Source organism: Mus caroli, unplaced genomic scaffold (assembly GCF_978045245.1).
Source record: "Mus caroli unplaced genomic scaffold, Mus_caroli_1 scaffold_4, whole genome shotgun sequence".
Classification (NCBI taxonomy): Eukaryota; Metazoa; Chordata; class Mammalia; order Rodentia; family Muridae; genus Mus; species Mus caroli.
The window spans coordinates 96841660-97130017 of record NW_028227259.1 but is presented as its reverse complement, the minus strand read 5'-3'; the positions used below and the strand labels follow the sequence as shown (position 1 = coordinate 97130017).

The 288358-nt window shown below is 43.0% G+C and overlaps 4 protein-coding genes and 3 pseudogenes across 13 annotated transcripts; 2 read left to right on the top strand and 5 right to left on the bottom strand.

Annotated features, from left to right (window-relative positions):
* Positions 1 to 7292: 7292 nt before the first annotated feature.
* Positions 7293 to 10025, bottom strand: LOC110295186 (PRAME family member 8-like; annotated as a pseudogene).
* A 1829-nt stretch (positions 10026 to 11854) lies between these two features.
* LOC110295290 (histone acetyltransferase KAT2B pseudogene) lies at positions 11855 to 14321 on the bottom strand (annotated as a pseudogene).
* A 9117-nt stretch (positions 14322 to 23438) lies between these two features.
* Positions 23439 to 26086, top strand: LOC110294896 (PRAME family member 8-like). Of its 2 annotated transcripts, XM_085836208.1 has the most exons (3): positions 23439 to 23725; positions 24167 to 24757; positions 25519 to 26086. In XM_085836208.1, the coding sequence occupies exons 1-3, from the start codon at positions 23439 to 23441 to the stop codon at positions 26084 to 26086; spliced, it is 1446 nt and encodes a 481-aa protein (XP_085692334.1). The 2 variants fall into 2 exon arrangements, with proteins under 2 accessions (XP_085692334.1, XP_085692335.1); XM_085836209.1 differs by lacking the exon at positions 24167 to 24757.
* A 77489-nt stretch (positions 26087 to 103575) lies between these two features.
* On the bottom strand, positions 103576 to 112867 carry Ccng2 (cyclin G2). The gene is made up of 8 exons (XM_021162932.3): positions 112741 to 112867; positions 111788 to 111925; positions 111134 to 111271; positions 109459 to 109709; positions 109200 to 109278; positions 109021 to 109119; positions 106928 to 107133; positions 103576 to 104959 (listed from the first exon to the last, which is right to left on the bottom strand). The coding sequence occupies exons 2-8, from the start codon at positions 111923 to 111925 to the stop codon at positions 104836 to 104838; spliced, it is 1035 nt and encodes a 344-aa protein (XP_021018591.1). The 5' UTR covers positions 112741 to 112867; the 3' UTR covers positions 103576 to 104835.
* A 56011-nt stretch (positions 112868 to 168878) lies between these two features.
* Positions 168879 to 193360, top strand: Ccni (cyclin I). 3 transcript variants are annotated; one of them, XM_085836884.1, is made up of 8 exons: positions 168880 to 169430; positions 171926 to 172021; positions 172822 to 172979; positions 185659 to 185787; positions 186135 to 186209; positions 187160 to 187300; positions 187562 to 187792; positions 191848 to 193360. In XM_085836884.1, exons 2-8 carry the CDS (start codon positions 171958 to 171960, stop codon positions 192289 to 192291), a joined length of 1242 nt encoding a protein of 413 aa, XP_085693010.1. In that variant the 5' UTR covers positions 168880 to 169430; positions 171926 to 171957; the 3' UTR covers positions 192292 to 193360. The 3 variants fall into 3 exon arrangements, with proteins under 3 accessions (XP_021018782.1, XP_085693010.1, XP_021018781.1); XM_021163122.3 differs by lacking the exon at positions 171926 to 172021; XM_021163123.3 differs by lacking the exons at positions 171926 to 172021; positions 172822 to 172979 and having other exon boundaries at positions 168879 to 169430.
* On the bottom strand, positions 176805 to 182415 carry LOC110294086 (activated RNA polymerase II transcriptional coactivator p15 pseudogene; annotated as a pseudogene).
* On the bottom strand, positions 192437 to 282393 carry Septin11 (septin 11). 7 transcript variants are annotated; one of them, XM_029477669.2, is made up of 11 exons: positions 282230 to 282393; positions 236566 to 236680; positions 227649 to 227844; positions 221210 to 221396; positions 218166 to 218327; positions 213888 to 213984; positions 212844 to 213012; positions 209726 to 209858; positions 207472 to 207659; positions 201859 to 201926; positions 192437 to 199988 (listed from the first exon to the last, which is right to left on the bottom strand). In XM_029477669.2, the coding sequence occupies exons 1-10, from the start codon at positions 282254 to 282256 to the stop codon at positions 201902 to 201904; spliced, it is 1299 nt and encodes a 432-aa protein (XP_029333529.1). In that variant the 5' UTR covers positions 282257 to 282393; the 3' UTR covers positions 192437 to 199988; positions 201859 to 201901. The 7 variants fall into 7 exon arrangements, with proteins under 7 accessions (XP_029333529.1, XP_029333531.1, XP_021018777.1 ...); XM_029477671.2 differs by having other exon boundaries at positions 192437 to 199355; XM_021163118.3 differs by having other exon boundaries at positions 201859 to 201923.
* Positions 282394 to 288358: the final 5965 nt, after the last annotated feature.

Here is a 288358-nt window from a genome sequence, read left to right as displayed (position 1 = left end):
ATAGTCACAAATAATATAAAATATCTTGGCGTGACTCTAACTAAGGAAGTGAAAGATCTGTATAATAAAAACTTCAAGTCTCTGAAGAAAGAAATTATAGAAGATCTCAGAAGATGGAAAGATCTCCCATGCTCATGGATTGGCAGGATCAACATTGTAAAAATGGCTATCTTGCCAAAAGCAATCTACAGATTCAATGCAATCCCCATCAAAATTCCAACTCAATTCTTCAACGAATTAGAAAGTGCAATCTGCAAATTCATCTGGAATAACAAAAAACCTAGGATAGCAAAAACTCTTCTCAAGGATAAAAGAACCTCTGGTGGAATCACCATGCCGGACCTAAAGCTTTACTACAGAGCAATTGTGATAAAAACTGCATGGTACTGGTATAGTGACAGACAAATAGACCAATGGAATAGAATTGAAGACCCAGAAATGAACCCACACACTTACGGTCACTTGATCTTCGACAAGGGAGCTAAAACCATCCAGTGGAAGAAAGACAGCATTTTCAACAAATGGTGCTGGCACAACTGGTTGTTAACATGTAGAAGAATGTGAATCGATCCATTCCTATCTCCTTGTACTAAGGTCAAGTCTAAGTGGATCAAGGAACTTCACATAAAACCAGAGACACTGAAACTTATAGAGGAGAAAGTGGGGAAAAGCCTTGAAGATATGGGCACAGGGGAAAAATTCTTGAATAGAACAGTAATGGCTTGTGCTGTAAGATCGAGAATTGACAAGTGGGACCTCATGAAACTGCAAAGCTTCTGCAAGGCTAAAGACACCATCAATAAGACAAAAAAACCACCAACAGATTGGGAAAGGATCTTCACCTATCCTAAATCAGATAAGGGACTAATATCCAATATATATAAAGAACTCAAGAAGGGGGACTCCAGAAAGTCAAATAACCCCATTAAAAATGGGGCTCAGAACTGAACAAAGAATTCTCACCTGAGGAATACCGAATGGCAGAGAAGCACCTGAAAAAATGTTCAACATCCTTAATCATCAGGGAAATGCAAATCAAAACAACCCTGAGATTCCACCTCACACCAGTCAGAATGGCTAAGATCAAAAATTCAGGAGACAGCAGATGCTGGCGAGGATGTGGAGAAAGAGGAACACTCCTCCATTGTTGGTGGGATTGCAAGCTTGTACAACCACTCTGGAAATCAGTCTGGCGGTTCCTCAGAAAATTGGACATAGTACTACCGGAGGATCCAGCAATACCTCTCCTGGGCATATATCCAGAAGATGTCCCAACCGGTAAAAAGGACACATGCTCCACTATGTTCATAGCAGCCCTATTTATAATAGCCAGAAGCTGGAAAGAACCCAGATGTCCCTCAACAGAGGAATGGATACAGAAATTATGGTACATTTACACAATGGAGTACTACTCAGCTATTAAAAAGAATGAATTTATGAAATTCCTAGCCAAATGGATGGACCTGGAGGGCATCATCTTGAGTGAAGTAACACAATCACAAAAGAACTCACACAATATGTATTCACTGATAAGTGGATATTAGCCCAAAACTTAGGATACCCAAGATATAAGATACAATTTACTAAACGCATGAAACTCAAGAAGAATGAAGACCAAAGTGTGGACACTGTGCCCCTTCTTAGAATTGGGAACAAAACACCCAGGGAAGGAGTTACAGAGACAAAGTTCGTAGCTGTGATGAAAGGATGGACCATTTAGAGACTGCCGTATCCAGGGATCCTTCCCATAAGCAGCTTCCAAACGCTGACACCATTGCATACACTAGCAAGATTTTGCTGAAAGGACCCAAATATAGCTGTCTCTTGTGAGACGATGCCGGGGCCTAGCAAACACAGGAGTGGATGTTCACAGTCAGCTATTGGATGTATCACAGGGCTCCCAATGGAGAAGCTAGAGAAAGTACCCAAGGAGCTAAATGGATCTGCAACCCTATTGTTGGAACAACATGATGTACTAACCAGAACCCCGGAGCTCTTGTCTCTAGCTGCATATGTATCGAAAGATGGCCTAGTCGGCCATCATTGGAAAGAGAGGCCCATTGGACTTGCAAACTTTATATGCCCCAATAGAGGGGAATGCCAGGGCCAAAAGAATGGGAATGGGTGGGTAGGGAAGTGGGGGGCGCTATGGGGGACTTTTGGGATAGCATTGGAATGTAACTGAGGAAAATATGTAATAAAAATATTAAAAATTAAAAAAAAAAAAGGTGTGCAGAGGTCAACAGAATTTTCAAAAGAGGAATCTCTAATGGTCAAGAAGCACTTAAAGAAATATTTACTATTCCTAGTCAAATGCAAACTGAAAGGACCCCAAGATTCCATCCTATACACATTATCATGCCTAAGATCAAAACTCAAGTAACATCACAAACTAGTGAGGCTGTGGAGCTAGGAATACCATCCCACTGTTATGATAAGTGTTTGCAAACTTGTACAACAGATTTGGCAATTAATCTGGGTATTTCTCAGAAATAATTCTACTTTAAGACTCTATTATACCACTGCTGGGAATATATTGAAAATATGTTCCCCCAGAGTACATGGACACTTGCTAAAGTACATTCATAGCACATTTATTCATAATAACTAGAAACTGGAAGCAGCCCACCTCTCCAGCACCCATAGAATGGAAAATATTGTACATTTATGCCATGAAATATCAATCAACCATTAACAATAAGGACTATTTTATAATTTTCAGGCTAATGGAGAAAACTGGAAAATATCATTGTGAGTGAAGTAACCCAGATGCAAAAGAACTTGAATAGTGTGTACTCAGTGATAAGTTAATATTACCCATAGAGTACAGGATAACTATACTATAATCCAAACACACAAAGAAGCTAAGAAACAGTAGGGCCCAAGGTAAGATGATGATTGAATCTCACTCAAAAGGGGAAATCAAATGTATATGAATAGTGTTTGATTAGTGGGAACTGTATGGGAGAGGGTATGGGGACAGGAAAAGTTTTGGGGATCAGTGTGGTGGGAAGAGCTGTCTCCAAAAAACTGGGAGAGGAAAAAGGCATCCATGTGGGGGCATCTCAGGAAGAAGCCAGAGACCTGGGTTGGGTCAGGCTGCTGGGAGGATATGGGAATGACCTTGACTCAGAACCGAGCAAATGGGTATAAAGAGATGAAGTAGCCACCTCCTCTAGCCAGGAAGGATTTCCAATGGAGAGAGGGGACACAAACCCACCCACAAATCTCTCCATCCAATATTTTCCCTGCCTACAAGATATGCAGGGATAAAGATAAAGCAGAGATTGAAGGAATAAACAACCAATGATTAACCAAACTTGAGACCTACCCCATGGATGAGAGCCAAACTCTGACACTCGATACTTGGTTATGCTTAAGGACAGAAGCCATGCATAGTGTCTTCTGAGTGGCTTCATCCAGCACCCGATAGCAACAGATGGATACCCACAGCCAAACATTAAGCAGAATTCTCTGAGTCTTGTGGAAAGATCAGAGAAAGTATAGAGGGAGCCTGATGGTGAAGTGATTAGCCCAGGGCTTTTACCAAATTCCACCAAACAAAAGAGCCTAAGGACCCAACCTTTCCTGGAAGACAGAGGATGTCATGAAGCATGTAAGAACCACTTCTTTCGTGGATTACATTTCTCAGGAGAACCTCAGGGCAGACTCTGTTGGCCACCTACAGACAAGTGAAATCCTTGCCACCTCATTCCCTATTGCCCAAACAGTTTAAAAGTCATACTGTTCCACCAATGATATTGTGCCTAGTTATTGTGTAAAAACTGGCCAAATGGGCCATGTGGGATTGGCACCACTTCTTGAGGTGTAGGACAACCCCAGCAAACTGGTATAATAAATTTCTCTTGCTCTTGAATTGATCACTGGCTCTGAGTCTTTACTTAGCAGTCTCCAGTAGGTATGGGTCATCAATGTCTTACAATGGGGTCAAGTATACCAGAAAGAGACTTACAGAGCTAAGCCATTCGGACCCATTGAGGTTCAGAAAGACTGAACCAACCAAAGAGCATGCATGGCCTAGACCTAGGCCTTCTACACACATGGAACAAATGTGAAGCTTGGTCTTAATGTGGGTATCCCAAAAATGAGATTGGGCGTTTTCTGTTTTTGAACTTTTTCTCTTCATTTGGAACCTTTTTGATTGTGGACTGACTTGTCTAGCTTTAGAGGGAGAGGATGCATTTAATCCTGATGCGACCTGGTGTGTCAGGGTTGTGTGGCACCATTCTCCTGAGAATGGGAGAAGGAAATTAGGGGAAAAGGTCAGACGGTAGGACTTAGTGGAAAGGAAAGGTGAAAGGTGATCAGGTGGTAAAGTGAATACACAAATGAATTAATTAAAAAAAAAAAAAGGAATGATCAACAGGGAGATAGATGTGTTAGCATTTAAACTTGGCACAAACTAAATAGAAAAAAGTTTTCCTGATACGTATTAGCAACATATATTCTCACGAGGCACTTATAATTACACTAAATAATCTTGAAAATAGCAATTATTTTGATATAAAATAAAGTTCTGAACATTGGTGTGAAGCTTTGTATCTATAGTTAGTATGTACTTATAACTGATCATTAGATTATGTAAATTTTACAAAGAATGTTGTTTCAGTCAGACGTTTCCCTCAGACATAAATAGCCATGGTCATATTTATTTTAGTCCTTATCTCCCTCCATCTGTACATGGTTTGGTTCTCTTCTGTTACCAACATACCCTTAAAGTTCATAATATAGAAATCATCTAGGTGTTTTTGTTATTTTGATTTTTATTTACCTATTTTGCACAGTTTTTATTCCGTTCCTGATCAGGGATAAGATGAAGTCAAGAGACAGCACAAGGAAAGTGCTCAGGGACTCTAACTCCAAGTCAAGAAGAAGTTTCTAGAATTTTTATATTAGGTATTAGATAAGTACATAGAATGATATTGAGTTTCTGCTCTGAATTCTCAACCTATAGGGTGCTGAGATAACTGCTACATATTATCACAGCCTGTTTAATGTAGTTCACTGATCCTGTGAATGGCTAGGTAAACATTCTATGAAATGATTCACATCTAGACCATTCTTGGATATTGGTATTGCATTGGCAGATCTACATAGTGACTATCTAAAAAAAGCAAACAATCAAGCAAACCAGCAACACACACATGTACACAAAATGTTTGAATTGAAATGAATTAAAGATAATGTCAAATCATAAGCTTTTGTCCAAAAGAGACTCATGATTCCTTGTGATTCTGTATCCATGAGTGTGTTTACCATTGTCACACATGGGCCTGTAAGAATCCTCCCTCAGTAAGCAAGAGCCCTGGCTGCTCTTTCAGACAACTGGAGTTCAGTTCTAGACAACCATCTGGTAGCTGACAACCATCTATACAAGATTCTGATGCCTCTTTCTGTCATGCAAGGATACATGCAACTAGAACTGGAATATACATTAAATGCATACAGAAGTAAATGTTGTACAGTGACAAACTCCTAATTTCCTCTCACTCACCCATGGTGCCAAAGGTCGACTTCTGGAGCCCAGAGCACCCTACACTATTGCTCACCAATGGACCTCAAAGGATATGCCTGAAACTCCACATGCTCTCTTCAAAGAGCCACACAACTGATACTGATCAACATCACCATTTTAATTAATTAGGCCAGTTTTTATTCCTTTGTGAAATTAAGTCCATTTTTTAAAGACTTCTTCAGCTCTTTGAATAGCTACATGTATGTGTATTATGTGGATTTGTGCATGTGACAGGTGGGATCCACAGAAGATAGAAAGGAGGGTCCTAGCACCTGAAGCCTGAGTTCCATTTGACAGCCACCTTATAATTAGCTCTGAAACAGAACTTTGGTTCTCTGCAAAAGTAGTGTGTGCCCTTCACCTGTGAAGAATCTCTCTCCATCTACACATTGTCTGTTTTAAGAATATGAAAGCATTTTAAGTGTCAGAAAATCTCAGGTGAGTTTACTGGTCCTAAGGAACATGGTCAGGGAACTGGACATTTAGACAGGGAGACGGGTTGTGGGGGAAGACAGGAAGAATGAGCCTGAGAGAGGTATGTTCTTTATTTTTTGTCTTCCTCTGTACTTTAGGCCAGTCTAGAAGTTCATATGTTTCCCACCATAGCTGATAACTTTATCCACCTTCCCATGATTGTGACCTGGACTTCACTCCAGAGGGTGATTGTTGCATAGTCTTTAAATTTACATGCTTTATTCAATTTGGACAATGACAATGATATTTAAAGAAAGAACTCAAGTTTTAAGTGTTCAATAAATATAGAGTAACAAATTATTTTATTGAGAGGTTACTATACAGAAAGGGGTTATAATGACGAGGCCGAGGGTGATATTTTTCTCTCTTCTTTTGATTACAACTGAAGACTTAAAATACATTTTTTGTACAGTAAATGGTTTATGGAGAAGAGAGACATGCATTTCATTGGATATCTTTAAATAAATATGGGTACTTCATAGAGTTTTGGAGTACATTGGAATAAGGCTTTAGGGACATGTGGCATAACAGATGGATATAGCGGTTCCATTAGTCATCTCTTAAAAGCTTTACAAAAAGGTCCACATTACAATGCCAGACTGGAAATCCTGTTTACTTTGCACTATGTTGTCTTCTTCACTTTAGGCATGTCTGATGGGTCCAAGGTTCCTTGTGGTCTGAATGTACTAGATGTTAATTATCTGTGATCCTTTTAATTCTCCTTCATAGTAGGTGTGTCTATGTTGCTCCCATTAGTTTAAATGTTTTGTGCATGTAACTGTTCAGCCATACAGGTGTGTTTTACATGTAGCCCAGGTAAAGGACAAGGGAAAGAAGTGCAAGAAAACTTTCATTTTAATGTAACACGTTAATTTTACCAATACCTTTGCTTCACTCATGAAATACCAGTGTCTTTCCATTTCTCTACCCATTGAGCCTTCCTGACCCTGAACCTGGTAGTGAGGTTGGTAAAAGTCAAGAACCACACTGAGAGAACATCCAGGTTTATAGGTATCCAGATTTATAGGTATCCAGACTAGTTAGTCTGTCCAGGGAGAAGACATGTAACAATGACAAGCTGTATTTCTGACTCTACTAGGCCCCTATTTCCACAGTCCATCCAACTGTTCCCCACGTCAAGCTCAGTTTCCAAGATACCAGTCAATGAACATCCTTTAGTTTCTAACCATCTGAGCAGTGTCAGAAGCCACAGGCTCTGAGTTCCCCAGGTGAGAGATGTGTCCCAAGCCTATTGTTTATTTGAATCCAGAACTTTCCTAATTTACTGCCAGAAACAACAAAGTCTGGGCACTTGGTCAAAGACCCGGCGCTTCCCACATGTATGGCAGATATCTGTAGCAAAGGAGCTTTTCTTGGTCTGCCTAATTATCCTCAGTGTATCCATGAGATCCTGACAAAGTTGGGAAAATCTTTCTACAGAGACATGACTTAACTCATCATAGCATTCCAGAAGAGCAGGTATTGTCCCACATTCATCTTCCTCCAGTTGGCTGTGAGCCACAAACAGACCTTCAAGATAGGCATGAAGAAGGCACTGCTGTAGAAGATGACATTGGAGATCTGAGAGAATTGTTTGAATGCAGGTAGGAAGACACTGAGCTGGGAGTCCTTCATTCTATACTCCTGAAAATCCAGAGTCTCAAGAGTGCCTACCATTTTCATGAGGAGACCTCTCAGAGGCATAAGATCTAAATCAAGTAAGGCCACCCCTCTCAACTCCAGATGTTTTAGCTGAAAGAGGCTCTGACAGCAGGCGAAGGAATCCAAATCTCTCTGTGAAATCAGGGAGTAACTAATGGAGAGGGTCTTCAAGGTTGTCATCAGGCACCTAGAGATAAAGTAGACAGATGGTTATTTCTGGCAAATAGTCTAGTAGAGGTTTGACTGGGATATACAAAGTTGTAGAAGGAACCAAGTGCCCTAGTGTCAGTGGGACTAAATGGTCAAGGACATCATCTATGATGCTTCCTTTTGGAAACTGCTCAGTCATGTCAACCTTACAATTTATCTCATGGCCTTACTCGAAACCTGAAAACTAGTTTGTCCTCTAATCCCAGAAAGCACGCAGAAGAAATTCCATCCCAAAAAAATTCTCACAGGATCTCAATATTTGCTGTGCGCTCAATGAATCTGCATTTTATCATACTCTCTGCAGTCATACTTGCTCTCATTACATCCCAGGCTCGTCCTCCTGCCCCATGCACTCAGCACTACTTGGGCTCAAAATATTTTACCCATGGTGACTTGGAGAAGATAGAAGGCTACTCTTCTAGTTCTGAGCATATAACTCAAGTTCACACTGTGCTAATGAGTACCCTGACTCCTCACTATAGACTCCCCTTTCTCTTCCCTTTCCATTTGATTATGTGGGCTTGATTCCAGAAAGAATGACATCCTATTCTTACTAGTTCTGACCTTCTCTTTACACCAAATCACTTCTCTATATCATGAGTGCTCATTTCAGATACTGATGTAACTTGTAAAATTTCCCTTGTATATCTCAGTGAACATGGAAATAAGAGACAACGTTCAGAGTCTTATGAATCTCTAAATGCTTGTTCCTAGTGATTGACTGGCATCATGTACCACTAATCTTTTAGATAAGACAGACAGATTTGCTTTCGTAGCTGATCCAACTGTCTATTCTTGCTTACCCTAGGACCTGATTCATCTGGTCTCTGAGAAAATAGATGTAGAACATGAAGAGATGCTGGAGACAGTTGAATTTGGAGAACTGAGAAATAAACTTGTTGATACACTTGGCTTCTCCGACTCTTGTTCTATTGATAATAGGGAAGGTGGTCTTGTGAAGGGGTGCCAGGAAGACATTGTGAACATTTCTCATCTGCCCTAAATGGGGGCAAAATGTGCCAACTCTAACAGAGTCCATTCAGTATTTAGTTCTAACTCCATGATGTGCTCTGGATGAAAAACATGGAAGATCTGTCTGAGATCTTTTACTGGCAGAGGTCAGATCTTCATCTTTGTACAGCAGAAATATAGGGAGCCCTTTCTCTTCTGGGCCCACTTCAAGAACCATGCTTGTGCTTCATCAAGGCACGACCTGATGCACAGGTCAAATGTGACCTTCAGACGCTGCCTCAGTGCATATCTGGGACGGACCTTCATGGCTTGCTTTTCATCCAAGATCTCTGCTGAACAGTCACTGTCCTCTGACTCAGTTCTTATGCTCCAGAAGTTATGGTACATGTTCCGCAGGTCAAAAAACTGCAGTTTTTTCCTCCTGCAGGTGACACATATGAATGATGGCAGACCCTGAATTGGCTTTTACTACCTAAATCTAAACTCGGCTCTCTTCCCTGCTAATGTGTATGTTTTTTTCAGGACCTGATATCTAAGTTTGATTCAGGCATGCTACAGAAGCTTTCCTGTGCTTCTGTACACATGAATAGTTTTCTTTCAGTAAGGTACACTTTATTTCTCCTTACTTATTAGTTCTTGTGGGGAAGTCAGGGATAGGCTCATTCTACTGTGAGGTCACATTTACTCTAGTCCATATTCAAATCTAATCCATAGCCAACTGTCCTCAGTACAAGTAAGCAGTAGCTGTCAAGAACCCTGTATCCCTGCCTGATGATGCCATCAGAAGCATCTGATCCATTTATGACAAAGCTAATCTCCCTGACCATGTCTAATGTGTACTCCTTCTGCTCCCTTCTACAGGACTTGGAAACTGCTTACCTGCAGTGAAACCCTCTTGTTCGATGAATGTCTACTCTATCTAGCACAACCTGCAATGTTTCCATGTTTCATTAATAGCCTTCATCAATGCCCCCACAGGGAGACAGTGGAAAGGCCAGGCTATCACCAATGCCTTTATGAGCTTTATATGTCTGCCATTGAAGGCCTCCTTGAACAGTGCTGGGAAGAGTCCATGGGCCATCTCCTCCAGATCAGACATGCCTAAAGCCTCCTCTCTCACCAGAGTCTGAATTGCCAGCTTTTGGAGTGTGGGTGGGGTATGGACACTCATTTTCCTTTTTTTTTTTTTTAGCTTTCAAAATATAATTAAAACTATTTTGTACCAGTACAATATATTAACTTTACAATGTAAACTTTTTGTCGGACATTAAAGCGTTTGCAAAAACCACATTCTACTTGTGCCTTATTGCACAATATCTATAAGAAAATATTAATTTTAAATTAGAAAACATAAAAATGCTTTCAATATAGAAGAAGCCATCTAATTTTAAAGACAGTACTCTTTAAGAATGTCTACCCAGGAAATAAACTTTTACAGGGTACCAAACTGGACAGACGCTTCAGCGAAATCGGTACAAGCTGTTTAAAATCAGTCTGAGACACTTAATGCAGCCTGTATTATCACTCTTCATTAATAGTCTAGATGACACTCAAAGTGTTCCTTATATTTCCCAATGTTGAGGCATCTTCAGTGTGATCTTCAGTGAACATTATGAACACATAGCATGCCTTCCATTTCAGAAGCAGCACTCGGGAGCAATGCTAGGGAATTTTCCTTCAAGCACACCACCTCTGCAAGCTATTTTTAATGACTATTAGTGACCCAATATAATTTATGCTGATAGAAAACATACATTAAATACATTTTTAAAACCTGTCTTTACCAAAAAAAAAAATCAGTTTATAAATTTGCATCATAAAAATTAGTGTCGAGACCATTAAGGTGGCCTTCATTCAATATGGTTGTATATTAGTTGGTTTTTCCCAGAGTTGGGCTGGCAGGTGTCCCACTTTTCTATGTAGTGTAATTAGGAAATAAATCCAAGCACTAAGCTGGAGTGCCAAGGAAAAAAACGGTTAATAAGATTGTACAGCGAATGTTAGTGGGATATAACCCTGGACCAATAAAACAATGCAGATGTTAAAATACTGGCCTAAACTTTGGTGAGAATTCAGTTCACCTCAGACAAACATAAATCTGGAAGTGAAAATGAGAAATGTTCACATAGACACTGCTGATGGGGTTAAATGTATCAGAAAATACAAAGAATCCTTACATAGTGAAGCAAGGCTCCCCTGGCTGCATGTTTATGCCACATGTTTTAACATTAACTCAACCTCAAATGTTTTTAAGATAACACCTTTGTGGCCTGAGAATGGAATGTTTTAGTAGTTGGGACCTGCACAAGCAAAGTCAAATATGAGATGGACACATATCTGCCAAGATATTATTAAATAGTGGTTGTGCACTCTCAAGTCTGTAATAGGTAGACAGAATGATCATAGACCCAGGAGCTTATAAAAAGTCCCTTCCTTAGGAGTCATAGCAGCCACTGTTGTGGAACCCGCATTTTTTTTTCAGAACTGCTCAAATCACCTCATCTAGATGAGTGTTTTAAAAATATATACTTATAAAAAGTCTACAATGAGACTTTAAACATCACACAGTTCATTCACAGCACAGGTGTATCACGGACCCTTTAAAGTCCTTCAGAATAAAATAAACTTTCATGTTCCATTAGAACAAAATGGAGACATTCATGGTCAAACTTTTCTCTAGATTACCCCAAATCTTGGTACTGTGTGCAATTTCCTCACATACAGGTTTTGAGGAAGCCCCTGATCATCTACCATGCAATAGTCAGCTACTGGACATGCCAGAGAAAAATAACATGATAGTAGTAAATAGATTAAAATCTATTGCACAAAATAAAAAAAAATCTTTGATTTCCATTTAAATACATCTCTGAAAAGCTAAAAGGAGGTTTTGTTTGTATTTCAAAAGTGCTAATTCTTACATGTCTCTTCCACACATGATATACAATTAAAAACAAAAACAAAAACTAAAACAAAAGCAACCAAAAACCTAAATGACCTGCTTTAGGCACACTGCTGATGTGTGTCTAAGGAAAAGAAATCACTTGTCAATCAACCCTGCTTCCTTAATTTTACTGAAGAAGAACTTCTCCAGGATGCTGGCACATTTGTAGTGCTCGCTCTCGGGAGGGTTGTACTCCTTGCAGTTGGTGAACACCCGTTGCAAGTCTGCCATGAATAACTTCTTAGACACATAGTACCTGTTCCTGAGGCGTTCACTCATGGTTTTCAGATCCATGGGAAACCTTATAACTTCATAATATCCCGGAGCTTCTGTTTTCTTCACTGGTTCCAGAAAAGGCCAAGCACTTTGATGGCTCTTCACCTGCTGCAGGATGTTCTTGAGGGTGCTGTAAAGCTGTTCAGGGTCTTTGGGCTCTTTACTTTTCTCTTTTCCACTTGGTTTCCAGCCTGTCTCTCTGATTCCAGGAATGCTTTCTATAGGAATCTGCCGAACTCCATCTTTGAAACACGAAAGTCCAGGGTAGAATTTTCCAATCTGAGCTTGTTTTCTTTCTGTCAGCTTTTTAATGATCTCCTTTTGCTTTTTAATGATGACAGAGAACTCTGTGTATGGTATCTGAGGGTTCAGTTCACATCCCATCAAAATGGCTCCTTCATAATCCTTGATGTAGCCAACATATTTGGGTTTAGGTATTTTGATTTCTTTGGAGAAACCCTGCTTCTTGAAATAGCCGATGGCATGCTCATCTGCATATGTGAGGAAGTTCAGGATCTGATGCTTTATGTGGTATTCTTTGAGGTGGTTCATCAGGTGGGTTCCATAGCCCTTGACCTGTTCCTCTGGGGTTACTGCACAGAAAACAATCTCTGTGAATCCCTGGGATGGAAACATCCGGAAACAGATACCACCAATGACAAGGCCATCTTTAATTAAAGCAAGGGTTTTGTGTTTCGGGTCAAAGACAAGCCGTGTGATGTACTCTTTGGGCATTCTGGGCAGTTGGTGGGAAAACACATTCTGGAGGCCCAAGAGCCACATCAGGATCTTCTTGTTTGGTTTCTGGTTCAGGGAGTTGCCCACCACGTGGAATTCAATGACACCCATGCATTCTTCCAGCCGTGCAGCCTCATCTCTGGCAGAATGGGCTGACAGAAAATTGGTCTCTGGTCCAGGCATCCCTGCAGGGTCTGTGATGGTAGACATGACCTCATTGATTAATTCCACAGGAATATCCCCCAACACTCGAGATCTCTTGGTCTCCTCCGGAGCATGAGAGTTGTTCATTTTCCTCTTTTTTCCTGGGTTTGCTTCAAGTCCAGAAGAGCTTCTGCATCCAGGACTTGTTCTTCCTCCATTGATCTGCTCATGGGAAGTGGAATTTGAACTGAACAATGCTGTCCCAGTAACAGGAGGACTGACCACTGTTTGGATTCCTAGTGGGCTGGTTCTGGAAGAGGCTGAGAGAAAATCCTGATCCCAGATAGGGGAATTTTGACTATTCACTTCTTCTTCCAACATGTACAGAAACGTTGGGAAATGTGTGAGAATTAGGGTGCGTTCCTCCAGAGGCAGTTTGTCTTTTTCCTGTCTGGCTTGTTCTAAGAGTTGTCGTCTCATGATGGTGAAGACCGAGCGAAGCAATGTTCTCCCAAACACCTTTGTGGTTTCGTACCGGGGTAAGCTGTCACAGAACTGCGGTACACTGCAGTAGCACAACCACCTTGTGTAGTTTTCCTTGTATCCAGAGATGTCATCATTGGGAGCCCTTAGTCTTCGCTGAGATGGAGCCTCCAGATGCCAGTAGTTGATGCGGTTCAGAAACATCTTGGCCAACTTGATCGTTGTCTGCCTCTCTTTCGATGGCAAGTGACTAAACTTGTACTGCACAAAGTTGTTCACACCCTGTTCAATACTGGGCTTTTCAAATGGTGGCTTCTCCTCCAAGGAGCCTTCAACCACAGGTTTTCCACTTTGTAAAATTGACCTTCTCAAAAGCTTGAATAGGTAGAAATAAACTTGTTTGGTATCTGCATCTTCTTCTTTGTGGACGCAGGTTAAGAGGTACTCCACATCCACCACAATTCCCAGGAGTCTGTTCATTTCTTCCTCTGACACATTCTCCAAGTGAGAAACATGAGCAGCAAGGGCATGGCTACAGCTTCGACAGGGTTCTGTCAAACTGACGATTATCTGCTGGAGGTCCCCTCTTGGTGGAATAGGAGAGGGGTTAGGGTTCTTCCAGCCATTGCATTTACAGGACTCCTCTGCCTTGCAGGCAGAGTACACACTGAGTTTCTCCAGCTTCTTTGCCCGTGGAGCAGAGCGCAGCTGCACCTTCTTCTCAGTGATCCAGACCAAGCCGCCTCTTCCCGGTCCCTCAGACCTGCCTGCGGGCACAGTCCCGCAGGAAGCAGAGCTGCCTGCAGCGGTGGCCAGGGTACAGGGGGAACCGTGCGGGGGCGCGGGAGGCAGTGCTGGGGGCCCGGCCCCGCCAGCCTTGGCCATGTCACCCCGACTGTCACCCGCAGCGGGCAGGGTCCCCTGAACACTCATCTTCTAAAGGTCTCCAATCAGAAGGATCCTGGGGAAGGAGTCAGAAATGAATATTCGTTTAAGACAAAGTTTATAAAACTTCCTCACCATCACAGCAACCACTAAGTTTGTGAGTTACTGCTCATGCAATGCTAGAGACATCAAGTTACCTATTCATCCTATACTGGTGATGGAAAGATAGTCCCCCACACTGGCATCATGGCAGTCTCTCTATCACCCAAATGGGTATCTAATTTTTGGATCAAAAATGTTGTTTGTAGCGGGGCGTGGCGGCGCACGCCTTTAATCCCAGCACTTGGGAGGCAGAGACAGGCGGATTTCTAATTTGGCAGCCAGCCTGGTCTACAAAGTGAGTTCCAGGACAGCCAGGGCTACACAGAGAAACCCTGTCTTGAAAAAAAAAAATTGTTTGTGATCCACTCTTTAAAAAAAAAAAAAAAAAAAAGCATGAAAGAGATATTGAATTGACAAGCATCACAGGACTTAATGTGGATGACCCAAACCAAAATGTGCAGCACAAAGGATATAGAAACTTAAGAGACCAGCCCCAGTTGATAGGCATGTCCCCAGGTGAGGGAAGGGCCCGGTTATCCATCTCAACATTTTTAACCTAGAATTGTTCCCATCTAAAGAAAAACGTGGACAAAATATGAATCAGAGATTGAAGGAAAGACCATCCAGAGACTGCCTACCCTGGGATCCATCCCATCAGCAGACACCAATCCCCGACACTATAGCTGATGCCAAGATGTGCTTACAGACAGGAGCTTGGTATGGCTGTTCTCAGAGAGGCTGTGCCAGCATATAAGACAATTGCAGGCACTTATAGGCAACTATAAGACTGAGCCAGGGGAACCCAATGGAAGGCTTAGGGAAGAACGGAAGAGGTGAAAGAGATTGAAACCCCATAGGAAGAACAACAGTATCCACTAACTTGACCGCTCAGAGCTCTGATGGATGAAATCACCACCCAAAGTTTGTACATGGGTGCATCCATGGCTCTGGATAAATATGTAGCTGATGTTTGAATTATCTCCTATCCATGGGAAGGGAGATGCTTGGTCCTCTGGAGGCTTGTTGGGGACTGGGTGTGTGTGTAAGGGAGTCTTAGAGTCAAAGTGGATAGACGATGGTCAGGGAAGACTGGGTAAAAGAACAATTCAAATGTAATTAAAAAATCAACAAAAAAGGAAAAAGAAAAAAGAAAACCAAAACAACCAACAAAACAAAAATGCAACAAACAAAAATCATGGAAGCAGTAAACACACACACACACACAAAAACCCCTGTGTCTTGGATCAATATTGACCCACTAAGCATGATGATGACAATGGGTTCCTATAATTATCAGGGTTTCCTGGGTCCCTAATGAAGACCATATCAAAAAAATCAAAGCTATGTGAAAGCGATATACGGGAAAGCCTAAGGTAAGACATTGAGTATGTTCTCCAAGTTAACTCCAGCTATTGTGAGTTAAAGGTGTTCAAAGATACATGGTCTCCAGGTGAGCCAGTGACTCACAAAAACAAACACAAACATTTGAGTGAATGGAAATGTGAGGGAATGCACTAGTAATCTATGCACTGAGGAGGCTTATGAGTAAGGAGGTTCTTGCTTTTCAGCCTACCCAATGCCACATGGTCATTTCTAGGAGAGCTTAAACAAAATAGAAAGACCTTCTTTTAAAAAAATCAACCATAATAATGAAATCAACTGGTTAACATATATGTTTGTCATGAAGCTAAAACTTCATTTGGAATTAAATACCAGATGTTCAATGTGTTCCTGTAAGTAGATAAAAATTAACATTTTTTGGTCATATGTGGGAGACTAAAGGTTTCTACATCCAACTGCATGACCCACGGGAATATCCTTACCTACTACTTCTGAACACTGTAGATAGGTCTCTCAGTGCTGACCAAACAAGTCATTTATCCAGGCTGCAGATCTCTGAGTGTGTTCTCTGGCTCCACTGAAGCCTTTCTATGCCTCTCTGCTCACCCCTCCCTTTTGTATCCACACCTACCAATCCCAAACTGGAATTGAATTAGATGGTTAAACTCCACCCTTTTAATTCTATTGGTAACCTGCAGCCTTTTCAGAAATTGAATCAGAGCTCTCAACCTCATTTGAGAGCTCATGTGGGGAGGTTATGGAACAAGGGGAACATATCTCTATTGGTGGAGAGAGTGCAAACGTGCACAACCACTTGTATGATCAATCTGACAGTTTCTCAAAAATTTTGATTCAATCTACCTTCTAGAGCCAGCTTTACCACTCCCAGACAGAAAGCCAAAGAGGACCCACAACACCACAAAGACACTTGCTTGACTATGTTCATAGTAGCTGTCCTTCCACTGAAGATACCAGGCCTTCTAAAACACAGCAGACCTGATTCACATATGAATTCAGAGAGCTTGAAGCAGCGGGCACAGGGCATGCACAGATTTGTACCACATGACAGTACTGAGAGAAGCTCCCCTTCCTAACCCAGAAGCTGTCTCTAATCCATAAAGTGTTGCAAAGGAAACACTAACCTTGTTAAATGGAAACTTCTTTTCCTTTTTTCTTTTCTTGATTTTTTAAGAGACAGATTTTCTCTGTGTAGGCCTGGCTGTCTTGGAACTCACTCTGTAGACCAGACTTGCCTGGAACTCAGAAATCTGCCTGCCTCTGCCTCCAAAGTGCTGGGATTAAAGGTGTGTGCTACCTCTGCCTGGAGTTAACTGCCTGGAGTTAAATGGAAATTTCCTGTGGATGCAAATCTCTCTCTTAACGGGAGACTAATTGACCAGTTGTAGGTAGGAAAACAAAACAAACTCAAAGGCATTTTAGCAAATCTGAGTGTTAGAAAGTTGTGTCATGTACTTTTGTTTATTTATATTGTTTTGCTTTTAGATTATAAATTCTTTGCTTGCCTATTACAGCTACCATTTTCCTGTTTTTCTGGGATTTCTGTGTCTTTGAATGTATTCTGTATTTCTTTGGGATTTGTTTTTGCTGTTGTTGTTGATGGTTCTACTTTATTTTTTTTTTTGAGGGAGTGGGATTGGCTCTCTTTTTTCTGTTGGTTTATTTATTTTGTCCTGTTCCAAAGTGTGCTTTTCTTTTCTTTTCATTTTCTGTTGTTTTTTTGTTTATTTGTTCATTTCTGTGTTTGTTTTTCAAGCAGGGTCTGATTGTAAATTAAACTGTTCTGTAACTCACTTGCTAGGCCAGGCTGGAGGTGGTCCTGCCTCTTCCTCCCCTGTCCTGACAGTACACTTGTGTACTGCCACACATGTTTCTGGATTCTTTCAGTGCCTGTTTCTTTTCTCAGGAGAGATACAAAGGGTGTGGATTGAGATGGAAAATAATGTGGGAATGATCTCAGAGGAGTTGGGGGAGTTGAAGCCATAACCACAACACATTGTATGAAAAACAAAATATTTTCAGTAAGGAAAAAGCAAAGAAAAGGGGAGGGAGATATGAGTGAATAGTTAGAGCACTGGCTTCTCTAACACATACCTCAGGATCATATACAAGCTTCTATGTGTCAGCTCCTGTGTCTTTATCCCCCATGCTCCTAACTCCTGAACCATCTCTTTATCCCATATGTGGTTAACATGAAGGAGTGTAAGCTTAGCACATTGTCAACAGATTATGCCACCGAGATAGGTACTAGACAGGCTGAAAGCTCATACTACACAAAGAGGCATAGATAGTATCTTCTTTAATTGGCGTGTAGACAGGGTTATAGATGGAAACTATTTCACCTAGGCAGCCATAACGAATAGTATGGGGTTCACTACAGGATAGGATCTCAATATCCAGATTTGATAAGTGAGATAGTACAATTTTAAAATCTTGAAAGTTGGGAGCTATAGCACTCTTGGTCATGATAAAGCCCCCAACATGGAGAAGACCAGTGGCTCCTTGAATGAGGCACAGTATTGAGGAGAGTGCCTCAAGAGAAGTTGTTCCAAGTCTTGTAGCTGGCAAGCCTTTACAAGGTGCACACTGGACTGGAAGGAAGCTGATCTATGTTTTCTACTTTCATAGGAACCTGTGTCATTGATGCTGTCCCCTGGAAGAAGTGATTCTGGAATGACCTCTGAGGTTACTCTCTAGACACATCTGGTAGAGAGTTTCAAGATATGCAAAGGTTGAGGACCAAGCCTAGATGTGGCCATTGTCCTGTCACAGCCAAATTTCTGGAGAAAATAAATGGGAGAAGCCAAGCTTATTAGTTCCCTTGGATTTCTAGACTTTAATCTCTGACTTATGCCTGTTAAATTCAATTGTCAGTCAAGGAAGAAAATGATTGCTCATAGCTTTGGGCAGCAAACAGGTGTTGCTCTGAAGCTCACATTGTTCCTTCCCAGGTCCTACTGGTGTGGTTCAGAGGTGAAAACAGAAAGGAATTGTGTGCTAGGAAGATGTGAATGGCTAAATACTATAGGCACGGTTGTGGAAGGAGCTGCTACATCTGCATAGGTGGTAGTGGGCACCAAGCTACCAGAATAAAAGCTCTGGGCACCAGATGAGCAAGGGGGCTAGAAGTTTCATGGCCAGACAGAGAACAAGGCTTAGTAGCAGGATCTCAGCTTCAGCCATGTCCAGAGGAAACCCTGGAAACAAAGACAGAAGTAAAAAAATACCACCCTCCCCCAAAAAACCCACAAAGAAACAAGAAACAAATAACAACAAGAAAACCTTCAAGTCTTTCCATCATTCTACTCTGATGAGCACGGAACAGAAGGTCAACATCACCAGGACAGGGCTCCTAAAACCTTGGTGAAACAATGCCACCCAAACAGCAGATTCTACTGTGCATGAAATTCCCCAAGGACATCCTGCACAAGGTGCTCAGAGGGACACAGGTCAATTACAGAAATTCTCTAGAAGTAAACTCATAGCAATATAACAGAATCAGGGATCTATACCCTCCCATTGAGCACAAAGCCTGAAGAAAGATTTTTTCCCACCATTGGGTATGTATACAAAGGCCTCTGTTCCCTCTGATGTGTGACATTGTTCATGCATGCTAAATAGAGTATGCACATCAGGTCTCTTGAGGTTTTATTTAAGAATTTTATTTTGTGTTTTGGGCATTTTTTGTTTTGTTTTTGCCTCTCTGTTTGTTTGATTGATTTATTGATTTTTTTGACAGGGCTGGTCAGTTTACCCATCTCTGGTTCTTCCTGAACTCACTTTGCAGACCAGACTAACCTTGACCTCAGAGTTTATACTGCTTCTACCGCCCTAATCCTGGGGTTTACGTCTGAACCTGCACGGTCTGGGAAACTTACCCTTGTTTGTGTGTTTGTTTGTTTTGTTGTTTTGAGACAGGGTGTCTTTGTTTAAGAGCCCTACATGTCCCATAAGCCACTCTGAGGAGCAGTCTGGCCTCGAAATCAAAGATGCTCCTGTCTCTGACTGTAGTGCTGGGATTAATGTCCTGTGCCACCCTGCCAGCTCTGGTTCAATTTTATGAAAGATCCTCACTCCATAGGTTTCACTGGTTGGGAATTAGTTATTTAGATAAGGGTAGCTCTGAACTCCCTGAATCAGTCAAACTTTGACTCCTGAGGGGAGGGAATAAATATGTATGCCACCATTCCCACTATAGATGTATTGCTTTAGTAAGATTTGTTCTATATGTAGGGGTGTTTTGCCTACAACTATGAATGGGCAGCCCTCACATGCCTGCTGCCCTCGAGGTCAGAAGGCAGTTTCACATTTGCTGGAACTGGACTCACAGATCATTTCAAGCCACCATGTAGATGATAGGATTAGAAGGTTGACAGGTGTTCCTTCTTTCTATGCCAAGTCTCCAGCCCAAGACCCACATCAGATCTCATACCCCTGAGGAATGTTGTGGGGCTAATTCTACTTAAGTTTCCTGAGCAGCCAAGGGCACAATCTCTCTCACACCTTCCTTTTCATGTTTTCCTTTATCCATTTAGAAAGCAGGTTGTGATGGTTTGTATATTCTTGGACCAGCGAGTGACACCATCTGGAGGTGTGAAGACTCAGATTAATTGCTTTGTCAAAGGAAGTCTCAAAAAAGCCTATCAGAGACTTTGTTCTCCGGTTAAGTCTTATGAAGAGAAGATTGAACAAGCATAGTAAGCGTAGAAAGGAAAAATATAAAATACATGATTAAAGGAGTACCAGGGAGTAGAATGGAGCAAAATCTTGTGTTCTAGGAGATAACAGATTAAGGGAGTGGGACCTTGGGGCAAGATCCTACCCAGCTAAATTTAGATCCAGGCATGGTGGTACACACCTTTAATACTAGGAGACTAGCATGCTGATCTCTGCATTCAAGGCCAATCTACAGAGCAAGATCCAGGATAGCCAAGGTTAGGCAGTGAAGGATTTAGAAAACAGAAAGGCAGGGACAATGTAATAGTACAAGTGGGTCATGTTCTAATTCCTGCCAGCAGCAGAACTCGGCAGCTTCAGATATATGCTGAGGAAAGCAGCTAACAGGGAGTGGAACCAGCCCAGGAGAAAGTGGTTTGTTGCAGTCAACAAAGATGAAAAAGGAGTGGAGATCTGGAGACTGCTTTGACATCAGCCATGGAGATGCAGAGTTTGGAGTTTGCCCAGCTGGTTTCCTGCCTTGCTTTGGGGATTACAGTTAAATTAGTTGGACGAATCTCAGAAGAGACCTTGAACTTTGGACTTTTAACATTGTTAAGACTGCTAAAGACTATGAGGACTTTGAAAGTTGGACAAAATGCATTTGCATTATGCTATGTTTAAGTATGGCCCCGATAGACTCATGTTTTTGAACAAGTCTATGGGGACCAGGAAGTGGAATGTGATGGTTTGTATATTATTGGACCAGGGAGTGGCATCATCTGGAGGTGTGGCCTTGATGGAATAGGTGTGACCTGGTTGGAATAGGTGTGTCACTGTGGGTGTGGGCTTAAAACTCTCACCCCAGTTGCCTGGAAGTCAGTCTTCCACTAGCAGCCTTTAGATGAAGACGTAGAACTCTCAGCTCTGCCTGAGCCATGACAGCCTGGATGCTGCCATGCTCCCACCTTGATGATAATGGACTGAACCTCTGAACCTGTAAGCTAGCCCCAGTTAAATGTTGTTTTTTATAAGACTTGCCTTGGTCATGGTGTCTGTTCTCAGCAGTAAAACCCTGACTAATACACAGGTCTTTGTCCATTTAGATCAGACTATACTTCAGCTTAAAATTTGGCTGAAGATGACATTAAAACGAGCCTCCTACCTCCCACTTCCAATTTTGAGCTTACCAGCAAGCCCCATCTTGTCTGTTGCACAGAGAGTTTTAGAGAGGAATCCTGAATGCCGAGTAGCTCCTTACCAACTGAGTACACACACAACACCCTGGCTACTATAGTAATGGAATCAACCCTTGCTCCTGCCCTAACTTTTGAGTGTCTGCTGCTGCAGTTTACTGACAGAGCATCCACTTCAGCCCTTGAGCTCCAGTACATATTCCTAACTCTGACTCTGTATTCTGTCCCAAATCCAGCAGAAAGAATACCTTTGAATTATGCTATGTCTCTGATCAACAACAGATTAAACCCTTAGCTGATGAAAACTGGAAATGACTCTGGTCCCAAGAATAAAATCCAACCAGATGTGTTTATTCATAACAGAAATACTTGCAATAAGAAGGATCCTGAGGCAGGAGAATTTCTAGAATTAGACTTCTAAAACACCCTTGGCTTCTGAGTATGACAAGATCCCTGGAAAAAATTGCAAACTAAGTAAGCCTTAAGTAAATGAAAGAACAAATCAACAAACTTGATGTTGTATGGTTAATTAACAAGTGGAATGTTCATATTTTTCCATGAAACTTTTGCGGATGGAGAAGAGTGAGAGTATGTGACACAAGTCCTTCTGATTCAACCAATGAAATGATTAGATCTTTAATCTGGAATTTAAGGGGTGGAGATTAAACCAGGAAATCCAATTCCAGTTTTGGATTGGAGGGTGTGGCTACAATAGGGAGGGGTGAGCACAGAGGTATATAAAGGCACCAGTGGATCCAGAGAACACACTCAGAGACCTGCAGCCTGGATAACTGTCTGGTGCAGCTGGAACTTGGAGACCTATCTGCAGTGCTCAACTGGTATGTACTGGTGTTTCCTTGGGGAATGCAGTTTGATGTAGAGAAGTTTAGAGTTCTTTAGAGGAACAGGTTGAAGACCTTGAGTTTCATTCCAAATGAATTTTTAGCCTCATCACCGATATATTTCCGTGATAGCTTTCATACTTCATTAGTGTGTTTCATATAATTTTTTTGAGACAAGGATCCTGCATCTTGTTCAAACTCTCTTAGAACTGGCCATGTGACTCCTGGGAAGCTGGAAAGCAGATCATTCTGACTAACCTGTTCCCTCAGGTTAACCCTTCACTGAATTTGTGTGTGTGTGTGTGTTTGTGTGTGTGTGTTTGTGTGTGTGTGAGAGAGAGAGAGATAGAGACAGAGAGAGAAAGAGAGAGAGAGAAAGAGAGACACGCTGGCTCACATGGTAGACATGTAGACCATGTATGTTTGATTTCCTTCAATGCCCAATTGTTCCAGTGATACTTGTGAGTTATGCATATGTATTGCCTTAGGCTTTGCGTTTCATCTTTTCTACATAGCTTTGCTCTGTGTACATGATCTGCTTCCCAGATACAGGAAACCCTAAAAATTGTAGAAACATACTGAAGTCATTCTGCTTACTGGGAATTAATATTGATCCCCATCACAAGGATTTATGTTTGGTTGGTTGGTTGGTTGTTCGGTTGGTTTTGTTTGATTTCTGAATTTTTTTTAAGATTGTTTTTGAGAAAGGGTCATACAAAAAGGATTTTGATTTGAAAATTATGTGCTCATTTGTTTGAGAGAAAGACCCCGGTTTTGGGAGTCTGTCTTTCCACCACCAGTTTAGGTTGAAGAGGTAAATTGATTTCTCTGTCACTGTCAGAGTAGTAACTCTGAAGCTTAGTGGTTGATTTAATGGTGAGGAAGTTTTACACACTTTGTCTTGAAAGTATATTTTTTTCTGATTCCTTCCCAAGGAGCCTTCTGACTGGAGACTGAAGAGGATGAGTGTTCAGACTCTGTCCACACTCCAGAAGCTGGCATTGCAGGCTCTGCTGAGAGATGAGGCTTTGGCCTTGTCCTCTCTGGAGGAAGTGCCTTCTCTGCTCTTCCCAACACTGTTCAAAGACGCCTTCGCTGGCAGACTTAAGAAGCTCATTAAGGCAATGGTGGCAGCCTGGACTTTTCCCTGTCTCCCTGTGGGGGCTTTGATGAAGTCACCTAACCTGGAGACCTTGCAGGCTGTGCTGGACGGAATAGATATGCGACTGACAAGAGAATCTCACCCCAGGTGAGTAATAATCAAGTTGTCTATAAGGGAGCATTTGGGTACACAGTAGAGATTGTGGGGTCAGAGAGAATGGCTTCTAATGGGATCATCAGGCAGTGGTGCAGGAACCTTAAAGCTATTGTCTTCCTGGACTAAGGACAGTTATCAGTGGATTGCAACTTACTATAAGTAACCTCTAGAATGAGCCTATCCCTGGTTTTCCCACAACCACTATTACTGGGACTAAGGAGAAATAAAGAGTAACTTAGTGGAAGGAAAGTGGTCAGGTCTACACATGCAGCTCAAGGAAAGATTCTGTAGCATGTTTGTGTGCACATTGTACTCTGTTTAAAGAAATTATACCTTACCAAGATGGGAGAGACTTGAGTTTAGAGTCAGGTAATCAAAGCTGACTGACGGTAGTCATGCCTGCTGACATTTGACATGTTTCACTCCCGGCAGGGGAAAACTTCAGGTTCTGAACCTGAGGAATGTGCACCATGCCTTCTGGGACATATGGGTTGGTGCAGAGGATGGTAGCTGTTCTTCAGAGCCCTTGGATGAGAAGCCTACGGTAGTGAAGGTCCTTCCAAGATATGCACGGAGGAGGCAGCTGAAGGTGGTGGCTGACCTGTGCCTCAGGCCCCGCCGGGATGAGACACAAGCATACTTCTTGAAATGGGCCCAGCAGAGAAAGGACTGCCTACATTTGTGCTGTATAAACATGAAGATCTGGGCTATGCCCGTCAACTTTGTCCTAGAGATTTTGAATGTCTTTCATCCAGAGCACATCGAGGAATTGGAACTGAACACTGAGTGGAATGTGTTCAATCTGGCCCGTTTTGCTCCCTGCTTCGGGCAGATGAGAAATCTTCGCAAACTTCTCCTGGCACCCCTCTATAAGAACGTCTTCAAGATTGCCAATAGGACAGGAGACAGAGAAGACAAGTGTGTCAAGGAGTTCATTTCTATCTTCTCCAAATTCAATTGTCTCCACCATCTCTCCATGTGTGGTGTCCACTTTCTCACAGACCACATGAATCAGGTCTTCAGGTAAGCAAGGAGGTAGAGCTGGATTACCTAGCAGAGCATTTTTTCTTGTCCATTTTAACGATTATTCATGTACCATGCCTGGCAGTCACCTGGAATAAATTTTAGGGACCCTTTAGAATATGGATGTTATGTGTAGTGATTCAAAGTCTCAAATAATAACTCCTGAAGCAGAACACTGAAGGGAGGTAAGGAGTAGCTCAGATCAGGTCAGAAGGGACGGTAATTCTTCTTGGAATCACGGCCAACAGGGAGGTGAGGATGTATTTAGGAGATGGGGGAGATCATCAAAGTGAGGAGGTGAGCTCTGTGCTAAGATCTATGGGAACAGCCTACTATATTCCCCTGTTTTCCCATGAGTAAAGGGTTTTGAGCCCCAGTACTGTGCAGTACAAGGGACATGACAGATTGTATGGAACTGTAAGGGATAGCAAGAGTGACAGTTCAGATGCTGGGATTAAATGCCGCTTTGAATGAGCCCACATGTAATATCCCTAGATCCTGTCAGGACTCTCTTGCTATGGAAATTCCTCTATGTGTCTTACAGGCTAAACTGGTTTTCTGCTTGAGACTGAAGTCCGCTGATTTTGTGTGGGTTTGACTTGACTAAGCTGATTTCAAAAGGAAGCATCTCAGATAATATCTATGGTCATTTGGTCATACTGAGCTTGGTCACCTGGTCACTTCTAGGACTGTGTAAACCCCACGCCATGCTCTCCCTTACCATTTTCCTGAACTAACCATCTGGTCTCATTTATCCCTAGGTGCCTGATGACATCCTTGGAGTCCCTCTCCATCACTCACTACCAAATTTCACAGTCAGACTTGGATTCCTTCTCTTGCTGCCAGAGTCTCTTTCAGCTAAAACATCTGGAGATGAAAGGTGTGGTCTTACAGGTTTTGGATGTGATGCCTCTGAGAGGTCTCTTAGAGAAAGTAATGAACACTCTTGAGACTCTGAATTTGCAGGGATGTAGGATGAAGGACTCCCAGCTCAATGCACTCCTACCTTCCCTCATACAATGCTCTCAGCTCACCAAGATCAACTTGTACAACAATGACTTCTCCATGCCCATCCTGAAGGACCTTTTACAGCACACAGCCAGCTGGAGCAAGATGAATGTGGAACAATACCCTGCCCCTCTGGAGTGCTATAATGAGTTGGGCCATGTCTCTGTAGAAAGATTCGCCCAGCTCTGTCAGGATCTCATGGATACACTGACAGCAATAAGGCAGCCCAAGAGCCTCTCTTTTGCTACACGTAAATGCCACAAATGTGGCGAGCGCTGTGTCTATGGCCAGGGAGTCAGACTTTGTTTTTGCTGGAGGTGAACATGGGTACAGAACTTCTGCATGTGAATAAATGACAGGTTTGGGACACATCTCTGATGTGGGTTGCTCAGAGACTGTGACTTCAGGCAGTGTACAGATGCTTGGAAAGAAAAGGATGAATAATAACTGGGATCTTGGAGGCTGAGCTTGACCTGGGGAACAGACAGATGGACTGTGTGGCCGGGTGCCTTGTGCAGTGATAAAGACAACTTGGGTGGCTTGAGTGGACTCTGCCAGGACAGATTAACTAGATCCTTTATCATGGACTTGTAAACTTTTTGTTCTTCACTGTAACATTAAGTGAATACATAGAATATGGGTACTTTAGATGTTATTCTTGTTGTCTGAGTAGAATAAAGTATCTAATTTTAAGCATTCTGTAGCAACTGCCCTCTGTTGAGAGTCAAAATGAACACATGGATGCCAGACATATCATGATTCAAAATCTTGGGTAGGTGGATAAAGTTATCAACTAAGGTGGTTCACATATGGATATCTTGATTGGCCAGTGGTAAAGAAGAAGTCATAAATACAATCGCCATGTCTCTCACACTCCTTTTTTCTTTCTTTCACTCACCCCTTCTCCCTGTCTGCCTGTCAACTTCACAAGCCTTGTTGCTTGGAACCTGTGAACCTGTTGGAAGTTTGCTCACAGAAAATTCCTTTCATGCTTTTCAGGAAAACAAAGAAATCAACAAACAAAAGCTCAGGTGCCCAAAAGGGCAATGAATCATGTTTTAATAGTACATGTTGCTTTAAAAAAGGGCAAAATTTGTTTTCAGAACTATCATCAGGTGCCTCCAGCTGCAACTCAGGCTTCAGGTGTTAATCTCATTTCTTCACACATCTGTTGATACCGGCATTTACATGCACAATATGTACAACAAATCTCATATACACAAAATTGAGAACGTCTTAGACCAAAATCATACCATTTCAAAAAACTTCAGAAAAAGGAAGTGATTGAATAAATGACATTGGTCAGTAGCAGTTACCTGAGTTTTGTGTGTCTCCAATGGTATTCCCCCTCCAGCAGAGTGTGAAGAGACTGAAGTTTCAGGTGTTTTCATTGAGCTTAATTGGGGAGTAGTAGCCCAGTTTGTTCTGGGCTATGTTTTGAGGCCTGCACCTTGGATGTTTGAAAGAATACTAGGACTTCATACTAGAACAATATCTATCTTTCTGTCTATTTGCCTGTCAGTCCTTTTCAAGACAGTGATTGGGACGCTTAGTATTGTTCAACAGTTCTACATACTGGGTTTCTGTCTAAAGAATCTACAATACACACATATGTTCACACGCACACACACATACCAAACAAATGAAAACAAGAAAGTATTGAGAATGAAAATTTAAAGGTAATTCCAAATATTCTCTGTATGTGAAATAAACTCTTTATTGTATACCTCCAAATACTTTACCTATAGCAATTCTTCACATCCTTAGTTTACCCATGGTGGAAAGAGAAAGACCAGTAACTAGGCTTGAGCTATGGTGGTAATTAGTCACTGAGCTGAGCCATCAAGTTTGAAAATTTCAAATGTTTTCACACTATGTAAGATGGAGTCCCAAGACATCATACATGCCAAGCAAGCATCGAACCACTGAGGTACATCTCAGGTTGACTCTGATCAACTCATTCAGTTGTTCATTTCTGATTTACTTCCAGAGGGTCTTACTTCATAGCCTATCCTGGCTGATAATTCTATCTACTTTAGAGGATGTGCAGTCCCTTAGAGATTTTTTTTTTAATCTGGTGGCCACTTATTCTTCAGATCAGGTTTTGTCAAATTTACAAATCTCCTCTCTCATTCCTCATACCAGTAAACATCATTTTAAACCAATGTCACAAATGTCTTTATATGAGGAAAGAAAATTATTCAGTGTCACCTTAGGCCACATGCTAGTCTTAGAGACAGCAGGAAAGAAATCTGGAACCATAGATGTGAGCATCAGCAACAGAATACAAGAGATGGAAGAGAGAATCTCAGGTGCAGAAGATACCATAGAGAACATCGGCACAACAATCAAAGAAAATGCAAAATGCAAAAAGATCCTAACTCAAAACATTCAGGAAATCCAGGACACAATGAGAAGACCAAACCTACGGGAGTAGAATGTGATGGTATGTATATGCTTGACCTCGGAAGTGGCACTATTAGGAGGTATGGCCTTGTTGGAATAGGTGTGTCACTGTAGGTGTGGGCTTAAGACCTTCATCCTAGCTGCCTGGAAGTCAGTATTCTGCTAGCAGCCTTCAGATGAAGATGTAGAACTCTCTGCTCTGCCTGCATCATGCCTGCCTAGATGCTGCCCTGTTCCCACCTTGATGATAACAGACTGAACCTCTGAACCTGTAAGCCAACCCAATTAAATGTCCTTTTAAAAAAAAAATTACAAATAGTCCCAGGGCTATCTGCAACACTTCCCCCTTTCTGTCCAATTAAAAGACTCTTTTATCTCAGATATAAATTGAACTCTACTATTACCATAAAGTACAAGATAGACATCACCCAGTTCATCATCTTTTGTCAATTAAATAGAACCTCTGTCATCTATCCTATCTTAAAAGACTTATAATTCTACACCTGACGCATGTGTTGGGTCTAGATTGTATGCCAACTGAAAACCATCCTCTCAAATCTATATCATCTTTCTCAATGCTAATTAGCTTGGGTTGGCTATGAGACTACCAGTCTTCAACCCTGTCAGAAATCCAAGAACAACCTGAAAATACAAGAAGCTAAAAAAAAAAAAAAAAAAAAAAAAACTTCCAAAACTTAGCCAATTTATAGAGACTGCCAGCCACGTGGACAGCCCCTTATACTTCAAAAGGTTGGAGCATCGGTCTTTAGCCTTCTGGCAAAGGGTCATCTGACAGACTTTTGTAATGCAGAATTTTGAAGGGCTGATTACCCTGTCTTGGCAGAGATTATCAATCGACTATGCCAAATGGTGTTTTCTTTTTCTGGACAGTACTTTGTAGATGAAATGAAGCAATTATTGCCTGGTGGCTCTCTTGCCAAATCTTGATAACTCCATTGATGGTCAATTTCTTCTTTGTATCCAAGAAAGAAAATGTTGTCAGGAGCAGACTTATCTCAACAACAAGTTAATAAATAACATTAAATGTCACATTCTGTGGATTTCTGATGTTTTTGAGAACCAACTATCTATGTAAAGTAATCTGATTACTGTTCTCTGTTAACTACTCTCAGCCAGTTCTAATTAAAATAACTGAAAACACCCTAACAATAAACTCAGAACCATGAATTTCCTATTTGGCTCTTAACTCACAAGCTTAATCATCTCAAATCAGTTTATAATAACAGTAATAGAAGGACTGGGTCTAAGCCTTGTAGTCTTAATTGTGTTATATAGGCACAATGCCTATGTGAGAATAACAATATTAATCCCAATTTTATATCAATAAAAATTTGTATCAATGAAAATGTTAAATTTGAATAAAATAATTTCTGTACCAATGTAAGATATAGCTATGTAATATTTCATTTAAGAGCACATTTGCTAACCTATCCCTATTTGTCTTCCTATAAATAATTTCTATTATATTACTATATCTTCCCTTTCTTTCCCATTTCCTGGTTTACCTAAGAAGGAATGATAGAGAAGAGGAAAAGAAAAGATAGAAATCCTTGAGTTTAAGCTCTCTAGTTACCTTTACATTTATTTGTAAAGTATTCCTTAAATGACAACATATCTATAATTCATAAAATAATCAGAACCATCCATAAGGAACTAGGACAATGCTTCTTTTTTGTTTGCTTCCAGATGAATTGTAGTGAAGAACTCCCTTCTGGGGGCCCAAAGGAAAATAGGAAAGCTGGCTTTGTCAAAGAAGAGCTAGTTGGCATTATTTGCCTTCCTGTCACTGTGTGCTGAGAAAGTTCATTGCTTAGCTGACATCTTGACTATGATAGTCTGAAAGGCTGGATAGGCAAGCTAGCTGTTCAGGAAGAGTTCTGGGAGCAAATCTTTTTTTTTTTTTTAACGTATTTTCCTCAATTACATTTCCAATGCTATCCCAAAAGTCCCCCATACCCTCCCCCCACTTCCCTACCCACCCATTCCCATTTTTGGCCCTGGCGTTCCCCTGTACTGGGGCATATAAAGTTTGTGTGTCCAATGGGCCTCTCTTTCCAGTGATGGCCGACTAGGCCATCTTTTGATACATATGCAGCTATAGTCAAGAGCTCCGGGGTACTGGTCAGTTCAGAATGTTGTTCCACCTATAGGGTTGCAGATCCCTTTCAGGGCTCCCAATGGAGGAGCTAGAGAAAGTATCCAAGGAGCAAATCTTTGAAAGAAGCAGCTTCGATGTAGTTGAGGTAGAGTTAAGCGCTAAGCTGGAATGGATGACCCTAGAATCTCTGCATCCTGAAGGTGTGAATCTCTTCAGGGCTGTCTTTCTCTTCTTTCATCCTGCAGTATATAAAACCTAAAAGCAACATATATTTCTGTAAAGACACTCACATAGAGCATGCAGAGTGCACAGATTGGTCAATGAAGATCAATAAATATAAATGACTGCCTTTCTTCATGTTAGTTTGATCACATAATCAAACTGCAATATAACTTTGTATACTTGGTATGTAATAATAAGTTATGAGAAATTTTAATCCAATAAAAAAACACCACATATACATCACCTATTTTGTTGATTAGTCTCCCTTTTCTTCTCTGTCACTGGGGTCTTCAGGAGGTCTCCTTCTGTCACATCTGATTTTTATTAACTTGGAAGGAATCCACAGCTTTTCTTTTCCTGTGGAAATAGGCATAGCCTCTCCCCGAGTGTAACACATTTCCTATTTTCCATTCTGATGTCAGAATATCCTTAATATAAACAGGCTGATTTAGGTCAATAGTTCTTTCCACAACCCAATGTCTTTCAGCAGCTGTGGTGTTTTCCTCGTTGACATTTTTAAAATTAAGGTTAATAAAGCACTATATAATCTATCCTTAGGGGTTTTTGTTGATCCCTTTGCCTATTAAGCATCTCCTTTAGAGTTTGGTTAGATCTCTCCACAGTCACTTGTCCTGTAGGATTGTGTGGTATGCCTGCAACATGTTTTATAATATTCAAAAACCTGCTTCATCTTACTGGAGATATACCCCAGACCATTGTCCATTTTAATTTGTGTGGGTATCCCATAATGGTCATAACTTCTAAATTTTCAGCCTCTGCTGTTTCTTGTTTGTGGACAGCTTGGACAGTCTGTAATGGCCTTTGATAACATTCTCTAATTTAAAAGTTTTAATGGCTAGACACTGAAACTGACGGGATATTAATTTGAGTTTTCCACTGCTATAATAGAACTATTCCCCATTAGTTAATGGCTGTATCAGCCACATATGGCCTCAATTTTCCTACCTGACCTTCTGGTCCTATGCATTTAAGCCATCTGGTACTTTGCTTTATTTGGGATAAGATCCCAACTCCTTGAAATTGGATGTCAGCTTCTTGAAGTGGACAACTTATAGGCCAAGATCTTGGAGAGAAAATGGTGACATCTGCTCCAGCGTCAACCATTCCTTCTATCTCAATATTGTTTACTAGCATTCTTAGTTTTGGCCTTTAATACTCTATGGAAGTTTGCCAAAAAATATTCATTTTTGGCTCCCTTCTTCTCAGAAATCTGTTTTTAAGGCACTGATGTTCAATTGTCCTGAGGAAGAGAACTCTCCCTGCCTGACACAGGGGCCTGTGAGGTCCCCCTGGGAGATTTTGGCAAGATGTTACCCCATTTGTCTGTTGTTGCTCTACATTCCCTAGTCAAATGTTGGCCTTTGCCACACCTTTGACATATTCCAGAAGGAATAGGCCCTCTTTTGGTATTTGGGTTTTCCTGCAGTCATTTCTGAGATGACCCGGCTCACAACAATTTTAAAAATTTGAAATCTTGGGTGATTTCTAAGTGTCCAGAGGCAGCTTTTCCTATTATAGTCATATCAGGTGAGCAAGATCCAACATCAGCTGTATATCTAATTCACTCATCTATTGATGCTTATCTTGCCCTCAGTGGTCTGATTACTTCCTTGCATTCAGGATTTGCATTTTCCTTTTCTTTTTTTTAAATTTTAATAATTTATAAACTTTTTACATTTCAAATTCTATCCCCAAAGCCCCCTATTCACTCCCCCCACCCTGCTCCCCAACCCAACCAATCCTGCTTCCTGACCCTGGCATTCCCCTGTACTGGGGCATATGATCTTCACAATACCAATAGGTCTCTCTTCCCATTGATGGCCAACTAGGCCATCCTCTGCTACATATGCAGCTAGAGATATGAGTTCTACTGGTTAGTTAATATTGTTGTTCCTCCTATAGTGTTGCAGACCCCTTTAGCTCCTTGGCTACTTTCTCTAGCTCCTTCATTAGGGGCCCTGTGTTCCATCCAATAGATGACTGTGAGCATCCACTTCTGTATTTGCCAGGCACTGGCATAGCATCACAAGAGAGAGATATATCAGGGTACTGTCAGCAAAATCATGCTGGCATATGAAATAGTGTCTGGGTTTGGTGGTTGTATGTGGGATGGATCCCCAGGTGAGGCAGTCTCTGGATGGTCTTTCCTTCCATCTCAGCTCCAATGCATCTGGAGGATATCATCCTGAGTGAGGTAACCCAATCACAAAAGAACACACATGATATGCACTCACTGATAAGTGGATATTAGCCCAGAAACTTAGAATACCCAAGATACAATTTGCAAAACACATGAAACTCAAGAAGAAGGAAGACCAAAGTGTGGTTACTTCGCTCCTTCTTAGAATGGGAAACAAAATACCCATGGAATGCCGGGCAGTGGTGGCACACGCCTTTAATCCCAGCACTTGGTCTACAGAGTGAGCTCCAGGACAGCCAGGGCTATACAGAGAAACCCTGTCTCAGAAAACAAAAACAAAAACAAAAAAAAAATACCCATGGAAGGTGTCTTAGTCAGGGTTTCTATTCCTGGACAAAACATCGTGACCAAGAAGCAAGTTGGGGAGGAAAGGGTTTATTCAGCTTACACTTCCATACTGCTGTTCATCACCAAAGGAAGTCAGGACTGGAACTCAAGCAGGTCAGGAAGCAGGAGCTGATGCAGAAACCATGGATCGATGTTCCTTACTGGCTTTCTTGTCCTGGCTTGCTCAGCCTGCTCTCTTATAGAACCAAGACTACCAGCCCAGAGATGGCACCACCCACAAGGGGACCTCCCCCCTTGATAACTAATTGAGAAAATGCCTTTACAGCTGGATCTCGTGGAGACATTTCCCCAACTGAAGCTCCTTTCTCTGTGATAACTACAGCCTGTGTCAAGTTGACACAAAACTAGCCAGTACAGAAGGAGTTACAGGATTTGTATTTTCAGAGGCTAAAGACTAATCATTGCCTTTATTACTGCTGAATCTGATATACCCCTTTCCACAGCTGAGGTTACCCTTTGAAAAAAGGCAGGGAAGGTTTCTTGTGGACCTTGTGTGACTTGAATAAATGATTCAAGTCTTTTCCCTGATTCTGCAACTTTGTCCCAGGCCTTTAAGGCTGATAATCAATACAATGCCAGTGTTTCTTCATCATATGCAGTCTGCAACTCTACCTCAGAAAAGAGAACATCACCAACCAGTTGGTCTGTGGAAATCTCTCTACACTTGGCTCTATTTTGTTGTGCTATCTCCCTCACCTCATCTCTCCTCTATGAGAACCATTGTTAATTTGCAGCAGGTTCTAGCATTGTTTTTGCCCTATCCTTCCAGTCTTGGGGGATTATTCTATTTTTAATATCCCAAGAAGTCAGGATTTGTTGTACAAATGGCAATTGCATTCCAAAATCAGTGACACTTTCCGTAAGTTTTCTCAGATCTAACACATCCACAGGTTGCCATTCAAATTCCTGATAACCCTGTGGATAATAATCTTCTGGAGGTATTTGGTGTATATCAACTGAATAGACTAAAGTTTATTTCTAATAACCTTTGTTTGGCTTTCTCAAATTTTACCTTCTGTTTCTACCTGAACATTTTCCTTAATTGAAATTTTAAATTCCTCCCTTCAGGTCTGTGTCCACACTGATATCTCTCCTTCTGTTGCTGTTCCTGTTCCTTGAGCTCCCGTATTCTCTGTTCAAGGTTCTGCCTCCATATTTTCTTTAAATAGCAATTCTGATAGTCTGCTGCCCATTTTATTTTATTTTATTTTATTTTATTTTATTTTATTTTATTTTTGTTGTTGGGATTTTTTGGTTTGGTTTGGTTTGGTTTGGTTTTTTTGGGTTTTTTGTTTGTTTGTTTGTTTGTTTGTTTTTTGATATGGGGTTTCTCTGTGTAGCCCTGGCTGTCCTGGAATTCACCCTGAAGACCAGGCTGGCCTTGAACTCAGAGATCCACATGCCTCTGCCTCCCAAGTGCTGGGATTAAAGGGTGCACCACCACTGCTTGGCCTTGTTTGTTTGTTTGTTTGTTTGTTTGTTTGTTTGTTTGTTTGTTTTTCCTAGACATGGTTTCTCTGTGTAGCCCTGGCTGTCCTGGAACTCACTCTGTAGACCAGTCTGGCCTCAAACTCAGAAATCTGCCTGCCTCTGCCTCCTAAATGCTGGGATTAAAGATGCGCACCACCACTGCCCAGCTCCACTTTAATTTTTATTAGGTATTTTCTTTATATTTCAAATGTTATTCCCTTTCCTGGTTTCCCCTCCAAAAACCCCCTTAACCCCTCCCCCCTTCCACTACTCACCAATCCACCCACTCTCACTTCTTAGCCCTGGAATTCCCCTATACTGCAGCATATAACCTTCACAGGACCAAAGGTCTCTCTTCCCATTGATAACCAACAAGGCCATCCTCTGTTACATATGCAGCTGGAACCAAGAGTCCCATCATGTGTACTCTTTGGTTGGTGGTTTAGTCTCTGGGAGCTCTGAGGGTACTGGTTAGTTCATCTTGTTGTTCCTCCTATGGGGCTGCAAACCCCTTCAGCTCCTCGGGTCCTTTCTCTAGCTCCTTCACTGGGGACCCTCTGCTCCTGTACAGAAGTGAGCATCCACTTCTGTATTAGTGAGGCACTGGCAGAGCCTCTCAGGAGACAGCTATATCAGGCATCTGTCAGCAAGCACTTGTTGGCATCCACAATAGTGTCTGGGTTTGGTGATTGTATATGGGATAGATCCCCAAGTGGAGCAGTCCAGGTCATTCCTTCAGTCTCTGCTCCACACTTTGTCTCTGTAACTCCTTCCATGGGTATTTTGTTCCACCCTTCTAAGAAGGATTGAAGTATCCACACTTCGGTATTCCTTCTTTAGTTTCATGTGGTTTGTGAATTGTACCTTGGGTGTTCCGAGTTTCTGGGTTAATATCCACTTATCAGTGAGTGCATATCACAGCACAGTGTGTTCTTTTTTGATTGGGTTACCTCACTCAGGATGATATCCTCCAGATCCATCCATTTGCCTAAGAATTTCATAAATTCATTCTTTTTAATAGCTGAGTAGTAATCCATTGTGTAAATGTACCACATTTTCTGTATCCATTCCTCTGTTGGGGGACATCTGGGTTTTTTCCAGCTTCTGGCTATTATAAATAAGACTGCTATGAACATAGTGGACCATGTGTCCCTATTACATGTTGAAGTATCTTTTGAGAATATGCCCAGGAGTGGTGTTGCTGGGTCCTCAGGCAGTACTATGTCCAATTTTCTGAGGAACTGCCAAACTGATTACCAGCTTGCAATCCCACCAGCAATGGAAGAGTGTTCCTCTTTCTCCACAACCTCGCCAGCATCTACTGTCACCTGAGTTTTTGATCTTAACCATTCTGACTGGTGTGAGGTGGAATCTCAGGTTTGTTTTGATTTGCATTTCCCTGATGACTAAGGATGTTGAACATTTCTGTAGGTACTTCTCAGACATTTTAATAGGGTTATTTGGTTCTCTGGAGTCTAACTTCTTGAGGGTGTGTGTGTGTGTGTTTGTGTGTGTGTGTGTGTGTGTGTGTGTGTGTGTGTGTGTTAGATATTAGCCCTCTATCCAATGTAGGATTGGTAAAGATCTTTTCCCCATCTGTTGGTTGCCTTTTTGTCCTATTGACAGTATCGTTTGCCTTACAGAAGCTTTGCAATTCTATGAGGTTCCATTTGTCAATTCTTGATCTTAGAGCATAAGCTATTTATGTTCTGTTCAGTAAATTCCTCCCTGTGTCCATGTTTGGGAGTGGGGGAGACAGGGAGGGAGGCAAAGGAAGTGAACACAGAAAGGCTCTCTCAGGTGTATATACCCCTATTAGTTCACTGTGTCTGCCCAAAAAACTACCTTGCAGGCAGTTGTGTTCCATGGTCACCTGTTCCTCCCTACAGCTCCAGGGTGAAGTGCTGCCCCTGGCCATAGCTCTCTGCCTGCCATTCTCTGTAGGCCCCTCAGACTCAATCAGCTTCCAATCCACACTGTTGCAGCCTATATCACTGCCCAAGCCTTATTCAGGGGTTGGGGGTCAGTGAAATTTTATCTCAGGTTAGTTGAGTTCAAATCAATACATTGGGCACCATTTTGTTTCAGTAATTCTCCAACCCAAATATGCCCCAGCAATGAAAACACAACTCAATTAATATGAATACAGGCTGTGTGCCTAGATTGGGCAGATCTCCCACTACACTACCATCTTCCCCTACTATGAGACCCCTAATAAGTTGTGGTTTCTCCAGGCCACATGCTTCTGCTCTGCTTTCCTTCCACCAGCTCTTCTGTTGTCCTCTCTCTCCCAACCTTTCAGCTCCACCTTCCCTACCTCTGCCCAATCACTGGCTCTAGCCTTTATTTAACCAATTATGGTGGGAAGAAGGTTTATAGGAAATCACCTGAGTGCTGACTTATTCCTTGTTCGAAGCCCCTCCCAGGAGAATGGAATTAGCATCAAATTACAAATAGCCCCAGGGATATCCGCAACACAAGGCCTCTATCATCTTTATAGGGTTGAGTTTAAGGTCATTTTCTTGTGCTTCAGTTATGTTAGGATATCTACGTATATAGTAGGATAGTTGGGCTCTAAGAGGATCGATATTACAGTGACATGATTGTGTTCTACACTGGCATTTAGCCATCCTGTTGTCCTTGGATGTTCCTGGTGTAGCAGGTCTTTGAGAAGGCAAGACTAAGCTGGATGTTTCTGGTACAGCAGGACTCCCATGGGCTTGGGCTGAACAATGATAATCAGGGGACAGTACATGTCTCAGGCCTACTGCCCATAACTCAGGTGATCTGGCAGGCAGGGAGGCTCCTGGGGGACTAATCTAACCCTGATGTTCCTGGTGCAACCAACCTGGTGAAGGTAGGTGGAGTGGTGGTCAGACAATGGAACTCAGGACAAGAAGTAGCTAGGAGGAGCAGCTGTGTATACCCTAGAGAACTCAGAGGGCAGGATATTGGTTGGGTAAAGGGTTCTAAGTGGATGTTCCTGATGCAACTTACCTGGTGAAGGCTGGCAAAGCAGCAGCCAGACAGTCCTGGAAACTTACCTCATATCCTAGATAACTGGTAGAATCTACTCTGTATTTTTCAGAAGCAATTTTTAATCCTCATCAAGGGCAAATTTCTCTTTATTTCATCAAACAATTTTTTCTAAGGTATCGCCGTCTGAATCATCCAGTAACATATCACCCATAGAGTGCTAAGTTTTAGATTGAGGAAACTGTTTATGAATTATTTATAATGGCTGTTATTACAAAATATTGACGCTTAACTATTTAACATTCCTGTGTTAAGGCTTTCAAATGATATCTCTTTATTGAATAACCATTATTATAAGTACTAAGAAATAAAACCTTTCCCTATCATGCTCATGCAAAAGATTGTTTAAAAAAAAAACACTATTTTAAAACAATTACTATCAAAGTCCATGGTTTAGGTAATAAAGAAGGTATTGAGACTCCAGGTTATAAAGAGCCCATTGGTTGAATCATCTTATGTGTTTCTTTAATCTGCCAACATTCACCATTTTCCTGATTTCTTTTTTTATAACAAACACAGGGGGAAATCCTGGGCTGGTAGATTCTTCATAGTGTTGAGCTTTTGGCTGCCCCTGTACCAGATGTTCTAGTACCTGTAATTTTTCTGATGGCAAAGGCCATTGTTTTACCCACACATGTTTGCCAGCTAATCATTTTAAGGATAGGACATTTGGTACTATTGAAAGACCAACAACTGGCATGCCCTTCTTAAAAACAACCTGGACAGTTTGTAAGGGAGAGAAATCACCAAGTTGAATATCCTCCTCAGCCAGCATCCCAAAAGGAAGTTCTCCTTCTCCATGCTGTCTCAAAAACCCCTCAGAGTGAATATCCCTCCTTATTAATTCATGTGCATCTCTATCCTCATGCCTTTCTCTTGTTCTCTGGGTTTTTTCCCTAGGTTCACTCCCTGTCAACTGATCACTTCACAATAAATAGAAAGCTCTTTGATTGCAGGTCTGTGCAAGGAATGAGCCACCCCACAACTAGAAATAGATTTCCAGTAAACTCCACAATCTTAAGGTTTACAGTGTGATCAAATATCCTGCAACACCACCCCACAGTGATAGTGGTAGTTGTTGTGACTTGTGTGGACAAAATCCCACCCCCGCAGCATCTTGGATATTGACTTCCATCATTTGATCCAACTGACCATGAGATGTGTGGCCTCTTCGAACTCTGTAAACCCAGCACACATACTCTCCAACACCATTTGCCAGAACTAACCCCTTGGTCTCTGCCTAGGAACCTGATTACTCCCATTGAGGCCTTCTTCATCACTTCCATCTACATTTATATACTATACCTGGACAACTAAAATGTCTGAACATGATTTCTGTCTGATTCCCTTTATGTCTTAAGCTTCTGAAAATGTCTATACAGAATGTGGCAGATATTCTACAGACACTGGATTTTCTGGGGTGTGAGAGGACAGAGCAGTGTCACCTCAGATCAATGTCCTTGTACCTACCTTCAGACAGTGCTCCCAACTCACTAAGGTCAATTTCTATGATGAGAAAATCTCCATGCATGTCCTGAGTGAAGTTATGCACCACATAGAGAACCTGAGAGAGATATGATTATGGAGCTGTACTCTGTCCCCCTAGAGTGTTATGATCACAGAGAATATGTCTTAGAGAGATTTACACAAATTTGTTCTGAGCTCATGGAAACAATCAGGGTCATGAGGCAACCTAAAAGGGTCTTCTTTGCTAAACTAGCCTGTGGAATATGTAATGGATGGTTGTATGTATGACAAGGAGAACATACTTTGCTTCTGTTTGCAGAAAATTGGAAAATGTCCTTTACCTTATGACCTTTAGTCATATTCTCATTATGTGTCTGTTCAGGGACTTGTGTACAGAATTGTTCACTGGTTTAAGTGTAAAAAATTGTTAGGCTGATGCGAGCAATAGAGACACACCCTCCTATGGGGGAGGTTTTAGGAATTACAAACTATTGAAATCCAGAATGCGCAGGTCATGAGGGGTATCCATCAAACATGGCCAAAGAAAAGTAGCACAGAGCAAAAAGAATGGGCCTGAAGCTTCAGAATTCACTCTGCTTTGTGTCTTTCTTTTTTAAATTACCAAGTAACCTATTAGTCTTGTACTCTGTTATAAAATTTTCTTTCCATCATTTAATTATGTGAGTGGGCATGCATAGTAGTGTAAGTGCCAGAAGCATAGGAGGCTAGAGGCATCGGATCTTCAGGACTGGAGTTAGACAATCAAGAGCTGTCTGGCACGTGGTGAGAAACAAAACTTGTCTCCCCTGAAGGAGAAGCAAGTGTTCTTCAGTGCTGAGCCCCCACCACCTGCTGGTCTTGAAGTCTTGCTTCACTCACTAATTGTGCCTCTGCTTCCTAATTGCTGAGATTACCAACGTGACCCACCATATCCACCCTGCATGCCTCATGGCTGTGGTACCACATTCTTCTGGGCAACTAAATGCTGGGTAGCTAATGGTATATAAAGATCTCCAACACAAAGCAGAAGTCCTTCATGTATTCTAAATCAGTGGATCAAATAATTGTATTTAACACTTTGATTATAATCTATATTTATTATGACTCTTTAATGGTCAAGTAATTATACCCCGTTCTATGGACCCAATACAGTGATAACAAAATATTTTGTTTATACTTTTAGTTCTTTGCTGTTTATTAAAATATTACTGATAAATGGGGTTTTTGTCATTATTATTTGTCTAACATCTTGTGATAGGCCTGACAATGCTTTCATTTGAAAGAATGTGGATTTGGGGCCTTTGGATTTGGAATGCAGTGGAATGCTTTAAATGTGGCTTAATGGGTCATCCTAGTAGGAATATGGAAGACTTAGTTGCTGGGAGTAATTTTAACTGTGTTGACCTGACCCAAGAGATTTCAAAGGAGACGAATTTCAGAATGTAGCAGAAAGACTGTTTTTGTGGTATTTTGGTGAAGAATGTGGCTTTTTGCCCTTGACTGAAAAGTCTGCCTAAGACAAAGGTAAAGAGCCTCAGTTTAATTGCATTGACAAGGAAAGTTTCAAAAAAGCCCAGCAGAGACTTTGTTTTCCGGTTAAGTCTTATGAAGAGAAGTTTGAACAAGCATAGCAAGCTTAGAAAGGAAAAATATAAAATACATGGTTTGAGTATTAAAGGGATACCAGGAAATGAAATGGAGCAAAATCCTGTATTCTAGGAGATAACAGATTAAGGGAGTAGGACCTTGGGGCAAGATCCTACCCTGCTAAATTTAGAGTCAGGCATGGTGGTGCACACCTTTAATCCCAGGAGACAGGCATGCTGATCTCTGCATTCAAGGTCAATCTACAGAGCAAGAACCAGGATATCCAAGCTTAGGCAGTGAAGGATTTGGAAAACATAAAGCCAATGATAATGTAATAGTACAAGGGGATCATGTTCTAGTTCCTGTAAGCAGCAGAACTTGGCAGCTTCAGCCATGTAGCTCTGGCTCTAAAGTTAAGAATGGAAGGAACTACTGGGACAATTGATGCTGGTTAGCTGGAGCTAAGAAATTAGCAATGATTACGAAGAGACCAGCATCACTGAGTTGAAATCTGGGAATTGTTTTCCAGGAGCACAAAGAAGCTTTGTTCCAGAGATAACCAAGGTTGTACTTCATGCGGTGGCTGGACTTGGTAATGTGTAAGAGTCACCCAGGTGGTACTGGTTTTGAAGGCATGAGGGTGTCATGAAGAACAGCTGAGGCTTGGCACTGTGAGAAGTCATGGAAGGGCATTGGAGAAGGTGTAGCCTCAGCTGTAGTTGATGGCCCAGGACTGAAGGGGTCATGCAAAGGATTTGAGGCTTGGCACCATGAAGAGAGCCTATGAGAGGCTATTGATGAAGCCTAGTTGGAGTGGAACACCTTATGTATCAGAGATGTCAGTACCATGGGATGATCACCAAGAACAGCAGCCGTAGTGGACTGGATCAACCTGAGCTTAGAGTGCTACAGAGGGCAGAGCTGGAGAAGTGATGCCAGCCCTCAGGAGGAGCCCAAAAGATCAAGTGGAATCCCAGACACTGAAACAAGAAGCTGTAACATTGAAATTACCTTGGAGACTCAAAGATGTTAAAGATGCCAGAGCCATGGGATACATGCTAAGGAAAGCTGCTAACAGGGAGTGGAACCAGCCCAGGAGAAAGTAGTTTGTTGCAGTCAACAAAGATGAAAAAGGAGTGGAGATCTGAAGACCACTTTGACATCAGCCATGGAGATGCAGAGTTTGGAGTTTGCCCAGCTGGTTTCCTGTCTTTCTTTGGGGATTACAGTTAAGTGATTGGATGAATCTCAGAAGAGGCCTTGAACTTTGAACTTTTACTATTGTTGAGACTACTATAGACTATGAGGATTTTAAAAGTTGGACTAAATGCATTTTGCATTATGCTATGTTTAAGTATGGCCCTCATAGACTCATGTGTTTGAACAAGTCTATGGGGGCCAGGGAGTGGAATGTGATGGTTTGTATATTCTTGCACCAGGGAGTGGCACCATTTGGAGGGGTGGCCTTGTTGGAATAGGTGTGATCTGGTTGGAGTAGGTGTGTCACTGTGAGTGTGGGCTTAATACTCTCACCCTAGGTGTCTGGAAGTCAGTCTTCCACTAGCAGCCTTTGGATGAAGATGTAGAACTCTCAGCTCTGCTTGTACCATGCCTGTCTGGATGCTGCCATGCTCCCACCTTGATGATAATGGACTGAACCTCTGAACCTGTAAGCCAGCCCCAATGAAATGTTGTTTTTATAAGACTTGCCTTGGTCATGGTGTCTGTTCACAGCAGTAAAACCCTAACTAAGACACATCTCTAAAACAATTGAAAGCTCTTAGGCTGGTGAGATGGCTCAGTGGGTAAGAGCACCCGACTGCTCTTCCAAAGGTCCAGAGTTCAAATCCAGCAACCACATTGTGGCTCACAACCATCCGTAACGAGATCTGGCGCCCTCTTCTGGAGTGTCTGAAGACAGCTACAGTGTACTTACATATAATAAATAAATAAATCTTTAAAAAAAAAAAAAGAAAGAAAGAAAGAAAGCTCTTACTCTGGAGAGAATTAGAAACATAAACAGAAGTGATTTTCCAGAAAACAGAATTTGAGATTATTTGATAGTCAGCTATTTTCAATATATTTGCACAATGACAAGGCATCTTCTGCCTCCATTGCTTTACAGTTCACCTACAGTAGTCCTCACAGACCAACATTCTCTCAGGAAGGAGAACAGGTACTACATCCATTCAATAAGCATCTCCTGCTTTTCTGAGCTATTCATCTATAGAAGAGAGAGGACTCTGTAAGAAGGTTCTTCAGGCCAGGCTGCCACATTGGACTCCCAATGTAAGGGAATGGACTGACTTACAGCAGGGACAGTGTTAATTATGCACAAACAGACCACATCCTCCTGAATCTCTGGTTCATTTTCACTACATCCAGATTTGGGTGATGGCCTGAACAGAGCATGGGGACTCTGGATCACTAGCTTACAGATGATGTGGCCAGATCTCCCTTCCATACACATTTCCTTATTTTTGAGTCAGTCTGATGCAGGCTAACCTTGCCTGCAGCCAGCTATGTAGCTGAGGCTAGCCTGAATCCTTATCCCTGATGCTATCATCCCCAAAATCCTGAGACTAGAGGTATGGACCACAACATCCAGCAGTGAAACAAGTTTCTGTGGTACTACATTCTTTTGTTCTCCGTTAAGGAGAAATTGCAGAGTAAAAAAGCACCTTTTGTACTGGAAGCTACTGATTGAAATGGGAGGTATGATTTCAAAGGTCATTCAAGTCCTGGTTGAGACTGGGCTTGATACATTGCTCTGATTCCTACACGTGGAAGAGGCAGGAGGATTGGAAGTACACAGCTAATCTTAGTACATAGGCAGCACACACATACAACAGTCTGTCTCAACAGCAACAAAGCCCCAAAGGAGCCAGTATAGAGACTGACAATGTCATGAGAAGGCAGCAGCAGGAGACTGTTCCCTACTAGGCATTGCTGGAGCATAGAAGACCCCAAAAGCTCACAGTAACACACTTCCTCCAGTAAGAGCACACCTACTCCAATAGGTCACACCTCATAATAGTGCCACTCCCTGTGGGCCATCCATTCAAACATGAGTTTATAGTGGTCATTCCTATTCAAACCACCACATCCCCTATACAAGAAAATTCTACAAAACCAAACCATAAATGAAAGAGCCAAAATAAAAACAAAATGAACAAAAAAGCAAAGAGCATCCTGGCTGCCAGGATCTCGGCACTGACCATTGTGTGGTGCAAAGTGAGATTCTCCAGTTAAGGCTGAGAGTTGCTTTTCTCTTTAGATATATCAACAAAGAGGCAGACAGTTTGGTGCCATGTAAATCTAGCTTTTAAAAAAAATTGTCTTATGCTTTGCTACATTAAAATCATTACTTTTGGCAGTTGCTCCTATACCTTTTTTTGTACAAATAGGTAGTAATCCAAAATATTCAATAGGGTTATGATTATACATGTTCAATATGTTTTCCCACAAAACTTTCATGAACAATTTCCATGTCAGTAAATACAATTCAATACTTCTTAAAACAGGATGGCAAAACATCACATAATTAAAAATTATTTCCCATGTAATGAAATCTTTGCTGCTCAGTTTTAGCTCTTGTGACCATTTCAATGAAATGAGTTGTATCCTGATATAATTTTGTAAGTAGTTTTATTGATATGATATGCAGCAGAGCAAGAAAATCCTATCAAATAAAGAACCTCGGGTCCAGAGGGCAAGAAACTTATCTGAGGCCAGATTCAAACCATAACTCTTGCCAACAGTCATAAAATGTCCATGATCCCCTGTCAGCTGCTGTTCTACTAGTTCTGTTAACAAGGAAGAAGGACTCTTTATTGTTAGTATGATGGATACATTGTTTCAGAATGTTTCCACCAAAGCAGTAATTATTATATAATTTCATTCTGTCACTCTTCATAAATATGGCTCTTAAATGTCAGGGACATTTTCTTGGCAGAATGAACACTTTAAATATGTTTTCAGAATAGAATTGAGCTCCTGAGACTTTAGGATCTTTGTTTCTTCCTCCTTTTCATTTTTAATTCATCCCTCCATACTCTTCAATGACATCATTTGAGTGATCTACCAGTCTAGCTTGTGACATAGGAATGTAACAACACTGAACAACAGTGAAGTGGGGAAATTGATATCGTGTTATAGAAACAAGACTGAATGCATAAAAGGGCTACCAGAAATGAGTGTCAGGTCCATTTGGAGAGTCACATAGCATGTGTTATTAAATTAGACTTGATAGATGTATAGATGTTCAACTAGTGAGAAAGGCTATATAGTCAAAGAACTTTGTGTAGAAGGGCTCAGTGTTCTGAAAATGATTGATGTAGTCAGAAGACTTTACCCTGAGATTGACAGAAGCTGCAATGGGAAGTGAGGACCATGTCACAGAAGGCCTACCTTCTGTCACACGTGAAGTTCCTATGACTCTTAAGTCACTGTAATCTAGGTGAGTGATGAGGGCCTCCATCTTGGTATTGAGCCATGATTTATGTGAGAGATGCAAAGATTAGAATGATGCCAGTTGAACCTTATCCAGGGTCCTCGGTCTGTTGAGCATCAAACTAATTGGGGGACAACTGACGAACAAGAGATGGGGATTTGGTAGTTAGCCAATTTCTTCTCTGACTCAAGATTTTCTGCGATTAAAATTTAAGTTACCCAGGAGCTATCCAAGATTTTTAAGTGCCCCGCTAATGATTGTGGGTTTAGGTTTCCATATAGGATAGTATGAGAGCAATCAAAACTTAAAAACCATTTAGGGGTGGGGAACCTCAAGGTTGGGATCAGACATGGAAGGACTGGGAAATAAGTGTGATCAGGGTACATGCTGTGAAATTCTCAGTCAATAAAAATATGTTGAAAAAACTTACAAACCACAAATCTAAAAAGATTAAAATAAAATTCAGGGGGCTGAAAAGATGAGTCTGTGGTTAGGGGTGCTTACTGTTCTTGCAGAGGGTATAAGCTCCATTCCCAGCACCAGGGCATCTCACAATCACCTGTAATTCTATCTCTGAAGAACTGAAAAGCACCTGTTCCCAATCTTTTAGACACACAGAGAGAGAGAGAGAGACAGAGACAGAGAGAGAGAGACAGAGAGACAGAGACAGAGAGAGAGAGAGAGAGAGAGAGAGAGAGAGAGAGAATATTAGTAAAATAAAATGAAAGTTTGAATCCTGGTCATTCTTGATGAAAAAGACCAGAAAGATTTTGTTTGTAATTTGTGTTCAGTGCAAAGGCTCCCATATTAAATAATGATTTCTTTTTTTTTTTTTCTGGTTTTTCGAGACAGGGTTTCTCTGTGTAGCCCTGACTGTCCTGGAACTCACTTTGTAGACCGGGCTGGCCTCGAACTAAGAAATCCACCTGCCTCTGCCTCCCAAGTGCTGGGATTAAAGGCGTGCGCCACCACGCCCGGCTTAAATAATGATTTCTGTTGATTGCGACAATATAGGAATTGAGATATGTTTATGTTTCAAAGGCTAATGGTATAGAGGTATATCTCCTAAGGTATTTCTGTACCTTCTTTTCATGTAACTTTATCATAAAGTAGTAGACTATGGATATGTGCACATCTCTGGCTAGTCTACATAGTTCCTGTTCCCATTGCTGTGATAAAATACCCTGAGAAAACAACTTAAGGGAGAAAAGGTTTACTTGGATTCACATTTGAGGCTTCAGTCAATCATCATGGAGACATCACAGCAGGAACTTGAGGCAGCCAGTCACCTTCCATTCACAGTCAGGAAACAGACAGTAATAAATACATGGTGCTCAGTTCACGACCCTTTCTGCACAGTTCAGGATCCCAGCCTAATGGGAGAATGGGATGGGGCTAACCCAGCATGGGTGGGCCTTCTCATCTCAGTTAACCTAGGCAAAATCATCTCCCTTAGGCATTCCCAGAGGTTTATCCCAGATGATTCTAGGTCACACCAAGTTGAAAACTGAGATTAGTCATGACACAAATTTCAAAGGAATTCCAAGTGAATGATTCTAATTGGGGAAGGGGGCAGGAAATGGACCCACTGACCAAGTAAATATGTAAATGAAGATAAATGTTATGTGAGAATATTTCCCAACTCATAAAATTGTCAGCAAAATGTACTTGGAAATGTTTTAAGTAGAAGGATAGCTGGTAACTCATTAGAATTGACTAGAATTGTCAGTCCAAGGACCACATGAAGCTTTAACTGCCACTATCAAGGTCTGAAGCAAGCAATATCAAGACATAAGATGTTGGAAATTTTGATTTTCAGTCCCAGATTTAGTTTCACTCAAAGTCCTATACACAAGCATTTGATTAATGTTCTAGGCTTCTGTCTACATGGACACGGAAACGTTGAATACATTTCTAGGGGATTCTAGGTTTTATGGCAGAAGGAATTCTACACATGGGACCCCAGATGGAACACATTAAAGAGGTCTTCTTACCCAACTAATCCTACATAAAAACAACACAGACTTAGGAGCTCAAATCGATAACCATTGGAGCTGAAGAGATGGCTCAGGATTAAACCACTGGCTGCTCTTCCAGAGAACCTGGGTTTGATTTCCAGCACCTATATAGCAACTCACAACTATCTATTATTCCAGGTCCAAGGGATGTGATACCTTTTTTTTTTTTGACATCCACTGGCACCAGGCATATACTTGATACATAGACATACATGCTGGCAAAACACCAACATACAACATACAAAATAAAATAATTTTGAAAACTGTTGGTTATCCAATACCAAGTTGTCAACCCTGGAACAGGTATTAAAACATACACACAAGTAATGTCCCCAAAAGGCCATATGTTAAATGATTGGATGCTAACCCAATATGCTACTGAGCTATTATGAAATCTTTAAGGAGGAAGGGTTATCCAGAGGAGGTTAAGTCATTAAGGGTATACATTTGAAGAGAGGATTGTGACTTCAGCCCCTATGGTCTCTTTGGTTGCTGGCAACCATGAAATATGCAGCTCTTCCTGCCATATGGACTCACCATGGTATAGTGGACCATCAGAGGCCCCTAACTACCTTCCCCATTTATAATCTCAAGCATCATCTTCCCCGCAACCTTGTCTACAACATAGGTGTAGGGAATTCTGGACATGGCCTCAGAATGGCCTCATTTGCACAGCCATAAGGAGGTAGTTTGTGTTTAGATCTGTCTTCTGCTGTCCAGAGCCACAATGACCTGCACCACAAAAAGAATGCTATGGTTACTGTGAATGGGGAAACAGCAAGCAAGGGTGAGGAAAAGAGAGTGATATTTCTTGTAAAGGATTTTCTGAAGTACCATGCAACTAGGAAATGAAGAAAAGTCAAAAGAAGAAAAGGTGCTGAGATAAAAATAATGTGAGGGCCAGACAATATGCAGAGAGTGAGATACCTTGTAATACTCAGCCCTCAAAGAGATGTCTTTATCAAATCCCTCCCATCAGGGTACAGGGTCTCCTGCTGAAGAGGAGGCAAACAGAGTGTAAGTACCAGACAGGATGGTAAACACCAAGAAAAAGGAGAGCATCTAAAGAAAACAGGGCTGGTGCACTTAAGAATTCAGAGACTGGACTGGGGAGATGGCTCAGTGGTTAAAAGCACTGATTGCTCTTCTAGAGGTCCTGAGTTCAATTCCCTGCAGTCACATGGTGGCTCACAACCATCTGCAATGGGGTCTAATGCCCTCTTCTGATGTGTCTGAAGAGACCAATGATGAATACACTTAAAAAATAATAATTCAGAGACTGAGGTAGCATACACATGGCCTATGTTGGTCTATATGAGATGAAATCCTAGAGCTACGAAGAGAAGTGGACACAAGCCTCTATCCCTAACCAAGAAACTATCTCCGATTGATAATCCCTCACAGAAGAAAATTTAGTTTCCTTTAAGAAAGTCCCCCTGGAGAAACAAACAAGTCTAAAGGGTGGTCCTCATGCCCAGCAGTAGATACCAACACAAAAAGAACTCCATAGCATCTTTGGTTCTTGTCTAATAATATCCTGTCAGGGCCTTCCCCCCCCCTTTTTTTTAAACTTTATCCTTTTTTAACTTTATTTTTCTTCTCTCTCTCTCTCTCTCTCTCTCACACACACACACACACGCACACGCACACGCGCACACACACACACACACACACACACACACACACAAAACAAGTCCTTTGAGTATATATTATAGTTTTCAGGTTTGTGTTTTCATGGGATTCCTGAATATGAGAACAGGAAGTTCTCCTCTTCTGGATCTGTTTCTTGTACCTTTTCTCCAGCTCTTTTTCTTCTACTTGTCTTGTCATATTCAGATGTGTTTGTTTCTTTTTCATCTTCTCTTATTTTACTTTATTATTATCCCTCTGTTTGTTTTCTGCTGAGTGACAGAAAGGGGGTGGATCTGAATGGGAGTGGCAGGTAGAAGAAGCTGGGAGAAGTAAAGTGGGGGACCATAAAAGGGAAATTGTTGTGAAGTTCAGGCAGGCTGAACAATCTTGAAGACATGTGAGGTTATTGTAGCTCCTTTTCCAGTTTCAGGAGTACCCTCAGTACAGATCTCCCCATCTTGATCTCTAGTTGAGATGCATGCATTCCCATACATGTAATTCTATGTCTTCAAACGACTTCAAGTGGTCAAAGCTCAATTTTCGTTGATTTCATTGCTAATGAATTTCCATCTGTTGAAGGGAGAAGCTTCCCAATTTAAGCACGGTCCAACTAACCCAGGGACCATACAGCTTTGCTCTATGTGTGATTGCTGCCGCCTGCTGGCCAGTATGCTGATCTCAGTCACAGGATGCCAAGGGCTTCTTGGGCCTACAACTTGCAGTCCAGGCAGGTAAGGATGCCTACTCAGAACAACCTGTATCTTTAGAGATAGAAAAGGCATAATCAGCAGCTGTTTTCGATGGATTTGAAAAAGCATAATCAGCAGCTGTTTTCGATGGATTTGAGAAGATCTTACAGACCAAATTATCTTCCTTTAAGTTAAAAAAAAAGTAAGATCAAATGCTCTTCTTTTTGGACCTCAATGGGTCAAATAAACAAGTGACAGCTTCCACAGACATTTGTTAACCTTTGGGCACAGATTTGTCACCATAAGTTTCCAGGCTGTGACTCTTCTACCAGTTATGGATGGGTGAGGCTGCTGAGTGACAATGCTTTGAAGACTGAGCTGCTGTGTGGAATTCCTTAAACACACAGCTCTATTGACCCTGTAGGTTCCTCAAACTAATCCTTTCCCACATTCCCCATTTTGCAGAGTGGCAGTCACAATTGTACTGCAGACCTAAAGTCTTTTAGGTACATTTTAGCACTTGATCACATCTACAGCACATATGTTCTGGGGACCAATTTAAGGTTAAATGTGGCAACATAACTTTGTGACAGAGTGAACATGATAACATGTCATTCTGTTCTTTATATCACCAGAATGGCTCACTGCTGGTCACTTTATAGCCCAGGAATGTCTAGGGAATCATAGTTCAGTGAGACAAGGCACTTATGATGTTGAGTCAGAACCTGCTGGAACTCTTGCCTCATGCGGGATGCTCCCAACTCTGCACATATCAGCATCCCATGCCCAAGAGGCCATGAACATGGGTATGTTGCCTGGTCTCCAAACACATGTGTACCTGTACATTCCTGCTGTGAGCTTGTCTCAACCTTGGGGATCTTATTGAAAATTTGGGGAGATGATATTCATACCAAACTCAAGACAGGGGTGCCTTTGTTATAGCCTATAAAACTATGAATGAAATTTATTACTACAGATTTCTATCCCATCCTGAAGACGGATGAATTATCACTGTCCAGGAAGGAGTTGGGACCTGTCAACTTGATCCAGGAATTTACCTCTATGACTTCTGACAAATGCCATTTATTCCATGACTGTCATAAGAACATGAGGTCCACCAATAGGCCTAGGTGTTACCAACACCTGCAGCCTGATGAGACACTGACAATGCCTGGGCAGTGTCCATTTCTCATCAGCTGCCTGCTGGAAGGAGCTCTGAAAATTCTCAGACCAGAAGGCCTAGGAAAGGGCATAGGGATGTACTTGTAGAATTTTATGTCATGTCTATAACCCACTATAAGACAAAGTGAGTATGTGACACATCATTTAGAGCTGGTGGCTTCCAGAGCTTCAGAGCAGACTTCAGAAAACAAGACTGTTAACACAACATCCTGAATGTTTTAACACGTCCTAGTCTGGATGTTGTATGTTGTGATGGCTAGTCTTATGTCAAATTGACACAAGCTATAGTTTTCTGAAAGGAAGGAGCCTCAGTTGAGAAGATGCCTCCATAAGATCCCACTGTAAGGTATTTTCTCAATTAGTGATTAATGGGAGAGGGTCAAGTTCATTGTGGATGGTGCCATCCCTGCATCGGTCCTAGGCTCTATAAGAAAAAAGAATGAGCAAGCTATGGGGAGCAAGCCAGTAAGCAGCTCCCCTCTGTGGCTTCTGCATTAGCTCCTGCCTCTGGGTTCCTGTCCTGACTTCCTTTGAACATCAATACTAAAGTGTAGGCCAAATAAGCTCTTCCCTCCCCAAGTTTCTTTGGTCATGTTTTATCACAGCAATAGGAACTCTAATTAAGACATGTGTGCACTGATGGCACATCCATACATCAGTACATCCCTGGTAAGAGGCCACGTGGGTCCAGGAACTAAGGGGTAAGAAGAGGAGTGGTTCAATTTTCCCTCCATTCTTTGTGAGTTGAGTATTTTTAGGAAACACTGATTAGAAGAAAACAGATCTGGTTTTTCTCCAAGCTCCAGTTCTCACTGGATGGTCTCCTTCCTTCCTTTCTCTCTTTCTTTCTTCCCTCCTTTCTTTGGTTTTGTTTGCTTGATGGTTTGGTTTTTGTTTTTTTTTTTTTTTCCTTTTTTTCTGAGACAGGGTTTCTTTGTGTAGTTCTGGCTATCCAGGAAATCTCTCTGTAGATCAGGCTAGCCATGAACTCAGAGATCTACGTGCCTCTGCCTCCCAAGTGCTGGGATTAAAAAGGTGTTTGCCACCACCTCCCAGCTAGGATTTCTTGCTGCTATTGACCCAGGTTAACTCATGACTTTCCTGGACCTAGAAATCTGTTCATGACCTCCAACAACATCTCCACCATTCCTTAAGGAAAGGTTCATCATTAAGCATCCAAGACTCAGGCAATCAGAGAAGCCCAGACCAGTAAGGTTAGATTCACATTTGGGCTGGTGGTTGCCTTGTTGAATCTATAGTGATCTAGGCAGCTCTCCACAATCTTTGCTTTTATAGTACTGGGGTTGGTGTTAGTCAGGATATCATACAAACAGGATGAAAAATAAAGGACTATGTGGTTTGAACAGAAATGGTCCCCCATAAACTCACATGTTTGAATATTTGATCTACAGGGAGTGTCACTATTAGGGGGTGTAGCCTTTTTGGAAGAAGTGTGTCACTGTGGGGGAGGGCTTTGAGGTCTCATAAATGCTCAAGCTAGGCCCAGTGGGGTAGTCTCCTGCTGCCTTCAGATCAAGATGTAGAACTCTCAACACCTCTAGCAATATGTCTGCTTTCCTGCCATGAAGACAATGGATTAAACCTTTGAACTGTAAGTCAGCCCCAATTAAATGTTTTTCTTTATAAGCATGTCCATGGTCATGGCAACTCTTCACAGCAAGAGCACCCTAACTAAGTCAGACTAGTTCACATAAACCTTCTTCTAAATACTAATAGCTTTGATTTTCTTAGAAATGTTAGATCTGGACCCTAGATCAAGTAAGAAATATCAAACTAAAGCCATACTGTACCCAGAAAGCCAATCTCAGAAGAAATGATCCCCTGAGTTAACCAACTACACCTTTCACAATGACAGGGAGAAGCCCCGCTAGGTGGATGACTCTACCACACAAATCCATGTGTGCCATAAATTGCTTGCTGCTTGTGAACATCAATCTCTGTACTATCCTTGGATTTGCACATAAAGGACCAACCATAATCTTGCCAGTCTCTAAACTATAACAGAACCCCAAACCTGCTGAATGGCAACATTGGTAGGCAGAAGACCAGGTCAAGGGTAATAGGCCTGCTAAACTTTCTTTTTCCAGAAAGTAAGAAAAGGCCACTCTCAAAAGACCCTCCCCTTCCGAAAGCTATATGAAATCTCAGAAATGTTGTAATATGTAAGATGTGATTTAAAAAGGAGGAAGTAGGAGGAGGAGGTAGGAGGAATTTTCCAAGGTAGATCAGCTCATTATTTTGACCTAGCTAGGCTTGTCAGAATGTGTATTTTGTCTATCACCTCCTGTGGGCCCAGAAAGCTGTACAATTGGGGGGAGCTGGCTTGGAGCAAGTGTGAGTTCAGACACATCCAAACCCTGAAAATCTCATCCTGAGACAAGTGGGGGTAGGATTGCTTCTGCCTTGCTCTGAGCCTGCATGGCCCAGTGCATGTGACTGTTTTGACCCCCAGGTCCACCACCCTTGAGGTAGTCACATAACCTGGTGGCCAAATTACGGCTTTTAATTAATGCCCTCTCTCCCTCTAAGGACATGTCCAGAAAGCACCTGGAATTCCTCTTCATGCAAATGAAGCATTCCCAGCACCTCAGCCTCAGCCAATGATGAACACTCACCCCAAAAATCCCTACCCACTCCCCAAGGTTGATACAACCCCAATGATGAGAGCTGATACGTTGGAAACCATCTTCAGTAAAGGTTATTTCTCCTGTAGTCCTGTTGATGTCATTCCTGTCTAATCCACCCATCCAGATAAACTTCATTCCTTCCAGTCCAGCCCAGTGTGCTGTGTTCCTGGATACCCTGAGAGCAGAAACAGACTCCAGCAGCAACCTCCCTGTTGAGATGAGATGAGGGTGGTGAATAAGTGGTCTTTTATGTCATTCAAGAAGAGCTTAGGGGTGTGTGTGTGTGTGTGTGTGTGTGTGTGTGTGTGTGTGTTTTTAAGGCTAGCCCAAATTTTCCAGTTCCAAGATTAATCAAATGAGAAAGTACTCTCAGATGGGCAAGATAGGGGGATGGTTATGGCTAAGTATTGATGCCAGAAACTAGAAGCATGTCCCCAGAAGAGATGAGAAAAAGCCCAGAGAATAAAACTAAGACAGGGACAAAGCCATAGAGGAAAGCCTGGTCTCCCAGAGCTTTAAATGCATCTACCAATAGAGGGCACCTGGAAACCACAGGAAAAAAAAAAAAGAGCATGCCAGAACTGCTATTGCAAAATAATCTAAAAATTGAAATGCAGTGTGGATGTTTCCCAGGAACATGACCAAGGGACAGAGGGTCCATTTCTAGTCAAAAAGGTAAGGTAATTCTCAATTTCACAGAGACAACACAAGTGAGCTGTGCTTATGAGCTGAACTAGTGGAAATCACAGTGAATTCTCCCAGCCCTCTTTTGAAAGAAAAGTTCATCACAGCTGTGCACATCTGCATACTGACTCCTAAGATCCTCTGAAGGCTTTTCAGAGTGTCCCCAGAGTCCCATCACCAGAGAGACTCTTCTCTCAGAGTCTGTGCTAAGGGAAAGTCACGTGACTTCTAATCTCCCAATCAGAAACACCAGAGGGACAGACTGAGAAAGGAACATGAGGAAGTTGGTGACTAGAGCCCATCTTAGAGATATCTGCTGCACAGCTGTCATATTTAATGATGCAGGAATTGGTGAAACCATGTCTGACCAACAGCAATTAATCAACTCCCCTTATATAGTAAGATACTGGTTCAGGTTTTGTTTATAATTTAGAAGACAAAGGGAAACAAGTTACAAGAAGAGGCAAAGTTAGCTTCCGGAAAGTCTACATTTATTAAGAGATTACTGAATGACTGTCTGCCTCCTTCCCTCCTCCTCTCTGCTATATTTGGTGGCTAAGAGAATTGAATTTCAAGCTAGTGGTGAGTTTAGCAGCTTGAACCTTCCGAAGACTTTCAGCCTGAGAAAACCTGAGAACAGCAGATAACTCGACTCATCTGGGTTAGGGTTCATCAGAGAGACAATGCAAACTGCAAGATGGTACTGGGACAAAAGGAAAGGACATACAGGTAAGAGCTGATGATATTACAATCAAGACAAATGATCAGTAGATGGGGGCCTGAAGACAACAGTCTTAATAGAAGTGAAGGCTAAAACAATCAGAAAGGTGAGTAAGACCACTGGACCCCTTAGGAAGGCAATGCCCAAGGTATTAACCACATATCAAGAAGAAGGAGAATAGAACCTAAAGCCAATCACATGTGCCAACAGGTCCTATGTACTCTAGAGCACTTAATATGCATGTAGACTAAAAATGCAGATGACATCAAGGGGAAGAGATTCTATAATGGTTTTTCTCTCATTTTATAGCAGAAGCAGGTCTTGGGTTCAAATCCCAAGACCTCTTATATGTCATCTACAGAGGTACTTCAAGTTAGGCAGTTGAGAGGTGTGCCTTATTCCTTAAACACCATCTCAGATGTAAGTCCTGGGTGACCTACTCCACCCTATTATGTCTTTATTGGTCATTTAGACTTATGCAAACACAGGAATGATTCAGCTCATGACAATCTATGATCTTGCCACACCACACACTTGTGTTCATAGTAGAAACCCTGGTTTCCCAGTTGACATGAGAGTCATCATATATAATAGTCAGACAAGGGCGTCTGTGCCACAGGAAGTGATTGTATCCCTAATACACCTAGCTTCCTGCTGAGCAAGGTAAGAGTAATCTCAGCCTGACTGCAGTTAGGGGCGTAGCTTCTTGCTATTTGAAAATGATACTTAACATTCTACTACCACATCAGGTAGAGAGTAGTTATAAAGGCTCTTGAATTGTATACAGAGCTATTTTCAAAACGATCTAAAAAATGAACATTTTTCATATCATCAAGAATAAGAAAGTGATGTAACCTGTGGCTCTAACATTGTTCTCTGTGATAGTAACTACTTTCTGTGATTGTTCTAGTGAAAATACGGATGCAGTAAGTGAGAATTCAGATGAGGAGCACCTAGGCTTAGCACCTATGTTCTATTGTTCTTCCTTTCCACACGCATACACTTTATACCATCGGGCATGACCTTGATCTGCTTCTCTTATAATCAGCACCATAGCCCTACATTTTGGAACCAAACGAAATACACAAAAACTAAGAATGTCTGTGCCATCAGGAGAATCAGAAGCATCTAGCCTCACTTTAGTCTAAAGAAAAGTGGTAAGAACAAAATTAGTAGGGACCAGAACCCTAACCTATGATGATAAGAGCTGTTGAGAGAAAGTAGAATGAAATCAGGCAAGAATGAAAAGCCAACCTCTGGCCCATCCTCCCTCCTCCCATCCATCTGCCAATCAATCAGTGGCCCACCCTCCTTCCTCCCATACACCTGCCAATCAGTAGCCTATCCTCCCTCCTATCCTCCCTTCTCCAATCCACCTGCCAATCAATCAGTGGCCCATCCTCCTACCTCTCATCCACCTGCTAATTAGAACCTGTCTCAGGCTCCAACCCTCTCTCAAACCCAGCTCATTTTAAGGCTTTTTTTTAAATCTAAAGTTTCCTGCAAGTTCTATTCGATTAGACATGAACACACACTAAACTTGAAAACAGAACCGGGAGAATGCTAGGGAAAACAGAACCAAAAGAGGTCCCTACAGTGGAGCTAGGCTGTTAAGATCTGCTTTGAATCGACCATAAAGGCAAAGATAGTAAGCTGCAAGTGCCAGTGATAATGAACAGAAAGAAGCTTTCCACACTGGGGATGTCCCTGCTGAGGACACTGGATATAGAGAGTCCTGTCCTTCAAATCTTTTCACTTATGCAAACTCTCAGCACCCAGCCTGGAGACACGGCTCCTTAGAACTCTTGCCTAGTTACCTGTAAAGTCCTGGCATCACAAAAGTAAAAACAAGTAAAGAGACATGAGAGCCCACTAGAGTGCCCATGGCATGCTTACAGTCATTCTACTTCCTGCTCGCCTGGACACTTGTGTCTTCTATTGATCCCTCCAAGGAACCCTCCTCATCCCTAGAAGATATATAGGAACTTTAAACATTTTTTTTATTAAAAAATTGTTCAACTTTAATATTCATATCCTTTCACACCCTAAAAATCTCATTAATGAATACTTAATTCTACCCATAACTGATGACCCTATATCTAATGTTGAATACTAAATTGTTTCAAAACATACAAAATATTCTTTGGGAGTTAAACATAGTAAAAGAACATAAAATATTAAAAATGAATCATTAAGGAATATATTCAAAAGCCCTTATATGATACCACCTGATATACTGAGAGAGTATTTAAAACGCACTATGTGTCTGCGTACATTGTCTAACAATCAGTTTACTGAAAAAATTATCAGTGTTTCTAGGAGAGAAATTGTTTTATCAGTAAGTATATTTTAAAAATTTCAAAATAGCAAAAAATCTTTGAAGTTAAACATTAAGAAAATGTATAATCAAAATGGCTATCTTGCCAAAAGCAATCTACAGATTCAATGCAATCCCCATAAAATTCCAACTCAATTCTTCACAGAGTTAGAAAGGGCAATTTGCAAATTCATCTGGAATAACAAAAAACCTAGGATAGCAAAAACTATTCCCAACAATAAAAGAACCTCTTGGGGAATCACCATGCCTGACCTCAAGTTGTACTACAGAGCACTTGTGATAAAAAAAAAAAAAAAAAAAAAAAAAAACTGCATGGTACTGGTACAGCAACAGACAGGTAGACCAGTGAAATAAAATTGAAGACCCAGAAATGAACCCACACTCATATGGTCACTTGATCTTTGGCAAGGGAGCTAAAACCATCCAGTGGAAAAATGACAGCATTTTCAACAAATGGTGCTGGCACAACTGGCAGTTTTCATATAGAAGAATGCAAATTGATCCATTCTTATTTCTTTGTACAAAGCTCAAGTCTAAATGAATCAAAGAACTCCACATAAAACTAGAGACTCTAAAACTTATAGAGGAGAAAGTGGGGAAAACCTCGAAGATATGGGCACAGGGGAAAAATTCCTGAACAGAACACCAATGGCTTGTGCTGTAAGATTGAGAATGGACAAATGGGACCTCATAAAATTGCAAAGCTTCTGTAAGGCAAAAGACTCTCAAGTCAATAAGAGAAAAAAGCCAACAACAGATTGGGAAAAGATCTTTACCAATCCTAAATCTGATAGAGGACTAATATCCAATAGATACAAAGAGCTCAAGAAGCTGGACTCCAGAAATTCAAATAACCCCATTAAAAATGGGGTACAGAGCTAAACAAAGAGTTCTCAACTGAGGAATACCAAATGGCTGAGAAGCACCTGAAAAAATGTTCAACATCCTTAATCATCAGGGAAATGCAAATTAAAACAACCCTGAGGTTCTACCTAACACCAGTCTGAATGGCTAGGATCAAAAATTCAGGTGACAGCAGATTCTGGAGAAAGAGGAACACTCCTCCATTACTGGTGGGATTGCAAGCTTGTACAACCACTCTGGAAATCAGTCTAGCAGTTCCTCAGAAAATTGGACATAGTACTACCGGAAGTTCCAACAATACTTCTCCTGGGCATATACCCAGAAGATGTTCCAACTGGTAATAAGAACACATGCTCCACTATGTTCATAGCAGCCTTATTTATAATAGCCAGAAGCTGGAAAGAACCCAGATGTCCCTCAACAGAGGAATGAATACAGAAAACGTGGTACATTTACAAAATGGAGTACTACTCAGCTATTAAAAACAATGAATTTATCAAATTCTTAGGCAAATGGATATATCTGGAGGATATCATCTGGAGTGAGAAAATCCAATCACAAAAGAACTCACATGATATGCACTCACTGATAAGTGAATATTAGCCCAGAAACTTAGACTACCCAAGATACAGTTTGCAAAACACATGAAACTCAAGAAGAAGGATGACCAAAGTGTGGATACTTTGATCCTTCTTAGAATGGGGAACAAAACACCCATGGAAGGAGTTACAGAGACAAAGTTAGGAGTTGAGACAAAGGATGGACCATCCAGAGACTGCCCCACCTGGGGATCCATCCCATAATTAGCCACCAAATGCAGACACTATTGCATATTCCAGCAAGATTTTACTGATATAGCTGTCTCTTGTTGAGGCTATGACAGTGCCTGGCAAATATAGAAGTGGGTGCTCACAGTCATCTATTGGATGGAACACAGGGCCCCCAATGGAGGAGCTAGAGAAAATACCCAAGGAGCTGAAGGGGTCTGCAACCCTATAGGTGGAACAACAATATGAACTAACCAGTACCTCCCCACCCCCCCCCCACCCCACCCCCAGAACTCGTGTCTCTAGCTGCATATGTAGCAGAAGATGGCCTAGTCGGCCATCATTGGGAAGAGAGGCCGCTTGGTCTTGCATACTTTATATGCCCCAGTATAGGGGAATGCCAAGGCCAGGAAGCGAGTGGGTGGCTTGGGGAGCAGAGTGGGGGGGGGTATTGGGAACTTTCGGGATAGCATTTGAAATGTAAATGAAAAAATATCTAATAAAAAATGTTTAAAAAAAAATCTAGGTCACTTGTTCTCAACATTCCTAATGCTCAAACTTCTCCTGTGACCCTGTTCCTCATGGTGTGGTGACCCCCCAACGACCAAATTATTTTGTTTCTAATTCACAACTATAATTTTGCTAGTGTTTTCAATGGCAATGTAAATATATGTTATGCAGGATATCTTATATGTAACCCACAAAGAAGTCGTGACCCACAGGTTGAGCACTGCTGATGTAGATAGTCTTGCTATAATGGTTGTTTTCTCGATGGTAACTTTTATGGATGAGTGTGCCAATAAAGTTTTGAATCAATATACTATTGTCAAAACTTAGCTAACAGACTACAATAAAAAAATTCACCCCCCCAAAAAAATTAAGAAAATGCTAATTTTAAGAACAGTGAGAAAAATTATCAATAATATTTCCATGATGTTTGTAGGACATGATTTTAATATTTTCAACTGTTAATATTCAAACAGAATAATTACTTTATGGTATATTTTGTTATGTCTCACTTTTTATTTCTGATTTTATTAATTTGGATACTGTCTCTGTGCCCTCTGGTTAGTCTGGCTAAGGGTTTATCTATCTTCCTGATTTTCTCCAAGAACCAGCACCTGGTTTTGTTGATTTTTTTTTCTTTTTTTTCTTTTTGGTTTTTTGAGACAGGGTTTCTCTGTATAGCCCTGGCTGTCCTGGAACTCACTTTGTAGACCAGGCTGGCCTCGAACTCAGAAATCCGCCTGCCTCTGCCTCCCGAGTGCTGGGATTAAAGGTGTGTGCCACCACGCCCTTGTTGATTTTTTGTATTGTTCTTTTTGTTTCTAGTGGTTTGATTTCAGACCTGAGTTTGATTACTTCCTGCCCTCTACTCCTCTGGAGTCTATTTGCTTCTTTTTGTTCTAGAACTTTCAGGTGTGCTGTCAAGCAGTTAGTGTGTGCTCTCTTCAGTTTCTTTTTGGAGGCACTCAGAGCTATGAGTTTTCCTCTTAGCACTGCTTTCATTGTGTCCCATAAGTTTTGGTATGATGTGTCTTCATTTTCATTAAATTCTAAAAACACTTTAATTTCTTTATTTCTTCCTTAACCAAATTATCATTGAGTAGAGCGTTGTTCAGCTTCCATGTGTATGTATGCTTATTTGTTGATATTTAAGGCAAGCCTTAGTCCGTGGTATTCTGGTAGGGTGCATGGGATTATTTCAGTCTTCTTATATCTGTTGAGGCCTGTTTTGTGACCATTTATATGGTCAGTTTTGGAAAAGGTGCAATGAGAAAAGGGTAATTCTTTTGCTTTAGGATGAAATGTTCTATAAGTATCTGTTAGATACATTTGGTCCATAACTTCTGTTAGTTTAGTTTCTGTTTCCATGATCTGTTCATTGATGAGAGTGGGATGTTAAAGTCTCCCACTATTATTGTGGGGGTGTGATGTGTGCTTTGAAATTTAGTAAAGTTTCTTTTATGAATGTTGCTGCCCTTGCATTTGGAGCATAGATGTTCAGAATTGAGAGTTCTTCTTGGTAGATTTTTCCTTTGATGAGTATGAAGTGTCCTTCCTTATCTTTTTTGATAATTTTGGTTGAAAGTGGATTTTATTCAATATTAGCATGGTTACTCCAGCTTGTTTCTTGGGGCCATTTGCTTGTAAAATTTTTCTCCATCCCTTTACTCTGAGGTAGTGTCTGTCTTTTGTCACTGAGTTGGGTTTCCTGTATGCAAAATGCTGGGTCCTGTTTATGTATCCAGTCTGTTAGTCTATGTCTTTTTGGGGGAATTGAGTCCAGTGATGTTAAGAAATATTAAGGAAAAGTGATTGTTACTTCCTGTTATTTTTGTTGTTAAAGGTGGGATTGTGTTTGTGTGCCTATTTTCTTTTGGGTTTGTTGAAAGATTTCTTTCTTGCCTTTTCTAGGGTGTAGTTTCCCTCCTTGTGTTGGTATTTTCCATCTATTATCTTTTGTATGGCTGGATTTGCGGAAAGATATTGTGTAAATTTGTTTTTGTCATGGACTATCTTGGTTTCTCTGTCTATGGTAATCGAGAGTTTTACTGGGTATAGTAGCCTGGGCTGGCATTTGTGCTCTCTTAGGGTCTGTATGACATCTGCCCAGGATCTTCTAGCTCTCATAGTCTCTGGTGAGAAGTCTGGTGTAATTCTCATAGTATCTGCCTTTATATGTTTCTTTTATATGTTACCTTTTCCCCTTACTGCATTTAATATTCTGTCTTTCTTTAGTGCATTTGTTGTTTTAATTATGTGACAGGAGGAATTTCTTTTCTCCTCCAGTCTATTTGGAGTTCTATAAGCTTCATGTATGTTCATGGGCACCTCTTTCTTTAGGTTAGGGAAGTTTTCTTCTATAATTTTGTTGAAAATACTTACTGGCCCTTTATTTTGGGAATCTTCACTCTCTTCTAAACCTATTATCCTTAGATTTGGTCTTCTCATTGTGACCTAGATTTCCTGGATGTTTAGGGTTAGGAGTGTTTTGCATTTTGCATTTTCTTTGACTGTGGTGTCAATGTTTTCTATGTTATCTTCTGCCCCCAAGATTCTCTCTTCTGCCTCTTGTATTCTCTTGATGATGCTTGCATCTCTGACTCCTGATTTCTTTCCTAGACTTTCAACTCCAGGGTTGTCTCCCTTTGTGATTTCTTTATTGTTTCTATTTCCAGTTTTAGATCTTGGTTGGCTTTGTTCATTTCCTTCACCTGTTTGGTTGTGTTTTCCCATTATTCTTTAAGGGATTTTTTGTGTTTCCTCTTTAAGGGCTTCAAGCTGTTTACCTGTATACTCCTGCATTTCTTTAAGGGAATTATTTATGTCCTCTATCACCATCATGAGAAGTGATTTTAGATCCGATTCTTGGTTTTCAGATGTGATAGTGTATCCATGACTTGCTATGGTGGGAGAATTGGGTTCTGATGATGCCAAGTAAACTTGATTTGTGTTGCTTATGTTCTTATGCTTGCCTCCCACTATCTGATTATCTCTAGTGCTTCCTGACCTTGCTATATCTCACTGGAGCCTGTCCTTCCTATGATCCTGGTTGTGTCAGAACTCCTCAGAGTTCAGCTGTCTCTGTGATCCTGTGATTCTGTAATCCTGTGATCCAGAGATTCTGGGTATGTAAGAACTCCTGGGAGTCAAGCTACTTCTGGGACCTTAAGATCCTGGTATAGCCAAACTCCTGGGATCCTGGACATGTTAAAGCACCTATGAGTGGAGCTTCTTCTGGGTGTTGTGGGACTGGCTGTGAAGTTTGCACCCAAAGTCTGCTCAGGGCACTAGCCCAGCCTGGAAGCAACTCATGCCACTGTTCAGGCAGAGTTCTTGGGTGGCCAGAACCTGTTGATCCCAGTTACTTCCTGGTGTTGGAGCAGATGTTGTGTCCTCCTCACCTCTAATCCTATGATCCTAGGCATGTCGGAGTACCTGGGAGTGAAGCTTCCTCTGGGTGTTGTGGGGCTGGCCAACTGTCTAAACATTTGTAAATTCCCAGATTTTACAAATACTAGGAGTTAAAAAAACAGACTAGCACACAACTGCTAAGACTCAGTCAGCTATAACTGAGCCAATCCATCCATTTAGGAATATTCTCAAAGAGATCTGAGAACTACCAAGATAGTGAAATGCAGGCAATTTAAAAGTGTAGATGTAAAACAGTTGCTGTAATATGTCCGTGCATTGGGTTTTTTTTCTTCAACTTGTGCCCTATGACTTGTGGGTTTTAGTTATCTATAGAAGAGCCCACTCACAAGCCTTCCACATTCTTAGATAAAGCAAAATATTAGTTGGATTATTACATCTCCAGGTAACAAACTGACAACTGAGATAGCAGATTTTCTTTGTTTTTTTAAGTGTTGAATGACTCCAAGTGTTAGTCTTTTTACTGCTTCTCCAGTTAGGCATCAAAATCGGCTATTTCCACAGGCAACGGTGCTCACACAAGACTCAATGTAGAACGGGATTTGTCAGTAGGCTACAGTTGAGTATCTAATCTTGTAGGCCATCTCTTTCTCTGGAATGGTGTTTGCTTGTCTCAAGAAGATGATTGGCATTTGCAGATTCATCCTAAATAAGTTTTTTTTTTTCACTTGAGTAGGGGCTTAAACTCAAAACTTAGCTTGGGTGAAACACTGAAAATCTACCTTAAAAGTTGAAAGAATTACACATTTATGACCCATATGCTTGTAATTCAGAGATTTGAACCTGCCCGAGAGAGAGAGAGAGAGAGAGAGAGAGAGAGAGAGAGAGAGAGAGAAGGGAGGACTAACAAACTACAAGTTTTCTAAGAGTTCTACCTATTAAAAATAGTAACTGCCCTCCCAGGTCCCTCCCTCCCTCCCCACTTGTGATTGCTTTCTTCTTCCTCCCAAGTGGGACTGAGGTGTCCTCACTTGGGCACTTCAGCTTGTTGACCTTTGTGAGTTCTGTGTACTGTATCCTGCATACTCTGTATTTTTCTTTTAGCATCCACGTATTAGTGAGTACATACCATGCATGTCCTTTTGGGTCTGAGTTACCTCACTCAAGATGATATTTTCTAGTTCCATCCATTTGACTGCAAAACTTAGGATGTCCTCAATCTTAATGTTGAGTAGTATTCCATTGTGTAAATGAACCACATTTTCTGTATCCATTCTTCTGTCCTGGGGGGGAGGGAGTGAGAGGGAGAGGGTAACCTGATCTGGTATTGGGTGAGGGAAAAAGACTTAAGCCCTGAAGGCCATCAGAAAGAATAGAAACAGGCAACATCAGGAGATATGAGGTTGGGGGGAGCCTTCAGAATGCACCAGAGATCTGAGAGGTGAGATACTCTCAGGACTCAAAGGGAGGGACCTTAGATGAAATGCCTGACAGTAGGGAGAGGGAACTTATAGAGCTCACCTCCAGCAGAAAGACAGAGCATCAAATGAGGGAGAGGGGGGCCAGCCCACAGTCACAACTCTGACCCATAATTGTTCCTGTCTGAGAGAATTACAGGGATGGAAATGGAGAGGAGCCTGAGAAAAGGAAGGCCCAGCAACAGGCCCAAAGTGGGATCCAGCTCAAGGGGAGGTCCCAAGGCCTGACACTAATACTGAGGCTATGGAACGCTCACAAAAAGGGACCTAGCATGACCACACTCCAGAAGACCCAATAAACAGCTGGAAGAGTCAGATGCAGATATTTGCACCCAACCAATGGACAGAAGCAGCTGGCCCCTGTTGCTGAATTAGGGAAGGCTGAAAGAAGCTGAGGAGAAGGACGACCTTGTAGGAGGACCAGAGATCTCTCAAACACTGGACCACCAAATAGGCAACATACACCAGCTGATATGAGGCCCCCAACACATATAGTAGAGGAATGCCATTCAGTGCCATTCTCTGTGCTCATTCAGAGATGATGCACCTAACCCTCAAGAGACTGGAGGCCCCAAGGAGTTTAGAGGTGGGGTGGGGGTGGGGATGGGGGGGACATCCACGTGGAGACAGGGGGTTAAGAAGGAGGTATGGGATGTCAGTTGGAGGGGTGGAGGGGGGTAATAAAATATGGAGTGTAAATAATTAATTAATTAATTAATTTAAATTTTAAAAAAATAGTAACTTCCAAAAAGTCTAAAGTTACTAAGGATCCAGCTGCCCAGGACTAGGCATGAGATTGCCATGGATCAACATCCAAGTTGTTGTTGGCTCATATCTATGACTGCTAATGACAGCAAGCCCTCCCATTTAAAGTGTCTCTGTCTATCTTTGGGTCTCAAACCCATGTCTATCTGACCAAGCGTCCCTGAAGAAGCTACCTCAGCAGAGACATGGACCTTTCTTTAACAATTCTGACCTCTACAGGTATGACAAGGGTTCTGAGTCCTCTCCCACTTACTTGGAGAAGACCTAGTGTGGTTCCATCCCTATACTGTCAATTACTGTGACCTTGCTTGGTTCTAGAACCTGGTGTTTCTCCTGATCTTCACCCTCCCCAGAGCTGTGATGCAGTCCACAGGACAGACACTTTTGGACTCTCAAGACCAGAAGCTTCCTCTCTGGGACTATCCTGGCAGGTACAAAAACAGTCTAGAGATACACCTAGCCTTCCCTTTAGCCATCAGAGTTTTCTGACAATGGGCTGCATCAACTTGTTATTTCTCCAGGAATTTCATTCTGAGAGAGGAAAAAGGCTGAAGTGTGGTAACAAGAAGAACAGCTTGTCTTTGGCAAACAGATTTCACATATTTCTGATAACTTGTCTGGTACCTTGCATGGCAGACTGGAACACAGGCAGTGATGGATCACACACTGACCTGGATGCCTCCCTCTGTTGTACATACCTTTTGCCCTCTATTTATATTTAAAACTAAACCTCATTTTAGGATCACAAATATAGATTAGGAAGAAAAAAAGTGTGTCCTTTATCCCAATGTGGCCAAATAACTTACTTCACAGCTAGAGAAGTGTGACAGTGGACCCAAGATGATGTTCCCCACCATCCTAAAGCAGCTGGCCTGATCAAAGATATAGAAGACCCACTGAAGACATTGTTACAGCTCCAGTTAGATGGCAGAAGCCTGGAGGGCTACAGAGGGGTTTTCCAGAAGGCAGTATATGCTTAGAGTCAGCTTCCAATATATGGTACAGTTTCTCCCATAGCTAGGATCTATCACAGAAATCACAGAGTGGAAAAGTGAATAATAGTTCCACTCGCTATCATTGCCCTAGTGACCCACCAGGAAAATATTTGCTATTCTGTTTCTATAACCTCAAATTCTGATGGTCTAGAAGTTCTGGTTCCAGAGAAGGCAGTGTTCCTGCCAGGAGCCACAACAAATATTGCATTGAACTGGAAACTCGGACTTCCCCTGATAAATTTGGGCTTCTAATGCCCTTAAACCAACAGGTTCTGAAAAAACAACAGTGTGGGGAAGGGTAAATTGATCCAGATTATCATGGGAAAATGGATTGCTTCTCTACAATGGAGGTAAGAAAGATTATGTCTGGAGTGTGGGAGAGCCTTCTGGGTATCTGTTGGTGCTACCATATCCTGTTGTTAGAGTCAATAGGAAAGTATAACAACCTAATCCAGGAAGGATAACAAATGGCATGAACTGGTCAGGAATAAAGGTCAGTCCTCCAGGAAAAGAGCCAAGACCTGCTGAGGTGTTTGCCAAGAGTGGAGGAAAAGCCGGGCGTGGTGGCACACGCCTTTAATCCCAGCACTCGGGAGGCAGAGGCAGGCGGATTTCTGAGTTCGAGGCCAGCCTGGTCTACAAAGTGAGTGCCAGGACAGCCAGGGCTACACAGAGAAACCCTGTCTCGAAAAACCAAAAAAAAAAAAAAAAAAAAAAAGAGTGGAGGAAATACAGAATGAGTAGTAAATAAAGGAAATTATAAATACTAGCTAAGGCCATGTGACTAGTTGCAGAAACAAAGATTATAATTGGCATGAGTGTTTCTGTTGTATTTTGTTAAGAATGCATTTGTACAGATATTCATGTTTTCTTTCTTCAATTAATTTATTGTGAGATGCAGCAACAATTAAATGAATAGCAATACTTATCACATTTAAGCTTGAACTACTAAAGGAATGTCTCTCAGGGGACATTTGCCACTTATTCTAAATTTACAATGCCTTTGCAGTTCTACAAAGGATATCATGTTAAGTATAATTATGACCTAGTTAAATATATAATATATAATATAAATATAAAATATATAAATGTTTTTATATAGTACATGGAATTTTTATATCATGTTTAAGCATAGTTATGACTTATTTTCATTTGTAAATTAATCATGACATGAGATATGATTGTGTGTTGAGATAAGAGGTGGATTTGCAAAAGTTATTCTTGGTTGCCAACTTGAGTACATCTATAATTAAGTAAAACCTAAATATATCCATAATTAAGTAAAACGTAAAAATGTAGGAGGATACCAGTGAGAAATTTTTGCTTAGTTTGAAGTAGGGAGATCGAATTCTAGTCTGGAACTTTGAGGTGTGAAGATGACTTCTAATCTTGGCCATGCCTTTTGCTAGAAGCTCATATGAGAAGCTTTTGCTTTTTGACTGTTTACTCTGACCTCACAAGCAAGCGTCTTCCTTCCCTGGCATTAGAGCACACTTCTTCAGGATTCCAGCATATACTGAAGACCAGCTAAGACACCCAGATTCATGGACTGAACAACTACTGAATTCTTTGATCTGTTCATAGGCAGCCATTATTGGATTAGCTTGACCATAGCCTGTAAGTCATTCTAATAAATCCTCTTTCTATATGTTGAAATGTATTCATTCTAAGAGGTCTGTTACTCTAGAGAACAAGGCCCAACTTGTCTAGTGCTTACATTTTGTATAGCTTGAAATATTAATCTCTGTCCAAGGTCAGAAGTTGATTCCATTCTTTTGACCAGAAGGAAATACCTCTCAATGAGTCTCAACAGAGCCTTCAAAGTTACAGTAACATTCTCCTCTCCGAATAGGTAACACTGTCATTTAGAAGATAGACTGAGAAAACTGGGAAATATATATTTTAATGTTCATTTTTATTTTATGTGTGTGGGGATATTTTGCCAGTAGATTTATCTTTGCACTATTTTCATGCAATGCCTGCAGAGGCCAAAAAAGCAATCCCCTTAAACTAGAGTAGCAGAAGGTCAAGAGCTACCACATGGGTGCTAGAAATCAAACCCACATAGTTCTTTTACCATTGAGCCATCCTCAGAGCTGGCTTTGAGATGATGGTAGAAGAAACCACATTACAGCCAGACTACATTCTTGGCTTTCATGTTAGGAACATGAAGATGGACCTAGATGTGCATGTGGAGAAGAGGTGAAAAAGTGTTTTAAATCCGTATCCCTTCTCCCAATGTGGCCATATCGAATCCATCCTCAGCTTTTCACTATTAATTATTTGTTGGCTTATCGGAGGATGGATCATGAGCAAACCTTGTCAGGGCTACCAGCACACAGGCTCCGATATTAACTCTTACCAATCATGAGCTGCACCCTCAAACTGTGAACCAAAATAAACCCTTGCTTAAATGGTTTTTGTCACTTTTTCACCAGGAGAAAATAACACGTGGAAATGGGACATTGGCTCACAGCTAAAAGACTTCCTTTCCTGGACAGCAGCTTTATTACTTCATACATCTCAAGAATGCTCACGACTTTTCTCTCACCTAGCTAGACTTTGCACAGTTTACATGCATGAACTTATACAAATTGTGTAATGACTTTAGCCCAACGTTCAGATCTATATTGATATTAAAAGGTACCTGGGGGTGGGGGGAAGCAAGCCTTAAGAGTTCTAATTCCCAAGTCAGCATTTCATAACAGCCTACAGAGTGGCTGTAGCCACTAAGCTCCTTGAGCCGCAGCTCAGCCTTTGTGTTGCTAAAAGTAGGTTGTACACACCCAGAAGGTGAGACTGCCCTCCAGAACATATAACCTTGTCTCTGCTCGCTCTCTTGGAAAAGAAAATTCCAAGAGGGCTCCTTGCTGCCATTTGGTTGCTTCCTCTGCCTGCTTCATGGCCTAGACTGGAGTCTACCTCTGTTTGGGGTGGCAGTGAACAATAAACTGTTCAGCAGACCTGATCTCAGGCCGCACAGCCTCTGTTCATAGGATGAGGGGAGTTTTGGTTTCTTGGGGTTTTTTGTTTGGTTTTGTGGTTTTGTTTTTGTTTTATTTTTTTGCTTTTGTTTTATTTTAAAGGAACAAGCCACCAAATCCTGCTAGGTTTCTTCTTTCGTTCCCTGAAGCAAATGCCAGGAAAGTAGATAGATGCAAGCTGCATTTTCTTTATGGATCAAGGGTTGGTTAGTAAAGGTGGTCTCTAAAACAAGAAAACAGAAATGAATTACAAGGAAAGGAAACCATGCATTAAGGACAGGGCTCACAGCACAGGATTTCTGGGGTTTTCTTGGTGGTGGTGGTGAGGGGAGTCCTTTATTTTTAGGCAGTGTCACATATAGCCAGGATGGCCTCATATTACCTGTGTGGTTAACTACTGATCCTCTGGTCTCTACTTCCCAAGTGTTAGGACTACATGTGTGTAATACCATATATGATGCTAGGAACCAAAGCTGGTGTTTCCTGCATGCCAGACAAGCATTTTATCAACTGAGTCACATCTCAGTCTTGTTCTTAAAGGCCAACTTTGGGTGCTTTTCAGCATCAAGTTATGAACTCTTCTGCTAATCCTGTCACAGTTTGATATCTAAAGGCATGTGCCACTCCAAAAGCCACACAGAAAACCTTGCAGTTAAACTAATTGATGATCTGTGTTTGTGGGTTACAGTTGTTTTGTACAGTGTTAAGTTAGAATTTCTACTAAATAGGACCAAAATTTGCGAGGGGAGATTTGTTATCGGTATACCCATTTAGAGAATTTTTTAGGACCAGTCCACCTGTCAGAGGGATGCAAACACTACTCCAAACTGTTTGCAGTTTGTTTTGCTGTGGGGAAGCATTTCTCCCTGTGAGCTGCATCCTGCAGAAGAGCCTCCTGCACCTACCTTCTCCCTCACCCATTAGCTCCTGGAGGCAACTTACATTTCTGAGCATGCTTGACTCACCGAGAAGCTAAAGTTGAATTTCAAATTCAATTTCTTTTTTCTTTCTTTCTTTCTTTCTTTCTTTCTTTCTTTCTTTCTTTCTTTCTTTCTTTCTTTCTTTGGTTTTTCGAGACAGGGTTTCTCTGTGTAGCCCTGGCTGTCCTGGCACTCACTTTGCAGACCAGGCTGACCTCGAACTCAGAAATCCGCCTGCCTCTGCCTCCCGAGTGCTGGGATTAAAGGCGTGCGCCACCACGCCCGGCTTTCTTTATTTTTTAAAACATTTTATGTATTATATTTTTATGTGCACACTTTGTCGGCATGTACATCTGTACACCAGAAGAGGGCATCAGATCCCATGATTGTTGGTTGTGAGTCAATAAACTTGGCCGCTGGGAACTGAACTCAGGCCCTCTAGGAGAGGAGCCTTTACCCTTTAACTTCTGAGCCATCTCTCCAAGCCACAAAATTCGATTTCTTATACTGAACTCTTAATTTTTAAGCAATTACCGTCAGGCTCTCTCTACTTCTGTTTAATTTTGAACAAAGCTTCAGTCACCAATGCTTCAAAGGCCCAGATTCCATCTTCCAAGAAATTCTACTGCAAGAGAATCTCCAGCCAAGGCTCAGGCATCTGTTCAGCAGAGCACCTACTTGAAGCACAGAAAGTAACTCTCTACTGAGGGGCAGAGAAGACCGTACACATAACATCACCCTTGTGCTTACATAATGCTTTCAGGTTTATTGAGTAAAAAGGAACTTGGATATGAAGACATAGGGGGAGATACTTAATTTGCTACATAGTAACCAAGCCACTCTCTAGATAATGAACATGTCCGTCCCCGTCCCAAGGATGGTCTTAAGGAGCCTGTCAATTTCCTGGAACAGATTTTTTGATAACCAAGGAAGTATTATAGCACTCTCGGGAAGTCCAGGTTACTATCACTCAACTACCTCCACCCACCAACTCCTGAACAATGACAGAGACTTATATTTATTAATGGAAGCTTAGGCCTTAGCTTGCTACCTCCCAACTAGCTAGTATAATTTAATTAACCCATTTACTCTAATATACATTTGCCACATGGCTCAGTATGTCCAGCTTCATCCATATCTGGCTGGTGAATCTCCTGTTCATGATTCTTCTCCCAGAGTTCCTATCTCTTCCTAGAAGTCCCACCTTCCCTTTCCTGCCTAGCTATAGGCTGTCACCTCTTTTTTTTTTTTTTTTTTTTTTTTTTTTTTTTTTTTTTTGGTTTTTCGAGACAGGGTTTCTCTGTATAGCTCTGGCTGTCCTGGAACTCACTTTGTAGACCAGGCTGGCCTCGAACTCAGAAATCCGCCTGCCTCTGCCTCCCGAGTGCTGGGATTAAAGGCGTGCGCCACCACGCCCGGCTGTCACCTCTTTATTAAAGCCAATCAGAGAATGCAGGCAAGGAAGAACAGAGACACACCTTCACACAGTGCCCAGAATGTTACCCCAACAGGTTACTCCATGTATTGAACCAAATGAAACTTCCTTACTATCCAATGCACAAAAGCCTCTGTTTCTTCCTCTATTTTGGGCATTGCTGTTCAGATGCATTAATCAGGTTAAACGATGCAGGACTCTTGGCTGGCAATTCTCTTACTGTAAAATCACTTAGATGATGAGATCTGGGCTCTTGGAGCACTGGTGTTTGTAGAGGTGGCTGGATTCAGATGAGCCTGCCAAGGATCTCACAGCCCAAGATGAAATAAATACATCTCTGCTACCTTCAGGTGGAAGGTGTTAGCCTACAGGTTATATAATTAGTATTTCCAGCCAGACATTTGCTTTCTAAAATTAAAACTTCTATGAAGGTAGAGGGAAGCTTAAAAGCCACATGGTGCTTAGAGTTCATTCTTCAGACAGCACAAAGGACACAGCCTTCCCTCAAGATAATCTAAGCAATCTGTTTCACTCCCAGGCATCGGGCTGGTCTCTGAAGGACAGAGGAGCAGTTAGCTTCCAGACACTTTCTATCAGCTAGCCTTTGACAAAAGACTAGGATTCCAAGAAATGGGTGGAAACCTGGTTACAACCTGGTCCAGAACAAAGAATTAAGTTGTTGGACTTGCTTTCACCATAGGATCTCTAAGCCTCTTTCCTATGTAAGTTTGAAATTAGGCAGAACTAAAACAAGCTTGCAGGAAATTGCAAAATTAAGGTTTCAATGTAAATAAATAAATAAATAAATAAATAAATAAATAAATAAATAAATAATCTAACAGGAAATCTAACTGCAGCTTCTCCACAAGCCAAACCCTTCAAAGTCACACTTACTAGGGACTTTCCTCCATCTGTGTTTCCAGAAGAAGGGGAATGCCTAAAAACTTGACTTAGGGAGCTGTTGGGAGCCCCTCTGGGGCATTTTCCACAGCAACAGTGACTAATTCCCCCTTCTTTTGAGGCCTTTGAACAACTCTCTCAGGTTCCCCTGCCTCTTTCTTTCACTTCTGCAAGTAAGCTGGCTGAAGTGTCTAAGCTACCCTCAAACCCGACCAAAGCTTGGTCCTTCTCATTTGCTCCTCCTAGCAAAACCCTTCAATCCAGAAGAGCCTCTAAAAGTTGAGAAGACAATCAGAATCACGTAAACCACCAGCCCACACCCACCAGGCCAGCGTCAACAATCTGTCCCACAGGACTCTTTCAGACACCAAAGCAGCCCTTCTTATTCAGCCCAGACCAATCAGAGCACCTGTGAGCTCTACAGTTCCTCCCCTGCCTGCCAAGGTGAAAGCAGGCCTTTCTTTAGGCAGTCATGAACTCATGATTTAAAGACTTGTGAAGACTCCTGAGTTCTTAGAGATGTATTTTAAGAGAATGATTCAGTCACTTTTAAAAGGCTGCTGAATCCAATTCCCCTCTGGCAACTTATTCACACTATGGAAGATTTCTAGTCTGCCCCCAAGAATTTCAGAAGAAAGAATGAGTATCTGTTCACCAAATACTGGTGCTGAGAATTAAATGTCCTTAACCTCAGACAATGCTGAGGACATAGTCACTCACCCCTGTGTCACTCATGCATTGATGTACTCAAAGACCTATTGATTCTTACAGTTTAACAAGGAAGGAACCTTGTAAGACTTGGATCTTGTCTGCTTCCAAGACTGCATGAAGGAATTATGAGAGTCCCCAGCACACACAGGCTTCTGAATGCTGGATCCCATGGCTACATTTGGAGGTGAAAAGCACTGGTTGATAATAAGACACTATTACTCCAAATGAATGTAAAGAAATAATCTGGGCTGGTGAGATGGCTCAGTGGGTAAGAGCACCCGACTGCTCTTCCGAAGGTCCAGAGTTCAAATCCCAGCAACCACATGGTGGCTCACAACCATCCGTAATTCGATCTGGCGCCCTCTTCTGGAGTGTCTGAAGACAGCTACAGTGTACTTACATATAATAAATAAATCTTTAAAAAAAAAAAAAAAAAGAAATAATCTAGGGTGCTAGAGAGAAGACTGCGTGATCTACCAAGGTTCAATTACCAGCACCTAGGTGGTGGCTCATAACTGCCTATAACTCCACTTCAAGGGGATCTGACATCCTCTTCTGGCCTCTGTGGGCACAAGGTATGCACACGTGGTTGCCCAGACATATAGGCAGGAAAAAACACCCATACATATAAAATAAAAATCAAGTTTAAAATGTGCTTTAAAAGAAAGAATCTAGTTAACAAGAAAATAGATAACAGAGGACTTTAAAACAATATATGAATGTATTTTCCCCTCCAGGAGGGAAAATTTAATTCCTCTCCCATTCAGTATATACAGGCCTAGTGACTCACAGTAAAACATAATAAAAGGGGGGAGGGGCAGAAACAACCTTACAGTGAAGAAGCCCAGCAAACACATTAGCCAAGTGACCCAGGTCAGTTTCACTAGTGACAGATCTGTTGTTATGTTCTCCCTGATTTAGCATAGTGAGAATACCTCACCCTATGGTATGCATGCTTTTGTAACCAATCACGAGGAAATCACCAGACATAACCAAATAGGCCAACAGTGGCCAAGCTCCTAAACAGCTCTCTTCAATGAAGGCCTTTCAAACTTGGGTGCAGTGGCACGCCCTGTAATCCCAGCACTGAGGAAGCTTAGGTAGGAAGACCACAAGCTCAAAACCAGACTAAGTTACAGAGACACTCTGGATCAAAAAAGCATTGAGGTCATGAAAAATAAAGAAAGGCAGAGCAAATGAAACATGCCAAACAGACTGTGCTGCCTACTTATATCAAGTTGACTCAGGCTAGAATCATCAGAGAGGAGGGAGCCTCAGTTCAGAAAATGTCTCTGTAAGATTGGGCTGTAGGCAAGGTGTTGGGCAGTCTTAATTAGTAATGGATGGGGAAGGGTTCCCTCCATTGTGGGTGGGGCTAATGCTGGGCAGATAGTCCTGGGTTCTAAAATAAAGCTGGCTGAGCTAGCCATGGGGAGCAAGCCAGGAAACAGCACTCCTCTATGGTCTCCATGATAGCTCCTGCCTCCAGGTTTCTGCCCTGATTTCCTTCCATCATAAACAGTAAGGTGGAGGCATAAATCAAACAAACCCTTTCCTTCCCAAGTTGCTTGGGTCATGGTGTTTCATTACAGCAACAGGGGCGTGATTAAAACAGCCTAGACATGTTGACTAAATAAATGTGGTGTGGTGCCTGCTTGGAGTTCCAAAGCAGGATAGCCTATCCGTGGGAAACCTGGGAGATGGAAATAAGAGTTTAGTTCATAGTATGGAAGAAACACAGATGTCTCGGGTTTGTGAATGATCCCGGTGTGATCAGATGTGAAGGTTTAGGGATAACTGGTAAAGGAAGTATGGGCTTGTCACTGTCCCTGGAACCGTATGTGTCTAACTGCCTTAAAAAAAAAGTCACTTCCTGGTCAGGCAGTGGTGTCGTGGTGGTGGGAGCCTTCAATTCAGTCACTTAGAAGACAAATCTTTGAGTTCAAGGCCAGCCTGGTCTACAGTTGGAGTTCCAGAACAGCCAAGACTACATTGAGAAACCTTGTCTGGGGGAAGTGGGGAGGGGGACAAAAAAATAGAAAAGGAAAAACACACACACCACCAACTGCAGGTCCACTCTTAGAATTAATTAGAGCAAAAGTTCACAAAGCTGCAAGTGAAGCTGGATGAGTCTCAACCTGGAGTAAGGAGCAGAGGCAAGAGGCCAGCTGGAGTTCAGCCCAGCACCAGCACCGAAGCCTGGGTGCAGGGGGATCTGGTCTGTTCTTGTGATGCCACTGGGGCTCTCTGGAAATAACTCTGGCCTCAGCCTTACTTCCCTCCTGAGTTTTCACCTACCTGTGCCCATAGAAAGGGGGTCTTCTTTGGAAGCCAGGTGGCACCCACAGGATTGGCACACACACACACACACACACACATACACACACACACACACACAAAGCTAGAGAGGTATGTGTTCAAAATAAAGTTAATAACAAATTTTAAAACCACCCACTACAGGAGATCCTGTAAGCAGGGGTTAAGAACATGACATTCGTAAGAGGAGAAAAAAAAAATCTGGGTTTTATTCTGGTCTCTATTACCTACTGGCTATGTAGCCTGTCTAAGCTTCAGTTTCCTCATCTATAAAATGGGGGTAAAAAGAGGGCTTACTCATAGGACTGTGGTGAGGCATGTGGTTATTGAACAGCTCACAGAACAAACAGAGCTCTTATTATTATCCATGTACCGTACACATCCTGACTCAACGCAAACAATCCAGTTCATTAGTCCCCGGGCTCCACCTGAAGAGTTGGAGCCACAGATGATGAATAATGGGCTCTCAAGGTGACAGAGTCTAAACCCAAGGCAATCTGGTTCTGGAATTTTTCCTCTTGGTAGACCGAATGGCACTGCAATTTCTGTTATCAGAAAAGAAAAAGAAAATGAAAGGGAAAATAAAAAAAAAAATCCCAACAGTTAAACCAGAGGGTTGAAGGTCAGCTCTTCAGAGAGTGCTGTGTGAGCAGTGGTTTAGAAACAAGCCTGGAACTATACCAGACTCCCCAGTGACTGCCAGGAGTGATTGCACTTGCCTCTGCGGACCAAGGGCCAGTGAGAACTTTACACCTAACATCACATCACAGCTCCACAGAAATGAGAGAAGCCCACTCCCATCTCGGCTATCCCAGGATTTTCCAGTTTGTTTTCTAGATAGGAAGCTCAAAGACCAGAGAGGCCAGTTCAGAACAACCTATTAGACAAGCCTTAGAGGAGAGGAACCAGCCCACATTCCACTTTTAGTCATCACTCTTCATGGCCAAAGGTCAGGGCACTAGGAGAAGCCTGAAGCAATGTTCTCGAAGGTTCCACAGCTTCCCAGGCTAAGTAGATGGCTTACACAGGCATAAACTTGGCTTGGGCTCAAATTTGACTATTCCATCTTCAATTTGCTGCTTAAATATTCAAAGTTGCCACCCTCTGAATGCCTTCTTTCCGGTCCCTTAGCTGCCTCTTCACCTGAGTTAATGGGTTGACAGCCTTTTGTTGGAAATAAGAAAACTCTGGTTCAAAGTGATGAGGTTTCCCATTGTAATGGTTAATACAGTCAACAAGATAGCATCTAGAATCACAGAGGGAGTCAAGCTCCCAGCCATGGCTGTGAGAATTACCCTCATTAGGTTAAGAGGAGAGGTCTAAAACTGGGTGACACCATTCCAAGAGCTGGGGTCCTGGACTGAATGAAAACCAGAGGACTGAGCCCTAGCAGCCATCACAGTTTCCCAACTGTGAGTGCAATGTAGCCAGCTGCCTCAAGCTCCTGCTGCTGAGGCTTCCCATGATGCACTGGACCCTCTGACTGTGAGTCAAATAAATCCTTCTTTAAGTGGCTTTTATCAGGATCTTTTATCACAGCAACAGAGAAAATAATGCTGGCAAGAGGCAGAGATAGAACCAAACCGCCATTTGGCAGAATCCAAAGTACTGCTGGGGCCTCCAAAACATTCAGCTTCGAAGGATGTGCTCGCCCTGGAAGTTATCTTAGGGATGGAAGCACCAAGACACGAGGAAAACCCACACCAGTTTATATCCCATGGCTTCAGGCCAAGGCAAACTGCTTCGAAATACTAATCTAGCCATCTCCCCCACCTCCACCCCCCATCTTTTTTTTTAACTCCACCAAAAGCTGAGTGACTGGAAAAAGGAAGGAGGAGAAATATGCTTTCCACATAGAATAGTTCTAGCTCCAGTTTCCTTAACCATGTCTGAGCTTGACTAATTCTAGGAGTCCACAATGCACTCGGACAGCAACCAGATCCTAGGCTTGCTGGCATAGAACTCAGCAGCCAAGGAAGCAGGTGGATGGTAGTCCTACCCGACACAATAGAAAAATACTGCCTGGGCTCTGCCCATTGGAAATTAGAGTGTGTATTTGTCCAATTCTCTTTTAGATGAGGCTGGGGGTGTTACAGATGCAGATGTATAATCCTATTTATTTTATCTTACTGAACTGCAGAATGTGTATGCCTCATTAGAGTATACAGAGCTAGAACTGCCCCCCACTTTTTACTAGTGAATATTTTTATATTCATGTTTCAAATGAAAATAACTGTTGTATGTTCTACAGCAATGCTGCTACCCAACATGGACTGTCTCGTGGCCCTCCTGCCTCAACATATGCTCTGCAGGTACCTTAGCTTGTGAGCCTATTTCCCACCTGCTCATTTGAGCTACCCTCATTTGTCTTCATGACCTTCTGGGTTAGTTTTCTAGATCACCATGTATACATTAAGCACAAAACTCTTCCTTGGCTCCCATATTGTTCATGATAAAGACAAAATTCAATCAGTCAATGAGCAATCACTCAAATGCCATCAAGGCTCTAAAGCCCTTCAGTTGACCTGCCTTGTACTTTTTTCAATGCTCTTCCTTCTGTTAATACATCCTTCTCTACTTATCTTGCCCATCTACCTGTCTTATCCCTACTTGTATTTTGAGGGCCAATGCATGCTTTGTATTCTTCAGAAAAAATCATTTCTTTACATAGCCCACATCTCAATCCACTGGGCTGCTACATCAAACACACACTAAAATGGGTGACTTATAAAATGTGTAATTTTATTTAACATAATTCTAGAGACTAGGAAGCCCAAGGCCAAGGTACCATCAATTTTATTTTATTTTTTTTAACAATTTATCTTTATTTTATATGCATTGGTGTTTTGTCTGCTTGTATGTCTATGAGAAGGTGTCAGATCTTGGAATTACAGACAATTGTGAGTTGCCATGTGGGTGGTGGGAATTGAACCCACATCTTCTGGAAGAGCAGTCAATGCTCTTAACTGCTGAGCCATCTCTCCAGCCCTCAAATTCATTTTATAGTGAGAAATGCTCCTGGTTCACAGAGGGCTCCTTTTTGTTGTTGAGAGACCAGACCAACTCCATCTTGGGTTCAGACTCCATCTTGCAGAACCTACCTAAGGTTGAACTTGAATTAACCAACAAGCCTGAACCTAGCACTAGTCTCTAGGATAGTCCATAACAAGTCTGCACCTAGCACTTGTCTCCAGGTTAATACCTACCAACCACCAATCAGAAAGAAAGCAGAAGTTACAATTGTACCTAAAGGTATTTACTTATAAAAGCTAATGGTTTGGCTCTCAGCACCAGCCAATCATTTTAAAGGGCAACAAATTCCATAGTAGCCCCCCTATCAGATGTGTGCCAAGCTGGAAACCCTTTTGCCTGTTTGCTTGTCTCTATACATGCTTGCTTGAAACTGGGCTCAGGGCTTCACCCTCCTGTCCTGCTGCATAAGTGACAATTGGGTGGCTGAGGCTCGAGCTTGAATAAAGACCCTAGTGTGATTGCCTCAGAATCAGTTCCTTGATGGTCTTTGGGGGTTTTGCAAAACAGGCACAACAGTGTGTTTTCACTTGGTGACTGGAGCAAGAGAAGTGGCTTATTAAGTGGCATATCCCCTTAATAAGCCACTAATCCCATTCATGGGGGCTCTGCCCTTATAACATGTTACCTAGTGACACGACCTTGGGGTGAATATTCAACATATGAACTAGGAGGTAGGGAATCTAAATACTTTAAAACCATAGCTTGTTCCCAAAGACAATTTATCTCCCTTGTATGCTTTTAGAGCAAAAATGCTAATGTGGCCCTCACACACTGCAAGGACACTATAACTTCCATCCATGGATGAATGGACAACAGAATATTATCTTTGTATCCCATGTCCCTCTAAAATTCTTGACTAGCTTAGTAGAAGAGGACTTCCCTAGCATGAATGACTAAGGCTCTAAACTCAGTCCCTATTGTAGAAGAATTTTTAATCCAGCAGCATGGCTGCTTTGGCAAGGAACCACATCCAAAGATATGATCCAATCGGAAGACAGACAGAACACACACCTTTAATCCCTATGGTTGGAATCTCTTAGTACATACCTTTAATCCCAAACAATGACATCTAATTGAAAGGCAGACAAAGTTGCAAATCAGAGAAAGATTTGACAGAATCAGTCAAAGATAGGATATGCCCAGTGCTCGGGAGAAAAGCTATTTTAAGAGGAGCACAGGGAGAATGAGAGCTGTTCAGTCAGTTCTGTCAGCCAGCTGGGGGGCCGTGCCATGAGTGCAGTGCAGTGCAGTGCAGTGTAGTGTAGTTCATCCTGTGTTCATGCAGTGCAATGCAGGGCAGCAGAGGCAGCTGAAGCCAAAGAATAAGAAGGAGCCAGAAGATTAGAACAAATCACCAGAGTTAGTTTGAGACCAATCAGAGCAATTCAGTGAGAAACTGAGATAAGCCATATTGAATCAGTCAGCTTGGAGAGGAATTTGAACCACATCAGCTGAGTTGAAACCGTGAGCCAGAGTTCAGGAAAAAAAAAAAAAACTAGAAAGGGTGAGTTTATTCAGCAGTAACCCTCTGAGACAACAATTACATCAGATGAATAAAAGATACTTTTACATCTAGTACCTCCAAGGCCTGCCATTGCATATCTTTAATCCCAGCACTCAGGAGGTAGAGAAGGCAGAACACTGTGAGTTTCAGGCCAGTCAGAGCTACATAGTGAGGCCTTTTTCTTTTTTTTTAAGGGGGTCGGGGAAGCTGGTGGTGTCCGTTTATTAGTGGAAAAAGTACTTGCCTTGCATACATAAGGCCCGGGGTTCAACCCACTCCCACGATACCAAATAAGCAAGATACAGTAGGCAGGTGTGTAACCTATCACTAGGGAGATGGAAGCTGGGAGATCAGAAGTTCAAGGTCATCCTTGGCTACACAGAACGTTTAAGTTCATCCTGAGCTTCATATAGTCCTGTCCCTAACAACAAAACAAAAGACACTACAGGGCTAGAGAGATGGCTCAAAGGGTAAGAGCAGGGGCTGTTCTTGCTGATGACCTGAATTTTGTTCCCCGCACCCACAAGGTAGCTTACAACTGTCTGTAACTCCAGTTCCAAAAGATCTGAACCTTCTGATCTCCTCCAGTATTAGGCATGCACCCATGGCATATATATATATATATATACATATATACATTCAGACAAGCAATCATACACATAAGATAAAAATAAATATATTTTAAAGACATAAACTTTCACGTTGAGGAGATAGCTTACTGATTAAAGCACTTGCTATTCAAGTGTGAGGACCCAGAGAACCCCTGTAAATGTCAGGTGGGTGTGCCAGCCGGCCTGTAATTTTTAGCCTGGGAAGGCTAAGAAAGAGGATCCGAAGAGTAGATGAACTAGCAAGACTAGTCATATAGGTGATCTCTGGGTTTGATTAAAAGACCCTGCTTACATGAATAAGGTAGATCCACAGCACCAATAAACCGAGTAGAGCAGCAACTTCCTGCCATCACAGCACCTGGGAAGTGAAAGCCAAAAAAAAAAAAAAAATCTAAACTTCAAGGTCATCTTTAGGATGCACAAAAAGTTCTAGGGAAGTCTGGGCTCCATTAGACCCTGTCGCAAATGTTTAAAAACATTTTTTTAAATGCCAGGTGTGGTGATGTATGTACACTTTCTATCCCAACACTTAAGAGGCAGAGGCAAATGAATCTCTGTGAGTAGGAGACCAAGACCAGTCTGGTCTACACGGGGAGTTAACATACAACATACAGCCAGGACTACATGATAAGACTCTGTGTCTAAACAACTAAATATAGAATATGAACAGAGAAACATAATTATCTTCTCATTGGCTCATGAGTAGCTTGGTTCTAAGGTAAAGACTTTGATCCTTCAACGGTGATAAAGAAGAGGGCTGGCACATGGTTTTCTTGCATACAAAGCACATAGCTCAGGATAGGAAGAATGAGGAGAAAAGTATTGGATGCAGTCTTGGGGTAACCTTAAGAGTGGGAAGAGAACAGTAGCTGAGGACCAAGAGAAAGGCTTGGGAGAATTGCTCAGTAAATGGGCTTTTGCATGTAAAGAATGGGATATTCCTTAGACATCTCCCTGTGACTCTCCCAATCCCCAATGAGTGAGTGCAGTGAATTATTAAGCAAAGCTAATGAAAGGAATGAGGTTACTATAAGTGAGGGCACAGAGAAACCATTAAACCACACCACTCTATGCGTAGAAATTAACATCTATTAGGGGATCAAAATTGACAGAGCTGTCTCTTGGTGTACGTGATGGAGCAGAAGAATAGCAAAAGGCAGGGAAAGCTTTGCCAGTTTTAAAGGGGCAGTGTTGTGATGGGGTTGAGGGAGGGGCAAGTGAGCCAGAACAGCCTGGGAACTATCGTAAGAACTTTGATCTGTGATAGGCTTGAGTTAATCAGGAACTCGACTCTCAGTGCCAGAGGTAGTTGGCTGTAGGAGACAGATAAGGGAAGTAATAGCTTTTCCTGACACAGAGAAACTCGTCTTACAAGATTTCTGAGGAATGCTGAGTTTACATCTTGTTTATCTGCTATCCTTCTTTTAGCCAATGAGTCCAGCCTGAGCTGAGTCCAGACAACATGCCAGTTAGGGCATTGTCAGCAGCACTGTCATCACGGTTGCTGACTTTGGGCCTAACAGTTACATCAATGTTGTTACTGGGCAACCAAAGGCAAGGGCTAACAAAAAGGGTTCAGAGATGTGAAGTGGCTAACTGAAGTCAGATACTAAAAAGAGCAGAGTCAAACCTGATTATCTGAGTCCAATAAAGGGCAATTTCACCTGTCAGCCTGCCTCCTTCCACTACATCTTTAGCAGAGAGGGGCAGGGAGTGGGAGAATGAGGAGAGAGATTGGTGAATATGTACATCCATAATTCTTCTATAATTCTTGTCTTCTATAGATGCACACTAATACAAAGGCTGCCACTTACAGAGCACACACTGTATGCCACAGGCCTTATATGGATCGCCCCATCTAATCAAAGAAACTCCAGATAGCTCCTATTACCCTCCCACTCTATGGATGAGGAAAACTGATCAGAAAGATAGAGCAACTTTCCCACAGTTTTAACTTGTATGTAGGAAATCAGAATTCAAATTCAGTCATGCTGGATTATCTCAACGGCCATCCTGAATATATTTACTTGCTATAAGCAGTTTTTAAAAGGGTTTGCAGTTAGAAGCTGTGGAGATGGCTCGGTGGGTAAAATGCTTGCAGCATTCATATGAGGGTTAGGATTAGGGTTAGGGTACAAAGTCCCACATCTGTAACCCTTCCCTGGAGATGCAGAGACAGGTGGATCACTAGAGTTCATCCAGTCTAGCTGTAAGAAAATTAGGCGGACAGACTTGACAACAGGCTGGCACTGCTTTACTGGGCCAGCAAGGGGCCCCAGACTTTCTTCTGGATGAAGGTTGAGCACATTTAAGGGGGCTGGAGGACATGACTATATACTAGGAAGTGTGTATGTGTGTGTGTTGTGTGTGTGTGTGTGTGTGTGTGTGTGTGTGTGTGTGTGTGTGTACATGTGTAAGAGAATGTGTGCGTGCATACTCCTTGACTGGGAGCAGGGTGGGTGGTTTTTGATACCCAGGGCCTGTTGTTTCTGCAGGTAGAGAGGAAGAATCAGGCTGGGATTAAGCCATTCTTTATGGCTAGTGGGTTTTGCCCAGGACAGCTTGATTCAGTTTCTCATGACCTGAGGATCTCACCCAACACCAGCTCATTAGTGAACTCCAGGATTATTGAGAGACTCTGGTCAAAAAATAAAATAAAATGAAAAGTGATAGGAAAAAAAAAAAACAATGTCAACCTATGGCCTCCACATACACACATGTGAACACCCACAAACACATGCACATGTTAACACGTGTAGACACACCGAAACAAAACATTTTTAAGGGGGAAAAAAGAAGGATGTATACCTTTTAAAAATAGCCAGCATTGGAGGGCTTGTTTGAAGCAGACTGCATCCAGCTCCAAAAGCCAGGCACCTGTCATTGTTAATGTGCTGAGCCCTCAATCCCACTCCCCAGGCCTAACACACAATTGATGCTAGAGCTGTTTTTAATTTGACAAGGGATATCCAGCGGCAGCTTTGAAGTCTTAGAGAGTATCCTGTGGACAGCACATGTCAGTAGCAGTTCACTGCTATGAGCTCTGTGGTCTCTCAGCAGCCTGCCATCCCATATCTGATCCTCTCAGTAGGATAGCTGCAGGCCCAGGAACTCCACAATAGAGGGGAAGCCCTGCTAAGGGGGCTGGGCAAAGAAGGCATTATGGTTCTTGTGGTTTGTGTTCTTAAAGGGAATTTCTCTGCCCTTAGGTTTTACTATACTGAACCCCATTGTTGCACCATCCTACAGGAAAGATGTCCTGCCTTCATCCAGAATGCTCTTCGTGAGCTCCATGTTCTAAAATGCTGGCTTGACCATCTTCAACTTCCCCATAGATACCAAAGCACTTATGAACATTGTTAATACACTATGGGTTTTGATAAGGTTTTGTTATTTCATTTTACGGACAGTAACAAGATATTACCCAGCAACATGCATGACTTTTGACAAGATGATCCAATCCCCAGTGCTCCTGGAGTCCATGGGAAATCAATTCATCTCCAAAAGATATCTTGCTTTCTGGTCCAGATGGCCAAAGCTATCCTTATGTCCAAAATAATCCACCAGTCTTAATGCCACCTACTGAGTAAGAAACCAGCAATCCCATCCCTATAACTTCAGGGGCAAAAAGAGGCCAAGTTGAAATCACAATTCTATATCTCTTACCAACTGTGGACCCTCAGTTAAATTGCTTTACATATCTGAGTCTTGGTTCTCTGCAAGATGATAGATGTGCTAGCTGCTTGCCTGTGTAGCTTCCTTTTTCTGTCTCCTATAAGAAAACTACTTTTTTCTGGACACCACATGCCCAGATAGCAATACCTACCTGCCTGGCTGTGGCCTCTACCCAACAGGTTGATAAATCAGAGCCTGAGGTTTCTGGAGAGCTTTTCTTCCCTTGGAGAATGCCTGCCACCTTCTTTCTCCTTTCAGCTCATACCCACTTGCTCCCCTCCTCTCCCTCCAGACTTGAATTCTTCTTATATCCCCACTACCACATTATTTCCTAGAAGTAATTAGCTAGTTGAGATGGGAGCCCTTCCATCCTTCCTTCTAATGTATTCAAAGATTCATTTCCAAATTATCTCAGAATCTCTAAAGAAGCCTGCCCTATCTACTGAAGTTTGGTCTATTTATGGTTTCAGAGTCTCTCCATGTTTTCTGAGTGACTTACCATTCTGAATAAGGTTCAGACCCAAGTTCCTTATATCTCTCTTCTTAGTCCTACAGATGCTCAGTGTCATCTCTACAAGAGGGAATACGATCCGGCCGGATCAGCGCCGGGGTAGCTAGAGCTCAGGGTTGCCTGACACCCGCCAGCTACCCACGACCCCCGCCACAGGATTTTGAGACTGCTGGTGAGTGGAACACAGCTTCTGCTCCAGTCCAATCACGCGGGACCTGAGACTGCTTTGGTTGGGGAGACAGAAATCCGGCCTACTTAGAGCCACAAGCCTCTTCCGGTCAGAAAAGCACCGGGGCAGCTGGGGCGCAGGGTCGGCTGACACTCGCCAGCTACCCACAACACCCGCCACAGGATCTTAAGACTTCAGGTGAGTGGAACACAGCTTCTGCTCCAATCCAATTGCGCGCAGGACCAGAGACTGCATTAGTTAGGGAAGCAGAAAACCGGCCTGAGTAGGACCACAGGCCTCTTCCGGCTGGACCAGCACCGGGGTACCGCCAGCTACCCACGACCCCCGCCACAGGATTTTGAGACTGCTGGTGAGTGGAACACAGCTTCTGCTCCAATCTTTAAACAGTGACAACGATAACAACTAACCCCAGAGATTACCAGATGGCGAAAGGTAAACGTAATAATCTTACTAACAGAAACCAAGACCACTCACCATCATCAGAACCCAGCACCCCCACTTCGCCCAGTCCAGGGCACCCCAACACACTGGAAAAGCTAGACACGGATCTAAAAGCATATCTCATGATGATAGTAGAGGACATCAAGAAGGACTTTAATAACTCACTTAAAGAATTACAGGAGAACATGGCTAAAGAGTTACAAGTCCTTAAAGAAAAACAGGATAACACAATCAAACAGGTAGAAGTCCTTAAAGAAAAACAGGATAACACAATCAAACAGGTAGAAGTCCTTAAAGAAAAACAGGAAAACACATCCAAACAGATGATGGAAATGAACAAAACCATACTAGACCTAAAAAGGGAAGTAGACACAATAAAGAAAACCCAAAATGAGGCAACACTGGAGATAGAAACCCTAGGAAAGAAATCTGGAACCATAGATACGAGCATCAGCAACAGAATACAAGAGATGGAAGAGAGAATCTCAGGTGCAGAAGATTCCATAGAGAACATCGGCACAACAATCAAGGAAAATGTAAAATGCAAAAAGATCCTAACTCAAAACATCCAAGAAATACAGGACACAATGAGAAGACCAAATCTACGGATAATAGGAGTGGATGAGAATGAAGATTTTCAACTCAAAGGACCAGCAAACATCTTCAACAAAATTATAGAAGAAAACTTCCCAAATCTAAAGAAAGAGATGCCCATGAACATACAAGAAGCCTACAGAACTCCAAATAGACTGGACCAGAAAAGAAATACCTCCCGACACATAATAATCAAAACAACAAATGCTCTAAATAAAGATAGAATACTAAGCAGTAAGAGAAAAAGGCCAAGTAACATATAAAGGCAAGCCTATCAGAATTACACCAGATTTTTCACCAGAGACTATGAAAGCCAGAAGATCCTGGACGGATGTTATACAGACACTAAAAGAACACAAATTCCAGCCCAGGCTACTATACCCGGCCAAACTCTCAATTAACATAGATGGAGAAACCAAAGTATTCCACGACAAAACCAAATTCACACATTATCTCTCCACGAATCCAGCCCTTCAAAGGATAATAACAGAAAAAAACCAATACAAGGACAGGAACCACGCCCTAGAAACAACAAGAAGGTAATCCCTCAACAAACCTAAAAGAAGACAGCCACAAGAACAGAATGCCAACTTTAACAACAAAAATAACAGGAAACAACAATTACTTTTCCTTAATATCTCTTAATATCAATGGACTCAACTCCCCGATAAAAAGACATAGACTAACAAACTGGCTACATAAACAAGACCCAACATTTTGCTGCTTACAGGAAACTCATCTCAGAGAAAAAGATAGACACTACCTCAGAATGAAAGGCTGGAAAACAATTTTCCAAGCAAGTGGTATGAAGAAACAAGCTGGAGTAGCCATTCTAATATCTGATAAGATTGACTTCCAACCCAAAGTCATTAAAAAAGACAGGGAGGGATACTTCATACTCATCAAAGGTAAAATCCTCCAAGAGGAAATATCAATCCTGAATATCTATGCTCCAAATACAAAGGCAGCCACATTCATTAAAGAAACTTTAGTAAATCTCAAAGCACACATTGCACCTCATACAATAATAGTGGGAGACTTCAACACACCACTTTCACCAATGGACAGATCATGGAAACAGAAACTAAACAGGGACACAGAGAAACTAAGAGAAATTATGAATCAAATGGATCTGGCAGATATCTACAGAACATTCTATCCTAAAACAAAAGGATATACCTTCTTCTCAGCACCTCATGGCACCTTCTCCAAAATTGACCACATAATTGGTCACAAAACAGGCCTCAACAGATACAAAAATATTGAAATTGTCCCATGCATCCTATCAGATCACCATGGACTAAAGCTGATCTTCAATAACAAAATAAATAATAGAAAGCCAACCTTCACGTGGAAACTGAACAACACTCTTCTCAATGATACCTTGGTCAAGGAAGGAATAAAGAAAGAAATTAAGGACATTTTAGAGTTCAATGAAAATGAAGCCACAACATACCCAAACTTATGGGACGCAATGAAAGCATTTCTAAGAGGAAAACTCATAGCTCTGAGTGCCTCCAAAAGGAAACTAGAGAGAGCACACATTAGCAGCTTGACAACACACCTAAAAGCACTAGAACAAAAGGAAGCAAATTCACCCAAGAGGAGTAGACGGCAGGAAATAATCAAACTCAGGGGTGAAATCAACCAAGTGGAAACAAGAAAAACTATTCAAAGAATCAACCAATCAAGGAGCTGGTTCTTTGAGAAAATCAACAAGATAGATAAACCCTTAGCCAGACTCACTAGAGGGCACAGGGAAAGCATCCTAATTAACAAAATCTGAAATGAAAAAGGAGACATAACAACAGATCCTGAAGACATCCAAAACACCATCAGATCCTTCTACCAAAGGCTATACTCAACAAAACTGGAGAACCTGGATGAAATGGAGAAGTTCCTAGACAGATACCAGGTACCAAAGTTGAATCAAGATCAGGTTAATGATCTAAACAGCCCTATATCCCTCAAAGAAATAGAAGCAGTCATTAATAGTCTCCCAACCAAAAAAAGCCCAGGACCAGATGGGTTTAGTGCAGAGTTCTATCAGACCTTCAAAGAAGATCTAATCCCAGTTCTTCACAAACTATTCCACAAAATAGAAAGAGAAGGTACTCTACCCAACTCATTCTATGAAGCCACAATTACTCTGATACCTAAACCACAAAAAGACCCAACAAAGATAGAAAACTTCAGACCAATATCCCTTATGAATATTGATGCAAAAATCCTCAATAAAGTTCTTGCTAACCGAATCCAAGAACACATCAAAACAATCATCCATCCTGACCAAGTAGGTTTCATCCCAGGAATGCAGGGATGGTTCAATATACGGAAATCCATCAACATAATCCAGTATATAAACAAACTCAAAGACAAAAACCACATGGTCATCTCCTTAGATGCGGAAAAAGCATTTGACAAGATCCAACACCCATTCATGATAAAAGTCTTGGAAAGATCAGGAATTCAAGGCCCAAACCTAAACATGATAAAAGCAATCTACAGCAAACCAGTAGCCAACATCAAAGTAAATGGTGAGAAGCTTGAAGCAATCCCTCTAAAATCAGGGACTAGACAAGGCTGTCCACTTTCTCCATACCTATTCAACATTGTACTTGAAGTCCTAGCCAGAGCAATTCGACAACAAAAGGAGATCAAAGGGATACAAATTGGAAAAGATGAAGTCAAAATATCACTTTTTGCAGATGATATGATAGTATATATAAGTGACCCTAAAAATTCCACCAGAGAACTCCTAAGCCTGATAAACAGCTTCGGTGAAGTAGCTGGATATAAAATTAACTCAAACAAATCAATGGCCTTTCTCTACACAAAGAATAAACAGGCTGAGAAAGAAATTAGGGAAACAACATCCTTCTCAATAGTCACAAATAATATAAAATATCTTGGTGTGACTCTAACTAAGGAAGTGAAAGATCTGTATAATAAAAACTTCAAGTCTCTGAAGAAAGAAATTATAGAAGATCTCAGAAGATGGAAAGATCTCCCATGCTCATGGATTGGCAGGATCAACATTGTAAAAATGGCTATCTTGCCAAAAGCAATCTACAGATTCAATGCAATCCCCATCAAAATTCCAACTCAATTCTTCAACGAATTAGAAAGTGCAATCTGCAAATTCATCTGGAATAACAAAAAACCTAGGATAGCAAAAACTCTTCTCAAGGATAAAAGAACCTCTGGTGGAATCACCATGCCGGACCTAAAGCTCTACTACAGAGCAATTGTGATAAAAACTGCATGGTACTGGTATAGTGACAGACAAATAGACCAATGGAATAGAATTGAAGACCCAGAAATGAACCCACACACCTATGGTCACTTGATCTTTGACAAGGGAGCTAAAAACATCCAGTGGAAGAAAGACAGCATTTTCAACAAATGGTGCTGGCACAACTGGTTGTTAACATGTAGAAGAATGCGAATCGATCCATTCCTATCTCCTTGTACTTAGGTCAAGTCTAAGTGGATCAAGGAACTTCACATAAAACCAGAGACACTGAAACTTATAGAGGAGAAAGTGGGGAAAAGCCTTGAAGATATGGGCACAGGGGAAAAATTCCTGAATAGAACAGTAATGGCTTGTGCTGTAAGATCGAGAATTGACAAGTGGGACCTCATGAAACTACAAAGCTTCTGCAAGGCTAAAGACACCATCAATAAGACAAAAAAACCACCAACAGATTGGGAAAGGATCTTCACCTATCCTAAATCAGATAAGGGACTAATATCCAATATATATAAAGAACTCAAGAAGGTGGACTCCAGAAAGTCAAATAACCCCATTAAAAAATGGGGCTCAGAACTGAACAAAGAATTCTCACCTGAGGAATACCGAATGGCAGAGAAACACCTGAAAAAATGTTCAACATCCTTAATCATCAGGGAAATGCAAATCAAAACAACCCTGAGATTCCACCTCACACCAGTCAGAATGGCTAAGATCAAAAATTCAGGTGACAGCAGATGCTGGCGAGGATGTGGAGAAAGAGGAACACTCCTCCATTGTTGGTGGGATTGCAAGCTTGTACAAGCACTCTGGAAATCAGTCTGGCAGTTCCTCAGAAAATTGGACATAGTACTACCGGAGGATCCAACAATACCTCTCCTGGGCATATATCCAGAAGATGTTCCAACCGGTAAGAAGGACACATGCTCCACTATGTTCATAGCAGCCCTATTTATAATAGCCAGAAGCTGGAAAGAACCCAGATGTCCCTCAACAGAGGAATGGATACAGAAATTATGGTACATTTACACAATGGAGTACTACTCAGCTATTAAAAAGAATGAATTTATGAAATTCCTAGCCAAATGGATGGACCTGGAGGGCATCATCTTGAGTGAAGTAACACAATCACAAAAGAACTCACACAATATGTATTCACTGATAAGTGGATATTAGCCCAAAACTTAGGATACCCAAGATATAAGATACAATTTGCTAAACGCATGAAACTCAAGAAGAATGAAGACCAAAGTGTGGACACTGTGCCCCTTCTTAGAATTGGGAACAAAACACCCAGGGAAGAAGTTACAGAGACAAAGTTCGTAGCTGTGATGAAAGGATGGACCATTTAGAGACTGCCGTATCCAGGGATCCATCCCATAAGCAGCTTCTAAACGCTGACACCATTGCATACACTAGCAAGATTTTGCTGAAAGGACCCAAATATAGCTGTCTCTTGTGAGACGATGCCGGGGCCTAGCAAACACAGGAGTGGATGTTCACAGTCAGCTATTGGATGTATCACAGGGCTCCCAATGGAGAAGCTAGAGAAAGTACCCAAGGAGCTAAAGGGATCTGCAACCCTATTGTTGGAACAACATGATGTACTAACCAGAACCCCGGAGCTCTTGTCTCTAGCTGCATATGTATCGAAAGATGGCCTAGTCGGCCATCAATGGAAAGAGAGGCCCATTGGACTTGCAAACTTTATATGCCCCAATATAGGGGAATGCCAGGGCCAAAAGAATGGGAATGGGTGGGTAGGGAAGTGGGGGGCGCTATGGGGGACTTTTGGGATAGCATTGGAAATGTAATTGAGGAAAATATGTAATAAAAATATTAAAAATCAAAAAAAAAAAGAGGGAATACAAGAGGGGTCGGTCAGAATGCCTAGCCTCTACATTTGATCCACTCTGCTCACTGGTGAGCCTTCCACTCAGCAAGCTCATGATAACCCCATCTGTAGGCTCTAACTTCTAGCCGGAGAGAGGCAAGTGAGGGTAGTGAATTTGTTCCCTGCCTCCCCCTCATGCAAGCTGTGCCCTCTCAAGTGAGCCTCAGAGCTTCCCAAGTTGTCTTTTCTACACAGCTTGTCTGTTTGGCTCCTAGCAACCTATCCTTCTTTCACGTCTTTGAGCCTACTCTGATTATAGGATGGCAGCTTCTAGCCCTAGCTTACTGTGCTGTCCCTTAAGAGTCCCTATATTCCCTCTGACCTTTGGAAACAGGACCATTCAGAGGCTTTAATGGCTATTTGAGTATGCCATATTTCTGAAACCACTGATAAGGATGAGATGATCCGAATAGGCCATGTGTGTTTCTAAATAACCTATGGTCTCAGGGTCCAGAGCTTATCCCCACACCATCCTTTGCACAACCATGTTTAAACTTACCTATTCAGAATCATTTCCCATAACTCTGTCTTGTTCTCACAACGACTGAGTGATATTGTGGATACTGATGCCTTAATGGAAGGATGGCACACTGACAATTTTCATAAATAAATGGCATCATCTTCCTGCATGATTCTATTGGCCCTAATAGTCTAATAGTCCATCACTGTCCCCACAGACCATAGTAATCAAACAGAGCAGATTTACCTGAGAAATACACTCTCAACTTCATTATTTCACTGAAAACAAACAAACAAACAGATATTGATATTTTAAAAACACTACTGATTAGGACACATAATCTTAACTTTGCCTAAGGCTTAAGTAAATACAAAAACTTCTGCCTCAGACTGGCAAGCACGAGTTTATGGAAGTCCCTAAGAGAACATAATCACTTCCTTTTCATAAGGTTTTGCTTTTCATCCAGAGAGTTTCTCATAAGCCCTATTATCCAAGAGTGGGCCAGGTGATTGTTCCAATTGTTAGGGAAGCTGGGAGCAGCTATCTCTCTGGTCACTATCCTATGGGACAAAAAGCTTGGCAGTAACTTTGAATAGCACGGCACGTATGAGGTAGACTGCACAGATCTCCTGTTGAGGATGAGGAGGGTTAGCTGAAAAGCCTCCACTCGAGGTACCTTCTGGTTATGCTGCGTGCCTCCCGGGTGTTCTAGAAAATCCTGTGCAACTAACAGCACCAGAGCCGACCATGTCAGCCTGCGTGAGGCCTTCCACAAGGCAAGCTCCTGTCCAGATCTGGAAGGTGCATGCACAGGCACAGACCGTGCTCTCGCTGCCCAGCCCTGCACACAGTTTCTCCTTCTCCAGGAGTCTGAGCTGCAGCTAATATGAGGACTTCACAGAGCATTTCCACTTCCTCTCTTTGTGTGTCATTCATGGCCATTGCACACCCGCAGATCTCTTATCCTTCTAACACCGTGTCATGTTCCACCTTTCAGAAGAGCTGGATCGACAGCAGACACCCATGTAAGGCAGTATCCATGGAGATAAGTAACATTTGTGCTAATAGAGTGTAGGGAGAGAAGAAGCTAAGAGAAAAGGCTCAGACCTCTCTGACTCATCCCTTTGCACAATGAGAATGTTCCCAACCTGTCTGCACCGCTTACTTCAGAGCCTGCATCCATCTCTGGTGAACACTGGCAAAGCTGGTCTTAAATTTTTTGACTTATTTTGGACTTGGAAAGGAATTGACTCACTCCTTTCACTTGGCTGGCCCGTGCTACCTTCACCATCCCATTTCGTACATTATGCCACAGGCAGTCCCAGTTTTTTCTGCTGTAGGGCCTAAGAAGACATTGTTTCCTTTTGCTTCGTTGTTTGCTCATCTTATGCTTCTTGAAGGAGATGTCTTATACCGGATCCATCTGTCTTGTGTCAGCTTTACAATTGCAGTTCTCAGGGTTAAGGCCTTGCACCCAGCATCCGTTCTGGAGCATGGTGCCCTCAGCAGAGTGTGGAGTTGCTCTGTTTGCATAATTGTTTACGTCACCTTCATTTTCTACCATTTCCTCTGTGATTGGCAGGCTAATACGTGTAGATTGGGTATCACACAATGAAAATGACATTCACAGATGTTGTTTCATGTGAAACAAAAAGAGAAGTCAGAAGCACCAAGTTTTAAGCTAAAGAGGGGAATGACAGGGCCAAGAAGTGGGAGTGGGTGGGTGGGGGAGCGTGTGGGGTACTTTTGGGATAGCATTGGAAATGTAAATGAAATAAATACCCAATAAAAAAAAAGTTAAGCTAAAGAGGTTCATTTCATCAGACTCTTCTGCAGCCTATAGATGCTACACTGAAACACAGTCAGAGACGTTCAGACCAGAACAGTCATTCTTACATGCACTAGATACTAAATATGAGCATGACTACTGTCTGCTAATTTGTGTTGTTTGTCACAGTGTGGTGCCACCCTCTGCTGATAGCTGCCTCCTGAGATGGTGACTCTAACCAGAGCCTGAAAACCGTGGAGCTGCCCAAAGAGCGGTTATGTGCACCAGGCACACTTGGGGCATACTCATGCCAATGTTAAGTCTTTGCTGTCTTCGTGTTGGCTTCTGAATGTATTTGCGCTGAATGTGTTCCTACATACCGGTGCCTGCCAGTCCATTTTCTCACCACAGTAATGAATCACTTATCTGCCCTCCTCTTCGAAAGTAAAAATTAGCAAAGCTCCAAACAGACTTAACTACATCACAGACTGGATATAATCTTTAAACAGATTATAACTGGAAATAATGACAGTCTTCTAGCCTGGCTTTTAAGAAGCCATTTCCCAGAGACGTCCTAGGTGCTGTAGAAGGTTTCATTCCCTGAGATTTAGAATGGGAATGGCTAAGCCATAATGCACCTCAGACAGTCACTATCCCAAGCCTTTATTTTATAAAGAATAAAATTAATTCCAGAATAGTGAGGTCATTTTTTAGGTCGGAGAGACCTGGAACTACAGGCAAGACTCCTCCTGTACCCTGCCAGGGCTGGTTCCAACCTCGGCTCCTCCCTGGATCCTGCCTGCTCTTATTGGCTTCCAGAGCTAATTCTGCCCTTCCATGTTCTAATTGGCATCGAGTCCTTAGCTTTCATTCCGTATCTTCACATGCAGCTTCCTTCTCCCCCTCTTCTCCCCCAGAGATTTTTTTTTATATTCTTGTCAGTCCATATTTTCTCTCTGTTTATGTAAGTTCTTTTTTTTTTGTTTTTCCTTTTTCTTTACAAGACGGGGTTTCTCTGTGTAGCCCTGGCTCTCCTGGAACTCACTCTGTAGACCAGGGTGGCCTCAAACTCACAGAGATCTACTTGCCTCTGCCTCCCAGGTGCTGGGATTGATTAAAGGCATGCATCACCACTTCCCAGCCCAGTTTTTTGTAATTTTCAATTAGCAAAAGAGGAAAACCGATACTTGTGTCTTTGGTTGTCTGTACTCAGTACTTTTGAAAAAACAAGATCTTTAAAATCTCAATCCTATAAATATACCATAGAAGGAGTCATTGTCCAGAATGCTGGGGAATCACAAGTGTTTTGGCCTTGAGTTGTTTTAGGGTTTGTTTTGTTTTGGGTGAGGAGGGACTTTTTAATATTAGCCTATACATAATCAAATACAAGAGATAGGTATATACATATACATACACATCATATACATACACCGTATATACATAGCCTGATGGTGACTTTATACAATACTGCTAATCATTTTCTATATAAAACAAATATTCATAGTATGAAGTGTTCTGCTCTTATGTTCATGCTGGCACTTCAAGTTTTTAGACTGTCGCATGTTTTGGGTTTCAAACCTTCTGATGTGCAGAAGTGTCGCTGGAAAACAGAAGACAGGACTGCTGAATTCCCCAGAATGAGTATTAAAGAAAAAAAGGTCTGGGAATGATGACATAGAGGCCCTCGGTACTTTAAGAAAACATCTAAAGTTTCAGGCCCTTCTTGAGTTTCTTTGAATTGATAAAATAGAAAGAGCTTGTTGGGCACACACACTTTGGAAGCAACAGCCTATCTGCTCTTGAAGCACAGTCTGATTCATTGGTTTCAGCAAACCTGGAGCCGTGTGTATTAGAACAGAGGAAATGAATGACTAGGTTGACCTTCCCTTACTTCTCGAATGTTCTAAGAGCCTCAAGACAAGCCAGTGGCAAGTTAGCCGTGGGCGGGGCAAACACCCGCTTCTCTCTGCTGCTCTTGTCTGTCCTGCAGCCTTGTTTGTCTCTAAGACACACAGTGCTGGAAACTAAGTGAAGTCGCCAAGTCACTGACGCCCAAACAAGGATTCTGCCCTAAATCCAGGCAACAGCTGGTAAACAGCTGCACCAGTGTGCTGTGTAAGCTCTTCAGGAAAGAAAGAAGCCTCCTGAATCCCTGTGGAAAGCCCAATCCCTGGAGAAGACAGCTGGCAGGTACCACGAAGGCATTTGTGCATCCAAATAGATGCATGGTAAGATTTAGGACCGTATTTTAAGACTCTTCCCTATCAACATTCTACACTCAAACCTTTCCAACTTAAAAAATAAAAAGTGAAAAAAATAAAAAGAGAACAGGAAGAACTGTAGCAGTTGGTATAATACGAATATAAAGGGCATATAGAACGCTTTGTCACTCTCTTCTCTTTCGTTGATGCCCCACCCCTAAATGCCACGGACTGTCTCCCTCGAGCAACCAAGATGCATATCTGCTGCTGGAGCCAGGCCCCAAGTTCAGGCACAGCACTGCTTCTGAGAGCTGGCAGCTTGGCTAGCCTTTGATCTCCAGCCTGCAGTCTCCAGTCTGCAGTGCTCCTCTGATGTACAAGACAGGACAAGTGCTCAGGCTGGGCAGGCATCGCTGCAGGCAAGCCTTTCTCCAAGGCTGAACTGAGAGGCTTTGGCCTGCCCAGGCCCAAGGGCAGCAGCTGTCTCCAGCTGCTTGCCTGCTACAACCCACAAAGGTCTCTGGGTGTTCTGATGGTGTACGATGGGTGTTGCACAACACGGGGCGAGCTGGAACCTGGGACTCAATTGAAAGCAGCCATGCTCAGATTGCTTTTTGAGCCTAGCCTCTGGGGACCGGTATTTCTTTTCTTCCATCCCTTTCAGTGACATCTTCCTCCAGGCCCTTTAGGAAACTAATGAGCTCATTTGCTTCGCTGAGTCCTCCTCCCCACCCCTGTCGAAAATCTCTGGCATGAATGTGAGGAAACTCACTGACTTTAGCTATCAATAGGGACGCAGAACAGTATTGCTTCCTGGAGAGCCGGCCAAAAAACCGTATTTTTTTTTTTTAGTTTTTCAAGACAGGGATTCTCTGTATAGCCCTGGCTGTCCTGGAACTCACTCTGTAGACCAGGCTGGCCTTGAACTCAGAAATCCGCCTGCCTCTGCCAAGTGCTGGGATTAAAGGCATGTGCCACCACACCCGGCTCCGTATACTTCTTAAACGTGTGTTCCTGCAGGCCCAAGTTTTCACTTCTAGAACTGTATTCTACAGAAGTGATGACACAAGTAGGCAGAAATGCATTTACAAGAATGTTTCCTGCTGCTGTATTAAAAACAGAGCAAAGAGAGATGATGCAGGCCTCCATTAGGAAGGGGTCAGTTACATAGTGATCTCACCAGTAAACGAGGAAATGTGCTAGAAAAGCCACTAAAAGCCAAGCTGCATGGCTAAGTACTGGCCTGAAAGATACAAACAGGAGAATTAGAATATAGAAGAATGTACAGAGTAGGAGCCTGCTTACATAAAGACAGAGGGTTCCAGTGTTTATATGTTCATACAGACTAATATGAGAACCCAGCAAGATGGCCCAGTGGATAAATTTGATTGCTGTGCAAGCCAGACAACCTGAGTACAATGTCCAGAACCCATATGGTAGAAGAAAAGACCCCTGAGTGTTGTCACCTAATCTCCACACGCATGATGTGACATGTACACGGGGGGGGGGGGGGAGGGGAAGAGAGGGATAGAGAGAGATTGCTGAGACAGCGTCAGAACTATGTATGATATTAGGTAGGGTCGAATCCCCCCCCCCCCACACACACACACATATACTACCCCTTACCTTTTCTGGGAAATTCAAAACCCAGGACTACTAGCTTTGTTTAAAGACATCATCCTACATGCCTGTGATCCTACCCATGGTAAGCGCTGTAAGATGCCTCTTGCTTCCATCTCATCTCTTGAAGGTTCTCCAAGATGAAAGACAATAGCTTCAGAAGCCCCCTGAATCCTACATATGACTATTGTAAAGAAAGCAAACAGCAACTTCCTCTTGGGAAACCTGCCACCCATGGGTGTCTTACACTTTCTCTAGCAAATTGTTCTTTTTTTCTCCCATGTGCTTCCTAAGACTTTGTGTGTGTGTGTGTGTGCGTGTGTGTGTGTGCGTGTGTGTGTGTGTGCGTGTGTGTGTGTGTGTGTGTGTGTGTGTGTGTATTTGCCTATAGGTATGTATACCACACGTGTGCAAGGCCCACAGTAGTCAGAGAGCATTGGATCCCTGGAACTAGAGTTATGGATAACTGTGAGCCACTGGATGCTGGGAACTGAGCCTAGGTCCTCTGCAAGAGCAACAAGTGTTCTTAACCACTAAGCTGTCTCTCAAGTCCCATCTCTTGTTCTTAACAGCACGTGCCACTCCCAACATCCATGCTTAATATTTATGTTTAAAAAATGTCATTCACCACACTGCAAGCTCTTCTCTGAGCAGCCCACACCATGCCCTCAGGTATATCTGACTTTTGTTCTGACTACTGCTCCTTTTCTTAACCTCATGCTAAAGTCTATATTAAAGTATCTTCATTAAACTTCAGCTTCATACTGCCAACTTGTGAAACTTTTGGTGCCTGTGCCACAAATCTGTTTGACTTGAGGCAAAGTCCCTAACAGGTTAGGGGAACTCCTCAGATGTTGCAGGCTGGGCCTTTCTCCCTGCTCTCCTTGACAGTGGCCACTATTACTGTAGCTTTGTTATACACAGAAGAAACTGAGACACCAACACTTCACCTAACACAGTACTTGACGCTCTAGCTGCTGGAACCTAATGCCAGTTGGTCTTTGTCTCTACACCTCACCTTTGATACAGTGCAGGGCAGTATCTAGAGCAATGGGCTGGGACCTCCCGTGTGCTCTGTTGAAACGCTGGCTTTAGAGAAGCTGAATTTGTCCTTACTTGCATAAAAGTCTACCTCTGCAAATTATGGATAGCTGTAACCAAGAATGTCAAAGGCATGACCAGGCATAATTCTCAACACAGGAATATGTATGTACCCAGTATTATGTTAGGCAGGTTGAAGGAGAAAAAGGACACAGAATATATCATCTCTTCTCATAAAAAGTTCCCAATTAAGGGAAAAGAATAATCTACAGCCCTGTGAAATAATTACTGGACATACTCCAGAGGTAATTGCTATGTTGGGTAATAAGAATATGGGAAAAAAGTAAGCAAGCCTTTAACAAGACAGAGTTCCACTCTAGCTAAGCATGAACTGCTCTAGGTCTTGGTCCCAGAATATAATAATGAAGCATCAACTATAAAATCGGTGTAAGAACTGGATGGGTACATGTTTGGAAAGGGTCTTAAGCCTAAGTGCCACAGGTCTGGGGTCAAATTAAAATCCCTTGCTTTAGGGCTAGGGTTGAGCTCAGTAATGGCATGAGTATGCAGTGAATACGCCAAGGGCTTGGCCCTGGACTCAATCCCAGCACCAACACAGAAATCCCTGCTTTTAAGTCCTAACTGCTTTGGTACTAGACTGCCCCGACCATTCCATTTCTGGTCTAATCCAGTTCCAGAGTAAGTAAAGATGCCTTAGCTCCGAATCCTAACTGTTTTTCCTTTCTATGGGTGTAAGCCCTTAGAGACAGAGCAGGGAGAGTGCAATTTTGATTTCCCTGGTATTCTCAATACTGTTCTTCATATGAATTCTGCCGCCGATTCAGTTTGAATGGTATCAGCTTCGGGGCAGTTGTTGAGCGCTGAAATGAAGAGCTCAGTGTCTGGCAGGCAGATGGGTTTGGGTCGCAGTCCTGCCTACCAGAGAAATGTCAATAAACCTAAGTTCTCTAACACGCCTAGCACTGGACCAGGACTGGTCGGATAGCTTTGGAACAAGGCATAAATAATCCATGTCAGGCATTTGGCATGGTGTAAAGAGTCAGTAAAGTTGCCTGTTACCTATAATAAAACCATGCAGCAGCTGGAGAAAATGGAGATGATGTACCTAGTGTTGGGCATTCCGCAAAGAAAAGAGACACCAAGAGCCTCTCCACCAACAGCCTCTCCCTCCAGGGGAAAGACAGGTGAAGAGAGCAGGTGAAGGCAACAGAAAACTGTTGGGAGAAGGCAAATTTAAGTTTTATAAAAACAACACATGGCACTGGCAAGGATGCTCTGGGAGAACTTCTTGAAAGGAAACATTATCACAGGCTTTTCAAATGACAGGATTTGTTCCATTTCACCCTTAAATTTCCTAAGGATGGGGATGAGTTTGGTGTTACATAGCAAGCACTTACTTTGGTTTGGGCACACAGGGGATGTTCAGACATCCATCCAGTGAGTGAATACACAAAGAAAGGAGGGAATCTTCAAGCAATTAAATAGATGTCAGCAACTAAAGTTTTCAAAGTGTGTGTGTGTGTGTGTGTGTGTGTAGTCCCTGAAGGAAGTGAAATTGAAGAGGGGAAGGAGCCAATGTGCTGTTGGCTGGAAACCTCACCTCTCTGCTGCCAGGAGGAGGCTGAGAAGAGAGCAGCCATACCAGTGGGGGTGGTGCTGAGTCATGGTAAAAAAAGCTTGAACTGGATGCTAAGGAACGAAGCTCTGTTAAAGGTTTCATCAAAGGAAGGAGATAATCGGTGAAGTATGTGTTCACACTTCACTCCGTATTATGTAAAACACCAACGACATAAATCCATTTCAGGAATAAAAACGTTACATTCATATAATCACCTTCTGGCCATGAATATTTTGTTTCAGCTATTTATTTCTCTGTAGCACACCATCCCAAAGCCTAGTGGCTTCAAGAAACTTCTTTCTTATGGGTCTGTGGTGGATCAGGACCAATTGTAGGGGTTGGGTTTGCAGGTGAGGATCCAGGGTGTTCAGCTGAAAACCCAGAACATCAAGATGATTTTCATTCTTAACACCCCTTCTATGTGGTCTCACATCTTTCAGGTCTAGTGCAAACTCCTTTGTGATAAAACAGAGGGCCAAGAAGGCAAAAAGAGTAGCTACCTGTTTGTTAAAGCCTAGACTTACACACACACACACACACAACTTCTCCTGTTGCACTTTAAAGTAGGCAGACAAGCCAACACAAGAGCAGCCAAAATAAAAGGGAAAGAGGGTTCATTCATTGACTGAAAGAACATCACAATGCTGCGGGTGATGGTGGGGGTTAGAGTGCCTGACTGCCACTTTGGGAGACTATCTACCAGTCTGATATCTACTATCTGTGTGACTAGCACAGACAGTTGTTGGACATTTGTAGTGTTTACAGGAAAATTGTATTCCAAAGAGTTTTGGAACAGAGTCTCCAGGAGAAAGGGCATGCCTAGCATGTTCAACATCTTGGATTCAACCCCACCATTTCACAAAAAAAAAAAAAAAAAAAAAAAACAACCCAACAACGGGAAGGACAAAATGAGTGTCTTAATCTCCCTTTATATAAATGGTGTGCCTGTATCATAACTTGCCTGTGTGGTAGGAGATAGGATAGGTAGGGGACACATCATGCTACAGTCTAGTGTTTAAATGACAGGAGTTGAAGGAAAAAAAAAAATCCTAGACCAAGAAAATGGTTTAAGTTGCCATGAGACTTCTGCAGCCAACATCTGTATAATTAACTTCAATGTAAACTCTATTAAGTCCAAAGGGGTTTATTAAAACACAATACTTACATAATCTCAATCCTAGGGCAAGAGGTGGAAGTAGGGTCAGATGGGTGGAGACCCAGGACCCAACAGGACACCAGTACAATAGCAAAACACATCCAGCTTCCACTGTAAACCACAACATCCAAACCAAAAGAGCCAAATTTTTTGTCAACTCAAAGGAGTAGATCAAGAATGAGGTCAAATGGAAGCCTCTCCTCACCTGTGGTCATGTGTGCAGACGCCTGGGTCTCAATCTGACTCCTCAATTCCTTGAGAAAGGTGCATTACTAAATAATAACAAGCTGTGAGTCTCTTTGTAATAACACGTATGCATGCACACACATATGCTCACAGGTATGCCTACTCACACTCACACACACATGCACATACACACAAACGTGCACACACATGTGCACTCACACATATGCTTACTCACTCTCGAGCACACACATATGTGCATACACGCATACACACATGCACACTCACACACTCCAGCCCATCTTCCTCCACATAGCAGCCAGCTTGCCAGCTTCCGTAACATTTTTTAGCCTCAGGAAATGGCAAGGGAAAACAAGCCAACAATAGGTCGGCAATAGGTTCAGAGTAGGAGACTTGGTTTCTCTTACTGAGTGGATCCTTTTGAACAAATTTTCAGGACAGTCTTACTGGCATACTTAAAAGGGTTAAATGGGCAGCAAGTAGGGACCAGCTCCAAGTAAACCTGGAATAAAAGATATCAAGAATAGCATAGTCCAGGATACAATTTGCTAAACCCATGAAACTCAAGAAGAACGAAAACCGAAGTGTGGACACTTTGCCCCTTCTTAGATTTGGGAACAAAACACCCATGGAAGGAGTTACAGAGACACAGTTTGGGGCTGAGACGAAAGGACGGACCATCTAGAGACTGCCATATCCAGGGATCCATCCCATCATCAGCCTCCAAGCGCTGACACCATTGCATACATTAGCAAGATTTTACTGAAAAGACCCAGATATAGCTGTCTCTTGTGAGACTATGCTGGGGCCTAGCAAACACAGAAGTGGATGCTCACAGTCAGCTATAGGATGGATCACAGGGCCCCCAATGGAGGAGCTAGAGAAAGTACCCAAGGAGCTAAAGGGGTCTGCAACCCTATAAGTGGAACAGCATTATGAACTATCCAGTACCCCAGAGCTCTTGACTCTAGCTGCATATGTATCACAAGATGGCCTAGTGGGCCATCAGTGGAAAGAGAGGCCCATTGGTGGTGCAAACTTTATATGCCCCAGTACAGGGGAATGCCAGTGCCAAGAAGTGGGAGTGGGTGGGTGGGGGAGTGGGTGGGGGAGTGGGTGGGGGACTTTTGGGATAGCATTGGAAATGTAAATGAAATAAATACCTAATGAAAAAAAAAAAGAATAGCATAGTAAACACTATTATAGGAGGGTCGGTGTGTGTGTGTGTGTGTGTGTGTGTGTGTGTGCACATGCATGCACACTTTTAAACCAAACAAGAGGTAGAAAAGGAGAATCAGTAAGGAGATTAAACAGTATAAATGACATCCTTCAAATGAGGGTAGTTATTCTCCAGTAAACAAGCAGGAGGCGAAAATTCTAGCCAGGTTTTTACCTTGAACAGGCAGAATTCTGACTTGGTGAGATAGAGGTAAGAACAGGTTAGGAGTAACCAGAAACTTCCCAGTAGAATGTCCGGGGTGACTAATAAGCTCAATGGAGAGGTCTAAGCTAAATACATCAAAAACTAGGAGTAGAAGAAGAGGCATGGGTAGAATCACCCAGGGAGATCTAATAAGAAAAGCAACACAATGCAAGGAACTGAAGAGACCACAAATACTTCACAGTAAATTAAAATCTGAAGCGGAGTATATTGTAGCTTGCCCAAGCTACTTAAGGGTCATCCTAGAACAGATGCCTCACAGGGAAAGTAGGAAGCTCTGGTGATTTGGGTAAGAATGGTCCCTATAGGCTCATGACTCAAATGTTTGGTCACCAGGGAGTGGCCATTCAGGGGTGTGGCCTTGGAGTTAGTGTGTCACTGGGGGTAGGATTTGAGGTTTCAGATGCTCAAGCCAGGCCCAGTGTCACTCTCTTCCTGCCGATCCAGATGTTGAACTCTCAGCTCTTTCACCAGCAGCATGTGTGCTTGTGTGCTGCCATGCTTCCCACCATGACAATAAAGGCCTAAACCTCTGAAACAAGCCACCCCCAGTTAAATGTTGTCCTTTGTAAGAGTTGCTGTAGTCACAGAACACTAATACACAGGTCATGCCTGTATCTCCAGGACGAAAATAGCAAATACATTATACTCAGTGTGCTTGATTTGCTACAGGTTTACAAAATCCAATAGAAGGGGGAACCTATGCATTATTTTTTTAATTTGAAAGAGAGGTCAAGTGTAGTGGTACACACCTTTCATTCCAGCAATGGGGAGGGAGAGGAAGGCAGATCTCTGTGAGTTCAAGGCTACCCTGATCCACACAGTGAGTTTCAGGACAGCCAAGATTGTATAGAGACCTTATGTAAAAACAAAAACCAACCAAACAAAAAAACCCAAAACCAAAACCAAAAAGTAAACCTAAAAACCTCAAGTTACCAAAAGCAATGTGCTAGGAACTAGTGGGCCTCCATTACCAAGCATGACATACTTATTTACCCAGCAGCACTCCAGAGATCACATGGTTCACCAGACTGGCCTACCTGGTACTGTGTCATTGGCTTTCACTGTGAAGAAACAGGCATTCGGATTAATGTGCCATTCCTGAAAGCTTAATATGAATCCACCTGGAGACAGGTCAATTCTCAAGTGCCAGAGTGCTTTTTGGTATTTCTAAAACTAAGGGACAAACTGATGACGAACTCCAATCCAGGGGGCTCATCAGCAGTTACAAAGCTATGTCAGACCCTCCAGCCTCACTTCAAGCCTTCACATTAAAATGCACCAAGTACTTTTACCAAAAATCAATTAAAAACTGAAATAGGAATACGTGTAAGGAGAATTCATTAATATTTTTATTTTTGAATTATGACCTATTCGGAATTCAAAAAAATCTACTTTGGAAAACACCTCACTGGGTGTTGACTTACTAATAAAAAGTAAGTCATCAATGTCTGAGCATAATATAGAACACACAATAAATTATATTTACATGCACTGACCAATTATCACACACAAAGGTAAAAAAATACAGTATTTTATGTACATTTTTAAAGATTTACATTTTCACATAGGTTTATAAAGTTAAAAATTCTCTGTACAAAAGCTTTAGTGTACAGAGTGTACACATCTTCATCCTTATGGCTCTATCACCACACAGAATTGCTTTAAACTAACACTACAAACACTGGAGGTCTTTCACTTCATATTCACATCTTGGCACCCATATACAATACATTATGAAATGTGAATTATAAAACAATTAGAAAGTAATCATGCAGATATTTTAATACAAGAAAGTGAGATGAGCTAAATCAGCACTTATCAATTCCATTTCCTGTTCTGTTCCTATCTGTTCCATTTCCTGTTCTGCTTTCACACAGGTGCATGCAAAGCTAGCAGATTATGAACGTTTTAGGTAACACTAAAATAACACTACAGTCTGACAATACTTAGGCATTAAGAATGCAACTAACAGTCCTAGCTTGATGGCGACTTCTGCTTCAGCAGAAAGCTCAAGACGTTTATGAACTAAAATTCACAGACGTGTCAATTCTTAACGTATAGGATCTGTATCGGACAATACACACCATTAGAAAAACAGAATTGGTGTTTGACACTCAAGAGTACTGCAGTCTCTGTTATGAGAACAAGGGAGAAGGAAATCCAAGATAAACCATGAAAGGATTGCCTTCTGTCCCTGCTGAGGAAGCCCTTGCACACTCCCAACCTATTAAATAAAGACACCTGAAGGCTCTACAGTTTCAGACAGGCTACACTATTCATCTTTCCAAGTCCTGAGAAGGAATGAAGGAATCTGCACCTTCCCTCCTCCCCAAGATAAATGTCAACAAAAAATAAAGTGCCAACGTTTAAAGTACTGATAAGAGGCACTAACCCATTTGATGGCTTAGGATTAAATATGAAAATAGGCCAGATCTGATCTGAATAATAAATAGAAGGTAGGTATTCCAGTCTGTGAAATTCCTGTCTAGACGGGGGCTGGACTAGAAAACTACCCACACCCCATGTATTGCTTTGAAACAGGTACACACACTTTAAACCCTGACACAGACATGTGACCTCTATGGTGGAAAGCACAGCGTCTGAGCCACTTGGAAGTCAAAGAAGAAGGTGCACTCCTGATCGCCGGGAGGGGAGCTGCTCAGACTCTCCTCTCCACAACTCATGTCTTCACCAGAGTCCTCACTGAAAGGAAAAAGGCAGGAGGGTGTCACTGCTGAAAACACACATGACTATCGGCAAAATACAACTCCGCCTGCTGCAGTTTACACAGATATTATATTCAAAAGCTAATCATCATGTACACAGTTGAACTGAGTTTCAAGTCAAGTCTATTCTAGTTATAAGATGTTGATTCATTCATTCACTAACAGGGTTTCTCTATGTAGCCCTGGCTGTCCTGGAACTCACTATGTAGATCAGGCTGGCCTTGAACTGACAGAAATCTGCTTGCTTCTGCCTCCCAAGTGCTGGGATTAATGGCATGTACTGCCATGTCCTGCTAACAATAGTTTTCTTTTTTTTTAATTTTTTTTAAATTTTTAATATTTTTTATTACGTATTTTCCTCAATTACATTTCCAATGCTATCCCAAAAGTCCCCCATACCCCCCCCCCACTTCCCTACCCACCCATTCCCATTCTTTTGGCCCTGGCATTCCCCTGTATTGGGGCATATAAAGTTTGCAAGTCCAATGGGCCTCTCTTTCCAGTGATGGCCGACTAGGCCATCTTTCGATACATATGCAACTAGAGACAAGAGCTCCGGGGTACTGGTTAGTTCATCATGTTGTTCCCCCTATAGGGTTGCAGATCCCTTTAACTCCTTGGGTACTTTCTCTAGCTTCTCCATTGGGAGCTCTGTGATCCATCCAATAGCTGACTGTGAGCATCCACTTCTGTGTTTGCTAGGCCCCGGCATAGTCTCACAAGAGACAGCTATATCTGGGTCCTTTCAGCAAAATCTTGCTAGTGTATGCAATGGTGTCAGCGTTTGGAAGCTGATTATGGGATGGATCCCTTCTTAAGAGAGCTGCACAAAGTGCCATCTCTTCTGTCTGTACCATTAACTGCAGCAGAAGTAACCACAGAATTCTGCGAATCTGCATCTGTTTAAAGGTATTCTTTGTATCAGTCACTCCTTGACTGGTTCCCTCAAACACCAAAGCAAGAACACACTATGAAACTGGAGTTTCTGGTCCTTAGCTGATAGCACACACAATCAAATTTAGTAAAATTCACTTTACAGAAGTGTAGCACTGGAAAAGAGATGTCTGTGTGGCGTCTGCGATGCCAACGATGGCTCTTGTGTTCCACTCCCCACCCCAACCCCCCACCCCCGCATCCATCCCTGCCAACCAGGAAAAGCCCGGATACTGTTTGCGTTGCTTTTGTTTTAATAACCAAACTGTGTCTCCAAAGTAAGTAAAATGAGAAGATAAAAGTACCCTTTGAGGTGAGGTTTACAAATTGTCTATTTTTAAAAAACTAGTTCATTTTCTGGCATGAAAAACCACTGCCATGCAAGGAGGGATTTTTCTCTTTTAACTCTCCACAGGGGATTTTTTTCTTTTTGAGACAGCATCTCATATGTAACATGGACTTGAAATCAGGAACAGCTAACTATGACCTCGAATTTCTGGCCGTCCTGCCTCCAACTCCACACCTGGTTTAATGGTGTTGGGGATCAAAACACTCCATGCATGCCATGAAACACTACCAACTGAGTTCCGTCTCCACCCCGGTTCTTCTTTCAATTTTTTTTTTTTTTTTTTTGGTTTTTTGAGACAGGGTTTCTCTGTGTAGCCCTGGCTGTCCTGGAACTCACTCTGTAGACCAGGCTGCCTCGAACTCAGAAATCTGCCTGCCTCTGCCTCCCAAGTTACATGTATTTACTTATCTCAGGTGACAGGGAGGGGACAGAGAGGAAGAGGGAGGGAGAGGGTGTATTGTATGTTACAGCATGTGTAGAGTTGAAAAAAAAAATCACTTACGATGGTTGGTACTCCTCCCAGTGTGGATTCTGGACTCAAACTCCAGCTTGTCAGCAAGTGGCCTTACCTGCTCAGACACCTTGCTGGCCCTTATAGATTCTTTTGCTTTGTTTTTAACAAAACCCACCATTACATTTAGTCTGTGGAAGATGCTTGCTTACCTTTCACTTCCGTCAAAGCAACCCCCCTCTGGGATAGTGGGCAGCTCAGGAACACTGTAGTAGCTGTTGTGGAGGTTTTGCGCAGTGCGTCGAGAAACAATCCAAACCAGCTTCTTCAGATCAGGCTTGCAGCACTGAGGCGAAGAATACTCTGCTAGGCATTTAGAAACCAGTTCCCTCCAGTAAAAGAATTCAGTGTCGCTGATCTGGGTAGGAAGATGAAGATGTTGTAACAATGGTTCTCACACTTTGCTGCCCCTTAAAGTCACATGGTAATTGGTGCCAGGTACCCTGATTCAACAGATGAGAATATGACCTGGCTGCTAAGTGTCTCTAAAGTCCTACAGTCAATTGTAATGTGCAGTCAAAACATGGGAACTGCTGGTTGAAATAACACTTCAAGAATTACTTACACAGGAATCAACCCACAAAAAATATCTGCCTATTCTAAGAAAACACCAACCAAGTACACTTTTTAGTAGTGCTGAACAAAAGAAATTTAACATCTGCTATAAACATTATTTTCTTTCTGTAATAAAGGTTTCTTAAACAAATCACAGTTTCAATTGCTTATGGTACACATTTTTATATGACAGAAGATACAAACTAAAGTTAGCATTATCAAAGAAGTTCCCAAAGGCAGGCCCTCCCCACCTAAAGAATGCTGTCTGAACTGATCCCACCAGACATGAAGATGATCTCATGTATCACTGCCATGCTCACGTTCAGAGAGAGAGAAAGCTGTGACAGAGAAAAGCTAACACGAGGCTTCTGTCCATGTTTTACAGGCTCACTGAGCCCGGAAGTCCTTGCACTCACCCACTGTGTGGACTCCACTGACTTCCTGCTCACAATCCTCCCACCTCAGTCTTCTGGGTGATGCCATCACCTGACTTAAAAATGGATTCTTTCAGACCATTCTGGCCTCTATATTCCACTGAAGCTGGCCATATCTTTAGCTCTTTGTAACACAGCAACTACCAGTCCCTACATATGTCCTCAATGATCTCCTTTGATTGTCATTATATTAGCCCTTTCTTCAAAACTCAGGACAAACTCTATTGTTTTTAGGGTGTGTGTGTGTATGGGGGTAGGGAGACAACTTTATGAAGTCAGTTCTCTCACTGTGGATTCTGGGTATTGAACTGAAATGGCTATCCATGTTTCCCTATTCACCTACATACTTGGCTTCTAGAGAGCTACCTTTTGAATTGGATACACTTACCCTGTTTGTGACTGCAGCCTGAATATTCAACCTGCATGTCCAACCTAAAAATGACTTTCCCAACTTACTTAGCCTACCCATGTCTTAGCATAAGCCCTTGCAGTCCAAACCTTCATTCTCACAGATGATGGTCCAGGCTCCCAGGCAGCACACACATCCTGGATTGCCTACTTCTTTGCTAATAACCCCCAAAGTACTTCTCATATTCACCATTATCTAACACTAAGTCACAATATAACAAGCATACCGTTTCATGTTAAATTTTGCACTTCCTTAACCAGACTATTAGTTTAAGCAAGGAAAAGCACTGGGCTTTTGGTTTTGGTTTTCACAACTGCAAAAACTTACAGAAGTAGCCCACCTAAGGAGCTTTTAAAAAAACTGCTAATGACCTTTGGTAGTGCTACTGCGCTGACTCAGCTCTACAGACACTGACATGAGGGGATTCCTCGATCACCTTGGTATATCTAGTATACTTTCTGGTCCACAGCTGAGAACAGTCATTGGGAGTATGCACAGCTCTCCTGCCTCTGGGCACGCCTAGTCCATGAGTGTACTTAGAGTACGTTGTAGTGCAGAGTTGAGGACTAGGACAGCTATCCTGGATAGGGCACATAGGGCACAAGTCCCCAGAACGAGCACCTGCATTCAGAAGGAAGCTGACCAAGTCAGAGTTCCATCTAGACTAATACTGTCTGGGTCAAAAAATTCTAACACCTGACATACAAGAGAAAAATAAACAAAGACATTGAGAATTTCATGAAGGATTGTATCGAGTAATTAAGACACAAGGGGGAAAAAAAGGTAACACAAGAAAAGACGATTGCTTTAAAACAAACAAACAAACAAAAAAAACAAAGATATTTACCTTCAAATGTTTTTTAACAAGCAGGAGAATTTCCAGCAATTCCACGGATTTTATCGTTTCTATTTCCAAATTGAGAAGGCACAGAGCTAATACAGATGGCTACAAAAAAATAAACAAACATTAGGGAAAAAAAATCAAAATAGGCTCTTGTAAGACGTGTAAACAAGAAAGAGACTCACTTTTGCTTTTGAGAAGACAAGTCGGCAGTTGCAAGCTTTCAGCTGAGCTTCGAGTTTATCGAGGCTGAGAATTTCCTTCCTGTACAAAGCAAGGGGGAAGGATGTATTAAACCTTTAGAACAGTTCCTTGATTTCTAAGCACTCACATCCAAGTTGAAAGCCTGGACAGAGTAAAACAACAATCTGTTGGCGATCTAATTTCCTCCTGTTGGTGGCAGTCACCTGAAGGCCTGGGGTGACTCCGCTGAGCCCCACTCACCTTTCTGAAGTATGACAAAATACAATCGCGTGGTACAAGTGCAAAAAGTTTAAGGCAGTGGTAGCTTCCAGCTCATAGTGCAGTTTCTCTGAGATGATTTTCTCCATGCGTTTAATGTCAGACGCTGTGCATTTACACTGACTGATCCGGATCACGTCGTGCGTGGGGGGAACGTCACCTTCTTCTTCCGCCAGCCTGGCGGCCAGCAAAAAGCAGCAGACGCCAATGCAGGACAGGTGTTTCGGTTTCACCTAGAAAACAACACGAGGAACCAATCATACTTTGATTTGGCAACAAACGACACTTGAAATAATGCCATGTTGCTTCTCTTAGATGCACTCACCTTTACCCACAATCATTTTACATTTCAGACCACCATAAACTCTTTAACAAGAAAAAAATGGCTATATAAGCATTTATTAAATTTACATGCAAATTTAAAAAAAAAAAACCCAAAACTAGTTTAAAAGCTTGCTTTCTGGCACTGAAATATAATTTGTATTTCTGACTTAGTAAAACTGAGAATAGTACATCTTCCCTCAAAACAAACAAACAAACAAACAAAAAACCCTCTGAACGCACACTCATGACCACATACCACACACACTCCCCTGCCTGGATGAAGGGAGACTACTCCGCGCCTTCTCTTTTTGTGTGAAACTCTGCCATTACGTGATGTAATCTTGCCCAGGAGAAGCACCCCCACGAACCCTGCAGGGTGGAGGACATATGTACATCTGCTGCTGCGGACAGATGGCTGCCCTTTTCTTCTCAGGGCCCTAAAACATGACCCAGCAGCTGACAGCGATCCTATTGGCCAGAGAATTTCCATGTTTTTAACGGTTGCTGCTGACTATTAATAAGACAGTGGCTGCCTGCTTTGAAGGACCTTACAGAGAAAGGAGCAGATCAACTTTAGCATAATTTTATACTTCTTTGTCCTGCTTCAGTGTTAAAACCATGCAGGCTCCAAGGGAAACAAGATAACAAATGAAAATCTCTCTCTCTCTCTCTCTCTCTCTCTCACTCACTCACACACACACACACACACACACACCCCACACACAGCATTTTATTTTTATAAAAAGTCTAGCTTCTTTCCTCTCACTCAGTTTGGGCACTTCTATAAATGAGCCTGTAACAGATATTACAGTATTTTTCACAAAGTGAATTTTAGTTAATTCTTCTTAACTCCCTGAATCCCTGGAAGCACACACAGAGTACTTAAAGCATAGTGGTCTTCCTCTGTAATGTCTTACTAGAGGACATATTTAAGAGGCACAGCAAAACCTTATTGAAGACGCAGAAATACAGTTTTCCAGTCTCTCTAGTATGAATGATCACAATTTGATTAATTTAAGTTTATAATCAGGAGGCTTTATTACATTTCATTTGACAAATACTGAGTCCTGTATGTGTTAGAGACTGTGTTAGGCACTGGCCATTGGAAACATGTTGATTTGTCAGAAGTGGAAGCACACACTTTTGACCCTAGCACTTGGGAGTGGGAGGCAGAGGCAAGCAGAACTCTGAGGTTGGAGGCCAGCCAGTCTACAGAACTAGTTCCACAACAGACAGAGCTACACAGAGAAACCATGTATCAAAAAGTAAAATAAAAATTAACAAAATAAAGATATAAAATATAATATGGATTTTATAAAAAGCAATTAAATACCTTCATAAGGGCCAAGAATCTATCCAAAATATTGACAGCCAGAACGAAAGTTTCAGTGCCAGATCCAAAGAAGTTAGTTAAACTTCTTAAATCTTCCACTTTGGCATTTCTCAGTCTTGAACACAAAGTATTATCATTCTGAAATTAAAAACCAAGAATCAAAGTTTATTTTCTTAGAATGGAATAGAGGTGGTTCAAAACCTACTCTCCCTGTAGTTTTCCCCATTGTACACGTGACCTCCTAAAGCTATCGCACTACGTTCAGATATAATAGATAAATCACTGCTTTTAAAATTTATCCAATACAGAACTTTAGCCAACTCAATATAAGGTGAAGTGTTGCCCCACCCAAGGCAGTTACAGCAGAATGTGGGTTCCTTGATGAGGTTTTTCTGACACAATCTAAGATCCTATTAGAAATATTCTCTAGGAATTTCCCACCACCAGAAGAAACGCCTCTACAGTAGTACACTTGGTATAACTTCCACATTGACTAAAAACAAAAGCAGAACCCTCTGCAGTTTCACGTTTTTCTTAGTACCGGGAGGCCAATTTTGGATTTAACTTTGTAGCCTTTGGTACTGATTTGGTATGAGGAAAAACAAAAAGTTACCTTCCCACCTTCCCCCAAGTCCTATCAATTCTCAAATTTACCTCCGGGGTAGCCTCCATCAAGGTCAGCCCTTTTTCCCGAGGTTGGTATCTCTGTTCTTGTTCCAGGTAGAAGTTCAACAATCCGAAAAGCTGAACCCCTTCGCCACCTGCCAAGTGCTCGGCCCCCAAATCCTTCATCTGCAGCAAACACATCACGGCCGGTTAAGAATACAATCCGGATACGAAGGGTGTGAGAGCAGAAGGAGCTGGCCTCCAGCTAGGGGCGCCTCGATCACGCAAGCCAGAACCGGGTGAGGGGGAATCGGTCACGTCGGCCAGCCTCAGGGGAATCCTCCCCTAAAGACAAGGAGGCGTGGCATGGGGAGGGGGGTATCTCGGTCACCTCCGCTGGCCAGGGCTAGTTCCGACCAGCTCTGTGGCCGACAGCGTTTGACGTACAGGAAAAGTGTCCAAGAAGCGTAAAGTCCCCTACTGTCCGCATCACCTGGACAGCACAGCAGGGACTTCTAACTAGACTCTGGGCCCTAGAGGAAAGCGGGGGACCGGAAGACTGAAGCCACCGAAGCGGGTTCTGGGGCGGGGCGTTGCACAATAGGAGAGAAGGGAGGGGGAGTCTCGAGACTGAACAAAGAACTGGAAGGAGGCGGCTTCGGAGCCCCGCCCCGGGAGCCTGTCGCGGAGCCCACCTCCAAGCTGCCCCCGCAGCTTCTGCAGCTTTGACGAGCCCCGCAACTCGAGACAGGGTGGCCCAGTAGCTCGGGGGGTGCTGGGGGGACAGTGGGGAGTCCAGTACGCCCGCGGCGAGCAGGAGCCTAATACTTGGGCTTAGTAACGGTGCGAAGCCCGGGGGCTGTCAGTCCACCATATAGCCTCAGAACACCCCGGAGCCCCTGTCAGTACCTCATTTGCAGCTGGGGGACTCCACCATCATAGCAAACCGCGATCCAGACCCGGAGCCACCAAACCCAGAGCCACCCGGGAGGCCCACTCACCGTGTCGGCCCCAGCGTCACGGACCGGCGCGGCGCGGCGGGGGCGTCCGGACCCGTCTCCGAGCTCGGGGACCAGCCTCCTCAGCGGCACCCCGAGATCCGCATCCGACCTCCCCGCCGCCGCCCGGCCTCACAGCCCCGGCTGCATCCTGCTCCTCAGCGGGGCGCAGCGCCCGCCCTGCACCGCCACCTCCTCCCGGCTCCGCCGCAGCCTCCCGAGCTGAGCAAACCCCTTGTTTTTGTTTTGAGTCTGCGACGCCCCCAAGGGGCGGGGCGCGTGACTGCGCGCGGAGGGATCCTCGCTCGCTCGCCCAGTGGATCTGAGAAAAAGAGTCCCTGCTCCGAGCCAGCCTCTCTTGGCCCCTTCTGTTCCTCTTGGCCTTGCGGAGCCAGGATCTATGGTAGGGAGTGGAATCTGAATTCCAGCCTCATTTCAGAATGGAACCGGAAGGGACCAAAGATGAGCGAGCCGATCGGAGAGCGGAAGGAGACCGCTTCTGGACGCCTCACACCTTTTAAAGGTCCCCGATTTGTTTTGTTTTCGCTGTTTTGAAAAGTCCGCCCAAAGTAGCGGGCTCCCTGATTGGACAAGGGTGGGGCAAACCGACTGCTGAGGACTTGATTTAATCTCGAATCTGGATTGGCTGGCCGATTGGCTGTTGCGTCCTCTGATTGGCTCTCATTATATCCCGACTCTCTTATCTTCTTCGGGGGCCTTAGCAACTCTGGGGTCTGGATTGCGCATGCTTGGGTGGGTGGCATTTGTGGCGCTCCGATACGTGCCGGGGTCCACAGCTGCCTAGGAGCTCTAACTCAGTCTAGGCGAGGCCCGAGGCTGTCGCCTCTGGTCACACCCCGAAAATCCGAGGTCGCATAACTCTGTAACAGCGTTTCCACGAGTGCAGAAGGGCGTCCTGAGCTCCTTAGTTGTACCACCGGTGTATTTTGCAATAAGCAGTCAAGCTCTTAACATTCCAAGATGCTTACCGAGATAATTTTTTTAAGTCGATCCGACTCAGGAAAGAAAAAAAGCTAAATTCAACTAGTTGGCTACACAGCTGACTTGTTGAAGTTGGGCGGTGGGTAGTAGAGACTGCATTACAGAATTGTTAGTGCATTTGTGTGCCTTGAATTTTTTTTTCCATAATAAAAAGTTCAAAGGAGAGACCTTTCAATAAAAACTGCAGATTGATGAGGGTATATAGATATCTAATAGGTATAATAGTGTGCTTCTAGAGGTCATGGTTGTGCTGTTTGCTTTTGGTTTTAATGAAGGCTCCCACAGCCGCTTGGTTCTTGATCGCCCATAAATTATCATTTATTGTCTATTATAATTAACGTTGTTATTAATCTGACACCTCTCCTAAGGCAGAGCAAAAACTAAACCAACTAGATGCCTTAGGCAGGGCTAACTTTCACACGGAGTGGAGTATCTGTCGGGAGGCAGGAAAAGTCCCTAGGTTGTTTTGGTTTTGTTTGTTTGTTTTACTTTCTATTCCCTAGATCTCTGCCTCCTAACAAACATGCAAATCGGTAACTTAGAGCCTTCATGAATTCTAAACAGCTAGCCTCTCCGAAATGAGTTTTCTACTCTTGGGTGTGTTTTCTGTGAGTCACTTTGGAGCTTATAAACTACTAGAGGCCACCTAGTACGGCTTTAACAGCTGAAGAGTTACTCAAATAGATGGCTTTGTGTATTAGCTGGAAAGAGACTCAGACATCTGTTTGGAGCACAGACCAGCAGAGGAAGAGAACACCAAAGGGCTAGCTAGCACTCCAGTTTCAGAGGGGTGTGGCCTTCTTAGTTTTAGATCATAAAATATTAGCATACCACTTATAAATGATTTACAGGTTATATAATTTTATTCGAGGTGTGGTTGATCTTTTAAGCATTATTTAAATTATTACGTTAGTGACGTACATCTGGATGAAAGTCTATGCTTGTAAACTCACACAGCAATTGGCGACTCGTTGAGAGAATGGAGCTATGATTAAAGTTCAGACATATATCTTGCAACAAGGGAAAAGCCCAGCTAACAGGGTCAGCGGAGAGAAAGAAACAACGGATGAGAGAAGTTTAGGAACCGAACAAGAAGACTGGGGAGAGCTTTGTGTTCCAATGGGCAAAGGTAGAAAAGGAGCCAGGGCTATAAAATAAGTGATGTGAAAGAGGAAGTGTAAAAGAATGTGGCAGGAGATTTTATAAATAACATACTGTATGAGACAGAAAGGAAGAGAGCCAGCCAAGTGTGACGGCTGCAAACCCTGCACTTGGAAGGCTAAGGCAGGGGCATTGTGGTGAGTACAAGGATAGCCTAGGCTACAGAGTGAGACCTTGTCAGAAGGGGGAGAAGAGAAACAAAAGAGAAAGCTCGAAGAAACCATCCTTTTCTTAGCCCTCTAGAGGGTATGAAGTTATACAAAACATATGCTAATTTTTACAGGATGTGAATAGTCCTGCAAAGTGAGATGCTTTATACTGGTGAATTCACCGACTTTCCACTTCCATCCATTTAGCTCTTTAATATGAAAAGACAGCAGCCCTTTAAAATACTAGCCCCAAATTACATCCTCTCCCCACTGCAAACTTTTAATGATTTTCCAGGAAGTGAGATTGCTCTGATTTTCTCTTTGCTCTCCCTCTCTTCTCTCTTCTTCTCTCTTCTCTTCTTCTCTCTTCTCTCTTCTCTCTTCTCTCTTCTCTCTTTTCTCTCCCTCCCCTCCCCCTCCCCCTCCCTCTCCCTGAAGTCTTTCTGCAGACTGGCCTTGTCCTTATCTCCTCGGCTAGCTGCACCAGACCTGTAGGTGCTGTTTATTAAAACAAGACATTCTTCCTGTGCTGAAACCATTAAGCTCATCTTGGGCTTTTCTGAGCAATTCCTGAAGACCACATTCCTAGACAATCACCCATATAAAATAAGGGAAGCAAAACTCTTTCAGCACCCAAAAAAAGATAGAGGGAATTCCCTTTATTATGCGATACTGGGTGGGTCTTCTTCAGCACAGTGATAGGGGCGTGGCAGTGAGCAAGAGGAACTTGGTCAGGAAAGCTGACCCAGTGAAGGATGTACTAATAAACTTGCTCAGGACATACTAAGTTAGAGCAAGTAGAATTTATCTAAAGGAGTGCTGCCTCCAATATGATGGGGAAATAGTAGTGTAGTAACCAGGCTTGTTAGAAATGGAGAGAAAGAAAGAAAGAAAGAAAGAAAGAAAGAAAGAAAGAAAGAAAGAAAGAAAGAAAGAAAGAAAGAAAGCTTTGTTCCATAACTGAAGCTAAGGGTTGCTGTGAAAGTCTCTGCTAACATTCCTTCACCAAGATTGCCCTCCAGTGAGGCTCCATTTTCACAACTAGAGAAGACAACCCTGACTTTCAATTGGCCATTGAGACATCCCCACATCAAAGACCATGCCTCTAAAGGGCAACTCAAGGGGGCAGAACAGAGTCACAACCACCATAAGTCTCCTGTGCTCTTATCAGAAAAAGCATAGTTCTGACAGATGGGCAAGATGAACCTGGACAACAGCTGTTTGAAAAAAACAACACTGGTGCACTTAAATAATTCTGGCAATATCTTTGCAGTGCAAATCTCCTGTCTGACCAAGTGGCCAGACTTGCAGTCTCCTGTCTGTGTTCTAAGTATGACCTGGGACCTGGAAGAAGTTTAAAGGTTAACAGCATATGTGGAATGCATATGTCTAAGGTGTATACAAGCTAGTTAAAATCTTTTATTTTTGGCTGACTCCTCTTTGAGCAATAGCCAGCGCCAGGACCTCACTATACTAGAGGTTTTGTTTTGTTTTGTTTTGTTTTGTTTTGTTTTGTTTTGTTTTCCTTTATTAATTTTCAAGTGTGTAGGGTGATTTCTCACTGGGAAGGTTTGTTAGTTCTATAACACTAGGATTAGGTGGTGCATTATCAGCAATGGCCCATCTGAAGGCATGACAACTGAACGGAGAGACTGAAACCAGAAGGGAGCCAGACAGGAAACAGCAGCAGCAACAACAGCCACTCAACAACAAAGCCAGCATGTAGCCCATTCTTGATTCTGAAAGGGTGTCCTTCAACCTGCTCACAGACAGCTTCTAACCAAAAAGAAAATTGGGTGTCTCAAAAAGCTGCTTCAAGGCTCATCTAAGTGAGTCATAGCCGAGCATCTCTAGACTGAATGAGGGCATCTGAATTCTTATAGCTTTTCCAAACAGCATCTTTCTCCTCAGAAACAATGGCTCGGGCCCGTAGTGGTAGCACATTCCTGTAATCCAGGGGTGGGGAGGGAGGAAGATCAGGGGTCCGTGATCATCTTTACCTATCTAATGACTCTGACGCCTGTCTACAGTCCATGAGACCTGCCAGCAAATCTCAACCACTTCGGCAGACACATTGAAGGATTTCAGCAACGCTGCTGATAGAATCTAGGGACTTGCATGTTTTGGACTAGGGTCCCAACATCAAGGCCCATCTCCAAACTCTATACTACAGGCATTTAATGAATATACACTAAGACTTCAGAAATACAAAAATAAGTAAAAGAAGGTCCTAGGTTCTGCCCTAATGCAGCTACACTCGGGCAGAAGTGCTTTCCAGGATGGCTTTGAGTTCTAGCTTTCCAGCTCACTAGAGATACTACCTTCAATGGTTCACTTTGTCCTGAACGTAGGGGGTGGGGTGGGCGGTGATAGTTATGACTACTTTGTTCATAGAAGCAATTTGCCTACACAATGAGCTATTAAGACTTTTCATGATGTTTACCAAAGGAATCATGGTTAACCTCAAAGAAATCTGATGGGAAGCAGCCCTGCAAGTTAAGAGAACCTTAGGTCCTGGGTTATGTGCTGAAGGTTCTGTGCGTCCCCTCCCCATGTCCCTGCTCTTCTGGCTCCAGGCCCAGCTCCTTTCTGCATTGAAAATGGTTGCAGCCCAAACTTCCTGTTTAGATTAACTCTGGCTAGCAGAAGCCACAAAGGAGACAGGAATGTCTGTCCCAGAAACAGTGAAACAGGGAACTTATAACCCAAGCCAGGATGCCATCTTGAAGTGATTCTACTTCTTTCAACTAAGAGCTCATGTGTGGTCTTAACCTAGAAAAACTGAGATAATCTGCATAATAGATCATTATCCATGCCTTTTCTTAAACGATCAGCAGAATAAATCAAGGAGGCATCCTCTTTCTGACTTTGTTACAGGCAAGAGACAAAGATACGCCATCAACTTACCATGTTGATATTTAGTTGTTTCTGATAATAATCATGGATACTATATCTGTTTTCTAGCAAAGTGCTCATAAGCCTATGGAAGGGCTGGTGATAACCACAGCACAGCCAGTTCCCAGATGTTGATATACCCAACCCCTAAATAATGGTCCATACCTTGGGGACCAACAGCAGCAGGGCCAGAGATTGTAGACAGCCAGTTCTGCATTCCCAGTTCTTTTAGCTCACAGGTAAGTTAGCCTTGACTAAAACTCATTTGACAAGGGTCAACAGGTTCACTATCCAGGAACCTTTCTGTTAGGCTACAAGTCAATTGACATAAGCGAAGTCGTTTTGACATGACATGGGAAGCTGGCAAAGAAGAGTACAACAAAAAACAGATAATCCTGCTGATTGTCTCAGAATAGTGAATCTACCCCAAAGCAGATAATCTTTCTAAGAGACTGTGCCTCAGTATGATGCCCAGCCTGTCGATGACCTCCGTCTTAGCCTATCATCAAGCTGGAACTAGAATCAAGACACATATCAGCTTCCAAAGCTACACTTAAAGAGACCCAGACTCTATTAAGGGATGCTGTACATTATAGGATGTACCTTTTTCCTTTGATCTTTTTTTTCCTGTTAATTTGTTCCAAGAACCATAAAATAAGTCAAATATTTCCTGTCTTATCTTGACATCACAATGCGATCTATGTAAAGCTACCACTTTCAGCAGAGAACTATTTAGGAGCCATCTGTTGAATATATCATCTTATTCTAAAAAGAAGTTTCACTGTAAAAACAAGATCTTCTCATTTAGATCGCAAATGGAAAGACAGTTGACATTTAAAGTGATATGAATAAAGAATGCAAACTTAAAATTTGCTTTTGTTAACATTTGAATGTGTTTTCCAAACGAAGGTTTTTTTTTTTTCAAATTCCAGCAAGAAAGATTGCCTTAAAGATTCACATGTCTGTTATATTGCATATAGTGCGTTTTCAAACTTAATTATGAATAAGAAATTATGGCTACAGGTGGGAGCAAAATCAGAGCATGGGGAATTTGATAATTTGGAGAGGCTCTCCTTACGGAGAAAAAATAATAATTTACAAATATAAAAGTATATATGAAACTCAGCATTTATTTGGCATGAGATGAGTCTAGGAAAATTTATAGATTTTACAAATTTATAAAAGTTGTCATGTATTTACTGTTCCCACTACCTATTGCTAAAGTGCATGGAATTCCAAACACTGTTGTGAGTTAAAACACTCATAACTTTACCATAACTCTGGGGATTGGTGAGCTCAGCTGGGTGGCCCTAATTCAGGGTTTCTTCAGAACTTGCAATCAGATGGTGGCTGCGACTGTGTAATCATGTCAAAACTCAGAGGCTGGTATGGGCAGAGTCCCAACTAAGTGAGACCGGCAGCCAGGATACTTCCACATGTGGACTCGGCATGTGGTCTTTACAGCTTCGTGTGGTTTGGTGGTGGCTCTAGCAGAATGCCAGATGAGTACTGAATGTGGCACCTCATTCTCTGACTGATTAGCTTCACCCTGTCATAACTAGTTACCATACACCATCATTACAGAAACCACACAGCCAAGAAATCCCTTTACTTTTTTCCCAGATGGCTTCTCATTCTTCTTCATTAATTCCCATAGAATCCAGGAACCTACCAATAATTCCACTAATACCACTAATATTCTCTCTCTCTCTCTCTCTCTCTCTCTCTCTCTCTCTCTCTCTCTCTCTCTCTCTCTCTCTCTCTCTCTCTCTGTATTTCAGTGCCCTATCTACATCTAGCTTAGTTCTTTTCCTCTTAAAGGCAATACTACTACTTAAAAATTACCCTCCATACCCAGGCATGGTGGCATATGCCTTTAATCCCAGCACTTAGGAGACAAAGGCAGACAGATCTCTGAATTTGAGGCCAGCCTGGACTATAAAGCGAACTGCAGGATAGCTAGGGCTACACAAAGAAGCCCTGTCTTGAAAACTCCCTTCCCTCAAAAACTTTCCTCTATTCTTCCCAAATTAAAAAATAATAATGAAAGGCTACCTCTTGATCTCTGAACACATACATTTTCATTACTTTTCTTCATATTCCATTTTGTGTGTCTTATCTTTTAGTTCTTTAATTAAAGCACTTATAGATGATGAACCAGGAAGGCTTAGGCTTGGAATCTTGCCAGTCATCAGGTGCTTGTCTAACATGTGTCCAATGAAACCAGGAGCCCAGAATGTCTTGAGTGTGTTGCAGGGCAGTGAAGTGGGTGCACACATGCTCACCCATGCATGCAGTATAGGGGTACACACATGCTCACCCATGCATGCAGTATGGGGGTGCACACATGTTCACCCATGCATGCAGCATGGGGTTGTATACATGGTATACAAGTGTATATATATATGGAGGCCTGAGGTTGGGGCTGTGTGTCTTCCTGTATCATTCTACCTTATTAACCCTGAGACAGTCTTGCTGACCCCGACACTTACTGTTTCAGCTAGGCTGAGCTGTAAGTGCTATGTCCTCACCTCGATGTCTTTCTAGAAGTGGTGAGGAATGCTCAAAGACCTTCAAACACACAAATTAAATAAAAATTGACATGAGGTGAGACAACAGCCTCAACCACAGCAATTAAAACCTCTTCCCTTTATACAACTCAGAGAAACAGAACCAGTGTGCCATGTCTAAAGATAGACATTTAGAAGATTGATTAGGGAGACAGTGATGAAGTGTGATTCCAAATCCAGACGGTCTAAGCACCCACGCTTTTTATTTATTTTACTAAGTTATTCTGATATTCAAGGAGAGGGGGGGGAAAAGAGGTGGAATATAACTTGAATATAATCCTAACTCACTTGTCTATATTTTATATTAAATTCACTCAAAATGGTTACAACAGTTTAGATTACTCAGTGCCAAGATGTCAAGCGTATCTAAATCAACTGTGCCTGACCTAGAATGGCAGAGCAAAAAGAAGAGGCCCACTGATCTCTGTCTGATCTCTAAGAACTTGAGACATCTTGAGACTTGTAAGAGCATTATATCAGTAGTGTGCAAATGTTTGGAAACTGCTACTATCTTCCAATTTGTCCTTTAAGGACTATTTTTCAGACATTTTGAATGCTTGCCATCTTATGATAAGGACACATATTCCAGTTTATCATCACAGAGGGTTGGTTGTACTCAGCAAATCTCTGACTGCCCTACCATGAATTGTAATCTTAGATTTTTCTTTCTCTTTTTCTTTTTTATATTGGATATTTTCTTTACATTTCAAATGTTACTCCCTTTCCCGGTTTCCCTCCCTCCCAGAAATACCTTAGCACATCCTCCTGGCCCCTGCTTCTATGAGGGTGCTCCACCACCTAGCTGTCCATTCCCACCTCCCTGCCCTGGATTCCCCTAGACTGGGGCATCTGTCCAGCCTTCATAGGACCAATGACCTCTCCTCCCATTGATGCCTGACAAGGTCATCCTCTGCAACGTTTGCAGCTGGAGCCATGTGTACTCCTTTGTTTATGGCTTAGTCCCTAGGAGTTCTGAGGGGGTCTGGTTGGTTGATATTGTTGTTCTTCCTATGGGGTTGCAAACCCCTTCAACTCCTTTAGTCATTTCTCTAACTCCCCCATTGGGGACCTTGTGCTCAGTCCAATGGTTGGCTGCTAACATCCACCTATGTATTTGTAAAGCTCTGGCACAGCCTCTCAGGAGACAGCCATATCAGGTTCCTTTCAGCATGTACTTCTTGGCATCCACAATAGTGTCTGGGTTTCGTAACTGTATATGGGATGAATCCCCAGGCGGGACAGTCTCTGGGTGGCATTTCCTTAAGTCTCTGCTCAACACCTTATCTCCATATTTGTTCTCCTTCTAAGTAGTACCGAAGCACCCATACTTTGGTCTTCCTTCTTATTGAGCTTCATGTGGTCTGTGAAGTGTATCCTGGTTATTGGAGCTTTAGGATTAATATCCACCTATCAGTGAGTGTATATCATGTGTGTTCTTTTGTGATTGGGTTACCTCATTCGGGATGATATTTTCTAGTTCTATCCATTTGCCTAAGAATTTCATGAATTCATCATTTTTAATAGCTGAGTAGTACTCCAGTGTATAAATGTACCACAGTTTCTGTATCCATTCCTCTACTGAAGGACATCTAGGTTCTTTTCCAGCTCCTGGCTATTATAAATAAGGCTGCTATGAACATAGTGGAGCATGTGTCCTTATTACATGTCAGAGCATCTTCTGGGTATATGCCCAGGAGTGTATTGCTGGATCTTCCAGTAGAACTATGTCCAATTTTCCGAGGAACTGCCAAACTGATTTCCAGAGTGTTTGTACCAGCTTGCCGTCCCACCAGCAGTGGAGGAGTGTTCCTCTTTCTCCACATCCTCGCCAGCATCTTCTGGCACCTAAATTTTTGATCTTAGCCATTCTGACTGGTATGAGGTGGAATCTCAGGTTTGTTTTGATTTGCATTTCCCTGATGACTAAGGATGTTGACCATTTCTTTAGGTGCTTCTCAGCCATTCGGTATTCCTCAGTTGAGAATTCTTTGTTTAACTCTGTACCCCATTTTTAATAGGGTTATTTGGTTTTCTGGACTCTAACTTCTTGAGTTCTTTGTATATATTGGATATTAGCTCTCTATCAGATGTAGGATTGGTAAAGATCTTTTCCCAATCTGTTGGTTGCCTGTTTGTCTTATTGACAGTGTCCTTTGCCTTGCAGAAGCTTTGCGATGTTATGAGGTCCCATTTGTCTGGATCTTACAGCACAAGCCATCGCTGTTCTGTTCAGGAATTTTTTCCCCTGTGCCCATATCTTCAAGGCTCTTCCCCAGTTTCTCCTCTATAAGTTTCAGTGTCTCTGTTTCTATGTGGAGGTCTTTGATCCACTTAGACATGAGCTTTGTACAAGGAGATAAGAATGGATCAATTCGAATTCTACATGCTAACCACCAGTTGAGCCAGCACCATTTGTTAAAAATGTTATCTTTTTTCCACTGGATGGTTTTAGCTCCTTTGTCAAAGATCAAGTGACCATATGCGTGTGGGTTCATTTTTGGGTCTTCAATAAAATTGCAAAGTTTCTGTAAGGCAAAGGACACTCTCAATAGGATAAAAAGGCAACCAACAGATTGGGGAAAGATCTTTACCAATCCTACATCCAACAGAGGGCTTAGATTTTTTCAAAACCTACTTTAATAAGGGTTCTTAATCACTTTAACCTCCCTTCTAGACCACCAATCACAAGAAGTAATAGAAAGAAAAGGTTAGTAGGGCAAAGGGGGATGTGTACCTGTTTAGAAATAGTTTCTTGGGGTGATTCCAGTCTTTGTTGTCAGGGTATCCGCAGTACAGCTCACACAAATCAACAGTGGTAACTTGATCTACTTGCTAACACCATTCACAAGCCAGCAATGGCAGTTCAATCCAGAAGAAACTGCAAGGCTCTGCCAATTGGCTTGAGTCCACAGAGGCTGCTGGAATATCACAAGAAGCTCTTTGGTGTGTTTTTCTCTAGTCATAACAAATGATTATCAGCAAAGAAAGCAAACACAGCACCATTCATGAAGACCTGTGTCAGCAAAGCCCAACAAAGACCACCAAAGAATGTCAAGGCAAACCAATGTTACACTGTCATCCACTGTCCGTTGGGTTCTACTTATACCCTTTCCAAACACCATGTGTTCTCTCAAACATCTGCTCTAGCAAAACATATCACATGCCTTTTTTCCTGGCAGCTTTTAGAAAAACATCACATGACACAACTGAGTCTCCAAAGAAACCAGAAATTTCCCCTTCAATGGCTGGCTCTGCCACCATCATCTCAGAACCTGCATAGCACAGCTCCACTGAGTCCCAGACTCTTTGATAACTCATTGCTAAAAATAGCAAGCTTGAGTTCTCTGCCATGCATACCACTGGGAAAGCAGAGAGGATGAAAGTGGTGTTCACAGAGTAGGTGGAAGCCAGAAGTCACCAGGTCACAGCACTTGATGTGTTGCTTAATGTTTGTAAGTTGTTTTCATTTTTTAAAATTGTGTGTGTGTGTGTGTGTGTGTACATGTGTGTATAATCAGAACTCATGTGGAGGTCAGAGAAGATTTAGTTCTCTCCTTCCACCATGTAGGCCCTGGGGATCAAACTCCATGAACCCTTACCTACTGAGCCATCTCACTGGCCACTGTTTTTAAGTTTTATGTTGACATAGGAATATAATCTCTTAATGTTTTACATTACATATGATAGAAACTCATGGATTCACCATCCATGAAAATCATGCTTTTAAGGTATTCAGTTGACCCTAGCTATGTGCTTTACTGCATTTTAAAATCTTTTTCTGTGTCTTTTGTGACACTTAATATAAAAATATGTGGGTCTATTCTAGGCACAGTGTGACTCTGGTAGAAACAAAGATGCAAAATGACTTTCTCAGGGAGCTTAGAGGCTGGTGGCAAAGAGATGAGCCAATGAGCAACATTGCTCTGAGATTTGTACAAAAGCACACATGTACAAAAAGGTTTGCTAGTAAGACAGAAAGGAAAGAGAGGAAGATAAACATATAGAAAACTTTTCTTGGCCTACTTCTAAAAAAACTGCTTCTGTTGTGTGACTTTGTCTTCTCTCTTCAACTGAAAATGTACATTGATTTTGAAAGTGAGCCACTTCCTCCCCAAGAACAAAATGGCATGATTCAAGCTACCCAAGAGTCCGTATTGCTAGAACTTCCACCTTCAGAATGTTCTTTCCTAGAGCTTATACTTCCCACAGATTTATGTAATTCATGATTCTGGATATAGGTAGCCTAAGTCAAAATATTGTTATTTCCTATAAATGAATTGTGTGTTAAAATTATGAAAGTACTAAAATTACATTATAAAAATATATGAAAAAATCACCTAGAAACAATCTACACAGTTAATGTTATTATGCTAAAGTTTTCTTGTGGGTGTATGATACTTCTTATTATATTTTTGAGAATTTCATACATGTTTTGATACACAATATTTTGATCAGATCTCCTTTCACTTCTCCCCTCATCTAACTTTCTCCAGACACTCCCAACAAGTCTCACTCCTAATTTCATGTCTGTTCTTTAAAAAAAAAAAAAAGATTTATTTTTTTAAGTGTGTGTGTGTGTGTGTGTGTGTGTGTGTGTGTGTGCCTGCTGAGGTCATAAAAGGATCTAAGAACACCTAGAGTTGGAATTATACATAGTTGGGAGTTTTACAGGTAGTTGGGAGTTATAGATATTGGGTGTTGGGAACTGAACTTGGGTCATCTGGAAAAGCAGTACTCACTTTTAACTGCTGGATCATCTCTCTAGCCACCCTCCCCCTCACATTGGGGGATGAGTAACCTACCTACCTGAAATCCAAAGACCCTCAAAGAAAAATGAATCTTCCCCACCAGCCATCAACAGCCAACAGCACCTCAGCTAGGGGTAGGGCCTCCTGAGTCCCTCTTCCAACCCTGTTGGATGGTGCTGGACTTGAATCTTGTACAGGCAACCCCAGCTGCAGCGAGCTCATGAGTACAGCAGTAAGTCGCATCCATGAGGCGGCATGTCACAGCGCTCCTTCCTGTCCTCTAGCTCCTTCAGTCTTTCCAGGGCCTCTTCTGTCACTGCTCCCTGAGCTTGCTGAGAAGGGTGATGATATTGATACCGACATAGGGCTGAGAACTCATAGTCTCTAACTCGCAGCACTTGGTTCAGTCCGTTAGGATCCTCTGCATTGACTGCTGCCCAGCACAGAAAGCTTCTCTGATGGACCAAGACCGGGAGCCGCATTGATCTATGGGTATAAACATACATAGTTAGAAAGCAGTTTGATGGCCTGTCCGGCTTCTAAAACAACAAGAGCAGGTTCCCCTCCAGGGCCTATGGCCTCTCCAGCCAGGAGGCTTTGACTAGGTTTTCAGGACCAGGCGTGAGTTCCCGCCTGTGGAGTAGGCCTCAAATCCAGTCAGGAAGCAATGGTTACTCCTGTAATAGCCATGCCACTATTGTACCAACAGGTACATCTTGTTGCAAGGTCCAGCTTATTCTCATTTCTCCTCCAGCAGTCTTCATAGACCCATCCAGCACTATGAAAGCTATCCAGCAGGGATGACATTAATAATACTTGAAAACAATGATTAGAATGACAGATTCTCTGTGTCCTGCTCTTTATACACCTGCAGCTGGATGCAGAACAGGCATTCAAGAAACATTTTCCAGATGATTGCTGGATTTAAAGGAAAATATTGCATAAACTCAAAAACAACTATTTCTCCTTTTTCTTTTTTTAAAAGACAATTTTTTTATACAGCCCTAAACCTCACTACATAGTCAAGTTGGCCTTGAACTTCTGAACCTCTTCCCTCCACCTCTGAAGTGCTAAGATTTCAAGGCATGTGCTACCACACTCAGCTAATACAACTGTCCTTAAACATACAATGGTTATTTCTTTAACAGGCCCAAAGTTTGCTTCACTTTTAAGTTAAGTTTTAATTAAAAAGAAGATTTTATACATAACCATTTATATGGAAACATCATGAGGCATATTATTTATTAGCAAAAAGTGGGGGCAAATAATTAGCACTTGTGGGTGCATGCACGTGAGTGTGCTTCTGCATGCACAATGTGTGTAAAATGCATGTGAGTGTGCAGATGCATCCATCCCTCTGTGTACACAAAAGTGCTAGAACTCAGGTGTTCTCATCTATTGCACTCTCCCTTACTGCCTCTCACTGAACCGAAGCGCTTAGGTTCCTCCTGCCTACCCTAGTTCTGGAGTTACAGGAATGTGCAGCTGTGCACAGCTTCAATAGCACTTCTTCAGCCCAAAAGACATTCTGAAACTTTATTACCTCATACATATGTCCATTGTGTGTGTGCACAGATGCATGCACATGTGTCATGAATATGGATGGCACGTCCTCACATTTATCATGTGAATAGATAAACCCTTATCATGTGAACATAGGAATCCATTTTCCACGCTTATCATTTGGAAACACTGACTAAAGGTTCTGAACTCTAAATTTCTATACAAGTCAAGTTCAACCTACTTAATTTAAGGTAAGCTTTAATATGTACCCAGCCAAGGCAAAATCATGCTGCAGTGAATCATTGAAAATCTAAATATATGTATTTTTCTCTATCTACAACAGATTGTCATCCTCCTACTATCCTGGCCGATTTCAAACCAGCTTTGTTTTAAAATACGAAATGTCTATTTATCTGCCAAGGCAACTTGAAGACAAACCTAGAGGCTTTAAAAAATATATTTGTGCAATTTCAACAATCAGCAAAAGATAAATTTAACTTACAGCTTAAAAAAAAACCAAGAATACTTTCTTTCTAATCAAACATGTAATTGTTTTCTTAAAGTTAAAATTGTTACTGTTACAATATGGTAAACAGAATATGACAAGTACATTTCTTATCTCGTAATTCTGAGGTGGAAAAAAAATATGTTTCATTTAATTCAGTTGCAGGTTTTTGCTTCATCTGTTAGAAAATATGATGGAGAGTGGGCAACATGGCTCAGTGGGATTGCCACCAAGTGTGACTTGAGTTCAATCCCAAAAACCCAAATAATGGACGGAGAGAGCCAGTTTCTCCAAGTTGTACACTACATGTGTGCTGTGACAAACACACACACATGTGCACATGCATCCATACATACATATCCATCCATACAAACATACAGAGAGAGAGAGAGAGAAAATAGTGATCTAAATGATAGATGCCCCCCCCCCCCCCGCCTCAGGCGTTCAAAGCTGTACACCACTCCCAGTGTTCAGTCCCTCCTTCACACTTGCTTTAAGATCTGACCTCTCACACCTGTGGCTTCCACACCTTGATGGACTCATCCCTCTGGAACCACAGGTCTAATAAAGCCTTCCTTCTGTAAGTGGCCTGCATCTTGGTGTTTTATCTCAGCAGTTTACACGTAACTAATGCACACACGTACCAAATAAGTGGTTTAAAAACATTAAAGAAAACAACGGAATTAGTGGCAGAGAAAGCCCTTTCTCTCCTGGATGAGCTTCCTGGAATCAGCCTTGAGGTTTTCCACATACATCTAATACTTAAGATGTTACATTTGCCCTTTTGATAATATTTCATCTGTGTTCTTATTTCATTGAGCAAACATGAAGTGGCTAAGCTCTGTGGGGCCTGAATTGGGAGAGCACTTATGGAGCCACCGTTTTATGTGTGCTCTACAGGCTTACAAGAAATACACATACTCCTGATGCTGGCTGCCTAGTTCCTGAAACATACAGAAATGTGGTCTTTAGGATGGGCCCTGAAACCTGCTGGCCTAACGACCCCCATCTTCCCACTTTTGTAAACCCAGTATAACTCAGGTCTTGAAGGCAATCTAGGAGATGAAGGACAAGTGTGTATGTAAATCTGATCAGTTGACCATATAGTGCTAAATATATTTGTATTCAAATATATTTGTATTCAGCTTTATTCAGAGTATCTATGTGACTTACAATGGCAAATTACTTAACTCTTGTTCTTTAGACAGGGTCTCAAGTGTTCCGCTCTGGTTATGAAATCCCTATGAATCTATGTAAATAAAGATGACTTTGAACTTCTGGTTCTCTTGCCTCCACTTGTTAAGTGCTGGGATTATAGTCCAGCACTACCACGACATCCAGTCTATGCAGTACTGGGATGAAATCCAGGGTTAAAGGTTACGTGCAAGCTAGGCTAGCACTCTCCCAAGCAAGCTACATGAGTATCTCCTTAACTCTCCTGACTAAGTCTCACTATGTAGGTCAGGCTAAATTCAAACTCATGATCCTCCTGCCTCAGCCTCCTAAGGCTAGATTGAGGGTATGTACCATCACACTTAGCACATTTCCTTACCTAAAAGTATCAAATTCATGAGTATCCAATAAGGCAACTCACAGAGATTGCTAAAGCACAGTGAGTGTGGTTAGATGGGCTTGGTAACTGTAACTCTAGAATTATTCACACGATCAGGGACCTGTGCTTGGGAGAGACTCACACAGGACACCGTATAAGCTACAGCTTGGGATGGGTCTTTTTCTCTGTGTATGGCTCAGCAGCCAACATGGAAACTGAACCTTGCCCTTATTAGATAACTGGATGAACCAACCTAGATGCAAACTATGCAAACCGATTTCACATGCTAATATTATGGTTGCAAAGCTCAAGGATCAGAATCCGTACAGTCACAGGAATAACACACTCACTAAGCATCGGTTTGGATAAGAATTGGCGTTGCTTATTTCTCATAAGGCCGCTTCAGGATGACCTATTTCTTTCTTTTTGCTTTGCATATCTAATCTCCTTATCCCTCCAGATCTGTGCCCTGTGCTTCGTCATCAGCCATTTCTACAACCAAGTAGCCTTGGCTAGCATCACCCTTCTGGCTTTTTTCCATGTTCTACTGAGAAGTAATCAAAGTGGGTCACAAGGGAGAAGGCCAAGTGTTACCTCACACACACACCAGATTTGTTTGGCCTTACAACCCTTGAGGTCAGACAGCTCTGAGCTGTTTATGACCCAAATTCAGATCTGCCATGTGCCTGGGAAACCAGACAGCTCTATAGAACAAGTCTGCATCTGAATGAAATTACTCTTTTGTGTGAGCTCATTTTGGGGGAAAAATAGAGGTGACAATCAATTAAAACATACAGAATTTTTTGATGTATTGTAATATGTTGCACACAGAACCATAAGAATGTACACCAAGTAGCTATTGCTTTATTTCTCTGTGAGTTCTCAGAAGCCACTGAATCGTGATAAATTCTGATCTTATCCCAACCAGTTGCACAAGTACCTGTTTGCTCTGAGGGAGCACAATCATTAAGTTTTAATGGCTACAAAATACATACCTGTGATATTTCAGGGCAAACAATCTGTTTCCTTCCATGCAGAAGTTTGATGTTATGATCAATTTCATATTTGAGAATATATGCAATTCATATATTTTCTCTCAAGGTTGATAAATTATTTTTTAAATATTCTATGAATATTATTGGTCAACTTTTAAGCTTTGGGGGTTGTATATAATGTCAATAAGTGACAGCATTCCATCGGGGATGCAAGACAAACAATTAAATGCATTTATATTACATAGTATCTTAATATAAAAATATAATATCATATGCTCTATAAATTAATTATAGACTCTAACCACTGCAATTTTCCCTCGGGAGAGTGTTTTTCCCACTGCCAAAGACAGCTTTACTGAAATTTATGAGGTGCAAGGCCAAAGTCCAAACTGTAGTTAATACTCTCTTAGTCATGTAGCAGATGCCACTGAGCCTTTTGGGGGGAGATTTTTCTGCATGAGGACATTGGCAAGCAGAAAAAGATTCGTTGCAATTTAATGAACTCTTAATAAATAACTGTATTCAAGTGACTGCAAGGTGTACACACACACACACACACACACACACACACACACACACACAGAGAGTCCTTTATGATCCTCTCAAAAATCAAGGTCATAAACAGGACACTGAAACAAAATGTTGCAAGTGCTATGACAGAGCTATGACAGAGCCAAGGAGTTACAAGGGTCTCTCCTGGGTTTTAGTCACTGCTCCAATGCCATTTTGAATAGCATTAACTTTTCAACATATTCAAAACAAAATTTAAACACTGTCTCTTCCAAGTAGCAGTAGTCAATTGTGTTCATGGTCCCCCAGCCTCTGGAGTCTGTTCTGTGTCTGACTGAGTGGATATGTAACCCAGCCCTATCCTCACTCACTGGGGCTGGGGGTGGGGCACATAGCTCACAGGTGGGATAATTGGCTTGTTCTCTGGCTGTTGTCATGAGTCTCCACCCACTAAGGATGGTGAGAGGAAAAGGAGTGAAGCAGAAGCCCCTGGAAACTGCTACCATTACCAGGACTTTAAGCCGAGCCATGTCCTGGATAGATCCTCAGAGATTACCTCTACTGATAAAGGTTTGACAGAAGGGGTATTGACAATTGTTACTCTCAGGTTGCCTCTTTGACCTCTACAGAAGTCAGACGAACCTTGGAGGATAACTATTGCTGTGAAACTCAACAGCTGACTCCAGTTGCAGTCATTGGCTAGGTATGGTCTTACTTCCTGGACACACCAAAGGCTGCTGATAACTCTCTACACTGCTCTTGGTGTATAGAAGTTTCCTTTCCCATGCCAGTTTGCAAGGACCACCAGGAACAGGTCATTATGACCTGATGGCATTCAAGACTGTGACAATGCTCCTGCTTTCTCCCGGAATGTGTCCTAGAGCTTATGAGATCTTGGCAGTCCTCATCACACCACACTGGTCCACCATGGCACTTGCTAGCACTGTATTTCTCTGCTCTGATCCTAGATAGGAAGCCACACGTAATTTCTGGCAAGTTAACAAGACATGTGAGAATCTCAGAAGAAGATAAACCCAGAGAAAGCCCACGGAGCCCTGGTACCAGGATGAAATTTCTGAGAGTCACATGATATGGGACATCTCAAGATATCTCTTCCCAAGTACGGGATAAGTTGTGTGCCTTGCATACAAGGTCTACCACTTAAAGAAACTAAAGAAGAGGTACCAGGTAAGCCTTTGGGGTTTGGGGATGGGGAGGGGGAATATTGAAGATGGAACCCAGGGCCTCTCGCATGCTGGTCAGTTACTCTACCACTGAGCTACCCCTAATCCCCTTTTGGGGTTCTAGAGGTATGTATGTTACATTTGTTTATGTTACTTAGACCCAATTTACAAGTAATTTGTAAAGTTGCCAGTTCTAGAGGAACTAGAGAATGGTAGCCGAAGTCTAAACTGTTCTTCTTTGGCACCCAGCAGACCCAATGACACTTGAAACATCTCTAGCACATAAAATGTTTAACAAAGTTTCTGGTGATCACCAAGTAACAACAAGAATTGCAGCACTAGTTCAGGGTTTTGGAGCAAATGCTTCCCCTTTCTGCAGCCATTGTCCTTTCCCAAAGCAGCTCCACCTTGATTTTAATACCAAACATCCTACATATAACCTCAGATTTCCATTAATATTTCGAATACAATATGTGCCTCACAGACTCATGTACAGAAGTCTAGGTCCCCAGTTTGTGGTGCTATCTGGGAAAGTACTAGACACTTTCAAGTGCGTTACCTTACTGGAGGAAGTAGATTACAGGGGACTCACTTTGTGAGTGTCTGTCCCCGCTCCTTCCTATCTCATTCTTTGCTTCTTGTCCATGCTAAGATAGTGCTCTTTTTGTGCGCACACCCCTAGATACTGTTCTGTGTCGCTCCGTTCTGTGCCAGGATCAATGGAGAATGTATCAGAATCTCCAAAACAATAAGCCAAAATAAACTCTCCTTCAAGTTATCTGTCAGGTATTTTGAATAAAGCAGCCTACGGTCAAGCAGAGATGGGGCTGGTGGATGGAGTACAAAGGACGGCTCATTGGTAGAGTGCTTGTTGTAAAACATGAAGATCTGAGTTCGGACTCCCAACACCCACTTTTACAAATCCAGCTGCAGTGGCATGCCCCTGGAATCTCAGAACTGGAGAGACACAGAAGGCTTCCTGGGTGGCCAGCCTAGCCCATTCAATGAGCTTTAGGGTCTAGGAGAGACTCGGTTTCAAAAATAAGGTAGGGGTAATTGAGGAAGATACTGAGTATCAAGCTCTGGCCTCCATGCAAGTGCACCTTCACACACGTACAAATCCACAAAGGTGCAAACACCTGCATACTAAGAGTAGTGTATGAGAATCTGATGTCCAGGAGATCCAGAAGACACAACTAAATTCCCTAAGCGCTTGACTTATGTTTCTTTAATGCCAGTCTGGCTCTTCTATACAGACCTGTAACCTCTAAGTGAAGGTTTGTTCTTCTTCTTCTTAAACTTTGTTTTAAATTGAAGACATTCTTGCAGTGCATCTGCGGATGCCCTTGAATTTTTATTTTACTTGTTACCATTGTGTGTGGGAACGAGCATGCCATCGTGCACACACGGAGGACAGAACACAACTCTGGGGAGTGAGTTTTCCCATTCCACCTTTATGTAAATCCCAGGGATTGATTCAGGCAGCCAGGCTTATGTCACAGGGTAGCAAGACCTTTACCCACTGAGCCATCTCACTGGCCCTATCTTGACCTTATCCTTACACTTCCATCTGCTGAGTTCAGGGATTGCAGCTGTGTCTTGATGCCTGGGTTCTGTGAGGATGGGGATCAAACCTAGGGCTTCATGCATAGCATATGAGTATTCTTTCGCCTGAGCTACATCATGCTCAGGAGTTTCTTTTGTATTGCCAGTTGGTGAAGATGTGGAAGAAGGTCCTGATTTATAGGTAGGATGGTGGGTTCGATGAGAAACAGCTTTGGTATTTGAATATCGAGTCCCCAGTTGATGATGCTGTTTGGGGAGTATTAAGAGGTGTAGCTTTGCTGGTGGAAGTATGTGCTTGAATAAGAATGGTCCCACAGGCTCAATATTTGAATGCTTGGCCATCAGGAATCAGAAGGGGAAGTATTGTTGGAGTAGATGTGGCCTTATTGGAAGAAATAAGTCACAGGGTGGGGTGCTTTAGAGTTTTAAATGCTTAAGCTAGGCTGTGTCCTTCTCTTCCTACTGCTTGCTGATCCAGATGTAGAACCAGCTACCTCTTCAGCACAGTGTCTGCCTGTATACGGCCATATTACCCACCATGATGATAATGGACTAAACCTCTGAAACTGTAAGCCAGCCCCAATTAAATGTTTTCCTTTATAAGAGTTTTCATGGTCATGGTGTCTATTCATAGCAATAGAACATTGACTAAGAAAGAAGTTGGTATCAGGGACTGGGGTATTGCTGTAATAGTCCTGACCATGATTTTGTTTGGAGGAATATGAAACACTTTGGGGCTTTTGGAGTAGAAAAGCAATTCGATCTTCTTAGAAAGGGGAACAAAATACTCACAGGAGAAAGTATGGAGACAGTGCAGAGCAGAGACTGAAGTAAAGGCCACCCAGAGAATGTCCCACCTGGGGATTCATCTCATATACAGTTACCAAACCCAGACACTATTGTGGATGCCAAAAAGTGCATGCTGAAAGAAGCCTGATATAGCTGTCTCCTGAGAGTCCCTGCCAGAGCCTTACAAATACAGAGGTGGATGCTCACAGCCAACCACTGGACTGAGCGCAGGGTCCCCAATGGAGGAGTTAGAGAAAAGACTAAGGAGCTGAAGGGTTTGTAAGCCCACAGGAAGAACAACAATATCAGCCAACCAGACCCCCCAGAACTCCCAAGGACTAAGCCATCAACAAAGGAGTACACGTGGCTCCAGCTGCATATGTAGCAGAGGATGGCCTTGTCAGGCATCAATGGGAGGAGAGGCCTTGGTCCTATGAAGGCTCGATAGATGCCCCAGTGTAGGGGAATCAAGAGTGGGGAGGCAGGAATGGGTGGGTGGGTGGAGGAACACCCTCATAGAAGCAGGGGGAGGGGAGATGGAATAGGGGGTTAAGAGAAGGGGGGGGGGGAAACCTGGTAAGGGGATAACACTTGAAATGTAAATAAAGAAAATATCCAATAAAAATATATACATTAAAAAAACAAAAACAAGAAAAGCAATTGGACATTTTAAGTGAGGCGATCCTAGTAGAAGCATTAAAGACAGTGGCACTGAGGATGATTTGAACTGTGAGGGCCCAGCTCAAGAAGTTTCAGAGGGGAAGAATATTAGGATGTGGCCTAGAGACCATTCTTGTGATATTTTGGTGAAGAATATGGCTCCTTTTGGCCCTTGTCCAAAAAGTCTGCAGGACTCAACTGAAGAGTTTTGGATCAAAGGCATTGGCAAAGGAAATTTAAATGTTTTCCTTTTTAAGAGTTGCTCTGGTCATGGTGTGTCCTCTCAGCAAAAGAACATTGACTAAGACAGCCCATGGGGATGGGTTTTGAGATCTTAAAACCTCACCCAACTTCCCTTTTGTTCTTTCTGCTTTCTGCTCCTTCACCGTGCCTGCCGCTTGCTGCCTTGTTGGCATGATGGATGTATCTTCCTGGCATTAAAATAAACCCTTTCTTCCATAAGTCATTTCTGGTCATGGTATTTTATCACAGCAACAGAAAAGTAATGAAGACAGATGGTAATCCACCCAGTGTACAGTTTAATCGAGTGAACAATTGCAAATAATTCCACATGCATGACTTTGAACAGTAATAAAGTACCCACCAAAGGAGGCATTTAAACAGTGCATTGGGTTGCTCATTTTGCCTTTGCTAGATGATGTCTAAGGGTTTTATTGCTGTAAACAAATAAGGCAACTCTTATAAAGGAAAGCATTTAACTGGGGCTGACTTACAGTTTCAGAGGCTCAGTCTCTTATTGCCATGGTGGAAAACATGGCAGCGTCCAGGCAGTCTATGGTTCTGGAGGAATCAAGAATTTTACATTTTGATCCAAAGGGAGCCAGAAGGAGACTTTCATCCATACTTGAGATGTGAGTTTGAGCATTGGACCTCAAAGCCCACCCTCATAGTGATGAACTTCCTCCAACAAGGCCACATCTACTCCAACAAGGCCACACCTCCTAATAGCAGCGTCTCACAGTGAGAGGGGTGCAGTAGCGGGCTCATTTCTATGGAATTTGTCTTGGCACATTTTCCTTGGAGCAGTTGGTTTATGCACTAGTGGAATTGCCCTCTGAATTCACTTACAATAACAGGTGAGGGATGGAATGTTAACTCAACATGGACTAATCTTTGAATCAGCAACCAGTAGTTAGTCCTTTCTTCTGTAACCAAAACACATGGGAGGAGGAATCAAGATAGAGGTGGGAATGGGTCCCTTAATATACCTATGGCCAGTCACAGCAGATTGGCTCTCCTGCTTGGGAGCAAGGGCAGAATGCTTAGCCAGGAGACATGACAATGGCTCAATAGAATTGGAAGGTGAGATGATATAATCTTTATTTTGGCTCTTCATATTATGGGCTGGGACAATTGTTCCAAATGACTGAGAACAAATTGGATTGCAGTAACACAGTAGCATCAGAGAACATCATGTCTGAAGCCAGGGGATTCTTAAAGGGTCTTTTTAGTAGTTTGGTCTACAATAATACAATTTAGTGCAAAACTATAGCAATGAAAAACAAAATCAATCCAAATAGGCATGCATATATTTCGGTACAAAAGCTTGGATCACACTTTGCAGACAGACTGCTCTGTCTTTACTTTACTAGCACTTTGTGTCTCCTCGTTTTGGAAGATGGTTTAAAAAAAAAAGTCTTCATTCATACCAAGCATAACGGAATTTTTAAAAATAGAATCTCAGTGTGTGGTCCTCTCTGGCCTACAACTGGTCATGACTTCTGCAGGACTGCGATGGAAGATGTGTACCACCGTATCAGGCTTGGATAAGAGTTTTGCTGGAGGTAATAGAGTTCTTCTAGTTGGTGAGGCTGGATGAGTGTAGACTGCCAGTTACTGAGCTATTATATCTCAGCTTCAAACATGTCATGAGGATTCCACAGGCTACCTGGTGATGCCATTCAGGAACTTTCCAAACCAGGAGCCTGCCTTGCCAGCACTGTCCATGGGGTATGCTGTTAGCATGCTGCCAGAGGGAAGGAGAATGGAAGGACTTGTATCATGTTTTATTTCTGCGTACCCTTTGTGCTTTTGAGCGTGACTCTAGCATTGTTTGGTTTTAAAAATATTTTATTGACACATTTCATTATGCACAAGCATTTCCATGAGGACATTTTCATACATGTTCACAATTCACGTTGATCATATGCACCCGCTACCTCCTCGTGCCCCACTCCACCCCTCCTGATCCCTTTCCTCTTCCCAACCCACGTCCGTTTACTTTCATGTCTTTTTCTCCCAGTGAGCTTCATTAGGGTTGTTCTCAGGAGCATGGATAGGAGTCTGTTGACAGGAACACGTGCACCCTGCATTTCTCCACACGTCAGCACTGCTTTTCTCCTCCCGTACGGCAGCTTGATTCAGTTTGCAGTTTTCCCTTTATTCTCAGAACTATCTTCATTTTGCTCCACTTCAGAGACCAGGCTGAGCAGGTGTCTTATCTGCTCCTGTCTGAATTTCAGCTCCACAGGACTCTACTAAAGCTTCTAAACTTTGTGGCTTATTTGTTTGGTTTTTGAGACCAAGTTTCTCTGTGTAGCCCTGGCTGTCCCTGGAACTTACTCTGTAGACCAGGTTGCCCTAGAGATTCACCTGCTTCTGCCCTAACTAAGACAGGAAGAAGGGGTTTATTTCACTTGCATTTCCATATCATAGTTCATCTTTGAAGGCAGTCAGGGCAGGAACTCAAACAAGGCAGGAACCTAGAAGCAGGAACTCACACTCCTGAGCTGAGGCCATGGGGATGTGCTTCCTGTTGCTAACTCTCCATGGTGTGCTTAGTCTGTTTTCTTATAAACCACCTACGTTCTTATCTGGGACCATCCCCAATATTCTGGGCCCTCCCCTGGCCATCACTAAGAAGTGCTCCACAGGCTTGCCTCAAGCCGGATCTCATGGAGGCCTTTCCTCAGCTGAGATTCCCTTCTCTCAGATGAGTTGACTTGTCTCAGGTTGACATAAAACTAGCCAGCATAGCTATTGAAAATGTGTGTTATCAGTCTTATAATAAAGTAATTATAACCCCATAACAGAAACTGGAGGGTTAGCCATTGTGGCAGAATCCTAAAAAGCACCAGGTGTGGTGCCACCTGCCTGTAATCCCAGCACTTGGGAGATAGAAGCAAGACGATCAGTAGTTCAAGGCCAGCATGGGCTACATGGCAAGTGTGAGGCCATCTTGAACTACACTAAACTCTGTCTTTTAAAAAACAAGCAAGCAAGCAAAAACAGGAGACAAAAAGATGCTACAGGTAGCCATAGAATAATAATGGAAGCTCAACTCACTTCTGCTGCTGTAGCTAAAAGGGAAAATCCAAATCTTGGAATTTCTATGGCAGGCCTTAGAGAGTATGGGGTTGGGCAGTGGTTGGTCTTATCAGCCTGGGTCATTAGGGGCAGTTAACGTGTGTGTGTGTGTGTGTGTGTGTGTGTGTGTGTGTGTGTAAGGGATTATTGTTAGGGATGAAACTTTATCTCTATTGCACTGGGCAAGACAACTCTTAACTAAATGAGGCTGTACCTTACCAGCTTGAAAAAGAGCAGCCTTGAGCTATCTCATTGTAACCAAACAAGCAGTCAAGAAACAAAGCACCCTCTCTGACCCTGGATAATTAGGCTGAAATGTTTGGGGGGGAAATCTATTTTTCAGCCCTCCTTCAGTGTGCTTCTCAGAGCCTGTCTTTTGTTACCCCGGCTGAATTTGCGTCCTCCCATAAAAATTCCCTTGTAGTCTTATCCCTTCCTTCCCTCTTTTACCTTCCTCTCACTCTCCTCTCCCTTCCCTGTCTTCCCTTCCCTTCCCCTCCCCAGAAGGCCTTTCCTTCCCCTGTGTTAGGGCTTTTATAGTCTATTACAATGGAACATTCCAAATAAAATAAATGCTTGCTAGACCTAATGTCTTGTTCTGGTTACTTATTTATATTTTCTTGTGCGTCATTCTTGAATGTCGATTTGTTTAAAAACCTGGGCTCAGGCACACTTCCTGTTCCAGTCTCCCAAGCATCAGGACCACTTGTGTGTGTGCACGCACACATTCTTATAATTTCTTGTTGGGATTCTAACAGTAACCTTGGGCCAGCTGATGAAGTAAAGAAAGGACACATGAAGGTACGCTCCATCGCTGCAAGTACTCTTGGCAATGGGCTCCTGACATGCAATACTCTGGCTTCTGCTTTCATTCCAAAGGGACAGTCTTGTTTTCTAAACACACTGTAATGCCGTCTCAGAGTTTTCCTGTTGTAGCTAATATACTGTGTTCTTTGCAAAATAAACAATACTATAAGCCAAAGGCAAGGTATGCAGAAACCTGGGAAGCCTGCATTTCTGTACTATCTTATAAGTGATAAGCAATTTCAATTTTTTAATTAAGTTGTAAGGGATTTTAAAATGAGTTTTCAACATTTTGCAGTCTCTATCCTCTTAAAATGCAAATAGGCAAACATCTTATAAAACCCAGCTGGGCTTTTTAATAAGAACATTGGTGTTTACATGCATTTTAATAAGTATCACCAACATCTCAACTGCCTTGTCTTTTAAGGGACCACAGATCACCACAGAAACTGACTCCACTTAATCTAGAAGTTAGTTAGTATGATGTGAGAATCAAGATGATGTCATAAATTGTTCTCTCAGATACTCCAGTTCATTCTGCCTGCCTTAAAAATCTGTGCCTGGGGAATCCCAAGCTTTGACTCTCCTTAACGATCACTACCCTCATCAAAAGGCAATGTGTCTTAATGGTCAGATTATGAACTCTAGCCAGATTTCCTGACTCTAAGTCCTTTAGTGAGGAGTGGGGAAAGTTGGGAGAAGTTACTTACTGCTGTGTGCTTCCGGTTCCTCCTCTTCAAAGCAGATGACACCACCCACTGGGTTATTGTCAACACACAATGGTATTGCAAAGCCCTTAGAAGAGCGCAGTGCAAACAACTGAACGTTGCTGTAAAGTTTGGGTTTTTTTTTGTTTTGTTTTTGTTTTTTGCCTTGTTTGATTGGTCGCTTTGAGACAAGTTCTCATTATGATTCCCAGACCAGTCTCATCAGACAGGGCCACAAGAAAGACGCTACTGACTGTGAAGTGTTGTCTATGGCACAGCCAATGGATGACCACTAGGCCTACAGAAGGGACCAGGGCTGGGCAGCTACATCTACCTCACTGCTTTTGATGATGATTTTTTTTTTTTTTTAGACATAGAAACATTAAGTATATTCTGTGTATCCCTGGAGCTTCTCAAAGTGCCAATGGCATATTTTAAATCTTGATTCATTCATTGTCATTTGTATGGTGGGGAGGTGACTCCATGGCACACATGAGGTGCTCAGAGAACAAGTTCATGTGGTAGTCTCTCCTTTCACATTCTCATAAATTCCAGGGATCCAGGTGGGGCAGTTAGGAGCTGTGTACCACACACCTTTGCCAGCCAAGAAGGCTCTATGATTGGTTTTTAATAAATTACTTCATTCATCCTGATTATAAATTAAGAGATACTCCTTAAATCTGTAGAGCAATTTCTTCCAAGAGCAATCTAAATTAAGACTTTATTTTGCACCTTTGAAAAGTAAGTCTGTTTTCCTGTCTAGTCTTCCTTATAAGCTCAGTGGTGCGTATATTTTGTATTCTCTCTGTATCTCAGTTGTGAGAGGAAGGAAGTATGGTCCTGTGGTCATGTGCTCGAACAGTCATTTGAGAATCCTGAGATGTGAGCCTTCTCTTGTTTCTGGGTGACTGGGAAGCCACCAGACCCCAGAGCCTGCAATGTTGGAAGAATAATCAGTGCATAATACATCTTATTTCAGATTTACATACTTTTGATAATTTTCTTTTTAGTAGGAGGCACAGAGGCCCTTGGATTCCCAGATAAACACTAGCACTAAGGGAACCAGGAATGTTAAACACACAGGGTTGTCTCTTCAACCTGCTTTTCCACCCAGAAAGCGGATGTGGTTACTAGCCTGCTGGCCTTTGCACTATCTCTGTGGCCCAGACCACACTGGCTCCTCCCCAAGACCCTTATCTTGAGCTTGTTTGTCTCTGTTACTCTATAGAACCTTTGTGGAAGATGTCACTTGTACATTGCGAAGAGTTCTGATGTAGTCATGTCCTGAACTTTGTTGTGCACACAGGATTGAATTAATAATCACCAAGAAATGTTTTTCACCAAATTGTGCTGAGCTTAAATATGTGTAAACTACTCAGGGTCACACTCTTGAAGTTCCAACCAACACCAGCTACTGAACCGTGTTGAACCAGCTGCCTTCGTGCCTCCTGCAGACCAACACTCTACTAGTTGTGGTGGTTGCTGAGACCTCCTCCATTACTTTATTTATAATAAATAATTGTAATAATAGTAATGTATTTATATATTTAATGTATTAATATAATAATGTAGCTTAGTTTATTAAATAATTTTAAATAATATATTTAATAATTAATAATGATATAAAATATTAAAATAATACTATGTAATAACATGTGCTAGGCAACTATGTTACATCCTCCAACTCTCTTTCTCTTTTAAAAAGATACTCATTTATTTGTGTATATGTGTGAACACATGTATGCTATGATACATGTTTGGTAATCAGAGGACCATTTGCTGAAATCCTTTATTTTCTTTTTTTTTATTAGATATTTTCTTTATTTACATTTCAAATGTTACCCCTTTTCCTGGTTTCCCTTCTAAAAACCCCCTATCCCATCTCCCCTCCCCTTGCTCACCAACCCACCCACTTCCACTTCCCTGTCCTGGCATTTCCCTACACTAGGGCATCGAGTCTTCACAGGACCAAGTGTTCTCCTCCCATTGACAAGGCCATCTTCTGCTACATATATGGCTGGAGCCATATGTACTCTTTGGTTAGTGATTTAGTCCCAGGGGGCTCTGGGGGTACTGACTGGTTCATATTGTTGCTCTTCCTATGGGGCTGCAGACCCCTTTAGCTCCTTCAGTCCTTCTCTAACTCCTCTATTGGGGACCCTGTGCTCAGTTCAATGGTTGGCTGTGAGCATCTACCTCTGTATTTGTCAGGGTCTGGCAGAGCCTCTCAGGAGACAGCTATATCAGGCTCCTGTCAGCAAGCACTTGTTGGCATCTACAATAGTGTCTGGGTTTTGTGACTGAATATGGATGGGATGGATCCCCAGGTAGGTTAGTCTCTGGATGGCCTTTCCTTCAGTCTCTGCTCCACACTTTGTCTCTGTATCTCCTCCAATGGGTATTTTGTTCCCCCTTCTAAGAAGGATCAAAGTATCCACACTTTGGTATTCCATCTTCTTGAGCTTCACATGGTCTGTGAATTGCATCCTGGTTATTTGGAGCTTCTGGGCTAACACACACTTATCAGTGAGTGCATATCATGTGTCTTCTTTTGTGATTGGGTTACCTCACTCAGGATGATATACTCCAGATCCATCCATTTGCCTAACAATTTCATGAAGTCATTTTTTTAAATAGCTGAGTAGTACTCCATTGTGTAAATGTACTACATATTCTGTATCCATTCCTCTGTTGAGGGACATCTGGGTTCTTTCCAGCTTCTGGCTATTATAAATAAAGCTGCTCTTTTCATCCTATGTGTCCCGGGAATCAAACTCAGCAAGCATCTTTACCATATGATCTGTCTTGTTGGCTCTATTTTTTCCCATAACTTTCTTTTTATATTCAACACTGTGTGTGAAAGTTATGTAAAGCACCTGGTGGAGATAAGAGCCTAGAGAACGTTTCTAGGATCTTATCATCTAGAGTTCTTTTTATGTTTCAACAAGCCTGGCTCCACAGAAACTGATGGGTAGCTATGGTCTCCCTGTTTGCAGTCATCAATCGTGTTCACAGAACATGAGGCTGGAGGGGGGCACATGATGCACAAGGAAATATTGTATTGGAGGGGCAGAGACTGGTTGCTTAAACTATTGTGGCATTAAACTGTATCTGAAGGGTTTAAGTCATAACAAAACACACACACAAAAATACTTCTGCAAAGAAAATATAAGCACCAAACCTCCTTAGGAATTAATCGCCTAATTAAAACATTGCTCATAAATTACAGCTAGATTAAATGGTTAACTAATAAATGCTTTTATAACCACAAGTTATGGCAGGCATGTAGCCCATGAATACTCTCCAGGCTCCACCAGAAGGTTTCACTTGAGGAAAAAGAGGTAAAGCTTTGAAACTTCATTTAAAGAGAGAATTTCTGAAATCAACTCTGTGTGTGTGTGTGTGTGTGTGTGTGTGCGGTCAATAAGTGAATGAAGTAGGAGGGCCTCTGGGAGGGATGTGGAGCTGAGGTGGACAGTGAGCAGCAACTACAGCAGCTACAGCAGGAACAAATACGTTGGAAACAGGTAGAAGAAATGTCTGAGGATAATTTTTGTGGCTTCAAAACATTTCCTGGGGGCTGGAGAAGTGACTCAGTAGTTAAAACAATGGCCTGCTTTTCCAGAGGACCCGGGTTCAATTCCCAACACCCACATGGCAGCTCACAACTGTCTGTAACTCCGAGATCTGATGAGACATAACATGCGGGCAAAATACAGTGCACATAAAATAAAAATAATTTCTTTTTTAAAAAAACTTCCTATATTGGTCCCTATTTTCTTGATGACTACATAGAACTCAGATTTCCCTCATTAGAAACTGAAGCTCAGGGGTAGAGCTGTAGCTGAGTGCCAGAGTATCTAATACGCATGGGCCTAGCTTCAACCCTCAGAAGAAAAGGGGGGGGGGAAGCATTTAAGATTCAAAGGGTAGCATGGTTGAGAAGTATGTCCATAAAAAGCACACCGCTGTGGAAAAATAGATGCAGCATTATGGGAAATGTATGGAGATGTCTGAGAAAATAATAAAATTAGAAATAATGTGTGGTCTATCAATACTACTTCTGTGTTTATTCAAAGATAATAAAATCACTATCTTTCTTTTAACAATTTCACTTACTTTTTGTGTATGTATATGGGAAACACTCATACAGTGATGTGCATGTGTAGTCAGTGGACAATCTCTGTAGATCCCCAGAGACTGAAGTCAGGTTGCCAGTCTTGGTGACAGATGTCTTTACTCACTGAGCCATCTCATCAGCCCCGGTACCTTGAAGCATATCTATACTCACCTATTCATTTCAGCATTGTTCACAATAGTTAAGACTTGGCACAGCCTAAATAGCCATTGACAGATAAATAGATATAATAAATGTCACATACACATAGGAAAATATTATTCATCCTTTAAAATGGAGAAAGTCTGGCGTGGTGCCTTAGTCCTGCAATTGCAGATTTGGGGAGGTTGAAGGATGAATATGTGCTTAAGGCTAGCCTGGGCTACATATCAAGGTCCAGGATGGCTCAAAATAAATAACGAGGAAAATCTGCCCTTTGAAACAACTTGGACAGCCCTGGAGGACATTCTGTTCCATGAAATAAGTGAGTCACAAAGCACAAATAGCATGTGATGTCACACGTGAAATCTAAAAAATCAGCTTTACAGACATACCTCATTGAAAAACCTTTGTAGGTGGCTACAAACTTTGGACGTGGGGAAACAGTCAGATGAAGGAATAGTTTTATTCATGTGGGTGAGTGAATTATGGATTCTAATGCGCAGTATGGTGACTATAATTGATAGTAACATATACATGAATTTGCTAAGAGAACAGATCGTCAAGTGTTTTCAATGCACACATACCCAATAGACAGACATGCGAATTAGCTTGTGGTAAGCATTGTAACGTACACACATTACACCATCACATGATAGCCCTTCGATGCTCATAGTTTGTTAACCATTACTTCCAAAAAGGTGAGAGAAATTGATACTCATTGAGGAAGACAGCACTATTGCCCTCATTAGGCAGAGGCAGGGCCAGATGGAGACCTCTCCTGTGCCATCTGTCACATCCTGGCAGAGGCAGATGGCAAGTGGGTTTTGGGAAAGGACAGTAGATTTTTGCTGGCTTCTCTCTTGGCAGGAATTTTACCTAATTTCATTCCATTACTTTCACTACCCAGTTCTCTTCTTTCTTGGTCTCTAACCTACCTCAGACAGCTCATTGCTGGAATAGCCTTAAGCACTGAGCATAGATACCCACAATCAATAAGCTAGAAGCACGGGGCCGTGAAAGTCTGGTGCCTGGGTGCTGGGGAGGAAGGGACATTGAAATATGGAGGTTGTTCCTAGTGTTTGTCATAGTGGCTTTTTGCTCTTCTAGGACATAAGTGAAGAGTCCCAAAGCTTCCTTTTAAATTAAGCTAGAGTCAGCCATTTGCTGAGCTCTAGCCAGGGTAGTGGAGGCAGAAGTGGTATGTATCTTTCCTAATCTCTGGTAGGTGGGGGGATGTGTAAGCTTCTGACTCTTCTATGTCCCTACAAGCCTTAAATTTCACTAAAAGTAGCTCTTAAGATGAAGAAAGTAGAGAGGTGTGGTGGAGAAAGAGGGATAGAGGGGAAGAGAGAAGGAAGGGAAGGAAGGAAGGAGGGAGAGAAGGAAGATAAGAATAGCCTACCAGCCAGGTTGTAAAGCCGTACACCTTTAATCCTGGCACTCAGGAGGCAGAGGCAGGTGGATCTCTTTGAGTTAGAGGTCAGTCTGTCCTACATAGTGAATTTTAGGACAACCAGGAATACACAGAGAGACTTTGTCTCTAAAACTAAAACAAACTAAAAAGTCTCCCCCAAATTCCTCACATTGACCAAACATGGAAGGTAAAGAGGTCCTGGTAGACAGAAGAGCCAAGATTTCGCCCTCCTGTTTTCTCAGTCTCTTGCCTCTAGGTGCCTTCTTCCCAAACTGCTGACAGTTTCTCATCAGTATTTGATTGTATCGCTGAGAAATACCCACACTTGGGTACAGTGAGGGCCTCGCACTGAATTCCACCACCAGGAATTTCCTCAGAAAAGCTTTGAACTCTAATTGTGGCATCGTGGGTAGTCTGACCCATTAAATAGATGTTCTGGTAGATGGAAGACCTAGGAAACAAGGACTGTTAGCAGCTTAGCCCAAACTGTGAGGCAGAAGAACCGATCTTCACAGAAAAAAAAAAAAAAAAAAAAAAAAACATGTTAGCAGGGGTGGGGGTTGGGGTGTGAAGTCTAAAAACACAGCACTCCTTGTCTCTCTCCTCTTCAAGCAGCACCATGGCCCCCACACATGAATCTGCAAGGGGTTGGTGACTTGGGAAAGCCCCAGGAGCCCTCAGCAGCAGCCAAAGGTTTCCCAAGGCCTGGGCATGGTCTTGCCACCACAGAAAACTCTTCTCCAGCCTCCCAATCCCTTCACCCGCACCCCTTTCTCAGTCAGAAGTGAACATCAAACTTCCCTCCCTAGTTCCAGATTTTAATATTTCCCCTGCCCCTGCTCTGACGACCTGCAGTTTTAACCAAGGCAAGAACCAGATACTAGCAAACTGGTAATTGTCCATGGGATCGGCCCTCCCTTCACGCACGCGTCTTATTTTCCTTACGAGTCGTGTTGTATCGAGTCACCCAATAAAGTCATTTTACCTTCATTACTGCTTTCCAAACCTTGTCTCTAATTACAGTCATGTTCTGGGACACTGGGAATCGGAGCTTCAGCGTATGAATTCAGGAGTGGAGGAGGGGCAGGGCACAATTCTGTTCACATCAGAATCTATTTCCAACAAGATGGTGATTACAGATCCTGCCCAAGCCACCTGCTGAAAGCCACCACAATTCTGCTTAGGATATGCAAAACATCTTTTTTAAATGCATCACAGAACTGAGAAAAAATATATGCATGAGCCCCAAACCACAATGAAATGAAGACCTAGTTAAATAACAGGTGCAATGAAATGGACAACATTTTGCAGGCTCCTACAAATTAAGAGTTGGTTTGGTTTAGTTTGGGTTTAACCAGACATGGTGGCCTATGCCCTTAATCCCTGCAAAAGCAGGCAGATCTCTTTGGGTGTGAAGTCAGCCTGGTCTAAATAGTGAGTTCCAGGCCATCTAGGGCTACACAGTGAGACTATGTTTAAACATAAATAAATAAATAAATAAAATAATGTTTTTATTTTGCTGTTTTTAATTTTCATGAAACAGAGAATTTGTTGTTATAAATAAGTCTCAAACAGGCTTATATTATATCCCCCCCCCAAACCTTCAGGCATAGAATTTAGTTTAAAGTAATAATATAAGACTGGTCTTGTTTCTAGGGAGCCAAAAGGTTTCTCTGATTGCCAATTGCTCAGGGAGGAACCCTGCACCCCATCCCCCACCCTAGTTTAGTCTGGCAGAAAGACAGCTATGTATTACATTTGTAAGTCTGTGGTGGGTCAAATATTTGAGAATTATGTAGCAGATGCAGTCTGTCTGCACACCGGGGAACAGCTTCAGAGAACTGGTTCGGTTTACTGGGGGGAGGGTACTTATGCCCCTGGGGAGATAGCCAGGGTCTCTGTGTATGGCCCTGTACAATTGTCTGTAACGGTGGTATTGGAAGATACTTCATCTGCATACTCAGGGGGTAAGGGGTCTGAGGAGTGAAAACCTTATACGCTCAAACAAGGAGTGAGGCCTAATAACTGTCAAGGTAGTAAATTCTTACTAGGCTTGATCACGGTGGGGCAGCTGACTTTGTGGTCCAGGTTGGGAGAGGGGAGGGAGCCAATGCCTGCCGGCCGTCCTCATTTGAGGTGCCAGGGTTGAAGCTCCTCTTAGTCCTTCCCTGGGGAGTCATTATGACAGCACAGTAGGCTAATATGTTAACATTACGTGATTGGGTTCTAGAGGGATCCAACTCTAGACCACAGACTGCAGACTGATTGTGTCCATAAATGGTGGAAAGGCACTGAGAGAGCTTTAGGGTCTACAAGAGCCTCACCTTCTTGAGCTAATCACCAATGAAAGGCTCCTCTTTTTTATTTATTTTGTTGTTTTTGTTTGTTTGTTTGTTTGTTTTTAAGACAGGTTCTCTCTATGTAGTCCTGGCTGCCCTGAAACTCACTACGTAGACCAGGCTAGCCTCAACTCCAGGATCCTCCCAAGAGCTCTGTTAAGGGCATGCACCACCACACCCAGCAAGGCTCCACCTCTCCCTCCCTACCTCCCTCCTCTCTCCCTTCTTTCTTTGGTCCCACTCCCCCAAACACAGTTTCCCTGTGTAACCCTGGCTGTCCTAGAACTCACTCTGTAGACCAGGCTGGCCTTGACACAGAGATTCACCTACCTCTGCCTAACAAGGGCTGAGATTAAAGGAATGTGCCACCACCATCCAACAAGGCTTCACCTCTTAACTTGATAATATCAGGTGTTAGGGCTTCAAGACATGAATTTAGGAAGGGCACATATATTTATTCCACAGCAACATAAAGCAATAAAAAAGAGCTTAAAATACAGATATAGGGCCTAGAGCGATGGCTCCACAGTTAAAACATGTTTTCTTTTAGTAATATCCATAATTTGCACTTATCTGTGGTAATGTTATCAGCAGAGAAGGCTGGAGAGAAATGTAGACAGTTTCCAGGGGAAACTAAATGTATTTTTAAAATCTAATCTTTCTTATTTATGGTAAATATGTTCTAAGTGTTTATATAAACAGTAAGCCACCAATTTATATAGATAATAAATAGATAATTTATGACCAATAAGCTAAAAATAACCTTAAATAGAAAAATACCCAACTTCATAAGCAATCAAAATAGGAAATTTATAAGTGAGGAGCTAAAATGACTTGAAAAACAAATAGAAAACTATCCAGTCTCATCAGCTATTAGGGAAACAGAAAGCAATATTCCATTTCCATCTGGAAATTTGTAAACTCTCTTAGAATTAGATATCATGCTCAAAGCAGCTCACCAGAAAACAACACAAAACAAAAGATGCTGTGTTATGCTTCCGAGAAGTTGTTTTACAAAATGAGATCCAGTAATTCCATTCCATACAGACCATTCGGCTACAAAAGAAGGGATTGTAGATAAGGAAGATTTTTTAAATTAGAGATGTTTTTCTATCTCTGCTTCCTTCTATCCAATCATTCACTGCCTCGGCAATTCACCTATTAGACTGAGTCAGCACGGTAGACGTCCTGTGGGATGTGGTGGTGGAGAAAGGAGAACGGGAACCCATCCAGGATGGCAGTCCTGGAGGTGGGAGGAGGGAATCTCTGGAGATGGCACTGATATCTGAGCCCTAAAGGGAGGAGGGGATTTATATGCATATCATAAGAGGAGCTCCGTGCTCTGGAGGAAGAATTTGCAAGGTGCAGTAGGGGCAGCAGGTAGGAGAACTGGTTATGTGTAGCAGGGCTGATCAAATGAGTGTGGTAGCATGTAGTCCAGTGGCTTTAGGACTCATTTATTAGTGGAGTGTCACGCGCCACAAGGTCACAACTTCAGAAGCACCTCAAATGACTGTCTTACTCATCAGAATAGCATCTATGACAATCATAACATGTGGCTAAATCAACATGCTTTTATAATTTGATGGTATTATTTGCTAAGCTGTGACTTTGAAAAATCCCTAGCTTGATACCAAAACCTTTGAGAAATTGTGTCCATTGTACAGACACTGGACACAGTGCTGTCTACTGCAAGCCTGTGTGGCTTTTCTAGACTTCCAGAATTTCACTAAAAATTCTCCATTTTCTTTCTAAAAATGGTTTTCTTTAATTTTATGTGTATGAATGTTTTGCCTACAAGTATATGTGTGCACTGTATGTATACCTGATACCAGTGTAGACAGAGAGAGGGCATCAGGTTCCCTAGAATTGGGGTTACAAGCAGTTGTGAGTTGCCATATGGGTGCTGCACCTAGTCCTCTGCAACCACAGCAAGAGCTCTTAACTATTGAGCCATCTTTTCAGATCTCTATATTCTTTTTAAAAAAATTTTTTTAAGCTGGGCATGGTGTCACATACCTTTGATCCTAGCACTTGGGATGCAGAGGCAGGAAGATTTCTATAAGTTCAAGATCAGCTTGCTTTACGCAGAGAATCTCAGGCCAGCCAAGGCTATCTAGTGAAACTCTATCTCAAAAACAAAACAAACAAAACCACAAACAACAACAACAACAACAACAAAAAATCAAACAAAACTAAAACCAAGATCTGCTTTTACTTTGAACTATGCCTGTGCGTCTGTGTCCATGTGTGGTGAGCACACTTGAGGGCAGGCACTCAAGGGAGCCCTGGGATTCTCTGGAGCTGAGCTACAAGCCATTGTGAGCCTCCCAACCTGAGTTCTGGAAACTGAACTGACGTGAACTCTGCAAGAGCACTACAGGCTCTTAGCCACCTCTCCAGCCCCTCTTCCACTGTCCTAACCACACCACAACAATCTAACAAATTTCCTCTCACCTGTTAAATTTGTTCAAATCCAACCTTCCCCTCAGAATTCAAAGCTGAAGTCTCCTGATTTCATTAAATACCCCCAAACGCTTCATTCATTCTGTTTCTATACGCCACTAAGAATGCATAGCACACACTGAAGAATTCATAGAAAAGAGGTACATATACAAAGTCTTTTTAAATGGAGAGGCATATACCTAAATTTGATCTTAACTCAAAGCTGAGAGGTGGTGGGACACTTATTTATGACATAAAAGGCACACTATAATGCAACAGTTCTCTACTTGACAGTTGTAGGGGGTTGGATGGCCTTTTCATGGGGCCACCTAAGATCATCTGAAAACACAGATATTTACATTATTATTCATAACAGTAGCAAGATTACAGGTATGAATAACAACAAAATAATTTTACGGTGGGGGTCACCACAACATGAAGAACTGCATTAAAGGGTCTCAGCGTTAGGAAGGTTGAGAACCACTGTTCTAGTGACTCCATAGTTGTCTGATTTTGTTAAGAACCTGAATCAGAAGACAGGGTTAGTGTCTACACTGCAAATGAAGGAACAGAATCTCAGGCAGGCCACATCATCCTCAGTTATTGAGGAAAGAGCAGAAAATAGATACCAGTGACTGCAAAACTTGGGTCACATCACGATGCAATACAACTTTTCAGTGTTGGCAATAATCACAGTATATTGTAATAGCTGATATTGTTACTCTCCTGAGGTAATAGTTCTCAGTATAAAGAGGGAATCTTAGCTTCTTTTGTATTCTTGGCACCTACACAGTATCTGGTGATAAAGGAGCCCTGTATTTTCTTCTGGGATGAATACATGACAATTGTTCAATAAAACAGTTCAATAAAAAAATTCAAAGTACTTTGTGATAGAACATGCAAATGTGTGGTACAGACAGGAAGTTTTCTAGGGACTTGAGGATTAGAGATCAGTGCTCACTGTAACATTTTCTGAAGGTTTTATTGTGGTCTGGAGGTACATCTTAACCCAAGATGAGAATTTGATCTGATGCACGGAGAAAATACAAGAATAAAGAAATGGAAGGAACAGGGTGTGTTTATGGTCCATGAGAGGGCTCAGCCTCAATATAAATGCAGAGAGAAATAAATGTTGGTTTTGATATGGAGGATAGAAGCAGTTTGTGGAGCATTTTGGGAGTCACACTGAGGAGTTTGTAAGGCAGAGGGAAAAGGCTAAAACCATGACTTGCGGTTTCAAGGGAAGTTTTCATCCTGGCATGACCAGTATTGAATGAACCTGAGTGTTCATGCCTTAAGTTCTTTCAGCTGTAGTTGTTTCTTATCGGCATTCATCTGTCTGAAGTGATTAATGCACATGAAAGGAACTTAGCATGACATCTGCATATAGTGATATGCAGTGAATTTTAGTTATTGATATTGTAATTGTTATTAATTGGAGCTGTCTGCTAAAACTGCATTGTATTAGAAATGTTCTAGGAAGACGACTCATTCTATCACACTTGAGAGGCCTGAAATCTGACCTATAGTTTTGAAAAGTCTTGAATAGGATCCTGTGAGTGGGAAGAAAGCACTATGGGAAATGAATTAAAGGCAACAATTCTAGAATTCAGGAAGGTACTTAGACCAGTGAAACATAGGGAATGGAGACACTGGCTTAGGGTCGATGATGAATCCTTGGCTCTGAGCAGTTCAGATGGCTCTAACCTCACTTTCTACCACTTGAAAACACTAAAAACAATGTCCAGGGATCCATTTTTCCTACATCTATTGGCTATCATGTCGGGAACAGTATTGATCCCTGGGTTGCACTTAGCCGCATTAACCACAAAGCACACATCTCCAAGAAGGGAAGCCCATGGGTGAAAGGTCTTTAAAGCAACTCAACTGCCATGTCCAAAGTAAGTTTGTTGACCTGTTTGCAGATAAGCTCCAGCTTGAACCTGATGACCATCTCTAGGCTGGCTCAGGGGGTGGAGGGGGTGGGGGGTGGGGGTAGGGGGGCAGGGAGGCGGGGCTGGGTTTCCGGAAAGGTCAAACATGGCACCTCCCCCTGCCCTGACCATTGAGTAGAGTGTCACTTTCAGAGTTGACCCTTGCTTTGTTCCTACTGCCTTTCCTCGTTGATGTGGAAAACACTTGAAGCAACTGAACTTTGTGCTGAACTTTACAAAGTGATTTTAAGTCATATTCTGACATTTTTAATGATTAATTATGAAATCCTGAATCTCAAAAACAAACAAACAAACAAAAACCCTTTTTTCGCCCGAGTGGGCTGATATCAGACACGCAATATGTGTTTGTATTTAGATCAGGTTTTGAGAATGACAGGACCTTTCTTCGCCTGGATGTGTTTGACTCAGAAGTTTAGGATACTGGAAAATCAGGGGCCACCAAAGGTCAACCTGAGACAATGGCTCTTCAGTTGGGTGTCTAAGGCTGATGAAGACCAAAAACTGAACATGCGTGAGAGTGAGCGAAGGGATGTAAAGCTTGATTAAGAGCAATTAAAGTGAGAGAAACTCTCTAGAGTGCAGTGATACCGGAGAGAAAAACGCACCACTGTGGTTGCTTTCTGGAGTTTTACAAGACTCATTACAGAAGCTGGGCAAAGACTATGGTTTCTGTTGGGTTCGTTAGCTCGCTGTGGCATCATGAACTGAGCCATGGGGACCCACAAGCTCTATGGATGCCTCCCTGGCCCAACCACATGCTGCTTGCCCATCATCTACCCAGTCAGAGGTGCTTGAAACCCTTTTTGACCATCTCTGACTTATGTTTTGTTAACAGCTGACCTCCCCTGGATACTAGCTAGCCCCAGCCATCATTGCTACCACTGACCTTGCAGGTATCTGACTGGCTGTTCACTAAACTGGTGTTGTCTTTGTTCTCATGTGGTCCTTCATGTGGTCAGTCTTCTAACTCTGCCTTGGACCTAATGCTGTCACAGCTACCAAAGTGCAGCTGTATTTGTTCTCGGTTATCTATCGTTTAATGCCTTGGGTGGTCTCCTACCTGGGATAGGGGGAAGCTTTCTTGTTAGAAGGTGTCACCATTCACAATTTAGTCTGTTATAACTAGCTACATTAGAAGTGGGAGAGGGTGGGTGGGTGGGGGAGCACCCTCATAGATGCAGAGGGAGGGGAGATGGGATGGGGATTTCCAGAGGAAAAATTGATAAAGGGGATAATATTTGAAATGTAAATAAAGAAAATATCCAATAAAAAAAAAACAGAAGTAAGATTACATAATGGGGCAACTTTGCCTTGCATCTATTACCCTAGCCTTTAGAGCTAGCCAGCCTCTGGCACTTCGCAGAGCCCAGCCCTTCTTATCTAGCAGCTTAGTTATCTTGCCCCCAAGGCAAGCTCTTTGCTCATCCAGAGTGTTCCTGAGTTCAGTGGTTTAACACTAATGTTCCATTTAACCAAGCACCTGTCTTCATTGTAGCATTTGTGGTCAACGTGTAGTTTTCACAATGGGCCTTTCCCCTTCCACCAACAATGGAGTAGCTCCTGCCTCCTATTAATGTGGAAAATGGAAGTATTAAAAATAAGTCTAAGGAACTAAAAGGATAGCTCAGTGGATAAGTGTAAATGTAACTTTTAATAAAAGTTTAATCTGAAAAATAATACGCTGGCTGTTTTTCTTTGCCTTAGTTTGCTCCCCAAATAATGACACAGAATAACCAAGATTTATTCTAAAACTTCACCTCAATATCTGGGCAGTCAAATGTTCTATCTTAACACTAAACTAATCTGACTGTCTCTCAGCCATAATCCTAAATAATACTTGCAATTAGGACCTTCATTATCCAGCTGTACTCTTTAAGAACTCTCTTCCTCCTCATGATCAAACTAAATCTCTCCCCCCCCCCCTCTCTCTCTCTCTCTGTGTCTCTCTCTGTCTCTCTGTCTCTCTCTCCCCCCCCCTCCTTCCCCTGGCTGGTGGAAGTCCCACCCTGTTTTCTCTTCTGCCCAGCCATTGGGTGATCAGCATTTATTGACAAGAAAGAGAATAAATGGTAAGAATTGTTTACACAAACTTGAGACTGGAGACTTTCTTTCTTTCTTTCTTTCTTTCTTTCTTTCTTTCTTTCTTTCTTTCTTTTTTCTTTTAGACAGGAGACTCTTGACCTAAGCTAATGTCTTGTCTATATTGAAACAACATACAAGGGCAGAGAAACCAGCATTTGAATAACATAAGGATAACCTTTACACAGTGTGCAAAAACATTGTGCCTACAGGCAAGAACAGTGTTCTGCAAGCATTGGGACCAGTATTTTAACCCCTCACACCCATATAAAACCCTAGAGTTGCCATGTATACCTGTAACCCCAGCATTCTGGGTAAAGACCGGTGGACCTAAGAGCTTGTTTGTCAGGCAGCCCAGCAGAAAAATAGCTAGAGTTAGATCCTGTCTCAAGGCGACAAGGCTGAGGGTGATTGAGGAAAGCATAGATGTCCTGCTCAGGGAGACTTACTAGCACACTCACAGCATGTACCACAGCACACCACAGCCACAGCACACCATAGCCACAGCCACACCACAGCCACAGCCCCAATCACAGCCACACCACACCACAACCACACCACAGCACACCACAACCACAGCCACCAGCACACCACACCACACCACAACCACACCACACCACACCACACCACAGCCACAGCCACAGCCACAGCCACAGCCACATCACACCACACCCTCACACCAAGCAACAAGAAGCCTAAAAAATACCTTCAAAGCCAGATGTAGTGGATTAAGCCTGCAAACCCAGGCAGGCAGAGGCCTGAGGATCTGGACTTTATGAGAATTGTTGGCTACAGGAGAATCTGCCTTAAAAAAAGGCAAAACAACTATGTGAGTTTAAGAGACTGTAGGACTCAGTGAGCAAAAGCACAGATAATTGCAGAAAAATCCAGGTGTAGAAAAAATGAGCTGACATCATGAGATTAAGGGAACAGTTGGAAATCTATGGAAAGCATTGAATATGGGGGGGGGGGAGGCTGGCGTTTAACACATTAGGGCAAACACATTTGAAATTATCTGAATAAAAATAATAAAGTAGCAACAATTGCAATGTCTTCTTTTAAATGTTTTTACCACAGGATTTAAAACAAAGCTTGAGAACTTCAGAGCTGCAGAGTGGGAGAAGTCAAGTTGCTGATGAAGGAGAGACATCTCTAGAAGAAGAGAAAGGCAGGGATGGATGCCCATGCTACTGCTGTGGGCAAGCTATGTCATCTTCTCTTGAGAGATGGAGATGTGAGCCACTCTACGAACCACTGTCAGCACCATGGTGATGCACAGCCAATGGACAGCCTCGGCAGAACTAGAGAAAGAGGAGAGAACATTTTCGGAGAGTGGATAGGAGATGGAGTTCAGTGTTGGCTTTGTTGGGCTCCTGACAGAGCAGACATGCAACGCTGAGTTTGAGCAGCATTTGGATGGGTTTATGAATAAGGGTGCTATGCCAGCCCGGGGTTAGCAATCTCGAGTAGCTATTATCATCCCTAGCCTTGATGGAGTACAGAAGGACTTAATTACTGAGACGCAGAGAAAACTGTGAGGAAGGCAAGAGCTGTGGCCATGAGGTAAAGAGAGAAGGAATCTGCAGGAAACTGGTACAGTACGGAAGGGATCATCCACTTCACTCTCCTCTGGATTTTTAGCTGCGGCTCTTGGCTGACTCCATGTAGAAGTCTCCATGCCAGAGAGTTGTAATTAGTACAGTTCAAACTGCTTGCTCAGAGCAAAACAGAGTGAGACACAACATCAAGCACAAGCTCTTGTTTCTCCTTTGTTTTGTTTTGTTGGTTATTTTATTTCTTTACATTTCAAATGTTGTCCCCCCTTCCCAGTTTCCCCTCTGCAAACCTCCTATCCCATCCCCTCCCCCTACTTCCATGAGGGTGCTCCCCCATCCATCTCTCTACTCCCACCTCACCACTCTAGCATTCCCCTACACTGGGGCATTGAGCCTCCACAGGACCAAGGGCCTCCCCTCCTATTGATGCCAGATAAGGCCATCCTCTGCTACATATGCAGCTAGAGCCATGGGTCCCTCTTTGGTTGGTGGTTTAGTCCCTAGGAGCATGGTCTGGTTAGTTGATATTGTTGGTCTTCCTAAGGGGATGCAAACCCCTTCAGCAACTATAGTCCTTGCCCTTACTTCTCCATTAGGGTCCCCAAGTTCAGTCAGATGTTTAGCTTTGAACATCTGCATCTTTATTTGTCAGGCTCTGGCAGAGCCTCTCAGGAGACAGTTATATCAGGCTCCTATCAGCAAGCACTTCTTGGGATCAACAATACTGTCTGGGTTTGGTGGCTGCAGATGGAATGGATCCCCAGGTGAGGCAGTTTCTGGATGGCCTTTCCTTCAATCTCTGCTCCACTCTTTGTCCCTGCATTTCTTTTAGACAGGAGCAATTCTGAGTTAATATTTTTTGAGATGGGTGGGTTTTGTTTTCAAGACAGGGTTTCTCTGTGTTTGCCCTGGCTGTTCTGGATCTCGCTCTGTAGACCAGGCTGTCCTCAAATCCACAGAGATCCATCTGCCTCTGACTTCTGAGTGATGGGATTATTACCACTGTCAGGCCCAGCACAAGTTCTTAACAAGAATGAAGGAGGGTTGGAAAAACTATTGTGAGAAAAGGGGTAGGGAACCAAGAGATGTCAGGGTACTGTCACGGTAAATTAGACCAACTGGTTGACACCAGTTAGTACTTTAAAATGAGACATTTATTTTTATGCTACTATGAGAACAATAGATAACTGTCAAATTTTAATTACCAATAACCTCAGTCTTCAGTGACAATCCCTTTCAATTAAATTCAAAAATACATTCAGAATTTTTATATGTACAAATACATTTTTATAAACAAATCATCACACATACTACACAAATCTGAGTCATGTAATGGTCTTTGAATCCAACCAAATCACATTAAAAATTAATCTGATATGTACTGAATACCTACAAGGTTCAAGGATTTTTTTACACATTGAAAAAAGAAAGTTTGTCATTTCAAAAAATTTACATTCCAGTGGAGAGTGATGGAAATGGAGGGATATATTCTATAACAATAATACAGGGGCTGGAGAAATATCTCAATGGCTAAGAGCACTGACTGCTCTTCCAGAGATCCTGAGTTCAATTCCCAGCAACCACATGGTGGCTCACAGCCATCTGTCATATGATCTAATGTCCTCTTCTGGTGTGTCTGAAGACAGCAAGAGTGTACTCATATCAATAAAATATATAAATCTTTTTTTAAAACCAATAATATAAACAAGTAATACATTTTAGAAGATCACAGACATTTTTAAACATCTGGATAGACGTGGACTACAGGGGAGGAAGTAACAAATTTTTCCATGTGAGAAATCATAGCTTCGCCCCAGGCAGGTATCGAGGATACCCTGGATGCAGTTCAAAGCAGAGCCGACAGCTGCGCATGAAGGTATTCTCGGGGAATTCTGAAGGGAACTCACCACAGGTTGTTTCCTCAAACTCTCTGCCCTGGTCCTCTACTGCCTGAAAGTCCCATCTCCACCAACTACAACACTTGAATCCCCCGCCCTCTTTGGGTTGGGTTCAAGCAAGAGGTTTAGCCAGAAAGAGATGGGAGGGCAGGGCAAGAATGGAAGACTTTTCCTTCCATCTCTTGTTCAGCCAGGATATTGCTTGACAATGGCTGCTTTCCTTTGCTGAGCGCTACGGTGGCTCAGTGGCTCATCAGGCAGCTGTGGGCTGTGGCCACCGTTCTTGCTTTGACAGCTCTCCCTACCTTCACTCTTTCTGGCCCCAGGGAGAGCTGGTTTTTACTGGGTCTGCCTCTTGCTTGTGTCACCCTTTTTTATTAGCTTCCCGCAACTTGGCCATACACATTGGTAACAAACGCAATGAACTTTCCTTAGGTACCGTTTAGTATACCATTGTTGTTTACATTACTAGGACTCCAACTGACATAGGATGCCAGAAAAAAAAATGGGGCCAAAGACGACTCCAAGGTTACTGGTCCGGGCATCTGGAAGAATGATGGGGTTGCCGTTTATGGAATAGGGGGAAGACTTCAGAGAGAGAATAAGTAGTTCAAACTAAATTCAAGGGGAGCCAGGGTAATCTACGAAGCACAATGAAGAACAGAAACATTTAGAAGATGAGTTTGCTCTTGGCCCGCTGCAAGCTTCTGTTTTAGAAGGTGGAAATGATCCTGCTCAATGCTCCCAAAGGGAGAATAGGATCAAAGCCTTCCTCTAGCCCAGGGGTGGCCACAGATCAGCTCACCGTTGAAAAGAAGAAACGAAACAAAGCCATTGCTGATACCTGGGTTACAATTTAGTAACTGGAAAGCTTCCTGATTAGAGCGAAGGAGCAAAGCTAAAATCCCTTCTCTGCACAGGCAGCCCTGCTCTGTTAAGACACCTGTTGGGTGCTTCAGTTGCTGTGTCTCATGGGAAAAATCAGATTACTCTAGATTCAAGACTTCCAACCAAGTCTTAAAGCAACAGCAACAAATGTATGGAAACTGCCCAAAAGATCCACTTCAGGGATTTATACATTTGGAAAACTTTGGTCAAGTACCTAGAATTTTTTCTTACAATACTGTGATAAATACAAATACATACGTGAATGCAACTCCACTCAGCACAGTATAGGTCTATGAGTGGTTTAAACAGCATCTCCACATGTGCTTAAGCCTGCAACTAAACTTAATAAGGGGTAAATCACACACTGCAGCTTTAAAACCCTTGCAGGAGCCTTTCCAGGAAGCAGAGTACTGTGATTTTGTCTGATGGCAGGTACTGAAGTAAGCCTATGTCAGGGCTGCATTCATTCGGCACAATGGGCTTTCTGTGTCCCAAGGAATCTCTTGGGACACAGCCACTTACCTAGAGCAGGTGGACAGACCCACTGGAGAATGCAGCCTGTAATGGAGCCTCATGTTTGCCTTTAAGCTCAGATCAGAACTGAGAAATGGCTTGTTGGTCTAGGGCCAGGAAGGCACTGACAACATTCTAGAGAAAGTTGGCAGGTGAACAGCAGCCTCGGGGCTTGGACTCAGTTGTTTCCCAACATTCTGGCAGAAAATGACCTTTCTTTATAAAGTAAAAAAGACTTTTCTTTTTCTGCTTAGAGCTAGAAAGTTTTATGTCTAAAATAAATATAATTTATGTCCCAAGAATTCTCAGGTCTACCAAACTATTCTTGGCTAGCTTACACCATTTCAACCCCTTGGAACATGATGTTCCATTCACAACCCTGTTCTTGATTTTCAAGGTCAAGGAGACCACGACCTCCGAGGAAGCTCTGGAAAGGCCAATGTCTATAATAGAAATAATGGTGCTAATGTTCCAAGAGTGTGAGGCTCCAATGACCAGTTAAAGGCAGTAATTCTATGACTCTCCTATAGGATTTGGCTACTCTTGAGGTCCCCTAGATTTTTATAATGGCATTTTCCTGAAGCTATAAAGTTAGATTCCCCTCTCTAACTCAGAAATATCTTCATCTACATATAAATCTGTGAAGATCTTGATTGACTATACTCTACTTCCTGCTGTTGAATTAGCTGAGTAGTTTAATTTAATGTATCAATGGTTTTATTCCAAAACAGTTTCTGTATATAAACACTTTGTATTTTTAAAGCTTTGTGCATTTAGTAATTAGTATAGTAAAACCATTAATCTGCTAAAAACAAAACAAAACACCATTACCTGAGGGTAACCAGAGTTTATTTATACTTTTTGAAAATCATGTTTGTGTAGGTATATGCTGTGTGTGTGTGTGTGTGTGTGTGTGTGTGAGTGTGTGTAAAATCCTTAATAGATATATATGTGCAGTGAAAATTCTGAAATTTTGGTTAAGAACGTGTGTTGTTTTAATCCCAGGTGAAGGGATATGGAGCTGCTTCAGATTGTCCACAACAGGTGACTATGATTTGTCTTGTGCTATGGTTGGGGCTTGATTTTGCCAGGTGAAGATAGTTTCTGCTATTGTGTTTGGAATTCTGAAGACTTTTCAGAGGGTCTATAAATGCTAGAGCCCCAAGAAGCAGGGTAAGGTGTTGGCTGGTTGCTGTTGTTTGTTGGTGGTCATAGTTTCTTAAGTAGCCATGCACAAAGAAGAAAAATTAGATATCCTGACATTGAAGAGCAAACTTGCCCCAAGGGACTCAATACCCCTAATCGTAGGACATAGTCTAATGATAACCTTGCCCTGTTTCCTTTCTATCCTGTTTTCTCTCCTTTCTAGTGTTAGGGGGTTGAAAGGGTGGGGAAAGGGTGGGAAAGGGTGGAGAAGGGTAGAAGAAAGAACTCACAAAGTAGCAAAAGACAGCTACATATATGTAATTCTGGGAGGCCACTGTTTTATACTGGATTTGTTTATTGGACTCTGATAGACAAGACATGAACAGAAGGAAGCCTCTCACTTTAGGAACTCTAAACAAACATCAAGTGTCTTCGTTTGATGCAGTGTGAGGAAGCCCCTCTGTTCTATTAGGAAAGCAATTCTATAGTGGCTAATCTGCTCTTGTTCCTTTTTTTCTTTAAAACTTTTTCTGCCTCAAAAGCCATCTTCCTCTGCTCATCTCACTGGATAACCTTTCTGTCTTTGATGAGATGAGAACTACTAATTAAAAGCCAATTATACAGCCAAAATTGATTTAAAAATTTTTCATTATATATGTATCGTACAATTATCAGAAGCAATATAAAAAAGAAATAGAATTGTTATAAAATGTATTTTTTCAAAATTAATCTCATTATCCTTTGAACTTGCATTTAGTATGCATGTTTCTTCCTTATTGGACGCCGAGGAAAAATGGTACCCAGGGGAAGTTTTATCTGCCAAACAACGCAAGCATCCTGTGCCACACTGTGATTCTCATCACCATCCTTTGAGGTTCCTGCTCTCCTTCTCTTTACTGGCTTTTCTTTCAGTTTCTAAAACAGCCAAATACAAATACCGCTTGATAGGGCTGGAGAGATGGCTTAGGGGTTTGGAGCGCTAACTGCTCTTGCAGAGGTCTCTAGCTCGGTTCCCAGCACCACATCTGGTGGCTCACAATTTCCGGTCCCCCCAGTTCCAGGAGCAATCTGATGCCTCTGACTTTGGATGGAACCCGCACTCAGATGTGCACACCCACATCACACATAGAAAAATACACACAGTTTAAAATAAAACCAAATCTTTTTAAATGGAGAAAAATACAGCTTGATGTCATATTCCATGTGAGCTTTGCATACACAAGCTGGATTTTGTTGTTGTTGGTGTTGGTGTGTATGTGTGTGTGTTTTAAGACAGTTTCATATGAATTTTTTAAAAATATCAATATTTGTATAGTTGTTTTGCCTGAATGTATATATGTGTACCACATACATCCCTACTGCCTAAGGAGATCTGAAGAAGGCATTAGATTCCCTAGACCTGGGATTTCAGACAATTGTGAGCCATCATGTAGGTACTGAGACCCAAACCCTAGCCCTCCACAAGCACCACAAATGCCCTTGACCACTGAGCCATGACTCCAGCTCCTCAATAACATAGATTTTAAAAATGCTTTAATTTTTTTTCAATTTCATACATGTGTATCTTGATAATTTCCAACCCAAATTCCCTCTCCCACCCATGGACATCCCTAATACTTCCCTGATCCACTTTCTGTTTTTCTTTGTTCATGAAGTGATCATTGAAATTCCTAGAAAATATATTCCTCAAACATCAAAATATCACCACAATTTTATTAGTTCATTGTTAAGGTCATATTAAATTGTGGTATTCAAATTGCTGAGGTCTGTGGTCCAGAATGGAGGCTCCAAAAGTTTATCTCAAGGTCTTTTCCAGTAGGCCTGGAATAGAGCCAGAATGTGTATTTTAGTAATATTGTCATGGTATTTCTATTTCCTGTAAAATGGAAGAATCATATCTTTAAGAGGTATCCATTTTGTGTCTTTTCTCATGAGTCAAACTCATGATTTTGTTAATGTTCTTGGTAATGTTATTAAGTCTCTTAAATTTTTTAAGCTTTAAGACCTGACAAACCCACTCCTGGTGTCAGTAAGTTTATACTCTATGTTTTTGTATTGCTAAATACACCCATAGACCTAATAAAACAAACAAACAAACAAACAAAATCATAGTGGGAAACAAAATTGCAAAAGGAGAAATGGATAAGTCTTGTCTAGTAAGGAGAAAGTCTGGGGTCTAGATGCCTGCCATTTCCAGGAGCAGGAACATCTGCAGTTAGCAGTCTCAAACATGAATAGATGAAGTGAGATGTTGTTGGTCATCTGGCCACGTGAGCCGCCAACTCGTGGTCATCTGGCCACATGAGCCGCCAACTCATAATGCCTTGAAGATCACCTGTGCCAGTGGAGGCTTTTGGTCTGGTAGTAGCTGACGTCTAACTCACATTTCAGGTCTGACTCCTCTCCAAATTTGGCCTTGGGTTAAAAATACAAAGAAGAGCTAGGCATGGTGGCTAGTACCTGTAAAATACTAGCATGTCGAGGCTGGGGAAGGAAGATCACAAGTACAAAGCCATCCTGGGCTATATAGAAAGTACTGAGCCAGCCTAGGCCACGTAGTGGAAACTTTTCTCAAAACCAACAAAGAATAAGAAGAAAGGAAATGAGGGAGAGGAAGAAGGTAGAGGAGAGGAGAGGAAAAGACTCTGGTCGCACATATTAACACCTTCCTATCTACAACCACAGTGTTTGTGTTTATTGAAGGAAAACATCTGACTCGGGATGTCTTAGTTAGGATTTCATTGCTGTGAACAGACACCGTGACCACAGCAACTCTTATAAAGGACAACATTTAATAGGGGATGGCTTACAGGTTCTGAGGTTCAGTCCATTATCATCAAGGCTGGAGCATGGCAGCATCCAGGCAGACATGGTGCAGGAGAAGTTGAGAGTTCTACATCTTCATCTGAAGGCCACTAGGAGACTGGCTTCCAGACAGCTAGGAGGAAGCTCTTAAAGCCCATACCCACAGTGACACACTTCCTTCACCAAGGCCACATCTACTCCAACAAGTTCACACCTCCAAATAATGCCCCATATTCAATACAGAGTGAGTCCATCACATTTGGTAGAATTTGAACCAAAAGGCAGAGAGTTCAAGGCTGTTTCTGCTGTGCAGTGCTCTAACATATGTGTGCACGGAGACAAACATTGCTATGGTGAATCAAAGTCACATGGGTGAGTGAATCCCCCAAACCTAGAGAGGTCTAAAAGGACCAAGTAAAGGAGAAAAGAGCAAGTGGACAAACCCACAAAAGCAGATATGAGGACCCTCTGACCCTCTGAAAGGGGAGCTGCCATGCGAGTACATCCTATGAGATAGCATTCTGTATTTTTACATCAGCATCTCTGATGGAGCTGAGTTGAAATTTTGGTTCCTATCAACAGCCTATTTCAGACAATGGTATATTTTACAGCCGTAGTTTGAGAAGGTAAGAAAGGAAACACACTTCCCATATGTGGCTATGCTCAGTCTCCTGTGAATTCTGGTCCTGTTGAAGCTCAAGCCCATAGTGCCCATAGGAGGTGTTTCAGTCTAAGTCTTAATCCAGGGTGTAGACATTCTAAAAGAGAGTTCTGAGAGGTAGATCATTGTTAGAATGCTTACCTAGTATGCACAAGACCCTGGGTTTGATCCCTCTGAGGAGAGGTGGAGGAGGTACCCCCAAACAGGATAACATCCGGCTGACAGAATAAAGTATAAAATGAAAGACATTCAAAACTCCTGGATAATTTGCTTCACAGGAAGGGATTTTTTTTTTGGCCTTACTAGCAGTAATTATAGCTTTAATATACTATACTGTTGATGTATATTCACTTTTTGGTAATCAGATAATCAATATGACTAAGGTCCTACTTTCTTCAGGGTCAGCAAAGTGATAGCACTGTACAGTGGATGGAAATCAGATCAAAAATGTCTTACTGTATCCATCTAGCTCCACTTTACGATCTCTATCTCCCTATTCTCAGCAAAGAAGGAATTCCAAAGGAACTGGGATGGAAGTGCTGTGCCAGGCAGAGCAGCAACTCCTGGCTGTGGCTTTAAAAGCTCACTTCTAAAAGATATGCATTTTATCAGTAGGTGGTGAAATTTGCTTAAAGTCCTCTCATATCTCTGCACAACTAATAAAGATGAACTCAAGTCTAGCTAGACTGCATAGTCAATAGAATGTGCACACAAGTGCACAGTATGACACTTCTGAATCAAGTGCTACTTCATTCACTCCTTAATGGGCTGGAGTGAGGGTGAGCTGAAAGAGCTGTGTTGGGGCATAACCATGAAGCTAACTCCCTCAGGATGGCAAAGCAGCAAGGTGGAGGAGGAGCTCCATTCTCTGTTATTGAGCCACATATGAAGAACCCTCTGGAGGTCTTCATATTTGTGAGTCTCTTTTTGTCCATAAGTTATTAAGTCTAACACCTAATTAACCAGGCAGGCACCATAGAGAAGGTTCTCTCTACATATATTTTGAACCTAACACAAATTTATGAGAAGAGCACAGAACAGAGACATGATTAGATAGATAGATAGATAGATAGATAGATAGATACGTAGGTAGATTGACCGACCACTGTACAGTGGACCTAGATCAGGGGTAATAAAAAAAGAGTCTCAGGGAGTGAGAACCCACTAGCTTATAGTGTGATCTTCAAAAAGGGAATGTGCTTAAGAATACTTGAGAATTCTTAAGAATACTTAAGAATACTTGATGTGGAGAGAGGAATGTTTGTAAGTTCAGTGAAAGAGGAGATATACAAAATAGTTGACAAGAAGCAGTTTCTTAGTGGTGATTGTATTTTGGTGTGTGTGTGTGTGTGTGTGTGTGTAAGAAAGGGTTTCAGAAACAAACTCTATTAAAACTTAAAAGCTGAAAATCTAGTTTGTGGGGATTGGGAAATTTGAGAGTGAGATACCAGTGCTGCAGGCTCACGGCCAGTGCCTTTTGGCAGGCTTCTCCAGAGGCTCAGAGGTATCAGCTTTTCCACCGTCTCCTTAAAAGGTACTAATTTCATTCATGATGCATCCACTCTCTTGACAAAATTACCCCTCAAAGGCCACACTTCCAAATATCGTCACTTTGGGGATCTGGCTTTAGAGTATGAATCTGGGAGAGGCAGATCCAGCCAAGGCAATGCTACTAGAAAACCAGTAGGCTGGGCAGTAGTGGCGCATGCCTTTAATCCCAGCACTTGGGAGACAGAGGCAGGCAGATTTCTAAAAAAAAAAAAGAAAAAGAAAGAAAGAAAGAAAAGAAAATTTAGTGTGAACACAGCATTTCTATATTTCTTGAAAAAATTAAGTATAGCAAACCAGTGTATATTAATTTGATTAATTTGTGCTATTTCACAAGTGTTTGACCTGCGTGTATGTGTGTGTGAGTGTGTGTGTGTGTGTGTGTGTGTGAGTGAGTGAGATGCTCCCAGAAGCCAGAAGAGAGCACTGAATCCCCTGGAACTGGAGTTACTGGTGGTCACTAGCCACAGTGTAGATTGTGCGAACTGAACGTAAGTCCTCTGGAAAAGCACCCAGCACTCTCAACCACTAAGCCTGGAACTCACTATGTAGACCAGGCTAGCCTCAAACACTCAGAGATTCACTTGCCTTTGCCCCTCAAGTGCTGGGACCAAAGGCATGTGCCAACATGCCTAGCATGTCTAACAAGAATTTTAATTATCCCTTCTCCAAAACAAGGCAAAACACTTTAGAAACCAAGTAAAAACTACTCACTAGAATGGAAAAAAAAAAAAAGATTAAAGGCAAGCCAAAAATATAGTGTTTTTATTCTAAAATTTAACAAAGCCAGAAATATCCACAGGGACAAGTCCAAAATGGTCCCTGAACGTACAAGCAAGTGTGTAGTAGGGCAAGCTGGGGTTGAGTCCTAGCTGTGTCTTTCTGTGGTCAACCTTAGACATCTACTGTCTTCCACTGCACAGGGGCAGCAAAAATACCTACTGTATATAGTGATTTCAGGATTAAAAAAAAAAATGATGCGCTTAGTGCCACGCCTACTACATCATGAGCCATAGTCTCAAAGTCCATGTAGAAGGGTACTCCAAAAACTTATAATTTGGGGCCATTCCTAACCAATACACTTGTCTTTATAAGACTTCTTTTCTCAGGGGACTTTATAACTTTCTACTGTGCAACAGTGCTTCAAGTAAAATACAGTTATCAAGCAAGAAAAGATCCTGAACCAATGTTTAACGAATGAGTGGTGGGGGCTGGAGAGACGGTTCGGGGGTTGAGAGCTCTGGATGCTCTTCCAGATGACCTGGGTTCAATTCCCAGCACCCACATGGCAGCTCCCAACAGTACATAAATACCAGGGGATCCAAACACATGTTGTAGAACAGAACACCCATTCACATAAAATAAAAGGTTAATTTTTTTTTAAATAGTGAAGAATATATTTTTCTTCAGACAACTGACACTGGTTTCTAGAAGACACACCATCACAGAAGGCCTATTTCAGGGAATGTCCCAAATACACAGGTCTACGGAGGAAGAAACTCACATGGCTTTGGGCTGGGGTGGGCACAGCACTGGCAGGTGATTCAGGAAGGATGCTGGGTTTATTTTCAAGGTGCTGAAAATGTTCTGAAATGGATTGTGATGATGAGTGCTCAGCGAGGTGAACCATATGCTTTAAATGGATAATTTATGTGTCAATAAAGCTGCTACTTGGTAAAACGGGAAAAGAGTCATCTAGTATCTCCATGCGTAACCTCCTTTGAGGTTATTTCTGCATCCAACAGGACTTACATTCTTATGGCTTTTGATGACTATTTTGCCAAGTTGTTTGATATAAGAGTTAAGCCAATGAAAGCGTAACCAGGAGTATTTAAGAGCTCTCACTTAATTATAAACTTTTTTTTTTTGAAGTTCATGAATGCTAGTGGCCATTTACTCCACGGTAAGATACGGAGATATACAAGTAACACCAGGCGGCTGAGAAACCATTTTCTGTTGCTTTATCTTTCACCTCTTATGAACAATGCTTCTGTGACCATCCACATAGAACTTCTTTTTAAGAATACATATTTTATTTTTAATTATGTGTATATATGTACATGGGAGCTATGCACCTGCATACTGCTGGTCCTGATGGAGTTCAGAAGAGGGGATCAGATTACTAGGAGTGGATCACTGTGAGCCACTGTAACCTGGGTCTTGTACTTGCTCTTAACTACTGAATCATCTATCCAGCTTCCATATATATAAATTCACACACATACACACACACACACACACACACACACACACACGCACTACTGCTGTGCTACACTCTTACCCAGGCTTCCTTGAAGAAATGAGAGGCAGAATAGTTGTGCCACGATAAGTTATGCAGAAAGGCCATACTCTTGAGACTATTATCCAGGAAAAAAAAAAGTTGGTCATATTAAAAAAAAACAAAAAACAAAAAAGAAAGTGTAACAGTACAGAAAAAGACTAGATGGGGGTGGGAAATGCAGGCACACATAGAACCTACTTAAAACCCTCCAGTGCTTCCTACGCCCTGCTGTGCCCTATGGAATCCTCTCTGCCCCTCGAGTCTCAGAGGCATGTAAGCTTCAGAGCTTTCCATATGTTGCTTCCTGTGCCTATATTTTTCTTTGTCCAGTGGTTTCAAGCCTCATCTTAAATGTCACTTCCTCAGAGAAACCTTTACTGAGAGCCCAGAGCAGGTTAAAGGCGTTTCCACACTGGTCTGAAATTTTCCATCTTAATCCTTCTGCTACTGACACTTGTTTATGAGGCCAGAAATCAAATACTGAGAGCCTTTCACATACAGAAATGCAGTATAAAACAAACTATACAAGATCCAGGACATCCATGAGTTCATATGGGGAGGGGATGGCTATACAGTAAAATAGTCTTTTGGGTAATTTCATACAGTGATTAGTAGATCAGTGGGTATATCAGTGGGTATCTCTGTGCTTGAGTTGCAAACTCCTTGAAGACAGGAGCCTTTTGTTTTCAAGCTAATTCCAGTTTTGTAAGAACCTGATCAGTTTTTTTTTTTTTTCCCAATGATGTAAAATGAATGCTTGACTAGGTAAATGGTTAAGGTCCTGGTCTCCCCTTCTTCCCAAAGCTATCTGCATTCTTTTCATAAGTAGAACCATTGTAAGATTAGCAAAATTTACCAACTAGAGTAAAAAGTACCCCAAGTAAACAAAACACATTTAGTTCACATTCGTTAAGGACCTAGTGATAAACAGGACCCTGAAATACTAGACATACTGGCTCATGACTAGAATTCCATTGGCGCACAGCCAAGCCGTCAGTAGTCTAAGCCACAGCTTTTACAAGTAGCCTTAAGCACGCAGGATATGATCCCCTTTATTTTCTGATGTGCTTCAGTCTCCCATCACCCACAGGATGGTTAAAAAGACACATGTCCATACTCACTAATAGGAACGGGACAATATAATTTTGCGTAAGGTCAACAAAGAATGTGATCTTTACACAAAAGATCTCCATCCACGTCTAATAAATTCGTTCAGGAGGGCTAAGGACAAGTTGGGCTGGGAAACACTGAGAGACTCTAGGTTGGGCGCAGGCGCTCACCCAGAAACCCTTCCCTGAGGCTAGCGCTCAGCGGCTCCTTTCTTTCCAGAGGCGCATGCGCAGCACACTCTCCGGCCACTGCACGCCTCCTGGGCTAACAAGCCTCTAACGTCACCTAGCAGGCGGAGAGGGGTTCTTCCGCGCGCCCGGGGGAAAAAGAGTCCGCGCACTTTTCCTTCTCTTTGTGCACACAAAACGCACTTTCCCCTTTCATCCCAGTCTCAGGGCCTTCCCCAGATCGTCTCCGGAAGCTCTTCTTTGTTCAAACTCTCCTGTGCGTCCGTGGGACACGGAAGCTCGTCTTTGTTCAAACTCTCCTATGCGTCCGTGGGACACTGGAGGTGGCCGGGAAGAGAACACTGGCGTTGTTTACAGACCCGCGCGGCCGAGATCAGTCCGCGAGGGCGGGGCTAGGCGGCCGGCGCTTTTTTGTACGCTCCTCCCTCCCCAGCCTTCCCCCGCGAGCGGACGCGCCAGCGCCTCTGTCTCGCTTTTTCTTATTTTCTCCCCCTTTCCCCTTCCTTTTCTTTTCTTTTTTTCCCCTTCCCCCCTTCCACCATTTCCCCTCGGAGGCGTTTCCCTCGGGCAGGGGCAGAGCCGGCCTCACCCCGCGCCTCTCCCCGGCCCCCGCCGCCCTATGGCGAGAGGGCGCCCCCTCCTCACCCGGGCACCAGCGGCGGCGGTTGGAGGAGCGGGACCGGCGGCGGCGGCCTCGGGCCCAGGGTCATCATGGAATTAGTTCGCTGAGTGACCCCTCGGCCGCAGCCGTGCGTCCCGCCCGAGTACCCGCGCCCGCCGGCCCGGTTTGCCCTCTTCTCCCTCCTCAGACGGCCCGGCCCTGGTCCCGCGCGCCCCGCCGCCGCGCGCCGAGGATCATGAGGTGGTAACGGGCCCCCGGATGACCCCGCGTCACCACTGTGAGGCCTACAGCTCTGCCGGGGAGGAGGAGGAGGAGGAAGAGGAGGAGAAGAAGAAGAAGGTGAGGGCGGGGGCGCGGCGCGGTCGCCGTGCGCGCCGCTGGAGTGGGAGCTCGCGGGGGCGCGCGCCGCTCCCCTCGGCGGACCTTTCCTGGGCACCTCGGGGACCCCCTCGCCGTCTCTGGCAGTGCTGCGCGGGTTTCCTTTGAGCCCGACTTTTTTTTTTTGTCCCCAAGTAACTTGTAGCCACAGCTCGTCACCGACTGGGGTGCCAGTTCCTGGCTCCCCGAGCCAGTGCTAATAAAGAAGGTGACACACCCCCAGCCACAGAAGCCACCGATCCCTCGTGACCACCGAACATAATTTACCCGGCAGAGTATTGTGAATGTCGAGCCAATAGTTAAACCCCCTCCCTTCCTTCCCCCCCCTCCCCCCCCCGTCACCACACACAGCGCGCGCGGCAATTGCGGGAGGGTAACGTTGCCTAGGGCTTGGGCCGGTGGGGAAACTAGAGAGGTGAGGGAACTGAGTTGCTTCGTAAAGGACAGAAAAATGACGAATTTTGCAAGAAGAGCTAAATGCTCTCTGCAGAGTTAACCTGCTCCACCGCAGGTCATTTAGGCAGAAGTTGAACATTGTGTAGTAAATTCGTGGAAAGTGTGAGGTAAATAGATCAACGAGGTAAATGGATCAACTGAAGGTCTTAGAGTAGCAAAGTAAAATATTTACGTTTCACTTTGTCAGTGAAGAGCCATTGAGTGTTTGAACAGCAGCCTGGTAAACCTAGAAACTTTCTGGACATTATACACACACATACATATATGTATGTATGTACCCAGTCTTAAAAGGGGGGAGGGTTAGGTTAAAAGCCAAGAGTATTTGTTTATTCTGGTCAAGTAATTCTTAAAAATTAAGAGTATTCAACCTACCTGTGTGTTTGTTCATCTTTTAAATGGATTTAGTAATTCCACCGTCATAGGGTTAAACAAGGATTACCTAGAGTAAATATGAACAATAGCTAGCCAAGTAGCAAAGCATTGAGGGCTATTGATAAGCACCTGACAAGTGTAAGCTGTGATTTGGGGGTCAGGGAGGTATAGTACTAAATTTTGGAAACTGTTAGTGGTAAAGATACTCATGATTAGTTGAGAAAGCAGGTCTAGCAATGGTCATGACAGTAATTACATACAAAGGCAGGATAATGTCTAAGTATAGATACAGAAAGGCAGGGTAGTGTGTTTCTGCACAATTCCAAACGGTGATGTGGGATCGCCTATGACCCGGTATTGCTGGTTCATAAAGTCAAGGAGGGAATAGTTAGCTACGAAAACCTTAAAGGCTCACATTGATATTCTCTGTTCAGAAAAGGAAGTAAGAACCAGAAGTCAACAGTCAGTACAGGATTATTAATAGAGTTGGCATTGTGATCACCATAATAGGATAATTATGTATTGATGAAGCTTGCTATTAATGTGGTTGTTTACCAGCATTGTGTTCCACTCTTAACTCAAGATCAGGGGGTCCTGGATGTATGTTGGTAGTACAGTTTGATGTAAGGTAAGCATTGTATTAGCTTGTTAATGCAAAATCTAAGCCTTTTAATAAGCATGAACAGTATAGGAGAAATATTTGAGACAATGAGAGGAATATGTAAAGCTATCTTAAATGTTAAGGAAAATTTAAAGTTTAATAGTTCATTTAGACATGTGGAATATGCCAAGCAAAAATCAAATTGAGCACCCTAAATTTGTGGAAAGTAATTTCATAAGTGGAAAATTATTTTTAAATTATATAAAATTATCTGGCTATATGTAAGGTATATATAGATTTCATATTTATATTGGGTTCCCTTCTAATTATGTATATGTAAATATTCTAAAATCACACATACAATATATGAAAAAATTGGACCCATTATATAAGGGATACCCAACCTCTATAGCCCTTTTGTTTTTAGAGACTAAAAAGATAATTCACATTTGTGCATGTGACTAAAAGTGGGTAAAGATGAACAAGAAACAATAAAATTCTATCATTAAAATAAGAGTTGTCCTGAGAGGCTGAGGTGGGGCATTCAGGGCTGGCCTGGACTATATAACAGGAAAGTTCTCATGACACTTTTAAGGGTTTATGTTAGCAAAATTCATTATTCATTTAGCTTACAAAAACTGAATTCCCTGATACCTGTCAGCAACTGTTTTAAAGGAGTGTAAAAATGTTTCTCCTACAATATTGACAAATAATTTACAATTTAATTCTATGCATATTTAAGTTTTTGCCCATTTTTATTGTCTTATGAATGTGGCATATACTCCTGGAATTCTGTAGCCCCTATGAATAGGAATGTTTTCATTCAGAATCACAGTACATTTTTAAAATTTTAGTAAATGTAGTTTTGAGGCCTGCAGTCAATATCTCTTTGATTAGGCAATGCTCCTGAAAAATGCCTTGCTTTTAGTACAGGATCCAATTCAGTGAAAACTGCATTTAAGCCTCAACTTCTTAATACTAATTCTCAATTGATTCAGTGTTTTTCCTCATCTCCTTGTTTCAACAGTTAATTATTTGAAAAGCCCAGGCTGATGATAAATGTCATATGTAGCCAAGGGTGACTTTGAACTTCTCATCCTCTTGTCTCTACACAAATTTTCAGGTGTGTGCACAAGGCCTGGTTTACAGTTCTGTTTGTTGTTGTTGGTTTTGTTTTGCTTTGTTTTTTAAGTTTAAGGACATTTTTTTAATTTATTTTAAAGACCAAGTCTGGCTGTGTAGCACAGGTCCTTAGAAGTTCTGAGATTACAAACATGCACCACTTCCTGTGCTTACATTGTCTTTAGGTGGAGGTTAGGTAAATGATTTGGGATGTTTTAATACAAGCATTTTCAGGAATTAATTTTCCCCTTAACCCCACTTTCTTTGCATCTTATACGTTTTTAATTTCTTCATTTTTACTCATCTCAGAATATATTCTAGATTTTTTTTTTTAAATAACATCTGAACATTTGAAAAATCTTACTAAGGACCTTAATTATAGAGCAGAGGCTCCCTTAAACCAGTCTTAGCCCTCACATGACTTCAAATGGTTTAATGTAATTCTTAATGTATTTAAGTGGTAAATAAAAGTAATGACCCTTAGTGATTAATGTATTTCACTTCTAGGGAGAATATTTGGGACAACTATTTCTAAGAATTTCTAATAAAAAAAGTTAGTGGTCTTAGTTTTACACAATACTGAATTATAACTGAATTTCAAATTTAAAGTGAGGTTACTTTAGATGACATTGTTGCCAACTTTAATATATGGTATTTTAAAGAGCTATAAAATCGTATACTGCCTCATAACATTCTTACTTTGTTTTATAAATTGCTTAATAAGCATTGACATTTATAAATGTATATAACATACTTATTCTGTAACTATGTGATGTACATTATTTGTATTTGATTTAATAGGTAGCTACATCAAGCCGGGTGGCAGGCAGATCCAAAGGGATACCATGAAGTTTCCAGGACCTTTGCAAAACCAGAGATTGTCTTCTCTTTTGGAAAGGGCAATCTCCAGGGAAGCCCAGATGTGGAAGGTGAATGTGCCGAAAATACCTACAAATCAGGTAATTTCTCACTCGAGACAGGTGCTCGTTATTAAATGTTCACTGTTGCATAATGTGATGCTACACTGGGAATATTTGTACTGTTAAACATGTTCTCAACTGTGTGTGCTGATGCATATTTGTAGCCCTAGAGCTTAAGAGGAGTTCAAGGCCAGTATTAGTTGGAGGCTAGCCTGACCTACACAAGACTGTGTCTCAAGGAAGCAAAAGGCTCTTTTAGAAACATCATCTTTTTGAAACAAAGCAGATAAAACTTTTTTATCTGATTTAATGACATCCATTCATTTTCCGTATAGACTAATACAGCCATAGGTTTCTTTTTTCCTAATTGTGTAGTTAGTCATGAAGAGGGAAACATCTTCATAGTATTAAGTTTAGGGAACAACAACAGCAAAATCTCTTGTCAATATTTCTAAGGAGTTCAAGTGGAGTACTAGGTAATGGCAGTGCTGAAAGTCTTGAGATATTAGCTGAACTCTTTGCTGTTGCTGTACACTTTTTAAGAACTATTTTATGTTTGTTAGTATTTTGCCTGCATGTATGTCTGTGTGCCTAGTGCCTTTGGTGGTCAGAAAAGGCCCCTGGAACGGGAGTTTCAGATAGTTGTTAGCTATCATGTGGGTACTGGAACTTGAACTCATGTCCTCTGCAAGATCAACAAGTGATCTTAACCACTGAGCCATCACTCCAGTCACCTATACACTTTTACTTTTAGACATTTTATACTTTGATCATATTCTGGAAGATAAATTTTAATAACTAAAAGTTTTATCTTAACAGTTTACTATGTAAAATTTATACATCTTTTTATCCCTCTTGTCTCATAAGGTGCTTGGAGTACAGAAGAGTAGCCAAGAAAATTTTAATGTTGCCAGTGATCAAATGGCAAATAGCTGTTTTACATTAGTTTTAGATTTATAGGCTGTTGAAGTCTGCGTTTTCTGATTCTACTCTTAACTCTTCCTACAAGCTGAAGAAATCTGTTTCACATTTACTGTCTGTCATTGTGCACATTGAAGACTAGTTGACTTTGAATAAGTACTGTCTGTGGTTGAAACACTTAGACATTATCATTTAGTGGATAGTTTGGTTTTCTTAAATTAGGCACAGTTCTGTGTTGTTTAAGACTTCAATAACAAATAATAGTTATAATTTGAATCTTTACTCGAGGCAGTCTCTTCTAGTTCTACTTTTCCATTTATTTTTGTATGAATATGTGGTTTAGATTTCTTTAAATGTATATTGAATATTTGCTATACTTCCAGGTACAATTCTACACACTGAAGATATGAATGGAGAAAACTCCAAATTTCTTGACTGTGTAAGAATTTAAAACCCTCCGACAGAGTTCTAAGAAGAGCTCTGTCTTTCTCCTTTCTCCTGCCATCTCCTTAAATCAGTATGTAGCTAACCCTAACAACCATTTGCAGCACAGCGTGAAGGTGACATTTTCCTGTGACTGCAGTAAATGGCTGAGTTACCATGTTGCTTGGTCTGTTAACATGTAGCCAAGTTAATAGGTATCAGTGAGGTAATACCAGAGCACAAGACAGGATCACAACTTATAAGGCAAACCTACCTTTCTCCCCCTCCTGTCTGAAACAACTTCTAAAACTGCAGGACAACTACAACACAATTTAGAATATTTGTAATTTGGTCACAAAGAAAGATACAAAGTATTTATGGCATTGCTTACAGATTCTCTTTCCTTACATTTATATATTATCTCTGATATTGATTCACTTATCAAATAGAATATACAAACTACATTTTTAAATTTTGTTAAAGAATGAATAAAATTAGCCAAATAGTTTAGTTTACAGAAAATTCTGGGACATGTGAGATAAAGTACTAAGATTAACACTTACATATAATATACACAAAACCCCTATTTATGATTCTGATACTAATACACTCCTTTTTTTATTTTAAAGATTTATTTCATGTATGTGATTACACTGTCACTGTATTCAGACACACCAAAAGAAGGCATCAGATCGCCATTACAGTTGGTTGTGAGCCACCATGTGGTTGGTGGGAATTGAACTCAGGAAGTTTGGAAGAGCAATCAGTGCTCTTAACTGCTGAGCCATCTCTCCAGCCCACTACTACACTCCTAATTTATGTATGTATATGTGTGGGTGCTGCAGCATTTATGTGGAGGTCAAAGGACAACGTGTGGTAGTTGGTGCTCTTCCTCTCCTCAGGGGTCAAACAGCTTGCTAGGTCTGAGCTGCAGGGGCCTCCACCTCCTAAGCCGTCCTGCTGACCCTAAGAGCAATACACTCATAAACTTTGCAAAAGTTGATCTGAGTACTACAAGTAATCCTTGGGACCAAACTCTGAACTAGGTGCTTTTAACATGAAGCTTGCTGCTGTGTGACAGACTTTTCCTGAGGAGGCACAATACATGTCTACTTGTCCCCACAAGTTGAGAGATAGAGAGCCCACAACAGATCAAAGTACGGATACCCCTAAAGTCCTTGGTAAATCAGTGAGGTTTTTTTTTTTTTTTTTTTTTTTGATTTTTCGAGACAGGGTTTCTCTGTGTAGCCCTGGCTGTCCTGGAACTCAGAAATCTGCCTGCCTCTGCCTCCCAAGTGCTGGGATTAAAGGCGTGCCCCACCACTGCCCGGCTAATCAGTGAGCTTTATTGGAGTTACTTACAGGATCAAAAACGACTCAAAGATAGATAATCAAAGTCCACCCCAGCTTGGGTAGCAACTCAAAAAGGCTGAAAATAGGGACCACACTGCACAGCCCTGAGCAGCATGCCATGGTGAGGGAAGAGTGACCCTTTCCCGTGGCTGAGCTAGTCCTCAGCCTTTCCCAGGCAGCTTTTCTAATACCCAGGACTAAAATGCCCGTAGTTTTAGATACCAAACAGGTTATTTTGTACTAAAGGAGTTAGTGATAAACTTTCTTCATATGACAATTCAGTTCTCTAGAAAAATCTCAAAATATATATGGTTTTTTGTTTTGAAAGCAGCAGCTCCAGAAAAAGGAAATGGGCTTGCTTCAGCTAGAAAAGCACTAGAGGTGGCATGAGGTTTTGCATATATTGTCATAAGAATTTGATTTTCTAATTTTAGCTTTCCATCTTTTTTCTTAATTGCATGTTCTTAAGAAAGATTTCCAAGTGTGTATTGGAATTCCAACATTGTCACGTTCTTTTTCCTTCTGTTCCACCTGATTTTCAGCATCAAGTTGACATCAGTGTTAATTATTTTGGAGTAATAAACTTGGAAGCCTTGGATACTAAATCTTTGAATGGACTTTTGGTTAAGGCACCCAGAGTGAGTCATCAGGTCGGGACACTGAGAACGAGCAGATGCAGGCATTTCCACCCTTCCTGTGCACTGAGAGCAGAGGACCTGTGATTGAGCCACAGGAGAGATTTCTTGACAATCATGCTGATTAAAGCAATTAAAAGTCTAGTCCTTTTTATTGATGGGCAGACCAAGAGCAGGCTTTTGCCTCTGAAAAGTCTCTTGGTGCCAAGCTCAGGGATACAGAGGTTATAAAGGCAAACCTACAAAGACCATAATTTATATCAAAGTTAGATGGGGGTCGGAGTAACCTTGAAACGTTCATTCCTGTCAGAGCGTTGTAATTATTTTACATGTACCATGCCAGTCATTTTTGGCTTACATCTTTTCTAGTTATTTTAGCTTAGTTACTTTGGTTAATACATCTGGACCATAGTCAAGGCGATGGGATGGCAAGGCAGATGTGACTGTTAAGGGAAGAGGGGATGAATCCAGGACGGATGGTGATAAGGCGTTTTACCTATTTAAGTACTTGCTTTAGTAATGCCAAATAGTTCTACTTAATACTAGAACTTTGAGTGGGCTTGGTCTGAGGGGAATAGGAGAGGATATGGATTTAGGCTTAAAAGAGCAGTTCTAATTCCTGGTTATAGACTAGCCTTTCTCCTGTTACATAGTTTTAAGAGCTGGTAAAAATAGGAAAGTGCTTTTTTTTTTTTTTAAGAGCTTCCTTTTATGCCACTTGCTTCTGCTTCCTTTTACTTCCCTTCCCTTGTCCTTGCAAGGTCATTCTCACAGCTCGTTTTTAATTTTAACTCCAACATCCAGTGTTGAGCAAAATGTGGCCAGGCAAGAAAATATTCCTGTTACGCCTGAGACTCCCCTGACGTCTCCCATAGAACTCTGTACTTCCCTTGTGATAACACAGTATAATTTGACTGAGTTTCCTTGGTGGTGATGTTGTGTCCTTGTTTTCTGAAACATTTGTTACTCTTTAATGATGTTCTGAGTCAGGGTCTCAAGTAGCCCAGGCTGGCTCAGACTAGCTTTGTATGATCCTTCTAGCTTTTCATGATCCTTATAGGTCTGCCGGTGAGTCTGGGTTTTAGGTGTATGTTAGCACACCAATTGAACTTTTAATGGACAGCTTCTTTGTACTTTATTCAATGTTGGTCTGTTGTGTGTTCTTGGTACTTACAGAAAAGTTCGTCTGTAGAGTAGTTGAAGTTTGAAGTTGAAGTTTCTTTAAATGAATTTAGGGAAAACTTAAAAAACACTTTCAGATAATCTACATTTATTTTGCTGAAGTCTTTTTGATTACAAAGAAAACCCTGTCACAAACTTCAAAGTGATTTTTTGTTGGTATTTTGGGACACCAAGGAGTCAAAGGCTATCTGGTTATATGGTTTTGAAAAAACAGATGTATGCTAAGGACAACTGAGACATACAGAAGTGTGCATGAATCACTTGGCAACTAGATAGATGAGGATTGTCTGAAAGTTGTAAAAATTGAAGTTTCAGCTGGGTGTAGTGGAGCATGCTTGTGATGCCAGCATTTGGGAGGCTGGGGCAGTAGGATTTCAGAAACGTACAGGCCAGCAGGCTAAGAATAACACCCTATCTCAAAAGAGACGAGGGATCATTTTAGTCCTCACATCCAGACCCTTGAATAATAGTGGCAACTATTGAATTTTGTAACTTTTCTGCTCTTGTGGGGGTGGCTACACTCTTCATGTGGGGATGAGGACTGACTGACTCGGTTTTTATTAGAGCTCCAGGGGTTAAACTTAGATCAGTCAAGCTTGAATTGCAAGGTCCCTTACTTAGCCACTTTCCTGACCCTAGAATTTGTATTTTAAAGCTGCTTCTTTCTTGTATTTGTTGTATGAAGTTTGGGAACAGATCTAACTGTACAGTAAAAAGGAACATTTTGTTTAACATCTATCTAACTACTGATAGTGCAGTAATGTTCCTCTGCTTTTTGGTCCATTATAAGAAAAGTTCTAATTTCTAATTATTACAAGGCTTTTCCTAAATTGGACCTCAGAAATGCTTCTACTGGGCAGCTCACAAGCATGTGAAACTTAAGTTTAATTCCCAGAACCCATGTAAACATTCTGGGTGTGGTAGTTCACACTTGTAGCCCAGCATTGGTGTGGCAGAGGCAGGAGAACCTCTGGAGTTCAAAGGCCAGCCAGCATAGCCTAGTTAGGCACTTCAGGCCAATGAGGACCCTGCTTCAAAGGAAGTAGGTAGCATTCTTGATACCCGTGGTTGTCCTCTGGCTTAGATATGCACACCAGTGTATTCAAACACACACACAATCATACACCCATGCACATACAAATATTGCTTCTGGTCACTTAGTGAGTTCTGGTTCCATCCATGTAAATAGTGCAGAGTAAATCTGTGTTTTAAATGATGGCTCTCTATACATTTAAAGCTAGATTTTACTTCCACAAAGTCATCACTACACACATCTTATTCGTTAGCCATTTTTCATTTGATCAGACTTACCCTTCCCCATTCCAGTATTTTCTTTCTCAGAGTAGACTCTCGTATTTCTTTTCTTGGTTTTTTTTTTTCTTTTTTTTTTAAGATTGTAATGATCTGACTTTATTTTACACTAGGTAAGGAGCACAAAGCAATCTTCTTTAATAAAGTTGACAATTAGCTTCACTTAGAACATTTTGATAATGCACATCAAAAAAAAAAGTATTTGTCCGGGCGTGGTGATACACGCCTTGAATCCCAGCACTCGGGAGGCAGAGGCAGGAGGATTTCTGAGTTCGAGGCCAGCCTGGTCTACAAAGTGAGTTCCAGGACAGCCAGGGCTACAGAGAAATCCTGTCTGGAAAAACAAACAAAAAAAAGTATTTGTCTTACAATTGTTCTGCAATCCAAATATACAACAGCTTGGAAAACAACATTTAGAAAACAAAGGCCAATGTAAAAAGACAACTACAACAGTATAGTATAGGTTTTGATATGGCTCAGATTTTACAGCTTTCTTACTATCATCTGTGTCAGAGATCTGTTCCTTCAGCTGGCTCCATTGTTCCATGTTTAAAGAAATACCTTTTCTCCCTGGTTTCATTTCACCTTCTGAGTCCATCCAATATTCTCTAATATCAATTGAATTTTTCCTTTAAAGTCTCGAACACTGACGTATCTCATCTTTCTAATCTGGAACATGTTGTCATCTCTGCTGCTGCTGCTCTGCTTGGAGGATGCCAGAGCTCTAGAAGGCTCACCAGGCTTTTGCTTCTTCACAGGTTTCTCTGGAATAACTTGCTTTTTCCTCTTTAACTTTTTTTGAACTTCGCTGTCCGAATCACTGCCTGAAGAGCTTGAAGAAACAAGTTCCTTTAATTTAGGCATTGCTCTGCTCCAGCCGACCAATAGCCTCCAGCTCGCTCGCTTGCTCCAGACTGTGACTCTTAAACTGGTGTTTCAGATGTCATTAATGCGTAGTAAAATTAGACTATACCTTTGACTTACTTTGGCTTCTTTTACTAGTTTAGCCCTAATCTTTGTTTTATTTAGGCAACAGTACAATGTTGGCTTGTATTTCTTCTTTAGCCGAATGGATTTTATCTATATTATGCATGTGTTTGCATTTTGGTGTGCTAGGCAGTGAACCCAGGGTCCGGCAAATACTAGCAGAGAACTACACCCTAACTCTAAAGCTTTATCACCACTACCTTTCCTTGGTCATGAATATAGAAGGAAGGGTTAGCTTGCAACTTAGAGTACATTTGTCTCCAAATACTGCTTTTTTAAAATCAGAACTTTATCATTTTATTACTTGCTGTTTTATTTTTCAAAAATACAACATAATATTTAACGTAGATACTTAAATTATTTTTTAGTACTGTAATGTGTTTAGATTCATAAATTCTCTATGTTTTATGGGTTTTTTTTTTAACATTTATCTACTTAGTGTGAGTGGATGTGCATACCTGTGTGTGTGGCATGGCATTTGTGTGGGGATCAGAAGACAGATTTGTCGAGATTGGTTCCTTCTACCCTGTGGGTCTTGGGGGTCAGACTCAGGTTCTAGGGTTACCAGCATATGCCTTTACTTTGTGGGCTATCTCTCTGGCTCCTAGACTTCAAATTTTCTTCAAGACAATAAACATAGCTGCCCAATCACATGTAATTTTTGTCAGATGGACACTTGAGATTTTAATTTTCAGTTACTGAATTTCTAATTTTTAGCTCTTGGGTCATATTCATTTACCTAGTAAAATTCACCATTGTCTTTTTAAATAAAGATTTATGGTGGATGTGGGTGTACACACAGAAGGGGGCTTTGTCTGACTCCTTGAAGTTAAAGGTGTTTGAGTCACCTGATGTGGGGGCTGAAATCTGAATTCAAGTTCTCTAATAGTTAATCACTAAGATATCTTGCCCCTCCGCCCAGTGATTTCTTGTATAATAAATCCTTTATTCTGATAAAGATCTACCTTCCTGTTGCCTGGTTTCTTCTCTTGTCTTTAGTTTGTTTACTTTGTTCTTTTTATGTTTCTGATAAATTTTTTATTTGACACTGAACATTCTATCATTTTAATAATGATACAGACTTAAGTTATTTTTTTTCTTTGTGTTGTTGAGAGATCAAACCCAGGATGTTCGGTTTATCAAGCAAGCATTCTACCATTGAGCTACATTCTGAACTTATTATAGGGACTTAGAGGTATTTCCCTCTGTAGAGAGTTCAGTCTTCTCTCTGGTGGGCAAACTAAATGGGGATTAAACACTTCTGTCCGAGGAAGAGCTGTGCTAATTGAGGGCTAGACCACAGTTGGATGTGACTTCTTCACCTATTACTAGGAATGAAGCTATATGTGTGTGTGCACTTAGGTTCTTAGATCTCTAACTATAGATCTTTAGGGTTTCATTCAGGAAATGTTTTAAGAGGAAAATCATTGTTAAAGTTTGAATATAAATTATCTCCTGCAGACTTACATAGAAGCCTAGTCCTCAGCAGATAGCACTGTGCTCAGAGGTGCTGGTAACTTTAGGAAATGGGGCCTCACTAGGGCTCTACATGGTATTTTGTCCCTGGCCTTTTTTGTTTGCCTGCCTCTTCTTTCATACCATTTCCCCTTTCTGGTCATTTAGGATCCCATCCTGTATAATCCTTTTTATTTACTCGTCTGCCTCCTTCCTTTACTCTCCTTACTCCTCCAGTGATCACACTGAAATCTCAGAAACGGGGCCAGAATACATCTTCCCTGCTTGAAAATTGTTCTGCCAGGTACTGGGTTACAGCTCTGAGGAAAACTAACTGATGCCGTAAGTCAGGTGACTTTTTTTCCTTCAGATTTCTGACCTCCTATTCCTACTATTTCTTGGTTTTTCAAGTCCCAGATTTTGTCTCTTGCTCTGTAACTCTTCTAAGGGCTCGACTGGATTACTCCTAGCTGCTTGCCCTGATCTCACAGTGCTGACTTATCACTTCATTACTTCCTCTCCTGAATCGTCGTTCAGGACCTGGTTGTCAAAGCAGTATTGTAACTTTTAAAAAGCACACTCAGTGTTTTGAAATTTAGTGTGTGTGTGTTATGTTAAATCAAATAAAATAGAAAAAGAATTTCAGCTAGAGGGAATGATTAAGCAAGGAAGCAGGGATGTAAAATTGCATGGTGAGGAAGAATCATAGTCTAAGTACTGTTATAGTATGAAGGTTAATGTAGACAGTAATAAAAGGTATGCAGGGGTGGGAAGGTAGAGGGGTTTTGTCTGTCAAGCATGGGAACTATACTACTGTTATTAATCGGTGAATCTTTTAGAGATTAAAGCTAAGCCAGGTGCATGGTTGAGTAAAGGAGACAAGGACATGTTACTGTGTCTCACCATGTGAATAAATTCTCTTAAGAAGTACTAGTTGAACTTTACCCTCTTAACCTCTTTAGGCATTGCCTATGAGAAGTGGTATCTGGAACTTGTACTGTTCCCTTCTTCCATTCATTGATCCTTTCTTTTATATGATTAGAGAATCTTAGATTTGGAACTATTTTTCATAAAGCTGTCCAGATAGTTTTACTGTTGAGTGCTCTTGAGCTGATATTAGCAGTGGTCTAGAATCAGCATTACTGAAGTACAAATGCATCTCAGCTGTCACCTTCTGAGAGTTTTGTTACTAAGAGTGGGCTTTTTTTTTTTTTTTTTTGGTCCGATTCATCTTTCCATGACTAATTGCCATATTTAAAAATAACTGATGTATAACATTTTATGAATATTTGTTCTTATTTTTTAAAGATTTATTTAATTAATGGGAGTACATTGTAGCTGTCTTCAGACACTCCAAAAGAGGGCATCCGGTCTTATTACAGATGGTTGTGAGCCACCATGTGGTTGCTGGGAATTGAACTCAGGTCCTTTGGAAGAGATGTCAGTGCTCTTAACCGCTGAGCCATCATTCCAGCCCCCAAATTTTTTTCTTAATCAGGTAGTATAGTGGGAGGGCAGAAGAGAAGTAATATTTAATCCTTTTCTACATGCTTATACAGTTTATATCACTTATATTATATCACTTAGCTACCATAACTATGGTAACCATATATATAGGTGATTATATTCCTTCTATTCATCTTTTATAATTCTCCTTAAATTTTTGTTTGTATTTGTTTAAAGTGAAGTGTACCAGATAAGGATAAAGTCTGCTCTTTGGGAATGTTTTTCTGCCTCTTGACTGTATGTCTGAAGTGCCAGTGTAGTTAGTGTTGTTCTTGTTTCTTGTGACCCCTGATCATTGTTCCTTTCCTCCCCCGAGAGCCCTGGAATGTATCAGGTGGTATCACTGCCTTCCTCTCTTTCATGAATTTGTTTCTTCATTGTTGGTTTATTAGGCTGACTGAATTTTCTTTCCTTAAGTGCTTAACTTCTTACTTAGAAGAGACTACCTTTACTTTCAGAGATCGTTAGGGCACAGAAGTAGATTTTATTAGTAACACCTTGGGGCTCTAAAAATACAGGAAATTATGTAATTAAGGACCTTGCCAACTGATAGTTACGAAGATTCTAGCTAAGGCTGTAGTGATATCCTCTTACCTAAAGAAGTGATAGCTCTAGACAGTAGCGTTTTGTCAAAGGGTTGATTCTCCCTATCTTATTGATGGCCTGACTCCTGGCTATAGGTGTATACCGCTGTTGTTGGAGTGCTTGTCAGGCATATATGAAACCCTGGGTTTTGTACCTAGCACTGCATAAACCAGGTGTGGTGTGTATACCTGTTATCCTAGTAATGGTGGAAGCAGGAGAAGCAGAATTTTAAAGTCATCCTTGCCTATATAGCAGGTTTGAGGTGAGCCTGGGCTACATGAGATCCAGTCTTTTAAAGAAAAAAAATATGACCACTGTTTCTCTGTCAAACAGGATATAAGTTCCCTGGTACTCATGCAGTAAGAACCTTCAGGCTGGCAGTTTTATTCTCAAACCTTCCTTAAGTCTTTTTTTTTTTTTTTTTTTTTTTAATGTTTGATCATAAAATTCTAGGATTGATTCTTTGGACAACAGTTCCTGGGAGTCTCTACCCACCTTAATCTTGTCTGTTCTTCTGAAGAGCTTAACTATGTTACTGTCGTGGGTTTGAAATCATCTCTGTCCTCCATAGGAAAGTCTGTGTGCTTAAACACTAAGACTTTTTATCTTGTAGCACAGATGATGCCCAACCTCTTTTTTTTTTTAAGATACTACTTAGTTACTGTTTCTTCTAAGATTTCATTACTCCCACACCAGCTATTAAACCAGGTAACTCTGGTTTGGTTTAACACCTTTTTATGGTCTGTCTGACTATAAGACTTAAGTTTGGAAGGGTAAATAACTTTTACTCATTTATCAACTTTGTAGTGAGTTGTTAATAAAATAGATTGTAAATCACCTGTATCTTACTAGTATTTCTATTCAGCACTGTGACGTTGTTCCCAAAGGGTTGAACAGAAGGTAGGTGTATGTTAATTCCCCACTAAAAATACCTGTTATAACCAAGTTTAGAACTAGGCATAAGAATTATGTAAGCATCTTGGTGTGGCTAATGAGGAAGAACACTTTGTCATGTGTTTGCTGACAAGCAGATGACAGCAAGGAAGACTCACAACAGAAGTCACAGTGGCAGGGGCAGGGACATGATGAGCAATAGTCAATCCTGGAACTCTAGAGCAAACCAAGAACAGTAACGAAGTTCTAGCTAGAATTCCTGTTTGAGGAGCTGTACCATAGATACAGTCATTGAACTTTTAATTTAATAGCTGTTAGGTTTTTTGTAGGATATTAGCGTAGGTTGGCATTAATCAGGAAAAGTGTCCCATGATCACTGCACTATACTTCATAAAGATAAGTTAGTCTCATTCAAGTAATTTTGTACTCCATTGTGTTACATGACACGGTGTGGCGTAAGGGGCTAGGACATGGGGCTCAGCAGGTAGTTTGAGTTTGTGACCATGTAGAAGCTCTAACATCCCAAGCACTGTGTAACCTGGGCATGCGAGTGCACCGCTGCACCCCAGCACCTGAGAGGTGGAGGGAGGCAGGAGGGTCCTCATTTTAAGGTCACCCTCAACTACATAGTGAGTTTGAGGCAAGCCTGGGCTACGTATGGCCGTATAAGTAGTCCTCAAAAGGATCTTTCATTTAGCATCAGTAGTATACGAGCAGTTCAGCCACGACTGAAAATCAAATAAAAGTAAAATGCCTGCTACTTAAAAATACACACAGACACATATCTTAAAACTTAAGCCTTTACTCAAAAGTTCAAAATACTATTTAGGTAAATTAAAATGCTTTTTATTGTTGTTTTTAAAGAAATAATCCTTCTGTTTCATTTCACAGACGATCCTCAACCTCTTTTTTTTTTTTTTAAGGATACTACTAAATACTGATATTTTCAGGCTCAGAAGTTACTTCATTCTTAAAAGTTAGGAAAACTTAAATTATCGATTAGTAGTAATTAAATTTTAAAATGTTTTGTTTCCTAAATATCTGAATTTAATTCAAATTGTAGATGTTTGGTGAATAGTGAAGATTTTAGTAAAGGATCAGATGATATTAAATGTGTTATGGTATATAAAATTTTCATCTATCTCAAGTGTGATTTTTGAATGGTCTTCAAACATTTTAACTATTAATGCATTTTTGTTTTATTTCCTAACATTTAAAAATATGTACGTGTATTTATTTTGTGTATGTGTGCATGCATGTGCCATAGCACATGTTGGAGGTCAGAGGAAACTTGTAGGAGTTGTTTATCTCCTTTGACCTTGTGAGTCTCAGTGAGTGAACTCAGGTCATCAAGCTTGGCAGCAAGTGCTGTTCCCTGCTGAGCTGTCTGTCAGCCCTGTATTTAGAGAGCTCTAAACGATAACTGAAACTTTGTGATCTCTTATTTTTTAATTATTCCCTTCTAGAATGTTTCTCCATCCCAGAGAGATGAAGTAATTCAATGGTTGGCCAAACTCAAATACCAGTTCAATCTCTATCCAGAAACATTTGCTCTGGCAAGCAGTCTTTTGGATAGGTTTTTAGCTACAGTAAAAGTAAGTATTGTCAGACACATTCAAACACAGCATCTTTTTCAGTGACTTTTGTGTTAAACTACGGGCTACTAGTAAATGTATTGTCATGGCAGTAGATGTAGAGATTTTGTGAGGACATTATTTCTTTTGTTTTAAAATTTTGGAAGTGACTCAGTAAGTTCAGAGTTTTACATAGCACTTATTCAATGACTGGTATAAATGAACAGAAAAGAAACTTATTTTTGTGCCTAAGAAGATGTAAACTAGGAGAATTGTAAACTTAGATGTATGTTTAGATTTTAAAAACAAAGAGCTTAATTCAAAATACTCATTAATGGTTTTTTTTGTTGTTGTTTTTAACATTTTAGGCCCATCCAAAATATTTGAATTGTATTGCAATCAGCTGTTTTTTTCTGGCTGCTAAGACTGTTGAGGAAGATGAGGTAAGGAATCCTTTCAAGGTTTATTCTTTAGGTTTGGTTGGTTCACTTGGAGGCTTTTTTGTTTGTTTTTAATGAAACCTTTATTACTAAATATGTAAATGTTCAGCTCTGAGAGTAAAGGTCTCCTGGTAGTCAGGAGCCAAGAAATAGCACAGAGTCACACCACACAACAAGCCTCACATGAGAGATTGGGAAAGACATAGGAGGCCAGCCACCTGTGCTCAGGAGAGAAACAGCAAAGACCTGAGCAGGAGACAGACTGTATATAGGGTTCCTTAGGACTGGGGGATGGTTTCTGGGATAGTCTGGAATGGTAGAATTCTTTGGCCTGATCTTGGGCTTTTTTTTTTTCTCTGTAGGGTGTAATTTGGGTACCTGCATCTTGAGGGCCTGGAAACAACCATTAAAGAGTATATAGGAGCAGGGCCAGGCTACTTGAGCCTTGAGAGGCTTAAAAATGAATGCTGTCTTAACTCCAATTTTAGTTAAGTGTTTTTGATGCATTGTTCCTCTAATATGCTTCTTTGGAAGATCAGCTGTCTCTTTAAAATAATTATTTATTTGTTGTTGTTTTTTTTTTTTTTTTTTTTAAGACAGGACTTCTTCAGGTAGCCCTGGTTGTCCTAGAACTTGCTTGGTAGACCAGGCTCTCCTACAACTGCCTGCCTGCGCCTGCCTCTGCCTCCTGATTTTTAGTGTTTTGCCCCAGTGTATGTAAGTACACTGCATGCATGCCTGGTGCACACAAGTCAGAACGGCATTGGTTTCCCTGGGACTGGTATAAAGACAGTTGTGAGTTGCCATGTAGTAGAGAATTGAACTTAGGCCTGGGAAGAGCAGCCCTGCTCTTAGCGACTGAGCCACCTCTCCAGTTCATTTTGGTTTTTTAATATTATTTTTCTCTATTTACATTTCTGACCTTTGTTTCTTACTCCTTTTGCCTTGGATAGAAAATTCCAGTGCTAAAGGTATTGGCAAGAGACAGTTTCTGTGGATGTTCCTCATCTGAGATTTTGAGAATGGAGAGAATTATTTTGGATAAATTGAATTGGGATCTTCACACGGCCACACCATTGGATTTTCTTCACATTGTAAGTATATCTAAAATGTTTTAGTTCTTTCTTGGAATACAAAGTCCTGGTCCAGTAACTTAGACAGAGGTTGCCTCTTCCTACGGATTTGGGGGAAACTATTAAAGTCAGTCAAGGAAAAACTTAGACTCTGAAAATGTATCAAATCACTACAGATAAAAGTTCCAAACTTGCATTGTACCTGAGATGATATTTCTGTGTACACTTTCTTAGATATTTTCCTTTAGTAACAATTTTGTGTTTTCTCCTCCAAACCTCCAGTTCCATGCCATTGCGGTGTCAACTAGGCCTCAGTTACTTTTCAGTTTGCCCAAATTGAGCCCATCTCAACATTTGGCAGTCCTGACCAAGCAGCTGCTTCACTGTATGGCCTGCAACCAACTTCTGCAGTTCAAAGGGTCCATGCTTGCTCTGGCCATGGTTAGTCTGGAAATGGAGAAACTCATTCCTGATTGGCTTCCTCTTACGATTGAACTGCTTCAGAAAGCACAGGTATCAAGCTTGACTTGTATTTATTACACTATTTTTTCCCTTGGTTGACTTGAGAGGGCTACTCTATGGTTTTAAATAAAACTGAGAGGAGGGGTGGGAGAGTTAGTTCATGGTATAGAAGGCCCTGACTTTAGTCTTTAGCAAAAAAAAAAAAAGAAAATGAGTTTGCAATTGGCATCTTCAAATGCCACCTCACTATAATGAAAACATTAGATAGCAGGTGTGATAAAGCAGTCGTGCTGCTTGTTAGTAACTGCCTCAGAGAAATCAAGTTTAGATTAGCAACCTGACATCCATAGAGACTGATGAGTTTTCTTCCCCTTCCCTGCTGCACAGCTCTAGGAGTTGATTTTCTTGGTAGACATTCTGATGCTCAGAGAAATTCATTTAATTTTATTTTTTCCTTAGCTGTACAGGATCTTAGAAATCATTTTACTCGTGAATTATAGTTTCAGTCTAGGGAATTTGAGAGTTCATTAGAGTGACATAGAACTCCTTGGTTGTGAAGACTAGAAGGAGTCAGTGGTGGTTTGATTACTCTGTACATGTTGTGAGCTACCTGATGTGGGTGCTGGGATTTGAACTTGTGCCTCTGCAAGAGCAGTTTGTGCTCTTACCCACAGAGCCATCTCCAACTCTTCTCTTTTTGATAACACACAAACCTTAAAGAGTCTAGAACAGGCTGGAGAATTGGATTGTTGGGTGAAGTTGTATGCAAGCATGGGGAGCAACCTTTGGGACCCAAGGATGGCTGCTAGTTCTTCTGGGCATAGTTCCTGTCCTTGCTAGGCTCACCTGTGTTGATTTAGATCAGAATATAAGGTCTTGTTTCTTTGTAAGTAGACCCATGGCAAGACTTAGACTTGGGGTAGGTTCTAGTATCAGAAGCTTTGTATCAGATCATTCCAGTACTGCCCCCTCCTGCTGCCCCTGGTGCTGGGGATCAAATTGAGTTACACCCCCATTCTTGATGCATTTTGTTCTGTCTTAGCTCTGCCTGTGCATCTTTTGTACTTGGTACATATTCTCTGGTTTGAGAGCTTTCCTACCCAGCCTATGCCAATTCTTCTGTGCCACTGTTGATCTCCACAGTAGGACAGCTGCACCTTTCTCATTACCCCTCCCTTCCTGGAGTTTATTTATATAGCTATGTTCATGTCCTTTGCTTTCTTAACTGTAGTGTCCCACCCTGATTGTCAGGGTATAGATTCTATTGTGGTCTTCCTAGCTGCCTGCTAGTCAGTGGTCAAAGTAGATGTTCTTAAATAAAACTAAAATAGAGAATTAAAACGCATACCCTCCTACCATGGACTCGTGGTTACCCTTGAAAGGTGCCTAATATTCCAACAGGTATTTTCAGGATTTTACACTGCTCACCATATGTGGGCCCTCTGGGGTCTGTCACATATATCATGTTATTCTCTTCACTCTCTTCATTGGAAATCTATGTATGGCCTTATTTTATTGCTGCTTGACACATTCTCCTGGTCAGCTAAATGGTTAGCAACTTTTTGTTGCTGTTTTTGATAAGATCACTTAGCAATGGTTACTATATTGAAATTTGGGCAAGATAGTTATAAGAATGGCCAGTAAAGGTTCTCTTGATTCTCATAATAAGTGAGATAAGTAAATAAACAAATGGTTCATTTAAAATGCTTAAATGTTAAGCACAAGATCAAGGACTTATGTGCATCTAGAGCTGGTAATTGTAGTGCATCCACCTAAACAAGTGCACTTTACTACAGAAGCGGTGGGTTGGGGGTGGTTTGTTACTTTCCAAGGTCAAGTTCATATTGTACTAGATTAGGATTTATTTTGGACAGACTTTGTTTTGAAACTCCAATGGAAAGTATTTTTTAATGCCTTACTATTTTTTGATAAAACGCATGTTCAGGATCATGACCAGTGAATTTGTGGCACTTTTCCTCTTCTTGGATGCCAAATGTCTTCAAAGCCTTTTCTCTGTTTATTGGTTCTCTTTTGTATTCTGCTTGAAATATTGGAAACTCCACTTCTTACATGTTATAGTTTTTAGCAGGGGTCTTCATCACTGGGCTAATAATTAGATCTAGTCCACATCATACCTAGCCACCTGAGTTCAATTCCTAGAACCCCTGTAAGGTGGAAGGGGTACCTCCATGTGTGTGCTATGGCACACGTGTCTACTCACACATCATAAGCATGCATGAATGCATGCACAAACAAAGTTATGGACTATTGAAATGGCTTTTCAAGGAAAATAAATTCTGATACTTGATGTCTTACTACTGTGGTGTCTTCTAAAGTATTTTAAAAAGGGGGAAATGGCGGATGCCAAAGTCTTGACTTAAATATTCTGATAGTTTCATGTAACTGTACATTTATGTTTTTCCCATTGATTCTTTCCTGATAAACATAGTGAATATATTTAGAGATGAGCTAATTTTGTGGCAAAATGTGTTCTTATAGAGTGGTACTTATTTCCACGTAGTATTACAAATAGTTCTGCTGTGTACTTCAGTCTGTGGGATGGGTAAAATGTGGGTAAGAAATGTCCAAAATGAGCTTGGTGTGATGGTACACACCCCTAGTGCCAGCACCTGGGAGGCTGAGGGGCAAGGGCCAAGAATGAAAACCAGCCTGAGCTCCCAGCTAGAAACAGAAAGGAAAGATGCAGAAAGGGAACGTCAAGGGAGTGCACTTCCAATAGGGAAGTGCTCCTGTGCTTAACGTGAGCATCCTGGAGGGAAAGGGCAACAGTTTTGAGTATGCAGAGGCAGGTAAGCAAGGCAAAGTGGCAGAGGGGCCAGTTCGCATTACATAGACTAGGCCTATGCCAGGAGTGTAAACTGTCAGTATGGGATACACAGTATGGGAAGTGCAGTTATGAGAGTTATAGAGAGCCTTGTACATGTTACACCAGAGAGTATTTGGCTTACTTTGAAGACACTGCCATGCTGCTGAAGAAATGTTGACTAGAAGAGAAGTGGATAGTGACAGAGAAGGTCACTCAGTGCTACAAGTTAAAAGTAAGGCAGATACCTGCTAGGAAAACTTTGAAGGCCTTTCACTGTATATAAAGCAGTGGTTCTAAAATGCTTTTTAATGCTACAACCCTTTAATAAAATTTCTCATGTTGTGGTGACCCAACCATACAATTATTTTCATTGCTACTTCATAGCTGTAATTTTGCTACTGTTATGAACTCTGATGTAAACATATGTGTTTTCTAATGATTTCAGGCAACCCTTATGAAAGGACCCAACCCCCAGAGGGTTGTGACCCACAGAGAATGAAAGCAATGGCTAAGACATAGTGCCTAAAACTTGAGTCTTGAAGTCAGCAGATGCAAGGGTAGATTTGTTACCTGGATGGTTGTGATTGATTGTTTGCTTAACTGAGGGCATATTGAAACAGAAACGTATGACCATGGAAATTGCTCAAGAGGTTGAGGGGATCAAATGTGTGTTACTCCAGAATGGATTAATACCTGAACTATTCCAAAGGATAAGGAAAAAAATATCAATTCCCAAACTATGTCGTTTTGTTAACTATTTTCTACAAAAATATGCTTGCTTTACATTTGTAATTGTTTTATAACATGATACTTAAAATTAAAAAAAAAAATTAGCTAAACAAGCTTCCCCATTATTCCTAGTTTAATGTTTTCCATTGCTTTTGACTCTTCCTTAAATTGTTGATGGCTGCTCTGTGCCTTTCTTGATTTTGGCCTTCACCGGAGAAGTTAGAAGAGGCCAAGAGAGTAGGGACTGGCCTTATAGACAGGAGGCATAGACAGAAGAAAGCAGACATTGCTAATATAGCAATGGACAAAGATAGGGTCTACCTTCATGTGAGTGCTCACACACAAATACAGATTTATGTTGGAAGTGCAAGCATGTGCACGCATTTCAGAAGAAGGCTCTGTAGGTAGAGTAATCAGTGAGTGGGATAGAGGGTGTGGCGGAGGAAAGCAAGCTGAAGGGAGAGAAGGTCCAGGTTGAGGCCAGTGGCAGTAAAGGGAACAGTGGGCCATGTTACTGACCAGTGTGGTTTTGTTTCTTTCCTTGATCCAGATGGACAGCTCCCAGTTGATCCACTGTCGGGAGCTGGTGGCATATCACCTTTCTGCTCTGCAGTCTGCCCTGCCTCTAAATTCCGTTTATGTCTACCGTCCCCTCAAGCACACCCTGGTAACCTGTGACAAAGGAGCATTCAAATTACATCCCTCCTCTGTCTCAGGCCCAGATTTCTCCAAGGACAACAGCAAGCCAGAAGTGCCAGTCCGAGGTCCAGCAGCCTTCCACCTGCATCTCCCCGCTGCCAGTGGGTGCAAGCAAACCTCTGCTAAACGGAAAGTGGAGGAGATGGAGGTGGATGACTTCTACGATGGGATCAAGCGGCTCTATAATGAGGATAATGGTCCTGAGAATGTGGGTTCTGTATGTGGCACTGATTTATCAAGGCAGGAGGGCCAGGCTTCCCCCTGTCCACCTTTGCAGCCTGTTTCTGTCATGTAGTTTCAGGTGTCACCTTCCAGTGCACACTAAGGCTGACTACTCGGGGTGAGACTAGAATACCAGGAAAGGCTGCAGAGAAGGGCATGTGCTTTATCAGACTGACTGAAGTGAGCCAGGGAAAAAGAAAAACACTCTTATTCTTCCATGCGGTTACTTACAATTCAACGTAATTTAATATAAAGGCATATATTTGTAGACTCAAGATCCAAAATATATTTAAAAGTAAAGCAAAAGTTCTTTGTACTATGTCAGTTCCACCATTGTTAAGTTTGCCCCATGTCAAAAAAAAAAAAAAAAAAAAAAAAAAAAAAAAAAAAAAACAATGTTTAGCGGAAAGTTGCAAACTCACAGCTAGGAACCTTGTTCCAGTGTCCTTATTTTCCTCTTGCCTTTTCTTGCCTCGGTTGAATACTTAACTAAGTTGTGTGCTTGTTGATCTATGTATTCTGACTTCACTCGAGGACCACCCACCTTTTCTTTTAAAGTAATTCAGTAAGTAAATTATTTTTGTGTGGCAGCCATGTTTAATCCACAGTTCAAGCATGTTAGTTTGAAAAGGGCACTTTGAAGCTATCCCCATGAATCAGTGGCAGTAGGAAAAGTTCTCTTTTTTTGTGTCTCATTTCAGTTTTTAGTTTAAAATTATTATTGTCCTTTTTTTTGTTTATCTTGAAGCTTAATAAAATGGCACGTAATTAGGACATTTTAAGCATTTTTGACATTTATATAAAAGAATTTCTGATAAGGTTAATATATCCAGGTGCTCACCAAAGAAACATGTATGTAATATACATAGATTTTTGTAACTGATCTGTTCTTGCTCATTTATAATCAGTAGAAGCAACTGTCTAGATACTGGGGCAGCCCTGATTTGAGTCTGTAACTTATAATTTAATTCAGTACCCTAGTTTCATATTATGCCATTAGGATTTTCTTGATAAGGAGTTATTCCCTTGTTTCTCTCTGAGCAACGTCTGGACCCTGAGCTCCCTTTGCAGTCTGAAGGCACTGCAGTCAGAACCATGTACTGCTGATAAAGCCTCTGGTAGCAATAAAATGTTGTCCTTAACCTTGGTTTCTGTAGGAATTTTTGTTGGTTTGTTTTGCTGATGAAAAGGTTTGGTTTCTGACTTCTTGGACACTTTGTTTTCAACTAAGGAAACCAGCAAGAAGCCTAAGCACGAGCTTAGACAGAGGGGGTTGGGCGTCCTCTCCCATTCCTGATTTTAATGGGGCTTATTAATGGTTTTATTCATTTAGGAGATTGGCCATGAGCTTGTCATACATAACCTTTATTATGTTGGAATATGTTTCCTACAGTCCTACTTGTTCTAGGGCTTTTATTCAGAATGCATGTTGAAGCTGGGTAGTGGTGGCTCACGCCTTTAATCCCAGCACTCAGGAGGCAGAGGTAGGCAGATTTCTGAGTACAGAGTGAGTTTCAGGACAGCCAGGACTACACAGAGAAACCCTGTTTCGAAAAACAAACAGAAAAGAATGCATGTTGAATCTTAAGGAAAAAAAAAAATTAAAAAAAGATGGAGGGTGTTGACTGCAAGTTTCACATTTGTAGTATTTTCTTCCTGTGGGCTAGAGACCTTACAACCAACTGGGATTGCTTATGAGGGAGGGCAGGCTCCAGCTTACAGATAAGGAGTTTTATTCTTAACTCGTTGATTTTTAAGTTTAACAGCAAGAGTATTTTCAGATCAATATCTAACATTTAGAAAGTTGTAGAAGACTTTAACTGCTTAATTTCTATGACCTTGAAAATCCAATTGGAGTAAGCATTAAGTGTGCAAGGATGGGGGTTGGGAGAGCCATGAACAAAGGGTTGTATGCAAAGGATTGGCCTCACACAGGTATGTATTTTTATAAAATCACACGTCCTCATTTTCTTTCTTGACATTAATTATGGGAGCTTTGGGTTCACAGTTCAATGTGTTCATAATGTGTGTGATATGAATGGGACACCACACACACACAAACCTACACATGCACTTAGATGCACACCTAATCTATAAGACAGACACTGCAGACTGCAGAGGACTTTAGCTGCTCCATCTTGAGGTTCCTTAATGCTCATGGTGAACTGGTGCTGGCATGCATCTGTGGTCCTAGCTACTAGACAAGAAGACTGCTTTAGCCCAGGAAGTCTGGGCAGTAGTGAGATCTCTAGAGTGAGGCTGGATGACCCAGGTTCAATTCCCAGCACCCACATGGTATCACAACCAACTGTGATTCCAATTCCAGTAACCACAGTACCATCGCTTCACTGGGCCTATACATACATGCAAGCAAGGCACCTACATGAATAAAAATAACAAAAACTTTAAAGCAGAGTATGTTTGGGGTATTCTTTTCATGGGACCCTAAAGGGGATTCTTGATTTGGGTCAGTGGTAATTAATACTTAAGAGCTGCTGTACTCTCAGCTAAACCTAGTAAATATCCAGAGCCCTCGGCATTCTTCAAAACCAGCCTGAGACTGAAATAGCAAACACTGAACACTGTAGAGCCTCGATGAAGAGTATTCCTGCATTAAGAATATTCCTGCTGCTCACTTAGTTCCTTGGGGTAGTTGTTGCCTCCTGGTGGTTAAAAGGTGCATCATTCTTGGGTTCTCCAGAAAGTTCAAAGGATGGGCTTAGTAACTAATCCACCAAAACCAAAACAGGACTATGATGTATTCACAAGTGAGATGAGAAGCTCTTCATCCTCTGAAAGCTGGGCAAGTTGGTTACTGGCGAACAAGATGCTTTCTCTACCAGAGGAAGGGGAACTGGGGCTGAGTCGTCCATATCATCCCTACTGAAAGGTAAGAGTCAGGTTTGGTTAGAGTGCTCCTGACACCACGGTTGGCTCTGAGGGAAGCTGATGAGAACCCATAGGCTAAACACTTTACTGCTTGCCTGCCAAAAAAACATCCCAACCTCTAGAAGAAAATGGTGGTTAAGATGTTGACGTTCCTTCAGCATGCATTTCAGGGGAAAGCAAAGGTACTGTGCCAAATGTTCTCACCAGCATCCTGAGGGGTAAATACCCTCAGATCATAACATATGAAGGCTGAAGGATGTATTCTAAATGGCGTTAATCTTCAAAGTCATGTCGCAACTTCTGAAAGCTCCTAAATTCTTGAACCTTTAAACTATGTTAATGAGGTCTTTGTACCCATTACTAAATAGTGCTTTGGTTTTCTGGTGGTGTTCCCAGGGGGGTTAAAAAAAATCTCTTCAGCCTCGTGGTGAAACTCAGCTGTCTGGGTTGACTGGTACTAAGCAGATAAATCTGTGTGCTTTGTGGTTACAATTTTACTCCATTTTGTGGTGTGTGTGTGTGTATGTGTGTATACTGAGGTGCTTGTGTGGATGGAGGTCAAAGGACAACTTAGGGCGATCAGTTTGTCAGCTTTCTCCTTCCATCACTGGGGTCTCAAGCTAGCAGTCAGGTCTCCCAGAATACTCACTGAGCCATCTCACTGGCCTTTGTGCTTACAGCTGTATGCAACTTAAGGTATAGGTGGGGCAAGCTTGTGAGCTTTAAGAAGTTAGCAAGGAGCACCTCAGGCAAATAACCCAGAACCATGTGTGTATCTATATCCATGCGGAGTGAGTTGTACATAGTCCCACCAAGGAGGCGGGTGTGGAGGTGGCCCTAGCCCAGAATGTTGCTGCTGTTGGTCTGAGTTGGACTTAACCAGCCATTAGGACATGAGAGATGAAGTGCGCACATGTAACACAAATGTCATTAAGGAATTAGACTGGAAATTTTCTATTCCAGTTAGATTTGGTTTTGTGGCCTTTTGGATATACCGATGGAGGAGTAGGGCAAGGATAACTGCTTGGGCCAGCTCTGTTACTCTTTTGTTGTTGTTTTGTTTTTTCGAGACGGGGTTTCTTTGTGTAGCCCTGGCTGTCCTGGAACTCACTTTTTAGACCAGGCTGGCCTTGAACTCAGAAATCCGCCTGCCTCTGCCTCCCAAGTGCTGGGATTAAAGGAGTGGCCACCACTGACCGGCAAGCTCTGTTACTCTTTCACCAAGGTAACCAAGAATGTTTTATTGCTGTAGAAGCTTTGGGGTTAAGGGTAAAAGGAACAACTCTTATCTTGACTCAGTATAACCTTCATAGCCTATCAAATGCCAGACTGTTCCAGCCTACTGATACATGTAGCCTACAGAAGAAAAGAGCTAACTCCTCTCTGCACAGCAAACCTGCTGCTCATTTTATGGGAACAGCTCGCTTTGAGAGGACACTCCAGAATGAAAACTCCAATAGCAAACAGCCATTGAGACAAGCTTGTGGGAGGATGGGGCCCTGTTGGTGTTCAGAATAGGATTCATCTTCGATAGTTGAGTAAGAGACACAGCACCATTTCCCTTTGTTCCACACTTGGTGTGCTCAGGAGGGACAGAGGGCAAGTACAGGTAAGAGTGTGCCCCTGTGTGACTAATGCTCATGGCCACGTGGCACAGAATAAAGTACCAGAAAGGGGAAGTACTGCAGACAGCTGGGAATGCTGTCCCTCCAACTCTGCAGAGAAACTGCGAGAAGCCCAGCTTTTAATGGAATGTTACTCAATTCCTCTCATACATTAAGTTGTGCTTTGTGGGAAAGGGACAAGCTCATGGTAATAGCCTCTGTTCCACTCATTTGGGAGCCACAATCTTAAGTTCCCAAGGCAGACTGAAAGGCTCCAGCGACCGTGAAACAGACATGGGATTTCTGCATCTCCTGTGATGTGCAGCAGACATCCAGCAGATTGCATACAGAGAGTTACCAGTGAGACTGGAGAGGGAGAATGGGCACTTAGGCTCCAATGACCATACATCTATCCCTTTCACTGGCGTGGGTATTGACAGTTGCTTGCTAGCTACTGACAGGAAGAGACATAAGGACTAGGTATCACTATAAGATTTCAAGCACAAGGATCTTTGAAGAGACAGTGCCCTGTTGGTCTCCATGGCAGAAGGATGGCTATCTGCAAAGCTTTGTGTAGGTAGATCATTAAACACGGTCACAATTGTGTATTTCTTAGATGTCCAGAAACATCCTGCAGTCATTTCCAATGGTGAACAAAAAAACAACTAAGAAAGTTAATGATAAGGTACCATTGATGGTGAAATGTTTGGATGTTTGGTCAGACAATGACATATGGGCTTTGGTTTGGGCTGGGGGTGGGGGGTTGTTTTTTAACTTTCTTTTTAAATTACCCATCTTAGCATACACTAATCCAGGATGTATTTCTCTTTCATAATGGATTATGCTGGTCTCAAGTAGACAGCTAGACTATACTTGGATAGGCAAGTATTTGAAACTCAGTAATTTTTTTAAAGTTTGGGGTGAAAAATAAAAAGGCTATTGCCTACAGCAACAGGTTCTTTCTGTGGCTCAAGTCTTTCCCACAGTGTAGATGAGGGTAAGCCAGTGCACTTCTTATTGCTGGTGATGGTCCTCGGCATAATTCCACAGGAGGCCCTGAGGACCCACGACTTTGTCAACATCTGAGAAAAGGAGTCATGTGAAGCAAAATGCCAAATCAATGGCAGTCAGTCTTAAGAGACAGAACACAAGATACTTGGCCAGTGATGTCCACAGCAAGGTTCTCTATGGTCACTGAATGGAAGCTAGCTTGCTTGGAACCCCCTCACTTCTCACCTCAATCTTAGTATGAAGAGAAGAACAATGAAACTACACACTCTCCTTAGGCAAAATCCTGCCACCTGACCTGATTTTTAAGCATTACTCAACTATCACCTGAAACAAAATGCATTTTGAAACAAGTGAAATGATAGTATAAAATTGATATTAAATGATTTTAACTTAAAAATGAAGTAAATTATACTTAGTGGTTTCAACATGACCTCATGTTTAACATAGCACCGATATATGCTAGCATCAGAGTTGGTACCCACGCCCCGTCCATTAGTCACAGCACTGAGTTTCAGCCATTGCGTACGGTGAAGGGGCATTTGGGCAGCTTAGTAGCTCCAGTGAAACTGCCTTTACTTACACTTAGAAATACTTTCTAGTGACAAGCTGCTTGCTAACAAACTCATCCAGTTGCTCTAAGGGGCCTCTTCCTGAGAATAAGAACTATTGTATCTTCACTGGCCGACAGAAGCACTGCACCTTTCTCACAGAGGGCACCGCCCCAAAGGCTTCTGACCAAATGCAACTCGCACCTCCCATGGAGATGAAAGATGCAAACAACGCTATAGACAAGTAGTGAATTTAGAAGGGAACTTCAACCATTCTTTGCTGATGGGAATTTGGATAGTTGGGTTAGATTGATAGGGATCTAGAAGGTGTCTTTTGCCTGAGAGGTGAATATTATTTTAAGTGTCCTGACTCGGCATAGACCCGGGTCAGCATTAGAAAGCACAAGCTAACTCAGCTGGCACAAGTGTTTCTGGATGTGGGTGGGTTCTAAGTTTTCTGATGCAAATGCTTTGACTCCTAGCAGGCCTTTTGCAGAAACTGTGGAGAAAGCCCTGTTTGAGTCCCTCTGAGAAGGTATGAACTGAACCTTTGTTAACACAGCAGTGACCTGGGAAGGGTGTGTACAGTTTGGTGTTTGTTTTGTGGTTTAAAAAAGAAAAGAAAAAATGGATAGGAGGTAAAGCAGAGCTTCACAACAAATTCAAAGGCAGGGATGGGCCAGACAGGATTTTAAGATATCTTTAAATATAAATTGAGCCCCAAAGGCAGAAAAGTCATTTACCCAACACTGGCACAATTCAAACATAATTAAGACTTGTAGATCAAAACTCTAGTAACAAAAAGGGGCACTTTAAAATTGCATCTAAGAGAAGAACATATTAAACAGAATTCTCCCCTGAAGTGAACTTAGGATTGCCATGATTTTTGACACCAAAAGTTTGAATAACAAATACAAAATGCAGGAGTGGCTAGTTGGAATTCCCCGCCCCCCAAACGAGCAGAACCCCCTCCCCAAACAACTTCTGTAAGGGATGCAGGTAACAGAGTCAAATAAAAAAAAAAATTGGTTCCTGAATTTAAAGGTAGGATGCCCACTTCTTTCTCTCAAGAGGCAGATGGTCAGCTGAAAAATAAAAACACCGTATCAATAGGACGTTCCGGAGGGAAAACTGCAGCCACCTCTGTGCATGCAATAGCATTTTTTTTTTAATCCCACGCCAGAACAACCCACAAAACCAACAGAAGGCAGCAAGGGCTGGCCCACTCTGATGACCTGCTGATAGCTGAGGATCCTGATGGGTTGGTGAGAGTTGCCCATAGGATCGAGACCAGGAATACCATGGGCTACGTTTGCCCCACAGATGATGACAACCTCAAGTGAGGCACAGGCTCTCCTCGGTCCTTAAGGTCTTAGATCAGGAGGTTCAAGAAATTGGCAGCTAAGCCACAGGATTCCAACCCCAAATCCCGGGGTTTGGGCCTAAGTTTTCTATTCCACTCTTTTCATTAATATATCGTTACTATTTTTGGTAGTTGAAGTCACTTCGGTAGCCACTGAGGGTGGTGGTTTGTAAACAGACATTGACATTTACAAACAGCAGTGCAATATTTGACCCAGACTTTAAAGAATGGGAGGCGATGGTGGAGATGAGGTAACTCTTCCCCAACTCGAGTGGACAGACAGCTCCCGCTCTTCTAATGCTGTCCATTAAGAGAGAGTAGGGCTTGTCAACGGGATGGCTACATAAAGAAGAAGCTACAGAAGAGAAAAAAGAAAGGTTCAGGTTCAAATTGATTCTTAAAGCGGAAAAAAAAAAAAAAGCACTTCTCTACAACCAGCGGTGAAAGTAGCAGTCTGTCAGTTAAAGGGCCAGTGTCATCAAGCATGGTTTGGTGAGGAGTAGGTGGACTAGCAGTGTGGGCACTCAGGGCCAGGGAGGGAGGATGCCTCTGCTGGACACTGAGGGTCATCCATGTACTGGGACAGGAGAACAAGTGTAGTGGCGGGAAATGTGTGAGCCACAGGACGCCACAGGGCAAGTGTCTCAGAGAAGCAGGGCCAACCAGCAACACAAGTCCAGCACACAAAGTAAGAGAGCAGGAGACAGCCGCCATCCCCATTTCTTTATGTGACGTAACAAGCACGTGTGTGTACATAGGCATATCAGGCAGGGACTGAAAAGAACTCACAAACGGGCACACAGAACAACGGTTGGGTAAAAATATATTTCCCCACTTTAAGTCTTGGCACTAGTGATATATGCATAGGTCACCTGGCACCACACTACGTTAACAGACACCAAGTTACTCGGCAGGTTGCTGAGTCAGCACTTTCATACTTGTAGGAACAATAGGCTTCACGTCAATACAGTTATTTTAGTTTATAAAAAAAAGGCAAGTGTCTAACATGCAGCTTACATACATGACAATCTGCATTAACACTGAAAGGTTACACAACAGTTTAGAAAACATTGGTTATCTTCAAACAGCAAAAAATGACAATTCTACAGCTACAGTTTTAAGGCATTATCAGCATATTTTAAAGTCAAGAAATAGACAAAGTTCTAATGCTGTTCACAGCTTAATTTTCTATTTATTTTTTAAAATTCCCTTCATACCTACATACAAACTAGACTCTGTAGGTCATGATTCAGCTAACGACTCCATAATAAATGTCCTGTCAATAGAACTAGGACTTTTGGAACCTGACACCTGACAACTCCAGACACTTACGAATGGCAAAGCTGAGGGATTCAGATGGACAGTTCTGGGAGGACCACACAGACAGTACGATGTGGGTAGGGAATGCCTGAACAACCAACTCTGCGGAACACTTAGGGGTGTGTGAGGAAAGTGAGACAGCCAAGTCCACCCATTAGAGGAGCACAGGATGGAGAGGAAGCAAGAGCTGTTGCTGGTGAGTTGCAAAGTAAAGGAGGACAAAAGCAAGAAACCCACACCCAACCTCAGGTGGAAGAGCTCCCCTGGCTGAGAGAGACCCTTCTGGACTGATTCATACAGAGCCCAAGCTGAGAAAACAGTTCTGAACTGCTACTGAGTACTTGCTGACCATTCGGTCATACTCCCACAGCACAGATGACAATTACAGGGGACCACAGTCCTGAAGGAGCAGGAGATGCTCACCGTGCTTGGGCCAAAGATGCAGAGAGGCCAAAGCTGTCTAACCAAAGACTAAAAAGAAGTGGCCATTGTGCACTGAGCATAAAGGAGAAGCCACTAGCCTGAGACCTAGAATGTCAGGGAGCAGAAAGGCAGCGTGGTAGAGACATCATTTTCAGGATTTTTATCCCGTGGACAGTGGGAATCTTTCCCCAGCTTTTTGCCACTGTCACAATCAAAGGCCCTCTACATGACCTCCAGGAGGCCATACATAACAATGGCTGCTAATTCAGTACCCAATCCCCTACTTCCCCTGAGATCAAGAGGAAGCATAAATTGTGGGGTGAAATAGAAGCGTGGCCAGTATTTAGCTTTAAAAAGAAAAAAAAAGAAGAAAAAAGACTACTCAGACTATCCAGGACACCTTCTAAAAGAAGACCTCATCTGCCCCATTTGTTTTCCCTAATCTGAAACAGAAAGATCTGAGTTCTTACTCCTGTACTTACATGCAAAGGCGAAAGCACGTCCAGTTAGATTTGAGAGTATCGTTTATTCCGTGCAGAGCCAGGGACTACTGTGAAGAAAGGTATAGATACGGAAAGAAAGAGCAGCAATAACCAGCTACCAGAGGCTCAGGAGCAGTGGGAGGAAAAAGCTGCAGAAGCAATGCTTTTCTTTTTTAAGCTTCTTTAGGATTCTCTTGACTTTTTATTCCCTGACTCTCCAGAGGATTTATTTTACTGAGAACAAAAACTTAATGCAAAAGATAATTCAATAATTTTGGCATCAAAAAAGTCAATTGTTTGTTTTTTTTTGTTTGTTTTTGGCTTGTTTGTTTGTTTGTTTTTTCTGAGCATATCTTTAAAAGAGAGAAATCGAATGCAAAGGGGAGTTTTATATTCCAAGGCACATACACACACACACACCAAAAAAGAAAAAGCTCACACAAGCAGTGGCCAGAACAAGCAGAGGACACCAGTGCTCAAGCTCTTACGTGGTGCCCGGTGAAGAAGCAAACGCAGCATCGGTTAGTCAGCATGCCATTAATCCCTGCTGCTCCACAGCTAGCTAGAAAAAGCAAAGCCGGGGTCTGTGTTGGAGCTATCCCCTTCACTACCAGTGAAGATGGCTGCGGCTGCTCTCCAGCCTGCTCTACGCCACAGTGAAGCCAATGTCCTTATTTGTCTAATGAAGCCTAATTTAGTTTATGAAAGGCCACTGCTTTCTTCTTACGATGGGGAGGTAAAAGATAACACAAAACTTGGCTGGGGTCAGATGGGGGCTAGCTGGACAATGTTTTTTTAAGTGTGTGTGACAGAGGGGAATGCAGCCTGCATTATCCCATTCACGTGTAACTGGTGACATGAGAGGAAAATGCAGAGGGGAAGGCCTGGGTTCATGAGAAATGAGAGGGAAGAGCCAAGATCTGGTTAGAAGGGGGTGGCCAAGCAGGTGACAGGAGCGTCAGGGAAAAGATGACAGGACAAATGATGCGCCCTTCTCAGTTCTTACACAGCAGGCAAGCAGAACATGTCCTGGCTTCTGAGTCAATCCTTATCGAGGTGAGGTGAGGTAACTGAAGGACCCAAGAGTCATAGCAGGTGTAACTGGTCACAGTGAGGGGACAGGGAGGACAACTCCTTAGAGGCAACTGAGTTTCACTGTCAGCAAGGAAGTGGACCAGAGGCTGGCTATCAGGCCTCTGTCTCTGCTTTGAGTAGCGGCTGCACTGTCCATTCACTCCCCTGCCACCTTCAACTGAGGACATCCTTTCAGACTTGTGCTACCGGTAGTACAATGTTATAGAGCAAGTTTTCTCACGGTGAGTCATGAAAACGTACTAGAAGTAGCCACATCCTAGAGTCAGCCTCCAAGTCCCCCCTCAGCCTGCTTAAAGCAAATGCAGGTGTGTGTGCAGAGAGGCTGGAGGGAAGTGAGACTCCAACCTCCTTACAGAAGGTTCTTTAGCTAAGCAGTACCAAATGAGGTGTTCTTTGAGATCTGGACCCGTGAGAGCGTCCGGGACGCCCTGGTGGGGGTGAACGTAATCATGTTTCTCGTGCCAGTCTGTAGCTGTGGCCTGGCTCTGAAGGTAGGCATTCAGATGCAGACTCCATCCCTAAGACAATCTAACCAGATCATAGGCTCAGGCCAAATAAACAAACGATTAAATGAAAAAGCCATAAGAGGGGAAAAGCTATCTCGGATGCTCACTCGAGTTTCTGCCTACTTTCCAGCCCACCGCTGGCTTGTGGCAAGTGTGAAGAAGAGACAGGGAATTCTGGAGGTGTGCAAGCACGGGATGCACAAGTAAGAAAATGCAAGTTGTTGTCATGGCTACTCAGGGTTTTAGCTCAGCTGCTGAGGCGGTGAGTTTCCCCACCTTTCCTTGGTCCAAAGCGACATACAAGGGACAGACATGCTTCCTGCTGCTACTTGGAACAGGCATACAAGGCAAATCGACTTTCGAGAAACAAAGTCCAGCCACGCGCGCGCTTGCTGATGCCATCCACTTGTGCTATGGTTTTCCACCACCTGACAACATTCAGTAAAATGAGCTAAGTTACTGATATTTGGGGGAAAGGCTGAAACAACGAATCAAACAGGACACAGATGACAGAGGTACGCTACTACTGCCAAAGCAGGTGAATGCGGGGGGGCGTCCTTGGCTTGCCAGGCCTTATGCGAAGCTTGCACTGCAAGTTAAAAAAACAAAACAAAAAAAGTTAGAAATGATAACAAATTAAATGAAAAAGAAAACCAGGAGTACCAGCGCCAGCATTCGGTGGTGGCGAATGTTCATGCAATGATTATGGGACCGAGAGAAATTAAAAGAAAAACCCAAGTAATCTTCAGAAAAAGCAAAGCGACCCTTGAGCCCTGAATAGAGAGCACATGGCTCAGTTTCCTTCTGCGTGGAATTTATATTCATGAGTGACCTTGAAACCAAGGCACAGTCCAGTGGAAGGATCCACTGTCTGGTTTGTTCTCTCAAACAATACGAAACTATCGTCTGTAAAGAGTGGAGAGCCCACTGGGGCCGAACAGACACATCATCTTCCACTTCTGGGCTGTGGGAGGAGGAGTCAGAGAATAAACATATAGTGGGTATCTTGGTGCAGATGACTTGGAGAAGAAAGACTTGTAAAGTAGCTTGCAAACTGGAATCTAGTGGGTGGACGACATGCTACTGGTCTAGCTGGGAAGGCTGAAAAAGAACACTGTTAGAGCTACCACAACGCCAGGGGCTTTCCCCTCTTAGCACCAAAGCAATGCCAAACCTGGGATCTGCACAGCTGGTTTTGGGCAACTTCAAAACATGCAACTTTATTACTTAGCAAAACCAAATCAACAACAAAAAAAAATATTTGTTTAAAAAAAATCATAAAAACAAAACAGGTGAACAGCTGGCTGCCTACAGCACAGGTGTCACGTGCCAGTTTAGGATGATGACACTGAAAGTCTTCACTGGGGCCACATGTGCCCCAGCAAACTGTTTTCAGGAGAGGGAGGGACACTGTCTGCTAGAAAACTTGTCCTCAGGCAATCCTACCACAGCAGTGCAGCCCCGGACGAGGGAAGTGGCTTGGTGGCCAAAGATGGCAGAAGGTGGAGTACAGCTAATGGCAGTGCCAAGGTTAGTCCTACTTTGTAAACTTAGGAAATGTTATACAATTTCATGCCACTTACAGGTCAAGGGGTGGTATAAAGCCTTACCTATGTTAAAAAAGATAAATTAAAAAAGGAGTGCGTTGTTAGGGAAAAAAAAAGTTTAAAACTATAAGAAAGTGGAGTAAGACTGGCGGAGAGGTGCACAGCTGATGGAAGACACCCTCGGAAGCTTTCTGCTCACCACAGCCACCTCCTAAGGGGCATGGGGTAACATCTGCACCTGCTGCAGCTATGACCAGGAGGAAGAACCGTCCTCTCTCTTGGTTGCCCTGGTTACTGTCTTTCTGTGGTCCTCGCCAGCCAAAACCTTCCACTGATAATAAGAGGGGTAACTATTTTTTTTCTTTGTTGACTTTTTTTTTTTTTTAAACAATTCAGGCCTCCAACTAGCCTTCGCTTTCACTATACAAGCAGAAGTATGGAAAAGGTAAGAACCAACTGACACAAAAAATACTGTCAGTCACTGAGCCTGGTGATTATTGTGAACCAAGTCTAACACCATCAACAATAAGTGGGAATATATAAATAAAGCTAAAATAGACTTTAACACAGACATGATGTAAACTTTAAAAGCATTATACATTGGTAAAGCCTAGGATAAGAAGAGAATAGGGTAGCTTGTTCCAGAGCAAAAGATGTCCGTTACTAAACGGAGGCTTCTGACGGAGGGACAATAATGATCAGTTCTTGGAATTTTTATTGCTAAAAGGCACATCCAGTATACATGAAATGTTTTTTTGTAACATTGCTGGTCTTTTATAAACATTTTTAGTTTAAAACTTGTACCTCTACCCACTTTAGTGCTTCAGGGTGAGAAAGCCTATCCTTTCGGCTTCCTAAGCAGCCTTTTCTCTTATATACACACACTCACTCTCTCTCTCTCTCTCTCTCTCTTCCTCTCTCTCTCTCTTTCACACACACACACACACACACAACTACTTCTGTGTTTTTTCTCAGATAAGAGCTTTTAATCAGGGTTCAAGGCCAAATGGCTTTCACTCTGGCTTGCCAGGTAGAGACGTCATTCTCAGTATTAGCTTTTCCAATGCAAACAGAGCAACAAAGAACTGTATTGAACTAGATCATTGAGGCAGTTGTTTCTCTCAGAACTAACTCACTGAGTTTGTACTGCTGTACTCCTTTGGTGACCTGGATCTACACCAACCCTAAGTAAAGCCATACGTTATCTATGTGGACTGCTTCTGTGATTGCTTAGACCAGTCTCCTGCTCCCTTGTTCTCTGGACACATTTCCCACTGCCTCAGAGCTTGCAAAAGCAATGTGTGTAGAGCATGCTTTACTAGTCTTTCAATGTCCCCACAGTGGTGCACAGGCTACGGGCACACTGCACTGCCTTAGGAGCAAGCCCAGTGCACGTAAGCCAGGATTAAGTGACCACAGCGCTGGGCTGGCTTGCCAGCTCTTAGTCTCAACCAGGATTGGGTAGAGACTCCATCCTAAGGGCTACATTTTTCAAAGGCGATTCCTTGCTTGCCTCGGTCCTTCCATTATTGTTGTTCCTCAGCTGCCAGCTTTTCTCCCGGCACCTTAACCTCCAAGGATGAAGAACAAGAACCCTCAAGAGGGTTCCAGGGTTGCCCATAAAGCTACATGAGTAGGTAGAGAGGCTCTAGAGAGGAGGGTGGCATCCTGGGACATCCCATAGTCATGGGGCCATGGAAAAGTTTCCCAAGGGCTTCCTTAGCACCATACCCATCAAACCCACAGCTACTGTCACAGCCCTGCCTCTGTAAGGTGACTCAATGGATAGCTCTAAACCACAGAAGTTCAAGGAAGGGCATTTTCCCACTAGTTCGGACAGCTGCTGCTGGGGTGCCACAGGAAGGGACAACCTGAGAGCATCTAGCCCTTTGGCACTCGAAACCAAGGCTGTATGGAAACCGTTCTATGTGGGTCACAGGGGCGGCATGAGGGTTGCTAGGGTTGGTCTAAATGGGTGGGCATTGTGGTTGAACTTCACAATACAATAATCCTCCAGAAAAACCAGCGCCCACTAGCTGCTGTTTGGAGTATAAAATTCAGTAGCTGGCTTGCCATACTGTCTCTAACAGAACAGAGAACCCACGTGAACAACTGCGATTTTAAAATGCTTTTACCAAGAGTCTCGAGAAAGCCTGCAGAGGCATTATGAGAAATTTGCCTGTCTTCTCGGCGTCTCCTGGTATTGCTACAGACACTGTTATGGAAGCTCACAGGCCACTGCTATCCTGATTGCTTGGTCACCATAGTGACGCTTATAAGTTAATCCTTTGTACCCTTTAAAAAAATACCTCTAAACCTCTGTCATCTTCCCTGCACTGTAGAGAAAAATACTTGCTTCTATTTTTCTGGCGACGACCAGTTTCCAGTCTGTAAGTAGGAAAAGGTAGACATGCAAGAGGAAGAGATTGTTAGCGGTCCCCAGGAGGCGGGCGACACCTGCTTACTTTTTCTTATCCTTGTCCTTCTTGGTTTGCTGGGCCCCAGACTGCTGGGCCTGGGATTGCAAGAGCTGAGCCGCCGCCTTCTTTTTCTGGAAGTTGCTCACCTCCTCCTCAAGCTCCTTCTTCTTATCTTCCACCTTCTTCTTCTCCTCTTGGTGAGTCCGCTTCAGGAGGTCGAACTTCTCATGAAGCTGGGAGGGAGAAAGGAATGAAAATCCCTGTGAGCCCGTGCAGAATCAGAACATGCAGCCCATATCTGCGCTTGCTTTGTGGTGGTTAGAAAAGCAATGGCCCCACAGGCGCATAGATTTGAATTCTTAGTCATTAGGGAGCCATCATGGCACTACATGACAAGGACTAGGAGGTGTGGCCTTGTTGAAGGAAGTGTCCCTGGGGATGGCTTCCACGCTCCTCTCTCTTCCTGCTGCCCGCACATGCAGAAGTCTCAGCTACTTCACCAGCACCCTGTCTGCTGCCTGCCTGCCTGCTGCCATGCTCCCCTCCCTGAGGACAATGGGCTAAGCCTCTGAATGGTAAGTCAGCCACCCCCAATTAAATGTTGTCTGATATAAGAGTTGCCATGGTCATGGCATCTCTCCACAGCGACAGGACAGTAACTAAGTCAAGTCTGATGTATTTGGGTGGCTTATGGAGGAGGAAGGTGCAGATGCTGAGCCCTAAGCATTTTCTGTCACTTGAGTTCATCAGGGCTGAACCCCATTGGGCATACTTAGTGACAATAAGGTATTTATTTATTTATTTATTTATTTATGGTTTTCTGATTCTGCAGCCCTGGCTATCACTGAACTCATTAGAACAGGTTGGCTTCAGAGATCTGTCTGCCTCTGCCTCCTGAGTGCCAGGACTAACAGCATACACTACTATACTCTGAAATAAGGTACGTTATTTTTGAAAGCATAAAGATAGATGGCCAGCAAGGTGGCTTAGTAGGTAAAGGTGCTTGTTGCCAACCCTGACCCAAGCTGGATCTCCAAAACCTACATGGTAGGAGAGAAAACTGATTTTTGCAAGTTGTCTTCTGACCTACACACACACACACACACACACACACACACAGAGTTTTAAGTGACATATTTTTCCTAAAGCATAAAGAAGGCAAAAATTAACCATAAGCCTAATAACAAAGTCACCCTAGAAACAAAAGTGGATTCTTGTTTCTGGGCCTTAGATAATTCAGTGTTCATACGCAGATATTATTCCCTCTCTTTCTATACATATGCATATATATAAGCTTAGTTAAACACACTGTTTAAATAATAAAATGAATAATTATTAGCTTTTGGCAAACAAAATCCCTAATCATGGGCACAGCTCAGCGGTAGAAGGTCTACCATGCAGGTGTGCGGCTCTGGCTTCCGAAACAAACAACAAAATAGTCAGAAAACGGAACAGAAAGGGGTTAGGGGTGGACAATGGATTGCCAAATTCCAAATTTTATCTCATCACAACTTGGTTAAGGTCAGCCAATAATACTTAATTTTCTTTTCTCCACAGCACAACCGTTTTAAGCACTTTGAGCAAATGACCTCTACGTTCTACTAGCTTCTTTAAAAATATTTATTTTCAATGTGTATATGTTTTGCCTCCATGTATGTCCGGGCGCCACTGTGTCTGGTACCCACGGAGGGCAGCAGAGGCATTGGATCCCCTGGAGTTACAGATGGTTATAAGCCTTCATGTGAGTACAGGGGATTGAAGACAGGTCCTGGGGAAGAGCAGTCAGTGCTCTTAACGACTGAGCCATCTCTGCAGTCCCAAGTTTCCTCAGTCTTTAGAAACTAAAGTAAGTTACAAACATTATTCTGCAGAATAATGCACAGGGAAGTGCGGCTGGCCTAGGTGGGGACCTGGGTGGAGTGAGAGGAGATGATAGCAGGAAACACGCTGGAATGAGGGCAGTGTGGGTGACACCATAATGCAAAGCCTCCACTGGTTAGCTTGTTTAGTTGGCTGAACCCCAAATCTCACAGTTGAAGACTTATAAACTGAGGAAGCTCGGAGCTGGAAAGATCACGTGATCAATTTGGTTTTAGCCTTATCTACTGCAAAAATCACTCAGCGTTATGGCCCTCAGTTTAACATCTGCTAAATGGGGACAAGAATATCTGCCAGCATTCCTTGCCTGGTGGGGAAGCTGCTCTTGTGGTAACGGGGGAGGGGAAGCCCTCTGTACCACTGTGAAGTCTCACTAACCGCAATCATGCCAGCTTCAGCTCCTGGAGGACAGACAGCTCACCTCTTTTTCTGCCTCCTTGAGCTCCGCCTCTTTCTCCTTCACCCTCATGACGAACATCTGTCTCATCTCCTCCTCTTTCTTCTGTAGCTCTCCCAGGAACTCGTTCCTCTTTGCTTCGTAGGTCTCCTGAAGACTATTAAGAGTCCGCAAAGCAAGACAGGGCATAAGACAGCATCGTAGATTCCACTTCACGCCACTTCTCCCTCTCTGGTTCCAAAAGACAAAGCTCGACTGCTGCTTACACTGAAGCTCCAACCAAGAGTTTTATTCTTATTTATGCCAACATGACAGAGACAAACGTGTCCAAAAGCATAGGGCAGCGCCGAAGGACTACGGCTCATCAGCCAGGTTTCGTGCAAGAGCAAGCCAGCCTCTAGCATTACAGGTGAAATGACAGGAGCTGGACTCAGACAGAGCTGTAATTCTGGCCTCAGCAACTGGCTGACCTTGGTAGGCACAGCTCTCCAGTCCCCTGCACAGGGTTTTCAGGCACAGTGACACTCACCTCCACAGGGTAAGACTGTGCAATTGAGTCAGGCGTCACTTGAGAAAGGCATCTACTCCCTCGTCTCCCGCTACCCTCCAAAGAGCAAACAGGCTTCGTGAGAAGGCCACCTTCTAAAGCCGGGGCTTTGGGGTAGAAACCTGCCATAGCTCAGGCCACGGTACAGTTTCTAGTGGTGTGGGGAGGAGTCTAATTTTCATTTTGAATCCTGTACTTTGCCCTTCTGCAGAACTCAGAACCTGAGTTTCGTACTGAATGTCATACTCAACTGTTTCAGAACAAAGGCATTTATAGAGAAAGCTGTGACGAGACTATACAGTCAATAGATCTGAACCGCTAAAGAAAGTCCTCTGGCTAAGTCTAATTTGTTCCCTGATCTCATCCAGAGGGGTTAAGGACACAAGTAGTGGCAGGGTCAGGACTTGAACTTGGGTTCCTTAGTCAGCATTCCTCAACACTGGTCCTGGCCAATGCATTCAACTTCACAAAAGCTTTGTTGTTCCACTTTTGTGCATGGAAACAAATACTCTATTAAAAAACAAAACAAAACAGTTTTTTTTTTTAAATCATACTTAATAAGCCTAGAGTGGGGCTTACTTTATGGGGTTATCATCTGGGAAATTCATTGCAAGCACAGACGGACTTGCTACACCGTCACAGAGTCATCCTATCTGGTTGGAGATAGTTTCACAAGCCTGCAGGACTTAATGAAATGATACTAGGTTCGTTAGAACTTAACCTCTAGGATAGCAGTCCTTTGTGTGAGATTTGCATTTGTTCTCGCCAAACACAGACATGATTCCGGGAGTGCACAGTTGTACCGTGCAGTGGACCAGCCCAGAAAGTACTGAACTTTCTCAAAGTGATTCCAAGAGAGAACTCCTCCACCAAAGGGCCATTCAGACCCGGCAGGAGACGGCCTCACTGAGCACTGACAGACAGCCTTAGGTTCTTTGGCCAGCCATAAGTTCTATGGCTTGTAGATTTCAGAGTATGTCCTAGGGATACCCAAAAAAGATAGAAAACTGGTTGTTCAAAGGCACTGTGGCTTTAATCAGAAGAGGCTCAGAGTCCAGACAAACCTCACATTGGCACAACTGAGATTCCTATTTAAGAAATGGCTTGGGCTCAAACTGGACAATCCCTTCTTCTACCAGGAGGTGGCAACCTTCCATAGTGACTCAGAGTTACCCTTCCATTCATCCCAAACTTTCTCCAACAATGGGGGGGCAGGGGTGAGGGTGTGAAAGGAGGGCAATTGCTAGGGTGCTGAGTCTACCTTCCCCACCCCTGCATTAATTAATTTATTCATTTTACATTTTACATCCTGATCGCTGCCCCAACCTCCCTATCCCCTGCCCTGAGCCTACTTTTAAAGTGTTTTTTTTTAAGGTTTATTTATTTATTTTATGTATATGAGTACACTGTAGCTGTCTTCAGACACACCAGAAGAGAGAGAGCATCAGATCCCATTACAGATGGTTGTGAGCCACCATGTGGTTGCTGAGACTTGAACTCAGGACCTCGGAAAAGCAGTCAGTGCTCTTAATCCACGAGCCATCTCTCCAGCCCCCTCTCCCCTTTTAAAGTTTTTTAAAATTTATTTTTATATGTATGGGTGTTTTGCCTGAATGTATGTCTATGCACCACAAATGTGCCTGGTGACCAAAGAGGCCAGAAGAGAATGTCGTATCCAGTGGGACTGAAGCTGGCCTTGAGGCACCATGTGGACGCTGGGAACCAAACCCAGGTTCTCTGTAAGAGCAGCCAGTGCTCTTAACCACTTAGTCGTCTCTCTAGCCACAATGACCTTTCTCCTCTGCACATTTTGCGTGTCCATCCATCTGCGATGTGGGAAATCATATACATTTCCTAGGCCTTTTCCTTTCCTACCCTCTGTCAGAGCTGTACACCAGTGAGCTAACAAGAACACCTGAGGGCTGGAGAGACAGCTCGTGGTTACGCTGCTGGTTGCTCTTCCACAGGACCCAAGTCTGGTCTCCAGCACAATCGGCATATGGCTCACCTATAATCCCACCACCAGGGGATCTGAGTCCCTCTTCTGGCCTCTGTGGCAGACACTTGCACACACAGACACACAATCACAGGCACACAGACATCCTTGCATGCTTTATAATGAAAAAGTGCTTGAAAAGCTAAGAGCCTTAGGGAGTTCAGCCTGTTTAAGACAAATGAATGGGGGCAAATGTCACCCAGCAGCTGCATCCTGTGAGGGTGTGGGTCAGGCACTAAATCCCACAAAGTCAGGAGCTAGGGCTCAGGAACCAAAAAGGCAAGGACTCAGAATAGCCTCCTTTCCTTAACTACTAGGACTTTAGGCAGGTTGCTTACACTTTCGGGCGCTTTGAATGCTAATACTTGTAAACACAGGCAGCAATGCCAACATCCACAGCATCACCTAGCTAAGATGATAATACAAAGTGGTTATTGCCCGGAAACAAAGTGGTTTTCCTAACACCGATGATTAACCCCACCTCACGCCAAGCTACTGAGGTAACAAAGCCTCATAGATACATAGTTGCTCTCCAGCAACCCTTTCCACGGTGCAGACACACCACTGCCCAAGACACCTGTCTGCTGTGTAGCTCATACCTGAAGGGCTTGCTGTCAGGGTCGGTGTCCTTGAAGCCCATCTCCTCAAGCTTGCAGCGCCGATACAACTCGTAGTGGCGAGTGTGCGTCTGCTCTCGCAGGTCCTCCATGTTCACTCGGATCAGCATCTCCCGCAGCTTCACAAAATCACAGTGGTTTTCGTTCTCAACTACAAGAAAAATGAGCAAAGGAGAGGAAGGCCATCAGTAGTGACTTCACTGAGAAGCAGGGTGATGCTCCAGAGGGAGTGTCACCACCCCTCTTAAGATCTAAGGTCCAGAAAGCATAGAGGATGTCTTGCTAGCTTCTCCCTCCATGCTCAAGGAAGCCCAGGCGATGGTGGCGGAAAGATGGTGTGCATGGAGGGGCGTCACAATCTTTCCTTTAGCTTTCAATCATTCTGCTTGCCAAATGGTGACTCTTCTGCAGAGGCAGAGTCTGGGTTTCGGATGTAGCTGATGGCCCAACATCTGGGTAATAACATCTGGCTCCAAGGTCAGCCCCAGAGCTACCTCTCCAGGCTGTGCCAGCCCAGCAGAGCAGTGCTTAAATACCACCATTCTTCCTAATGAGCAGATTTCTGCTGCAATAGCATTTCCTTGAAAAACAACTTTCCCAGATATGAGAGAGAAACCAGTTCTTCCCAGCTATCTGATGCTTTGCTGATGAGACGGGTGCTGAGGGCTACTCTTTGTGAAGAACCATTTCCTAATTTTACTAATTTCCTAAAGAGCCCAACATCTTGAGGGCCCACCTCCAGCTCGGGGCTTGTAGCTGCCTCTCAGTTTGTCTACCTGCCCTACTGATGACCATTTCTTTCTTCCTCACATCCACAGTGCCTTAGCATGGGGGGGGGGGGGGGGCGAGGGTTGCAGGAAGCAATGAGGGGAATGGGAGTGAGGGAAGTGGGGCAAATAGCCTCACACATTCCTACATGCCCCGTGTTGACACCTTCTTCCACATCGTGGGGCAGGGAAGAAATGTGGCTGTCATTTCTTCATCACGGGCACTGGCATGGCGTCCCTCTCCCGTGACAGGACGTACCCTGCACCACACCCCAAGGGTACTGCCTGGCCTTCGCCATCTTGTTGCCAATCTTGACCTCTTCAGTACTGCCGACCACTGCGAATGGGAGATGGACCTGCCGGGTGACAGAGAGGTAAACGGTTATCACACGACACCAATCAGAGCTCCTGTCCCCATCAGAGAGGGGTCTCCTTCCTCAGAGGCAAGAGAAGAGGGGGTAACATGAAGGAGAGCCAGGAGGGACTATGGTCTGGAGGATGTCCTTCATGAATCATAGTCTCCAGGATCTTGTATTCTAGCCAAATACAAGCTAGATTTGAGGAGCAACCTGAGCTTGACCTGCATGTCATCTGTCACAGCTGACACTGCCACACTCTGCATCCATAGGGTGCTTAAAACATGGTTTGTGGAGGAGGACAGGAGACATGGGTCAGTGCTTAAGAACATTGGCTGCTCTTCCAAGGAGAGCACATAGTGGTGTTTCACAACCGTTATAACTCCAGTTCACAAGATATGATTCCCCCTTCTGGCCTCTGTGGGCACTGTACGCACATGGTACATAGATACACATGCAGACAAAATGACCACATGTGTAAAATAAAAATAAGTAAATCTCTGGTTGGTGGCTCAGAGCATACACAGGCTGGTCCAAGGACCCTGGCACATATGTAGCAGAGGGCTGCCATGTCTGGCCTCAGTGGGAACAAATGCACCTAATCTTGCAGAGATTTGATGTACCAGGGTTAGGGGTAATGGGGGTGGGGGCTGCCCTCTCAGAGGAAAAGCGGGGATGGAAGGAGGAACTCTGTGAAGACGGACTGAGGGTATAAATAAGTTAATTTAAAAATAAGAAAATCTTCCTACACACACACACACACACACACGGTTAGGGTTAGGGTTAAGGGTTAGAGGTTAGGATTAAGGGTTAGGGGTCAGGGTTAGGGTTAAGGGTTAGGGGTTAGGGTTAAGGGTTAGGGGTCAGGGTTAGGGTTAGGGGTCAGGGTTAGGGTTAAGGGTTAGGGGTTAGGGTTAGGGGTTAGGGGTTAGGGTTAAGTTTAGGCTTGTGGGATCAAGATGCTCACTTTTAAATTTCATTTCCTTTTAATTGATTCACATTCAAACTTAAAATGAAAGCAATGGAAAGTATCTTCCCATTAAATATTAAATTTATTGATTAGTAGGCCTTTGCATTTCATTTAGCTTTGAGCTCAAATCAAATCTTAAGAAAAGAGAACAGCTTTGTGATGGTAATGCAAGTTTTAAGAAAAATTATGGTAGGTAACTGTCTACATATTGAAAAACCTCTAAAGCAAGTTAGGAATAACGGATACTTGGATCTGCCCCTTGACTATAATTTCATGACATGATAATGAACATCATTTGTTACTGATGAATGTGAAATCTGGCTTGAGGTTGGAGGGTCATTAAACAAATACACTGGATTCCAAAGACCCGCTACGGAAGCATCGCATTGGTGAGATCATTTTATTTCTACTGAACACGGCTGCTTACTTCCTGGCTTTGCAGTGATGGGGCGGGACCTGAGGCCTTGCACATGCCAGGTGAGAAGGCTGCTTACTTCCTGGCTTTGCAGTGATGGGGCGGGACCTGAGGCCTTGCACATGCCAGGTGAGAAGGCTGCTTACTTCCTGGCTTTGCAGTGATGGGGCGGGACCTGAGGCCTTGCACATGCCAAGTGAGAAGAGAGCTGAGTGGAGACCCCGCTGCAGAACTATTTCAGAGAGGCTCATCAGTGCCTAAACCTCAAGTCAGAAATACACTGTAGTCCAAAAGCCTGGCTCGAGCCTCATGCCCCAGCTTAGCTGGAGCAGAGATGATACGGTGTCCAAGACAACGGCCCCTTCCACACTGGATCATCTGGTAGTTATGACTACATCCTGGGTGTGGAGGAGGACACTAACTGCTTTCTATCAGCACACACGAGGAGATCTTTAGAGCTGCTTTGAGAATTATTGTTTATGGTTTCCTGTCCACTGTGGAGAAGGGAGTCAATGTTTTCAAGATAATTAGGCAGAGTCCACAGCTCAGGTTGCAGGCAAGCGTGGCATTTGTGTGTGATGCACAGATATCTGAATTTCCTAGTCCAGGGGACCCTGGTGCAGCAGTTATGATAAGCTCACTGCTCCTAGAGAAGATCGAAGTGCTGCCCCCAGCACTCCTGCTTTGGGGCAACCACTCCAGATCCAAAGCCTCTGCTCTCAGGGACATATATTGGCATTCAGATACACACCCGTACACACATAACAAAAACAGACAGGGCAGGACTACGTAGCCTGGAATTTGCTATATAGACCAGACTTGCCACAAATTCGTAGACATATGCCTGCCTCTGCCTCCCGAGTGCTGGGATTAAAGGCGTGTGCCATTCCCTGAAAGTAAGGAAAAAGGGATCTTTCTAGACAACTTGACCTATCAACCTAGAAAACAGTCCCCACTCAACGTGACAGGAGCAGCTGGCAAGTCTAGCTTTAATAATCAGTAAGTACATGTGACATGGAATTGGTAGGGGTCCTCTCAATTGGAAGAAATAGGTCAAAAGGGAGAGGGGTATGCAACAAGATGATGGGTAAAGGAGGGGAGGCAACCATGCTTCTTCATGTTTGTGACCCTAGATATAAATGTGTGTGTGCATATGTGCATGTGTGCACGCATGTGTATGACAAGAAAGCAGAAAGGGAGGAAGAAAACGACAAAGTTGGCACCATGTTCAACATGACCTGGCATCTTGTTCTAACTGGGGCAAGGAGAGAATCAAGGAAAGACACAGTCAGACACACTGTGGTGGTTTGAATATGCTTGGCCCAGGGAGTGGCACTATTAGGAGGTATGGCCTTGTTGGAGTAGGTGTGGCCTTATTGGTGGAAGCATGTCACTTTGGGGGTGGCCTTTGAGACCCTTCTCCTAGTTACCTGAAGACAGTCCTCTCCTGGCTGCAGGTGGATCAAGAGGTAGAACTCTCAGGTCTTCCAGTGCCATGCCTTCCTGGACCCTGCTATGCTTTCTGCCATGATAATGGACAGACCTTCTGAAACTGTAAGCCAGCCCCAATTAAATGCTGTCCTTTATAAGAGTTGCCTTGGTCATGGTATCTGTTCACAGCAATGGAAACCTGAAGACAGAAGTTTACATGGAAACCCTAGCAGAGAGGTAGGGTCAGATAGACTGTGCACACCGTCAGAGCCACACCTACTACCACACAAGGCCTGGAACCTCAGTGAGATCATTATGTGCAGCACAGGGGAGGGGCTAGCTAGTAGGAGGTCTCTGTAGGTGAAAAGTAACCCTCATGGGAGAAGCTGCAGTTGCTATTGGTACACTCACACTTGTACCCACTGTCAGATTCACACTACGACTAGAGAAAGGCATCCCGTCGTGGTGTAGTGTGTGTGTGTGTGTGTGTGTGTGTGTGTGTGCGTGTGTGTCAATGGCAATGCTGTTCCTGTGGGTCTGAGGCATTGGCCTTTGATAGTGCCATCCCCACTTCAAACAATACACCTTCCCTCAGGATTTCGATAGCTCCTTACACACTCACTCAGGACTTCCTCAGCCCCACACAGGTAGGGGTTAATATGAACAAAGTACTATGATATACACTTTTGAAAAACATTTATTATGTCCACTAAAAATTTTTAAAAATACTTAAAACTCCCAAAATTAGGTAGATAAATTATGGTTGAGAAAAGAAGCAACTGATCCAGGCATGGTGATTTATGCCTAGTATCCAAGCACCCAGGAGGCTGAGGCAGGAGGATCAAGAATTGAAAGCCAGCACTGCCTATAAGTTTGAGGCCAGTTTGGGCTAGATGAGCCCTGGTCATGAAGCCATTGAAGGCCCAGAGAGCAGTTCATTTATCTCCAGATGGCTACCTCTCTGCTGCGGACAGCATCCCACATTTTTTTGTTTACCTTCAGATTCAGGAAAAGGCAGTGGAAAGGCACAGAGGGGAATACAGCTCTAAGGCACATGGGAGGCAGGCAGCCATAGTTCTGCTAATGCCGACCAAGCTCCCTTCTTTGAGCTGCTTTGAATAAGGTCCTGTATTTGTGTCACATTCCTAGAAGATTCCCCATAAAAATCAGAATGGGTAGAAAGCTGAAATAATCCTGCCTTCTTTTCCTACTTGACAGTGAGAGAAACTGAGGCACAGGCTAGTTAGGTGACTGGAAGTCCCACTGAGGATCTCTGTGCAGGCTTCTCCAGCCCCTCCCCAATGCTAGCAGGACACAAGCTTGCTGGAAGGCCTCCCTCTGATCCGCATTCAGCTGAGGACTTACACTCATCGTCGCGTTAATCTCTGCCACCGTTTCTTCATCTGTGGGGAACTGATATATCTGGACTCCGTTGCTAACTAGTTCACTCATGATCTTACTCTTGAATTTGTGCAATTCATTTTTGGCGATGGTGTCAGCTTTCGCGATGATCGGGATAATGTTCACCTGCAAAGCAAACAGGCCCACGTTCACACAATCCCACAGCGAGAAGGAGAGCTAGACCATGAAATGTGCCAGAATGAAAGGAGAGCCACAAGGCAACATTGTAAGGTGCAGGCAATGCTGACAATCAGACTTCCTCCTGGATGAGAAATTCAGACAGAATTCTCTCAGCTCCCCTCTGACTTCCTCACATCCCACACTGATGCTCATTTGTAATTTCCTCTCCTGCACCACCTCCCACTTTACGGAGTAAAAGGAAGTGTTTTCACTCCATGACAAACAGTGACAGCAAGGAAGTCAGTCCACTCTTTGAATAAACAGCCACTCCTTTTAGGGGCCTGATTTCTGTGTGCCTATGCAGCCCTGGTCAAAGTGGGGCATTATCAGGGCTACACTGCATCACCTTTTCTTTAATTGTGATGACCTGGAAATTCCGGGGAGAGATTCAAGTATTAAGCCAAAAATAAACAAAATAAAAAATAATTTTAAATTACCCATTTTTAACATTTTCACACTCAAGCGTTAATTCTTTTGAAAATCAGTTTTTATCAAATGACACTTTTATCTCATAAAAAGGTCCCATACTGAAAGCAAGGCTCATCTTGAGCATGGTGGCACACACTGGAATCCCAGCACTAAGGAGAGTCAGGAGGATGAAGAGTTCAAGGCCACGCTCAGGTACACAGTAAGTAAGTCTGAGGCTGATATGGGCTCCATGAGACCCTGGCTCAAAAACTGATGACCCATTTCCAGAGCGTCAGTTATAAAAATAGGGGTGCGTTCAGAGTTTGACATTAATGCTAGGCATCCCAGAAAAAGAGCTCAGGACATCTAGGTAACAAAGCAGTAACCAAGCCCCAAGGTGGGAAGGACACCACTGGCTCGACTTTTCAAGAGGTCCCACCCAGCTGGCCTCAAACACTCTGTGCTGAGGTTGGTTGGAGCGCCTGATTCCCCTGTCTTCTCCCGAGTGCTGGGACTACAGATACAACTTTTTTTTTTAATTCACAGTTTAAGATGAAGTGTCTCCTCCCTCATAGGCATGGAGGTTTTAGTGAGATGCTCTGGCTATCTGGGATCTAGACGACCAGAGACTACTCTTCCCAGCTCAGGAGCTCCTGGCATTTCAGAGTTTTCAGTCACATTTGAAGTTTTTGCTTTGCTTTTCCATGGGCCAAATCAGAACTCGACGACAAACAAGAACAAGAGACACTGCTGACAAACGTGTTTGTGTTCAACACATCTCTCGGACCCTCCCAAACCTCCTGGGCTCGGGGCTTCCTCTGCTTAAGGAGAGCATCCCTGACAACAGGCAAGGGGTTGATCAGAACCTCACAGGCAGAGCCCCTCCTGTCCTTCATGACAGCCTTGTGTGCATACTCCGGACTGAGACGGTATCAAAGACAACAGCCAGTCATGGTTTCTTGGCCAAACTGATCAGGTATAGACAGAGACATCAAACCCTCACAGAGGCAGAGACTTACACTCTTCTAAGACCATAATTGCTTAACACTTCCCTTTAGCTTTATAAATGAAACTGGATAAATAGCATTGGAAGATGCTACCTAGCTCTCCGGCATCCGGCAATATCATAATCAAGTCATCTGAAAGGTTAACCTGCTTTGCAGTTGGACCTTTTGTTTTGTCTGTGTTGGATGCATTTGTTCAGCTTCTAGTTTTCTCCGTTTCCTTTCAATTCTCCAACAGAAAGCTACAACCCACACCTTTCTTTAGAATGCCTCTAACAAATGGATGCTTAGCCTTAGAAGTGGAGCAGCCAAGGCAGAAGTGGAGCAGCCCTCCCCACATGGGACCTGCCACCACCAAAACAACACCCCCCCCCCCAAGAATCAAAGTTCAGATAATTGAAAAGGGTAAGGATGAATGTCTATTATCCTTGCAGAGTCCACTGGTAGTTGTAGTAGTAGTGGTAGTAGTCATGGTAACGGTGGTGGAAGTAGTAGTAATTGATGATGATGATGATGATGATGATGATAAATGCTTTAAAACCAGTAGAGTATCTTTCTGTAAAGCACTTTGTCCGTGGATGCTAGAAACCCAAAGACCCTGGCTAGTCTAGAAAGCAGCCTGAGGGACAGGCTGATTGCTGAACATTGTCTTTATGTTTTACTTCTCTAAAGAGAAAGGAAATTTTAAACAGTATTGGGGGGAGGGGCGTGTATGCACCCAATAATGCACCCTAGGGGCTCTGATCATCCAATAAGATTCTGTGCTGTCAAAGGGAGTTAGTCCAGGAGAAAGGATGACGGCTTAGCTTGTGGTCATTCTTGATGCCCCTTTGCATCAGGTATTTCAGAACAAGATTGTTTTCTGTTCATTTCAAAACAAAAAACTGAATTAATTATAAGATTGAACGTCAGATTTTATCACAATGACAGTGCCTTCCTTCGAGAGCTGTAAAGACAGAGATTACAAACATGGCAGGCCCAAAATGAAATACTGATTTCACTTTCTGTGGAGACACATGTATTTTTAAAATCTAAAAAGGCTTCGTGTCCTCAATCAAGGCAGGCAAAAAAACGTTTAGAACTTGATCCAACTCTAAACTTCAAACTAAAGCCAGCTCTTATATGTGTATATATATGTGTGTGTGTATATATAGTCTCCAGGAGGGCAAATAACCATCACGTTTATATCTTAGTCTCCATTTAAGAACTAGGTGTAGTTTTGTGTGTTGGCTTAGTCTCCTCGTGCCTAACACCCAGAAAAGGTTTTTAGGCACTTATGTGGTCAAACTTCATGGCTCTGTAATCTAGGACAAAAGAAAGCAGTAACGGTAACCCAGCTACATGTATCACAGCAAATAAGCTATGCCTTAGAGAAATGGAGGCGTGAAGGAGAGTGGGTGGGACCACATCCCGTACCTTGCTGTCCAGCTTCTTCATGGTGACCAGGTCCAGGGACTTCAGTGAATGTCCCGTGGGGGCGATAAAGTAAAGGCAGGCGTGAATCCTTGTGTCATGATAGTTGAAGAGAGAACGTTTAATTTTCAATTCCTCTTGCAAGTAGGCCTCAAACTGGGCGTCAATGTATTCCACTATAGGCTTATAGCTGGAATGCAGAAGGACATTTTAAAAACACATCTTCACCTCTGTTCCAGTCTCAAAGCTCTTGCAAAGCTGGTTCAGTCTTTCACTGAACATTACACGTGATACTCTCTCTGCCCTAGGAGCTAGGACCCAAGTTCTTTCCCGTTCCTGCCCTTACTCCCCTTCTCTGTACAAGGAGTACAGAATCACTTATCCTGACCCCGAGACTTCAGTCCTTGCTGGCTTCCAGCCTCTGCTGACAACGTCCTTTAGCTGGAACCTCTAAGGGATCGGGGATCTCAGTAAAGTGACCCTGACAGCTTCTAATGCCTGCTTGGCATTGGTGCACGGAATGTGATTTCGGAATGGGGCATCGCTGACCCCAGGAGCTTTCCCTAGTCCTTGGTGTTCGTGAACACACACACACACACACACACACCACCCCCACAGAGGCAAGCAGGCTGAGCTCTCTGCACTTCCGTTAAGTTCATCAAGACAACTGTGATTTAATATTCTTCCCAATATATGTTATTTTTTTCCGTTAACCATAAACTGTGTGCCCTCCTCCCCTCTTCCTCTTTCTCACCAGGTCATAGCTAACTAACTCTGTTTTGGATAACTATGTATGACTCTATTAACTGGCTATGAAAGTCAGTAACAGCTATCAGAAACACATCCCCAGGAAGTAAACAGTGGTGCTCAGAGTGGGAAAAGGCATTTACCCTTTCAGTCTCCAGGGGACCCGATCAGAGGGACTTCATTTTAGCAGCAAAGAGAAAGACAGATCCATTAGAAACACAAGGTCTCCTGAGAAATACTCTCTGGTGAACCATTCAGTTGTATGAAAATAAAAGTCTTTGAATACCCAGATCCCAGAGCCACAAATCAACTAAAAGCCCCAACAGGGCATTACAAATCCTTACAATAAGGCTGCCAGTGGACATCCTGGAGAGCGTGGCAGAGAGCAGAGTTGTGACCAAGACTGAAACAATCAGCAAACTGGTTTTGTATTGTTTAGGATAGGAGGGGAAGAAGAGGCTGGGGGGGGGGGCACAATGAAACAGGACAAGCGTGACTGTGTGCTGGTGTGTCTCTGCTTATCTGTGTGTCTGTCTGTACATGGAGGCTAGAGGTCAGCCTCAGACATTGTCCCTCAAGAGCCATTTCCTTTTTGGGGGGTAGGGGGGTGGGGGGGGTGGTGACAGAATCTCCTACTGGTTTGGGACTTGGCACGTAGGCCAGGTTAGCTGGCCACTGAGACCCAGGATCCTCCAGCCTCTGCCTCCCCAGAGCTGGAATTGCAGGCTTGTCTCACCACCCTTGGCTCTTTGATGTATGTTTTAAAATGAGTGTGCTATCACCCCAGCCCCTTGCTTAGGTGTTTTAAGACAGAGTCCTGATGTGTAGCTAGCCTTGCACTTGCTCTCTTGCTCAAACTTGTAGTGTTTCCTGCCTCAGCTTCCAAGTACTGGGACCATAAGCATGCATTCCTACATGGAGCTACTAAATAACTGCTCACTGGTTTGTCCTTCAATGATGTGATCTTTATCCACTAGTGGAATGTAAACAGTCGCTCTACATGTATTAAAACAAAAAAGGTGGAATATGTCTCCAAGTTAAAATGAGAATTGAAAATTTCTCATGCAATAGATAGTGACTGATAAGATTGTTTGTTTCTCAATTTCGAAATATAGGCACAGATTACATAACAATACTTGTGCTTGTTATTTTGAGATAGTTGTGTAGGAGAATCATGGATTTAGGCCAAAGTGCCTGAGACCCAAAGTAAGCATTCTAGTCACCAAGTAACTAGCTCCATGGCCTTGGACAGGTCACCAAAATCGTTCTGTGTTTTCCCCATAAATAAGTCAGATGCAAAAACAATACCTTGAATAGACCCTGGTACACACTTCTAGTCCCAGTACTTAGAGGCAGGGAGAAAGAAAGGCAAGCATACAAGGCCAGTCTCAGCTACACAAGTTCCAGACAAGCCTGGGCTACAAGAGTCTAAAGTTAATCGGAGAGCTACAGTGACAGGCGAATGAACTAGTTGATGCAAAGTATATACTGCAAAGCCACTTCATGATGTCATAAACACAGAACACAGTAAACCGAGGACGGTGGCTTTTTTATAAAGAGGAGGGAGACCCAAGAACTGCACACCCTTTTCAGTTCCTACTTGTCTTATGCTGAGCCCCACCCTGTGGGGAAGTGGGTGGCCCACAGAGGTCTACTGATCATGTCTGGGGGTAAGCCTTGGGGTTTCCTGACACTGGGGCAGGTTGGAGGGTTAGGCTCTCCCCAGCAACTTCTTATCTCTTTGGGAGGAAAAGCCACCCCCAGTGTGCCCTTGTCTCCTTGTTTCTGAGTCAGGGCTATCTCTGTCTCCTCTGAGGAACAGGTCCAAGTTGGTTTCTGCTCTCCTCTGATTCCCTCTCTTGCCTCTTATGCTTGATGAGTGTCCATGCTGGGGGAGGTGGGGCATGGCCGGGATCCTTTCAGAATTGGATTTTGAGTCCTTTGTTTTCTTTGTACCCCAGGCCTCCTTTGCTGCTTCTTCCAAGGTTCTGCCTAACCTTCACCGTCCCCCCACTGTGGTCTCCCAGAAAAAAACCACATTTACTCTGAATTTCCTTTAGCATTTCTTCGATGACATACTACTTTCAACCTCCAGTCCCACCCGGTCTCTCCCCACGCACTCAACAGTTTGTCAAATATTTCCAATTGCTCTTCTACAGAGCCCCGCCTAGTCATCCCCTGGCTGTGGGTGCCAGCAGCCCGAGCTCAAACTGAGTATCCCTTTACCTTCACAGCCAAGCCTGAAATTTCCTGCATCGAGCATATGTGACATCACTAGCAAAATAAATACCCATCAATAAAAGGAAAGTGGCATGCATTTTGGGGTTTGTTTGTTTTAAGTAAAGTCCAGGAAGAGAAAGGACCTGAGGGAGGACTAGGGAGAAAGGAGGAAGGAGAAATTACATCATTATAAACAAGCAAAAGACATGTTCTCTTGGAGACCTATTTCCTTAGGCCAAAGTTTCTTTACGGGAAAGAAACAAAGAAACAGTTTGGGGGGGGGGGGAGGAGACCAGAGGCCAGACAGCTCTTCAGCCCTTATATCCTTGAAACAAGTTCCAAGGTCCCTCAACCCCTTCCACTTCTGCAGTCAGCCAGAAAGATAAAGCTTACACCTAACTTAACTACTGTCTGTTACTTTCAGGGCTAAGCACAGAACCCTGTTACTTTGTGTGTGGCCAGTTCTCCAGGCTGCAGGAGCTGGGGAGAACCAAGCAGCTTTAACATAATTCCCTTTGAGGGGGCATTCCTCGTGCTCCTCACTTTATTCCTGTACTGCTAGGCATCAAAAATTACAGTGAAACCAGTTGTCACAGGGAAAAACTATTCTAAGCCATTTTCTTCTCTGATCATTCTTGCACAGTGGAATGTATTACCCATGACTTTCAGGTTGGTTACCTTAAAGTTCATGGCACCTCCCAAAGGTGGAGTAAACTATTCTGGTTCTATCAAGGCAGCAAGGCTCCACTGGTCCTTGCCCCTTGCCCTCACCCATGGGGGCAGAAAGAGCAAGGAAGCCCTTAAACAAGATTTAAACATAACAGGAAACTCTCCCAGACCCCTCTTCCTGTCTCCTTCTAGCTGGCCAGGTCAGAGGCAGATAACGTCTCAAGAATGCCAATATGTCCCAAATCTATAAACACACTGAGACATTCTTGATGTGCCAAAACTATGGCAGAGCAGCCTGCCTCATAGCAGCAAAAGATAATCCTGGCCTTGAGAGCAAGCATACCCCTTCCTATATGGTTACACACTGATGCAAAAATGCATATTGCACTTCCAATATCTTGATGAAAACAGAGATTGTCCAGCAGCTAATTTTAGGTCAGTCATTTCAATGTACGCTCAACTGCCAACATTGCCTTTTGAGGTATAGATTTAGTGCTCTGAAGGCCATTCAAAGAGGTTACACAAGAGTTGTCAAGAAATTAAAGAGGAAAAAAATATTTGGTATCTAGGTTAGGTTAATATCACACTTCCTCTCTTCTGAGTCTCCTTGGAAACTATTATTTGACCCAAATGAGTCAGATAATTTCTTAAAGAGGACTCGAGGTGCAGATACGAGGATCTGCACTGTGCTTGCTCAGCTGGCTTGCAGCTTGTTGCTAGCTGGTAAAAACCCACCAGCCTGAGAACTCTGTCAGGAGTGAATGAGGCAAACGAGAAGCCAGAGGCAGGCTGAGACAATGACTGGAAGCTGGAAAGGCAATGGGGCTCCAGCAGCAAGAGGTTAGATGGCCCCTGGTTCTCAGTCCCATGGGGAGCCAAGAATCCAGGCAGGGAATGCATAAACATGACATTCCCTAACTCCCAGAAGAAATCTAGCCAGCAAAGAGCTGAGAGACAAGCTTTGCTCTGTGCACAGTCCCTGAAAGCACAGGGTACAGAAAGAAGCTCCTGTCAGTCTCCAGCTCCCACAATGCACCTGTGCCCTTCTCCTGATCCCTGGGGATTTCTCATTTGTTCCATTTGGCATTAAAAGGGCCTTTGGGTGCAACATACCTTGGCACTGAAAGTCACAGGACAGTCAGAGCTTGGTTGTCCCCTCCCCAGCTCCGTACAGACGGCCCCACTTTGTATGCAAATAAAGTCCTTTCCACTAAAGGTAACTATTGCCTGTTTATCACAGGACAACCACAGGCTACTTGAGTGTTTAAAGTACTCCACAGATAAAACAGACCTTAGCACTCAGCTAACGAATGAATGACGTATTTCCACCGTGAACTATGGGACTTCTGTCTAACAGGCACTGTTAAAATGTATCTAGATGACACACATTCTTACATAAAAAGGTTTCAAACTCCTTTTGCAGAATATAACTACAGAAACACACACATCATTTTAAGGAAAGGATTTTTAAAAATTCTGGCACCGACACTGTCAATAAGCAAAACATCCCACAACTTATTTCTACTCTAAGTAAAGAGGCAGTCCCATAATGTTGTCATTATCCAAAAAGGTTTCTAGAATCATTTTTGGGCCTGAGATGGCTTTAACCTTCTTAAATCTCTTTGTAAGAGAATAACTCCTGGAATTCTAGCAGGCCTCCAGACTAAGGATGCAGGTGGCCTGCTACTAATGAAGACAAGGGAGGTATCCAGGGGCTGAGTCCCCTTGTCTGCCTCCCACCCCAGGAAGGACAATGACCTCTACATGATCCAGCCTTGGCCTTGTGGTTTTCTCTAAGTTATAAGGCTACCATAGGCACTGTGGTAGAGATTAGGTTTCTGCCCGTGGTTTGGCCAAACTGTAAAGAAACCCATTTCCTTTAGACTACAGGGAAACTAAATCAGGGGCTTATAGACCAGAGGTTCAGATAACAGATTGAGAACAAATGGCCTATTTTCAACAGTCAAGACATCCAAAGTTAAGATTGAAGGACAGGTTCACTGACCTTGAGAGGAGAGAGGGGATGACCCTAAGAGCTGAGGTAAGATACACATTACACTCTGGCAAGCTTTAAGAATTAACAGCTTCCTTCAAGGAGACGCAAACAGCCACTCACCATGAAGAGCCACATTTATGTGCTGTGGGCCATGTGTTTTACAAAATAAAAACTAACTATAGTATTCTACAATATAGCTTCCAGCTTATGTGATGAATTAGAGCCAGATTTTATGATTACATAAAAATCCACTGGTATCGGGCAACCTCGATCTGTATTCAAAAACCACTGTGCCAAAATGCTTTTAAGATATTTTACTTTTTTAATTAAGAGTTATCTTCTGGGGCTGAAGAGATGGCTCAGAGGTTAAGAGCACTGATTGCTCTTCCAGAGGTCCTGAGTTCAATTCCCAGCAACCACATGGTGGCTCACAACCATCTGTAAAGGGATCCGATGGCCTCTTCTGTTGTGTCTGAAGGCAGCTACACTGCACTCATATACATAAAATAAATAAATCTTGAAAAAAAAAAAAGAAAGAAAAGAGTTGTTTTCCCATACACACACAGGATTTTATAGCATAAATTACATAATTAGGTAATCCTGCCTCTGTAGAGAACATTTTAATGCATCCAGTTGGGCTAAATTCCTCATTAGGCTCAACTAATCTTCCTAATTGCTATTCACACACAATTTGGTAATTCTGTGCCCAAAGTCTTAAGGCCTCGGAATTTACCTGGGCTGGAGCCTTCTTGAGATAGAGCTTCCTACCTCCTAACCCATTTCTATAGCTACAAAACTGTTAGGACGTACCTGTCATCTTTATTAATCTGGTCTCCAAATCCCACTGTGTCAACGATTGTTAGCTTCAGCCGTACGTTGCTTTCCTGGAGTTCATAACTTCTGGCTTTTAACCGGACGCCTGGCTCGTTGTGAGTAGCTGGGTCACTTTCAAATTTGGTGTTGAATAAAGTGTCCATCAATGTGGATTTGCCAATACCTGTCTCACCTATATAACCACAAAAGAAAAGTCAAAGCCAGGTTAAAAAGCGGGGAGGGCAATATGACCGACCGGATATCTGGTCAACATGAACGGAAAGACACATGACGGGAAATTTCACTGTAAATGCCATAATTCTTTCTCTAGATGATCTAGGGAACACTGCCTTAGAATGGTCTCTAAATTCAGTATGAGGAATTCGGTAGAAGTGGGGCTTGAACTTACAGATAGGGCTATTTTCTCACAGCCAGGCCTAGCGGTGCTAGCCTGCTCTCCCCACAACTCAGGAGTCTGTGGCAGGAGGGTTACACATTGAACAACTTAGTGAGACTCTGCCTCAAAATAAAAAGTAAAAAGAAATAGCTGAAGATGCAGCTCATTGGCAGAACATATGCCTGGCACACAAGCCCTGAGCTTGATCACTAGAATGGGGTGTGGGGGGAGGAGATATTTTTAACCCTTCGGTAGCCAGTACCTGTGAGTCTCCCCATGGCTACTTTGTATACCGCAAGGATAAAAACTCTCTCTCTCTCTCTCTCTCTCTCTCTCTCTCTCTCTCTCTCTCTCTACTAAATCAATCTGTAAAGTTATTACTTAGAGAAAAATACATTAGTGGATTTAATGTTTAAAAAGATTTATATATTTCAAAACATCACTGTGATAACAATAACCACTAAACTTGCTAAGTGCTTACTTTGTGCCAGGCCCAAGATAGGAGGCTCTACTTACTTAGTCTCTCATTAACACTCCCTGCACCCTCCCCCCACCCAGGCATTATAGTTTCACTGCCCTTGGCAGACACAGCATTTAGGCTCCTAAATATCTTATTTAAGGTCACAATGTAAAATGGCAGAGCCAGGGTTTTAACCTAGTTTACATGGGCCTAGTGTTTAGATTCATTCCAACTCTCTGTTACAGCTATGGCTAGGTGTCTTTGCCAAACCTCTGTCTGTCTCTGTCTCTCACTCTCTCCTCCTCCCCTTCCCCCATTCTCCCCTTCCCCTCTCCTCTGCAGAGCAGAGATGACAAACATAACAAAGTCAAGATAACAAAGACTTAATAGTTTTTGAATTTCACAGCTCACATTTTCGATCTTTGAAACGGGACTCGAAGCAATGACTTTACTGATTCACAGTGATATTTCAAGTCAAGATACAGGCTCCTCAGATGCACAAAGCAGAGGGAAGGACAGCAAAACAACAGTATCAGTCCAACCAGGCAGCTCGAACGTGAAGCCAGGATGTGTTGAAGATTCTGAGCCTTCAGCTTGGGACCACGCATAAGTCTCCCATAACCCTGGTTCATCTGCTGGGTCTCGGAACTCCGGAACAGAGAACCGAGCCCTGTCTCTGGTGGTGTGGTTGAGTACAGACATGATTATCAAGAGGAGGAGGGAAAACTCAAGGTGCACTGGCCATAAAGTGCTCCTTTTTAATGTAATCAGCAAAATGTCCTCTTAGATCAATTAAATGTGTCAACACATATCAGCCCCCTTCAGCAAATCCTGGCCCCGACCTGACACTGTTCTTGGAAGAGCTGAAGGCAAGAGGCATTCACTTTTCAGCCCCAGAGGAAAGGAGGGATTCTGCAACCTGCAGCCTTAAGGCAATTTTCTCACTAGGTGGACAAAAAGGAGTGATTAGAACTTTATATTAGTGTAATCCTTGCTTCCCAACGCAATGTCAAAGTGGGTAGAGGGCTTTCTGATGAACAGTCTGATGTGGTTTGCCATTTAGGCTTTGATTCATTTCTTCAATAAACATTGTTCAAGCACATTTCTGTTACCCTTTAACCTTTCCCATTGTGTCCCTGATATATCTAAAATCATAGTTTCCTCCTCTATCAGCCCTCAACCAGCCAGTATTTTTCCAGTGCCTACTATGAACACTGCCCTGTGCCAACTTCAGAAAACACAACAATGAACTAGGTTGATACGGTGTCCTCTCGTATCGTTGAATCTGGTCTAGAACAGAACCGAATACCAATCAGACTCTGGTTGAAGGGGGCACTTGAGGTGCCTGCCATTCTTTCTGGTGCCTGGCCATTCTTCTTAAGAGCAAGACCACACCTTTTCCCCTGTGACCTCCCTGTGGGAGTCTCCACAGAAAACTGGCCTACAACTTCACCTCTTACCCAAAGGCAAGTGCAGAGGCCTGGCTGCACTGATGCTACACAGGAAAGCCATCCATGTGGAACTTCTCTGACTGAGAGACCATCAGTAGCACACTGTCATGGCATAAGGAACAGTGTACAGAGAGAAGTAAACGGGCTGAGATGATGACAGAGGGAAGGTTGTGAGCACAAGGAAGCTGTGGGGACCAAGCACTACCTGGGAATATGGGAGAGGAGAAGAGATCAGTACAGAGGGGCTAGGCACTGGAAACTGAGTTATAAAGGCAGCATTTGAGTGTGGGGATTTCAGGGTAAATGCACACAGCGGGTGGCAGCTCAAACCTCAGATATGACCTGAGTGTCATTCCAGATGGCTCTGCGTCTGGCTGGAGAGAAACTGAGACTGAGTTTGAGCTTTCTTACTTTCCTGAATATACATGCACGCGTATGTCACACACACGCTCGCGCACGCGCACAGACACACACACACACATGCACACACACATGCACATACACGCACACACACGCACACACACACACATGCACATACATACACACACATGCACGCACACACACACATACACACACACCAATATAAAAATAATATAAGCCAGTCGGCTTCCTAAAGAGCAGCCCTTCCCAAGCACACAGCCAAGACTCATCTTCACACAGATTAGCTATGAGCAAAACAAAATTACTGTCTGATGGACAGAGATAAAAAAGAGGAGGCTTCCCTTGGGAGCCTAGGACTCTGGTAGGCAGACAGCCTGCTGATGGCGGTGACTGTGAGCACACGCTGCACGGGGACCACTTGGTTCTCGGAAAACTGTCCTTACAGGACATTGGCCAAGAGGCAAGCAGTGTCCCCCAACCCCCAGAAGTTTCCACTGTGCCAAAGGTTGTCAGGAGAGTGACCTACTTCTCTCTCATCTTTCCCCAGGGACAGCAATAAGACTTGCATTTACAAGGCAAGGATTCTAGGCTGAGACTGAAATCACCATCTCCTTTTACTGGATGGGAATCACTTAAGTGCGTGTGGATTGGGAACACCAGCAGTCATCTTTTAAAAAAGACACAGTTGTGCCTAATGATGGTTTGTATTAAGGTAGAAACTGTGAACAATTAGGATTCTGGACCCTACTTATAGTACAGAGTTAATCAGCTGGTTGAAAAAAACCCCACTTTCTTCCAAATTTCCATGTGTTTTGCTTCCCAGGTCTGTGCTTTTGAGAGCTGTAATTAGACACGGCTACACAGCTGGAGGCTGGTGTGATTCTCCAAACGGCCGGCAGTGGGAAACTGGGAAGCTGGAGGTAGAAGGGGCCACAGAAAACCCAGGGGGGTTGTCTTCTTCTTCGCAAGTCTGGAGTCCTATTTAAGCTACGCAAGTGTTTAATCACTCGGCTGCATGCCAACTCCTTCATTTGCTGTTCTTTAGCCATCTTCCGTTTATCTTTATTTCTGAGACAGAGTCTCACTGTGCAGCCCTGGCTATCCTTGAACTCACCGGGTACTGGGACCCAAGCCTTGTGCACCACACCTGGCTATTCCTTTTGTTTGATTGCTTGCTTGCTTTGTAGCCTAGGCTGGTCTTGAACTCATAAATGTAGCCCAGGTAAGCCTCAAACTTAAGATCTTATACCTCTGCCTCCCATGTGTAAGGCTGAGAGGCCCACGCCACCATGCCTGACAAAGGGGAGATTTTCAGGGCATGAGCTTTTGAATCGTCTGTGTAAACCAGTGGTTCTCAACCTTCCTAATACTGAAACCCTTTAATGTAGTTCCTCATGTGGCAGTGACCCCCCAACCATAAAATTATTCTTGTGGCTCCTTGATAACTGTAATTTTACAATTATGAATTATAACGTAAAATATGATATACAAAGGGGTTGTGACCCACAAGTTGAGAACCACTGGTAAACTTTGACTGCAGGGCCCTGTCTATACCTTAAAGATCCTCCCAAGCAAAAACATGTCTTTTCCCCACTCTTTTGGTGTTGGTTTTAAAAAAAAAAAAAAAAAAAAAAAAAGATTTATTTTTATTTGGTGTGTCTGAGTATTGTGCTTGCATGCTGATTAACTAATGGCATCTTCAGAAAATTGGTGTCTGACACCAACGCTGCACCATTTCAAACTCACAGCAAAGCACCAGGCACTTGTTAATGCCAACAGAAAGTCAAAACGGCAGTGTAGCTGGTCATATGACAGAGACTTGCCACTTCGGTGGCCTGTTCCTTGTGTTGACGTTCTGTCATCAGTTCATCACCCTGAGCTCATAGCTTCGGCAGTCACTGAAGACATTGGTGGAGTGCTCTCTGCAGCTCCTGTTTCTGTGGTTCCTGCTAATGAAGGAGAGGGAAGTATTCCTACCCTTCTCTTTACTCTCAGACTCACTCCAGCTCTCGGGTGGATGTTAAACACAGCCAGAGCTGCAGATGGATCAGACCGAAGCCTGAGTTGAACCATTCACTCTAAGTCCCCAACCTAGCTACTTAGGTGCGAAGCTGCACACAGGGGTCTGCTGGCCTCCCTTAAAGAGCAGAGTTTATTCTTGGACAGTGCTGGTAACCAGACAGCTGAAAGCTACATTATTACTCCTCACACACTGGCCTTTGATGAAACATGCCTTGGCATCATAGTGCCAGCCTGCCAGGGGATTTAAAAGACCACGTGACACGTTGTGCTGTTGCCTCTGATTGTATTCAGGAACACTCCCAAACTCTAACCACAACGTCCACCCGTGCCTCTTTTCTGAAAAATACATACGAAATTTTCTTGGGTGAGTTTTGTCTGAGGTAATTATTTCTGTTTTTTCACTTAATAAATCTGTCCCACACTAAACTTTTCATTTGTGTCTGGCACATAATATGACAACTGTTGCAGACAAGTCTGACAACAGGCCTTGAGTTCTGATTCTAACTTGGGCTTCCCCTTTGGTTCTGGGGTCAACTTGATTTTCACTCATTTTAACTGATGAGCTGTTTCCAGCCTTTCCGGGGAAAGGGTGGGATGGAGATGCGTAAGATCTGATAACATGAATGAGGAACACATAAGAAAGCTCATGGTCAGACAAGAAGCCAGAGGCTGGGGGATGGCCAGAATAAACCTCCACCACTGCCCTCTCAGATCAGAATCAGAGACCCAGAAGAACCACTTTAATCCCTTCTGTAGACAAAACCTAAGCTCCTCTCACAGACACACCATTCTTAAAGGTCCCACAATGTCTCAGGACTTGCACCAAGGCTAGGTCCCCAGCATATGAACTCTTAGGAGGACAGACTCAAACCACAGCCAAATTATAGAGACTCCAAAGGAAATTGGGAGAATTGCATACCCTATCTTGGAAGGATATCCAGGATTTACTATAGAGCAAAAAAATATTAAAGGCCAGAAACAGCATGGTCCTTTGTGTAAATCACACCCCCAGACACCTATGCACCTGCGAGCGGTTCTTATCTGTCCTTATCTGTCCCCAAGCTCCCTTCTGAGAAAGTCTTCTTTCCTGTAGGGAGCCACTTGTGTTTTGGAGTACACTGACCTCCACTCCCAGACAGGATGGGAACCACACTCAGAAAAATCTGTGGTATTCAGTGATCTGTGTCAGGGAATGCCTTGTTCTTTCCCTGCTGGTAATTTCTGGAGGCCAGATTGCTGGAAAGGAAATGTCCAAACACAAATAAGCCAGCAGTAGCAAGCAACACCACGAAGTGGGCAGTGTTCTGAGCTCATGCTTGCATCTCGGGAACCCGCTGTGTGTGTGTGTGTGTGTGTGTGTGTGTGTGTGTGTGTGTGTGTGTGCACAAGGATGTGTGTGCACAAGGATGTGTGTGTAAGTAAGAGACTCTGAGTGTGAAAGCCGTGGCCTTTCATTGGAGACAGGGTCTCTTGTTTTCTGACTGTGTCTGCCAGACCAGCTGTCCCCCGAGGCCCTGCCTCCAGCTCCATCTCAAAGAGGTGCAGGATGCACCCAGCTTATACAGAGGCCCTAGAGATCTGAACTCAGGTCCTCACACTTACTTAGCAAGTGTGCTTGCTCACCAAGCCATGTCCCCTGCCCTGGAGCCAGTGAACTGGTATTTTTCCTGTATGTGTGTCTATGCAAATGTTAGTTACAGATGGTTGTGAGCTGCCATGTGGGTGCTGGGAATCGAACCTGTGTTCTCTAGAGGACAGCCACCGCTCTTAACGGTTGAGCCATCTCTCTCCAGCCCCAGCCGGTTGTTCTTAATTGCATTATTTAATATGCTATTTTCTGACCCTACCCTGGGGAAGGCAATCCTAGCTACACTTAAGTTGGATTTCTCCAAGTCTCTGAAAAAGAACTTCCTACTGTAAGAACGATAATCAAATAAAGGCTTTGGTTGCACTGAAGATGAGGGAAAGGGTCCAGGAGCTAAGGGTGTGGGCATCCTCTGCAATTATAAAGAGTAATGGATTTATGCTCCCTAAGGAGAAGGCCACCTACAGACCCATGCCGACTTCTGCCTACACAACTGGAAGGGGATACACCCTGGTTGTGTTACAAGCCACCAGACTGAATTTCTTAACAGACAAAGAGGTGGAAAGCATCCTTGAAGCATCCTGGGGTTATCTGTGAGTAAGATCCAGGTCCAGGGTTTGTAACTTTCAATAATAAGCATGTGTTGTGTTAATTACTTTGAAACGCTGAACTTACGAATGGATGCAACTGCCCAGGTATGAACCACGGTACTACTACTTCTCCAGGAGAGGGGGCAAGGCAGATACTTCTTCTAAATCTAACAGACCATTAATATAAGAGAATCCAACCTACATCAAAACAGTGCTATTTTACATGAGGGCTCAGTCACCGAGCCATGCATGCCATGTACCCAGTTAGATCCTACCCTGTCCCACGGGCTAGCTCTCACTACGGTGCAGGAGACAAAGCGCAGATCTCAGATCAACTCATGAAGCCGATTTTGGAAAGAGAGCCTGGGAGGCTTGGGAGAGAAGTCAGAACAGTAATTGGCCCGAAGTTAAAATTTAGTACACTTTCCAATACAAAATCAGCAAACTGCTACTCTGAGGAAGAACTGCCCTGCTTTACAGTGAGCACATACCAAAAGTACAACTGTGCAGTACCAACGGTAACTCGGGGGGGCCTGTAACTTGTTCCGTATCAAAAGGCTTGCACACAGGGAGACGGGGAGGCGGCTGCTTTGGCCAGGTCTCTCCCGCCATTCTCCTTTCCAAGGCTTAAAACACGGTGCCAGAGAACAAGCTGGCCCAGGCCACTGGCAGATTGTCACATTCTACACTATTGACTTTCATGTGTCTTGCACGCCAGCTACATGTTGACAGGCTCCTGAAGAAGAAAGACATCTGCTCCCTACCTGCTCCTCATGCTGAGGGCAAACCTTCCAATTTGTCAGTCTAATACACTCTGTCGGGTTTAGACTGGGGGTGAGGGGTTGGGGGTAGGGAAAAGTAGGGTAGGGGGAATAGGGAGGTGTCACACAGTGAAATGTTTCCCTGTATCTCACCGTGACGTCCTAAAGAATACGCCAAGGAGCCTGTGACAACAAAACACCAGCGCAGACCAGCTCACTGCTCTGCAAAGTGATGGGGTTTCAGGAATACTTTTAATCAAGATAACAGATTTATTACTTTGATTTTCATGTTTGTCAGCCTTTTTCTACCTTTCCCTTCTTAATTTAAGACGAATGCATCTGGAGAGAGGAAGGAAGCCGCCCCCACCCCCACCCCCAGGCCAGAGGTGACCAGGGTTATAGCAGGACACTCACTGGGAAGAGGACCACGTGAATAAGACCTATGGAGGGAGCAAGTCAGATCTCTTTAAGGAATAAAACAAAGTTAAATTTTGAACCCAGTTGAAGAACGCCAGGTCAGATAGAGATAGAACCCTGGATTTTGCTTCTGTCCTGAGAGCGAAGGCTTACTGAAGTGTCAAAAGTCATTTTAACTCTTCTTGCTTTGATGAGTCTTTAGAAGGCTCCCAGGGGAAGTTACATTTACAGTAGAGATTAGAGACTTGAGGAACACACTGCTTAAAGCAGTGGTTCTCAGCCTTCCTCATGCTGCGACCATTTAGCACAGCTCCTCATGCGACGGTGACACCCCCAACCATAAAACTACTTTTGTTGCTGCTTCATAGCTGTAATTTTACTACTGTTAGGAATCATAATAAATATCTGATGTTTCCAATGGGCTTAGGTGACTACTATAAAAGGATCAGATGACCCCCTCCCCCAAGAGGTGAGGACTCACAGGTTGAGAAGCACTGGCTTGAAGGCTTTTGGATGCTTTTACAGTACATACCTGAGTTCCTTCCATTTCCTATAGTCTAATTAGGGTCCAGCTCCCCTTCTCCATGAAAAATTAAGACAAATGTTTTCATGACAGTATAAGACTGGCCAGTTGCATGCGTGACCACAGAACAGAAATGAAGACAATTTGAATAGTACCACAAAACTACAAAGCGCTTATCAAATATAGCTCGACTCTTCACAGTGGTGCCTCACAGGGACAGCCATGATTATTAGCTTGCTCCACTGGAGGCAAAGGTAATAAACAATCACCCTCCTTTCCCACAACCATCATGTCCCCTTCTGTGCAACAGGTGCGACCGTCACTTACCCACGCACAGGATGTTGAAACAGAATCCTTGAGAAGTGGATTTGTTGACCAGCTGGTCGGGCAGACTGTCAAATCCAACATGGCCAGAAAGTGATAAGTTTCGCAGCTCTTCATTCTGGAATTTAAGAGAAGAAATGCTTGAAGAACCAGGAACTACACCATTATTTCCAAGATCCTTGTGACATACACGGATGTCCTGGTGTCCAAGCCTTCCCTGGCTTCTTCACTACCAACCCCGGAACCTCCTCCTCTTACAGCCTCCCTCCAAAAGCAGACTACTGTGAGACCCCGAAAGGTAGAGCCCCTAAAACATTTCCCCAAGCTTGTTTTCCCTGATCTTTAAAAATACAGTTAGAAAGCAGCTCTTTGTTCTCTATAGCCAGCAAAAAGCCTTTTTGTTTCTGTGCCTTACAGCCAGAGACGCGATAATTGTAGGAAGACCTACAAGGACATAGAGATTGAGGCCGGAGAGGAAGCTGCAGCTCACCACCACCCCCAAAGGAGCTGTAGCCAACTCCTCCCAACTCCTCCGCTAGCTGTTAAAAGCCCCCTAGCTAGCAGATCATAAAACCTCTTGCAGTTTTCACCAGGTGTGGTTTTCTCATTGGGGTGTTGGGTGTTGGGGTGTTGGCCAACTCATCCCCAGACTTGAGCGGAGGCCCAGCTTAGGGGGGGTCTTACACTACCTCCCTAGGGACCTCATTCCCTGCATTAAGTATACAGTTCCAGGAAATAGGAGCTTAGAAGTGACTAGTTCAAATATGCACTAGGTGACATTAAAAAAAAAAAAATTAACAGCTTCCATCATTCAAGAAAAACATTCCATTCATTTCCTACACATGCAAACAAACATTGTTCCAGAAACACAACCGGGGCTCTGAGATGCTCACAGTGGAAGATACAGAAGGCTACAATTAAGAAACATTGTTATAACCACCATAAGGCAATGCATTTAAAACTTCTCAACACGGGGGCTGGTGAGATGGCTCAGTGGGTAAGAGCACCCGACTGCTCTTCCGAAGGTCCAGAGTTCAAATCCCAGCAACCACCAAAAATTAAAAAAAAAAAAAAAAAACTTCTCAACACACAAAGCACGTCCGTCTCTTCATTTCCTGTCCAGGCTTAGTAGCACTTCTTCACGAAGGTGCTCTGCACACACAGGACCTCCTCAGTGTGGACTGGTGGAAACTGGGGGTGGGAGGGGGGTGGGGGGGTGGGGGGGGGTGGGGGGAGCACAGTCAGGCATTGGAGTTGAGAGGCTCATCTGTCTTAGATGACAGTGCTGACCATTAACACAACTTTGAGCACATCTCCTGAGCATTAGAGATCAACTGCGAAGCTTTTCCTCCCTGAGAGACAGAAGTCATCTGTGGTCAGTCAATTACAGTATCCTAGCTATGATTCTCCAAGTCAGGAAGTCAAACATGGAAAGCCTTCTGGGAGACAAGATTGCTGGGACTCCAGCTATGGCTGTCACCAGCGGACTTGGTATTCTAATACTGAATGTGGATGAAGAAACAAACTTCTCTCTCTCTCTCTCTCTCTCTGTGTGTGTGTGTGTATGTGTGTGTGCGCATTCATACACATGCGTATGTGGGTGTGTGTAATGTTTGGGGATATATAATTACATGTATGTTAATGTGTATGGAGGCCTGGGGTCTGTTTTGATTGGCTTCCTTAATCAGTCCCCACATTATTTTTTGAGACAGGGTTTCTCACTAAACCTGGAGTTTAAATAGGCTGGGCTGTGGACAAATGAACTTCAGGGATCCAGCTGTCTCTGGGCCCAGCACTACTGTTAAGCAGCCCACATCACCACAGCTGGCTTTTTTATGTCCTGCTGAGATTCTGAACTCAGGACCTCATGCTATTCCCCAGCCTCGCAGTTCTGTTTTTCTAACTAAAAGAAAGGAAAGGCTGTGTATGATAACTTAGTCAATGATTTTAAAAGACTTTTTAAGTCTTATTTTTTTTCTATTGTGGGGTCATGAGTATGACTTAACAACCAAAGCTGGTCCATTCTCAAATTCCTATGGTTACTATATGGGCAAGACATGTGACTCTGCCAACACTAGGGCTGGCAGATTTTAATTGGTCTGTGAATACTAGACTACATGGCAGCTCTGATTTTCTGAAATAAAGCAAAAAAATTCAACCCCTTGCCTGTGTGGTGGCAGCTGCAGGTTTGAAGTCAATGGGACAGGGAACAGATGTCCATTCTATGAATAGTTTCCTTGAAACCTGCCAACAGTAAATACAAGACTAGAGAGCAAGCACTTAGCCTTGAGTGGAACAACATGGGCCACAGCTTCCCTCACACACAGGCCTCATACACAGGCCTCACACACAGGCCCAGTGGGCAACTGTCCTGGAGGATGAGGGAGCCTTCCAATAGTGCCGGACTTCCAGCCCCAGACCTGTGTCTGCCCCTTCCTCTCAGATACCTCAAAAGTTCAGACCATAGGTATTTTTAGGGTGTTTACCACATCCGCTGAGTCGTGGGGGAGGAGCATGTGAAGCCAGCCCTGGATTATATTTAGAAATGTTTCCATAGCAGCTGCGTGGTGGCTATTGGGCACTAGGCTTGGAGAAGCCGTCATACCAGCCTTCACTTCTGTTCTGCCATGCATGTGAATGGTCATGCAGCAGAGAAAAGGCTGGAAAAGACCCAAGCCTAGGCTCCTCCCACTGCCAATCACAATTCTAACTTTTGGAGAAAGGCAGGGATTGATGCTCTGGATCCTGACTTGCTGGATTTCCAAATAACCAACATCCACCCAAAAACCAATCCCAGGAAGGCATCGTTTCGTAATTATAGCTCTCATCTCAGAGCTCAAAGCTCGGCATCTCACCGTTATCCAAAACATGAGAAGCCACCCACACACCCACTGGGTATATTTATACCCATTGAAAACCACACGCAAAATGTCAGGCCATAAAACATTTTTGGTCTTACAATTTTTGAAATTTAACCTTGTGTGCTTTTTCCTTAGATTGTCTTATGAAATAGCTAAGATTTTTAAATATACCTTTGAATTTTATAATTTAAGCCAAATTCTTCCCAGTTTTTTTTTTTTGTTTTTGTTCTTTAAGAAGGGCAGCAGCTCTCTTTGTGTGGTGGACAAAAAGGAAACAGGAAGTTCTTCACCCAGCTTAAGAACTGGAGGGCTGGAGAGATGGCTCAGTGGTTAAGAGCACTGACTGCTCTTCCAGAGGTCCTGAGTTCAATTCCCAGCAACCACAACCATCTGTAATGAGATCTGATGCCCTCTTCTGGTGTGTCTGAAGACAGCTACACTGTACTTATATACATTAAATAAATAAATCTTTAAAAAAAAAAAAAAAAAAAAAGAACTGAAACAGCAGAGGGACTGAAGGACCAACTGAGAAGCTTTCCTGGTGACTCCTACAACTGAAATGAAGTCCCTCTTCCCCACCCTGCGTGACACGCACCTTAGAATTCACTATCTGAGAAATGCAGTCTAGAGGGCCAAGTTTCAAAGACCCCCAGATTTCATCTGCACGACTCAGTTGTTAGCCTGACTACTTCTCTTACATTTCCCTATCTGTACTGCAAACTGGTATGACTCCGCAGTCCTGCCATCTCATCCCTAACTCATGCTTCCCCAGTTTCCTGTTTCTGTTAGAGGGATTTCCCTGCCATGAAGACCTCTGCTCCCACCTCAATTCTGAGGTCTTACCAACGCTACCCACTTCCTCTCTTGCAGCCCCACCCCAACCCCATCCCACCTTCTGGGCCTTGATTCTACCCGCTTCTTCTCAACCCTGATGCTGGACAGGTCTCAGTACCCAGGGGTTCTCTCCAAACTCCCTGCCATCACAAAGCTGTTCACATTTCCATGCTTCCTGGATCTTCAACTTCTGACCCAGAAGCAAGTGACACCTCGATGAGTCGCCTTCCGAGCCTGAGACAAGTTTAAGTGTCATCCTGCTAGACAAGGGTGATTCCCATTGCCTGTAAGGGCCTTGTATCCAATGACTATACCTTACAGCCTCCACCAAAACATTACTACCTAATTTATCTTTATTACAAAATCTTAGGGGATCCTGAATAAACATCTCCCTTTCCAATAAAAAGAAACCTCTGACAGTCTCTGATCATCACGACTAACAGTTCATGGTGGCTAATGTTCTGGAAGAGCCCTACACAAAAGCAAAGTGAAGCTATTTTCTTAACTGAGTGAAGTAGCTGTGATCACCCAAGTTAAACTTATAAATGAGGAAACGGAGGCACAGAAGTCTGTTATTTACCTAAGGCTGCGGAGTTACTGAAGCTGAGGGGCAGAAATTTGAAGACAAGGAGTCAGCATGTAAATCAATAAAAGCATGTACTTAGTTAGCCTGCGCTAGTGTGGGGTGGTCTACGATGCTGCCAGGTAGCCCTGGACACTGTAACGGTTCAGCTACTAAAGACATCCAATATGTTGAGACCAAAAATAAATAAATAAATAAATAAATAAATAAATAAACAAACAAACAAACCTCTAATAAAACACTAGTTCTTTGGCAACCATAAAGGGCAGACATTGAGACTCAGAATGGGCAATGTTCTCCCGGTATATTTTCACTGTCCTGGCAATGCCAATGCATTTTGATTTCTGCAGTCATGGCACATGAAGCCTGTAATAGAAGGCTTAGTTTTAACCATTTGGGAAATAAAAGTAGCAACATGAAGCCACTAAGTAAGTGACCAGAAGACCTTAATTGGTGTAATGCCCCCCCTTGCTAATCTGTCTGCTGAAGGTTTCTTACTGAACCAATCCCACAGCCCACTGCATCATGAATGGAGTTGGGACTGAACTTGATTGTACAGAACAGCCAGGTTTAATCTGACTGTTTCATTTTTCTCTTTTCAGAATGTGTCTTCTTGGGGATAATAACCTATTCCCCTAAAAAAGCCTACTAAAAAAAAAAATCACTAAAGTAGAAGGGGGTTGTTTCTGTTATTCATTGTTAAACCTTGTTTCCAACCCTAAGAAGGTTTTCAATGTAGCAGTAAAGACAGGTCATACCAAATAGGATACTGCTGAGGATAAAAGTGACACATACCATCTTAACAGAGGGACATGGGAAAGGGGGAAGTAGCTTTTGGCTGTTGAAATTTGGGGCACCACTGGAGCTCCCCTGGATACATTAATGAAACAAAGGTGCAGTTTGCAGGGCTACTCCTTGGTGAAAGCTACCTGTGTCCAAGAGGTCTCTTGGCAATAAATGTACATCCTTAAGTTCATAATCTGAAAGTTTTAGGAGATGCTCAGTTGACTTCATTATGGAGATAATTATAAGACAGCTTATATAAGAATGTGTGTCAACTCCCAGTTCTAAATGCCTCTTTAATCTGTGTTCCACAGGTCACTGTTGTACTTAAGCAGAGTAGGCTGACAGACAGCTCAGAGCAGACAGACAGGGGTTTGAATCCCTGCTTTGTTTCCTACTTGCTTTCTGTCTTTGTTCCTGCTTGGCAGGGCTGCAGTTAATGGTCCTCAGGAAACATGAGTTTCCTTTCCCCGAGTGAGGCGGGAGGAAGGGACAGCTCCAATTGTAAAACCTGAAATGAATTAGTTCCGTGACTGCTGCGAGACACTGCAGGGGAAACTGATCCGCAACGCTCTTGGACAAAACAATAAATTAAAACCCGCTCTGAGAAAGGCAGAGTGAACAGACAGAAGGCGGCAGGAGAGAGCCTGAGGGTTCCAGCATGGAGGACAATCCACCTTCAGAGGGTAAGCTCAGTTAGAGTTGGAGGAACACAGTGAATGCAAAATCAACCGTTCACAGCATCAGCAGCCTCCAAGGCTGAAAACCATTGCACACTCCCCACCCTCACTCTGGCTGCTATTTTAATCCATGCCAGACTCTCGAAATTAACAAGCTAGATGCACCCAGATGGACTCTATTCTCCACAGTCCAAGTGATACCCACTTATTTCACTTTAAAACCCAAACTGTTCAGCATCAGATGTGGTTAGTAATGTAGCCTATACCCTCTGATCCTTATCAAGGGGTGGAAGCAAGAGAGTAGGTTGCCATGGTAAATGTTTTGTTATCATTAAAACAAATTATAAAAGCAAGATAATTTTTACCTTTCAGGTCAAGAAGGTTTCTATTTGACATATAATTTACATGTGCAGATGAGTGTTGGAGATTTTGTGTACACGATGCAGTTACTACATTCTTGCCGTAGCTTCAGTTTGTGCACAGTAAATCATAGTGATCCAAGATGTTTAATCCTGCAGCTTAATTTTTTTCTTCTGTAAAGTGACATGATTTAGCCAAAGACTCCCTCAAGCCCTAAGTCAAGCCTCTGGTCCTTTCGCCAATTCTAAGGTTTCTTTTGTCTGGAAATCAGAGATGCCTCAGTCCACAGCTATCACTTGCTTAAGAAATGGCAACACAGGAGATACTTCAGGTAGACGGTTCTGATTGCCAGGTCAAGACAGCTTCTTTATAAAGAGACGGCAGTTGGAGAGTCTATCCGGCATCCTGAGAAACTACAACTGATAGAGATTGTGTGTGTGTGTGTGTGTGTGTGTGTGTGTGTGTGTGCGCGCGCGCGCGTGTGCTGAACATTTCATTTCTGCTTTTCCTGCAATGATTATCACTTAGCCACAAGTTGTATAGTTAGATTCCAGGCATGGTGGAGGGAGAGAGAAGAAGGTTAAGGAGGGGAGAGGGGAAAGAAGAGGAGGGGGATAGAAAGAGGAGGAAGGGAAGGAGGAAGAGGGAGGAAAGTGGGAAGAATGGGGAGAAGGGGTAGAGAATGTTCCCTCCTCATTCTTCACAATTGTCCTGCCGCAACTGTCCGTTGTTCTTTTTCCTGCATCTGCAGTCTTTCACAAGTTTTGAAAAGGGCCCCAGTAGCTCGCGTGTGAGTCGCTTTTCTGTCGTCAGGGATCAAAGTGAATCTTTACTGAGGTTTGTATTCACCTTGCGCCATTTACAGTGAGGGGTAATGTGTGCTAGACACTGTGCTAAACGCTAAGCGAAAAGTACAAAGCTCCCACCCTGTGGAATGTGTCAGGCAAGCGGAAGCCGGCTGAACAGCCACAAAGGTACAACACACTGAGTCCTACAGTGTGCACAGCCATTGCTAAGAGCCACGGATCTGCTGGTGAGAAAACAGCACCTGGAACTGTGGAGTAGCGCTGGAGCAGGGGGAACCCCAGGTCAGTCACAAAGTTGGAAATAACAGATGCTTTGCAACTTTGTAACTCATGTAATTACTCAGATTTCAAGTAAACTCACCAGCCTACCTACCATATGCAGAACCCCGTACAAGTAGCCAAGCATTTCTGAATACTAATCAAGCCGATAGCCCTAAAGGAGTCAAATGCAGGCTGTATACTTCAGGCTAGCCAGTAAAAACAGGGCGTCTCAATGAACGAGGCCCAGGGGAACCCATAGGCCAGCACAGATGGAAAGAGTAGGTTTGTTGGGCACAAGCAACGTAGCTGGTCTCTCCTCCCTGGGAAGCCATTCCTGTTGGGAAGAGGAGAGGCGCTTTTCATTTTAGGGCGTTTCTGTTGAACTTCCTGTTTCAGCCGTACAAATGAGAACAGGCTGAAGAGAAAATGCAGATTTCCATGCAAAAATCTGACTAAGCCATCTCCCAGTACCTGAAGAAATCCTGACCTCACAAACTACTTCCCAAGTATTCTAATTGATCATTTCTGTAAACACATACCCTTCCCAACTAGAATCTAGAGAGAACTGAATTGGTCTCGGACTCTCTTAAAAAACTAAGATGGGTGTGAAGCTGGGAACTGCCTGCCCTCAGTTCCCAAATGAAAGGGAAAGCAGAAGAATTTGAATTATGGACCCAAACCACAACTATGAAGCCCACACGGAATCCTTTCAGGATGAGGCACTGCTGGGGTGACTTTCAAACTCTGAAACCTCTCAAGCATTTCATTTCCAGTGAGGGTCACATTCTTTAAGGATGATTTGAACAACATTTGCAAGTCTGCTTGTCATCTATACCATGAAATCCAAAAGATGGAGCCAAGAAAATCCCCAGGGAAACTGTTCCTCACACACAGCGGAACAGAGCCAGAGAGAAGAGGGGGAGTTGGGAAGATAATGATGTTGGTTTCTCTTCCTAGCCAGCTAGAGCTGGGACTGAGAAAGGGGGTGTCCAGGGCCAGCTCCCAGGTCACAGAGCAGGCGGATCACGAGTAAATAGCCCCAGGGGCACCCTAGAAATCTCTGACCTACGGCTCCAATTCCAAGTGCTGCTTCTAAGTAACTTTTTCCTTTAAAAAATTTCCAGGAAAGGAATTAAATATGTTTTTCTAGATCTTGGGGGTAGGAGGGGATGCATCTAATAAAATCTGTCCCTATGCTATTGGTCTTGCAGAGAAAAACAAAGAGTCCGCATGCAGACCCTTTCAAAACACCCCCTATTCTCTGACTTGGTCATTGGGGGTTTCTTGAGTGTTCCCTACCAAGTTAGCGTTTCCCCTCTGTGACCAGATGTCATACCTCCAGCATTACTGCCCCACCATGCCTTGCTTTTTGCCAACTCTTCCTATCTTGCTTTCTCACTGGCATCAGGTACTGCCAATCTGCCAGCTAGTTCCTATTTCTACACCTGGAAAGCCAAGCACTTGCAGGCATCACCTTTCCCTAACCCTCTCCAGCTACACAGCACCAAAGCCTGCCTCTAGTGCAGCAGCTCTCAGATAAGAGCTTGGGTACCTCCGGCCTCCTTCTACAGCACAGAGCCAGGGGAGCAGGAGGCAGAGCTTTTCGAGACCCAACACCATGAGCCGTGGCTCACCTTTCACCACCAGACTGGTCGATGGTAAAGCCATCTATCAGGGCCTTTCCACACAGGTCTCCAGCTCATTCTATCTTCTGTACAGCCTACCTTCCAATAAAAGGATGAATTCTCACCTTTCCTAAGACCCAGCTGCTTTGGCTGGGGCTAGCTAGCATTTTATCTTCATTGCATCCAAAATTACATTTTTTTCAGATGTCAATTAGAAAAAACACTGCTGAAGTGTACTGAGCCCCAGCTGTGGCTCCCTACCCACCCGGCCCCCACCCCCAGATTCGAGACAGGGAAGCATTAATAAAATACCCCGTGGGCAAATGACCGCCAAGTGTGATGACCCAAAAAACATACAAGTGGGAGCAAAATTTTCCTTACAGACATCATGTTTTTCAAAAAGTCTGTTTAAACTCAAGAGGCCCAAGCTAACTGGAAGCCAAGACTTAACAACAACAACAAAAGGCCATTTCTTACATTTCCAGAGACCACAGCCTTTCTGCTGGAGTCTGAGTGACTTAACGCCCGCCCGCAGGAGCCTCACAAATCCTCAAAGTGCTGACCAGAGCAAAGTCCCGTGTTTGGGAATGACAGGGTCCATGTGTGCATTCCAGGAATGCTTACACATTTTATAGTGCTCAGAGGAAGAAGGGCGGGAGGGAAGCGGTGAGACAAAGAGGCACGAAGTCTCACAAGGGGCTTAGCAGCAGATGCTACAGCTGTCCCAACCCCTATCAGTCACCTCGAAGCTAATGCACAACACACAGACACATAACATCATGTCAGACCTCTCAGGCTCCAACCTACCCAGCTCTAAGACTCACCAGGTCTCCACCATACAACTGCCACATAACCTCTCACAGGGATCACACTGGTCCTTCCTGCCCTGCCTTATGACAGACTTAGATACGTTTTCGAAAACCACGGGTGAGTTCACCATCAAGAGAGCTACAAAGCTGGAGTCAGCCCAGAGTCTTCCCCTCAGATTTTTACACACCACTCTATTCTCCATGTTCATGAATCCATTCCCCGGCAGTTCCTGTCTTCAAAAACACTGTGGCTTAGGGCATATATTTTATTCACTGAATTACTTAATCAGCAAATAAAAAAGCATGGATGGGCTACTTCCTTCCCTGGGCCACCATTTCTATCACCGGACATAAATTAGGACTTCCTTTTTCTAAGATTCCATTTATTTCTGTCCCTTTCTGAAAAGGCGGGGGGGGGCGGCTTTTATGATGAACATAGACTGGCAGTCTCTCAGAGACAGGAGGAAGCACATGAAGCCAACTCTAAAACAGTTGGGGGGCAAGGGGAGTACCAGGGTTGTCTTCAGTCACAACCTGGCCATTTTCTCCTCCCAAGGTAATTCAGTTCCTTAAGCAAAGCTGACCTAGTGTCATCTCTGACATACCCATAGCACCTGAAAACCATATCCCAAAATACCTCAGAGTATAATAACTATGCTCTTAAGAAACAAACAAACAAATGAACATATGACCTTATTCTACAAGTAGCATGCAATAACCCGTCCAAATTCACAAGCTCTTGTAAGAGTTTTCATGGGGTCTGAGGAGCCTCAGCTCTGAATGGAACACTACCAGGATAGAACAGAGGTTGTCCACAGAAATTTGGGATGTGTATGCATTCTTATAACCACATAACACATTATCAGAAAACTAGAAGCATGGGATACCCTCATTTAGTTTCCTAAGTCATGGCTCGGGGGTCATAGGGCTGGAGTCTCTGCTCAGGAGAACACAAGGCTGGCAGCACAGGCTGGCTGAGCTGAGGTATGCCCAGAGATTCTAGGGCAAAGTCTACCAACAAGCATTCTGGTGGTTGAAAGATTCGGTTCCTTGAAATTATGAGCCTCTCCTTGGTGGCTGCCAGGGGATAAGCTTAGCTCCAAAGGTCATGACAGTGCCCAGCCATGAACTTACCCACCCACTTCAGAGCCAGCAATGGAGAGTCTCCCTGAGTGCCTCTCTCATTTGGGGTACCCTTCATCAGGAAGAGCCCAGTCCCTTATAAAAAACAGCCTGGCCACATCAAGTCCATTCAGGGTAGTCCTCACTTTTAACTGAACGGCTTTATAACTTAACCTGCTCCCAGGAATAGAAAAACCCACCGTGGTGACCAGTCCCGGCAGACAAACCAGGTGTGTATATACCAGGCAGCTGGGGTTGTGGGTCATCACAGGATTCTGTCATCCTGAGAATGAATCCAGATTGGATATAATCAAGAATATTATTCCCTCAACTCAAAAAAGAATACAACTACATTTCTGGGGAGAGAACAGAAATTAGTAATGGCATAGCAAACTAGATTGCCCCAGGTCAGCATGGTGTCCCCCTCTTGTTTATACTGAATTGTGACAGTCCCACGAGGCCAGTGACTGCCTATCTGGAGTCTTTCTACTTGTGGAAGAATCTAGAACAAGAGAACTTTGCAAATATATAGGCGCTGGTTATTCGACAGGAACTCTAGGGACGAAATGAGAACTCAGAAGACAAGTCAGCAAGATAAAAGGATGACTTCCAAGTGTCTCATGGCGAAATCTAGTGGCAAGGTTAGGTGACAAGCTCACACAGCCAAGGCCTCCCTTAAAGGAGGTCAGCGGTGATCAGAGTCTCACAGAGAAAAGAGTGCTTGCAGAAAATGCCTGGAGATTAGAGGAGAGGAAGGCACTGAATTGAACTGGGAAGGCGTCGAGAAAAGAAGGAACTCCAAAGGCACAGGAAGAAAGGGCAGAAAAAGGAGAACCACCATAAGCCAAACCCTGGGGCTAGAGAGCAGCTTCACAGCTAAGCCTGCTAAATGCTTCCTGGAATAGAGAAAGCATCATGAAGACACACCCAAGCAGTGGACCTTGACACACACCCCCGCCTGGCACTGCAGCCGCCAGCGTCTGGTGGAGGGATCCAGTGAGCAGGCATACTTGGGAAGATTCCTCTGTTTTCTCCCACCCAGTGAGCTATGAACTTATCTTCCTCCCATCTCTCCAGCAGAACAAGGACTCTCATGAGTATAGAATTGTCCTCTGTCCAAGGTTCTAGCCCACATTACCAGGCTGGGCAACCATCCAAATAGTTCGCTGTTTGATGCAAACTTTCTCCCTGGTTGGGGGGATGGGGGGGAAGGCTGGTGGGGAAGCAGAGCTTGCAGTGAGCCTGACAGTTGCCGCTATAACCCCTATCCTTCTAGACCTGCTGAAGGGTTCCATTTCTTCCTTAATCTGCTTAAAAATAAAAAAATAAAAAATAATAAAAATAAAAAGGAACACTGTAGATTCAATACTCCCAGTAGCAGAAAGGGCAGCTTTCTACCTTGCCAGGCTAACTGCACATCTCACTAGCATCCACTTAGTTGGAAAAGCAAGCTGGTTGTGGGGTTTTCTCACATATGTTTGTGCTCTCAGGGAGGCAGATCCAAGCCACTGTATTGCATTTTCAAAGTGTCCTTTCGCTGGGTGATTTTAAATGCTGGCTTTCTTGTGCTGATTAGCTAAGGGAAAGCAAGCCTTCTTTTCCCAGGCTGCCTGCCTGCACTGCAAGAATGTTCCCACAGTCCCCTCCACCCCCTATTGTTGCCTAAACTTAAAGAGGCATTTTATTTATTTATTTTTAATTATTATCAGGTTCATGTGCCTGAACAACACACAGAGGATCCAAGCAGAACACTGGGAAAATCCTACAGACAAAAACTCTGTAAAAACTCCCATCAGCTCTTGACTCAAGGGTTCCAGCTTCGAGCACAAAGCAATAAGGTTTGGGCCAGCAACCCAGGTACTCACGGGATGAGAGGCATCCAGTTCCCCTGTAACTCTCAGATTAATTGATTAAAAGTTAGGGGGATCTATGACGGGAGCTATTTCTGACAGCCTCTGATAACATGATTACAGGGAAGGATGGCACTGAAATCAAAACCCAAAAGATTATATAGCTCAGCAGGGGGGCCTTGCTGTACTTCAGACATTCTGAGAAGACAGAAACTGAGAAAGTTAGCTGAGACCCAAGGTGAACAAAAGATCAAAATTAGCATACGGCTTAGGCACTGGTCCAAGTAGCTGCCATTAAACACCCCCAAAGCCAAGTGGTTTATCAGAATAACAATTATCCAAGTGGTGAAGGAGAGAGGCAGGCAGGGGAGCGATCAGCAATTAACACCTGCAAAAGTAACTCCCATGGCCATCTGACTTTGAGAAAAGTCCAAGCCTCAAATCCTGTCTACACAGACAGGATCAAACTGCCTATCTTCCTGTAGTCAGGGCCCCACAGTTAAAAACCCCTTTTGCTACAATTTTTCCTAACGCACACACTTGCGACCAGGAGCAGGGTTAGCACAAGGCAGCAGCTGCAACCAACAAGGTAAGGAGATGAGGCTTGGTGGCTCCTCCCAGCTTTCTCCTCTCTCCAGCTTCCTACTCACTTAAACCATATAAGTCATTGCAACATGACATATTCACGAACCACAGTAAAATCCCATGCATTCGGCCAGAGAGACTGGTGACTCCTCAGTCACCATGGAGGGTAGAACGGTGATAAGTTGCCTTGTGTTCCATCCACCACTCCCGGCACCAGCGCGGGGAAGCACAGGGAATCACAGGGAATCAGTTCAGAGCTGAAGGAAGCTGCTCGGTCAACGCCACAACACTTAGAAAAGAACACGAGTTCCTCCACTTCTTAAAAAGAATTCTTCTCTTTACTATTACGAGTATGAGTGTTTGCCTGCGTATATGCATTGGCATCCTGTGTGTTTCTGGTTCTCAAAGAGGCCAGAGAGGTTGTTGGCTCCCCTGGAACTGGAGTTACACGTGATTATGAGTTGTCATGTGGGTGGTGGGCACCGAACCAGAGTTCGGTGCTCTAACAGTTAGTTGAGCCATCTTTCTGGCCCCATGTTTTTTTAACCAACCAAAGAAGCAAAAAGAGAAGGACCAATATTTCCCTTGAACGAGGCACAGAAAGCCACAGACCATTTTCTACTACGCCAGAACTTAAACGCACTAGCAAAAGCCAACAGGATCTCCGAGGCTGCCACACCATCCACCCTTCAGGGTGTCAGTGGGATGGTCCTTCCTCAGCCAAGGAACAGTGATGGCTACAGGCAGATCCAGCCCTTAAGGAAATTCTGCTTCATTCCCTGTGAAGCGGATGGTTTGGACCCCTATTTCACAGATGGGGAAACCAAACTCACTTAAATGGCAAAGCCAGAGTCTAAACCAGTTTTACCGGATTCCCATCACTCACACCTTACACTGCACAATTAAAATCAGATCTTCTCACAGGATACCCACTTCTGCAGCACCCCACATGTGCATCCTGTAAGCAGAACATCACGTTCTTCAGTGGGCGTCTCTCACTTCCTTGTATTTTTTGCCCACCATAGCTGTAAACTAACAGTACACTACATTTTCACACTTGACAAGGTCCCAGAAGAGTATTTCTTGGTTTTTGTTTGTTTCAAAACAGAGTTTCTCTGTGTAGCCCTGCCTGTCCTGGAATGAGGACTGGCCTTGAATTCACAGAGATCCGCCTGCATCTGCCTCCAGAGTGCTGGAATTAAAGGAGTGTGCCACTACCGACTGGCCATGTGAGTGTTTCCCAAATTCAGGAATCCAGTGTTTCTTATTCATCTTACTTTGAACTTTACCTACTATAATACCTATAAAAAGGCTTTATGTTTACAGACAGTGAATGGCAGAGAGTACAACAGAATACAAGGTAGGATACAGGGAGAGGACCCACAGTGATTGGTATGGGCTGAGCTGCCTCAAGCATACGATAGGGGTCAGGTGTAAATGGGGCTTTGAAAAGTGGGAGAAAACCAGTATGTGGCCGCTCTAGACATACGCTTTCGTAAGGACTCTTCCAATGCTCAGCCCCCAGCTCTTGTGTAAGGCGTAAGTAACAAACAAGCTGCAGCAAAATTCTTGTCACCATGGAATCAGCGGTCCTAGGGAGTCTCTAAAACCAGTTCTCAGTAGCCTTTTCTAAACAAGAGTAGCACAGATACATGCTGACCGTAGTAGAGCACTGGGAGTATCGCACTCTCTTCTGAGATGAAGAACTTCGAAGGCTCCTAGTCACATTCCACAGACCCCAGGCAGCTTAGATGGAGAGAAGAGTGCATGCTAAGGGCAGGGTCCCAGCAGGCAGGAAGAGAGCAGGGAAGCTGAGGAGGGCCCACAGCTGTTGCTGGGATGGGTTCCTTACTGTGCCCACACAGAAAGCTGGGGGCTGGGATGATAGTGCACACAAATAATCGCAGGCCTCCAGAGGCTGAGGCAAGAAAGAGGAATGTGAGTTCAAGGCCAAGCTGAGCTACACGTGGCCCTGATCCCCCCCAAAGTGAACAAAAGCTAAAAAGGAGTAAAAATTATAACTTATAAGTGATGGAGCAGCTTGCGGCCATCATGCTCACTCTCACTCACGTAAGCTCACCAAGGCTCCTCTCTTCTCTTGAGTGAAGCAAGAGCAAACAGTGGCAGAGAGGGTCAATAAGCAGCCCCGACTGATGCAAACCACATGGCTAAGCACGGAAATTCCTATCACATCCTCTGCTTCCACCAGACCCCGCGGATGAACAAGCAGGGAGGTGTGGCCAAGCCCCTCTGGGCAGTAAGGAGAACAACTCTCTAGACGCCTACCTCCCACATGGAAGAAACCGCCACCTCACCAAGTTAAGAGTCATTCCCACGTTCTGTTGGAGGAGGAGAGAAGGCAGGCATGCACACGGACAGACAGGCAGACACACACACACACAGGTTTGCTGATGGAACATTATTATACAATTCTGAGCTTGCATTAAAAAACAAAACAAGCCTATAGGGTTGGCAAGATGGTTCAGTGGATAAAGTCACTTGCCACAGAAGCCTAGTGACCTGGGTTCAAGTCCCAGGACCCATGTAAAGACAGAAGGAAAGAACCAACTCCATGACTTACAGTCATGTTCTCCCATCAAGTACACACATATGCACAATAATAATAAATTTAAAAGAAAAAAAGAAAAATTTTGTTGCTAGTAATATTTTACTCCCATGAACACTTATGTTCCTGCAGCCTGGGCTAGCCTGGGCTAGCCTGGGCTAGCCTGGGCTTAGTGGCATTTCTTTTAAGTTGTTTCAGTGGATAATTTATTTACTCAGGCTCCCATTTCTGCAGCCATTTTAATTCACTCACATTCTTTTACATGCACTTTCCTGCAGCTCACAATTGGGAAAAAAGTTCAAGGGGACAGCCACTAGGGAACCAACACAGAACTCGCAGTGCGTTTATCTGCCTGCGATCCCCAGAGCCCTTACAAGAACTTGCCCAGACTTTGGAAATCGCATCCAGGTGTCATCTAACTTAAGCATTAATATTTTCCCATAAGAGCAGTGCAAAAAATGGAAGCATATTTTAAAACCAACTTTAAATAAATTTCAAATCACACATTTATATAACATCGTATAAGCTTGCCAGTGAAAATCAGCTGTCATTCTCTCGAGCCTTTTCCCACACTTTCCATTCCTCTCCCACCAAACACTTCCTTTAGAATACTGGACTCTTCCACCTCAGTCTACACGAGACTGTGTAACTGGGCCTAACCTCACTCAAAACAAATAGGCACAAGAAGGAAGCTAGGTCCACCACTGTGCTCCACAGCCAAAAATCTCCCAAGGCTTTCCAGTGCTGTCCCTGCAGTCAGCTTCACCACCATCATCACCATCACCACAATCACCATTGTCATCACAACCACCACCATCACCATCATGCTGGAAATACTACAGATTGAACCCAGGGCCTCATGGTAGCAGTGAAGTATCCACCTGAGGTGTGGACTACTCAAAACATGTACTATCATCCCTCTGGCCTTCAGTCTCATCATCCATAAGTGGGACCAAGAGGAAAGAAAGAAAACTGTCCTCTGTTCTTAAGCTACTTTCCATGGTCTATAGGGGATGCTGTCTCCAAAAGCCTATATGTGAAGTCAATACATAAAACCAGCTTTTGTTTTTCTTTACAGTGTTACGTTACTTCCCATGGGCTACAAAGAGACCGTGCCCCAGAGAGTCAAAAATGGAGCAGGAGGCATGGCTGAGAGTCTGAGCACTTGCTGCTCTTACAGAGGACCAGGTTTGGTTCCCAGCATCCAAATGGCTTCTCGGAGTCTAGTTCCAGGACATCCGACAACCTCTTCTGGCCTCTGTGGGCTCTTCTACTTATGTGGGACACATAAACTCACTCAGGCAACACACACATACACATGAATAAATAAAAGATGCATCATGCCAGCTGTGGTGATGTATGTCTTTAATCCCAGAATGTGGGAGGCAGGAGCAGGTGGAACTTTGTGAGTTCAATATAATAAGTTTCAGGACAGCCTGAGTTACTTAGTTAAACCATGTCTCAATTCATCAGTCAATCAATCAATCAAGCTTTTAAGAGGCTGGGGGAGGAAGGCCCATACTTTGTTTTTCTTTATAACGTTATTTTACAGGCCACTCTCAGCATACAGCCATCAGAAGTCCTAACTTTGAAACCACAGAATGCATACTCCTCTGTCAGGTCATCTTTTGGGCACCGTAGGGTCTTTCCCACATAGAGTAGGCTAAACAGGACCGCAGAAGCTAGGTGTTGTTACTTCTTAAGTGTTCCTCCAAATGTAGGTGTTACTTCGTAAGTGTTCCTCCAAATGTAGTCGGGAGCATTTCAGAGGTGTATAAGTTTATTTGTTTCCAACCCCACAGCCTTGCAGGTGTGGCAGAGCTCTTGCCTACCATGTGTGAGGCCCTGGGTTCAATCCCCTACACCGCTGGAACAAAAGCCAGCTGGGATCATCAGGCCTCACACATCCATTGGGAGTTACAACTTCACGTACTTCAGCCAAAAACAATATGTTGCATTAGAGCCAATGGCAAGTTGACCCAAAGACCAGCTGTCTTCCATTACATAGGCCATTGAAAAGATTTACAAAAATGTGACATTATGAATCAACTCTACATTCTTAAGTTTGAAAAAAGGTTCTGATTTTTTTTCTTCATAAAACATTTATGTCAGTGTATAATACGTTTATTATTGTTACTTCAAGTGAATTTACAAATGCCTTTAAGCTTAGTAACAGTAGACGAAGCTGCAATAAGAAAACCCTGGGACCGTCTAAAAGAGAAGCTTTGAGTTAGCATAAAGAATCCTCCCAATTAACCAGAAATGTTCCAAGCTGACACTCCCGCTGCACACGCTCCGGATGGCTGAGTGCTCCCAAACATGCCTGGTTTTGTCTGTAAGGCATTCGGTGCCCTTTACTGCCTATGCTGAGGGGCCACACAAGCAACCCCATTCACCCAGGCTGCGTTACACAGCCCTCACGAGGGCTTGCATTGCTTACCAACAGTGGCTCCCCATGAACACTCAACTGCACTGAGAACCTGAGTTAAACCTGATCTATCCCATCTGCAGCCAGCTCTATAATGCTGACAATGACCAGGCCCCTTAGAGGGATCCGTGCTAGTGAGAACCTGCCTCTGGACGATCTGGAACGCCTTACTTCTACGGTCCCTGAATTTTTAGTAAGCAAGTCAGGGGATTTGGCTCAGTTCTGGGTCTGTGGGCCTGAAGCAGGTCATTTATTCTCCTGGGTCTCGGCTTCCTTCTCTGTACAAGAAAAGAACTGGAGGACTGGATTCTTTAAAAGTCCTCCCTGCACTCGAATGCTATAAAACCCTGAACAACAGAAACAGAAACCCAAGGGCATTCACTCGCCTCCACAGCAGTGCACACTGCATTAGCAGAATGTCCGTGCACGGTGTCTAACCCACCAGCACCACCAGGGCTGACTGAAGGAAGGCGACAGAAAGAGGCAGGAGGGAGCCAGTGCAGGGCATCCTGGGTATTCTCATTCCATCTCTGGCCCCTGGATAGAAAACTTGCAAATACCGCCATACCAGAGGGAAGAGGTCCTGACGGGTCACACTTGAGAGGAAAACATCTGAGTGAGCGAGAATGGTGAAAAGGAGAAGCTGTCCAGACTCAGAAAGACCCACGTATCTCACGTAGAATCTGGGTTTAAACTTACACGCACATGCACACGAGAACACACACACACACACATGCAAGTACTCAGAGCAAACTATAAGAGAAGAAGGAAGCTGTTTAAAGGGAAGGGAAAGTGGAACAAGACAGAGTCACAGAACAGATGTGATATAAAGGCAGAAGGGCGAGGCAAATAATAACAAAATAATAAGCATACTCACTTATTGGATAAGGACATAATTATGCAAGAAAATGCCATTACTTTGTATCCTAACCAAAACAGTTAAAGGAAAGAATGAATCATGGCCGTCCATACCTGTGATCCCAGCACTGAGGAAAAGAAGACAAGACAGTCAGCAGTTCAAAGCTACCCTCAGCTACCCAGTGAGCTCAAGTCCAGTGTAGCTACATGAGACTCTATCTCCAAAATAAACAAAACATAAATGTCGAAAGTCACAATAGAAATTAGGAGGTTTAACGTCTTGAAATTACTAATAAAACTGAGAAGTATCCAGCAAGCTTAGCAAAAAAAAAAAAAAAAAAAAAAAGAGTAAGGATAGAAAACAACCAATTAAAACCAGACAAACAAAAATCAAAAAACTGGTGAAAATGGCAGGCATGAAGCCAGGGCCATCATCACCTGGGGCTCAAAGAAACAATACTTCTGTTGAAATCTCGAAGATGCCTTGATCCACAAGGAGAAGACTTAAAGTATCAGTTCACCAGAAGACCACCAGTTTAAGGCTAGCCTAAGACCCTATCTCAAACAACCAAGCACGGAGGCTATGCAGAAGCCGTAGGCAAATACCATGCCATTTTGCAAAGGGACTTGAGCAATTACAGGTTTGGGCATCTTCCCCTCTGAGAAGACTCTCTATAATTTTTATTTTAAAGACAGTCAACAATCAGTCAGATACGGCGTCCTGCGCCTTTGATCCCAGCACGCAGAGCTGCTGAGCTTGTGAGTTCAAAACTATTCTCATCTCTCTGTAGGAAGTTGCAGGCCAGCCTGGGCTACATAGTGAATCGGTGTCTCAAAACAGCAGTAACAAACAAACATGTAGTAACAACCAAATCTACTTCTGAGGATGTATTTCTTTGTTTTTGTTTTGTTTTTAAAGTTCAAAGCCTGGAAACACGTGTTTGGGAAAGAGGCAAGTTATTGACCCTTTGTGAGCATTTCTTCTGAGGGCTCTGCACAGGGGCCTCTGGAGCAAGTGAGACAGATGGTAGTTTCTGGTTCTCAACCTTCCTAATGCTGTGACCTTTTAATATGCTCCTCATGTTTGGGTGAGCCACAACCATAAAATTATTTTCATTGTTATTTGGTTTTTAGGACTTATTTATTTACTTATTTATATAATGTATGTGAAGACACAGTAGGTGTCTTCAGACACACCAGAAGAGGGCATCAGATCCCATTACAGATGGTTGTGAGTCACCATGTGGTTGCTGGGATTTGAACTCAGGACCTCTGGAAGAGCCGTCACTGCTCTTAACCTCTGAGCCATCTCTCCAGCCCTCATTGTTATTTCACAACTATAATTTTGCTACTGCTCTGAACTGTAATGTAAATATCTGTGTTTTCCGATGGTCTTAGGTGAGCCCTTGAAAGGGTCAGTAGATACCCAAAGGGGTTGGTTTCTACCCACAGGTTAAGAACTGCTGGTATAGATGCTGTGCTCGCCAGCGTTAGTGCTAAGCGTTAGTTACTGCTGTTACTGCTGCTGCTGCTGCTGCTGCTGCTGACCGTCTTCCTCTCTAAACCACTGAAAGGTATTAAAATGGGCTAGCTTCAAGGGCTCGAAAGACCCTCTCACTACCTGCTCTGCTTTCTTCCACTCACCTCAGCCTCTACCCAACAGCTAATTATGAGTTATATACTAATTATCTAGTAAAAGTTTCTCAAATGACAGAGCTTAAATGCCTGCCCCCCTGTAGGAGGCTGGATTCTCAAGCCTTTTCCTTTCATGTCCTGAGATCCAGGCTCTTCACTTTCTGGACTCTTTGACTCGTTTCTAATTTATTAGGCCAGGGCATCTCCCACTTGAATGAACACTGGGTTCTTAACAGTCGCTACAACAGTTAAATGCAATTAAATAAACCAGTTAAAAGCCAACTAGATTTCAAAAGACACCGAAAGTACAAGCCAAGGAGGGAAAGACTGTATGCTTTAGGTCCCTACGTAAGAAACAAAAGTTAAAAAACATGGATAAATAGGACATAGTTTTGTAAACTCCTTTTGTAAACTCCATGTATTGTAGATGGTACATGTACATGTTAGTCTTAACAAAGAATGGATGTCAACAGACAGAGAGAATGCCTAGTAGTGGGGCTTTGGGAAGGTATGGATAGAAACCAGGTCGTTCACAAATAATATATATATAATTGCACAGTCTAGCCACTATGGCATAGGAATCGGGATCCCAGTCCCTAGGGTAACAGGCATGGGCCACATCTTGTTTAACCTAAACACTATAAGGAATGGTAGGACCAAAGCACTCATGCTGAACACACATAGCTTGACCTTCCATACAACACAGTTCACTCAGGAAGTTCCTATCTCCTTTTGTAAACTCCATGTATTGTAGATGGTACATGTACAGGTTCACATCAGTGCACACATATGTGCACACAGGTTACACATGCACATGAGTCTACCTACCTGCATAGAGGCCCAGGCCAACCCTGGTGTTTCTTCCATCCATCTCTACCATACATCCTGAGATAAAATCTTTCACTACAACTGCAGCTCATCTAGTCAGCTAAGTCAGATGGTCTAGGAGCTCAGGGGTATCCTCCCGACTTGGCCTCCTGAGCAGTGGGGTTGGCCCTGTCCCCGCATGGTGCTGCGGATCTACCCTCAGCCTCTCATGCTTTGTTAGGCAGTCAGGTAGGCAGATCACACAGGCACTGTCAGCTCAGGGTAACGCTGACTTGGAGGGGAGTTGCCTCAAAGGAGAAGTATCCCCAGTACTTCACAACAGGACCATCTTTCTTGCCTGGTCTTCTTTCAATACACAGTGAATCGCCAATTGTCTCCAAAAATGTTCATTTTAAAGTGGTCCCTCTTCCCCACTTCCTCAAGTGAATACCACATTATTATGAAGCTCATAAAAAGCCCTGGACTATTCCTGATGATGGTGCTACACCTACACAAATTCAAAGATCATAACTAGGAAGCACTTCACTAAACCAACTCAACGTTCTGTTCCAGAAAAACATATAAAATGATGTACATTTTTAAAATAATCAATGTTTCCTTTAACCAATAGACCCACCTAGCCTGGCCTGCATGAAACATGCATTATTCTGAAACCTAGTATCTAAACTTAAAATACTCAATGACACACAGGCTTAAAAACTCTATATATCTCATTTTTTAAAAAGGCAGTGTAGACAGTGTCGTAGCATTGGCTAGGAGTCAATCGGAGATTAAAAAAAAACTGCATCTCTGCTACTCTTTAGTTGAATGGCTTTGTGGTACTGTGTGTAAGTCTCTTTATCTTTAATTGTTAAATGGGGATAATAACTGCATGCTGTACGTTTGTTAACTGAGATAATCCACGGCACAAGTACCTACAGTAAGCAATTCTAGAGTAAACAATGTTGTCTACCAAATCAGCATCACTTCTGACAGGCACTGATGTTCATGTAAGATAACACTGCTACCCAAGCTTGTAAGACAGGAATAGTATTCTTTCCATGGAGCCTGTAGTCCCCGGTTCTGGAGATCAGACATCTGTTAATAACCACCTCTGACTCTATTATTTCTACAACTTTTACTATCTGCGTTGGCAGTTCTGTGGAAGGTAATTAAACAACAAAAAATGAAAATGCCAAAAGCAACCTGCTAATTTCCATACAAAACAGCGTCGGGGGTTTGTTGCTATACATATAATTTCAATTACTAGGAAAAATCAGCCCAGGGGAAGGCCCGGAACACAGCATCAAAGAGAACTAACTAGTCATTCCATTTGCAGAGGATGTCTCACCCAGGCAAGTAGTGTTTTCTGAATCCCAGGAGTAAACTACATCAAAATGTCAACCAGCCGGTATGGTCTGGGCAACACAGCCCTGACAAAAGTTAGCCTCAGACCACAAAGAGTGGAATTGAAAAGGAAACTCTTAAGCACTGCTGCTCAATGCTCTCTGCTGAGACATCCTCAGCCCTTAGCTGATGCTGAGAGGATTCCTGGGGGAGACAGCCGATTGTCCAAGTCTTAGTTCTAGAACCTTCTCCAAGCATGTTGTGTCCCAGAAATTCCCAAACCTAACTCTTCTTCACAGGAAGGGGTGTGAACGGGCTGGAGAGATGACTCAGCGGTTATGAACACTGACTGCTCTTCCAGAGGTCCTGAGTTCAATTCCCAGCAACCACATGGTGGCTCACAACCATCTGTAATGAGATCTGATGCCCTCTTCTGGTATGTCTTAAGATACTATATATATACATATACATATATACACATATATATAAAATAAAATAAAATAAAATAAAATAAAATAAAGGAAGGGACATGAGCTTGGGACGGCAGCTAACTTTGAAGTTTTTACCAAGTGATTCCTCTGTGACAGGCATTCAGTACTGAATTTAAAATGCAGACAGGAGTAAGAAATGCAAACAATTATGGTCTACCGAGATGTCTGCTAATTACAGAATTCAGAAAGTGAACCTGCCTCTGCCTGGGTGAAGGAAAGCTCAGAAGCCTGCAGGTCCAGAAGGACGAGGACCCACAGAAGGAAAGAGGCAGATAGTGATGTGCGGAGACAGCAAAGCCGGAGGAAGCAGAGCAAGGGCGGGGCCTGCAGGGCACAGAAGGGCAGGCCACCCTGGGGAGACGAGCCCTGTGTATCCTGAAGGGAACAAAATATGAAAGGGCAATTTGGCAGAAATAATTTAAGATGGTTAAAAATAGACACTGTCTCTCTGATAGCTCAAATTCCCTTGGGAAGCGTTTCATCCTAACAAAAAGGCCCTTTAGTTCTACGGTTTATGTGACAGCATTACAGACTGGATGGTGTTTTAAGAGCCAGAGTGAAAGCCGGGTATGGTGGGCTGCTCCTGGAATCTGCTGGGGAGGCTGGAGCAGGAGGACTCCAAGGTCAAGAGAAATCTGGGCTACAATAGTATAATCAGTTTCCTGGCCTGTCTCAAATTCACCACCATAGTCACCACACACACAACACGCACACACACACATACACACACTACACACACACCAACAGCAACAACAACCACTACCACCGCCACCTAACTAAGTACAGTGACTCACATCTGTAATATCCACACCACTCTTGTGAGGCTAAGGCAGAATCTCAAGGCTGTAAGGACAGCCTGGGCTACAATGTGTTTTGGCAGTTCTATGGAGGGTAATTAAACAAGGAAAATGGAAATGCCAAAAAGCAACCTGCTAATTTCCATACAAAATAATGCGAGTTCCTCTTTAAAACAAACAAACAAACAAACAAAAACAAAACTCATAACGTTTGAAATCTAGACCAATCATCACTGGGCCTGGGAATGTTGGGGGTGGTTTTCTAAATAACCCCTTGGCTGAGTACAATAAAATAAAACTCCATGACCAAGTTGCTGACCATGGAGCCCGTGCTTGTGTTTATCCAGCTGTGCAGTATGCAGGCTTATGAGGCACGGACTGGATAGAACTTGGCTCGCATCTGTCATCTGAGTTTGGATGGGTTTCTCTAATTTCTTGAGAAAAAAATGAATATCCCTGTATTTATTAATTCCCCGGATGCCTGAAGTCAGAGATTTGTTTTGTTTGGTCAGGGGCCTGAAATGTGATTCGAGGGTCACAACACTTCATAAGTTTTCCATAAGTTTCAACATTAAGCCCTCAAAATGTCTCCTAAGCGCAAATATTCAACAGAGTCCATTTAGACAACCAGCAGACAAAGAAGGTGTGAAGGCCTCGGAGCTGCCCTCTCTGGCCGATCCACTCCCAAATCCAAAGCAAAAGGGTCCAGTTACACTAACAAGCAACACTTCCAGGAGTTGCAGGCCTCAGTATGAGTTGCAGAGCTGGTAACTCCACACTACCCAACCAACGCAGAGCGCTGCCCCTTCCAGCTCCTTTCTGCTGGCCTGAAAAATGAGACAGAAATCCAGCACCTGACTCTAACTGCAGCCTTGGGAGCTGCTCCAAGCCAAGCCTAACACGTGAACAGCAGACGGCTCAGCGCCATGTTTTGTGGTACAGTTGTTCCATGGAAATGTTTTTAGAGGCAGCATCGAGGGTCAGGGGGACCCAAAGCCACATGGAACACCCCCAAATGTCTTTACAAGCATGCTCCGATACTGTGTATGCCTTTCCACTCAAGCTGACATCTGGAGCCTCAGAAAACTACCATTTTTGCGGTTATGGAATGGCTGGATATCAACTATTTCATGAAACTCAAATCGTCTACTAGGATATTCTGCCAGCTCTTTTTAAAGTCCTTATTATGCAAAGCCCACATTGGCCTCAATCTTGTGATTCCCTGCTTCAGACTCTTGAACAACAGGTAGGCAGCCCCATGATTAGTTATTGTCCATATTATTAGCACGGATGATCTAACTGCCTTTGTTTGTTTGTTTTGCGTTATAGAAATGTTGGGAAGTAGGCTTTAGGAAGAGAGTACCAAATCCCACATAAAGACCATAGCAATGTGTTAAGCCAAGTCAACCTAGGAATGCATTTTCAAATGAACTTACTAAACAAACTCCCTCTCTCATTCATCCCAGACTCTGTTATTGTAATGGACAATACATTTTTCTACAGACAAGATGAAGCAAGAAAAACGGAAAATGCTGGCCTCCTATGAGAAAGGAAAGGAGGATGCGCAATTTACAAGCCAGCTCATCTCCCAGCCTTCAGCATCATTGTCAAAGGGACAGTCCTTAATGAGGTGGCCTCTCGCCTCTCTTCTGGCTCCAGCACTAACAAGTTATTGGAATTTGGCAACAGACTTTCTTCTACCTATATCCTCTTGAATCTTATATCATCATCTTGCCGGCTTCATAAATAATTTATAGTCTGTAGGAACAGCCATTAACTGTCATTGGACCTAGGTGGAAAAGAAAAGGCCCGACTGCTCACTATATATAGCACACACTTTGCAGAATGCGCATTTGCTAGCCTCCCACACACCTTGGAATCTCTCTCTGCCTCTCTTGACTGCCACGACACCCAGCCATACCTGAACTCCATTCCTCTTCTCCATTGGATGTCAAGATTACAGCAAGCACACATCAAACACATATGTAAACCACAAAGTATGCTTTAGTTCTTCAAATTCTATTGTATTCTTTTTGTTCTTGTTTGGTTCTGGTTGTTGTTGTTGTCATTGTTTGTTTGGTTTGGTTTGGTTTGGAGATAGGGTTTCTTCATGTTGTCCTGGTTGTCCTGGAACTCACTCTGTAGACCAGGCTGGCCTCAAACTTACAGAGATCCACTTGCCTCTGCCTCCCGAGTTCTGGGTTTAATGATGTATGTCAACAATGCCCGCCCGTATTTTAAGGCATCTCAGAGCTGAGATGTAACTCAGTTGGTCTGATGCCTGCCTAGCATGGAAGGAGCCCTGGGCTGCGTCTCCAGCATAAGAGCAGGTATGGTGGCACAGGAAGCCCCAGCACATGTGGGAGCATGGGAGGCGTCAGCAGTTCCCCATCCTTCACTACAGTGAGCTCAAAATGAGCCTGGGCTACCCGAGACCTTGTCTATATAAACAGATGCATAGGTGTGCCAATTATGATGGTCTCTTTACTGAAATACAAGAAAAACAAATTAATTTCTTCCAATGGAATCAGATTTCAAACTACCGGAGTCAGATTACAAATGTGTTTACGTGTCCCACACAATTCTTTCCAAAAACATGGGTTTAATGTTGCCAAAATTTTCAGAAGGGAAAAATTTCACTTCAAATCTAGATGTTTGTTTTCTTTTCCAACACTGAATCTAAGCTTCGGTAGCCCTCGCTTCTCTCTTCGGAGCCAGTGTGGTGTGTGCTTGTGTGGTGACTGCCCTTTCTGCTACTCTTTCTGCCTCTGATGTCAGCGCATGCCTCGGTTTAGTATGGGTGCTGGGTCAGAACCATCACAGACTCCTTTACCATCCTGAGTGTGGTGGTTAGGGGAAGGGGTGATGCCTGGATGTCTGTCTGTGTACCACGTGTGCAAAGCCTTCGAAAGCCAGAGAGGGTGTTAGTTGGATCCCCCTAGGACTGGAGTTAGAGATGGTTGTAAGACACAGTGTGGGTGCTGGGAATCAAACCTGGGTTCTCTGCAAGATCAGCCAGTGCTCTCAACCATGAGCCTAGCCCCTCCTTTACAACCTTAGCACATATGCCATCAGTGATGCAATTCAAAAATTACATAAATCAACCAAAACCACATGATAAATCATTGAGACGAGCTATTTTTTCCAAAAAGTATTTCTTATTGTTATGGCAATATTTAGTTGAACATTTTTACTAACTGTAATAATGTATAAGCACGAGATTTGGAATACACAAATATTCTTTACAAGACACGCTGCTGCTAGTTTAAATCTGGACAATTGTAAGTGTTCAGAATCTAGAAAATTGACATTAAAACAGTACTAATCTTGTGCCCTGTTTGCCAAAATAGTTACTGTATTTGCTCACCAGCTCACAGCCATTTTAAAAGCCTCGATGGCTTCCTTCATGGAAAGGACATCATAGCTAATTAGATGAAGCGCTATCCTAAATCTTGGGGCTTAGCTCTACCATGGATTCAAAGGCCTCTTGTCAAATAAAGATAAGATTTGCTTCATGGAGTATTACATAACATAGCAGAGATCTTGATTCAGGAGGTGGCATTAAAATATAGAATAGCCAGGTGTGATGGTACATGCTTTTAACCCCAGCTCTTGAGAGGCAGAGGCAAGTGGATCTCTAAGAGTTCAAGGCCAGCCTGATCTACAAAGCAAGTTCCAGGACAGTTGGGGTTGTTACAAAGGGAAACCCTGTCTCAAAAAAACAAGAGGTGGGCTAACCTGTGAGCTTTGAATGTCCCCCCCCCCCAAATGATCAGTGTTAAAGGTTTAGACATCATCCTGATGCTATCATGACATGGTAGAAACTGTAAGAGATGGAACCTACAGGGAGGTCATATGTCACGGGGGGGGGGGGGGGGGGGCTGGGGGCGTGCACTTTAAGGAAACAATGGGATTCAAGCCTCACCTCTTCCTCTGCATCCTGGACCGATCACAGCATGGTCCCACTGTGCACTCCCTCACTGCAGATGTGCTCCCACTGTGCACCCCCTCACTGTGGGCACCATCAATCCATCATGGACGGGGACCTCCAGAACTGAAAACTAAAACTGCTCTTTTCTGCAGGCTGACTGTCTCAGATACATGTTACAGCAGTAAAGAGTGATGACTTTAGGGTACCATCCAAGCATCCACTACGCTCATGAAACATGGAGTCAGAAATGATGAGCTCAGACACAGACCCATCCCTATCTCCCAGAAACAGTTTACTGAGGCAAGACAACCCAATGGGTAGGCTCTGCAGGAGATAAGGACGGGGAAGAGAAGCACATGAGCTGAAGGCATGCCTTCATCCTGAAAGAGCTGACTGTATCTACACAGCCCTTCCTCCAGCATGGTGTCTTCTATCAATAGAACCACTTAGCCAAGCAAGGCCTGGGTGTGTTTCTGATGACACAAGTCTTCCCAGCCATCTCGAATCCATCTCCCCTAAATCCTGAGATCCAGGTACAGGCTTCTGAATTTAGAATATCCATATTCTGCATTCTATCACAAAAAAAGAAAATCATTACCAACTCCCAAGCTCAACATCAACAGCTCAGCTACTAGCCTTGCTTTCTACTGTAGGGGAAATGCATTTCCAGTATCCTCGAAGCAGGCGCTGTTTCTCTCCCTTGTCCTCAAGACTCTAAGGTCCTTGTTACAAGGGTTTCTTTTGTAAATAGCATTTCCCACAGTTGGTCTATCAGTCCTGGGCATCAATGCTCAGCCTCACAGAAACAATTTCACCAATGGTTCTGGTATAGTATGTCAATGGGAGAAACATTTCTCACCCCAAAAAGTGCCTGCAAAGCTACAAGAAGATCAGGGTGTTGTGTCTCTGCCCTCCAGAGATCACCACCCTATGGAAAAGTGACTGAGCACGGTGAGCTATAGCCCAGAGTCACCAAGCACGGGACACTTACTCCGTGCGACGCCAGGTCAGGCTGTTTCTCTCTGGAGCTAAGGTTTCTGAGGAGCCTTGTCTAAAAGTTACCCTGAGCCTTTTCACTCTTTTTAAAGTCTCCAATTCTTCAGCACTGCTGCCATTCAATAAATATTGCATCTGAATAGTTTCAGTGCTTTAAATTATGCATAAGCCCAATGTTCAATAGAAGGACAGGTCAGAAGTCTGGCACAAGTGACTGTCCCACTGGGGTTGAATTTGCTTTTGATATGGTGGTGGTGACAGTGGTGGTGGTGACAGTGGTGGTGGTGACAGTGGTGGTGGTAGTGGTCATGATGCTGATGGTGGTTGTAGTGAAACAGTTCATGTGCAAAGATCTCAAATACCTTTGGACTCATTACCTACGAACACATCATAACCTTCACCATCCATATACTTACTCTGAAATGTTAAATCACAAATCCTCTGAAGATTACTGAGTATTTATTTCTCTTTTGATGCCACGTGTTCCCCTCTCTCTTCCAGACCACTAGAGTTTGGCTCTTTAAAAGAGATTGCTCTGTGCCTCCAACTGACTCAAACCCTTCTGAGGAAGGAGGGAGTTGACCAGACACGCTGAGAAACAGATGACACCAGACTGGTCAGGAACTGGTAACCACTCTAAGTAACAGGATAGAAGGCTTTATCACACCATCCTCAACTTCAATAAAAAAGTCTTTGCTGTCATGGTAACTCATGCTTATATTTCTAACACTTGGGTGGCAGACACAGGAAGTGGGCTCTGCCAGTGGCCAGCCTCGATACAGCAAGCTCAAGCCAACATTGACTAAATAGTGGAACTCTTGCTTCAGAGTTTTCCTATTACAAAGAAAGACCAGATGATAATTATCTCCAGACTATATTTATAAAGTTATGTTATGCAATATAGGAGCAACCAGCCTCATGTGGCTGTTGCAATGTAAGTTAATGAAAATTAAACTAAATTATGGAAGAGAGGTAACTCAGCAGCAAGAGCCCCTGTTGCCCTTACAGAGAACCTGAACCATTCCCAGAACCTATATGGTGGCTCACAACCATCTGTAACTCCAGCATCAGGGGATCGGACGCTCTCTTCTGCCCTCCACTGGTACCAAACATGCACATGGTACATATGTGTACATGCAGGCAAAACATTCAGGTGTGCATTTTCTTATAAGCATCTATTAAAAATAAACAATTTTAACATTAAGTTAAATTAAACTTTCAGTTCTGCAGCTATACTAGACCTATTTTAAGAGTACAATAGCCATCTACACATGGCTAGTGACTGTCATATTTGACAATACAGTAGAAGAATACTTACATCATCTCTAAAAATCTTATCTGCGGGAGACATGCTATAGTTAAGGCTGATATCCCCATTATGGTAAGAAGTTGGCCTTGAGATCACTGCTGGTTACAGTGGCCATGTCTCAATTCTGATGCATCACATAGCAGCTGTAGGCACTGGGTTGAGACCAACAGATAAGAAACCCACTCATGAAGCTGTTGTGAAGGTAAACGTTTACCTATGAACTCTAGCCAGAGGAAAAATATACGAAGTTACACAACATCCATTAGGAAATCGTTGTGATGGTTACAATGAGCCTAGCAGCACAGCCCACACACAAGGGAACATAAACATTCTCAAACACATGCGAAGGCAAAAGAAAATCTGAAAATGGCTCCAGTTCCAATCTGAGAAACGAATGAAGGCAGCGTCCAGCTCAACTTCCAATTTTCCCCATCTACCCTCTTGGTTTTAGAATGTGAAAATAACTTCCTACTTCCTTTTCTTGCTGTTGTTGCTTGTTGTTGTTATTGTTGACATTGTTGTTAAGATAAGGTTGTAGCTCAGGCTGGCCTCGAACTTGTAACATAGCTGAGAGTAACCTTGAACTCCTGATGTTCCTGCCCTCCATTTCCCTAGTGCCTGGAGACTGTCACAACAGCAGGCTCCTACTTGCTCGCAGTGGTATTAGTGTGATTTCATTGTGTACTGTATGCGCGCTGTACATGGAACTGTGTTATAGAAGGACATTTCCATTCAAGTATATACTGTATACTAAGCTAACTGCTTTTTTTATTTTTTTTTTAAAGATTTATTTATTTATTATATATAAGTACACTGTAGCTGTCTTCAGACACTCCAGAAGAGGGAGTCAGATCTTGTTACGGATGGTTGTGAGCCACCATGTGGTTGCTGGGATTCGAACTCTGGACCTTCGGAAGAGCAGTCGGGTGCTCTTACCCGCTGAGCCATCTCACCAGCCCTAACTGCTTTTTTTAAAGCCTAATTTTCTCAGGGTTAAAATTAAGAATTAAGGGACTGGAGGAACTGCTCAGCAGTTATAGCTGAGCAAAACTACTCATAAAGAGAAACAGAATTCCCAGCATCTACATAGGATGGCTCACAACCAACCCTCATTCCAGCTCCCGGGGATCTGAGGTCTTTTGCTGGCCTCTTGGAGAACCTACACATACACACACGCACGCACACACACACACCCCTACACATCTCTTCTCTTCTCTTCTCTACTCTTCTCTTCTCTCTCTCTCTCTCTCTTCCTCTCTTCAGCTTCCCCTTCTCTTCTCTTCTCTTCTCTCTCCTCTCTCTCTCTCTCTCTCTCTCTCTCTCTCTCTCTCTCTCTCTCTTCCTCTCTTCAGCTTCCCCTTCCCATCTAAAGCAGACTACAGAGAATCTCAAAGAAAGAACTGACAAGACTTAGCCAAGTATGGTGCTGGGAGCCTGTAGTTCTAGCACTTGCAGCCAGTGGAGCACATTAAGACAAAAGACTCAGGAGTTCAAGACCAACCTGGGCTACATGATGCACTATCTGAAAAACAAAACAAAACAGTAGAAATAAAAATACAACCTTCTAATGTTGTCTTTTCAGGATGGGGTTTGGTTTTTTTTTTTGGGGGGGGGTGTTTGTTTGTCTGTTTGTTTTGGTATCTAGAATTCCAGGTCCCTCTATTCTGAGCTAACCTAAAAGAAGTCAATGGAATAGGGTCTGGGTTTGTTTTTTTTTTGTTTGTTTGTTTGTTTTTTTGGGGGGGGGTGAGACAGGGTTTTTCTGTGTAGCCCTGGCTGTCCTAGAACTCACTCTGTTGCCCAGGCTGGCCTCGAACTCAGAAATTTGCCTACCTCTGCCTCCCAAGTGCTGGGATTAAAGGTGTGCTCCACCACGCCCGGCCAAATAGGGTCTTTTTATCTTTAAATCTTGAATCAAAAAATACAATAACAATAAAGCAAAAAGCCTGATAATCATTTGCATTAGGACGTAATAATCTAAAAGCAGCCAAACCCAGGACAAACCACACAATTCAAAAGCTAGTATTTCCTCCATTCAGTCATGTAGAGAGAAGCCGTATACAATGCAGGCCTAGCATAGGGATAGGAGCAGAAGCTGAAAGGGACAGTTGTGCTAAGTACAAGTTTCTTTATCCAAAGCTATGAGGAACCGAGTTTGGGCAATTTGGCTTAGAAGGTGTTTAAAGATTAAGATATTACAAAAATAGTCATAGCCTAAATATTTGATTTCACCTCAAATCATCTAAATAGGCATTCATGTGTGAGGTTTTATTTGTTTTGTTTTGTTTTGATAAAGGTCCAAGGCTTTTTTTTTTTAAACAGAGAAATTTGAACAAGTCTGCCCAGGTTACACTTTCAATACAAACATCTTTTGTAATTTTGTTTATTTTGCTTTTTTTTAATGTATTTTATTTAGTGGTACATGCCTTTTTTTTAATGCCAGCATTAGGGAGGCAGATGCAGGTACCTTGAACTCTGTGAGTTCAAGACCAACCTGGTCTACATCTTGAGTTCCAGGACAGCCAGGGCTATGAAGAGGTCCAGACTTCAAATATATATATTTTATACATAAAGAAATATGTATAAAAAGAGACAATGAAAGAGAAACAAGCACCATTAACCACTGAGCATCTCCCTAGCTCCCAGACTCTGCATAAACCCAATCTTTTCCTCCATATTTTATAAATATCTTGCCTATATTCAACTCTCAAGTTTTATTTTAGAAAATTCTTAACCTTACCCAATCTTTCCAACACATCTAATTTAGAAGCAAGTCAACTTTCACACTTATATTTCATAGATTTACTGAACATGAAATTAAGCCATGCACATATGATGACTTCTACAACTGGTATAAGCAGGTTTAAAACAGACAATTGGTCTACCCATAATACAGCTATGAGTACAAGCCGCACCTGTTGCCCTGAGCTAAACAACTGTTACCAATATGCTGGTCAAAACCTAGTTTGTTGTGGGCTGCCAGAGTGCTCTGTGGAAAGGATGGGCAGGATAAAACAACCAGCAGAGTCCAAAAGCACTCCCTCCAGACTCTAACACATTCCTCAACCCTGTGCAGGCTACTTCTATCCCTGCCTTAAAGCCACAGAATCGTCACACAGAAGGACAGCCCAAAACGAAATAAAGCTAGTGGGTTAGCTTTCAAGTTCTGCTCAAATCCCATAGTAAAAAAAAGGAAAATAAAGTAAGTGGCCCCCCCTTCTGATTATAGGAGCCAAATTCCCACATTTACCCAGAAGAAAGGCAAGAACTGATCCAGTGACTACAACATAAGACCCTCCTAGTCATGGAAGCTGGGCATCGTTTTTTTGGTTCTCAGCCTTTTCTTGTCAGATAGATTTTAAGTTTGCCACAACAGTACAGAACACAGGGTTAGACTCAACAGAAGGGTCTTGGGCTGGTTGAAGAGGCCTGTCAGAATGAGTTAAAACGTGAGTCTGGATAATTCAGCCAGACCTGAAGCCAAAGACAGGCCCTGGAACTGGTATGTTTGTGGTAGGAGAGTGAAAAGAAATATGATCTGGGCTTCTCTCTCTCCTTTTGCCTGGTGTCAGCTGGGGTACAATGCTTGCTGACTCAAAGGAAAGGAAACAGGAAAAGCCAGTGAAGAGTAAGAACAGCTCTTCAAGGAGAAGGATTTCTAGCATGGATAAGAAAGTGACTCATCTTGAAAAACCAAAAAAAAAAAAAAAAAAAAGTGACTCATGAGACCCACCACTGGCTGAGCAGTCAATGGCTGCTGAAGGACAGCCATTTTTCTTCAGGAGTGGAGACACTCTGTTAGCTGTGCATGCTTCAGTAAACAGCCTCATACCCATGATCATATGTGCAAACTTAATTAAACTCAGTGGGTTGTTGGGGTTTTGTTTTTGTTTTTGTTTTTTTAAAGACATGCAAATAGGAGGGGGACTTAGTGAAGAGAAGTAGGAAAATCCCCAGGGAGTAGGAGGGGATAAGACAGTAATGAGAAGGGGGTGAATAAATGTGATCAAAACATATTATATCAATATATGAAATTATCAATATTTTAAAGGGAGAAATCTGACAATATTTAGCAACAGTGCTAACTTCCCCAATGAGCTGCACTGCAGAACGCCAAAAGGACACCATCACCTATCTCTTTGGTTAGGATATAAAACCCAGCTTACAGTTACTGCTCAGCCATAGTGAGTCAACTCTATCAACCGCTGCAAGGCTCAGGGGACATGGTGGAAAGGAGAGTGTTAAGACTCTAAGAACCAGAGGAAGGGAAGAAGTCATGGACTGCAGTCTTCCAAGCATGGACGTAGACAGGTAATGTGCCCAGGCTGCTGTAAATAACTCTTCATTTGAATCTTTATAAGCGACGCTAATGAAACCCATTAGGCCGTGTTTATATCCTTGTGCAGACATAAATACATATGTGTAACAATGATAATCAGGGAAGAGGGGATGATCAGTTTGGGGGGTGGCATTTGGAAGAAGACAGAGGAAGAAGAAAGTGATTTCCATTAACAATGATATAAAAATAGAATTTTTTAAAAACTAAAAAAGTACTTTTGAAAAAGTTAAGAAACACACACATGACAGAAGAGAAGAGAATGGGTGGGAAGAGAAATGGACTTGGGAAGGGCTAGAGGAGGGCACGAAGGGTGGATCCAATCAAAATACACTTATAGACATGCGTGAAAATGCCATAATTCAACACATCACTATGTATAATTAACATGTGCTAAATAAACTTTTTTTTCAAAACCCAGTTCAGTTGTAGCTCCTCAATCATGCGGCTTAAAAACCTAGCTTTAAGCTGCAGCTCCAGACAGCAAACCAATTAGTCATTTCAATGGCTGAAGCCTTAACTGTCTGCCTTAAAACCATAAAATACCTGAGATTTTAAGTTTCACAATGAGGCAAATCTGACTACCAACAATCAGAAAACTTCCTTAGAGCGTTCAAAGATGAACGTGTGCTTCAGCTACAAACTATGCAGCCCAACATTCCCTCAGGGAGAGGTGACTAAGAGGTTCTTCTGCGGTGGGAAGGGACTGAAAAGAAAGAAGTATGTAACTAGCAGATAGGCTAGGCCAAGGTACTAGCCTCAGACTGCTAGAGTGCATACAAGTCAAAGCACACATCCCAAAGACAGGGAGGGAAGATGGTAATTAACGTCGGGGAGAATGACTTGCGAAGATGAGTCGGCCTGCTCTATGACCTTTCTAAGAATCTCTCCAGGATTTCAGAAACAGCCTCTGGGCGAGTAAAGGGATCGTTGGAGCAATTATCCTAAAAATTCTTGGGCAAAGAAACTAATCCAGAGACTCAATATTGCTCAATACTGAGACCTGCCCCACAACAAGGAATTCATGGCTGCTACTGTACACCGACTGCTCTTCCAGAGGTCCTGAGTTCAATTCCTAGCAACCACATGGTGGCTCACAACCATCTGTAACGAGATCAGATGCCCTCTTCTGGAAGACAGCGGCAATGTGCCCTACTCATATACAATAGATAGATAGATAGATAGATAGATAGATAGATAGATAGATAGATAGAGGATTTCCCTGTAAATAGTTAAATTCAGTTTTAAATGAACATTATCCATTCAAGAGCAAGCACATGAGAGTTCCATTCCAAAGATCTACACAGAAAAATTACAGAGAAGTTCTAGTATGTACTCACTTCTTTTCAGAACCTCATTTTTACAAAAGTTTGATGTCTGCCCTTCATGAAATAATGGTAAAAATCCAGTAAATGGTCAGTTTGCCTAAGCATCATTGTAACAACCCAAGTAGCGTGATGGTATAAAACATTCACATTCCTTTATTGTATGGGCTCGACAAGCACCCAAAACAAGAAATAATGTGATTTCATCCAGGTTTCCTTAAAAGGCAAGGACTTGAGGCAAAGTCTTACATGATGCCGCGCTTTGTGTAATGTGGTGGGACAGCAGTATTAGACTGAAAGGAGAAATTGGGGAAGTGATTGGGAAGCCAGTCACACCTACAGCCTGAGGTCATTATGGGACCCTCGGGAGACAGATGTCCTCAGAATTATCCAACTTACTGACCAAGGTAAAGTCTCAAACCAACTGCCTTCCATAGACTCAGTTTGGGATGGCAATTCCTTGCACGTTAGACATGCACACAGGTCAGAAAAGCTAACCTGGGGTCTTCAGTACAGCCCTGAGTCTACACCTACCTGAGGTTCACATAGCAACAAAGGGAAGCTGCACAGAAGCAGGGTCCACAGGGTTCACTGCAAGTCTTAGCCCACACACTTGGAACAGGTGATTTCACTTCTTCAGCCAACGTTTATAGGAAAGGCAGGTACACATCAGAGGCCCTTACTTAAAGCTGGTTCCCAGACTAAGAATGCATGACCATGCCCAAGAGTCACACTGCCAATGTGATATGGGTTTGCTTTTTACGGGTCACATCAATATTTGATAAACCCATGTTACTTATTTACAGATTTACTTACTCCGTGATTATGTGATTTTGCGAGGGGGGGGGGTCTCATACTGTAGCTCAGGTGGGCCTCTAACAATTATTCCCCCACCTCATTCTATAGGTATGCACTATAGGTACACCATCATGCCCAACCATTCATCAGTATCCTCAAAGCGATAAAGGAATCTAAGAGTATGTACACACATTATGACATATATAAGTGGGAACAATATAAATGTTGCATTTCTACATATAGATATATATTTTTTTTGCATATATAGTGGGAATTCAAAGAAAGAAATTGCCCAAATCTCCTAAATATCCTGAGGTTTATGATGAAGATTCATGATAAACAGAATGACAGCGGGAGTCGAAGGTATGTTAAGTAGGAACTAGAGGGCCTAAACACTTCCAGGGCTCAGTTCCCACTAGAGTAATGGGGTCAGTTTAAGTTTGAACTCAGCCTTCAGTACAAATTTGTTACTAGTTTAGCATTCACTTGCCCCTCTCCCCCATCCCCAACCACATTTCAGTGTAGACCTCCTGGTATCACTGTAAGCATGGCTGGGTGAGCTAAATCATTTAATTGGTAACTCTTTGAGGGAAGGACTGTTAACTATTCTACAAAGGAAACAAGTAACCCCCCCCCCCCAAGGTCAAGAGTTCAGCAAATTCAGCTGGCGCATCCTGGTTTTACCAAACTACTCAGAGGGGCTGCCTCTCAGCAGGGAGCAGAGGGAAGGAAGGGAAGGAAGTGGGACATCTGCATTTAGGACAGACTGGCTGGGAAAGGTCTGCTTTTGGAAACCTCCCAAGGGAAATAATTCTGTCAAGCAGCTGGAAATCCTAATGGCCTCACTGACATTTCCCATAAAGTCCCAAGCTGGGTCCGCCAGCAAGGAGTACAGAAGGTCTTGCCGAAGGCCACCACATCACTTGGCTACAGTGCTCATCCTGAGAGAACAATAGGCATGATCACACTCCCGCCTTCAGTTCACTCTGGCTGCTCCTCTTCCTTTAGCTCGCCTTCCTACTTTGCCATCACCCCACCATGACCAGCTGCAATCAGAACAGGCCAAGGAAAGGGGGGGAAATCACTACAGACCAATCGTTTTAAAACAAACAAAAAAACAAAAAAACACAAAGCCCTGGCTCCATTGAATGAGAAATGAACTCTCCCCTCTTCCCCTCCCCACCCTCTCTCTGCCACTCACACACACCCCTAATAATAACAGTAAGGACCCCTGGCTTCATGGAGAATTGAGAAGATTCAGTGTGTGGGACTGTATGGTCAATTTGTCATTCAACACAGTAGCTGCCTCTCCCAGAAGGATGGCTCTCAAGCTTGGCCAAGTGACTCACCGGGCCACTCTTTTCCCTGAAGATTATCTATTCTTATTCTGATGAGGTTTCGCAAGATTCTTTACACTAGCCAATGAAATTCCTGGGAAAGTGATAATCAAAATCAGCTCCGGATCCGGCATGTCTTTCTCCTCTGCCACAAACAGAGGTTTGGGTGCTGGAATCAATGTAAAACAGACCAGTCCTCAAAGACAGAACACATAAAACCTTGACGGAGAAATAAACTGTGCAAGCCATCAAACCTGGGTTGGTAGGCCTGTGTTCATGTTGATCTGAAAAGCTTTGGTTCCTCTTAGGACTTAAATGTTAAAATATCCCCGCTAGGTTCACATATTTGAACTGCACCTGGTCTCTGGCTTAGAAAACTGGCTGCACCTGGTCTCAAATTGGTATCACTGTTTTGGGAGGTTGAGTTCGCTTTGGGAGATGGGGTGTAGCTGGAGGAAGTGGCCTTGAAGGCTATAGCCTAGCTCCACATCCAGGCTCAGAATCTGACTCCCAGTCCTCCATGACTCGAAGATGTCATGGAGCTAGCCACCACCATTCCCTCTGCAACAGAATGGTCTATAACCCCTCAAACCTTGAGCAAACAGACATCCTTCCTGTCTTAAGTTACTGCTTGTCCACAGCAACAGGAACAGCAAATATCACCATTCCAAAGCTTTCCCCACCAGTGGGCTGACTCAGGCTAGGTAAGTAAGTGTTAGCTCGGCCTCACTTTCCTATGCTCATTACCTCTCCCTTGGATGTCATACACACACCCTGTGTATTACATGCAGAGGCATAATTGTCGAAACAGAAATTCAAATAGAAAACTTAAAAATCAAGATGCTCCCAAGCATGGTGCCGCATACCTGCCATGCCACTACATGTAGGCAGAAGCATAAGGATCATGAATTTTGAGAACACACTTAGCAGGTACATTGCTAGTTCAAGGCCACTGTGACATATATAGTAAGAGCCCTTTTGAAAAATTAAAATAAAGGTCCTGAACAAGTTCCTCGTCACAAAGTTGGTTTTTTGTTGTTGTTGTTTTGTTTTGTTTGGTTGGTTTTTTTTTTTTGGTTTTTTTTTTTGTTTTTTTTTTTTTTTGATGGCTCCTTTATTTCTAAGTTTCAAAATCAGGTCAGAATAAAATCAGTGGACACCCTTAATGAGATTCACATGTGTACATGGCAAAAAAAGAAAAGGTACACACAAATGAGACAAATGTAACATGTCCTAAAACTTAAGGAAGGTCTGGTCTTTGATGCATATTCCTATTCTCAAAGGACGCTATGGACTCTGTGTTCCTTCCTCTGATAATCCTAATTGCTAGCAAAAGCTCCCAGTCCTCATCTGTCTCCTCTACGCGTTCATTCTCCTCTCCTGGTCCTTTCTCCTCTCTCTCTCCACAGAAATTAACCCTGGGGAATTAGTAGTCTGCAGATTTTCAGCATCTTCCCTCAACCAAGACTCAGAAATAGGTTGGGAGCAAGGCATGAATGGGAGATACAGTATTTAAAGAGTAACAGCAGTGAAGACATGTCTATATAGAATGTCTGCACTAGGGAGTGGGAGGAAGCCACTAACAGGGCAGGTGGATTGTGAGCATGTGGCCAGGAGAAACACAGCTGGCTAGATACAATGTTGTTCTACTACAGGAGCCTGACAGAAAAATACAAACCACCTCTCTAGACCTTCCTGGGACAGTGGACTTGACAGACACAGAATGGAAGAATCCAAATAGAGGGCTCCTGATGAAATTATTTGCCAACTGAAGAAAGCAGCGAGTCTTCAGCCTCAGCAGAAAGAGAGCTTCGTTTCAGTCCTACGCTAGAGGCTATTGGTCAGCCATGTTTCTTCTAACCTTGGTATCATAATTTATTATACTGATGACTTAACAATGTTTACTTTTCCTCATTACAAAGAAATGTCGTCTTAGGATGGTCACAGATAGCATAGCGATAATTATAATTGATACAACAGTGCAAAATAATTTTTAAAAAAAAGTCTGCACGATTTGTACCTCCTGCCTCACGTCAGTCCACTCTCTCCACCAACCCTGAAGGCTAACAGCTGTGTGACACCGAATTGCCTCGAGAGGACCTCTCACTCTGAGAGCTTTCAGCACACCCGTTCCTCCGGCTTAGAAGACCTGCCCACGGCCACATTGAGCTTGCTTTCCTCACGCAGTCTGACTGTCAGGAAAACAATGTCCCTAGAGTTCCAGGGCAGAAGCCAGTCTCCAGTGGCCGCCTGGACCAATGCCTCAATTAAAGAGAAGAATCATGGTGAAGAGCAGAGAATGAATACACGCAAGGGCTCACGGTCACAACCTCTACACCTGCCCACGGAGAGCATGTGGGCAGCACGTGGTAAAATAACTTTACAGAAAACAATAACTGTTTCCAATTTCCAAGAAAATTACAAATTCGTCCCCAAGTGATGCTCCTTATCAAAAGAAACAAGGCAAAATTCAAAGCAGTTAATTTCCGTTTCAAAACAGGGGTGGGGAAAAGGCTTGTTTTGGTTGTTTGGTTGTTGTTTGTTATAAACAGAAGTCCTACTGGTAGGGTCCAAAGTTACCCCTTTTCCTGCTTCTCTAGCCTGTTCCCTCTCTGGATACATCACAGCCCATCCCACAGGAGTCCCAGTTCCGCAGGTGGACAGCGTCTGCAGCGATAACTTCCTGTGTCAGTGGACTTGAGCATCCTGCCCTCTGTCACTGGCAATGACACTAAAAACAAGCCTGGGCTTGACTTTAGCCATATCGGGGAACACACTCCTGACTTCTAACTCAGGCAATGCAAATTTTATTTCTGATCACCCAGCAAATTCTTTTTGGAATCCTGCCTGTATCACCTTCACTGTTTTTCTGCTCAACAGAAGCTGCACTGATGGGTTGCCAGCAGGGTCAGCCGAGGTATTGTTTAGTTGGAAGAGAGTCTTCTGTCCATCTAGACTTAAAAGAGGTGGGGGAGGGTATCAGTTATATTATAAAGGAGCTCTCCTTGGGAAAAAGCATAGAAGCTTCAGATTCGCTGAGTCTTAAATAATGGCTCAGCTTTGCTGACCCCAACGTCGACAAGGGGTAGCCAAGGCCACAAAAGACAAGTCGCAGTAAAAGGTTAAAACCGCCAACCAGCCTCCTCCCCCTCATCCAAATTAAGATCCCATAAAGAGAAAAAAACTGAAGCTTCCTCCAGAGTGCCATCTTTCATGGGTGGAACCCCTCAGTGCTTTGGCAAACAATCAAAGCCAACCCTCCAAACTGTGGCAAAGGAGAGTCCAACCATCCCAACAGAGACAACACGCGGTGGCCCGTGCCCAACTCTAGGGGTCCAGAGTTAAAGTGTCCCCTTGGCCAGGTAGGGCCAGCCAGGCACAGTTTGGTTTCTAATTAGCAGTTTAAGCAAGAAGGGTTATGCTTGCTGAAGTAAGGCTCTAGAGGCTAACGGAAATAGTGACCACCGGCACCTGTCAGCTGACAGTGGAACGTATGGTGTGTTCTGCTCCCTAAGGAATTCCTTGAGTCTGACTTCCACAACAGTACAGACACATTGGTACAGGTCATGTAAGATCTTTTTAAAGGAAATTATTTGGTTCTTAGACAGTTTTAAAGGTAGTGTTACTACTGCACTTTAAACTGGTCTACTGGTTCTTAATCTTTTCGGCACAGAGCTCACAGCACTCGCTAAGGAGATATTTGGGTTTTGTTAGACTACATCCCAGCCACAGAGCCCAGCCACTGTTTTGATGGCTCAGCCCTGAATTTTTTCAGCTGTGTTAACCTTTCACCAGGCACACCAATCCAGATCCCTCCGTCTGCAGTCACATTTTCAAATCCCAAAAATGATTCAACTTAGAACAAAAGAAAACAGTATCTGATGTCACTAATTCCTCGCACACAACCCCCATCTCTCCAAGAGTGTATCTTTAGTAAAAACTGTCTGAAGTGACTCAGAAAAAAAGGCTACCTGAGCCCCAACCGTTGTCACCAACAGGCTTTCTGTCTCCCTAGTTTAAAAATTCCATAGAAGTCTGTCACCATAATACAGGAGTATTTTGAATCTTTTTTTTTTTAAAGAATACATATGTAAATAAACCACTGCTGCAGATCAGGAGGGAGTTTACTGTCCACAGCTGACCCCTAACCCTAGGACTGAAACGGACACAAAGCAGGACCTCAGTACTACTAAGTGGGCAAACAACCAATGGTGGTACCAAGTGGACAGACAAGTAACCTGGTTTTCCATCTCTTTTAGTACAGTGGATGAAAGGACAATGAAACCAATTCCTTGAAGGACATCACAGGCCATATACACCACTAGGAAAGTTGAAACAGGCCCTTTGTCAGGAAAAAAAAAGTAAGAGATGCTTCTGCATGGAGCGAGTAACAAAACTGTAACATTCCTAAAGTTCTCTTCGGTTCCTAGACTCTGTACCATAAATACCATGCTCTAAGAGAGACTGTACATCTACCTAAAGCCTGATTCCCAAGTAGAGTAATTACCACACATTGTTCGAAATCAACAGCTGTGTTGGGATATGGATGCAGAAATACTAACCCATCCAAAATGGAGACATATCAGTCAGAGAGAAGCACTCTTGCTAAACTAGGTACACTCTGGAAACAGCACCTATGCTCTGGGGCCTTCTCGGGGACAAGGCCCAAGGCCAGTGAGGACATGGGACAAGCTAGGGATGTAGATTAAATACGGAACAAACAGTACCACATTAAACTTACACCTTTTGCCTGGTCACTAAGAATGTATCTCTCTACCGAAGAGAGGTATGAATCTAGTCATGAAAAGTAAGCCTTTGTAACTGAATATATACATTTCATGATACAGAAAACACAGCATCTGATGAACTGGGTGTAGCTCAGTGGTAGGATGAGCAAGAAACACAAGCCCTGGATTCAATTCTCAACACCACAAAAACCCAGACATTTATATACAAGTACCTCTATTTGTTAAATCTGACTTTTTACTCACAGTAAATGTCACCCTACAATGTCTAAAACTGAGACCACCTTCCTCAGATTACATTCTTTTTCTCCGGACAGGAGCAGTTGTTTGTACAGACAGAAGAAAGATTTATGTCTTCCTCAACAACTCTGTTTTTTATTTTTTTTTTTTGGTTTTTTCTTTTTTCTTTTTCTTTCTTTCTTTTTTTTTATATGACTTCTAGAGAACTAAAGGGAGCTCCATTCATGAATAAGTCCACTTCATAGTACCTCTTTCTTTTTCCCCCATCCCCTTTCGGTCTTTTGTCTAAACCACAGAGCAGATAGAGGGATTAGAGAGGTAGAAAAATGTCAACATTACAGACACAGCACAGCCATCTAGGAGCTGGGCTTGGGGACTCTTCTGCACTCACAGAAGTTGTTCTGGGCACACCAATTCCATATTCCAGAGAACAAACTGAAACAGTCTGACCACTCTCTGCAGTCTCCCCAAAGACTTATCCGACTTCAGAGTCCATTCCTGACCACTCCTACAACTGGGGAACCAGTATCTTATTTTCAGGTTTTAAGTAATTCCATCTTAATTGCAGTGACGACAGAGAATGTGCATAAAGAAGGGATCTTCTCTGTATACACATGCTTTCAGAACCTCCCCTCCCCTACTATCTGAAATGAAAGGTCCTACACAAGGAAGGACTCTGTGGTTGTAAGCTCACATATGGTGGGCAGACACAGAGTTGGATATAATTACAGCCGCGCAGCTAAATCTCAAACTCACATATTGTTCCTATTTAACTGACATAGATGAACTTACTAATTTATTGGAAATGTGCAGCAAATTATTCCGACCACCTCCCCCAGCCCTCAAGAATGCACTGGCGATAGGTGTTGGGGGGGGGGGGGACTACCCCCTACACAGGATACGTTCCCAGACGCTTGCTGAGGCTTCTAAAACATACATTGTTATTTTAGTTCTTTGAATCTGTGCCCTGAAAAATAAGGCCAAGAGTTAACCTTGATTTCCTTACCATAGTAATAAAGAGATTAGCCCAGAGACTATGCAAATTCCCTCAGTAAGGACAACCTCGCACCAATTAACAAGAGCATAATTTGTGTTTTGAAGAGGAAGACAAAATTCTTAAGAATGTGTCATTTAACAGAGTTTGAAAGGCCTAACAAGACCCACACAAACACTTAATGATGACCAGGGAGCATTTTCTGATTGGGAGTGGGGGGTGGGGGTGGGAAGTCTTTCAGAGAACCTCAAACTGCAGCAGAACCATCAAATCGAGGTAGATGTTGCAAAGAGTGACCCCATGAACTTCTTGCTGGGCTAAGACTCCTCAGGGGGTGCAGAAGGGGTGTGTGTGTGTGTAGAGATGTAAGCAGGGGGAGCCAAAAGACTCAGCATCTGGGGTTTGGCAGTTTTCAACATCTAAGACTTGTCTCTGTATCTGCAAAATGTCAGGCCACCACCTGAAGCTAGCTGCAAAGTTCGAAAGGGAAAATAAAAAAAAAGATGGGGTACTAGCCAGGGAAGGACTCCCCCGGAGTCGCCCCTAGGGCAGACCAGGCAAAAGTGGGCAATGAACGTTGACAAAGAAAACCCTAGAGAAGGACTCCGCCTTTCCCACTGGGCTTGGCTTCTTTCAATAAAAAGGAAAGGCGGCCGCCGCCGCCACCGCCCCTTCCCTCCTTTTCACCCTAGGCTAGAGAGCAGACCCTAAACTACAGCCTCAAAGTCCTACTCGCTCTGGCTGGCTCCCGGAGTTGGAAACCCAGAGTCTATACTCCCAGAGGCACAGCCCGTGGCACGTACCCCAGCCCAGAGCATCCCCTCCCTGACTTCGGGTGCTGGGACACTTCTTCAGGCACCCACCCCTCCCTTCCTCTTCCCGGAGCCCCGCATTCACTACTGCCGCCCCCGGCCTGCCAGCCGAGAGTATTTCAGGACTTCCACCCACCCCGAAAGGGAGCCCTTTGAAAACTTTGTGTGTGTGTGTGCCTAGGGCTTTGTCCACATCCTGGGCAGGGCCCGGGTCACCCGGGTGGGCGCCTGGGGGTGTCCGGAATTTCACAATGCACCGGGGCGGGGGAGAGTAAAACACCACGGAAATCCCACCCCTTTGACCCGCTTCTACAGCCGTGTGACACAGCGCTTCAGCACCCAATTCTCATGCCCGGATCGCCCCCAGGGCGCGGGAGAACCGCGAGGAAACCCTCCTCAGTCAGCGCCTTCCTCCTCTGTCACCAGCTAAGCGTGAGAGAGAGGTAGCTGGGGAGAGCAGCAACCTCTTCTAAGGGCGCCTCACGGAAGGGTCCTTTTCCTCCCACATCCCTGAAACAGGGGCGCGCCAAAGCGATCTAATGTTGCATCAGGTAGGCTCTGAGCCTGCGGGCTCCCCAAGCTCCCCTCCGCCCCAGACGCGCGCCCAAATTCATGCACACACCCACAGCCCCCATCAGCCACCACCCAGAGCCCCCCTCCTGGTCCCCGCAAGTCTCCACCCGCACGCGCCCCGAAGCGGAGACCACCCGGCGCTCCGGGATCAGCACGCTAGAGAAGTGAGGCCCCAGTACTCACACTCGGTCTCCCCACCGCCACGGCCATCGCGACTATGGCTCTGGCTGGCTGCTCTTTACAGACACTGGCTGCTGCTGGTGCTCCGGCTCCCGCTGGCCTCCCCCGCGCCTCCCTCGCGGCTGCGCCCTGCTCGCGCCCGGCTCCCGCGCGCCTCCAGCCGCATCTGCTCGCCCGCGCCGCCCCGCCCGCTTTATTCCAGCAACATGGCCTCCCGCCTGGACTCGACCATTAGCTGCCCCGGGACGGGGGTGCAGAGAGATCCCCAGCCCCAGCCGAGCAGACGAACGCAGCGGGTGAACCATGATCCTGGTCAGCTGATAGGATGATACTCTATGAAGTCAGCCACCTTCCCTCCTGTGGCTTTCTTCCGTCCCATTAAAGCGTCCTGTGCCGGGACACTGCCCGACACTCCCCCTGTTGCAACACGTGCTGGGGTCCGCGTAAAAGCCTAGGCGCGGAGGTCCCAACCCTGAGCTGCCACGCGCTGCGCGGAGCGGGCACCTGGGGCTGCTATGGGGTGGGGCAGGGAGGCTAGGGGACCACAGGGTGCAGAGGTTGTACCTCTGGAAAATTGACCTGGTGACACGCCCCACCCGGAGAAGCCCTCTTAGAAGGTGCAGTGGGTAACCTACTAGGGCAGAGCGCGCCCCACGAGGAAAGAATTGCCGGTCTGCTGGGCCTTCCATCAGAAAGGAGACTAAACCAGCTGCTGGAAGCCGTCGCTGTGGTGTGCGGCCGGACTGGGGACCGCTTTTCCAGAAAAAGAGGACCTAGTCGTAAACGACCCAACCACCGCTGCTGGGGACAGGGAAAATAATTAATTAATTAATTAATTAATTTTTTAAAAAAACTTGAGTGTTCGCTGGAAAAATTAAGCCGTTTGTGAGCTTGCTCCAGAGCTTTTCCCACCGTGTCACACTGGAGAGGTTACTGGTGCGGAGAGGTCAGTGGACGTGTCATTGGATCCCCGGAGACAGACCGGATGAGACAGACCGGATGACCCAGGGCCCGGAGGCGTGCAAGCTCAACCCTGGCTGCGGGGTGTGGTGCACAGCGAAGGCGAGAAGCGGGTGACAAGTGGGTGCGACTCACAGCACAGGGAACTGGGAGGGCTCCTCCACCACTAAGAAGGACTTTTTTTTTTTTTTTTCCCAGCAGATGTTGGAATAATTACAGTGTCTGAGTGGCAGGCGAAATGGCAGGGTCCTTGTACATGCATCTGACATAGGCTTAACAGGGAGAAGTATAATGCGCCGTGGGTGTCCACGCATGGTAGACCCACGATCACGTGAAGATAGCTACTTGATTGAGTTGAGGAGAGTAGGTGACTTGAAGTGCAGGGAAAGAGGCAAGGGAAGGGCTATATTTAGCCCACAAGAACGCGCCCTCGGGGCAGGGGCGTGGGGGGAGAACTAGGGCGGGCATCTGAGAGTCATACCTGAGACTTCAAACATCCAAGTTTCTGGGAACCCACTTTTGGCTACGGGATTCAGATGCTCTCTGTCCAGCCTTTGGCTGAGGGTAAGTGACTGTAGCACTGGTTCACTGATGCTGGGCTGCTCTGGTAGAAGCTGCCTAGAGTGAATTCCACCGTTGGCTGTGGAACCTAGGGAAGAGTGTGTTGAAAGAGGAAGGCTCTGATGTAAAGCCAGGTTCTGGCTCACTCAGACCTAACAGCGCTAACTTGTTCTGATTACTCCCTGTTCTATAGATAAGATGTCTTTTGAAAATAGGGACCTCATTTACACTGTTACACAGTGAGCAAAACCCTGTCGAGTTTGTAAGATGTCACTCGAGTGAGTGCTACGCAAGAGCTCTCAAAAACAAGAATTACCTTTCCTCTGTGACTCTAATCCAATGCTTTCTTGTTCTTCCAATGGGGGGGGGGGGGGACGGGGGCGGGGGCAGGTAATCAGGGCAGGTGCATATGAGAGTTGTGAATAATTTCTTATTCAAAGTTAAACCTTTTAAGATTAAAAGGAGAGGCCGGTGTTATATATAACCTCAGATGACAACAGGCAGGAACTGTGACTTACTTTCACCCCAGCCATTGTTGCAGATGACCCAGGCCGTAAAGTAATATTGTCATAGTAATATTCATCTCTCAATAGACTATGAACTCAAGAGTTCTTGCCTTTTGGCTTCTAGCACACACCCGTACATGTTGAACAGGACTGTCCTCCAAGCCAAACAACTGTCATCTTGATGCAAATGAACATCCCAGCTGTGGCTGCTGACTGTTTAGCTCACTCAGAGAGGGGAGTGAGGCTCAGGAGCCCCACACTGTATCCAGCCACTTACACCACACTTTCTATGTGCATCTGCCTTCCCTGCACTGGCCTCCAGGAAGGGCTAGAGTGTATATAGGCTGAGAAGCTCGGAGAGTGGGAATCCATCTGTGTGACTAGTGGAAAGCCTTCATCCCTGCTGGGTCATGTTAGTTTTCAGTGCGGCCTCTAAGAAAAGAGCACTTACCCTGCACTAAGTAACCCCTCACCTGTGATCCAAGGAAGTCCAATGAACTCACTGCTTCCCAGCGTGAACTTGGATTGCCTGGTGCCTCGGTTTGTCTGTGGGCCTTAGAGGAAGGGTAGATGCGAGGGAGGAACTTGAGCAACATTTGCAATACTCAATAAAGTTGAATGATCAATACATGTTTACATATTCTATAAATGTTGAGTGGAGATGGAACTAGGGACTAAGGCTATGGACAATCAATTATTTCCATAGACAGAATTTAGTACTTGATCCTAAGGGCAGTGACAAGCCCAAGGGGTTAGTAAGCATAGAAGTGATTTCAAATTTTCATTTCAGAAAAGATATATAATGAATGTTTATCATTGTTCCTCGTGTAAGATCAGTGCCCTTTCTTAGTGGGACCCTTGATTATTTGGAGAGATTTTTCAAGTGAATATTGCACCTTGGTAGAAAGTAACTGTCTCTTATTAAAGGTTCCTGAAAATACAACATCCATCAGGCCCTTAATTTCGTTCCCTTAGTGCCCTCAAGAGATCACATGACCTCCACTCAGAGAAGTGACACTGTTAAATTTAATTCTGGAGTTAAGTAAAGACAAAACCTTTGCATTCTAGGTTTACACATTCTTAGTTTTTTTAGGTAAGTTATCTAGGTGGTTTCTGTATCTTTCCCCTTTCCTTTAAAAAATCTAATGTAAGAGTGCTTTGATGCATTAAGAAAGTACAAAATATACAAAGGGAACAATAACAGATACAATGAGAAATACATTAAGAAACAAAACAGATACAATGAGAAAAACACAAAACAGATACAATAAGAAAGACAAAATAGATACAATGAGAAAGACACAAAACAGATACAATGAGAAAGACACAATACAGATACAAGAGGATAAGGTAAGAAACTGGAATGATGGGCATGGTAACAGACCTTACATCCCAGCCTTGTCTATATAGCCAGTTCCTCAAAACAACCAGGGCTACGTAGTGAGGTCCTGTCAAAAGAAAAGAAAAAAGAAGAGAAGAGAAAAGAAAAAAGAAGAAGAAAGAGAGAGAAAACAGGAAGTTAGAAACCTTAACTATATACCATTTAGAGAACAAAGCTCTTTCTGCAACATTATGTGAAGATGTTTTTAAAAAAAAAACATTTTAAATGCATGCAAATAATAAAAGAAAACTTAAAACTATTTCTCTTCAAAACTGGCCTGAACTTTATAAAGAAAATCTTAAGGCTACTAAAACACCTTTAAAACTAATGCACTCAGCAAGGTTGTATAGGATACAAGATCAATACTCAAAGAACAATTGTGTCTGTATACATTTGCAAAGGACAATACAAAAATCAAATTTAGAAAATAATTTCACTCCTATTCAAAGCAAAATGAATAAAGAACTTAAGGGAATGGTTTTAAAAACATGCAAAAATATTTCTGAAAACAAATTTTAATGAAATACTGGGAATTGGGCCCAAGGTCTTGCGTAAGATTTGTCAGGCAAACATTATATAATGAGCTAAATCTCCACCCCCCCCACCTCAATTTATGAATCCAAATGAAAAACGATTCATGTGCATGAACTGAAAAACATAGCAGAGGTAAGATGACAGAGTCTTCAAACTGATGTACAGATTACACACAGTCCTTTTCAGCAACTCAAGCAACTTGTTGCTAAAAACTGATGATTGGGGTCCACGGTTCCTGTGGACATCCAGAGACCCAAAACAGCAACAAGTTCCAAGGCTCACAGTACTGGCTTCTTTGACCACAAAGCAGGAGCCAGAGTACCACAGATACAAGAGAAACCTGTTAATAATGGGATAGAATTAAGATCCAAAACCAGATCCTTGTCTGCTGCACCATTGAATGGGGTGAGTAAACTTCCAAGGAAATAGAAATGCAAGGAAAAACAGCAACTAGCTGACAGTTCACACCCATTAGGATAGCTATAACTCAAAGACCACTGGGCATGGTGGCAAACCCAGCACCGAGGAGCCAAAAGCAAGCAGATCTCTGAGTTCAAGGCTAGCCTTGTCTACATAAATGAACTCCAAGACAGCCAGGTCTATGTAGAGAGTCCCTGTCTCAAAAACAAACAACAAAAACCACAGGGGTTCAAATAATAGTGTGTTGGTGAAGATTGAAGAACCTGAAAGCTTCGTATACTGTTGATAGGAATGACATTGTTGTCCTGACATTACAGACATTGACGGTCCTCGGATAATTAAGCCCAGTTACGCTATGAACTAGAAAATGTCACTCCTCAGTAGATACCCAAGAGAAAGGAAAACACAAGCCACACAGCAGTGTGTACAATGGCATTCACAGGGTTCAACACTATAGCCAAACAGTGGAAATAACCCTGCCAACTGATGAACGGATAATATACGATATATCCATACAGTAGAGTATTTATTTTGCCATAAATGGGGAAAGTACTGATCACATAGTACATGAATGGATCTTTCAAACATTATGCTATGTGAAAGGGGAAAGTCTCAAAAGAGCACTCATCCTATGACTCCACTTATACATCTGAGTCTAGACACAGGCAGCTCATTGTTAGTGGGGAGGAGGCGAAGGGAGACAGCTAAGAAGCACAGGCTTTGCTTCTGAGATGGTAACACAGCAAGGCTCCCTGCAATGCAGGAAGCAAGCACTCCCTGCTCGCTCTCCAGCCTCAGTCCATGTACTTGGTCTTTTAGGTTTTAGCCATCCCAGTAGGTATGCTGTTCCCTTGGGTGGCTTTAGTATACATTTCCTTCATCCCTGGTGATGTTCAGCATCCATTTGGCAGACACACAATTTCTTACATAATGTGTCTCTTGTCTCTCATGAGTTTTGGGGGTTTAGTTGGCTGGTTTTGTTTGGTTTTTGAGACAAGGTTTCACTATATAGCCATGAGTAGCCTAATCAGACAGACTGACCTTGGAATTGTGAAAATCTTCCTTTCTCTGGCTGAAGTGCTGAAATTGCAATCATGTGCTATCACGATTGGCTTTCCCTTGGGCTTTTAAATTGGGTTTTCCGGTTAGCGCTGGAATCATCACAGATGTCTGATACAAGCCCTCGAACAGGTGTGTTCTTTACAAATACACTGTCCAAGGCTTGGCATTTCCTTTTCTTAACAGTCACAAGCAGAGATTTTTCTGTTTGTTTTTTTTTTTTTCTCTATGAATGATGCCTTGGTTTTAGTTTTGTCTTTAAAGAGCCTTTGCCACATTCATTGCTATTTTCTAGATCTCTCATAGTTTTCAGGACTTTTATGTTGTATGGTTATTGCTGTTTGGTTGAGATTAGCCTAGAACTCAAAAACCTCCTGCCTCCACCTCCCATCTGGCACGGTTATAGGTGTGTACCACCATGCCTGGCTGTGGAGTTTTAAGTCTATGGAGGGATGGCTCTTCAGATAAAGGCTCTTGCTGTGTGTGAAGCCTGTCAACTGGAGTGTGCCCCTTAGGACTCATGTAGAAGGGGACAACCAACTCCTGCAGGTTGCCTCCCGACTTCTGTGTGTGTGCTGTGGTACACACACAAAATAAATAAATTAATTAAATGTAAAAATTAAGTCTGGTTTTTTTTGTTGTTATTTTGTATATAATACAAGGTAAGAATGGGTTTGGCATTTGCATTTCTTTCTTCATCATATGTAGGAA

Excerpts from the sequence above, each read along its gene's own strand:
- LOC110294896 (XM_085836208.1), top strand. The coding sequence starts at position 23,439 with ATGAGTGTTCAGACTCTGTCCACACTCCAGAAGCTGGCATTGCAGGCT. Across the intron at positions 23,726-24,166 it reads ACAAGAGAATCTCACCCCAG|GGGAAAACTTCAGGTTCTGA; the intron begins GTGAGTAATAAT and ends CACTCCCGGCAG. Across the intron at positions 24,758-25,518 it reads CACATGAATCAGGTCTTCAG|GTGCCTGATGACATCCTTGG; the intron begins GTAAGCAAGGAG and ends ATTTATCCCTAG.
- Ccng2 (XM_021162932.3), bottom strand. The coding sequence starts at position 111,925 with ATGAAGGATTTGGGGGCCGAGCACTTGGCAGGTGGCGAAGGGGTTCAG. Across the intron at positions 109,120-109,199 it reads TTGTCTTCTCAAAAGCAAAA|CCATCTGTATTAGCTCTGTG; the intron begins GTGAGTCTCTTT and ends ATTTTTTTGTAG. Across the intron at positions 107,134-109,020 it reads TTGTTAAAAAACATTTGAAG|ATCAGCGACACTGAATTCTT; the intron begins GTAAATATCTTT and ends CTTCCTACCCAG.
- Ccni (XM_085836884.1), top strand. The coding sequence starts at position 171,958 with ATGTCATATGTAGCCAAGGGTGACTTTGAACTTCTCATCCTCTTGTCT. Across the intron at positions 187,301-187,561 it reads CATTGGATTTTCTTCACATT|TTCCATGCCATTGCGGTGTC; the intron begins GTAAGTATATCT and ends CCAAACCTCCAG. Across the intron at positions 187,793-191,847 it reads AACTGCTTCAGAAAGCACAG|ATGGACAGCTCCCAGTTGAT; the intron begins GTATCAAGCTTG and ends TCCTTGATCCAG.
- Septin11 (XM_029477669.2), bottom strand. The coding sequence starts at position 282,256 with ATGGCCGTGGCGGTGGGGAGACCGAGT. Across the intron at positions 227,845-236,565 it reads TTTCAACATCCTGTGCGTGG|GTGAGACAGGTATTGGCAAA; the intron begins GTAAGTGACGGT and ends GTGGTTATATAG. Across the intron at positions 213,985-218,165 it reads AGATTAACGCGACGATGAGT|GTCCATCTCCCATTCGCAGT; the intron begins GTAAGTCCTCAG and ends GTCACCCGGCAG.